This window comes from Polypterus senegalus, chromosome 18 (genome assembly GCF_016835505.1).
Source record: "Polypterus senegalus isolate Bchr_013 chromosome 18, ASM1683550v1, whole genome shotgun sequence".
Taxonomy (NCBI): domain Eukaryota; kingdom Metazoa; phylum Chordata; class Cladistia; order Polypteriformes; family Polypteridae; genus Polypterus; species Polypterus senegalus.
In genome coordinates this window covers 39,028,443-39,316,800 of record NC_053171.1, presented here as the reverse complement: position 1 = coordinate 39,316,800, position 288,358 = coordinate 39,028,443, and the positions used below count along the sequence as shown (strand labels likewise).

At 38.7% G+C, this 288,358-nt stretch overlaps 5 protein-coding genes across 12 annotated transcripts; 2 read left to right on the top strand and 3 right to left on the bottom strand.

Moving 5' to 3' along the window:
* Positions 1 to 22,634: 22,634 nt before the first annotated feature.
* Positions 22,635 to 57,264, top strand: dlst (dihydrolipoamide S-succinyltransferase). The gene is made up of 15 exons (XM_039742260.1): positions 22,635 to 22,808; positions 33,295 to 33,328; positions 33,565 to 33,613; positions 34,933 to 34,994; positions 35,132 to 35,206; positions 37,518 to 37,573; positions 38,956 to 39,064; positions 42,897 to 43,079; positions 43,385 to 43,464; positions 47,501 to 47,598; positions 52,979 to 53,109; positions 53,406 to 53,479; positions 53,649 to 53,732; positions 53,849 to 54,016; positions 56,521 to 57,264. The coding sequence occupies exons 1-15, from the start codon at positions 22,746 to 22,748 to the stop codon at positions 56,653 to 56,655; spliced, it is 1,401 nt and encodes a 466-aa protein (XP_039598194.1). The 5' UTR covers positions 22,635 to 22,745; the 3' UTR covers positions 56,656 to 57,264.
* Positions 57,265 to 76,943: 19,679 nt separating this feature from the next.
* On the bottom strand, positions 76,944 to 134,683 carry rps6kl1 (ribosomal protein S6 kinase-like 1). Of its 4 annotated transcripts, none has more exons than XM_039741119.1 (12): positions 134,579 to 134,683; positions 133,256 to 133,404; positions 124,130 to 124,435; positions 117,988 to 118,112; positions 115,198 to 115,296; positions 111,688 to 111,735; positions 108,032 to 108,164; positions 101,669 to 103,021; positions 98,490 to 98,579; positions 96,053 to 96,135; positions 84,185 to 84,280; positions 76,944 to 77,537 (listed from the first exon to the last, which is right to left on the bottom strand). In XM_039741119.1, exons 3-12 carry the CDS (start codon positions 124,263 to 124,265, stop codon positions 77,427 to 77,429), a joined length of 2,274 nt encoding a protein of 757 aa, XP_039597053.1. In that variant the 5' UTR covers positions 124,266 to 124,435; positions 133,256 to 133,404; positions 134,579 to 134,683; the 3' UTR covers positions 76,944 to 77,426. The 4 variants fall into 4 exon arrangements, with proteins under 4 accessions (XP_039597053.1, XP_039597055.1, XP_039597054.1 ...); XM_039741121.1 differs by having other exon boundaries at positions 101,852 to 103,021; XM_039741120.1 differs by lacking the exon at positions 115,198 to 115,296.
* Positions 134,684 to 146,929: 12,246 nt separating this feature from the next.
* LOC120518815 (leucine-rich repeat-containing protein 74A) lies at positions 146,930 to 170,568 on the bottom strand. Its single transcript, XM_039741799.1, has 14 exons — positions 170,448 to 170,568; positions 170,092 to 170,228; positions 167,288 to 167,463; positions 166,192 to 166,299; positions 161,280 to 161,373; positions 161,064 to 161,113; positions 158,235 to 158,316; positions 157,320 to 157,405; positions 156,951 to 157,145; positions 156,494 to 156,589; positions 154,548 to 154,691; positions 153,540 to 153,644; positions 152,619 to 152,704; positions 146,930 to 147,781 (listed from the first exon to the last, which is right to left on the bottom strand). Exons 1-14 carry the CDS (start codon positions 170,552 to 170,554, stop codon positions 147,208 to 147,210), a joined length of 2,040 nt encoding a protein of 679 aa, XP_039597733.1. The 5' UTR covers positions 170,555 to 170,568; the 3' UTR covers positions 146,930 to 147,207.
* Positions 170,569 to 181,609: 11,041 nt separating this feature from the next.
* angel1 (angel homolog 1 (Drosophila)) lies at positions 181,610 to 218,400 on the top strand. Of its 4 annotated transcripts, none has more exons than XM_039741598.1 (10): positions 181,610 to 181,729; positions 185,336 to 185,764; positions 186,181 to 186,410; positions 191,850 to 191,919; positions 192,377 to 192,828; positions 199,055 to 199,178; positions 204,347 to 204,457; positions 204,906 to 204,969; positions 205,416 to 205,579; positions 217,591 to 218,400. In XM_039741598.1, the coding sequence occupies exons 1-10, from the start codon at positions 181,615 to 181,617 to the stop codon at positions 217,749 to 217,751; spliced, it is 1,920 nt and encodes a 639-aa protein (XP_039597532.1). In that variant the 5' UTR covers positions 181,610 to 181,614; the 3' UTR covers positions 217,752 to 218,400. The 4 variants fall into 4 exon arrangements, with proteins under 4 accessions (XP_039597532.1, XP_039597531.1, XP_039597534.1 ...); XM_039741597.1 differs by having other exon boundaries at positions 185,333 to 185,764; XM_039741600.1 differs by lacking the exon at positions 181,610 to 181,729 and adding an exon at positions 182,060 to 182,127.
* Positions 218,401 to 231,020: 12,620 nt separating this feature from the next.
* vash1 (vasohibin 1) lies at positions 231,021 to 252,623 on the bottom strand. Of its 2 annotated transcripts, none has more exons than XM_039741688.1 (7): positions 251,420 to 252,623; positions 249,186 to 249,274; positions 240,971 to 241,027; positions 240,488 to 240,562; positions 238,907 to 239,122; positions 236,109 to 236,215; positions 231,021 to 231,803 (listed from the first exon to the last, which is right to left on the bottom strand). In XM_039741688.1, the coding sequence occupies exons 1-7, from the start codon at positions 251,702 to 251,704 to the stop codon at positions 231,640 to 231,642; spliced, it is 993 nt and encodes a 330-aa protein (XP_039597622.1). In that variant the 5' UTR covers positions 251,705 to 252,623; the 3' UTR covers positions 231,021 to 231,639. The 2 variants fall into 2 exon arrangements, with proteins under 2 accessions (XP_039597622.1, XP_039597621.1); XM_039741687.1 differs by having other exon boundaries at positions 231,647 to 231,803; positions 238,741 to 239,122; positions 251,420 to 252,614.
* Positions 252,624 to 288,358: the final 35,735 nt, after the last annotated feature.

Genomic DNA, 288,358 nt, shown 5'->3' with positions numbered 1-288,358 from the left:
CTCCTTTTTCACTATACACAGTTGCATTAGTTTGGTTTCACCTAAAATATAGAAGCTTTATGTACAACACCATCCTATATTTGTATAACGTATGATATTTAGCTTTAAGATCCTCGACTTTGTAAATTTTCAAAGACTTAGTAAACTGTTTTTTTTTTTACTGAATGCCGTGGATTTCATGTGGTTTTTGACGATTTTATGGCCTTTTTTAATACATTGCAAACTTGTAGCCCACTCTCCATCACAAAAGCATCGTTTTCTTCTTTTCCAATACACCATAAGAATTCATTAGGATTAAACGGAAACTTCAGTCCGCGAATATAACTCCTATTCGTTTAAAAAAAATAATCTCTTAACCACTGCAGAGATTTAATAAAACTTGAATGTGTTGTTTGTGTTGATAGAATGCGTGTGTCACGTTTGAATGGCTCATGTTGAGGAGTTGAACATGAACATATTCAGTTATTAAAAAATCCAAAGGTTTGACTGAATCATAGCTACACACCAACAAGGCAGTGGCAGAAGTGGGATTTGAACCCACAGCCTCCAAATCATCAGCCACCATGAGCTTGATAGATAAGTGGTTCAGAAAATAATCAACGAAACTTCGGTGGTGCTTCTCCTGTCGCTGTTTGAATAACAAATTTAACCGAAACATTTTTTCCTTCTCTCCTCTATGAAAATGTATACACTCTGACGCTCGTGCCTTTCCCATTTTCAAGTTCCATAATACACACCCAACATTTCTGAACCCACGTCATTTCAGGAAAAAAGAGCAGGTATGGAGTTTAAGATTCAATGGGACAAGAAGCCTTGAATGGCACAGCAAGACCCCCTGCCCTCCATAAAACGAGATCGTGATACAGAGTACTGACCCCTCAGTGTCAGGAGGGTTACATAAATTGATCGATCTGATCATTAAGGGAAGTCGATTGCTGGTTTCTAGTTGCTTTTCTTGGCGGAGTTGACTTGTTCAGCCTACCTGAAATACTGGGAATGTGTGAATGGATATACTGATAATATGTATTGAGTACTGCGAGACGTGCAAGACAAACAGTTGTGTTGCCTGATCAATGTCAAGCCATACAGACAAGTAGTGAAAGTGTTAATGCAGCGGCGGTACACGATGTGAAGAATTAAACACGTTTTGAAACCCATTTCACCCAATCTTGGGTCGCATAAATTTCTATACAACAACTAAACCTTACTGCGTCGCCAGCCAATGTGTAACTCGTTATCAGGGTCGCACAAAAACAAGAGAGAAAGAAACCGGAATAATTCATATTTGACTGCAAAATGTCAAACTGGTAATGTCGTCAGATGTTGACATTTTACCACAGATTGTGACCTGGACACTCTTAGACAATGCTCATTCATTCACTCACTCATTCATTCATTTGCCCGAATCGCGGAGGGTCAGGGTATGTCCGACGGCGCACACTCATCCATAGTCAGGGCACCGTTAAACTCGCGTCTCGTCAAGTGGCATCGACAAAAGTGCTCTAGCGCATGCCTAACGCTTGCTTCTTCTATATGATAAGATTTTCTTTATCTGTTGTATCCTGCTAGGCGACTTACTGTACATTAAAGATTTCTGTGTTTTTTATCTTATTAGAAACATTTTCAAAGCCTAAAGAACCAATTTCATCTGCAAAGCACCTTCCACATAATGAAATGGTTCTCTGTCAAGTAATCGTTCTACGAGAAACCACACGTAGTGCCAGTTTAGAACAAAGTTCAAGGCGAAACGTCTCTCCGGTTTCTCTTTTTTATGCAGACGCAGCATTTCCACTGGGCCGATTTACAGTCACTGAGCCCCTCGCGAGTACGTTAAAGGACCTGAGAAATCTATTGGGGTTTCCTCTGACGCACGCCGTGCATGGACTCGGGTGAAAGAAAGCATTTTTTGGGACCCGAATTTTGTTTTCCGTACCATCGTCACTCAGCGCAGATTGTGACAGTGGCAGGATCCTTCTTCATCGTCAATTTGCGAAATAGATTTGAACTTTCCTTACTAGAGCATCTCTTCATAGTGTATTATAAAACAATTCCTGCTCATACTAAATCTGTGCCTTGTATTATTATTTATTTGGCAGGGCATTTAAGACGGGCGAGTTCTAAGAGCTAGGACGAATTTAAATACACTGTTTATATATTTCGACAATTTGAGTGCTAGAAGATTAAATGACTTCCCCAGAATCCTCGTGATTTATGGCCAACATTCTATTGGAATGTCATCGCTGGGTATTCAATTAATACTTCCATGTCTTTTCAGTGCACCAATTTCTTAAATTCCTTTTTTAGTGTGCCATCCCAACAACATTTTGTTTCTTGCGTCCACTCTAGTTTTTCACAACGGTCCAGTTTAGTCGCCAATTAAACAACGTCAAAGTGTCACATGTGGTGAAACAGTCCATTTTAATATGCATGTTTATGGTAATGATTGAGTATATTGTTTTGCCTTTTCAATTTTATTTAATACATTCGTTATCGACTCCGGCTGACCCGGTTCATACGCCTATGGTAACATCATCGTACGCTGGGCACACTTGGGATGCGACATCACACACGATATACTGATAACTGCTATTCAGCAACGAAACTGGTACAGTTTAACGTATATAAAAGGTTAAGTTCATGCTTGTTTACTTTAGTGCGTAACCCCGCTAAAACGCGATCGCTCCCATGTTTTACGTAGCCCACTTCCTTAACCAATAGTGTGTTACATCTACCGGTGGATATGATTGGTGTGACTGATCTTTTCGTGTAAAGGTTTGATTATTTTTCACTTGTGTGACGCAGACGTGAGTAGATGAAGAAATCCGTTAAAAGCTTAAGGGCAAAAAAAAAAGGTGTACGCGCACGCACGAGACTGGGGCCTCTGACCGCGAATGCCGAGGACGCGCATGATGCGCATCTTTGTTGGTGCAGGGTTTTGGATTACACAAATTATGACAAAAGTGACAGAAATTCCGACTCCTTTATTTGAATGATGAAATGACGATCGGCCTGCAATCGGCAACAGTTTGAAATTTTGTGATCAAATTAAGAAAGACTAAAACATAACTGAGTACAGTAGTGCGTGTGTTCACATAAAGGAATCCATCCATCCATCCATTTTCCAACCCGCTGAATCCGAACACAGGGACACGGGGGTCTGCTGGAGCCAATCCCAGCCAATACAGGGCACAAGGCAGGAACCAATCCCGGGAAGGATGCCAACCCACTGCAGGACACACACAAACACACCAAGCACACATTAGGGCCAATTTAGAATCGCCAATCCACCTAACCTGAATGTCTTTGGACTGTGGGAGGAAACCCACGGAGAATAAACTTGCTAATTTTTCTTCGATCTATTTCGATTTTTAGAAATAGTAAACATGTTACTTTATAATATAATATATTTAGAATCTGATTATTCCAGTGTTGGGGAGCTTGCAAGAAACGAAGGTCGTGGTGGCATCGGCATCAAAGTAGAAGGCAGAGTTGAGTGAGATGCCAGTTTGTGGCAAGGCACACACACGGCGGGCCAATCGACCGAACCGGATTGACTACACGCAGACCTCCAAGAGGGGGCGAACAGGGCAGTGCGGTGTGAGCGCTGAACACTGCGCCATCGTGTCTTCCGCGCTTTTAAAGTGGCGTTTTTTTTGTTGCGTTTTTTTCTTTTGACATTTTATTGGGTTGTGGTCCCTCATTGAACCATTGCTTCATAAAGGACCGTTTCATTTTGGAGGGGTTCTTTGGGTTTGAAAAAAGTGCCTAACATGTTAGGCAGGTGAAGTTAAGGAGGCGGTGGGTTCCAGTTCCGCTAATGGCACCCTACCTGTGCCTCAACTGGGAGAGAAAAAAAGAAACGTAAATGATTAATGTCTCTCTAATGTTAAATCGTCTTGGATGAAGACGTCAGTCACATAGTAGTAAGTAATAATAATATTAAATCTTAGTGTTGAGATACTAACCGATCAACAACACCTGAACTTGTTATGTTCTCATTTTAAATTCAGAAGCATATTTTAATTTTACAAATCTATCCATCCATCCATTATCCAATCCGCTATATCTTAACTACAGGGTCACGGGGGTCTGCTGGAAAGGCAGGAAACTAACCCTGGGCAGGGCGCGCACACCCACCCACCCACACACCAGGGACAATTTAGGATCGCCAGTGCACCTGACCTGCATGTCTTTGGACTGTCGGAGGAAACCCACGCAGACAAGGGGAGAACATGCAAACTCCACGCAGGGAGGACCTTGGAAGCGAACCCGGGTCTTCTAACTGCAAGGCACCAGCGCCACCCACTGTGCCACCGTGCCGCCATACCGCCCTTTACAAATCTAATACTATATAATAATTATTTAATGTTATGGATCTAATGATACTTTTTGGGACCTTTATGTGTCGAAGGCTCACTTAGTTGCCAAAAAAGTTTCCATGTGGCAATGCACTGAAGAACCAATCTGGCCCCTTCATTTTTAAACGTGTGGGCCGAAAGCAGTAAGGTTTCCAGAGCAATTTTTCTTAACAGCCATTAAAGAAGCAAACAGACGTTTGTGATGTACAGTTTTTTTAAACTACGGAATACTGGGGGTAATTTAAAATTTTCTGGAAGTGTAGAGTTTTTCATAACTTTTGTATCATAAAAACGCACCATGAAACTGCTAGACCTACAAAAGAATCTGTTTTCAAATGAGATTAGATAGACTTTATTAACACCCAAGGGGAAATTTTAGATGCATACAGCAGCAGAAACATAGCAAACATGCGGACTTAAAGAACAAATAAGTGAATTAATCAACAGATAGATAAATAGTGAATGTATATTGCACAGAAACAGCAGAGAGAACTTGAAGAGTACAAGTGTTTCGTCTGGGGTGTCGGGAGGAAGCACTGAATTGTCTGATAGCAGCGGGCAGAAATAATGTCAATATTTTAGAATTTCTGTGTAAGTTTTCACCTGTCTATACTCGGTTTATTTATTTATTTGATTTCTGTCTCTTATACTGGAAGCAACTGAGAAGGCAGATTTCATGTTTTCTTGAGTAAACATGACTAAATCAAAACCCCGAGCATGAAGTAATCTGTTTAATAATTGAAACAGCAAGCTGCATGTGTTTGACCCAAAATCAAAATAAATATTTTTAAACATTTCTTGGCAAGAAAAATGATTCAAGATGTACTTTACAAATGTGATTGCTTCATAAGCGGTGAACCATTTGATATTACATAGCTTAAAATTAATATATGCAGTCAATACACGGTGTAATCTGTTCAGTTGTTTTCCTTTGGTTTGTTTTTTAAAATGAATTTGTTTGGCTATCTAGAATGAAAAGCTCCCATTTCACAAGCAGTAATTTAAGCTTGTGATTTGAAAATGAAATGTATAAGGTGTTTTCCAACTTAAGCTGCCATTCACCGTCAGTCTTTTTGTGTAAAACTGCTTGACTCCTTTTAGTTTCTTCAGAGTTTAGGTTTCTAGCTAGAAGTAAATGTCAGCCCCTATATTTGTAAACTTGTCCAGTCCACTTGATGGATACTCGGGGCTATTGGATGTAAGACATGAAGCAGTCCTTGTTTGGAGGGCTGGTCAGCGTGTAAACGTTATTGAGCGACATCAAGGAACACACCCCTTAATGTCCAGTGTATGCGGTGTCTTTGTTTTGCACCCCAATGCAGCGCATTTGTGTTTTGCAATGTTCTATGAAAAAATTCGGAATGACAACTCCACACCATTACTAAACAATTTCTAACCCACAATTGAATTCTGAGTTCCCCTTTTCCTGAATTGGTTATCTGGACCACCCTCCTTGGACTTAATTTTATGCCTACATTAATCATTTTGCTTGTCCTTATTTTTGCATTGTATAAATGGTGCAGACTGCCATGATGTCTCTTCCTGCTCCTTCCCTCCTGCTCATTGCTTTGATAAGCAGGCCTACAGTACAGTACAGTAATTCTGGGACAGGTTCTCTGCATATGAAGTTGGTTCTTTGTGCATTGAAAAACTTCCTAATATCTAAGAAACCTGAATTGTTTCATTTATGTTAGGCTACATAGCAGGATACTAACAGATTAAGAAAACCTGGACTTAGTCTGTGTGATTGTATACAGTGAGAGTCCTTTTAAAATCACTTATCGGTAATTCACAAATCCGTTACCATCTATTTATGTTGATTTACTGTGTGGAGTTTAAGGATCTAAACAAGTAAAGGTTTGTTTTGGAGCCTTTCTTTGGATGGGAACCAAAAAAATACTTCATCTGTGGCATCGTCCAGAAGAATCACCCTGGCACCTTCATTTTTAAGTGTATATTAGCACAAGGAGGAGAGAGTCTGTAGTGGTGAAGACACGTTCAAAAATGGGAGGCATGCAACTGGAGAGCAAGGACAGGTCTGTAATTTATGAATCCGTCGTCAGTGTGCTCCCCTCGACTTTCTCATATACTCAGATAGAGGAAAAGGTCATTGGAACCACTTCCAGTTGCGCAATATTTCTCAAATATCATATCTCTGTTTCTCATCATAACTAATTGATAATATCGATACACAATCATTTAGCTCTATAATCAAATTTTATATTAATTATATTTTCGCACTTAGGGAGGCTGAAAACAGTAGTGGAATTTTTTTCATGATTACATGTGCATTACTTGGTTTACATGCAAAGTAAAGAGAGTTATAGTCACCTAAAACACAGAAAAAGCGTTAGAACTGTATTATATAATATTTGTTGCAAGAAATTAGGTAAAACTTCATTTAGCTTAAATAATGAAATGAAAAAAAATCATAAAATTAAATGTATTAACAGTAACACAATGGGGACACAGCAGTTTATTGTTCCTATTACATCTTTATATGTATAAATAAAAATAAAATTAATAATAGTTATTGAAAGAATTTGCTTTAAATTATATACAGTGTTTCATATCGTGTACACATTTATATTTACATGATACAAAAATTGTGATGGTTGTTTACTCCGCTGGAAGTAGTATTTAATTTTTCTCAAATTTCATCTCTGTTTCCTTTTTCTCATTATAAATATCTATACAAAATTTGAATCATCTATCTGTAATGATAACCATAGTTAACTTTAAAATTTGCAAAAGTACTCCGTCAAAGTACCACATGTCGTTGGCAGAAGTGGCCCAAACGTTGATAGGATTCCAAATTTTGATATAAGGCAGATGTACAAAATTTCATTGGCGTAGGTCAGAGTGTTTTCGAGTTATCGTGTTTACACACACAGACATAATTTGAAAAATGGTATTTTCAGACTCAGGAAGGTCTAAAACGTTAAGGTTCATCAAAATCTCGAGATCACATTTTTTCACGATTCCTAGACTTTTTCTATATTATGTATACGAGAAAGTAAAAAGCACAGAAAGGCCAGAGAAATAAGAGGAGTTCAAAACACAGAAGATATAAAAATGTGATGAATAATCAACACAAGAAACTGGAAAAACAGCCACCTTCTGAAAAAGAATGAGTACAGTGACAAAAGGCCTCGTGCCAGTGCAGGTTCTTGTTTTATTTCCATTTTCTGAAAATTGTTATGTCAAGAATGAATCATTTAGATACCACTCCATAAAAGTGACACTTGTGTAGACTGGGGAGGGACAAGCAGACACAGCAAAAAGGGTAAAATGGGACTGGGAATGTGACATGGACCACTGTTGTTATAACAGTGAGTGCCACCATGTTGTTACTATCATGACATTGCTGCTATGATCAATGACATCATGACTTTTCCATTGATTTTTAGTCACATACTTCATTCTGTGGTGTGTCCAAGCACAGGTAGTAACGTAGCAGTAACAAGCCACGAATAGTTGGGATGCCAGCCGGGTCATCACTTTTAATTACAGACTCCTCTTCTTTTAAACCTAAACAAGTGTCTTCAGGCAACAATTGGCATAAGCCCATTGGAGAAAACACAAAAGAAAATGAGGCCTGTGGTTAACCTCTTCAACAAAATAGAAGGTCTTCCATGAATCTCTGAAGCCGTCGGGTATCGGTCACAAAAGACAGCTCAGTGGAGGCAGTCTGGCTTCTTATAACAGGAAGACCGGAAGGGACGGAGCTAATGTCCCTCACTGGGCAGCTTCTCAGAGTTGCAAGGAGAAAAGGAGATGACAGTTAGTGACAGCAGTCCCTCTTGCCCTGGTGGGTCACCACTTACCTCGAGTGAGCCAGCAAGGAGATCCTCCAATTCACATGTGTGACAATTCACACTACTCTGGAGTGGTTCAATTCCTATCTCACAGATAGGGCTGAGTATGTGGCCCTGGTGGATGCTAAATCTCGTACCCACACTGTGACCCGTGGAGTCCCACAAGGACCAGTCCTTGGGCTAACCCTTTTTAACATCTATATGCTACCCCTGGTTCTCATCATCAGCAAGTATGGAGTTTCATTCCATTGCTATACCGATAATATGCAGCTCTATGTGAGACTGGATACGACTTCTCTTACACCTCCATGAACCCTTTCCTCCTGCTTGGATGAGATTGAGGCCTGGGTGTCCAAGAACTTCCTTAAGTTGAACAGCACCAAAACTGAAACTCTTTTAATTGGTATCCACCCCCCCACCCCCATCAAGTTCGTTCCTCTGTAAATTGTATTTCTTTTTCTGGTCATACAATTACCCTCTCCCCCTCTGTTACAAATTTAGGTGTCAAATTAGAGTCCCATCTGTCATTTGATACACATGTCCATCACCTCTGTAAAATTGCATTCCTTCATCTCCGAAACATAGGCAAACTCTGTCCTTGCATCTCCCTTTGTGATGCTGAAAAGCTGGTTCATGTCTTTGTCTCCTCCAGGCAGGACTATTGTAATGCACTCCTCATTGGGATACCCAACAAGAGCCTTCAAAAGCTCCAACAAATTCAAAATAGTGCTGCAAGGATCCTGATGAGGATGTGGAAATACAGTGCATCTGGAAAGTTTTCACAGCGCATCACTTTTTCCACATTTTGTTATGTTACAGCCTTATTCCAAAATGGATTAAATTCATTTTTTTCCTCAGAATTCTACACACAACACCCCATAATGACAACGTGAAAAAAGTTTACTTGAGGTTTTTGCAAATTTATTAAAAATAAAAAAACTGAGAAATCCCATGTACATAAGTATTCACAGCCTTTGTCATGAAGTTCAAAATTGAGCTCAGGTGCATCCTGTTTCCCCTGATCATCCTTGAGATGTTTCTGCAGCTTAATTGGAGTCCACCTGTGGTAAATTCAGTTGATTGGACATGATTTGGAAAGGCACACACCTGTCTATATAAGGTCCCACAGTTGACAGTTCATGTCAGAGCACAAACCAAGCATGAAGTCAAAGGAATTGTCTGTAGACCTCCGAGACAGGATTGTCTCGAGGCACAAATCTGGGGAAGGTTACAGAAAAATGTCTGCTGCTTTGAAGGTCCCAATGAGCACAGTGGCCTCCATCATCCGTAAGTGGAAGAAGTTCGAAACCACCAGGACTCTTCCTAGAGCTGGTCGGCCATCTAAACTGAGAGATCGGGGGAGAAGGGCCTTAGTCAGGAAGGTGACCAAGAACCCAGAGGTCAATCTGTCAGAGCTCCAGAGGTCCTCTGTGGAGAGAGGAGAACCTTCCAGAAGGACAACCATCTCTGCAGCAATCCACCAATCAGGTCTGTATGGTAGAGTGGCCAGACGGAAGCCACTCCTTAGTAAAAGGCACATGGCAGCCCGCCTGGAGTTTGCCAAAAAGCACCTGAAGGACTCTCAGACCATGAGAAACAAAATTCTCTGGTCTGATGAGACAAAGATTGAACTCTTTGGTGTGAATGCCAGGCGTCACGTTTGGAGGAAACCAGGCACCGCTCATCACCAGGCCAATACCATCCCTACAGTGAAGCATAGTGGTGGCAGCATCACGCTGTGGGGATGTTTTTCAGCGGCAGGAACTGGGAGACTAGTCAGGATAAAAGGAAAGATGACTGCAGCAATGTACAGAGACATCCTGGATGAAAACCTGCTCCAGAGCGCTCTTGACCTCAGACTGGGGTGATGGTTCATCTTTCAGCAGGACAACGACCCTAAGCACACAGCCAAGATATCAAAGGAGTGGCTTCAGGACAACTCTGTGAATGTCCTTGAGTGGCCCAGCCAGAGCCCAGACTTGAATCCGATTGAACATCTCTGGAGAGATCTTAAAATGGTATGAACATATTTCACCAATCCTTCGGTCACTTCTTTGGCTCCCTATTCACCTCCATATTGAGTACAAACTCTGTTTGCTCACTCATCGGTGTATTCATGGAAATGTTCCACAATATCTTAAGGAACTCCTTATATTACAATCCACTACACGAAACCTCCGTTTTGCAAATACCTACCGCCTTCGCCCCCTATGACTAAACTTCGCACAATGGGTGACCGAGCCTTTGCAGCCGCTGCTCCACAGCTCTGGAATGCTCTACCAGAAAACCTGAGCACACAGCAGAGTGTGGGCTGTTTTAAAAAAACAGCTAAAGACTTTTTTATTTAGGAAAGCGTATTAACAGGAATGCCACTAATTATTGTTGTTTTATCTCTGTTTTTATCTTGTTTTATCTTTGTTCATTTTTGTTTTATGTAGCACTTTGAGATTTACTACAAATGTAAAGTGCCTTAAAAATAAAATGCATTATTTTTATAAACTTAGTGGGTCAGAGACAGTTGTGTAGTTTGACAAACCCTGCTACTCAGTCAGACCGAGCTACAACTTGTCCCTACAACATGAAACACGTTTGATTTTGTCTTGCGTCATTGGGGTAGGCTGTGCTTGTGAGGAAGCTGACCACCAATGAGTGTTTAGTTGGCAGTACAATTTACAGAATGTAGGCATAAGGGACTTGGCAAACAGAAGAAAGGCTCATTGGTCTGATGTCTCGTGTTTGGCATGACCAAACGGAAAAGAAGCTCCAAGACTGCAACTGAACGTACCGTACCTGAAGAGCTTCGTACAGCATGAGCACTGTAGGGCAGCACCTTAATGGCTGAAAGAAAATGGCAGAACTCGTAATACTTTGGAAATGTGAAATTGTACAGGCAAGCCATCAAAGGGTTGTTTCACTTGTCACCCACTGTGATATTTAGTCATTTAATCGGATATTTGTGATTGAGGAGATCAGCAACTGCAGTTGTCGAGTCCAATATCCCCTCCGACTAGAGATCTATCCTGGAAGAAGGAAAGTCATCGCAAAAGTTCAGCTCCTCATAGAGATTAGTTTAGGTTTTGACTTCAATTTTTGCTTAATAGCCAGGTTTTGATTAAGAATGTCTCCAGATTCCTGTACTTTGGTTTCTGGTGATCCTTTTGAATTTCTCTTCATTAACAGATGCTAATTTTCTTCTTCCCAATCCTTTTTCAAGTCTGTTTTTTCCATAATTAACGTAACCCTTGAATAACTGGGAGCATGTTCCCTGAAATCTTTGGCTAGATGTGGTTCATCAACCTTTTTACTGTTGGTCTGACTGCTGTTAATGCATTTTTAAATCTTTTAATGATATTACAAAGCCTGTTACACACTTTGCCTTTTACCTAGGAGTCCATGAGCTGTGTAAAGCTCTAAATACAACATCACAAAGCAGATAAAATGCAACAACAAGCATCAAAAAATGAGGCATTGAATGCAAATGCTTCTGCTCATAAGTCCCACTCCTTTAGTGGCCCCTCCCACAACATCATCTAAACTATGAATATAACTGAGAAACTAAAACTCATGCATTGTGTTCTGCACCCATTTTGCTAGTGCATTTTTCAAAGGTTCCTTCACGCGTCCAGAACAAATAGGGAGAGGAAACAAAAAAGAGTACCTAGGAGATGAAGGTCTGTCATACTTTGTATTATGAGGACTCAATCTTTAGATTTGCAAACCTGCACTCATTTCAGTAGATGTTTTTCTTCTGATCTTTATATTGTGGCAAGTGAGGGTATCGTCATGGTGCCTGTCTGTACCTGAAATGATGCCAAGAGGTTATGGTTATCAAAACTGTCTGTTCACAAAGTACCTGTCAGGGGCGCATATGGGAGAATAGCGAGGATCAGAAGAACAGACTGGAAACCAACCCCAGAAACCTTGACAACCTTTAAGAAGTATTTGGATGAGTTATTGGAACAGCTTAGTTATTAGTTAAATAGACAAGCCTGACGAACTTAATGGTCTCCTTTGTGAGATTTCACAACTTCTATGCTGATGCTGTCAAACACACATTTACCTGTTTATGTTCTCATCACCTTTTGCTCCTAAGTCTTCATCCCACACTCTTCTCCCAACTCTACACTCATTTTTCTGGTTTAAGACAGCTTTTAATCACTTACTAGGGTCACTTACAAAATGGGGGTGACATAACTGGGAAACAAGAACACCAGACTAGCACTCTGCCTAGTGCCACCTGTTGGCCCTGCACCCTGTCTTAAGCAGTCCTTAAACCTGAAGTTTCTCCAGCAGCATGTCACTTAACCTCTTCCCTTACATGAAGTGGATTCATTTGTGTTATATTCTGCGTGCGTGCAGCAGCACAAGAGAATGAACAAGAAAGATGACAAGCCTTGGGGGCATTCCACGCTTGTTCCTTTCATGTCAGTGTCTATTTGAGGCAACAGCAGGCCACAAATATGTGAGGACACTACAGTGAGAGAACTTAAAGACAGCAGCAGTCAGGTTGCCTGAACAGCTCGGAGCAAGAGTAAGTTAAATATGGCATGATGCGAAGAGGCGGATGGTAACAAAGTTGTACTTGAAGAGCTGCATCAGCCTGCATGTGCACATATTTATTATGAGGTGTGACATGGAAGGGATTAAAAGTCTGGAGGGATGACATTTAGGGGGTCTTTAGAATGGAGTTCCTTTTAGTTGTAGCTGTGGTGGAGTTCAGGTAGTTAGTGGTGCTCTTATGAAACAGAAAGAGGAGCAAAGTACAGACTGGTCTTATTTTTGGTAAGCTGTGAGAAGAAGGTGTTTTTTAAAATGAATTCACTGGATGATTGAAGGAATTGTGCAATAAGGGAATTGATGTATGGAAGATTTGTTTTCCTTTCATTTTCTGTTTATTGTAAGTTTTTCACACTATTTTAAACCCTATTATTCACTGGAGTACAAGTGCATGAAGCTGCTTTAATGAAGATAAAACTTTTTATCAACTGTTTGCATTACAAATTACATTTGGCACGTGAACTTCTTGTGTGTTCCCCTTATTACTGATCCAGTGATCCTTTTTGCTGTTATTTGATGTTTATTTCTGTCCTTGCAGATTTTAAGGGACACAGCAATCTTCAAAACGTTTTGTGCCTGACCTCTTTAAGAAATACCAGTACAACCAAACAAGTTTTATTTTTATCCTAATTTCTGTGAATACTAATTTACTTGTAGTTATCCGGGTAAAATGTTTGGACTTGCTGGGGTAGATAACTTACCATTTCTTCATTGGCATAGTATATCCAAGTGGTAGTCACAAGGGGCCCAGTCTGGAGAACAATGTGGCTGTGGCATCTCTTCAAATTCCACTGCCTTTGCTAAAATGTTGACCGGTTTTCTAGGACATCTGAGACATTTAATCAACTAGGGGGCTTCACTTCGCTCGCTCGCTCGCCAACCCCCGTTTTTGTTTTTCCGGATACACACTTGTGATTTTTTTTTCTTTGACTTGTTGCTATTTCATTAGTTTCACTTTTATTTCAGAACTTCTATAAAAACAAAATTTGGAATCTTTCATGTCCCAGTATGCTGAACCTTTTTAATGAGGTCTGTGTTTAATGACTTTGTACCCTAATTCAGGATAACTTTCTCTGTTTGGAATTTCAGCACAGACAAAACGATCTACGTCATCAGCAGTTAATAATTTTTTTTGCAAAGTAATCAATAAATGCATGTGAGGTAAACCACGTTTTAGAAATTCTCTGACTTAAACTTCAAAGCCTCACAATATTTACATACTTCTGACATATCACCTGTGTCCATATATTCGATCTCCATTCGCCTTTTCGTTATTTCTCCGAGTAATAATTTCTCTTTCTTTGCGCTAATACGATTGCTACTTTCTTTGTTTTGACACTGTTGTTGTCTGCTGCTTTCATATTCTGTGTCTTGCTCTGCATGTGTTTCACGCCTATGTTTTTTTTGAGTCTTTTGAATTCCACTGCTTTCATAATCTCTAACTTGCTCTGCATGTGTATAGCGCCAATGTCTGGATTGGACGTGCTTTTTTTTCAATTCCACTTGTTCTGGGCTGATAATTACTTTCCTTATTTTCTGAATTTGCACCTTGATTATTCTTTTTCTTTTTTGTCTCTCCAACACTTTTGAGTCTCTTTTCTCCGCGCTGCTTCAATTAGTTGTCTAAGTTTCATTTATAACGTATTGTCCTTATACACTTTATATGCGCTGAGAGCCCTGGATCTGTGTGTGCTCAAAGCCAAGACATGACAGCATCAGCGCTGGCTTGTGCTGTGAGTTTCCTTGCTGTTGTAGACTCACCATGATTTCATTGTTTTGACTGTCGTATGGACTCTGGGTAATAACTTATGTATCCAAGTTTCACCTCCAGTAATGCAATTCTTGCTAAATTTCTCCTTATCCAAATTCATTAGCTGACATTTCTCTTTATTAACATTAAATGCAGTAATGCGTCATTTAAAGGAGTCAATTTTTGAAGGCCTCCAACATGCACAGACTTCAATCATGGTTTTATTTTAAACATTTTATTAATTTTTTTTTTAAATCGAATAACATTCCACACAAGCAAGACAAATTTAAAAAAAAAATATGCTCAAATCAAATCATTCCCCACCCATAAGAAAGAGAACTTGACCAACAGAGTAAAACTTTAGTAGTAGGAAAAGTAAGTAAATAAATAAATCGAATTAAAAAAAGGGAAGATAATACTTATTCTAAAATGTTACTAATTAGATCCTGCCAGGTTTTAAAAAAAGTTTTGCACAGATTCTCTAAGTGAGAATTAGATTTTTTCCAATTTCAAATAATATATAACATCGGTTACCTACTGACTTAAAAGAGGTGAGTTAGGATTCTTCCAGTTGAGCGAGATAAGCCTACGTGCTAATAGTGAAGTAAAGTGTCTTCTCCACTTTAAGCCCATCTGGAAATACACCAAACACCGCTGTTAACGGACTAGGAGAGACTGTGACACCAAGGCTGTCTGATGGGCATTTAAAAAAAGTTTGTCCAGAATGATGTTCATTTGGTGCACCCCAATGAGGCTGGAACTTGATTGCACTGTTTGCAGGTTCGATCTTTCCCTGGAAACATTTTTCAGTTTTAAACAAGACAGATGTGCTCGATAGATTATTTTAAGTTGAATAATTGTACACTTTGCGCATATGGAGCTTGAGTGAATTCTGCATGACTGCCTTCCACTTCTTTTCTTAAATGTTGAGTGAGAGATCCTTTTCCCAATGTACTCTGGGATCTTTGAAAGGTAGAGACTTTAAAATGTTGTTTATATATATATATATATATATATATATATATATATATATACACACAGTACAGGCCAAACGTTTGGACACACCTCCTCATTCAATGTGTTTTCTTTATTTTCACGACCATTTACAGCACTCCATCACTCTCCTTCTTGGTCAAATAGCCCTTACACAGCCTGGAGGTGTGTTTGGGGTCATTGTCCTGTTGAAAAATAAATGATCGTCCAACTAACCTGACTTCTGCACAACACAACTGCTGGTCCCAACCCCATTGATAAAGCAAGAAATTCCACTAGATAACCCTGATAAGGCACACCAGTGAAGTGAAAACCATTTCAGGTGACTACCTGTTGAAGCTCATCGAGAGAATGCCAAGAGGGTGCAAAGCAGTAATCAGAGCAAAGGGTGGCCATTTTGAAGAAACTAGAATATAAAACATGTTTTCAGTTATTTCACCTTTTTTTGTTAAGTACATAACTCCTCATGTGTTCATTCATAGTTTTGATGCCTTGAGTGAGAATCTACCAATGTAAATGGTCATGAGAATAAAGAAAACACATTGAATGAGGAGGTGTGTCCAAACTTTTGGCCTGTACTGTGTATGTGTATATATATATATATATATATATATATATATATATATATATATATATATATATATATATATATATATATACTGCTCAAAAGAATTACAGGAACACTTTTTAATCAGAGTATAGCATAAAGTCAATGAAACTTATGGGATATTAATCTGGTCAGTTAAGTAGCAGAGGGGGTTGTTAATCAGTTTCAGCTGCTGTGGTGTTAATGAAATTAACAACAGATGCACTAGAGGGGCAAAAATGAGATGACCCCCCTTAACAGGTGGAGGCCACTGACATTTTTCCCTCCTCATCTTTTCTGACTGTTTCTTCACTAGTTTTGCATTTGGCTACAGTCAGTGTCACTACTGGTAGCATGAGGCGATACCTGGACCCTACAGAGGTTGCACAGGTAGTCCAACTTCTCCAGGATGGCACATCAATACGTGTCATTGCCAGAAGGTTTGCTGTGTCTCCCTGCACAGTCTCAAGGGCATGGAGGAGATTCTAGGAGACAAGCAGTTACTCTAGGAGAGCTGGAGAGGGCCATAGAAGGTCCATAACCCATCAGCAGGACTAGTATCTGCTCCTTTGGGCAAGGAGGAACAGGATGAGCACTGCCAGAGCCCTACAAAATGACCTCCAGCAGGCCACTGGTGTGAATGTCTCTGACCAAACAATCAGAAACAGACTTCATGAGGGTTGCCTGAGGGCCCAAATGTCTACTGCGCCCTGTGCTCACTGCACAGCATCGGGAGCTCAATTGGCATTTGCCATAGAATACCAGAATTGGCAGGTCCACCACTGGCATCCTGTGCTTTTCACAGATGAGAGCAGGTTCACCCTGAGTATATGTGAAAGACGTGAAAGGGTCAGGAGAAGCCGTGGAGAATATTATGCTGCCTGTAACATCGTTTAGCATGACTGGTTTGGTGGTGGGTCAGTGATGATCTTGGAGGCATATCCATGGAGCGACTCACAGACCTCTACAGGCTAGACAACGACATCTTGACTGCCATTAGGTATCAGGATGAAATCCTTGGACCCATTGTCAGACCCTACGCTGGTGCAGTAGGTCCTGGTTTCCTCTTAATGCACGACAATGCCCGGCCTCATGTGGCAAGAGTATGCAGGCAGTACCTGGAGGATGAAGGAATTGAAACAATTGAATGGCCTTCACGATCCCCTGACTTAAACCCAATAGAACATCTGTGGGACATTATGTTTCGGTCCATTAGGCGCTGCCAGGTTGCTCCTCAGACTGTACAACAGCTCAGGGATGCCCTCATACAGATCTGGGAGGAAATGCCACAAGACACCATCCGTCGTCTCATTAGGAGCATGCCCCGACGTTGTCAAGCATGCATACAAGCTCGTGGGGCCACACAAGATACTGAAAAGCATTGAGTAGCAGAAATCTAAGTTTTTGAAAAAATGGACTAGCCTGCCACATCTTCATTTCACTCTGATTTTAGGGTGTCTACACAATTGAGCCCTCTGTAGGCAGAAAACTTTTATTTCCATTAAAAGACTTGGCATCCTTTTGTTCCTAAGACATTGCCCTGTCGTTATTTGTATAGATATCCAACTTCATATTGAGATCTGATGTATCTAATGTGTTTCTTTAAAGTGTTCCTTTAATTTTTGTGAGCAGTGTATATATACACAGTAATGCTGTCTGAGTTCTCAAGACTGATCACTATTTTTTCCGGAATAGAAGTAGATGGGAGGTGAAGAAAATTGGGCAGGTTTTGTTTAGTAAAATTTCTTATTTGAAGGTAGTGAAAGAAATGTGTTGCTGGAAAGTTAAATTTGGAGTGTAATTGTTCGTGGATGCAAAGACGTTGTCTGTGTTGTGGAGGCTGGCCCGGACACAGACAGGCAGACACGTTCATGTCACCCACAACACGTTTATTCAGGTTCTCCATATTTACAATTCACTAAAGTGCACCACAAGTCCCCAAAGTCCTGGTCACAACACCAATGCCTTGCTTCAGACCGCCTGCCTCTCTCTTCTCCAGCTCTAGTCCACTCCTCACCCGACTCCAGCCATTATACGAAGGGAGGCGGCCCCTTTTATAGCCACCCGGATGTGCTCCAGGTGCTTCCCGGCAATCCTCCACTGGCACTCCCCAGTGTGGCGGAAGTGCCGGCTGCGTATCCGGAAGCACTCCAGGTGTCCGCAGTCTTCTTCCCCCCAGCACTTCTGGGTGTGGTGGAAGTGCTGAGGTCCAGGGCTCCAAAGGCATAGGGGCGCCCCCTGGCGGTGACCACGGGCCCCAAAAGGGTGGAGCTTCAAAGATCTGTACACATGGCCCCCAAAGGTACCAGGGTGGTCGCCCCCACATGGTCTGGGGAAGGCGCAAGCCCTCCTCCGGTCCTCCTAGGCGTCACGGCCAGGTCGCCACCCCAGCCATCTCTGACAATGTACAGATCTCTAAGTGATTTATTCCCAAATGTTTTCCAGACATTAAAAACTGCTTACGTTTGAGAGGGTGGAAAAATGTGGTTATCATGCAGAGGTGCCACAAATAAAAGCTTCTCTATCCTGAAGTACTTCCCACATTGGTTCCATATTCTGAGTGAAAAAAGCACTCACATGAATGAAGCACAGTTGTTAGTATATTGGCGATAACTTGTACTTATTGGGGTACAAAGCAAGGAGTGGAGGATTTTATTTTTATTGCAGACCAAGCCTGTGCATGTTTAATTTTTAACCATCTGAACTGCCTCATTGCTACTCTGTGTAGTGTCTGCTACCTCACAAGATGTTACTCTTTGATTCTTTGTTATAATTTGCTCCATGTTAATAACATTGTTTTCTGTGGTCAGTGTTGAAGGCCACCTAGATCATCTTTGAGAAAACACTGCGGCCCATTTCTTGACTGTGGCATATAAAGGGGACTGGTCTCGGTACAGTTTGACTAGGCGACAATACATCTCTGCAACAGTGCTTGAAGTGGAATCAAATTACTGGCAGTACATCAGCCAGTACTCTAAACAGAAACTGGAAGAGGTGATGGCCTACTACAAGCACAGTTATGAAAGTTTCTTGGTCTCTAGCATTAGAATACGCTTTTTAGGTTTAAACTGAAAGCTTCTTGATCTTCCCCAGTTTCCTCTTCCTCTTAGAAGATGCTCCAACTTATTTCCCTACCAGAGTACCATGTCTGCCAAAACTTAATGATCCTTAGTGGCCCCTGCCCTCTCAGTTCACTTTTCTGAAGGTCTGTCACATTACATTCCTTGCTATTTGCAACTTTAGATGGATAGAACTTTAGTGATGCCATTTTCTCTGGGCAAACTCCATATATATATATACTAGTCACAGTGCCAAGTATTTTTAATTTCTGAAATCAGCACAACCTACTTTTTGACTAAGGCATTTCTTCTTTCCATTGGAAGTTATAGCATGAAATATTACAAAATGATAAATTAGTATTTTTGTCATAATGGAGAGCCCAAGAATCCTAAAAAATACATTGCAGTTGTTTATTAATTGGGGAACACAGTGGCATGTTAATTGTCTTAGATAGATAGATAGATAGATAGATAGATAGATAGATAGACCAACCTTTATTAGTTCCCAGGGGGAAATTTGACTTTTTACACTTTAAATGCATAAATATTTACTGTTCACACAATTAAGGGAACACAAACATCACAGTCTAGCACCAAGGCAATGAAGCTTCAGAGCTGTCTGTCCAGTCAGGAAGCATAAATGATTGTGAATCAACTTCAGCTGCTTTGGTGCAAATGAAAGTGACAAGAGGTGGACTGGAGGAGGAACAGCAAGACAAACCCCATAAAGGGGATGGTTTTAAAGGTGGTGACCACAGACATTTGCTCTTTTCTTATCCTTCCTGTCTGATTCTTCTCTAGTTTTGTGTTTTGCTAGTGTCCTTGTCACTACTGGTAGCATGAAGTGGTACCTACAGCTGATTCAGGTTGCACAGGTAGCCTCCAGGAATCACTGCAAGGGGAACAAAGCTCTCAAGGAAAAGAATACCATACCCATTGTGAAACATGAAGGAGGCTCAGTGATGTTTTAACGTTACTTTTCCACCTCTTTGAATCAGTGTAGGGCACAATAAAATCAGAAGCCTATCTGAGTATTTTGAGGTGAAACATTCAATCCAGTGTCAATAAGCTGTGGCTCAGTCATAGGACATGCGTCCTCCAGCTGGATAACAACCTGAAACACACCTCAAAAAGCACCAAAGAACGCAGGAGAAGAAAACATTGAACTGTTCTGAACTGGCCTGCTATGAACCCTCATCTGAGTTCCATTGAACTGTGGAAAGAACTGAAAGTCACAGTTGGAAGAAGACACCCATCACACCTGAGAGAATGCAAGAAGCGGTGGCTGAACAACCAGTTGAGGTGTGTAGACATCTGATTCAGAGCTACAGAAAGAGCTTGATGGCAGTTATTGTCTCCAAAGACTGTGCTACAAAATACTAGGTTATGGGGATTAATATCTTTGTTCATGCCATTTTCATTTGTTTAATTATTTAAGATGTTTTTGCTTTATGACCAAACAAAGTTTCTGTTCTAATAAATGTAAATATAAAGAACTGTGGAAACCAAAGATTTATGTCAGTTTTAGGTGATTTCAGAGATTTGTTTTTTGTTTAGTGCAAGGGTCACAATATTTTCAGCCCCATCTGTATGATACTCCTATTGGGTGATTTAAAATGAATCCACTTCCAAGTACTATCTACCTGTGAAAGATTAGGGATATGGCTGTTTTTACATTAATAAACTATATCATACAAAAGAATAACATTGTAAACACTCCAGCAGATTGAGCATGCAAGGAATGTAACCATCAGCACTTTAAAACACAGTTTTATTCTGAGACTTCAATTCAGTAGCTTGTTAATAAATTCAGTGAAATAAAAATAAGAGTTATAGCCTGCGACTCAAAACTCTGACAGCTCAGCTCATTGAGTTCTTCTGGGACATTTGATGTATTTGAATGCTATGCAGTTGCTATCTGTGTCCTGCATTTGTTGGTACAAAGTGAGAGGAGGACAATGGTGTTTACTGTACGTTGTGAGGTGTGAAGGAGATAAATGACTGGTTTCCATTAATTTCTGCCCTCCAAAGAGTGATATAGGAATCCACATGGCTCCTGCATATTGTCACAGAGGATGTGAAGCTTCTTGTAGTTAAAGGAAGGGAACAAGTCAATATAATGTATTCTCCCAATACAGCCTGGATTTTCAAGGTGACTTCCCAGTGTTCTGTATTTACACTTCTTTATGCATTCTAACTATTAAGGATGGGCCCTCCCGGATGTGACGGAACCAAGAACAAAGCATTCAGAGCATTTACCCAAAAATAATGTTAACACCTCTGGCTCAGGGCGGAGATACAGAAGTCTTGTCTGCTTTATTATATAAGATTTTTGCTTTGCAATGTCTTCCTTATGATAATTGTGTCTGAATTTTTCTCATTAAATTCTTCTTCTAAAGCTTTTCCCACTTTCATGTGGAGTCCAGCCTTTCTTCTATTGTACATATCCTCCCCAGTCCCCCTTCACACAGTCCATACACTTTAACTTCGCCTTCCTCTTCTCCTCCATCCCACCACCTCCATGTCCATGTTTCTTCTCAACACATTGTTTAGTTCTCTTCTCACGACGTGCCCATACCACTTCAGCCTTCTTTCTTATAATTTCCTATAGCTTTCACTGAACCTCTGATTCTGTCATTGCTGATCTTATCAAACTTTGTTACTCCACATATCCACAACATCATTTCTGTAACATCCACTTTCCTTTCATGCTCCTTTTCAGCTGCCCAGGTTTCTGATCCATACCATACTGCCGATCTGACCACTGTTTTATACATTTGACCCTTCACTGTTGCACTGATTCTCCAATCACATAACACTTCGGATACCTTTTTCCGGTTTTTCCAACCTGACTGCATTGTTCGGTATAGTTTATTTCTAAATCTAGTGCCCCAAACACTTTTATTGATCACCTGAGATATTTGTACTTTTCCACCCTTTTAAATCTTTCTACCTCGTAGTTAACTTCTCCATCTTGGTCTTGTCCTTTAAATCTTAAAATGCTCTTTTTTTACTACTAATTTTAAAGCCCGTAATCCACTAAGGCAAATGGCCAATTTTGATCCATATAAGCCAAAGAGGGTCTGTATCAGTGTGTCTCTGCAAAATCAAAAAGCCTTCTTCAGTGTTTTCAACTCATTTTGTGTAGGAGTATTGACTCCACTTTTCACTATCCACGCTCTCTCCTGTCTGATTAGTTTCTTCTGTTGTTTTCACAGCGTACTGTTGTAATATTAAAAAAAAAACACGGTCTGGGAGAATTATAGAAAGTATGCACTTGATTAAACATTATATAAAGTATTCATGGACGCTGATTTAACACAAATAATTGCTTAAGCCTAACTTGTGGTGAGATGTTTTAGCATTGCATTCAATAACCCGTTTGAGTTTGGACTTTATTAATCAAGCAAGACCAGGTAGCATGACAAACACTAAAAGAAGTCGCCCCCGTCCCTCCCACTTGGTACGTTCCCATCTCTCGCCCCACTCCCCCTCTTCTTTTCCGTCAAGATCAGTTGGTTTCCTCCGCCGCGCTTCCGCCGTCTTTGCTGAGCGGCTCCTACTCGAGCTCTCTGTGCTCCTTACAGTTTTTTTTTTCTCCTGCGGCTGTCCCCATTCACCACCATGCTGTCTCAGTCTCGCTGTGTGTCCCGGACGCTTGGCCGCTCCCTGTCAGCAATCAGCCAGGTAAGGCTGTGCCGGACGTGATTTGGCCAGCGACTGCAGGAAGAAGGAGTCGAGCTAAGGGCGGCCGTAGGCCGCTGTCGGGCCTGGCACTCCAAGGGCAGGGTGACACTCAAGTTTCGGGGAACTCTTTCACAGTCGTTTTCCCTCGTGACATTAGTCGAGGAGGAGGTAACGTGGACATGTCCTGTTCAGGGGTCAAAAGAAAGCTTATATTAGAGAGCGAAGTCACCTCCTGTAAGCGTCACTTTCAGTTTGTCCTGACCGGGCTCCGCAGTCCTCCTTTCTCGTGCTCGTATTTAGTAAGGGGCCGCAAGCTGTCAGAGTGTTAGAAAGTAGAGAGATGTGTGCCTGTACACATTAGCTTTATGAAATGTGGTAACTTAAGCTTGACGTAAGCTATAAGATGTGACACGTTATGTGTGGCAGGGCATTTGTAAGTTAAAATAGTTCTGGTCAGTTTCTCGTAGTTCAGGTGTGAATCAGAAGCAGTAGCGGAATCGTAGTGACGGTGACATTGAGCCCATGGCGTGGCCGCCACAGACGGACACACACGTGTCCAGGTTCATGGGCAGTCAGGCAGTTTGACAGGCGGGTGTGAAGTGATCTGAATGGCCAGTTTGAGATACAGTACGATGTTACAAAACCATCTTCACAACAACAGAAAGTCAAACGCTTCACTGCAGAGCTGTCCTTAAGACAAACCAGAAACTCCGATTACATGAAGCTAGTCTTAAATGGGAGGAGTCGCTCTGACAAGCTGGTAAAGCAATAACCAGCGTTTTGGCACATTCTCTGTTTGTAGTTCTTGTTGAGGCTTTCACGGCCTCTACAGGCTTATTCTGCATTTTTCTAGCGAGCTAGGTTGCATAACTGAGCTCTGTACTTTGTTTTGTTATCAACGGTTACGCCAGATCCGACATTAGATTAATAGTTGGGAATGGTAAAGTAACTATGCTAAACTACTATTTGTTCACTTTCTGCTATGTCACTGCATCTTTAGTTGTAACTCCATTATGTAATGACATCAGGATTTCAGTATTGTTGGAGTTCTGCACTTATATTTAGCTATTATACCTACAAAGTGTGCATTGAAACTTTCATGTATGGTGCCACAGTTCAAAGTGACGTTGAAATCACAGCTGAATAGGTAGCACAGTTAGAACTGTGTGGTTAAGTTGCTTTCTTGGGCAGTGATGTGAATCAGTGGTTCAACACCTTAAATTCCCAGGCCACGGTGTCATATCTTTGCACAAAATAGCATAGTTATTTATTATCAGTACAAGTATTTATTTTTCCACTGGCTTCAGCTTTCCTTAGTTTCTTTCTATATAGACAACAGATGTTTAACAGTCTTAGGAAAGGTGCAACAATTGGGGAAAAAAATGGTATGGAATGGTTTAGTGAGGAATTCACTCTGTGGAAAATTTTACAATACAACTGATTGTACTGTACAGTACAGTGATATACAATCAAGTATTATGTACACAACTAAATGTAGAAGAAAACGATCAGGAAATTGAATTAAATGGACCGCTTAAGTAATGTTTAATTACTTTATTAATCCCAAGGGAAATTCGCTGAAGACATTGGGTCAAATGAAGTAAACAAGCTGCATAGACAGATTGGTACAGGGGTGACTTAATGCCTCTGTGCATGTCAACTTTTGCATATATATTGTAGATTGTGTGTTCATTTCTTTCTCTTTATCATTCAGTATGCACTGGAGTACAGCAAACAAGCTGTCCGTTATCTTCACGTATAAACTTTTTTGAGTATGTGTGTGTGTATGCACGTTTGCATATATTTAAATAAATGATGTATCTCAAAAACTACTCATGCAAAAATTTTACAAATCAGTAGTCCTTGTCCCATGACTATACAAAGCAGACTGCAAAAATCCAATTTAAACAATTATTGTAACGATTATTGTTGGAACTGTTTTTCTGGAGAAATGGAGTTGGGTATAGGCCTGGATCCTGCAACAAGGAAAGTACAGTGCAGCTTGTGTGAAAAAGAAAGGCCTACTACTTGTTTACTGCACCTCACGCCTACCGTGCATCTCAAGTCCTGTCTTCATGCCATAATCCTGACAGTTACAGCACCGCTAAATGCATTCCTTGATGCTGGCTCAGTTTCTGCTACTTGGAAAATTGCTTTTGTAGCCCCAGTATTTAAGAAGTCTATTCATGATCCTGACAGTCTCAACAATTTTCGGCCCATCTCTCACCTACCTTGTTGTCTAAAGTTCTTGACCATGTTGTGGCCTCCCCACTCACCAGTTACTTGTAATAAGCTGATGGAGGCTTTTCAGTCAGGTTTCAGAGCACAAAATAACTGTGAAAATACTGTGCTTCAAATAACTATTGATTTGCTTATGGTAGCTGACTCTGGGCAAACCAATATACTAATTGTGTTAGACCTTAGTGCAGCCTTTGGTACTGTTCAGAATAGACAACATTCTGGCCATCTCTGACACTGCCCTTCAGTCCTATCAGGCTGATAGACAAGCATTTGTTAGTCTTGGCCACAGCAGGTCCAGCTCCGCGCCGGTCACACGAGGAGTTCCACAAGGCTGTGTCCTCTGCCCTCTTCTGTATCTACAGTATATGCATCCCTTTGGCTGTATTGTTTGTATCTTTGGATGAAGTTGTCATATGTGGATGATAATCAGATTTATTGCACTATTAAAAGCGAAAGTTCATCAGGGCTTTCTCAGCTTATTTATGACTTCCCTCTGGGTAGAATATAGCTCTTTTATAATTAAAACTGTAACAAAACCACAGTCAAGCTAATTGCAACTAAAGCTCAGCTTAAGTACTGAGATTAGCCAACTAAATTCATTCTTGCAGAAAACAACTTAAAACTTGTTTGTTCAGGAAGGCATATAACTTGCCCTAACTTTCTGCCACTTTTTTCAGTTTAACTTGTCTGTCTAGATGTCCAGGAACATTTGTGTTTGTACCACAATATGTGTTATTTGTTCAAGGTTTTCTGGTCGTATTTATATTTTTGTATTTGTTTCTAGTTTGTTGTCACTTCTGCTTCAATGCTTTGTATATCCTGTATTTATCTTTGTTTAGTATTTATGCAAATATTATTTGTATCCAATGTTGTCTGTGCCCTGTTGTTCTTACTGAATTTCTGTGATGTGCTTTGAACATTGAAAAGGTGCTATATAAATGTATTTTTTTATCATTATTCTTAAGTGTGAGTGCCGCCACCAAATGTATTGAATCGCAACATCATGTTACTACAGCTGTGAAGGCCACATCATGTCTGAATTTCAATCATAAAGAGTCCAATTTCCGGCAACAACGCAGATTGCTAATCACTGGCAGAGTGTGTGCAGTGGGAGGAGGAAAAACCACATCTCTTGTTTCAATCTGCTAATGTCATCTGTAATGGGAGAAGCTTTATTATGCAGCATTATGCCAATGCAGTAATGCCATTTCTTAGTCTCATATCTTGGCATGACGAATTAACTTGTATGATAATAAACATAAATTGCATACAGTTAACAAAAACAGCTTCATTCTCACTAGGTGTGCTTAGTACAATATTTAGTACTCTATAAATGTAGGAAAACTGAACACTGTTGCAAACTGCATTTTTATATTAACCTGTACACCCCACACCATATGGACATTGAAAGTAGTGCCTCATCAGTTGGTGTACAGTTTCCAACACAGCAGGCGTGATGGAGGTGAAGCTTTGCTGACATACTAACCAGTGTTAAAACCTGAATGTGAACAGGTATGGCCCCACAGGTATGGTCTTTCTAATGCTGGGGCCAACTCAGCGCCTAGGTCTCGGAGAAGGTCTTACGGGAGCCTGACTTGACTCGTAAGCCGGTCATCTTCATGAAATCCTGCCTGTCTCCTAAAGCTTGTTCCCTTTGTATATGACAAACTGCATACTCTTCAAGTAGTGCCATGTTGTATTAGATTAGCGGGCCATAGATAGGCTGTAGAGCTTGAGATTTATTGCTTTCTGTACACAGGGAGTGAATCACACATGTGGGTACTTTATGCAATTATTAACCACAATTGATTGCATTGGTTTGTAATCCTGAGAAATGACAACAGGTAGCCAATATAAACTGACAGAAAACCCAAGTAAGTTCTTCAGTGCAAATACACATTATTGAACCACTTAAAAGGCAGCTACAATAGAATGTATACCTCCTATTCATCACTTTTGTTTGTCACAGCAACACATAATAATGGCTCAGTAATATGAGTAATTATATCCGTGAGTTGTTATTCAGCTGGTTTGGCTGCATTTCCCTACTTGGTCAAGGGTGTCATTGTTTCCCACGTTCTCTGAAATGTTGTGAACACGTGGATGAGAGTTGCCATAAATATACATATTTTTATAAAGCCCAACTTTTGAATGGAATGTTTTAATGCACATTTCAGTCTTCTTTTTGTGTGTATGCAAATTTTATAAACTGACCCCTTATGTCCATGACCTCCACTCATGTTTGTGACATTGCTTTCTCATTAGTATGGCTTAAAATGAAGGCAATGTATTCTGTAACTGTTGAGGATGTTTACATTTTATACAGTGTGTCTTGTAATTTGTTCAGCTTTGCTTTTCTTGCCAACAGTAAAGACACCTTTACTTTCTAAAAATGTTTAGATAACTGAGTTATGGAAGGAGAGAATTAAAACAAAACTGAGAGCCTTTATGAACAGTGCTGCACATCCTCTCTCTGATAGATGAGTCAAAACTGGAGCTTTTTGGCAAGTCACATCAGCTCTGTCCATAGAGGAAAAAAATGAAGCTTTAAAAGAAAAGAACACGATACTGTACCTACGAAATATAGATAGATAGAACTTTGTATTTTTACAGAAGCTCTTTAAATAAATAAATCTACAAATCGGTAGATAAGTAAGCAAATAAATATTCTCACACATTTTGGTCTGAACACACCATAATGACTATAAAATAAGAAAATTAAAAAGAAAGAAAAGTTCTGACTTGGCAGCCCCAGTCCCAGAGAGGCATTATGCAGGTGTATTGCTATGGGTATAAAGAAGCCCCAGTCACATTTCTTGACACAGTTCTGCTGAATAATTTGTTGCCTGAAAGTCCTCGGTCAGGCCTGGTAGGCCAAAACGTGTTGTGAGGGTCTGCTGGGAACGGCTGGCGGAGTCCCCTGTCAGAAGTAGCTTCAACTCCCACCTTCGTCAGAACTTCGACCACGTCCCGAGGGAGGTGGGGGACATTGAGTCCGAATGGGCCATGTTCCGTGCCTCTATTGTTGAGGCGGCTGACCGGAGCTGTGGCCGTAAGGTGGTCGGTGCCTGTCGTGGCGGCAATCCCCGAACCCGTTGGTGGACACCGGTGGTGAGGGATGCCGTCAAGCTGATGGAGTAGTCCTATAGGACTTTTTGTCCTGTGGGTCTCTGGAGGCAGCTGACATTTTAATTAGCTTGTTAATTCAGTAGGCCTCTGTTGATGCGATGTTACCAATCCAGCAAACCAGAGTGTAGACAACACTTGGAGACAACCTGACCCCCTTATCTTTGCAGATAAAAACTGCTATAGGTTATTTAATTATTTGGGTGCAAGGCATTAAATGGAAGATTGGAGCCACCTGCCGTCTCTAGTGTTGAGTGTTCAGGCTCTACTTGTTTGAATGTTGTACTTCTGAGCTGCACAGCTTACATATGGCTTTCCTTTTATTCAGTTGTTCTTTCCATAGGATGTCCACTCATTTAAGTGTTGAAGGCACTGATTACATAGTAAAGTGCTTTTTTTGTAGAAAGCCATAACGGGCGCATTAGCAACATCAACTTGTTTGGATGCCAAAAATGAAGATAAGCAAAATTTTTAGTGTAATAATTAAGTAGGGTAGAGATTCACAAGATCAATCATGAAAATTTGAGAATTGATATCGAATCATTTCAACAAAAAAGGTGATGATTAATCGGAAAATCTTTATTTTTACCCAGATCTAGTGGTGGCAGTCACAGGGCATCACAATCTGGTTTGTACCTCTTGTCATTGTAAGTGGCAGTTCTCCCAGGGGAACATTGCCATAGGTGCATCAGCTACACAAATGTGTTTAGCAACATGATCAGCTGTTGTCAGTAACTTTCATTTTAGATCACAATCTCCAGATGACTTGCGCTAACATTGGAGTCCGACCAGTAAGAGTCCAATTCAAAATAATAATATACTGTATATGCAAAACGCGTCACAAAATTGCAGGTGCTCTGAGCCAGATAGACTTAAAGTGTTAATAGGTATAAAATATTCTTTCTTGAATCTGCTCTGAATACTTTTCAAGATTACAAAATGAAAACAGTAATCCGTGTGTATTATTTAGAACAGTTGCCATGTTGAGGAATCTGAAATCCAAAATGACATGCAAAACTTCTACTGTTAACAAGCACAGCTTGTATTCTTTAAAGAGTAATAGATAATATAAGATTACAGATTTCAAAATAGTTCTAAAAATAGTACAAATTATTTTAACACTAAAAATAGTTTTGTATTGTCAAATGATATATTTTCTTTTACACACTGCCTTAATAATTTCAACCTAATAACAGAACAGGAAGTTGTCTTAGTTTCTAAAATGAAACTCGCCAAGTGCCCTGTAGGCCTAGTTCAGTTAAACTTAATTAAAGGATCAATCGCTCTTCTTGCAGCTTTCCTTAACTTTTATTAGTTGATCACTATTGAGTGGCATAGTTTCTGTTGCACTAAAAGTGTCATCTGGCAAACCATTATTGAAATAATTAGATCTAAACACAAATGTGCTTAATTATTAACCCATTTGAAATCTACCTCTACTTTCTAAAGTACTTGGAAAAAGTAATAGCCTCAGAGCTTATTGGGAAAGCTGTAACAGCATTAACTAATGTGTTGAATGACATTTTAATGGGAATGCTGCAGCTTTTGACACTGTTGACCATAAAGACTTGAAAATTATGTTGGCCTTTGAGAGTCTGTGTTTCAGTGGTTTATGGCATACTTAAGCCAATTTTCACCTTGAAAAGATATGTAATGAATTGTACTCTGCATCAAAACCTCTGATTTCCTTACCTGAGACATCTCAGAACATAAATCATTAGCAGATACAGGATATTTCTCTATTATATTAAAAAATCTTGGAACAAGAGTTTTTTCCAACAACGAGACGTGATCTTTGGAAGAGAGACAGAGAGACACTTTGGAAGAGAGGCATTTTCACATCCCATGAAACCGGCACGTCGTAGTTACAACCTTTGTAAGCAAGTCCCGTGATACACATGCAGAGCAGGTTAGAGATACGTAGGAAAATTAGAAAGTCTCAAAAAAATAAGTGAAAAGATTACATTAGCACAAACAAATGGAAAATATTACTTGGTGAAATAATGGAAAAGCGAAAAGAGATCGCATAGTGTTTGAGGACAAAAGAACAGGTGCTGTACAGGCTTTTAAACGTTTGAGGCGCCACCCGAAATGGCGATCATGCGGAATGAAAGCAGCAGCAGGCCAGTAGCTTATTGAGCAAAGAGGAGGTTAATAAAAACAACTGTTACTTGTTTCCTAATCTGTCACCGTTTAAGAGGGCTTTCAGAAGATTGACCGTGTCACCTTGGTGTGCATTCAGCCACACTCTTCACAACGGCGCGTGTTTGGGAATGGTTGAATTGGTATGCAAGCAAAGTTCAGATCAAGTGGCAAAACAACAGCAGCAGCAAGCCAACAGCTGCTCGAGCAAAGAGGTGTTAAAAAAAAAATGTATTTGTATTCCATTGTATCACCATTTAAGTATGGTTTCGAAGAGCAGACACATCTCCTTGGAGTGCGTTCAGACCCCCTCTTCACAATGGCGCAAAGTGCAGGGGTTGGCAATGTGAAGCCCCCTAGTTATTAAATTAAAAAGATTCAATATTTTCTGCCTTGTTGTAAAACTGATATTCATTCATTCATCTGTGCCAGACTCATTTCTGTATTTTTCTTTACCACAGTCTTTATTATTTATGAAGAACTAATGTTTTGTTGGTTTGAACTCAAAAATATACTTGCTACAATGCAAACTTTAATTAGTAGGAAACCGCAGCACTTGATTGTCGTATTCTTGCAGCACATTCCACAATGAAATGTCACAAGAGGACTAGGAAGAATAGTTTTATTAAATTTATTGCCTAGAATTATTGTTGAATTTTATTAGATAACTAACACCTTTAATTTATTTACAAAGAATCCATATATGGAATTGTTTTATTTGAATCAAGCTATAGTTATTACTGCTAACAACATTATTAAATACAGCTAATAGAATAAATTTAAAATTACTTTATTTTTGATACCTTATTCATTAAGTGTACAGTCAGTGTTCGTCCTATGTGTTTGTTTGGTATACTTGTGCATCTCAAATTGCCCTGGCCAGTCCTTCCTCTCTTCATCACATTCCCATAATGCCAGTTTCTCAGACTCTGTCAATTCCAGGCACTTATTAGTAGTTAACAGTTTTTAACCTTAGAAAACCCAACATTCATTTTACTGAATCAGCATGTAACTATATCCAAAGAGTTGCTTTTTCCTTTTGAAAAATGTTAGAGAATTAAGGCTGATTTATACTTCTGTATTGAGCTTACACCCTAGCCTAATGCAGAACTCCTCAGACTTGTGACTATTCTTCTCATCATTGTGAACCCTACAACTCTGATTGGCCAGTTTGATAACTACATATTTCCTAAAAAGCATTTCTGTTGTTGAAAAAGTTACAAAATATGCTCTTTTATTTGATACCTCATAACATAACTAGAAAGACGATCAGATGGCAGCCAATTCCGGGCATGAAATGTTGACTTGCATTGGTTTGGAAGTTGGTGGATGTATGAAAAAGTGGAAAAATATGAAAGACCGAGTATGTTCGACTATGAAAGAAAATGTGTAGCAAAACAAACAGTGATCCTGGAGGGCAAGAACTGCCTACGATTTAATGGATCATTTGATTTTCTTGTATGCTACATACACTGGCAAGTACAGTAGCATTCAGGGATGTACCTGCAGCACAACATAAACTACTTTCAGTGATGTAGGCTACACGCACAGCAACTGCATAGGCTCAACGCAGAAGTATAATTCAGCCTTTACGATATATTTGTTAATGGTTGTTAGTTTGGTTTAACGTAATCTGTGTTTATGTATATAGTTGTTCTATGGTTTGTCTATTTGTACATTATAAATGTGTTCTGAGCTTAATTTAAGGGCACTATACAAAATAAGTTGAGTGGTATACACTCAAACATTAGAGAAAATGGCTTTTAACTTTACATGTAACCTCCTTAGTGTTGTGTTTATCCCCAGAAAAGAACATCGACAGAAATACAATAGGAAAGATACAGCATGTCTACTGTGCTGATGCTGAAATAGTACACGTCCTTCATGTTATCACATGCTTTGAAACCGTTACCAACGCACAGCCCGATGTTGAACTCCGGACAGTAGAAGATTGTCTCTTTGCACACTTTTCTTATATGTTACTCATGAGAGGGTAGAATGTGGGTGCCTTATCTGCATGATTGTTTCCCGCTTTGTGTTATTATGCAAGTAGGCTACCACAGTACAAGGTTTAGTGACTTGCACATTTCCCCTACACGAACATTGAGGTTGCTACATTGTAAACAGTGCTTAAAGGGCTAACATCTTTATTGGAAATTCTACTTCATTGCAATGATTTTGCCTTTTTGTGACAGATACTGCACTCTGCTGCAGCATTATGGGACTGAAGTCAACAGGCATGTCATAGTGGTTCATATGTACAGTGCCATACACATCTGTCTCAGCCTCTGATGACCAATTCACATTGTCATCCCTATTGTTTGATTCAACTCATTTTTCAGTTTCAGTTTGTTATAAATCTGACTTTTTATCCGCTCATTTATACGGCATTGTGTTTTGGTTGAAGTCTCTGCCCTATTCATGAATCTTGATGAGTTACCTTAGAGTGGCAAAACAACACACAGAAATATTCAAGATGTTTTGTAGCTTGATGTTATTTTATCCACTAGATGGCAGCAGAATGCTGTCTGTCTTTATTTAGGCAGATCATTAAATGTCACCCCAAGTCTGACTCGTGGTTAACTATAGTTACATAGAGTTTTGAGCCCGAGTCTTACTTGGTGTTAATGGCAAGGATGCTGCAGTATAACTTTGTAACTTCTGATGCAACTGGAAGGACAAGTTTCTTGTCTGAGGTTCTGTCTGTAACCAGAAATTGTCAAATTCTTAGTCCTTTAACTCTTAAAATTAGTTTCTAGTTTCTTTGTGGAGCATTTTATTTCTTGAGGGCTTTGTTCATTTGTTCGTACGTACAGTATCGATATCTCCAGTTCAAGCCAAAATACTTTTGTATGTGTTTATAAATATATGCTTAAACCTGTGTGTAAAATGTGATTTTACTACACATTTCTATATTAAAGTAGTAAAAACAGATTTTATTGATGTTTGTAAACTTCTTTCTTTTCCTCCCCAATAGGCCAACAGTACTTTAGGAAAGCGCTGTGTTTCAGGTAAGTACAATTTTTCCAAGGATTGTATTGCTCACCAGATTATTATTGAATGATTAATGATGTTCAGTTTCCATTGGTAAAACAACCCTTAGGAATTGCTCTAGTGAATGAAAATGTTAACTACTTTCTGAACAGAAGAGTATGCCTTTTTATAAAGCATTCTGTTAACATGCTGCTGTACAAAATAAACACGGAAACTGCTCAAAATTCTCGTCTCTCCATTTTATTTTTTAAAGGCCTTTCTGCATGTCATCGACTAGCTTACAAGAACAGCCGGCAACCTCTGTAAGTCTTTCTAATGTTTCTAAATCGATTTTCATTAAAAAAAACTACTGATAAACTACTAACCTATAAAATGTGTGCGTGAAATATCTATGATGCTCTAATAAATCAGCCAAGGTTCATCACAAAAGACTTGATTTGTGATTCTCCCCAGCATCTGCTTTTCTGCACCGTAATTTAGTTGTTTGCAGTGTGCCATCTATTGGAGTGACAAATGCAATGCATATGTATGTTATATGCCATTTGGTAGGAGTTAATGTTTGTGATGTGTGTGGTATAAATTAAAATCTTAATTAAAGAAAGCAACTTATCCTCTAACAGGGCAAATCAGTAATCAGGTAGGAGAAAAAGCTGTTTGTTGTATCTTTTAATTACTTCTCGGCAAAATGCCTTAGAGAGAGGGAGCATTCTTCAAAAGCAGTCTGTTACAGCATGGTCAGAATGAAGGCAGAAGCTCATACATATTGATAAGTGAATTTACATAACAGTGCTGATTAATCTTCACATATCATACTCTGATTGGTTAAAAGATGTGAGCACAACCAGCCTAAATAAAAGTACTTCTCCATTATATCTTTGTTCCTCAATATCTCTTAGTTTTAGACATTACCCTTGAAACCTCTGTGTGTATGACAATTGTTCAGTTTTATTGTTTACAGGACGTAATGGTGTATACAACATTAAACAGAGACGGAGTCCTCATACACACGGCTATACTCTCAACCCTTGCTCTCCTCTACAAAGTTGTCCCAATTTACATCCAACTGTGGTCTTAAAATTTTGCTATCGGCTTTGTTGCATAAAGCAAACTTCTTGTATTAAGGTGGATGTATAATGTGTGTGTTTATGTATGTATATGCAGTATATAATATGCACAGACACTTTTATTTGATTTAGCTCTGCTGGACATTTTATTTTCCCATGCAACTGAACTGGGTTAAGTGGGTATGAGAATGCTATATTAATAATAAAGAAATATTTTGTGTTTAAAAAAAAATAAATAAAGAAAAGGAAAAGAAACTGTACACATTCAGTTCAAGCTATTAATATCAAATATATGCTGAAATGTGAACCGATTCTCTGTCCTTTCTGCTACTGTTCCTTTTCATTTCAATTAATATATTTTTCAAATCATACTTGTTACTGTGCCTCATTCTGCTTTATAGCATCACAGACAGCTGATAGTATACCATAACACCAACACAGAGTTAATGCTGAATTGTTTTATTATGCATATGTTAATTAATGTCTTACATGCAGATGTGTGCTTAAATCTTCCTTGGTTGTTTATTAATATATTTTATTTATTTCTCTCTATTTAGGAAATCTGAGAAAAGGTCAAGTGTGTTTCAGATAAGGTATTTCCGTACATCTGTTATCTATAGTAAGTATTGGTAACACTATCTTAAAGTTATCTTTACATTCACTGGTAACTAAAAAGTAGATGTTTTTATTACTCACATTTTTCTTTTATAGTTTCAATTGTGATGTTTAGCCTGAGCTGCTTGCTATTTCTTTCAGGAAATGATATGATCACAGTCAACACTCCTGCATTTGCAGAGTCGGTAACAGAGGGAGATGTCAGGTGGGAGAAAGGTACCATTTTATTTTAGCCCTTATGTAGTTATTTGAGTTTCTGTTTTTATTCTGTGGTAAATTAGTTTTTTTTTTTTTTTTTATTTCTTTTCCAAGGTTATACTTCACATTGAAGGTTTTAAAGTTTTTTAATAGCCAGATGTTGAAAATACATATGGAGCATATTTTGTTGTGAAGAAATGTTCATATACAAAGATTCTAATCAAGAGTAATGTAATATATATTGGAACAGTACTTAGATACATGGCTTTGTCTATCATTTTGAAAACAACGCATGCATTGAATAGTTTAAGCACTCAGATTCCAGTGTCCTCCATCCTACATTGCAGACCTTTGGGTGGGTGCTGGAGTCTCTGATACTCTGTAATTCAGAGTAATTTTCATTTATAGTCACTGTCAAACAGCATCAGTACAAGGTTGAAAATATCCATTTATAGATTTGTCAAGGAAATATGCTCTACCCTCTCTCTACGTGCACTGTCTGTAGGCTTGCAAAAAAGGATTCTGTGATTTCTTCTGTAGCAGATTTTGCACTTCTAAGTCACACCTAGAAAATGGGCCAAGACCAATGGTTTGTCAGATATAACAAGTTCTGTCAACTGTATTATTTAATCAATAAAATGTCTACCAATAAGGCACTCTAGATTGTATCCACAATGTGCTCGGTAGGTTGACCACATCTCTTTAGCACAAATGAATACAGTGGATGTGCAGCAATGATTTGTTCTACAAGCTGGTATGTAAAGTTTGCATGAGCTACAGTTTCACCAGCTTTTTGTTTATACAAGACGAATGCATTCTAATTACATTGTTCCACCAGATGGTGAAATATCTTTTTGGAGTACTTCTTTTGTTGCCTCTGCAATACAGGATAGAAAGTAAATTCTTGATCCACTTGATCTACACTGCCCATCGTGCTATTGTAGTTGACCACAGCTTAAGACTTCCTAAACTGCTTGTTGCCTTTTGCCTGTACAGTGACCATAGCTGCATTATGTACAGTGCAAAGAATACAAATATCTTTCTTGTCTTTCCATTTCAGCACAAGCACTTTACCTTTTTGCCAAGATACTAGCACACCGTGCTGTAATTTAGCTCTGCCAAAGTCCTCAGGCGTGCCACAACAGTTGGGACATACAGTTCCATATGCGTCAGTCTTTCTTTGCAGCAAGATTTTGAAAAAGCTCTGACAAAGTATAAAAATTGTCCATGGTTACACAGTAAACTTGATCCAGCAAAGCATTTGTCAAAGTCAGCACTGATGACATCGTAATGCTGTTCTGATTGTATTTCGGATCAAACATGGTTCCTTTCCCTGTTCACAGAACTGAATTCCAAACGTATCCTATTTTAGATTCACAAAGCTCATAAAACTTTTATGCCAAATCTGGCTCTCTTTGATACAGTGTACTATATCCATGACAGTCTGTCCTTGTAAGCCATGAGACTTCATCAATACTGACATCACATTCCAGAATGTAACCCCTCTGAAATATTGCTAAAATAGCCTTTTATGTCTCCCAAATTTTCTTCAGTTTGGGTGTTCTCATCAAAGTCTTCATTGTTGGCAAAGTGCAGATATTTCATAATTAGTGAAAACCTACACTCAGACAATTTCTTCAATGGACACCAGCACTGACAATACTTTTACAATCCAAATGATTCTTGGTGCTAACGCTTATGCAAGACACATCTGTACAGTTGCTTGAGTGAAATTCAAGATTAATGCCTTTAGCACGGTTTTTTTACAGCGAGTAATGCTAACGAGGTTAAGGTACTAAGCAGTTAAATTTTCCTAAAAGTTTTACTGTTTGATGTGCTGTTGCATTTTTGACTTTTCAGATATTCCATTTCAGTTTATTTTAACAAAATTAAGCCAGGAAACCACTGACTTTACAGAGCTCACACGTTTAAATTCAGTTATTTTGATAATACAGGGAGCTTATAAAGTTAGTGATCACTATTAGGCTTTTTTTATATACATATAAACATGTATAATCCCTGACACTACTTTTTACCAGAGTCCTCATTGCCTCATAAACATCCTGGACAATCTTTATGTACTACTTCTCAATGAGTGGTCTCAATGCAAATACTGCATCAGTTGTTACTTTTTGTCTTTTGTAAATCCAAACTGCTCCTCCGCTTTGAATGTCTTTCATGAGCCTTCTCTGTAAACCCCTATCCCAGATTTCCGTTGTGAGATCTGTATGATATGGTATCAATAATGTATCAGATTTGGTATCAGTAATGTTTTGCTAAAAATGGCATTGTATTGTTTATTATTTACAAAAATGTGTATTTTTTATAGCTGTGGGTGACACTGTTGCTGAAGATGAGGTAGTTTGTGAAATTGAAACAGACAAGGTAAATGTTTTATTAGTAATATTACCTTTGTGGGGTCACTGGCATGTGACAAGTGGTTTGCACAATGTAATTAAGACATTGACATTAAGTGTGAAAAGGTCTTCAAACATTTTGATGCTCATAAGGTCATTGAGTGATTTCTGTGACAAATAAATGTAGTCTTTTGGTTTGCATTTCTGCTTCAAAAATGTGTCCATTAATATGCCTGATTTGATGCTCTCTCACTCTGTACAACTTTTTAAATTTGTCAATCAGTCAGTCAGTCATTATCCAACCCGCTATATCCTATCACAGGGTCACAGAGGTCTGCTGGAGCCAATCCCAGCCAACACGGGTGCAAGGCAAGAACAAATCCTGGACAGGGTGCCAGCTCACCGCAGGGCACACACACACCCACACACCAAGCACACACTAGGGACATTTTAGGATCGCCAGAGCACCTAACCTGCATGTCTTTGGACTGTAGGAGGAAACCCACGCAGACACGGGAGAACATGCAAACTCCACGCAGGGAGGACCCGGGAAGCGATCCCTGGTCTCCTTCCTGTGAGGCAGCAGCACTACCACTGTGCCACCATGCCGCCTTTTTAAATTTGTATTTGTCAAATTGTAAATGCATTTTAATTTAATATTTTAAAATATTGAACGTTGCTGTCATTTAGTTTAGGAGATGAAGTAAGATCTAATCCTATTTCCTTACCACAAATGTAGTATAAAAATAATTTTTAATTGTGGAAATCCATGTTTGTGATTTTAATTTAATTAAAAGGTATTTTACTGCAATAATAGTTAAATTGCATATTTAAAAAATATTAAAAATTAATTTAAAAGCTACATTGTGCCATACATCTCCCAACAGTTTGATTTTTACCTGGCACATTTATGCCAATTTTTTATTTTTAAGGCAGCACAATTTTGTAATGTAACATCTTTTTAAATACTGACAGAGTTGGTTTTAAAAGAATGTTTCATATCTTAAAATTTTGCATTTTAGTAAAGTGTTGTGTTATTTACTAGAATTTTTTCATTTCAATTACATCTTGCCTGAAGAAGGGGCCTGAGTTGCCTCGAAAGCTTGCCTATTGTAATCTTTTTAGTTAGCCAATAAAAGGTGTCATTTTGCTTGGCTTTTCTTTACAATTATCTACAAAGTAATTCAACCTCTTTTTAGAGTGGAGTAGCTTTGTATTTTTTCCTGTGTAACATCTTGCCCATCTCTGAAGTGGGCATGTTAACGTGGTTTCTAGAAAACAAAACCTGTACAGTACACTCCCCACCTTCACTAGGTGAGAGGTTATATTTTGAAACCATTTTGGGTGATATTGTAACTGAGAAAGCCTTAAGTGTCCTCCAATAGAAATTAGCCAGTCTTTTACTTTCAGACGTCAGTTCAAGTGCCATCTCCTGCTGCTGGTGTCATTGAAGCCCTCCTGGTCCCTGATGGCGGTAAAGTTGAGGGAGGAACTCCACTTTTCACACTTAGGAAAGGAGGTGAGTTATTTAAATCTTTTGTGAGTTTATTGTAGTAGCTTATACTTTGACAAATGTTTGTCACTAATCATTTTGTTTTAGCTTTGGAGGTGAATAACAGTCATAATACACAGTGATTGGTCCAATATATCCTGACAGCAGCAAATGTGACCACTTTTTAAAAATGTATGGGAAGAGTTCTGTTATTTAGTGAGGTGAGGTAGCAAAGTGAAGTGGGAAAAAAGTATGGACTTTTCGTATTTACATTTTACAATAAAGTGGAGTTTTTAATTAATTTAATATTAGTGCTCAGTGTTTATCCTGTGCTTAAATCTTGCACTGATTTACTGCCTGTGTGGAGTTTACAAGCAGTGTCTTTGTGATTTTTAGTTTAGCATAATTTATTTTGAGATTCTGCATTGGTCTTTGTGTGCATGAGTAAGGCCCTATGATGGACTTGTGCCTTTCTGGTGCAGTTCCTTCTGTGCACTTGACCTTAAACTATGCTAAGCAGGTTTGAGAACATTGTGTCCTGTTTTTGTTTTACACTTAAACAAAATAATCATATTTCCTCCTTTTCTGTGTTTTTAAATTAAAGCGTTGAGCAGTAGAATGAATAGCCATCTGAGGCTCATGTGTATTTCTTCTAAGTAAGCATGGAAAAGCCATTTCTGAAAACTTTAGAGCAGTCAGACTGAGCACAGAGATGCTGTCAATTGGCCTTTGCGATCCATGGATCTTCTCATACTTCTCCATTAAAATTTATTTCTGGATGACTGCTAGTACTGAATAACAGGCATCTTTTCCAATTTGTTTTTTATACCATCCAACAATGCCTGTTTTTTGATTTCTCCATCAACAAAAAGTTCACATCACTTTGTAAAACGGATGGTTACATGATAAAATGCGAGACCTGCAGCCTTTGCTTTTAGTTGAAATCTCAGAATTAAGTTCACTGACCATTGATTTACTTCTATCTGGCACTTCTCTCCTACATTTTGTGAACAGAATTGCAGTAATGCTTGACACTGCTCGATGCCTTATATCACACATATGCATTAGCCGTTATAAGAGAGAATTCTTCTTTTCATTTTTGATGAGAATTTCATGTTTTTATTCCCTTTGAACTTGTTCTTATATCTGCACTCAATGTGATTGTCTGCAACAGTCATTTGCAGGTTTGAGAACATGCACTGCATTGGGTAGCTTCTGTGTGAACAAGCTGTTGGTAGTACAGGCTTTTAACTTGCTATCACCAGGAAGCATTCCCAGACAAAACAAAAGAAAGTGGTTAGGAAGATTAAATACTTTATAATGAAGCTTGTTTGGTTTAATAAGCAGTGAAAATATGTTAAAAGAATTAATACTTTTGACTAGTTGAAAAACATGACAATGTCTTTAGAAAGTGCAAAAAATCTGTTTGTTAGACCTGCCGTTGTAATTTACTGGTAGGTTATAGGGATATAACAGAATTCAAAACATTTATATTACATTTACATTAAATATGCAAAAACAGTCTGGTGTAGTATATTTGTTATAACTTTAGTTTGTTTTAACAGTCATGAGGCAAATTACGGTGATACGGACACCATAGTAGAGATATATATACAAATGCATTAATGTCCCTAGATCACTACAGTTTCAAGATACTGTATGTAAGCCCAAGACGTACAGCAAGAAGAGTGTAATCTAAAGATAAAGGTCCCGAAAAGTGTCTGAAATCAGTCTGTTAGGTTCATCCAGTTATCAATCAGAGTTACTGCCCATATTACAAGGAAAGTGAAGCACTTTGTTAAACCACTAGAAGAACAAAGTTTTTCAGTATTAGAAATGTGAGAAAGAAGCAGGGCTTTACCAAGTACAGACTGGGAGACCACAGCCTTGGTTTTGAAATGGGTTGCAGCAGGAAACAGTGTCTTCTAAGTGAACAGAGACACTGTGGTCTCTAAGTCAAGATAGTTAGATACAGAAAAGCATTTCCTGTTAGTAGCCTAGCAAACATCAGGATAATAAGTTTACTTTACCCAAAATCATAAAAAATTAAGATGACATTAGTTTCACCACTGTGGTTTACATTTGAGTTCTAGTTTGTAAATAAGGGCTTAAAGCTGTAATTAAAATAAATGTGATTTTGTGTATGTGTATCTATATATCTGTGTGTGTGTGTGTGTGTGTGTGTGTGTGTGTGTGTTTATGTATTTATTGTGACGGGCGGCTGCGGCCATTACCTGCCAGGGATGGCAACAGAATGGAAGGGCCGGTGGAGAGAGCATCAGTGAAGGCAGTGCCTCCCCTGGGACATTAGAGGGAAGCCCTCCTGTATAGCTGTGGAGCCACAGAGTCCTGCAGGGCACCCTGGGAGCTAGAGTTTAGTACAGCACTGCTGGGTTCTGTGGGTATTATATTGCAGTGTCCGTGTTGTATTTTTCATTACAACAGAAGGTAATTTCCAAACATAGGCACTGCTATTGAGAATCCTATAGCATTTACTGTATAGCTGCAGCTAAAGACAAACTGTAACTGTATAAAGGAAAATTTAAAAAATAAAAATAAAGGAAGCAAAGAATGATAGGAGTATTGATCTCAGTCCATTAAACATTCTGATGATCTTCATTAATGTAGCAGAATGTGAGTAGGAATACTAGTATAAATAAAATGAAAGATTCTATTAACAGCTATAAAGAGGGTACACTGGCCCCTCTTACCCAAGTTTGAGAATTTTTTGGTCAACAGCTATGTCCCTCTGTGTGACTGTCAGAGAACTGCAGTGAGAGAAATATTTCCTGTATCAACCATTTTATTTCCTTTCATCTTTGTCTATATTAGATATGCCAATCTCTGACTGTCCAGCATATTGTGCCATATTCATATATTCAGCATTGACAGTTGCAATGGGCATCTAGTTTAGCATGTCATGAAAGTAGTAAGATGGATTGCATTCTTCATTCCAACAGATGCCACACATCAATATAATTAAAATTCTTGAAGTATCATACCAAAAGCTATATACATAAGGTAACAAATAAACAAACACTATAACTTAGATATTTTTCTTTTTCAATTTTATAAATGATTATCTGACTGTCCTAGAGAGTGCAGGCAGGGTGGAATGGTTGGAGAAGAGTGTCAGGAGTGATTTGTGACAGACGGGTATCAGCAAGAGTGAAGGTGAATGTCTACAGGACGGTAGTGAGACCAGCTATGTTATATAGGTTGGAGATGGTGGCACTGACCAGAAAGCAGGTGGCAGAGTTAAAGATGCTAAGATTTTCACTTGGTGTGACGAGGATGGATAGGATTAGAAATGAGTACATTAGAGGGTCAGCTCAGGTAGGATGGTTGGGAGACAAAGTCAGAGAGGCGAGATTGTGTTGGTTTGGACATGTGCAGAGGAGAGATGCTGGGTATATTGGGAGAAGGATGCTAAGGATAGAGCTGCCAGGGAAGAGGAAAGGAGGAAGGCCTAAGAGGAGGTTTATGGATGTGGTGAGAGAGGACATGCAGATGATGGCTGTAACAGAACAAGATAACGAGGACAGAAATCTAGGGAAGAAGATGATCCGCTGTGGCAACCCCTAATGGGAGCAGCCGAAAGAAGAAGAAACTTGCATCCAGGTGAAAGTTTTCAAGCATGTTTAAGCAATTGGTGATATCAAATTTGAGTAAAGGATACGTGTAAAAGAATTGCAGAGAAAGAGTGTGTTGAACTCGACAAAACAAGTTGCCTGAACAGCAAAGAGCAAGATTAAGAAGTGAAGCTGCAGTTATGTGTTTTATGAAAAGAGACAGACAATCATAACATCACTCAGCTTTGTAAAAATATCTAATTTGTTTTCCTCTCTTCAATTTCTAGCTGCTGCTACTAAAGCTACAAAAGCTCAGGTGTCTGACAGTGTGCAGGCTACTGCTCCTAAGGTAGACGGTCCTACTCCCCCTCCTTCCACTTCACCACCTGCTGCAGCTGCTCCTGGTCCCATACCCACAACTATGCCTCCTGTTCCACCAGTATCTGGTCAAGCTATTACATCCAAACCAGGTAGACCATCCCAATACATTTACCCCTCTGGCATTTATGACATAAGTAGTATTTTATCTTTGTAGCTCTTAAAATAAATTGATTTTTATGTAGTAATAAAACTTGTTTTCAGTTTTCCTGGTAATTACAAAGTACACCTAGGATTATTATTGTAAATAATAATGTACAAAATAGAAAAAAATACAAATGAAATAATTATTTGTTTAAAATAAAAAATGTGTATTTAATATCTTTTGGTCTTATGTCTGGCTTATTCTCATTTAAAATTAAAATGTACCTAATTATCTTCATTATTTTCCATTTAGTTTCAGCGGTTAAACCCACAGAAGCTCCCCCCTCACCTTCATTTGACAGTGCGGTTAAAGGAGCAAGATCTGAGCACAGGGTAAGTAAAAGGGTAAATTATTTCAACATTATGGTTGTTGCAAGAGTATACAGAAGCTTTAAGTTAAAGCCTTATTTGCCAGTGCCAGTTTATAACCTTTATTGATTTTGTTCCATATTAATAGACAATATTTCTCTGACATTCTCAGATGTGTTATTTTGTTTGGAAAGTGTGATTTGATAGCAAGGTACATAGTATTGGCTTATGGAAAATTCATATTAAAAAGTAATGTTTTTATCACATTTTATCACTGAAGCATTTCATAATTTATCATTGGGATGCATACTTCTGTGTATTGAAATGATTTGAAGCAAGTGAAGCACACAGAGCAGACAATAATCAAGACCACACTGCCCTGTCTGAACGGGTATTATCTTACCTTTTTTCCAGGGGTGCATTTAAGTAGTATTTCCTCTTCAGTATGATTATGAGTAACCATTTTAAAGATGCTCGGCATCCCCTTACTCCTTATGTATTTATCATTTTGGTATTACTGTATATAGCTTAATTATTAATGAAATGTAAAACTCCATTGAACTTATGGTTACTTAATTCTAGTCATGGTTTTATTGCATACATATTTTTTTCCAGTCCTTTCAGTGCCTCTGTGGGATTTTGGTTATTTAAACAGTAGATACTTTAGCTCTAATAAGATAATTAATAACTTTTTATCTACTAATATGTAACATTTAATTTTATACTTTGTAATAAGCATGCAAATATTTATAGTTATCAGATACTTAATACTATTTACAGAATAGTAAGTTTTAAATTATGCTAATAATTACATGTACATTTTGAAAGATAATGGATATGTTGTATCAAACACCGAATAACACCAGGGAAGATGAATTAATGTAAAAAGGTTTGCATATTATATAAAAATTAGACCCACAATGAGGGATAAGCACAAGAAGCATTCAAAACACCAACGAGCAGTAAAGGAATAAACAGCCTTGTGGCCTTTTAGATGTTAGTTTGTGATTATCATGTCAGAGGCTTCTTGTACCTCGCCATCCCATTTCCATTTGTGTAACTCTTAGCTCCTACCAGTCATGGACTCGCCACTAGCAGTCCCCTTGACTCTACAATAGGGCCGCACAAATGTGTGTTATTTACGACTATGATTCCACTTAGTATTCCTGTTTTGTAAGTAATCGAGCAAATACTGTGATTATAAGCTTATACAGGTGCCGGTCATAAAATGAGAATATCATGACAAAGTTGATTTATTTCAGTAATTTCATTCAAAAAGTGAAACTTGTATATTAGATTCATTCATTACACACAGACTGATGTATTTCAATGTTTATTTCTTTTAATTTTGATGATTATAACTGACAACTAATGAAAGTCCCAAATTCAGTATCTCGGAAAATTAGGATATTGTGAAAAGGTTCAATTTTGAAGACACCTGGTGCCACACCTCAAAACACCTGCAAAAGCCTTTAAATGGTCTCTCAGTCTAGTTCTGTAGGCTACACAATCATGGGGAAGACTGCTGACTTGACAGTTGTCCAAAAGACGACCATTGACACCTTGCACAAGGAGGGCAAGACACGAAAGGTCATTGCTAAAGAGGCTGGCTGTTCACAGAGCTCTGTGTCCAAGCACATTAATAGAGAGGCGAAGGGAAGGACAAGATGTGGTAGAAAAAAGTGTACAAGTAATAGGGATAACCGCACCCTGGAGAGGATTGTGAAACAAAGAGAGGAGAGGCACAGAATCCACGTTGCTTGAAGTCCAGTGTAAAGTTTCCACTGTCAGTGATGGCTTGGGGTGCCATGTCATCTGCTGGGGTGTTGGTCCATTGTGTTTTCTGAGGTCCAAGGTCTACGCAGCCGACTACCAGGAAGTTTTAGAGCAGTTCATGCTTTTTGCTGCTGACAAACTTTATGGAGATGCAGATTTCATTTTCCAACAGGACTTGGCACCTGCACACAGTGCCAAAGCTACCAGTACCTGGTTTAAGGACCATGGTATCCCTGTTCTTGATTGGCCAGCAAACACGCCTGACCTCAATCCCATAGAAAATCTATGGGGTGTTGTGAAGAGGAAGATGCAATACGCCAGACCCAACAATTCAGAAGAGCTGAAGGCCACTATCAGAGCAACATGGGCTCTCATAACACCTGAGCAGTGCCACAGACTGATCGACTCCATGCCACGCCGCATTGCTGCAGTAATCCAGGCCAAAGGAGCCCCAACTAAATATTGAGTGCTGTACATGCTCATACTTTTTATGTTCATAACTTTCAGTTGGCCAACATTTCTAAAAAAAATCCTTTTTTTGCATTGGTCTTAATTGATATTCTAATTTTCCGAGATACTGAATTTGGGACTTTCATTAGTTGTCAGTTATTATCATCAAAATTAAAAGAAATAAACATTTGAAATGCATCAGTCTGTGTGTAATGAATGAATCTAATATACAAGTTTTGCTTTTTGAATGGAATTACTGAAATAAATCAGCTTTGTCATGATATTCTCATTTTATGACTGGCACCTGTAATGACCTTGAAAATTATTTAGACAGTTTTTTTTTTTTTATTTAATGTGTATTCTAGCACATTATATAAATGGCACACAATGGCAGCAGCATGGAACTATGTGTTGCTATCTAAATACCTCTCGTGCTTGTTATATATTGCTTCATGTACAGTAGTGCTATAACATATCCGTACAACAGAACTATGAGGTTGCAATTACATTAACTTGTTAAGCTTGTATTGCTAGCATGTAATATTTTACTCTGCACTTTGATTTTACGTAGTATGCAACATTTTTTTTTTTTTAATCCGGCAGAACCCCAATTTAACATTTTATGTTTAACATTTTCCTACGTTTTACATATTTGAATGGTGAGTGGTACTAAGTAGTGGTTTTGCAGAAGTAATATTTATTCAGAAATAAAAAGTAAGATTTTATTACAGTGGTAATCATGCACTCCTACTCTACACTCTTCCTCATCTCTGGTGGTTTCCTTATGTTCAAGAGACACTAGGCTAGAGTTGTGCCTAGCAGCTTCTGGTGTCCTTGCTTCTGTCTCCCTTGTGTGATTATATTCCATCTTGTAGCCCATAGTTGTTGCGAGCTTTAGTATAGTCTCTTTGGCATGTTTTGCTACTTTAAAAGGATCAGGAAGTCCCAATACTGTCAACTCTCACCAGTCTGGTGGTGTACCAGCTGTTACAGTGGTGCTGGTGTGGCAAGTTGTTTTGCCACTGTCATTGTATACCATACTGGGGTCTTGTTTCACTGTGATGTGCTATTTTATCATTCTTCAGTATAATCAAGCTCTGCTGCAACCTTGACAAATAAAAGTATGTAAAACTATGTATTTGAACTTGGTTTGAACTTTTATTTTTTGAGCATGTAGTGAAAGTGATGTAGCAGAAATTGCTGTAAACTATGTTATTTTGAACTGTCCTATTTCTAGTTACTGTGTAATCCCCTGTCTTGTGGCAGAGGTCAGGAATGTAGATTTAGGGTGACTGCTTTCTTGTTTTCAAATAGGAAAATATCTTGCATTGGGCAGAATAGTGCAGAAAATAGTTGTGTCAGAGTACCAAAATGTTTAATTATCAGATATATTTTGAGCACACACATGTATCATTTTCTCATGGCCAGTTCTTTTATTAAGTAGGTTAGGCCTGTAGGAGAGGTCTACAAGCAGAAATGGTTCAGCAGTGGCAGCTACCACACGCTAATATTAACATATGGTCTACCTCTGGCTGATTTTGCACCATCCACTTTCATACCCTTCCAGCTGCTGTTCTTTTTACCCAAGTGCAGAACTTAATTTCATTTTTGAAACTAACCACAAGACCTCAGGCTTAAAACTCTGTTTCTTGCTTTGAAAAAAATAAACCTCTTTTCTTCCAGGAAATAAAATGTCCTATTTTTAAATACAGTATATAGTCATTTAGTAGAAATGGGTATAATGCAAAATATTTTTTAAGATGGATAACCACATTGTCTACATACTATGCAGGGTGACAGTCTATTTGTCTAATAATAATTATTTGTGTTTCAGGTAAAAATGAACAGAATGAGGCTAAGGATTGCACAGAGGCTCAAAGAAGCTCAGAACACTTGTGCCATGTTGACAACTTTTAATGAAGTTGATATGAGGTGAGAAGTGGCCAATAGAGCTCATAAATAATGACACTAAAAAATGATTTTAATATTTGGATTTGTGCAAGGTCAGCCTAAATGCTGTCAAGGTGGTAGCAAAGTCTACACTAATTAAAAATCTCTTTAATTCTGTATAATTTTACAGTATGGGTGTGTAAATCTACTGTATCTATTGAAGCTTGGTCGATTCAGAGAGGAATACTAGTTATCAATCGTAGTAAGCTTTAAAAATACTACTTGTTTTGGAACATCATCCTAGTGGCCCAGCTCAGATCCCTATTTAAATTGTCACATTTACAAAACATCCACTAATGAAAATTATAAGCAAAAGTAAAACATTGTCAGTATAATAAACTATTATACTGATGCAAAGCTTTTTTTGTGATCATTTGAGATCCTGTACTATTTAAGTGTTAACTCTTAACCCTGAATTTGTTTAGCCTACATTACTGCTGTCCTAAAAAAATTAAATAGCAACACTTTTATGAATTGTTCAGAAGATAAAAACACATGCCATAGAAAACGAAAAAGGTAAGCATAGCTCGAAGCCTAAATAACTGAGTTATAAATTAGCCAATCAAAGAGCTAATTGAGAGGTCGCAGTTTAAGAGGCACTGAGCTGTATAAAAGTAAGAAACCTCATTAGCTGGCTTTTGTTCCATATGGCTTAGTCTAATACATATTACCACCTTGAGACCTTAGAATGTTATTGTAAAAATATCGGTCAACTATAAGAAAAGTATTCTTAAAATAGGAAAAAAAATGTCCATGTTGCTTATACTTTTAATGTCAGTGTCATTTAGAATTATTTCTCAGAACTAAAAAAATAAAAAAGCATTTGGTTGCCCAATGGAATTTTTCGGACAGCAAACAGCAATTTTGTACCATTGTTAGCTGTGTTCATAACTCAGTAATATTACATAAACTGAATAGTAAACAATGACATTAGTAGAATGTTAACCAGATGAACATCTTTACCTGGGAGATATAAAAAAAAATACATGCTTTATGTTTATATATTCTGTAAAAGGGTGAATCTATAATTAATATATTAACAGCTACAATTATAAATGCTGTTTGGCAAAATCTTTCTACCACTTGAACAGACTTATCTATATTGTGAAGCATTGTTTTGGACTATAGGGGTGAGCCTGTGTTTCTGCTCATAGAACTGGAAGCCTCACCATCTTTGAATATCATATGAATTGTATCATACCTAATATCCTACAGGAGAATGTTGTATTATCATTTAAACTGTAGATGTTTAGTAAAAAAAGAAAAAAGGGTAATTTAGCATTACTGTTAAACACTTGACTTAACAAATAATAACCTTCTCCTGTTTCATTATCTTCATTAAATATTGTAGTTGACATACTGATTTTTTTTTTAGATTATTTCCCTAACAGCTGGAAAAAGAAAATTTTAGAAATGTTAGCACAACTTTGTGGCTAGAAATCAAACTAGGTGAAAGACAATTTTTAGTTTTTACCACTTCCACTCCTTGATGTTGCAAGAAAATTTGAATTAGGTGTTTTTTATAACACTGCCTTTTCACACCTTTTAAGTATGCATTCTTGTATATGGAGCACAAACAGATTAAATAACTTGCCAAGAGCTATACATTCAGATATTAACTGTGATCTTAAGCATAGTAGACTAGCTGAGATACCTGGAGCAGCCTTGGGAGGGAATAAAGTGTGACCACTAATTAAATGCCCCAGGGAACAAAATTTTGCCCCAAGTGAAAGTGTCACTGTGTAAACCGACCATGGGGAGCAGCCTGACATACCTTTGCCAAAACCCCAAACTCCTTTTATGGGCTCTTCCCTAATAAAGTGCAGAATGGTGCAGTCACTTAATATATTTTGCCAAGGGAATCGTTTGTACTGAAACATAGCCTATGGTCTTTATCTCTACGTAAGGGGGTACCAGACTCACAAACACAATCAGGTGAATTGTGTGCATATTATGCGATTTAGAATACGTCTTTTTTCTGTTTTGATGCTTTGAGTGGCACACAGGTTTTCAGAAGAAATTCGCTGTCTTGTGATGTTACAAAATGAAAGACCAATGCATTTCTTTTTCATGACTTCTACACCCATTATTCATTGTATGATATTTACTTGTGGGCTTTACCACAAGTAAATAAAGAAATATTCTGCATAACATAGTTTGATTTAGGTGGAATATGGATATCTTAAAGATTGTTTATGCAAAAAATATTTTCCTAATTTATCCCTTAAATCATTCTCTTTACATTTTATTTGATTATATATGATTTTGATACATCTTAACTAAACTATAAAGAATTTCCTGCTGAAGGTGAAAAGCTGTTCATGACACAATTGGAATAAAAATATGTACATCACAACTGGATTAAGATACTTTTCCTAAATTACTGACCTTCCTGTTTATTTTTAAAAGAAAGTGAAATAATGATTTAAATGAAAAGATTTTAAACAATGTTTTGTAAATATATATGTATACGTCTAAAGCTAAATTTTAGCAGATCCACTGGGATTGTATTTATCCTTATGAAACTGTATATTTTCTTTGACAAAAATAAATATTTTCACATAATGCCTATGAAACAATGATAAGATTGGTAAAACAATCTTTATTAATTTATGTGTGCATTTTACATTTTCCAGCAAAAGAGGCAACACTTTGAGAATTTCTTTCAGGAGCTAATGAAGGTGTCATCTTACAGCTATTTAGATGTTCTCTTGGTCATATAATTCTGTTTTCATTGATTTGGTAAAGGAAGGTCTCCCAAAGATGGCTTTTTTTCTGGAGACTAAGGGAAGGAGTTGTATTAGATGGCTTGGGCTCTGTAGAAGCTCCTCTGAGAATAACCAGATGACTGTGAGACATGCTGAAATGGAACAGGCTTTTATGACAAGGCAATAAGGTTTGCATAGGCTTTATAAGTGAAGATTTTTATCACTTCTTCTCTGTTTTCTCTGAGTGCATTTGTCTTGGGAGACTCTAATGCCGTTAGCAAGGTAACCCTAGAAGTTAAATACACTTACAGGCAGGAAAACAAAAATTTGAATGGGAAAATAGGGGAAAATTTGTATTATCTGGAGAAAACTTGTCTTAATATATTTCATTACTATAACATCTACAATTAAGATTTATTTATAAAAGATGATTCTCCCTTCGCTACACAGTATGCATTGGCAAGAATATTAATTGGAATATGCAGTCACTCTTGCCATGATTATTTCCTATTTTGTTTCGTCTTTCATTATTTTTGGTGAAGTGTTATTTATAACAAATTACGTTTTTACAGACTCATGGTTACCAACTTCTGCCCTCACAAGCTATCTGTTTAAGTAGCTTTATGTATGAATTCTTTTTTGACAGTCCTCTAACATTACCAGAGGCCTTTGTATTTCAAACTGGCCTTACGTGACTTTGGACATGTGCATCGGTGGTACTGTGGTGTTATCTAAATTTTATGGTACTAAACGATCAAATTTTTCTTCAATAGAAGAAAATCGTTTTTTTACATATTTAAATATCACAAAGCTTATGGTTTCCTGTATTTAATATGTCTGAATTATTAATTTGATTATTATAAAATGTGCCCCCCCCCAAATGAATTCATATTGCAGATTCTAATGAAACATTTTATTGCTGATCTGTCTTACAGGTAAAGCCAGTCTTTACTTTTGTTGAAATAATTAATATAACAAAGCCTTTCCTTTACTGAGCAGGAGCTTGTGTACTCCATATAAGATGGAACGAATTGCATGATATTACATGATATTAGTCTATGCTGCTGAAAGTACCCCCATAGCTCAATATTGCCACTACTGTACTTTAAAGTGGAGATAATGTGGCCTGGCTGGTTGGCAGTAATCAATTTGTGGCTCATGTGCTGCTTAGCAGTCAGTACTTAATTTGCATCAAGACCACAGCATCCTCTACGTGACGTTGTGTAGATTATTTGCAGAGTTACAGACAGGGCCATTTTTTATCTCCCTGGAACTGTTGCTTTATTAATATGGTCTTTAATATCAGCTACATCCACCTTTAACTTGATCTGACACAAAAATTACTTTGCAGCAACAAACATCCTTGTTACCCAGAAGCAACACTGCATCTGAGAAAACTGCAATTTGCTGTTACAAGAAGAATGAGTGCTGTACTTTATATGATATGATACTCTGATATTCTCCCATTTTGTATAAACAGTAGAAAGTGTGTGCAGTTTTACATTTGCATGATACTGCTGGTACAGTATAATCTGCATCCTCCCGAATGTGCAGTTGTGACAGTGAATTTTAGCAAATAAATAAATTATTTAATTAAAAAGATGCATGCAACCATATTAACTAAAAATCAGCATGGTGCAAAAAGAATGATTGTAGAAACAGTAAACAATTCAAACCTAGCGTGTGCTTGTTGGGTGGGAGTGGTAAGAGCTTCAGGATATACTGGATAGATGGGTTTCGAATCGCACTTCGCACTTGGGTTTCATATCTTCAGGATGCCTAAACTAGAGATATATGTATCTAAAATATTTTTGAGTGTGGTCCATGCATTTTATGATGATAGCGTAAAATGTAATGGTAAGTATTTAAATGAAAACCAATAATATCTTTCAGTGTTTTTTATATTTTAATACATAATGTAATTTGTTTAAATGTTGTAAAATATGCAGACAGTATTTCTAATGTAGCTGTACTCACTAATTATGCTGTGGGATAATGGCAGCTTGCAAAATTAGCCCAAGTAATGCTTATTCTTAATGGTGTGTCCTATTAGTGGTGTTCTTCAGTTTTAGCTTTTCTTTCTGTATCAGCGCGTTCTCCTAACCCCTCATTCTGTTTCTAAAAGGTCTAAAACTGTCATAGACAGATGCTTTGTTAAAATGCTGTCAAAGCTCAGTTATCAAAGGGTAATAACATGCAGCTTATGTCAGGGTCAGACACCTGAGGGTAAATTCAGAGGTGTGGGAGAATTTCTTACACTTTTAAGAATTGTTCCTCATGTTTGCCTTGGGCATCACTGGGTGCAGGTGTGGATGTAAAACTGTAACCACACTCTCGCTGATCTTTCCTTTTAGCAGGTCCTCAGTAGCAGCACACTCCTGACTGAATGGTGTTTACCAACCTGTTCACCTGCAGCCCAGCTTAAACACACTTAATTACAGATGGTTGTAAGATATTGTGGTAGATTATCTGTCCCTACTACTCCACCATTCAGTTTGTTCTGTCAAGGTGTACTGTAGTTTATTCAAGCCTCTCATGACAATGTACTGTGCTGTTGGACTGAGAATATCTTTTTGTGGATAAAAATGGCTTTTCACTTTTCTGGTTTCATTGTCTGGAGGTTTTGATAGGTAAATGTCTTAATTCTTTTACAGTAACATTCACGAAATGAGAAACAAGCACAAAGACGTCTTCCTTAAGAAGCACAACATCAAGCTTGGATTTATGTCTGCCTTTGTAAAAGCTGCAGCATATGCTCTGCAGGACCAGCCTGCTGTCAATGCTGGTAAGACTTCTTTCCAACATTTTACTTTTTAACATTTTAGTAATCAATTTAAAGAAAAGGAAATCATTTTTTATGAACACTTGTGTAAGGGAGGGAAGGGGGATGTTTTTTGGGGCACTTATGTTTTAAGTTGTTGATCAAAAAGGTATAGCGAATATCTGTTTTACAAGAGGACAGAAAGATCCATTGTGTGGTTGTCTGAAGAGATGTAGGATCCTTGAACACTGTAAAAAACCTAAAAAAAAATCTGTAAATGCTTTGGATTGTACACTTTTTTTTCTTTTCCATTGTTTCAGTTATTGATGACACAACCAAAGAAATTGTATATAGGGACTATGTGGATATCAGTGTGGCAGTAGCTACTCCAAAGGTAAATGAAGTGTGTTCTGTAATTCAGCAGCATTCTTTTTTGATGTTTTGTTTAATATTTCAATATATCCTGGAATGAGCATTTCTTTAATTCCATCATCATTTATGACACTATTCATCAAATCCTTGTATGAAGCAGAAACTGGAGTATTATTTCCTGTTGGTGACAGGGTCTTGTGGTTCCAGTTATTCGTGGTGTTGAGACTATGAACTTCGTGGATATTGAAAGAACTATTAATGAACTTGGAGAAAAGGTATGACCATCTAAACTGTACACCTCTTAATTTTATGATGTGTCTTTGCAGTAAAAGTATAATATACAATGAACTTTGTTCATTAAGCACAATGTGTAATGGTGATATGTTTCTAGGCTCGCAAGAATGAACTAGCAGTTGAAGACATGGATGGTGGGACCTTTACTATAAGCAATGGAGGGGTATTTGGGTCTCTCTTTGGAACTCCCATTATTAATCCTCCCCAGTCTGCTATCTTGGGCATGCATGGCATCTTTGACAGACCAGTGGCTATTAGTGGTAAAGTAAGTAATTTTTAAAGAATTTCCTTACAGGTTATGTGATAAGTTTGCACATTTTACTGAGGTCTGTTTAGATCAAGAGTTCCCAAAGTGGTCGATTTGAACTTTTTAGGAGTCGATAGTTTCAATAAAAAAATTTGGGGGTCGACGACAGCAAACATTGACCCCCTTACTACTGCTATTTGTTTGTTACTTCAAAATATCTATGATTCCAACAGGTACCTAATTAAGAAGTAAAATAATAAAAAAAAAACACTTTTTTGATAAAAACACATTACATACCAAACTTGCGAACGAAAAGGTAAAATGTGTCATTAAAAGAGTCGCACGTAAGAATGCATGAAAATACATGTAGCACAAACATGTCTGTGCATTGTGGTATTGAACGACAATCAAAGCAGGTGTGGACATGAAAAACCATTGCATGAAATCTGTGTGGCCCGCATGACAGATCCTAGTTAGCACTGAACTTGTACAAAGTGATTACTATCATTTGTGATTGAATCATTCTGCATCTTCGCCGTTACTTATTGACTTTTCTTACATCTGCCTTCTGACAGAAGCGCGTTTTCCCATGGCATTACGGTACCGGAAACGTCATCTGCTAGTATAGGGGCGAGCCTTGACCAAAATTAATGAGCCGCAACGTCACAACTGAAGTGCTAGGCTGCAGCAGGGGCGGCCTTAGGCATGTGCAAATTGTGCACCTGCACAGGGCCGCCACGCCAATATATATTGAATATAAAACGGAAAGAGAAAATAACACAGCTGACGGCAATGTGGCCGAAAAACATTGTGTTTCTTGTTAATTAGTACGCTGTATTTACTAATGTCGCTAGAGTTGGAGCAGTAAGCTATATGTAGTATTATAACGTTCTGCCATAATGAGAATATCATGGGCCGCCACTTGGTTTTCAAGTTACGGACACGCGCATATAGAAGCGTGTCATGAGCACGAGGCGGCTATGCAGTGTCCGCAACGGACGTGGCCATCCGCCGTGCATAAGATACCATATTGACATTGGCAGGCGAAGGGGCCACCGATTCTTTCGCTGCCCACGGCCGCCCCTGCTAGGCTACACTACTGGCTGGGCTGCTGAGACTGGCCACTGGGCAGAACTGACCATCACGAGTTGTAATAGCTCATGTATTTTCATGTTTTTTTGCTCTAGTTTTATGTAATTTTGTGCTAGTATTGTAACAAACAGTGCAGGCTACAGCTGAAGATCTGAAGTGGACACGAGAAGTTGGTGAGTTGTTTGTTAACATATTTTTAGTTTTGAGTTTGTAAAATTAGTGTAGGTCAGGTGGCTTTTTGCATTTTGACTTATTCTTCTATAAACTTTGAAGTAAACTTAGTAAGTAAAATTAGATTTTTGGAGGATTTGTTCCCCAACTTGAATTACTGAACAATGAATTCAGTGGGCGTTTTTGTGATTTCAGTTCACATGAACAGGACTTTGCGCTGTTCTCTTACAACGTTGAGAATGCGCCTGAGATTATCCAAATGGAACTGATTGAATTGCAGTCAGATTCTATTCTGAAGGCAAAATACAATTAAGTTGGTGTGCCAGGCTTGTATGCTTACCTGCCACCCTCATATGTGCAGATCTGTAAGTTGGCATCGAGAGTACTGTCTATGTTCAGAAGCACTTACCTTTGTGAGCAATTGTTTTTGTTAATGAAAGCTACCAAACCCCCACATTGCTCAAGACTTACTGTCGAGCACCTTTCATCCCTGATAAAAGTTGCAGCTGCACAAGATTTCAAGCCTGATATTGACGAACTGGTTACTAACAAGAGATGCCAAGTGTCGCGACAAAAGAAATAGATCTCACACTGTAAGACTCCTATATAAGCAATGAATGTAATATAATAATATAAGGACCTAGCTAAGAGGCTAAGACTCTTAATTGTACGCTGGTGTATGGAAATAAATTGCTTTTCTTTAAACTTTAAGTGTTACATTTTTTTTAAAGTTTTCAGTATTGGAAAGAAAGCTACAGTAACTTTGTGTAATAGTATAATAGTATTTGTTACAGTGTGGCCCGATGACGCTCATATGGCATTCTAAGCGGCCCACCAATGGTAGTGTTTGACATGTCTGGTATAAACAATGTCATTTTCCATTAGTTTTTGATTGAAGCTTGCCAAGACAAGTGGTTTGGGGTGGTGAAGAACATGAGTGCAGATATAGGTACCCAAGAACCATCTTGGACTGCTCACTGTATAAGAATACCCAGTAAATACATTTCTAAATGCTTGTAGAGAATTATATACACATCGCAAAATGTTGTGAATTGAAGATCGGTCAATCCATGCATAAAACCTTCTATAAAGTTTCTATGTACTTTGGACCTGCAGGTCATTGGAAAATTGACAATCTCAAAACAGACTAACATGAACCACGTTAAATCTGTATATCCTTTTTATTTTTATTTTTTTTCTCATTTTAATTTTACTTTGACACCTTTTTTTGTGACTGATCTCGTTTGTTTAATTTTCAGGTTGAAATCCGGCCTATGATGTATGTTGCTTTGACATATGACCATCGCCTCATTGATGGCAGAGAGGCAGTGACCTTCCTACGCAAGATCAAAGCTGCAGTAGAGGATCCCCGTGTGCTGCTGCTGGGCCTGTAGTAGGGACATACAATACAAATTCAGTGCTGTCCGTAACAGTCTTCTGTGCTGCAGATTCGGCTGTGCCACTTGGGTTATTACCACACGTATGAGGATGTGTTCTGAGAGGTGAAGGTGGGGATAGTGAATTCCAGAGTTAAAATATCTATTGTGGGCATACAACAGTCCAGGAAGTCAGTAGATCAGATTCCTTACCAGTATGAATGAGGCTACACTTGCATTTTATTAAAGGAATTGTTCCATTTAATGTTACTTTTTATTTTTTTTTCCCCCACCTGAAGTAAGCTTGGATTATAAAGTGCAAGGCATGTTTTTATTGTATAGAAATGCCAGGATTTTTAAGTATATCTTGGAATACTATTAAAAGATGAAACATATTTACTAGGTCTCTACGGTAAGAAGGAGCTGTTATTTAAGGTAACAAAAAGAGAAAATCTATATAAATGAAATACATAAAAGCAATACAAACATTTGTCTTTCTCACACTAAAAATCTGGTTTGTTGCGTGCCCTGGAATGTTAAAAATTGTTTATCCTGTAAACTGAACTTGTAAAACTATTTAAGGAGTATGATTTTAAACATTAAACACACATGATATCTTAATTCCAAGTCTGTTAGCTGTGTCCTTTCCTCAACAAGATTTACATCATGTAAATGCAGAAAATGGTCTCATCTTACACTCCTCTTAAACTATTCATCTGTGACAGTCACCCCCTCCTTCATCTTCATTTCTGGCTAAATTAAGCAACATAAAACATTAAATCATAAAACAGCCAGGATTATGTATTCAATTGAACTTGTATTTTTCACATTTGTTTGCTAAATTAAAATAAAAGCATGGTTTTGGCTGTTTTCCCATGTTTCTAGTGGTCTTTGGGGGGATTCCTGAGTTTTAAACTATGTTCTTAAAATTGTGCGATTCTGTTTCTGCCTGCAGGTTTTCTTTCCAGCCCACTTTGTTCTTTTTGATTCCCCATTCCTGTTTCTACTGGGTGGCTCAGTTTTACTTTTTACCAGACTTGGTGAGGAATTTACAGATTGCCACTCAACAGTGTGTTACCAAAGGAGTTGAGTTCTTTTTCTTATTCAGTTATATTGCATCATTCTAAAAGTTATTAGGATTTAAATGCACCAAAATACTTACACCTTTTTAATTAATGAATAAATAAATATGTATTTTGCATCAAACAATTGAAGTATTATTTTGTTTAGTCATACAGCTTTATAACATTCAAAAGCAGTAAATTACCAGTGTATTCTTGTATCAAGAAATCCAGGACCGAGTTGTCAGTGTCAGATATGATTGCAGTATTTAGAAGTGGGTTGCACAGAATATGGATTAGTGTTTAGCAATTTTATGTAACACAAGTACAAATCCGATTGCTTAGTACTGTAAAAAATGTATCCCTCATTAATGTAGATTTTTTCCATATTGAACATTTCTGGATCTTGAATCAATCTGATGTTCAATAAAGGGGATGTGGATGATGCAAACCCCTGAATTTGCTGCTCTCTTGGTTATCGGACACATCAGCTGGTAGCTTCAATAACTTCAGCCTGCCATTTCCCTCATTTTCTGTCAGCCTGTCCCAGCATAGTGAAGGACTTCTGGACCACACCTTGCAGAACCGCTTTAATTTGGAGATGTTAGTGTTTTTCAAGCATTAACAGTTATGTAATTTTAGGTGTTGCCACAACATTTCCATGGGATTTATTTCTAGACTTGGATTAAGCAATAGCAGAACTCTGAATTTATTTTTGAGTATTCACGTATGGACCAGCTCTTTCTGTCATGATACATCACCCATCTGAGCTTCAGCTTACAGACAGGTTATTTTTATGACAAATCCTCTTGGCATAGAACAGAATTCATAGTTCTTTTTAATGGCTGAAAATTGTCTAGGTCCCTAGATTGCAAAATGTTCTTAGAGAAAAAGTTCTGATCACAGAATGCTTTGCCAGACTTGATATTGAGGTGATAAACACTGGAGTTAGCTGAGCAGACAGAGACCTATGGACCTAAGATTCTGTTTTTGTGACTTCATGTAAAATGTTTCTGTGTCTGGCCAGGTAGAGCACCATGGCATCATCCTTCACAGCTGATAGTTGTGAATTTCCAGAGGTTTTAGGCATTGGTGTGCTTACTGAAATCCTGTCTTCTCTGTGTCTCGGTGGGTTTCACTCCAGGTTCCTTGCATAGACTTGGGTGTTGAGTTACCTGGCTATTCAAAATGGGTTCTGCTGTGTCCATCTAGTTAGGCCCCCTCAAAATGTGTCTGCAGCTTGCAGCAGTAATATTCACCCAGCACCCCTACTCTTTATCTTACTGAGAAGACCTCATGTCCTTGGCCATCACTGATAGGACCAAGACTGCAAGTCTTTATAAGGTGGATTCAGTGCTTGATGTAAACTCGATTTGTTCTCTACCTGTTGAGGACACTTGTTCATGTTGCATGTCCTGTGATCAATTTAGCTTGGCTTTTCTTGCTGATGGGAAATGCAGCTTTACTTGTCTAAAATGCACAGTCAGTTTAAGAGTTGCTTATAAAGAGGCTTACTTTGCAGGACTGCGTTAGGAACTTGGTAGACAAAGAAGAAGCAGGACTGACTTGGTCTGTTTTGATAACTCAGCAATTTCACATTTTATTTCAGTTTGTGGAGGATATGAACTTCTGGTGTCGACTTTCAGCATTACATCAAGTGTTGTTTACATTAAAAAACATGGGTGCACTTCTTACATGCAGTCCCCTGCCTGTTTTAAGGACCAAAAAGTAATTAAACACATTACTATTAATCATAAGTAAACTTGCCATCAGTCCTGATCCTCCTAGATCTCTCCTCTGCCTTCGTAATGGTACACCTTGATCCTTCTTGCCAGTCTCTCTGATCTTGGCATCATTGGAACTACTATCAGATGATTTGAGCCCTACATCTCTGGCAGATCCTACAGTGTGTCATGGATCAGTGCTGGGTCCTCTACTTTCCTCTCTTTCCTCTTTGTACAGCACCTCGCTGGGCTCTTATCCATTCCCATCGGCCCTCCTATCAGTGCTATGCTGATGATTCACAGTTTTACCTGTCGTTCCTTCTGAAGTACAATACAGTATCGGCTAGAGTCCTCTGCATGTCTTACTGATATCTCATCCTGGATGAAGGACCACCATTTACAGCCGAACCTGGCAAGAACTGAGCTTCTTGTGATCCTAGCCAGCCAGTCTGCTCATCTCCCCATCTGTGTACAACTTGGCTTACTGTGGCTAACACCTACCAAGTGAGCACACTACCTTAGTGTGGTAACTGCTGAGAATTTCTTTCTCTGACCACATTTCTACCTTTTCTCGTTCATGCAGGTTCATACTGTACAACTTTCTCAAGATCAGACCTTATCTAACAGAATATGCAGCACAAGCTCTGGTCCAGACTTTGGTCTTGTTGCATCTGGACTACCGGAACTCATTTCTGGCCAGGAGTACCCACATATGCTATCAGTCTGCTGCAGATGAACCAGAATGCAGCGGCCCATCTGGCATTTAACCAGTCGAGATGGGCACATGTCACTCTTCTCTTCAGGCCACTCCATTGGCTCCCTGTAGCAGTACACATTAACTTCAAATCCCAGATGGTTGCCTACAGAGTAGTTGGTGGTCCGCACCTGAGTATATAGAGACAGTGGTGAGCTGCTTCTCACTCACTCAGGTCTCTGGAATTGTCACCTCTACATGGCATCAAGTCTCAATCCAGACTCTCTTCCTGTGTAGTTCCTAGTTTATGGAATGTGCTGCTCACCTCCATCCGTACTGCTGACACCAACTGAAGCCCCATATCTTTTGAACTGATTGTTGTTGATTAATTTGTTTAATTGTCTTATCAATTATAATCAATGATTGTAAATTACTATTACCTCTTTTCACTTGTGACAATCCACTTTTGTTATCTGTCCTACTACACTTGCTGAACAAACAGGCCTGTGCTTAATGTTACTCGATTGTTTACCTCTTTTGTAAAACTTGGTTGTAAATCCTTTACAATCAAGAACTGGCTTAACCCTGAAATCTGTAGACCTCACCAGGTGCTCAGTTTGTTTCTCTGATGAGGCTCTGCCAGGCCTGTACCCTCAACCATCTCAATTCTCATGTCTTTTGGGGGCTTGTTACTTTTAGTCTTGTCTTCAGCAAGTGAAATGCAAGCTCAGCTGGGCCTACAGATGGTTGAAGAACATTCCAATTTTTGCCCTTGAAGTGAACAGTTTTGTTGCTTTAGTATCCTTCAGATTTTTGTCCTGCTGCAGAGCAGTTAAAGTTTCTCCTAAATTTCTTTTTACATCACTTTACATATCTGGGGAATCTTCCTTCCTTCCATTTGTCCATAAGACGTTACAGGTTTTTTTGATGTGCGTCTTAGCAAACTGCAACCTGGTGCTTCTGTTTGTAAGGCTTGCCAATGGTTTGCACCTTGTGGTGAACCGTCTGCCTTGATGCTCGTCTTGGACTCGGCTACTGCTACATCCTGGAGAGTGTTTTTGATGTGGCTCAGCAGTTGAAAAGGGGTTTTTCTTGACAAGTAGCCTTCTTTGCTCTATCAGGCTGTTTTTTATTCCTCAGCTCACCAGTACATTTTTTCAGTTTTAATAATTTAACAAACTGTTAATTTGGGCAAACCTACATTTTTTTTACTATGTCTCAGATGATTTAGTTGTGATTTTGTCGGCCTCAAGGTGGCCTGCTTTATTTGCATTAACAGCTCTTTGGTCTTCATGTTGTGTGACAACAGCAACAGATTCCAAATGACAATGGCACAGCTGAAGATTAAATGTGCACGACTTGACAATGCAGAAAACAACACGCACCTGACAGAGGAACTGCTAAGCAGCCAATTGGTTCCTTAAAGCAGTGTCCTACACACAAGATGTTCTGCAATTCCTACACTATATATTTGCCCCATGTTTTCTGTAAACCCCCTTGATTTAATGCTGAAAGTCTAATGGACTGGGTGGTCTTGTGGCCTTGGAACCCCTGCAGATTTTTTTTTTTTTTCTCCAGCCCTCTAGACTTTTTTGTTTTTTCTGTCCTCCTTGGCCATCGGACCTTACTTTATTCTTTGTTACTTAGTATTGCGTAATATTATTTTTATATTTTTTTGTTTTCCTTTCTTCATCTTGTAAAGCACTTTGAGCTATATCACTTGTATGAACATGTGCTATAGAAATAAATGTTGTAATTTTTTTAAAACTAGTCTATCGCTTGCCCTCCCTGTACCTTGGGCGCCCGCCTTTCCTCTTGTGTTTGAATGTCTCTTCTCCGGTACTCCCCTCTCGTGTGCATTCTCTCCCGGCCTGCTTCTCAGACACCCACCTCCTGGCCAGTTTTCTATGTGCCATCTCTCTCAGGGTGTCTCTTACGCCTTTCCTCCTCATGCATCTCACACTCTCATCAGTTGCATCAGCAAAGCCTAACAGACCCCTCTGTGTTTTATGTGTGCAGAGAAGGCTGGAGGAGTCCACACCAGTAAAGCAAGAAAGACCCTCATCAAAAACTCCAGTGAAGGCCTCTGGCTACTTGGATTTCAACTTCAACGTACTGAAACGGTAACAATGTCATACTTTTCAGCACTAAAAAATAAAGCGGTGTGTCTTTTGAATAAAATCAACTACTGGAAGAGTCAAAAGGAGTGAATCTTAATACAAAAATAAAAATCAAAGTCTGACACATTTTAACTTGATAACAGAACAGAAAATTTTTACTTTCATTTCTAAAGTAGAACTGCACCATCGGCCCTTGAGACATACACAGCCAGCACATAATGCTATGTAGACCACTTGTGCTAAAATCACTTAAATTATTTTTTCCCACACATCACCCAACACTCAGTAAACTAGAATGACAAGGTGAAAATGGGATATTAGAAATTTTTGCAAATTTTGAAAAATAACCTGTAATATCACAATTATTCTGTTGTAATTATAACTTAATTACAGCTTTGTGCACGCTGTACTTTGCTGTCTGATGTTCAACACGCCAGCTGGTTACTGTGGGTGCTTTTGCGTGGCACAACATTCATCTTGTTATTCATGTTTGGCAAAACAAAGAAAGCACTTTTGATTTGTATCGCACTTCTTTATTCTGGTAACAGATTTGCTGCCGTGTGCTTTTGATTCTTGTTTTAAATTTCAGCTTGGTCACTTTCAGCCTCTCTGTCCTCACGGTAACTAATTTTGCTTTGTTTCGGCCCAATTTAATTTCCTGGTTTTGTCTTCTTACTAATGTGGCTCAGCCATAACATATTCCAACACTTTGCTGTAGCACTTGAAATGTGACTCTGGTGCAACCCATTCTGTTGATCATCACTTGAGTTATTTGGAGAGTCCCCCAGTGGTCAGTTCAGTTGGTTGGACTCACTCTTACTGCGGTGTCCATTTTTAACTCTATCTAAAGATCTCCACTGAGCGGCAAAGGTCCTAATGTTCTAAAAGTGTAGAAGCATTGCTTAAACATCTAGGTCAGTGGTCTCCAGCTCCATCCCTGGAGGGCCACAGTGGCTGCCAGTGTTCATTCTAACCCTTTTCTTAATTGGTGACCAGTTTTTGCTGCTGATTAACTCCTTTTCCTTTCATTTTAATTTACTTGTTTTTTAAGATTTGTTCCCTCAATGTCTTCATCCTTCCTCTGAATTGCTTAATTTCTTTCCTTAAATAGCACCCAAACAGAAATGACATGTGAAGTGAGTGAGCCAACAGAAGACCAACAGAGTCAGGTCCTCAAACTCCAACCAGTTGCTTAATTAGGTGCCGCCTCTTGTTGTTATTTAAACCCGTTCTTTAATTCCACGGCTTGTTGCTGCTGTCATTGTGCAATGGCAGACATTTCTGAAATTATTGTGTTTCTCTTTTTCTAAGAGCACATTAAAATGTTCTGGGGACTTGAGCAGATCATCATTCCCGAGGCCTTCATCTTTCTTTATTTTCAGATCTTGTATGATGGACACAGTTTGCTGGTCCTATTTTAGCTCATTTTGTATCTCATTATTGTTTGGCCCGAGTCTCCAAGAGCAATCCAATTAAAATGAATTAAAAAGAAGTTCATTAGCAGCAAAAACAGGTCACTAATTAAGAAATGGGTTAGAATGGAAACCTGTAGCCACTGCGGCCCTCCAGGACCAGAGCTGGAGACCCCTGCTGTAAGTGAAACATGGAAATGGCTAGCAGACGGAAGCTCATTCGAGTCGTTTTGATCAAAGACTTTACAAAGCCTGTGGTAGATCATCACTTCACATCCCTTGGTCATAGCCACACTGAGCTGTCCATTTGTGGTCTTCCACAGGGCTCCAAAGACACTTTTCATAGAAAAGCTCCTTCTCAGCCTGAAATCACACAATTCTCTGGGTCTTAAGGACCGACTTACTCTTTAATCACTCCCTTCATCTTCTCTAATGGGAGTGTTTTCTCACTTTTTCTCCTTTCGTCTGCCCTGGTATTGTTCTCTCCTGCTTTTTTCTTTTCATCTGCACACCTGCATTAACCCTTTCAAACGCCATACAGTTTAATCATTTCCTGTTTCTGTACTACGTATGCAGCCATACTGCATTAGGTGTAAGAGCTTTGAGTCTGTACAGAAATAAACTGAACTGAAGTTTCAGTTTCTAGCTTTTATAGTAATATATCAAGCCCAGTCATATCTTTTAGTATTTTTGTAATTTCTTTTGAGTTTTATAAAATACACTTAACAGTATTTCTAAGATAGCTGTTACTTGTCAAAGCACCAGAGAGTGTTGTCACACATGGATTACAATGTACACGTAAAAACGTAACTGTACTCTGCACACATGACAGTTAGTGTTGAGCCTTTAATTTCAAATCTGCACTGCTAAAGTGACACTTTTGACCACAAGTTGAGCTGTTGCTTAAATGCTTTTCTCTCATTTTTAGGGCTCATTTATTCTTCACGCTCAGAATGCGTATGCATCATGGCTGCCACGCGTTCCCACCGTTCATTTGGCAGGTTCTCAGAAATTAACGCGACGTGTGTGCGAGTTGCAGTACGAGCAAAAAGTCGAGGGGGTGCAGTAATGTGACAGTCGTCATGCAGATCCTACGGGATCAATGTATGCACTTCGATGTTTGATGAATGGTTCGATGTGTTCAAGCAAATTGCCAACATACAGATGCATTCGTGGTGCTTTTATATTCAAGCGTCGCATATTCCCCATCGTAATGACATGACACATTTTAAAAGTCTCACATACCATCTTTTGCAACTTCACAACAGAAGCATAATGTACAGCCACAGAGAAAAAAATCAAGGACATGGTGAAAAGGTGTACTTTATGATTAAACTGGAAATTTCGGCTTTAATCTCGAAATGTCCATTTTAACCTCATAGTTCACTTTATCATTAAAGCAGACCATCGTAAACGTCATCCCAGTTTTTAATCGCTATGAGCTTCTGGGGCTTCCTTCTGACCTGACAGCAGCGGCAAGCAGCAATAGATCACCACACAGAACACATTAAATGTATGATATTCTAACTCTCTGCACATTTAGAATCCTTATATTTATACTTGATACCACTTTCATGATGAAATGCATTCAAATATGTATGTTAAATTTTACAGATAAATTGTTAATTTCATGTAAGTAATGAATATCTATACTAATAAAAGGCAAAGCCCTCACTCACTCACTCATCACTAATTCTCCAACTTCCCGTGTAGGTAGAATGCTGAAATTTGGCAGGCTCATTCCTTACAGCTTACTTACAAAAGTTAAGCAGGTTTCATTTCGAAATTCTACATGTAACGGTCATTACAGTCGACAACATCCGCCATGTTGAACTTTCTTACTTATGGCCCCATCTTCACAAAATTTGATAGGTGGCTTCCCTGCCCTAACCGAAACCGATGTACATACTTATTTCGGTGGTATGATGCCACTGTCGGCTGCCATATTGAACTTTTCAACTGTCTTTGTTACTTATGGGCCCATCTTCAAGAAATTTGGTACGCGGGTTCCCAACGCTAACTGAATCCTACTTACGTACATATATACGTCCATAGCCTGCAGCTTAGTCACCGTGTGAGGCGGCGTTGGGTCCCCCATCCTAACGCCTCCCACATTGTTGGCTGCCTGCCTATATAAGGCCATCCGTCGCTCCAGTCTCTTCATTCCCTTCCTTGCTTCGCCACGGGATTCACGTCTCCCTGCTGATAACTGCAGCCTTTTTATTCAATCCACGGCTTCTCCGCTGTTTTATTGTTCGTTTATTATGATTATAGTTATTGTTTACGTATTTTAGACTTACTTTACATTGTTCAGGTACCCTCGATCAAAGAACAGTCACTTACCGAGTGGTTTCCATGCCCAGAGATGGCACCTGCCCTTTCCATTCTCTTTGTTACATATTGCACGGCCATATCAGGCTCACTCTTGATATCCGGAGGAACACTGTGTCTTATGTATTGAATGACTGGGACAGGTTCAAGGTGTGGACTGATGACGGTACAGGAGATAATTATACTACACAGGAGCACTAGAAGAGTGAAATGCTTTAGCCCTTCACCTATGGTTCTGCATGTGAGTTGATGTCTGCCGCTGAATTGTTCGGTTGTCGCTTTCAAGTGTGCCAAAATGGCCAAATATTTTACACCTTTGGACAACCGCCAATGCCTCTTAAACATCTTAGATTGACAGGTGATGATTTCAGTAGTAGACACTTTGATGTTTATGAATGTTTAAATTCTCAAAAGCTGGATGTGAAGTTATCGATGAAACCGGTTGTGTGCTTACAACGCTTGACAGATGCCGAATGTCTCTTCAACACAAGTCCTACAAATACTGTCGTAATTGAAACAAACCATGAAACTCAAACCGATTATGACAGCAGCAATCCAAGCTGTGAGATTTGAAACAAGATTACTGTTCACAAGGCCAACTGTACGTTGCATGCTCAAGAGTAAGCTCAGCGCACAGCTTGGTCATATTACAACCGGAGGGCCGAACTCACAATGTGGTATACAAAGAGATCCTTAACAAATAATTATTAGTATATTTTCCCTCAGTTTAAAAAGGTTTAATTTTCTTCTTAATAAAAATTTTAAGGCAGTACTTCGCCGCTGTGAAGCGCGGGTATTTTGCTAGTTGTTAATAATTACACACATGGGGGTAACACGGTGGCACAGCGGTACCACAGCATTCTCGCAGGGAGTCACGTCGCTGGTATTCCCTGCTCGGAGTGTACATGTTTTCCTGCTGGGTTTCCACACTGTGCTCCGGTTTCTTTCCAAAAATATGCAGATTTGGTGACACTAAAATGACGCTAGTGTATGTGAGTGCTTGTATGCACCTTGCGATGAGCTGATGCCCTGGCTACGGATTGTTTCTGCCTCGTGCCCAGTGCTAGCTGGAACGGGCGCAGACCTGGATTGATGGATTTCATCATTAAACATCCTTTTCAGAGATATTACGGCAAGGTGTCATCGGAATTTAATGGGTATTCCAGGCAATTCACAACACAGCGAAGCTGAACCCGTTCTCACCGTGATAATATCTTGCACTGCCACCTTGTGGATTATTCCAGATTTACGTAAAGTACACGCTCAAGTATAAACTGTAAAACACTTGCGTAGCAGGCTCGTCCGCTGCGGCATGCGTCGTGTCTCGTCGCATGAAGTGTAAACCCGGCCTTAGGCTGTGCAGAACATCAACTATGAATGAAGAACTCGACAGTCAAGTTGCAGCCTGTAGCTATAATGTGTCAGATGTGTTGAGGACGAGGTTGGGGAGCAACATAGTGTGGATGTTTAAAGCTAGCTTTTAAACTGCTTGTCAAAGTACACTTTTAGGGCATGAGTGCTTATATGCAGGAGTCAACAAGCTGGCCATACGCTGTTACAAAACACTGAGCACATCTGCAAGGCTTTTCTCTGCTCTGGGCTGCTGGTTCCTCCAAAGACGCCTCTGTCAGAGGACAGGCTCGGCCTCCAGCTCTCCATCGCCCTCTAGTGGAGAAAGTAGGGTTACAAAATGGATAGACGGATGTTTGCCAAATTTTTCTTTTCTCAAGTAAGGAACTTTGAACTTTCCTTGCATTCTCCAGCTCCAGTAATATAGTTTTATTTATGTGTTTCCTTTTTGTTTTGCCGTGGTTCACTTCCATCGGTGGGATGACCTAATTTCTTCTGGTTTGACTAGACAAGCTCCTTCATGTGCTATACATGTTGGCATTAGGAGAACTCACAGACAGGCTTTATAGATCTGTTTTCAGAGATCATAGAGTCTCCTTCTTTGACAACTGCATTCACTTGTGCTTGAATTGTACGCAGTCTACTTTGCTGTCGGCCACTGAAGCCAAGGCGTTGACTCGTTTCCTTGTTAGCAGCAGTGAGAGGAGTCCACAGCCCATGTGGAGGGGCTTCAAACATTCAGTGGTGCTGCACTTCCAGTATATTTCAGGTAACTTCCTGTCTATGCAGCTCTGGATTCACACGTCTTGGCTTACCACCATATCATCTACTGCTCTGCTGACTTATAAAACACTCCTTGCTTCTGGTGTACAATGAATGAGAACATTGAAATAAAATGCAGAAATATCTGCTGGAACACAAAGGAAATGATTTAATTCAGGGTTTTCATAAAAGGGGTAATGAAGAGCAATTGTATACTTTGCAGCAGTGGCGGCTTCACAATTGAAATCAAGTCTCATCCAGCTATTGTTTGGCCCCCTCCGTCATGCCGAGCCTTGCCTGATGCAACCATTCTTGTCAAAGAGGCAGCTAATGAAATCCCCACTAGCCGAGTCCTTCGGCTGCTCCTCTCTTTACCTTGTTACAGTGGGGTCAAGTGCGCACAGCTGTGCCGGGGGGGACCCTCGAATACTTCGTTTAGTTTTATAATCGCACCGCACAATAGTGCCTATTAGGCGCCTTTGTTTCAGTGCCAGGGCCCACACAAATATCGAAACAATACAGTCTGGAGGAAAAACACCGAATTCATTAATCTAGTACAAAAACATGAACGTTGGATTACCATAAGAATGGGAGGAACTGCAATACAGAAGAATAATACGAAACAATAGAATTCAGGTTTTTTATTGCCACTTAAGATTCCATTAGCAAGAAAGGGTCCATTTTAATGTGGCACTGCGCAAGGTGCATCGATATCTCGCTGTGTGGCACAGGGTTATGAAAGCAGCCTTCTTTCAAATCTTATTATGCTACATGTATCTGCATCAGCCTTTTCCAGGTAATCTCATTTGCTTTCATCTTTATATATATATATATATATATATATATATATATATATATATATATATATATATATATATATATATATATATATATGTACGCCAAAGGACAATAAAATTTCCAAGTTTTGAAAATTACTCATTTTCTCTTCTGATTTAGATTGTGTGTGTAGCCATTTGTGACTCCATGAAAGAATATGCAAAAAAAGTAAAAACTCCAGATAAGCAAACACTGAAATGTGTTTCTGTATATCAAATGACAAGTAAGGAGTGTGAATGAAATGAACACACCCTTAAATTTGTAAAGTGATGCAATGTTTTATATTCTTAGTATGAAGTGAATGAATTGGATAAACTTCTCATCACATTCTGTGACCCCCTCGGTTTAACATTGAGAGACTAGGGGGCTCCTTGAAAGTCACAATATTATGTGTGCTAATTATTTGGAGTCCAGCACTTAACGTACATAACAGATCAGCTTTTACAACATTTCCAAATTTTTTTGCCTAATAGTCCAAATTCAGACTGACTGCATGCAGTGGAGTTTTAATGTATATTTATATATTTTGTTGCATGAGCTAGAAATGTAACAATGTAAAAAAAAAAATGGCTTGTATAATCTGCCCACACTTCCAAGTGAGGACTTTGGGAATGAGTCTGTAAGATCAGAGATTTTGACAAATGTGGTTCTCTGTGACACACCTAGACAGACTTGCAATGCACAGATCTCCGAGTCTCACAGGTGGTTAGTATTCTGTAGATGATAAGATCAAACCACATAGCGAAGACAGTCAGAGCACAACGTTGGTAATGTTACTGAAGAGAATAACAAAATGGGCAAAAGGTGGAGCAACATTTCCAAGCAACTGAAAATTACCCAAAGCACAGTAAGGCCTATTATAAAGACATGGAAATGATTCGGCACAACTGAGAATGACTGTGTCCGCGCAGCAGAAATCAGTTTCCATCCAAGGAGGGCACTGGTCAGGATAGCCATTAAAAGACTAAAGCTCCTCTAAATGCACTTGTGCAGTAATCCATCATGGATGACATGAGAAATGCAGATGTAAATTGCTACTTGATGGCAGAGTGGCCCAATGGCGACCACTACTGAGCAGCACTGATGTCCCAGCTGACTGAGATGGGAGTAGACTCACACCTGGTGGCATGGATTGTGGACTATCTTACAGACAGACCTCAGTATGTGCGTCTTGGGAACTGCAGGTCTGACATTGTGTTCAGCAATACAGGGGCGCCGCAGGGGACTGTACTTTCTCCGGTCCTGTTCAATCTATATACATCAGACTTCCAATATGACTCGGAGTCCTGCCACGTGCAAAAGTTCGCTGATGACACTGCTATTGTGGGCTGCATCAGGTGTGGGCAGGAGGAGGAGTACAGAACGTTAATCAAAGACTTTGTTAAATGGTGCGACTCAAACCACTTACACCTTAACACCAGCAAGACCAAGGAGCTGGTGGTGGATTTTAGAAGGCCCAGGCCCCTCATGGACCCTGTGATCATCAGAGGTGACTGTGTGCAGAGGGTGCAGACCTATAAATACCTGGGAGTACAGCTGGATGATAAATTGGACTGGTCTGCCAATACTGATGCTCTGTGTAAGAAAGGTCAGAGCAGACTATACTTTCTGAGAAGGTTGGCATCCTTCAACATCTGCAGTAAGATGCTGCAGATGTTCGACCAGACGGTTGTGGCGAGTGCCCTCCTCTACGCAGTGGTGTGCTGGGGTGGCAGCATAAAGATGAAAGACACCTCACGCCTGGACAAACTTGTTAAGAAGGTAGGCTGTATTGTGGAGTAAAGTTGGACAGTTTAACATCTGTGGCAGAGAGACGGGCATTAAGCAAACTCCTGTCAATCATGAAGAATCCACTGCATCCACTGAACAGGATCATCTCCAGGCAGAGGAGTAGCTTCAGTGACAGACTTTTGTCACTGTCCTGCTCCACTGACAGACTGAGGAGATCGTTCCTCCCCCACACTATGCGACTCTTCAATTCCACCCAGGGGAGTAAATGCTAACATTAATTTTATTTTTATTTTTTTCATTTTTTCATTTGTATTACTATTTAATTTAATATTGTTTCTTTGTATCAGTATACTGCTGCTGGATTATGTGAATTTTCCCTTGGGATTAATAAAGTATCTATCTATCTGTCTATCACAAATCTTCACGAATCAGCACAATGGAGGTGGCTGCACCATTCTACAGTGGGGTGTTTTCTGAATCAGAGTTAGCAAATCAAAACCGAAACAAGTGTCACAGTCAGAAGGACAACTGGCCACAGTCTACAGGTGTCCTCTTTCCCAGGATATTCATTAGCCTAAAAATAGAAATGTCAATGTTCTGGTGCATAGAAAGTTACAAACCATCATGCAGAACTGCTGACAATCAATAACTGAACACAAACGACAGCCGTACACAAGTATCAAAAATTTAATAGAAAAAAAGCAGGTGTGTGCATTACAAATAAACTGATATACTGCGATTTAACAACAGCATCAAAACAGTTTCTTGTAATCATATACTGTTGAAAAAGCAGAAACAACAGAGAAACTAAATACTATTAGATAAATAAATATTGACTGCAAAACGAATGTGCCTACAAGAATAGACAAACCGCCAGGGCTTAGTGAGGTTAGCTTGACTAGTTAACATTTCTGTGGTACCTGCCTTGTCGGAAGTAGAAACTACAGTACAGTATATCTAATCAAAAACTTAATAAATACATATATCTACTCCAAATAATAAGAAGTAGGTGAACTATCTGTACAAACAGCAAATTGCAATACATTTATAAATGTGTGTAACAAAGAAAGGCTCACAGAGGACTAAACAAACGAGAGGCCTTAAAGAGGGAACCTTAAAGTACAAGTTAAGGTCCAGGCATGCAGAAAGTGATCACGAAAGACTCTGAACATTAAGATTTGCAAAGATGAGTGATCAAAAATGGCGGTGCCTACAATGAAGAGCTAGTAGATTCATCCTCAAAGACTCGTGGCTGGAATTGCCGGTGTTATTATTTAGGGGAGCAAGGAGTTAATATATTTATGAATTCAATCATCCCTTTATATTTATAAATGAAACGACTCAAAAGTATTTTGTTTCAACTTGGCTTTAAGGTTTCTTTATTTAGAAAATGTGAGAATTTAATTTGCCATTGTCAAATAGGCTCAGATAAAGCAGGATGTACTCTTAGAGTCCTGTAAAGTTCTACTAAAAAGAAATTTCATAAAACAGATGTCGCCTTATGTGTTGCATATTGCTGGTGAAGACATACTTTCATAGAAAACTGTGTGACAATCTTCCCTGGCTTGAGTATCTCGTAGATGCTGCTGTTAACGTGCATTATAGCCAGGGCTTGAATTTGCCAGAGTAACAGCAGTTTTCCATTTTTCGTTACGATGTACTGGCAGTAAGTGGTTGCATACCAGCATTTCCTATTCTAACCTTCACTGTCTGATCAAATGTACAAATATTATGCTGATTGAAACTCCAAGGGAGACTGGGACTACACGTCTCTTAACTGCAAACCCCCCAATCTCCGATGTAACGTACCCTTGGGCTTAAAACTACATTTGAGGAACTTTAAAAAGAAAGATCATGAGTTATGACTGAGGAACAGTTGTTGGTTTAAGGTTAGGTCTTCACAAAACTGGTTTCTTAATTTATAGAGACACGTAAAGGAGATTTTCTGTTTTATTGCACTGATAAGGCAGGCTGATGTGCTCCCTTTATCGCACTTTGAATCAGAAGGCTTGTGAAACACTGTCCTCAAGAGGCGAGCAATGTGAACAGCATCAAGCTAAGCTGACAAATCTTCAGCTAGCTACATAAATAACCATTCTACTTTCAGAGAAAAAAAATACTTTGTATTGCGCAATGATGGTAGCCCATATAACTGATGTAGAGGTTCATAGAACCTCCTTGAACTTGAATAAAAAAGAAAGGTTAAAGATAGTTTTTTTGTTATTTCTTGTGCAGCTTTTCTTGCTCTTAAATATTCAATTACAGTTTTGTGTAATTCACATACAATAGCTCCACCATGTGGAATGAATAGTTATAGCTGAAACAAGCTTTGTCTTACAAGCATCCCAGCATGCAGCAGTCAAATGTCACCTGATCTCAGATCTTCCAGTCTACCAAGCATGGTAAATAGCTTATCTTTGTCATCTTACGAGTATTGATCATTTTTACAAAGAAAGAGTAAAGAAGGAGAGACACAGTGTTGTTGATTGTGGTGCCTTCAGTTTAGCTTTCGATGTTAAAATCTGCATTTGTCTGCTCAGGATTACAGGGGAGCTACACCTATCCCAGCACAGGATGTGTATGGAAGGAACTTTGAAATCCTATTTATTACAAGACACACACGGCCTCACATTAAGAATTGCTAATTAAGCTGATGACATGACTTCTCACATGGACAAGCATCACATAAATATCACTTAAGCTGGGATTCAAACCCTGAGCTGTGTGTCATGAGGCGGCAGCACTATGCCCTGTGCTAGGCCATAACGTCCATTTTAATATTTTCTTATTCAAAACTGAAGTTAGGAACCCAAGTCTACGCTAACATCCTACTTTTAGGTATGCTCGGTGTGTAATACAATTAACCAGGAGAGGCTGAATGAACTTGTAATGGTCCAGTTGTATCCATTACTTCAATTGAAATTAGGTCAGCACCATCGACTCAAATTTTTAAATTAAGACTTAAAACACACTTGTTTTCGATTGCTTTTAACTGCATATGAGTAACTTTGGTATTAATTTTATTAATAATTTATACATTTTTTCATATCCATTGTTTTTGCTGTAATTTGTTTCAACTTGTTTTAATATTTATGTAATTTTTATCTTTTGTTTATTTACTGATTTATTATTGATTTTTTGGTTTATTTTATTGTACAGTTCATTAGTTTACACTTACGGTGTTTTAAAATTGTGCTTTATAAATAAGTTTTGATTTGATTAAACAGAACACAGCTGACTGGAGAGAAACCTGCTCATCTTTAAAACTAAATTCTTTTGTTATAGTAAGTTCTTCCTTTACAGCACAATTAAACATTTGGGATATTTAGATCACCAGGTTTTTTTTTTTTTTCCTAAATTTTTCATTTCCACCACACAGTCTTGGGGACCCATGAGAATATTCTCATAAAGTAGTAGTCACTTAGGCCAGTGTTAGGGTTAGCGTTAGGGTCACGCACATAGACACTTTCTCATACCAGGCAAATTAAACTAATATGAGAACCCAGAAAGACTCATGTGACTCTCACACAGTCACACCCGAGCCTCTAAATGAATGGATATTCAGCTCTGTACATAAAGATCATATATCCTTCTATCTTCTTGTCATTCTTAAGTTTTTGGAATACAAAAATATGTCCCACTTATTTTGTGACCACAGTTAATTTTACACCATCAGGAGCAACAATATATATTTTTTTCTATTGGTTGTTAAAATCAGTTTGACTGAATGTAATCTGTGATGAAAGTAGCACATATGATCTTACTTCCTAATAGCTTCATAACCAAGAAGCACTGGTTTCTCAAGGATGAGTCTCCAGCCACGGGATTAAAATGAACGTGCCAACAAAAAGTCGCTGTCTATTCCAGGTTACAGCAATTTATGTCTGCATATGGCTTTCAGTGCATTCGCTACTACCTGTGAAAGAATAGTGACGGGCAAAAATGTGCATGGCAGCTAATGAAATGTGAAAAGGTTTTATTAAATTCTGACTTGCGCTACATTCTATCAACAGCTGGAGTATTAACAAAGAGATACTGTTACACACCAATGACACCATTATCTGTGAACTGCATTGTTTAATAGATCAACCTAATACAGTAATTAAAAATTAATTTATTTCACAGTTTTTTCCCACCAAAATATAAACCACCATTTGGTAAAAAAGCATTTTGTTTGTGAATATAGAAACACTGTACAAACTGCTGCTGAAAAGAAATTCAAATATACTTATGTTCTGAAGGGCACCCTCTGCTGCACTATGGCAAGACAAACCTGACTGGAACCTCCACCAGATTTTTGAAAATCTAAACAAATATTGACCATTAGCAAGTGAAAAACATACCTGGACCACCTTGGAAATAAGACAGAGGGAAATCCATGACAACCCCTCAAACAAAACCCAACATATGTGAACTAATGATATCCAGCATGAAATCAAGATTTCCAGGGATGGAACGTCTTTAAAAACTCTTTCACTTTTTATGAGTTGATTTAATAAATGCCTCATATTCCTGCATGCTAAGGCAGTATCCAGCAGACTAAAGTTTAGTCTTTAGAATTGATTAGTACATTGTTTTAGGTACAGTATGCAGGGAAAAGACAAACATTACAGTCCACATTGCATTATAGAATAACTCCGACAATGAGGGAGTGCCGAGGTGAATCAATCAGTTGGAGTCTCTGGGTCTTCTTTTACTTTGGTTGAAAAGAATTCTGAGGTAAGGTATGCACAACGGCTGCGGCATTAGAAATTCTTTACTATACGCATTTATATACTCATCCATTTACTGAACTCACAGGTTTAGAGGTAGCAGGACAGGGAACAACCTCCTGTGCCACATACTATTTATGGATTTTTATTTAAATACAGTGGAACCTTGGATTTCGAGCATAATTCGTTCTGGAAATGGCTTGTAATCCAAAGCACTAGTATTATCAAAGCGAATTTCCCCATAAGAAATAATGGAAACTCAGATGATTCATTCCACAACCCAAAACTATTAATATAAAATGATTAATACAAAATATAAAGTAAAAATACATAAAACAAATTAACCTGCACTTTACCTTTGAAATGAATCGTGGCTGGTGTAAGGGAGACAAGAGAGAGGAGATGAGGAGGAGGAGGAGGATTACTATGTAGGACGACTTTCACACTAACAAACGGAATCACTGCTACTGTATCTGTTGACTCACTGGAATCTTCTTTTTTGTGACTTTAACAAGGAACCTATCCAATGACAGTTGCTTTTGCCTGAAGAATCACTACACTTGGACACAAAATTAAAAAATGCTTTACGCACTGTAACGTTTCTAAACTCTTTTGCGATTCCACCCAACGGGACGACACACAGAAAAGCGTCCCAAAGCAACCGAAGGGTCCCAAAAAGATTGTGGACATTGTATAAGTGCCTGCCGTTGATGTGTGATACAAGGAGCATTATAAATGCGCAGGGCACAGAATTACTTAGCCACTAACCTGGTCATGACGCTGCCTGACTGCTGTGCCTCTGTATAGGAGGGCGGTAGATCGCGCTACAATAAATAACCGTGCTGTTACTGTATCAAGCTGAATAAAGCTGGTGTCGATAAAATACTGAGACACAGCTTCGTGTTTTGGGGTGCAAGACAGGCACTCGCACGTTACAACACACAAGTGTGGTCACAATGCTATAGTAAACAATATACACTCGTACGGACATTGAGACCGACTGAGACCAAGAATGGCAGACGATTACCCACAATCCCGCAGCGAGAGAGAGGAACCATCAACTCATTTGTGATCACGTGACAATTAGCAGACAAAGCGTATACGTACTACTCGTATTACAAGACTTCTCTCGTTTATCGAGTTAAAATTTATTAAAAATTTGAGCTTGTCTTGCAGAACAAGTTACTCGCAATCCAAGGTTTTACTGTACTTCTTTTTCAACTTTCAACAGCTTTTCTTACAGTAGGAGCCACAAGGAAGCAGCCAGCCCTGAATTAGTTACTAGTCTGTCTCCAAATACACATGCATCCAACTCGCCCACTCACTCACATTGAGTTAGCATATATACAACAATTACCCAGACATTTGTACCTTTAGGATATCGGAAGGAATCAAGTACAATGAGAAGACCCATGAAAACCCCAGAAGAACATGAATGTTCTACACAAGACTGTGACCTGCCTAGTAATTCTTGGAGTTGGTAGCAGTAGTGACAACCACTCTGCTAAGTGCAGCCCTATAAAATTACAGTAAAAAGTCCATTAATTCTGTAAGTAAATACAAAAGCTTACAATAGTTTAACATTTTATTTTGGACATGAATATAACTTGCATTCCATACCAATTTGTTTCACTTGTAAATATTAATGTGGTGCAGTAGAAGTATTTTGTTATTATTAGTTACAGTCCATTTACAATTTACTGGACTCTGTGTCAGTTCTACTGACTCTAAAAGTAAGGCCGTGCAAAGGTGCTCACAGAAAAAACACAAAGACACCTCTTCTGTGAGATTGTGCCTTTTATATACAGTAAGTTATAAGGTGTCCATGATGTCCCACATATTAAGGACAATTAAATTAGTTACACCCATTCCAGAATGACCCCTTACATACAGAAAAACAGTAATACAGGACTGGCATTGGGACTCAACCACTGGTGGAACATGTTGTTTTAGTTTTCAGTCTGGACGCCCTTCAGTCACGTGGGAGTTGTACTTATTTGCAGCTTAGGATCTGTGACCAAAGAAGATACATGTCGGTCTCACTCACTGTTGAGCCTAACTGCTCAAGCTGTGCCAGGCGACGGTGCCGAAGAAAGGATGGCATTTGATGTCACACACACCTCCTCCTCCTGAGCCCAAGCGATGTCTGGAGTCAAACTGTAAAAGCTGTAGATGGGACAGGGATTACTGAACTCGCACATGCCATCTAAGAAATACATACAATATTGTGGTCCAGTTTGTGTTTCAGCTCATTAGATGTGTCTGTTTAAGGGCCAAGCCAATCTGTTCTTGTTTTCATAATAAAGAAGGTTTAAGATACTACAATGTAAAGGCAGAAAGCTGAAAAGAAATTGATATTATACAATACAATCTATTCTTCCTATCTGCTAGCTTTTTCTCAGTTGAGTGACAAGCAGCAAGAGAGATTGTTGTGGCGTCTTGGTATTTATCAAAACAGCAGTATTATTGCTCATGTAAGAACAGACTTTACTTCCTCCTGAATGGAAGGGTCACAAAATGGTATACTTTTTTCAACACCCTTAGAGACAGCTTGAAAGCTTTAACAGCGTAATGAGCTAAAGGAACATTTGTTTCCTTTCAGTGCAACTACAGAAGCTACTTGATTAGTGGAGCTACCTCAGGAGCTATGGTTTGAATGCCAGCTGTAACTCCTCTAAACTGAACACAGAAAAGAAAACGCTTCACATTTATGTCCTGGACACGGTCAGAAAAGAAAATTCAAATGATTCTGAATTACATTTTGAAGAGAGTAGCTAATGCAGGTAAAGAGTGAGCAGGAGTAGAACTATCTTCTGGTCAATGGGGTCACAATATTTAATATCAATGCAATACAACTTGAGGAAATGCTCCCCTCAACCACTCTGCTCAAATTCACTGTAAGCAAATATGATCATTCTCCACTAAACAACAACTTTCATTAAAAAAAAATATCAGTAAAGGTGAAAGTGGAAAACGTACATGATTGACTGTTCTAAATTATTTACAAGGACAAGAAGAAGAGTGACTGTTTCCTCAAAAGAAAAACACTTTTCACAAATCCTTCTGCTTCTCACCAGCTGCACATTGGGCGATTTACCCAAATCACTTCTGGGTCTTTTTATACTGAAAACAGGTATGGCATGAGTGCCGTGTTCACTGGTTCCCTTTTTAGAATGATGGCTATCCACAGATTGTTGTGAGATGGCTTTTAAGGCTGACTCTCAAATGTCATTGTTCAGTAGCAAAGAACAAAATAAATAAATAAAATACATAAAGTACTTGCATCCATTAGCTGTATGTGTACTTTCTCATAATGTGGTGCAGCGTCACACACGTGCGCATGGGAGGCAGCTAAAAGGCCCAAATGAAGGTAATTCCACACCAGGCTAGGGGGTGACATGGTGTGCTAACCCTTTTTGTTATCCCTGCAGACCAATCACGGGAAATTCTGCCTGATTCCAGCTACAATGATGTCACTTCCGGGGCTGGCCACGATGACGTCACTTCCAGGTCCGGCCACGATGACATCACTTCCAGGTCCGGCTATGAAGACGTCACTTCCGATTCTCAGTTCTATGTTGGACACAATCCTGTACACATCTGTGAAACCTATTTTGCCTTTTGTAGCCAGGGCTCAAGTACTGTATATGGGTGGCTGCCCCAGACCTTTTTTCTGTGTGTCAAGCCAATTTATTTCACAGCAGTATACGAAAATTAAAGTACTACTGACGAATTATGTGGTGCTGAGGTGTCACCTGTGGCATGGTTGCACTCGGCTCCTAATTTGGAATCCTGAGGTGGTTTGTCGTGTGGTGGGTGTGGCAATGCACTGTATCAGTATTAGTCAAAGAAAATATCACCACAATTGTAAGGAAGGAAAAATACTTAACATGGCCGTATCAAAGTTCAAATGCTCCAACCAAGTTCCCATTTATACTAAAATATGACAATGGAATAAAAAAAAATCTCTGATATACAGTAGCACTATTCTATTACTACATTTGGTGCTCACTTTTGTAAATTCTTTTAGGAAGAAAAACAATTTTGCATTTTACTTTTGAAAAATTCTGTGGTATCTGTTATTTGCTTAGTTATCATCTTTGCATTGGTGGTAAAGGCGGTATTAGGTAGCAAAGTCAAAATGTTAGTTTTGATCCATCACTACTACAGTACCTTGTGACAAAGAACTGAAGTAATAATATGTGCCTGTAAATGTATCAAAAGCCAGCCAGGCCTAGATAAATTAAAGAAAATAACAACAGTATTTACTATCAAAAATGAAAGTTTACTTTAAAGTGGGGAAAATAAACCTTAAAATCGTAGGAAAACTTTAATTCCATTTAGAACAAATGTCTAAAGAACATAAATTTAAGCTATTTTACAACCGCCAGGTTTACTTTTTCATGTGGTGGGTCGAGCCTTCTTGAATGGAAATTAGATTAGATAAACTTCATTAATCCCGTGGGGAAATCTGATGCATAGAGCAGCAGAAAAATGAAAAATCAAGGATACAGCCTTACAGGACAGATAATACAGCTGGTTAATCAATAAGTAAATAAATAAAACAGTAAATTTAACAAGGACATTGGGTGTGAGGCTTGCAGACATAATACTTTCATTGCATGCAGAGTTTTTAGTGTATGTGAATGAAAAATCTCTGCCAGTATCGACATTTTATACAAAACTCATTTAAACCCATCCTTGACTCACCTTCCTTGAGACATAAAGTAAAAAGGAAAAAGAAGAACCAGGCTTGTAAGAATCGTAGTTACTTACTGTAAGTCATAATCTAAGTAAGCAATGAAGTGGATGGGTGTGTTGGGGTAAAGAGGAGTGCAACATTATGTAAAAGGCTAAAGCAGGGCTGCTGAAGTTCAATGCTGGAGGTGCTGTTGTTACTACAAGTTTTTATTCCATCCAAACTGTTTAACCAATCCTTACTAAAACTGCCCTTGATTCATTTTATGATTTTTTTTTACTGATTTCATACTGCCTTGTCAGGTCATTCTTATATTGTAAACTAGGGGACTTACCCCCGCTCGCTTCGCTCGCCAGACACTTCACATCTCTGCCGCTCGTGTTGTGAAGAAGGGGGGCTGAACACACCCCAAGGAGACGTGGCCACTCCTCCGAAACCCCCTCTTAAACGGTGATACAATGGAAAACTAATACAGTTTTTATTTTTTTACCTCCTCTTTGCTCAATCAGCTGCACCTTGCACGACACTTCAAACGTTTAAAAGTCTGTACAGCAGCTGTCTTTGTCATCTACACTTTATCTTTTATTTCTAGCCCCAGGCATGGTTAAATCTGTTGGTACAAAGTCTCGTCTTGCGGGATGCGAGTTCTTGATATTTTAGTTTATAATACAAAAACAGAATCAGAATCTGAAAATCTAACAGCATCACATTAAAGATTGATAAATTCTGAAAAAAATGATACTAAGCATATACAGTGCATCCGGAAAATATTCACAGCGCATCACTTTTTCCACATTTTGTTATGTTACAGCCTTATTCCAAAATGGATTAAATTCATTTTTTTCCTCAGAATTCTACACACAAAACACCATAATGACAACGTGAAAAAAGTTTACTTAAGGTTTTTGCAAATTTATTAAAAATAAAAAAATTGAGAAAGCACATGTACATAAGTATTCACAGCCTTTGCTCAATACTTTGTCGATGCACCTTTGGCAGCAATTACAGCCTCAGGTCTTTTTGAATATGATGCCATAAGTTTGGCACACCTATCCTTGGCCAGTTTCGCCCATTCCTCTTTGCAGCACCTCTCAAGCTCCATCGCGTTGGATGGGAAGCATCGGTGCACAGCCATTTTAAGATCTCTTCAGAGATGTTCAATGGGATTCAAGTCTGGTCTCTCGCTGGGCCACTCAAGGACATTCACAGAGATGTCCTGATGCCACTTCTTTGATATCTTGGCTGTGTGCTTAGGGTCGTTGTCCTGCTGAAAGATGAACCATCACCCCAGTCTGAGGTCAAGAGCGCTCTGGAGCAGGTTTTCATCCAGGATGTCTCTGTACATTGTTGCAGTCATCTTTCCCTTTATTCTGAGTATTCTCCCAGTTCCTGCCGCTTAAAAACATCCCCACAGCATGATGCTGCCACCACCATGTTTCACTGTAGGGATGGTATTGGCCTGGTGATGAGCGGTGCCTGGCTTCCTCCAAACGTGACGCCTGGCATTCACACCAAAGAGTTCAATCTTTGTCTCATCAGACCAGAGAATTTTGTTTCTCATGGTCTGAGAGTCCTTCAGGTGCCTTTTGGCAAACTCCAGGTGGGCTGCCATGTGCCTTTTACTAAGGAGTGGCTTCCGTCTGGCCACTCTACCATACCGGCCTGATTGGTGGATTGCTGCAGAGATGGTTGTCCTTCTGGAAGGTTCTCCTCTCTCCACAGAGGACCTCTGACATTGTGACCATCGGGTTCTTGGTCATCTCCCTAACTAAGGCCCTTCTACTCCGATCACTCAGTTTAGATGGCCGGCCAGCTCTAGGAAGAGTCCTGGTGGTTTCGAACTTCTTCCACTTACGGATGATGGAGGCCACTGTGCTCATTGGGACCTTCAAAGCAGCAGACATTTTTCTGTAACCTTCCCAAGATTTGTGCCTCAAGACAATCCTGTCTCGGAGGTCTACAGACAATTCCTTTGACTTCATGCTTGGTTTGTGCTCTGACATAAACTGTCAACTGTGGGACCTGATATAGACAGGTGTGTGCCTTTCCAAATCATGTCCAATCAACTGAATTTAGCACAGGTGGACTCCAATTAAGCTACAGAATCATCTCAAGGATGATCAGGGGAAACAGGATGCACCTGAGCTCAATTTTGAGCTTCACGGCAAAGGCTGTGAATACTTATGTACATGTGCTTTCTCAATTTTTTTATTTTTAATAAATTTGCAAAATTCTCAAGTAAACTTTTTTCACGTTGTCATTATGGGGTGTTGTGTAGAATTCTGAGGAAAAAAATGAATTTAATCAATTTTGGAATAAGGCTTTAACATAACAAAATGTGGAAAAAGTGATGCGCTGTAAATACTTTCTGGATGCACTGTATATATAGCAGGGGTGCCCACAGTTTTTCGGCTTGCAAGCTACTTTTAAAATGACCAGGTCGAAATGATCTACCTACATTAAAAATTATATATATATTGAGTATACTTTATACATAAAATATATGTTGTCGTACCTTGCATATCTAAATAACCTTTATAGCACAATAACAATTCAATACATTTATGGTTACCACAGTATTTGGATTTAATAATCATCATGTGGGAAAAGGCTGACTCGCATAAATAAGTAGAGCTGAATAATGCAGTCAAGGAGCTTTTGAATTCAGCTGAGTGAAAAATGACAGCTGTCTGGTTAACTGCGATTTTAGTTCCCTCTCCTTTCCCTTTCTCAGATCGGTTTTTGGAAGGAAGTCAGATTCGTAATTTTTATGAACAGTTCGATAGTGCCTTTCCACATTTTCTTTCTTTGGAATAGCAATGACAGGTTGACAGATCAGACAAATGCACTTCGATTGTGACATTGTGAGAAAAAAAAATCCTCTTCCAATTCCACATCCAGCCCATAAACAACAATTTTATTTTTAAATCCCTTCTTTAGTCGATATAAATTGGAAGGCTAACTAGATCACTTAGATAGCCGGAGTTTTGCAGTAGCTCGCGCGTTTGATCATGAGTGTGGGATGACCAGTGTGTTAGAAGAAAAGAGATCTCAGACTGGCTGACCTGTATGTCAATCAAGTGGCAAATGCCATAGGGAGGATATATGATAGGCCAACATTAAAAAAAAATTTTTTTTGAATGCAACGCAATCTACCTACACTACCTTTGCGATCTACCGGTCGATCTCGATCAACGTATTGGGCACCCCTGATATATAGGTTTTAAAATAAGCCGGATTTAAAGTGTGACAACAAAGTGACATAAAAATGTCACATAAAATCATTGCACTTTTAGGCTTAGGATTTTTTATACCTATATATACACACATATTATATATATAGTAGTTTTATCAATTAAATGCTTTTTGGCCCAGGGCAGATTAGTAATTCTCAGTGTTTCACTTTTTGAACCTTCCATTTTTTGCCAAATATTTTAAATAAATGAATATTTAATACTGAACACACACAGATGCATAACCGACTAGGATATGTGGCAAGGCATTAGTTCCTCTGTACTTTCATTTCATTGTTAATTGACAGCTGGCTAAGACAAAAAAAAATAAAATAAAAAAACAGCAGATAAAAGAAGGAATTAGGAGTTCTAAAATCCTAAGCAAAATGGAGCACAAAAATGTTTGCTTGAGCAATATTTTGTTCATCAGTAACAACTGCCTGATAATTAAGCAAATGGGTTTTTAACCTCCAGGACTGTACTTAAGCACCTCAGACTGGAGAATGTGGTGTGCAGAATATCACTTATGTACATAATATTGAACAAGTTGTCCTGCCATGGGGACCTTTGCTCATTCCATCTATATAAAAGCAAATAAAATCACCATGCTCAGTGGAGTAAATAAGCAGTAGTTTTATGGATTTAGTCTCCCTGACATGATTAATATAAAACAAGCAATTGATCATCAAACCCTCCCTCATCCTAAGAAAGCCATTTTCATGAAAAGTGTTAAGGTGACCCACTTCTTTGACCAATCTACATAATAAAGTAACAGAAAGATATGTCCATTTTATTAAAAAAAATCTTTCAGACCACGAACAAAAAGATGACACACATAATTGTTTCATGTCAGCCTTCGCTGAAGTTTTGATAGGTCTCACCTCAGTTAGTAGGGATGCAGCAGAGGTACTCAAGTAGTCAGGCAGACAGAGCTGGGTATGCGGTAAGATTCCTGAGGGGTGGCACTGCTTCAGGCTCTGCATATTTAGGAGGGGTGGAATGTTAGACACAAAACTCAATCCACATACTGTAGAAATATACAACATGTATTTAAGCAGATTTGATAAATTACCAACATGGAGCCCCACCCTAGAGTTTGCAAAGTATAACTTAATACTAATAGGTCTTCTCTGGTCACAAGAGTGGCAAAATATACTTTTTTTAAGTTCAAGAAAATTTTTTTTTTAAACTATAAAGCATATCAAATCACTTCTCTTTACTATTGTAACATTTATAATAAGTGAGTCTACACATTCACCCATGTTAAGTACTTTAACCTTTTCTATAATTTAGGTACAAGCACCCAATGTCCACATGACCATCATCATCAAGTCCTTCCATAAGAACCCTAAATACAAAGAGGACTGTTTTCATTTATGTTAGGTAGAATGCCCAGAGGGGGCTGTGTGGTCTCATGGCCTGGAACCCCTGCAGATTTTATTTTTTTCTCTCCAGCCGTTTGGAGTTTTTTTTTTTTTGCTTTTTCTGTCCTCCCTGGCCATCAGACCTTACTCTTATTCTATGTTAATTAGTGTTGTCTTATTTTAATTCTTACTTTGTCTTTTATTTCTCTTTTCTTCATCATGTAAAGCACTTTGATCTACACTATTTGTATGAAAATATGCTGTATAAATAAATGTTGTTGTTGTTGTCTACTTAAATGCTGAATTCTTAATTATAAGTATTATAATTTACTGCTAAACCATTTTGGAAAAATGTCTAATTTCAATTCCGACTTGTCAAGCTTCAGTTCAATATTCACTGTATGATGGATTTAAAACATGATGGAGCATTACCACATGAAGTACCATCAAAATATTAACTGCTTTATATTTTAATGAAAGGAAGACATATTTATTACATTTTTAATTGGCACAGAACAATCAAACAAAGAACAATTATCACAAAAGCTGTGACTTGTGGTTCAACAACAACAACAACATTTATTTATATAGCACATTTTCATACAAACAGTAGCTCAAAGTGCTTTACATAATAAAGAATAGAAAAATAAAAGACACAATAAGAAAACAAAATAAATCAACATTAATTAACATCGAATTAGAGTAAGGTCCAATGGCCAGGGGGGACAGAAAAAACAATTTTCAGGAGCAGCACCCACGTATTACACAATCTATAATCAAAAGAACATTATTTACTGATATCCAGCGTTTACCACATAAATCGACAAACCACTGAATAATTATCAAAGAAGTGATCGCTAAATATGATAACAGAATGTTACACAAAATATCTAAATACTGCACATTAAAATAAAACATTTATTTGCAGATAGCCAGCACTTAACTCTTCTACCACAATAGGATACAATGAAATCTTAAAATGACTCTAAACAGCAGAAGCCTTACATAATACTTTCTTCCCTGACATCTCTTCTTTTTAACACTCAATGTGATCTTTACACATTTTTTGTCAAGGAACACCAGAATGTTAGCCTTTGCTGGTTTCAGACACGAACGTTGACACGTGACTACATCGACCCCTGCACTAAATAGTGTCCCTGATGGCGAAGTGAACATCATGTACTAAGAGAATTAAGGCTATGCAACAAGCAGTGCACACTATGGTCCACAGTCAAGTGAAATAAAAATACAAATTTACCAAAACTATTTCTCACACATTTCTCTAGTGATTTTGAAACGGGCCAACATTAAAATGAAATAGAGAACTGTGCTCTCCTCTCATTTTCCTCACTGCTGTATTGATTCTCCACCTCCCAGCCATTCAAAGTTGAAAATAGTGTAGCTTTAATATAAATTATATGAATCTGAAACGCAAATTCCACATTCCTTCAGCTCCACGGCAAAACCCACTCATCTTTTTCCATCCCAGTGCAAGACCTTGCCTTCCTGGGGTCCTAAACAAAATTCTGTTTGGGCTCAAACCACATTGTTTCTGACTCATCTTTTGTACTGGCCAGCATTGGCTGTGTTTCACACCCTCTTTATAGGACTGGGCTATGTGCTGATACTGGCTCTACTAACAAAACCTTATTATTATTCCTGTTAAAGGACCCCAAAGCACATTAGGGAAAAGATCTGTCACTTAACATTTGTGGAAAGGAGTGGAAGGCAGCCATGCACAGAATACACTCGAGCTCCATATGTGCAAAGCACTCAATCATTCAAATTAAAGTATTTCATCAAGCGCATTTATCTCATTTAAAATTGTCTAAAATGTTTCCAGGACAAAATTCGACCTGTGAACTTTGCAATCAAGCTCCAGCCTCGCTAGGCCACATGTTCATGGAGGCTTGTCCATGCCTTTGTCTCGTCCAGGCTGGATTACTGTAATGCGCTCCTCATTGGGATTCCTGGCAAGAGTATCCAGAGACTCCAGTACATTCAGAACAGTGCTGCCAGGATCCTGATGAGGGTGCGAAAGCATGACCACATCACTCCTATCTTGAAAACCCTTCACTGGCTCCCTGTACCACTTAGAATTGAGTACAAGGTTTCCCTCCTTACCCATCAGTGCATTTATGGATCTGCTCCCCTGTATTTACAGGAACTCCTTATCCCTCATACTTCCTCACGCACCCTCCGCTCTGTGCATATCAACACTCTTCAAGTTCCCAGAACTAAACTTAGCAGTATGGGTGATAGAGCCTTTTCTTTGGTGGCGCCGAGGCTGTGGAATTCCCTCCCCGACTACTTGAGAGCCCCACAGTCGATTGATGCCTTCAAACAAAACCTAAAAACTTATCTTTTTAGAAAGGCTTTTTGTTAAATTATTTCTATAGATTTTTTTTGTTTGTTATTTTATTCTTTTTTGTAGCACTTTGAGATTGTTAAATATAAAGCGCGATATAAATAAAATCTATTATTATTATTTTATTATTATGTTCTGGGCATGCACCAAATTAATATTTTGGACAAAAATCTTTGCATGTCTGTCAGGCAGTCTCGGTGTCAGAATCACTCCAAACACATTAACAGCTGTCTTTGGTGGACTCCCAGATGGACTTAAAGTGGAAAAAGGCAAACAAACTGTAATTGCCTTTACTACACTACTAGTACACAGATCTTGCTTAACCTGAAGAATCCCACCCCACCACTTTTAAGTCAATGGGTAACTGATGTTCTGTACTACTTGAACCTGGGAAAAATCTAATTCTCACTTAGATGATCTGTTCAAATTTTTTAAAAAACATGGCAGGATCTAATTTACATTTTAGAATAAGCTTCCACTTCAGGGAAAAGGGTACTCTTTCTTTCTTGTTTACTTTTATAGCATGGCTCTGGATGCTGGCTCTCCTCATTTTCTCTTGGGTGGGGGTTGAATTTTGTTTTGCTTGCTTTATGTTTGACTTAATTGTATGGAATGTTAGCTGCTTCTAATTAAAATTACAATCAGTCAAAAAATAGATAAATTAAATAATTAAAAAACGATACAAGCATACCATTACTGCAGTACTATACTTATCTTTAACAGTTTGACCCTATAGTCTATACTAACATAAAGGAAAATTAAGATGGGCGTACGCGATACTTAAAATTTGTGCACCCCACCAATACAGAGAAAGCAGCGCGCCGCTCCAGACGCGTGCGCTAGCTGAAGGATGGAGGCTGACGCGGACCATACGAAACTCCATGCCGGACGACCACCACTCGATGATGAACACCAAGGCAGGCATAAGATACAACACGATCCAATGCGTAAAAGCAGGCGTTATACTTTAATATAATAATGCCACGGTGCTTCTTAAAACTGGCTTTGAACCAGTAGTGTCCACATGCTCACATCGCGAACTCAGAAATTCTAATTAGGCCTATGAACAAAAACATGTGAAACAAAGACAATTCCAGATAAAATGCAAAACATAGGTCTTGTACACCGGTATAAGACAAAAATAAGCAAGACCTTGCCGTTCAGTCAATCGTATCACTTCATTACCAACTACACATGTCTGACAATATCGTGCGATATTGTATGAAATGCAACATTTCCCCACATCTTGCTCTATCTTCTCATTCTTAAGTCTCTAGTTTAGGCTCTCAATGGATGCTACCTTTTTGGACGCCGTGTCGGTTTGTCCTGTATGTTGTATGGAGTAAGATCGCTGTCAAAAATAACTCGTAATAATTTTAAATCAAATTTACATTTAATTTTTGACAGCGATCTTACTCCATAGTACTGAGGTCCTCATGGATGATGGGGAAAAATACTTCTGTCATCTTATGAACTGTTACGAACAGCTATTTCGATTCAGGTGGTGGTCCTCTCCTCTTTGGAAATGCATTAAACCGTACATTTGCTTAGCTAATAATAAATATCGATAAATGTCATCGCAAAATGGAAGCCTTCACAACTTGCGTAGTTTGTGTACAGTATCAGACACGCCCAGCAGTCAGCATATCTAGTTACATATCACGTTCACTCACATATTTAAACGTTGCAGTTTACTATACAGTATATGAACATTGTCTCGTTCCAAAATAACTTTCATTACATTTTACTGAACTGAATTTTAGAAATATCCGAACTTGTTCCATTGTTCAAAAAATGTGAGACATATTTGACTAACCATTTTCATATGACAGTTTCTTCAGTCCACGGTCTCCTTCAGCGTATCTCTTTCATTTATACCCACAACTCACCCGGCACGCTGCGGCTCCGCGCCTTTTTTAAGCTACGCGCGGTCGGGCGTGCGGTCGACCCATAGACGTATATAAATAGACGCCGCATTCACTGTGTTGCCCAGTCGACACGATACGTCAGCGCGTCCGCCCTATTGCGAGTGGTAAAAGTGCCATTTAAACTAATACAGAGAGACGTGGAAACCGGGTTTTCTGATGAAAACATAATAACGTTTAAAACAGTACCGTTTACATACAACAGATTTTGGCGAATCGTTTACATGCAATTATTTATATCCATTTATACACTAATTATGGCAATTATTAAATAATAATAATTATTATTATTAAATAATTCCTCCCATATAAGTAACATTTCTTGGACTGCCTTCTTCCATCTCCGAAACATTTCTAGACTTCGTCCTGTTCTTACACAACACAGTACTGAAGTATTGGTCAATGCCCGAGTCACCTCACGTATAGATTACTGTAATGCTATTCTATCTTTCATCCCACAAAAACTTATCCATTGCTTACAATGTATTCAAAATTCTGCTGCCAGGATAATAACCTGATGTTCTAAATCCACTGAACTTACTACACCTATTCTCTTTCAACTTCACTGGCTCCCTGTTAACTACAGAATACAATACTAAATACCGCTCTTAACATTTAAAGCTCTCCACAACCTCACTGATCTCCTAAAGACTGACACTCGTCTCGCTCACTCAGATTCTCATCTGCAGCTGTACTTTCTGTACCGCACATCAAACTCTGTGCTATGGGAGCTCGAGCGTCTCTCATAGTGCTCCTCGACTTGGGAATTCTCTTCTCTCATATACATCAGCTCGATTCAATAACACATTTTAAAACTACCCTCAAAACGTATCTTTTCAAACTGGCACACCAATTGTGAATTTTGCACTGTTACTGCCAGTTATCTTTGTTTGTTTGCTAATTATTGCTTTTTAATTTATCATTCTCTTGTTTTAGTTTTACTAATGTTGTTTAATTTTATTGTAAGGTGACCTTGAGTGCTAAGATTATAAAACAGGATTTTCTAATGGCCAAATATAACCAAAACAATTGTTCAGCCTTACCTATGAAATGGAATCCCCCGGGATCTAGTTTGGAGCGTACAGCGGTTTGTACAATCCCAAGCAGCACATGCGTGAGGCATCTTTATCCATTACTTCACTCCACAGCAGTGCCACTCGCAATATGGCGGCGACGTTGACGTACGATGCTGCTGATCATGCGGCGTCTAGTAATACTATGTCTATGGGTCGATCGACCTCTCTCTCTTTCTCTCTCTTTGTGTGAGCTGGGAAATGTAGTTTTTTCAAGGTCACCTGGAGTCAGTGCCAGTCAGACGTCAGTACACCGCCACCCTGGAAGCCGCCAAAACGGTGAAGAGACTTGCCTCCAGCATAATGCTTTTTCAAGCCTTTAATAACTTGCTGAACTAAAGCGACAACAGCCCTTTTGGCCAATGAATGAATTAAAATCATTTCTCTGCCATCACTACAAACCGCATGGGGTATGTAACACACAAAAAAAAATGGTAAAATATTCTTTACATCTAAGACCCAAACAATTCAAGTGTAGACTTAAAGGGGGCATACCCTAAGTGTCAGTTTCAGCAAGTTCAAGCAAGGAAATCAGTGTGGTGTAGATTTTTTTATATGTATGTGGAAAACATCAATGTGTTTTTTTTTGTTGAGGGGGTGTCATATGTAACAGTGCAGATAGACTGTTGATGTCTAGATATGAATAATTGTCAATTAATTATTTCAGCCTAAGAGGATGGTGCACCTTAAGTGTCAGTTTCAGTGAGTTCAGTATACAGTGAGCCTTGTTTGTGAACTGTGTGTGTCTCACTCTGCTCGCTGAGGCTGATTTATAATCATTTTTGTATATACTAAGCAAACCTCATCTTAGACATTTCACAATAATGCTGCATGTCAGCACATTGTTTAAAGCAGGGGTCTCCAACTCCAGTCCTGGAGAGCTACTGTGGCTGCTGGTTTTCATTCAAACCCTTTTCTTAATTAGTGACCAGCTTTTGCTGCTGATTAACTCTTTGCTACTCTTTGCCTTAATTTTAATTGATGCACAACTTAAGACTCAGGCCCCTTAAGTATTTCTTTTTTCCTTAAATAGCAAACAAACAATATTAAGACACAAAATGAGCCAACACATAAACAACAACCTGAGTCCATCACACAATAACTGAAAATAAAGAAAGGTGAAGGCCTCAGTAATGTTGATCTGCTCAGGTCCTTAAAACATTTTGACAGCGTTCTTAAAAAAGAAAATCAACAGTTTTGGAAATGTCTGCCTTGGCAGAATGAGTGCCATGGAATTAAATAATGGGGTTAATTAGTGACGAGAATTGGCTTCAAGTTATGAAACTGAATGAAGGTTGGAGTTTGAGGCCTCGACTTAGTTGGTCATCTGCTGGCTCACTTCACATCAAATTTATGTTTAGGTGCCCTTTAAGGAAAAAAAGAATCAATTCAGCAATCAGAGTCAATTAAAATAAAGGGAAATAGTTAATTAGCAGCAAAAACTGGTCACTAATTAAGAAAAGAGTTAGAATGAAAACTTGGAGGCACAGTAGCTCTCCGGGACTGGAGTTTGAGACCCTTGGTTTAAAAATTCACAGTCCAGACTTAAAAAGTATGTGAGCTTTTGTATTAAGTAACTGCTAGAACTGCCTTTAGCAGTAGTATCCTTCAGCAAGCAGTTCCTGTAGCTACTGATCATACTTGTATGATTTTAAGGTGGAATTTAAAACTATTCCTCATTATCAAACTGTTCAATTTCATTTCATATTTCTGAGATTGCTTAAATGGACAGCTCGCTTAAGGTCATACTACAGCTGTCCCGACATTGTCCAGTTAAAATGTCTTTATGCAGTTTTGAATTGATTGTTTCCCCCAGTGATATCAAGTGGTTTAGGCCCTAAGGCAGGAAAGCTGCCACAAACTTGAAAAGATACAAGCAAAGGTCAAAACTGGGAGAGAAAATGCCCGGAATCAAAACCAGAAACAAAAATCCTAAATCAAAGTCAAAAGTCAGAGTCTGTTACCAAAGGATGCAGAAATAAAGAAAATCGCATGAAGTCTTGAGGCGTTATTCACAGTTTCGGATGACTGGGAAATGCACGGTGCTGACCTGTTACTTTGTCACAGCACCGATGTCACAGTTTGTGCCATTCAGGGTCATTTCCTTAGCGACACTATGGTAATTGTAAACTGTGCACCTTTGAAAAACAAAACTATGCTGAAACAAGATGCCATTTTAACTGATTTTTAACAAATTTAAATCAAACCGCATGTATCACCATTGGTTATAGGATGTGTCAGAAGCCATAATAAGAATGAAAAGGACCAAACAAGCACAATCTTAATATAACAAAAAGGGTTACGACAAACTCATTCATAACAAACAGATCCTTCTTGGGAAGAGCAGACTCTCCTTGTAACCAAATCTGAATGTTTAATAAGGCAGGACATCTCTCACCCACATTTCTAGTCTGATTGGACTAACTGACTCCCCTTTGGTTTTTGAGAATTGTTTATTCTAGAGGTGCACATATCTTTTTCATCTTGGACTGTGAATATTTTAACATCATGTTCAGTATTGACAAGACAAAGTACAAATGTGTGTATGTTGTTAATTTAAGCAGATTGTGTTTATGTATAACTGTGGTTTTTATTTTTCTATTCTTTATTATGTAAAGCGCTTTGAGCTACTGTTTGTATGAAAATGTGCTATATAAATAAATGTTGTTGTTGTTGTTGTTGGTTCAGTTAAAGATCCTTCTATATAAAAGCGGTCGGGATTGTCCTTCCGTCCCGTGAGTGCTACGCAAGCGCAGAGTTTCACACACGCCCCGTCCATTTTGCAATGCACGATGGGATTTGTAGTTTCGTTTTTCCAGGTAAAAGATGATTTTCTACTCCAGACTGTGCAATATCTTCTTCTTCTTTCTTACTATATAAAATCGGTTGGGATTGTCCTTCCATCCCGTGAGTGCTACGCAGGCGCGGAGTTTCACACACGCCCTGTCCATTTTGGGATGCCCTGTCCACGATGGGATTTGTAGTTTCGTTTTTCCAGGTAAAAGATGATTTTCTGCTCCAGACTGTGCGATATCTTCTTCTTCTTTCTTACTATATAAAATCGGTTGGGATTGTCCTTCCGTCCCGTGAGTTGAAAGCGTAGCAGTATTCCGTTTATCACAGACTTACTACTTGCAGCTTGCGGTACGAAGCGACATGATGTGAGCAGAGTTCTGGTGCTCCCATCGTTCCCTTGCTTTTGTGCGCAATGCGCTGGAAAAATAGACAAAATTATGTCTCTGGAAATAATTAATGTTGATGGAGTACAAATGCCTCACCGTGTAGTAAATATCAGGGGGGTTGAAAAGGGCGGCCTCAATATAGAAAAAAAGTTTAAATCTCATCACAAAAATAACAGAAACTATGAGTATTAAAGTAATACCGCTCAAATGCAATATAACCAAATTAATGAGTTTGTATAAAATATCAAATTGATCTACATATTGAATTGCCTTAAGAAGTGGTCGCCTTAAAAGGCAGGTCAGCCTAGTCAGACCACGTCTTTTGAATAGTAAATGTAGAAATCCAGGCAATCTCAAAGATTCACGAATGTTTTCTTATAACTGACTGAGAGGCTTTTCCACTGAACTCTGCAGAGCTTTTAGTTTTATGTTTAGCTAATCAATGTTCAATTTTTTTATATATGGAGTTAGATAAAATTCAGATTACAGATAACTGTATTTATAGTTTGAATTGATAATATTAGAATAACAGATATGTTCCATTTCATTTTGACTAATTAAAATTGCATTTCAGATATCTACCTTTTTGATTACTTAACTCATGGACCCTGTGATCAACAGAGGTGACTGTGTGCAGAGGGTGCAGACCTTTAAATATCTGGGAGTGCAGCTGGATGACAAATTGGACTGGACTGCCAATACTGATGCTCTATGTAAGAAAGCTCAGAGCAGACTATACTTTCTGAGAAGGTTGGCATCCTTCAACATCTGCAGTAAGATGCTGCAGATGTTCTACCAGACAGTTGTGGTGAGCGCCCTCTTCTACGCAGTGGTGTGCTGGGGTGGCAGCATAAAGATGAAAGACGCCTCACGCCTGGACAAACTTGTTAGGAAGGCAGGCTGTATTGTAGGAGTAAAGTTGGACAGTTTAACATCTGTGGCAGAGCGACGGGAATTAAGCAAACTCCTGTCAATCATGAAGAATCCACTGCATCCACTTAGTGTCATTTCCAGGCAGAGGAGTAGCTTCAGTGACAGACTTTTGTCACTGTCCTGCTCCACTGACAGATTGAGGAGATCGTTACTCCCCCACACTATGCGACTCTTCAATTCCACCCGGGGGAGTAAATGCTAACATTAATTTTATTTTTATTTTTTTCATTTTTTTCATCTTTTCATTTTTATTACTATTTAATTTAATATTATTTCTTGTATCAGTATACTGCTGCTGGATTATGTGAATTTCCCCTTGGGATTAATAAAGTATCTATCTATCTATCTATCTATCTATCTATCTATCTATCTATCTATCTATCTATCTAATTCAAATTTTGACTAGCTAAAGTACAATTACATTCATGAGAATTCTGTACTCTCAAATGTGATCTTTTGCCTAAATACTTTAATGACTCGGAATGTTAAGTTATGAAATATATCTACAACACATAAAGCACTAAATTTGTATGCCGAGTATAAGTTGTGGACAAATGACATTAATCACCCTGCTACTTCAAGCAGCAATGCTCTTAATACAGGAGAATGAATGCAATATGTCCCAATATTGTCTCTGCCAAAGAGATAAAATGCCTGATTAGAAGTCTTAAAACTGACCTTATTGCATCTTGTTAGATTTAATTTCTCAGTGTAACTCCGTATGTTTGTGATAACAACATTTTGATAGCTCTTATGACTATCTGTACATTTTTATTTTTGGTTTTATATCCATTGTCCGGTTATTGTCCTTGTGGATTTTGTATATTCTTTCAGAGGGTATTTGTAGGTTTAACTCAAAGTACTTCCACATTTCCAGTGATGTTCATGTCAGGTCAGTTGTTGTTTCCAATTGGCTCTGTGGGTGTGTGTATGTGCTAACTCATGGCCAAGGCTGGTTCCTGTTATTCTGCTGGGAGAGATAGTGGCCACACGCAACCCTGAACTGGAATAAGTGGGTTTGAAAATGCATGTAACATTATGTAATATTCCTTGATCACAAGAGCTGAATTCCTCTTTTGACACCTGCCAAGTAAGATTAAATTCAAGATTGCTGGTAAAAATCTGCCAGCCCTTTCCTTTAGATCCATCCATCCATCCATTATTCAACCCGCTATATCCTAACACAGGGTCACGGGGGTCTGAAGGAGCTAATCCCAGCCAACACAAGGCGCAAGGCAGGAAACAAACCCCGGGCAGGGTGCCAGCCCACCGCAGGGCATGCACACACACACACCCACACATCAAGCACACACTAGGGACAATTTCAGGATCGTCAATACACCTAACCTGCATGTCTTTGGACCTACAGGGAAAGCATGCAAACTCCAAGTGAACTTGGGTCTCCTAACTGCGAGGCAGCAACGCTACCCACTGTGCCACCTTCTTTTAGATCCTCTAGCAGATATTCTACAGTATCAACCACTGGATTAAAGTCTGATCCAAAACCACCAAATGCACAACTCATTTCCACTCCTAGTCTATAATAACTAGTGCTCGTTCTGTTTGTGTGCTGTCCTGTTCCATAACCTAAGGTGTTTATTCTGCTACTGATTCAGATTTTACTGAGCCAACAGTAGCCCAATCTTTTCATCTACAAACTCTGCCATATATACATATTCTTGTTTCCCTATAAGAATTGCCATAAATGTAAAAATAATAATTTTAACAATAACTGAACAAGGCTATTATCATAATTTTGAAAGACAGACAGCTTTTGGATCCATACATGCATAACTAAAATGGTAGAAATAATTATCAAGAAATTTAAAAAAGACACACATCTTTCAAGTGAGTGTGATTTGTTAATGTGGATTATTTGATTGGCTTTACCAGGTGTTATTTACCATTCCTGTAAGAAGCTCATATAAGACAGCACCAAGACTCCACCAATCACAGGCTTCGGTAACTTCGGAGGCTCCCCCAATCTCTGGAATAAAGAATTGAGAGAGAGAATTGTAATAAATCAACATTTAGATGGCAGCATATTTCTCAGGCACAGATCATTTGCTCTGACTGTTTCATCTGACTCATTCCATATGTTTTTTACCACTAATTTATTTTTTTATCCTGTTGTGTTAACAGCAAAGAGAAACAATGGAACTGTAAATGGAGCATAATACTGGGGATGTATCTTTAGCTTAAAAGATGCACAATGTCTGAACAAACTTATCTGGAAAACCTAACCCTGGACATGCTGGCAGCTGAAGATATAGGTGAATAGACCTAGAGGGAGCTGGTGTGTTGAATAGGCAGCATCCTTCCGAGGACACCTTTGTGCAAGAAAAACAAGATGGATGTTAAAGCAACAAGAACAAATCTCAACATGATTTGGATCACTTGGACCACTAACACGCTTGCTAATCATTACTGCCTTCATTTGAATCAGGTGTGCTGTTGATTAACAAATACATTGCACGACTAGGGACTTGTGTTGTTCCAGTCCTCTCAGAAAATCAGTAAGGTTTTAGAGAACACAAGAAATTCTTGTTACCTTGTAATGTATGTGTGCATTTTTCTGTTTATTCTAATAGTATATAGAAATTCTTATATATAATTTGATACTATCTGTATGTATGGTGTTCGCGTCAATACCCCGTATGTATGGTGCTCGCGTCAATACCCCGTATGTATGGTGTTCGCGTCAATACCCCATCAATACCCCGTATGTATGGTGTTCGCGTCAATACCCCGTCAATACCCCGTATGTATGGTGTTCATGTCAATACCCCGTATGTATGGTGTTCACGTCAATACCCTGTCAATAACCCGTATGTATGGTGTTCGCATCAATACCCCGTATGTATGGTGCTAGCGTCAATACCCCGTATGTATGGTGTTCGCGTCAATACCCTGTCAATAACCCGTATGTATGGTGTTTGCATCAATACCCCGTATGTATGGTGCTAGCGTCAATACCCCGTATGTATGGTGTTCGCATCAATACCCCGTCAATACCATGTATGTATGGTGTTCGCGTCAATACCCCATATGTATGGTGTTCGCGTCAATACCCCGTCAACACCCCGCATGTATGGTGTTCGCGTCAATACCCCATAGGTATGGTGTTCGCGTCCATACCTCAACTCAATACAAGTTAGAACCATGCAATGGGACTCTGCCTCTGTAGTTAGAACATAACGTGGCAAACGCGGACGCAGTATTGCATGATTGACTAAGAATATTCGAATGCTTCAGTGATGCCGCTGAACGGCCGAGTATAGTAAGTCGGTGATGGTTCGAGCAGATAACAGTAAGTTTGGTTGGTTTTTGGAACATTGGTTTGGTAGGGCATACTTTCCAGGACTAACATCGTCGACTGGCTTAAACCCTTCGACAGCTCAGGAACCGTATGTAATTTAGAACGTATCGCCATTTGCTTGGTACGTCGAAATCTATCTTTGGGCATTTCGGTTTTGGCATCCGTCCTTCTGACATCTATTGGCAAACTGAATAATGATGGCTGGGTACTAACAGCGGTCATTGTTTAAATTTGAGCCAATCTCAGATCTAAAATAACCACTCCAACATAATTATTACTCCGATTCTGATTAGAGTCGTAAAATATGGTTTGTTTTGAAAATTTGTTTGCCGGAAAAAATCAAATGAGGTGCGCCGAAGAGCTGAGTTAACGTCTCGCAGCCCCATTTAAACAGGAAGCTCTTCATTATGTCGGCTGAAAAGGTCTATTTTAAGCACAAATCAGTGCCATGATAACAAAATCATTTCAAGGACTTAAAAAAACAAATAATTCTTTTCAGAGAAAGATGGATGGATTTCACAAACGTAGAATTTGTAGCCCGATTCGATCGGGCTCCTAGTCGCTAGTAAACACTAACATCGCAGATTCCTAACTTAAACATAATTGTCTTGAGTAGCCTAACTCTTTTACGCAGTGCAGTCTTTTCTGGTAAAGCCAAATTCACCATTGCATCACTCATTGTACATCACAGGTAAAGTCCACAGCAGGCCCGACTCCTGATTTATCCTTTAAGCATAGTGGTTCTTAATCCTCTGCTTGAACACCCATTATAGCTACAGGCTTTCATGTGGGAGAAAAATCAAAGACGACTGAGGAAAAACACATAGACATGTGTAAACTATATATAGGCAGTGCTTAAGGTGAATTGAGACTCAGGACTCTGGAGCTGTAAGAAGTAGTGCTAACCACTGTGCAACAGTGCAAGCCCACTTCCTATGACATATTTGTATATACGTACTGTAAAATGTAATTTGTTATCTGTTAAAGACTTCTTTTAATGATAAAGCAATAGCAGGTTTTACCTGGGGCACAGTACAGGTTTTCCATTGCTGTGGTACTGCAGTCAAGCTGAACTTCACTCCACTGACCAAAGTATGTCAAGCACACCTGACCTACAATAAGACAGTGACAGAATATAATGTTTAATTGTCAGTTTTAAATTATGTAACACTTGAAGACCCAGAACTCTCTTAAAGTAAGCCTCACCAAAATTCGAAAGCAAAACTATAGATGGATCAATGAAAAACTTTAACCATAGATAATTATATTTTGGGGCAGCACAGTGGCAAAGTGGTAGTGCTGCTGGGTTTGCTTTCCAGGTCCTCCCTGCGTGGAGTTTGCATGTTCTCCCTGAGTCTGCGTGGGTTTCCTCCGGGTGCTCCGGTTTCCTCCCACAGTCCAAAGACATGCAGGTTAGGTGCATTGGCGATCCTAAATTGCCCTTAGTGTGTGTGTGTGTGTGCCCTGCCTGGGATTTGTTCCTGCCTTGTACCCTGTGCTGACTGGGATTGGCTCCAGCGGACCCTGTGACCCTGTGTTAGGATATAGCGGGTTGGATAATGACTGACTAATTATATTTTGATGGATTCATAGCATGATTAATGAATAGTGATGCAGTGAAGATCCTGCACTCCATTTAAATCTTGCAATGCTGCCTATATGGATCAATGCTAAAGTTATTGATCCCCTCCCTGATTTTTCTTATCAAAATGAGGCTGGTTTTCATGATTGATCAGTTGACTGATTGCGGTTGAGGGTTGCCATGTAGCATTTTGCCTTCAACAGCATAATGGTTCTGTTGCTAAGTCTCTTGACACCGTGGTGTGTGTCAGCGGGGGGTTTGGTCAAGGCTGTCTTTCTCTATCTTGTTTCTCCTTTTCAGGTTTACCACTCTACACAACAATGTATTCTCCTTTATAAGCTAAATGTCCAGCTAAATGGAATAAAGCATGAATTATTAGTAATAACAGATATGTAACATATACGTAAATTGATAGACAGGAAATATTCAGTAGCACTATGGTTTTTAGTCTGTCACAGAGCTTATAATTACAATACAATACAATTTATTTTGTATAACCTAATATCACACAAGAAGTGCCGCAATGGGCTTTAACAGGCCCTGCCTCTTGACAGCCCCCCTACCTTGACTCTCTAAGAAGACAAGGAAAAACTCCCAAAAAAACCCTTGTAGGGAAAAAAAATGGAAGAAACCTTGGGAAAGGCAGTTCAAAGAGAGACCCCTTTCCAGGTAGGTTGGGTGTGCAGTTTGTCTCAAAAAAAGGGGGTAAATACAATACAATACACAGATAAGTAATATCGCTAATATCAGGTTTTAGTTACTTGAAGTAAAAGGGCTCATATTTAGCTCAGTGTTTGGTTTTCCCACTACACCAAAAGAGTGAGGCAATCAGTAGGGGTGGATCTACCATCATGGCTGGAGGCCCTTTCAGCAGTCCCCCAATCCCCCAACTCGGCACAATGAAATGATCTAGTCCAGGGATGTCAAACTCCAGGCCTGGTGGGCTGCAGTGGCTGCAGGTTTTCATTCTAACCCTTTTCCTAATCAGTGACCAGTTTTCACTGCTAATTAGCTTTTCCCCATCACTTTAATAGCCCTGTCAGAAGAGTTCAGCCCTCTGAATTGATTTCTTTCTTCATTAAATGACAGCCAAACAGAAATGAGATGTGAAACGAGCCAACAGATGTTCAGCTAAACTGGGATTTCAAACTCCAACCAATCTCTTAATGAGAAGCTGATTCTTGCTGTTAATTAAATCCATTATTTAATTTTATGGCTATTTAATTCCATTGCTCTCATTCTGCCACTGCAGACATTTCCAAAACTGTTGATTTTTCTGTTTTTTCTAAGAACACCATCCAAATATTTTGGTGACCTGAGAGATCAACCTCACTGAGACCTTCACCTTTTTTTATTTTTAGATAGTGTGATAGGCACAGGTGAGCTGGTCATTTGGTGGCTCGTTTTGAGTCTCATTATGGTTTGGCTGCTAATTAAGGAAAAAAGAGACAACTAAGGGGCCTGAGTCAAGTTAATTAAAACTATGGCAAAAGAAGTTAATTAGCAGCCAAAACTGGTCACTAATAAGGAAGATGGTTAGAATGAAATCCTGCAGCTACTGCAGCCCTCCAGGACTGGAGTTCGACACCCGCGATCTAGTCTAAGCACGCCGAGATGACCAAGGGGAAACCCAACCACTTGATGAGACAATCGAGTCTCCAGGTGTCTGTGGACTGCCTTGGACTCTCTGTTGAGTCACCAAGGGGCCTGTGGGGGTCTTAATCCGGGCCTGGCTACTTGCTAGGACTCAAGTTCACTTTCATAAGGAGGAGTGACTTAAACACAAGAGATGCCGGGTCTATCAGACTCTGCCTTAAAGCTATTGGCTGATGAATAGTGTAACGTCACTGATTCTTAAATGGTTACATAGTGTATGAATCAGTAGATTTCTAGATGATGGCAAAGAATTTCTGAATTTGAAAACACAGAGAGATCTTTCAGTTCATCAGTGTCATGTGTATGCCAGATGGGAAGCTTGCCTTAGTGTCTCTTCAAGTTATCTTCACTGTACCACTCACGGCAACTCTAACCTTTCTGAACACGGGAAGTCCAATGATGTCTAAACTTTGAGTTTATGTAACTACAAAGAATCTTCTATTTTGGTCAGTGTTAAATGTGAAAGGAGACAAATGATGTTCTCTTGAGCAATAGGTACTTTAATAACAGCACTTGTTTCAGCAATGATTATCATGATGTTAATTTTTTTTTAAGATTATCATTATGCTAATTTTTTACTAAGTTAAGGGATACTGCAGGACTGCAATTGTTTGCCATTTTGTGTTTATTTTACCAACAGCTATTCTGTGCCTTTTTTGATTTTCTTCAGCCTACCTGTCAATGTCTGGTTCCCAATATATACAGTATCTTTAACTGTACATAGTAAGGTCTGGATATATACTGTAGTTATAGTTAGATATCATTTTGATAATAGGGTAAGAAACCAGGGACTGTGGTGGCCAAGTTATAATAGTGTATCTAAGTGACCTCACCTGAAATCAATTCCCAACCATTCTTATTAATTTGACACATTAGACCTTAATGAGACAGTTTTTTCTCTCCCCTACTATTCTGTTCAAAAAACAGAGGGAGATAATCTCAACTGGTCCCTCACGTACTGACCAGCATTGTCTAGAAGGATGTTCTTTGGGTTCAGATCCCTACATATAATCCCCTGCTCATGAAGACTTTCAAGTGCCAGTAGGATCTGGGCCACCCACAGGCGGACCACATCTTCGGGGAGCCCTGATGTGCTCTGCTTGTTTCGCTCATTAGAAGTTCTTGGCTTTGATAGAAGACACCAACCATTAACTTCAATGTGCAAATCATTAGGTGACAACCTTTCGTTCTTCTGATCCTGTGCCTCAAATCTGAGCTGAGGGCCTTTGGTGTCACAGTCTGAGGTCTCCTTGTGTTTAGACTCAGGAGAGGACAATTCAACTTTCACCCATTCATCTTCATCATTCTTATGGCTTCTGGTTCTGTGAGAGGTTGCTTGTTGTTCTGACACAATCATGCTTTCTGGACATAGGTCTATGGAGATGGCGGACTTCTGCGCAGCACTTGAACTTTGGAAGGGCATACGTCTCCTCCCTGAGAGTATCTTTATTGCTGCTTCTAGTGCCTCTGTTTTGCCAGCCTTTTTTCTTTTCTCAATGGAGTTTTCATTTCCCTCTCTGACCTGAACGACCTCGTCCCTGTCTTTTGACAGCTGGATTCCAGACTCACTGCTTTTCTTTGGCTCAGGCTCATTTTCCCTTCTGCCACTTTTATCCAGGTTGCAGGCAGTTGTGTTTTTGCTGCCTCCAGAGTTACTCTGCTCTTTTTCCACTGTCTGACCACAGTCTTTTAGCCCTGGGCCTGAAACCTCGTTTTCAGAAATAACCTGGGATGTGCATTTGAATTCTGAACTGGAGCACATGTTCATGATACACAGTTGGGAGTCTAACAGTTTCTTCACAGTTTCAGTTTTTGCTGGAATCGACAAAGCATTGTGCTCACCAAGTGATTTGTTGTATACCAGATCATTCACAGTCCAGGATGGTCCGATTATGTCAGGGCAGCAGCTTTGAGAATGGTTCCCCTGAGGTTCTGTATCGTTCATGTCACACAGATTTTTTTCACTGGCTGACTCGATGTCTTTATGTGGTCCTTGTTGGCAACTTGATAAAACATTACATTCTGTAAGAGAATCCTGCATGGGCCTCGTCAGATCTGTGTCCGAGATGGCAAACGTGTGGAGTGTTTGGCAAGCAGTAGGTCCTGTAGATTCTTCTTTTTTTTCAAGACTGCAGCTGCTGCAGTGCTCTGGTGAATGATTTGAGGTTGGGGATTCTTCCTGTTCATATTCAAGCTTGAGGACTGGTGCTGTGTAGCTGGTCTTTAGCTGAATTCTGTTTTGAGAGGGGCTGCAACATTCAGGGTACTCTTTATTCCATTCTGCAGGCTTGCGTAAATGTGAAAACAGGCGGCCACCTGGAGGGAACAAAAAGTTTATACATAGACAGGCCGAAAAAAAGAAGTAGGTCAATATGCAGAAGACCAATCGCTTTATGATTAACTAAGCAATTTTCATTAAAAAAAAGCCTAAAACAAGACAAGCAATTGTATAAAATCATCTAGAAACTAATAACCTGTCCAGTTTATTTTCCACCATGAAAATGGTTAACAAATAACCAATTTGTGTGCAAATACTGTCCACCAGGCAACACTGTTCAACACCTGGGGCCTCATGCATAACGCCATGCGTAGAATTCGCACTATAACATGACATAAGCACAAAAGCCGAAATGTGTTTACGCACAGAAAAATCCAGATGCAGGAATCTGTGCGTTCACCAACTTCCGCGTTCTTCCGCTACATAAATCCCGGTGAGCGTGAAAAGTAACGCTCGTGCACACGCCTGCTGTCCCGTCACAATTCCTCTCAGAATTACACCTCTTTGAATATGCAAAGCAATATAAATAGCCCTTAAGCTCAGCCTTCTGTGAAAAGATAATGGGAAAAGCACGGGGGGAAAATATAAGAATTTCAGCGAATACCAAGTGGAGGCAAAGGAAAAACATACTATTTGTTCAAATAAACCGTGGTATAATCAACAAAAGGAAGTTGATCGAGTGACATAGCGTGTTGGAGAAACTTGAAAGCTCACATTCACAAAATTGCACAGTGCCGGAAATAAAAAAGAAGTTGTCACATATCAAAGTCGCCGTGAAAAGTCGAGTTGTAGCCCACTGTCTGAGTGTCATATGAAAGCTTATTAGGGTACAGAGAAAAAAAGGTACACAGTGGGGAAAAAGCACGAAATCTCAACTTCAATCTCGACATTTCCACTTTAATCACGTAGTTTATTTTGTCATTTAGTAGAACATTATAAACTTCATCTTAAAATCATTTAATTAACTAGTTTCTCAAATCCCATCATAACTAAAGTAGCACATTAAATGCTTTGTTTTGTATTTGATCTTCTATGTGCTCTGTGTGTGTGAATCACTATGTGCTTCTGGGCTTTCTCTTCCTCCGACAGGACACAGAATCCATTACAATTGTGATATTACAGCTCTCTGAATAATTAAAATACTAAGATGTATACGTGATATCATTTTCATGATGATTGGAATGAAAGCATGTTATTAGGAACACGGTGGCGCAGTGATTGTTCATGTATCACACAAGATGCTGCTGCGCCATGCGCGACCTTCGATGAAATAATTTATTGTAGCAGTCCTGTCTCTTTCAAACGTACCAACCTCCAATTCCTGTCCTTACTTTTCTTTCTCCAAATATCCAATTGCCACACAATCAGCTCTGTAATAGACGTTAAGCCATCTGTAAGCTTACAATGACGATTCTTCAAAATTTTTAAGGAACATTGAAATATCTTCATAGTACATATTATTCTATCCATCTATCCTTCCAGTGTCGCGCCAGTCTCAGTAAATATACAGCGCAAGGCAGGGACAATACATGAACTTGCTTGTGCTGCGGCACTGTGTCCTCACATGTTTAATTATTAACAATACAGATTATTTAAATGAAGTTAAAGTTTTATCTGTATAATATAATAAACATTTTGCTGCATTTCATCTTAAAAATTATATCGTCATCATATGTAAATACGTGTTTCATAAAGTGAGGCAGGTTGTGCAGTATTATAACTGTTGTGCAAGTTTACAGTGGGGTGATTGTACTTATAAGTAAAAAACCGTTCTACAAGGAGCAATTGATTAAGTGCGTTTATAGTTCTTGGGATGAAACTGTTTCTGAACCGCGAGGTCCGTACAGGAAAGGCTTTGAAACGTTTTGCCATGGCTGAGGCAGCGTGTGCTTGATGCTGTATACCGATAATTCTCTTTCCGATCAGCTGCTGCTGTGATTCCCCACTCATATACAGTCATATAAATACTCCGAGTGGTGCAGTGACAGTAATATGGAAAAAGATGATCCGCTGTGGCAACTCCTAACAGGAGCAGCTGAAAGAAGAAGAAGAAGGTGCAGTGAGAGTAACAACGCTAAAGCAGCTATGGTATTTAGAATAGTTTGGCCATTCCGTGGACCATTATATTATTACAGGTTAATTACAATCAGATGCATTAAACTAATAAGCAATATGCGGTTAATTTCAGTGTATTTATAAAGCCACGTCAGTAATATGGATCTGAAAAAGAAAGATAAACCACACAGTAACAGTAGCACTGCTTTGAAGCTGGGTGCCGCCAATCTGCAAAACCGAGCGGAGAACTTGCGTACGACAGGGTATGAGGTACCATGGAAATGTGTGTAGCTTTACACCAAGTTTAGGTTTTATACATCGTGATTTGAACATGGAAACGTTCTTACGCAACATTTCTGTGCGTACACACTGTTTATACATGAGGCCCCAGATGTGTACACAAAAATACCAGATGTGCTCCACGCCTTGGTTCATACAGAGCATGTGGTGGGAAAACATTAGCAGTCCAGTGAATGACAGCACAAACCAAGAAGTACTGGTGCTCTGTTACATAATTGAAAAATGCTACAGCCCAGTTCAGCTTTGTATGTAGCACCAGTTGAATCCCAACACTTGTATCTTTTTTACAGCGCTCACACAGATATTACTGGACAGGTTCATCCAAAGTCTGGCAGCTGGCATGGCTGTTAGACGTGGGGGTCAATGCAGTCGCTGCAGGCTGAGCTCTACTGCAACATTATATAGCAGAATTGCTGGGGGTGGGGGAGTGGATTTTAAAATCTGATCAAATTTGAAATAACCGCTAAAAGCTCAGTGGAGAATGCAGAGAGAGAATCAAATCTGAGTGGTAGCATGTTAGTTGTAGGACTGTGTGCAGGATCAACACTGAAAATTCTTTCCCATGGAAATCTCTGCTTGCATTTCTACATTCTACAATTTTGAACCCGTTTTTACATTACAAGGTCACTCGAATGTACTGGGGACTAAGCATGGATAGGATACCTGCAGAGTGTTCGTATTCATAGCAGGCCAATCAAAAGACAGTAATCATCCTAAAAGGCTTGTCTTTGTGACATGGAAGTAAACTAAAAAAGCCAGGAAAATGAAACTCAATGCAAATACAAATAGAATGTGAAAGCTCCACACAATGGCAACAGAAATGAAATCCAGTTACCAACAGAGTAAAGCAAAGTTAAACTGCTAGTGTGAAATGAATACTTAGTGTATATGTATCATTGTTTTTATTTAAAGTCTATAGACAGAAACATGGGTTTCATATACAGTGTACATTTTAAGTGTTAATATTATATTTTTAATTTTATTGTGTAGTGCTATGAGACCTGTTGTGCTAACTACTGGGCCATTACACTGCCTAGTTTTATTTTTAGTCCTTATAACCTTAATAGTAGGTTGATTGTAAGTAATGTTTTCTGTATCATAATAAGATACTCTTGTAATTTTGACAATTGTAATATTTTGAATCAACAGAATGACTAACTGAATGTTGATCCTGTGCTCCTTTTGTCTAAGGCGTGCTCTGTAAACTGGCATCTCTATGGTGGCTTTGGGTACAGATATAATTTCTAGAGCTGCTTCCTGCCCTATGCTCATTACATGCTGGAGCCATCCTTCGACCAAGATAAAGCAGCCCTAAGAAGAACAATCGTATCACAATAGTTTATACTATAGATTATCCCTAATGCAGTTAGGAAGATGCGCTGCATGGCTGAAAAATGCTGATATTTATACAAGTTAATTCTGAAATAGACTTGGCAACCCCCCCACACGGTCCAGTCCCACCATCCGGAGATGACCCTCTATCTGCCGCATCCATGTGTTACATGGGCAACCCCTTGGCCTGGTCCAGTCACTCGGGTCCCCAACAATGAGGATCTTACAAGCCGGATCACCCTTGGAGAAACGCGCCACATGACCGTAGTGCCATAACTGACGCTCCCTTACAATGCAGGTAACGTGCCTCATTTGGGACTCCATGAGCAACCACTCATTCGAAACAAAGTCAAACCAACAGTACCCAAGAATTCTCTGAAGAGACACAGTACCAAAGGAGTCCAGTCTTCGTCTCAGGTCACTGGATAGCGTCCATGTCTCACAACCGTATAGCAAAGCGGGAAGCACCAGGACTTTAAAGACTTGGACCTTCATTCTTTTGCATAGATATCGGGAGCGCCACACACCCCTACCCAGCACCTCATGACCCCCCACGCTCTCCCAATCCGTCTACTGACTTCATAGGAAGAGTCACCAGAGACATGAATGTCACTGCCAAGGTAAGTAAACCTCTCAAAAACTATCACTCTGTTTCACTGTTTCATTTATGTTAGGTAGAATGCCCAGAGGGGACTGGGCGGTCTCATGGTCTGGAATCCCTGCAGATTTTATTTTTTTTTCCAGGTGTCTGAAGTTTTTTTTTTGTTTTTTCTGTCCACCCTGGCCATCGGACCTTACCCTTATTCTATGTTCATTAATGTTGACTTATTTTATTTTCTTACTGTGTCTTTTATTTTTCTATTCTTCATTATGTAAAGCACTTTGAGGTACATTTTTTGTATGAAAATATGCTATATAAATAAATGTTGTTGTTGTCGTTGTTTTTAGTGTCTTCACTTTGAAAATTATCCCATGTATCTAAAAGATTCTTGTAAACCGACAGGTTTTTGATGGGTACATGCTTCTATAAAATGTATTAATTAGCATCCATCACTAACATTGATATACATGTGTCAGAAATAACCCGTGTTTTATCAAACCCATGATCTAACTGGGCCTTTTTCACCTTCATTCAATTTCCAACTTTTTAGGCCAACTCAAGACTACTTTTCTTTGGTCATCAATGTCTATTCCATGCCAAGCACCTCCACCACTACCACCTCAGGCTCTGAGGCCTCTTGAAAACTTTTTTTGTTCGCCCTTTAGCTGCAGCACAATGCTTGCATTTGTTTAGGTTTACAGGAAAATGGCATTATAGAGGGAAAGACTGGATTTTAAAGGTTCTGAAATTGTTCTCCTACCTTGTACATGTTCCAAGTGAAGAAGGATGGCGTCCTCACTGACATAGTATCTCAGCAGGCGTGCCATGTAGGGTACCCCTTGAGGAATAATGGTCTGGTGTTCCCGGCCTTCCAAGATAGACTTGAACAAACTCTAAGGAATAAAAGATGTTTGCTCTTTTTTAATTGCAATTCAGGTAAATGGAGATAGAGCACATACTACTTCACTCTTCGTATTTTAAATTATCACGTTGTTCCTTTATTAATCTCAATCTGCACAGATACACGGATTAGACGCCATCTCTGTTTGTCTGGCTTTCTGTCTATCTTGCTCTTCGTGACAACACAGCAGTTCCTGCCAAGGGCAGCACTAACATGTTACTTTTTTGGTGGCTGCTGGATTGAATTCTAACTACATTCATATTCAGAGATTAGTGTTCACCTCTAATTTAACACGTTACATAATAAGACTGGCTATATTTTTCCCCATTCTGCAGCTAATTTGATAAATCATAAACAAGTTGATTTTTCTGCCTAAAATGATGTCAATGCTGTTCAGTTTGAAATGCCAAGTCCTCAGTTATGTTTCTGAGATGTATTTTTTATTAATTTAAAAACAAGTATTTTTTATTGAAGAGACAAAGCTAAAAATGGTGGTGCATCAGCTCTCAGACAGGATACACGTGACCAATCCGATTTAAATTCTCTAGAAATTACTGCATGAATTTTAATAGTAGAAGAAAACATGTTAACATGCGGCACAAATGTACATGTATATGAAGTGGGTTGATGACAGCAATTCTTACCCATTATGCTACAATGCTTCTTCACTGCACATCTGAATTATTGATTTATTAGTGAAAAGACGTCTTTGCCGGGCTGGCTTCACTTTCCTGCATTTCACGATAGTTGCCATATTGGGATGTATTTGTAATGTAGGAGGTTTCCAAGCTGATAAGAACGTCCAGGAGCAGAAATGGCATAAAGGCAGCAGACGACAAGGGAAGGACCTTTTAAGACCCACAGAAAAAGTGAAGGACCCACATGAACTTAACATCTTGACTTTAATATTTCTTCACTCTTTAAGTGTGGTTTTGTTAAATTAGTAGTTTGTGGGCTACTGGTTAATGATGACTCGTATTGATGTTTTATCTCCATGGACTTCACCAAATCAAATCACATCCAGATGATATTGTTTTTACTTTCTTTGAAGTGATTTTAGATTTTTATTGATGTTAGTTTGAAACAGATAACATTCCATGCAGTCAAGTCAAATTTAACAAATCAAAGCAAAATTCAACCCCAGCTAAGAGAAAGAGAGAGGAGCCAGCAACCAAAGCTACTCTATAAAAGGAGCAAGAAAAGAAGGGTAACCTTTTTCCCAAAATGGGACCTTATTCTAAAATGTTATTGATTAGATCCTGCCATATTTCAAAAAGGTTTTGAACAGATCCTCTAAGTGACAATTAGATTTTTTCCAATTTCAAATAGTATAGAACATCGGTTACTCACTGACTTAAGAGTGGTGGGGTGGGATTCTTCCAGATGAGCAAGATAAGTCTACGTGCTAGGAGTGCAGTAAAGGGAATTACAGTTTGCTTGTTCTTCTCCACTTAAAGCCCATCTGGGAGTCCACCAAAGACAGCTGTTAATGGGTTAGGAGTGACTGTGGCACCAAGGCTGTCTGATAGGCATGCAAAGATTTTTGTCCAAAATGTTTTTAATTTGGTGCATGCCCACAACATGTGGCCCAGTGAGGCTAGCGCTCGATTGCAACATTCACAGGATGAATCTTTCTCTGGAAACATTTTGGACAATTTTAAACGAGATAAATGTGCTCGATCGAAGATTTTAAGTTAAATGATTGTATGCTTTGCACATACGGAGCTCGAGAATATTCTGTGCATGGCTGTCTTCCACTCCTTTTCTGAAATATTAAGTGACAAATACTTTCCCCAATGTACTCTGGGGTCTTTGAAAGGAAGAGATTTTAAAATATTTTTTTATAAATTGTAGAAATGCTATCTGAGTCTTTAAGACTGATCAATAATTCTTCTGGAATAGAACAAGGTATCATCTTTGAGTCATCACTAAGTTTTGAAAAACAAATCTCCATGGTAGTAAAGTCCAGTTTTTACCAACTGAGGCAAATTTCTAAACTAAAATCCTTTCTATCACAGAAGGACTTGGAAACAGTCATTCATGCCTTTATTACATCTCACCTTGGTTATTGTAATTCCTTATATGTGGGTTGCGCATTCAGCTGGTTCAGAACGTTGCAGCTAGATTTTTGATTGGGTCGAGAAAAAGGGATCACATCTCCCCCATTTTAGCCTCTCCGTCTCCACTGGCTACCGGTGAGGTGTCGCATTGATTTTAAAATGTTGTTGTTTATTTTTAAAGCCTTGCATGGTCTCGCTCCAAAATATATCTGTGACCTCCTTCACCCCTGCGTGCCACCAAGAGCACTGAGGTCATGTGGACAACTGCTCCTTTTAGTGCCAAGATCTTGGCTGAAGTCAAGGGGAGACTGAGCATTTTCAGTTGTTGCTCCTAGGCTTTGGAATGACTTGCCTCTGCACATCAGGTCTTCATCCTCTATCGAGGTTTTTAAAAGTCGTCTTAAGACCTATTTGTTTTCTTCTGTCTTTCATTGTGTATGATGGGATTATGGTGGATGTTATAACTGGTTGTTTTAATAATCTTATTTTGCATGATTGTATTTTGTTTATTTTAATGCTTTTTTATACAGCACTTTGGCGCCCACAACCTCTGTTGTTTTAAATGTGCTTTTATAAATAAATAATCTAATCTAAAGGTGGAAGGTAAGGAATACTAAGCAGGTTCTGTTTAGCAAAGTTTCTAGCTTGCAAGTAGTAGAGGAATTGTATTGATGCAAAGTTACACCTTTGAAATGTTACATCTGAGTAGACTAATATGAGCAAACATCATCTGCCAGAGCGCAGAAGCAGTTGTGGAGGCTGTGGGTACTCTGGTGTCCATGTAAAAATAAAGGAATGTCAGGAAATGGACATAACTACTCCATGCTGCTCAAAGGAAGCATATGATCAGAAACAAGTGAGACAGGTGACACTGCATTTACCTAAAATGGCTGGTAGCCTTGGAGCGACCTCATGAGGGCTCCAAGAATTTATACTTGTAAATGACCCAAGAAGCTGTTCTGTGGCATAGTTTGGATGAAGTCCCAGGAAGGTTTTAAAGGCAGTTCTTTATCAGAGGTCTATTGAGTCTGGAGCCAAGACCTGAAATGTATTGCAATTTCACCGGAGGAAATGAGGCCAGAAGGGAGAGAGAGAGATCATACATGATGAGATTGTAAGTGACAGAGAAGTGCCTCTTCATGGTTTCTCTGAGATGGGAAGGCCACTTCACCATACAGGAAAGACAATGCTCTGCCTAGGAAGGCCCGATGAAGGAACAGATTTCTTTCTTTTTGTATGTTTTTCATTTGTTACTTGGTATTCTCCCTTTGATCATCTAACATCTGTGTCTTTTAATGAATAAACTCATTATTTTAGATAGAGTCTTAGGTGTTTTCATTATTCTGGATGTTCTTTGCTGTCAAGACATAATTCTCTGTGCCAGACATTATAGAAACATGCAGTAAACTGTAATTGAATAGTAACAGATCAAACAGTCTAAAGCTGGATACTCACTTTAACTACAAAGGTCTCCTTTGACACAGGATTCTGAACAAGAAGCACCTAAAAGACAAATATAAATGATGCAGTACCTGGTCAATTAATCAATCTTTATGAAGTGGTGCCTTTCACAGTGAACACCATTACAGAGCTCATTCTACATAGTTGTGCATTGTTGAAACACGAAGATGCAATGTAAGTATAAACTGTGAGCAACTCTGGGAGCTGTGACATAATACTTGATGAATCTGTGAGCAGTGGATGAACAATAAGTGTTGTGTACAACAGTAGGTTGAGGAGACCCTGGAGATGTGGAGATGTGCTCTACAGAGGAAAGGAATGAAGGTCAGTAGGAACAAGACAGAATACATGTGTGTAAATGAGAGGGAGGTCAGAGGAATAGTGAGGATGCAAGGAGTAGAGTTGGTGAAGGTGGATGAGTTTAAATACTTGGGATCAACAGTACAGAGTAATGGGGATTGTAGAAGAGAGGTGAGAAAGAGGGTAGGCTGGGTGGAATGGGTGGAGAAGAGTGATAGGAGTGATTTGTTACAGACGGTTATCAGCAGGAGTGAAAGGGAAGCTCTACAGGACGGTAGGTAGTGAGACCAGCTATGTTATATGGGTTTGAGACGGTGGCACTGACCAGAAAGCAGGAGACAGAGCTGGAGGTGGCAGAGTTAAAGATGCTAAAATTTTCACTGGGTGTGACGAGGATGGATAGGATTAGAAATGAGTACAATAGAGGGTCAGCTCAGGTTGGACGGCTGGGAGACAAAGTCAGAGAGGCGAGATTGCGTTGGTTTGGACATGTGCAGAGGAGAGATGCTGGGTATATTGGGAGAAGGATGCTAAGGATAGAGCTACCAGGGAAGAGGAAAAGAGGAAGGCCTAAGAGAAGGTTTATGGATGTGGTGAGAGAGGACATGCAGGTGATGGGTGTAACAGAACAAGACGACGAGGACAGAAATATATGGAAAAACATGATATGCTGTGGCAACCCCTAACGGGAGCAGCCAAAAAAAGAAGAAGTAGAAGAAGAGGTATGTACATGGTGACACAAGTGTACATGTTAACCACACCCAAATCACTTTGGTCACACAGAAAGGAAAAGTTTAATTACCAAATTCTTCCTAAAGCATATTAACTGCTTTAAAAGATTTTACACTGAATTTGGTACTTTTCTCTCTGTGGCATTTTAGTGATCTTGCTGTACATTCTGTAACTGTCAAGCGATCCTGCTGGGTGCTGTGCACCCTGTTGAAAATTTTCCAGAAGATAAAGTCTGCCTTTATACTTTTTGTGTGTAACAGAAAAATAATGAAGCTTTTGTTTAGTAATTACTCTACCTTTAGCCATATCTGCCAATATACCATGGTCTTACTCTTTTTTATGTTCATATGTGTCATCAAAACAGAACATTACACAAACTTCCTTATATCTATCCATCAATCCAAAGACTGTATAAAAAGGGAGAACAGTCAAACTTCACACAGAAGTCACCTTAGCAAGATCCACATTTTTTAAATGATACCACCTTCACCACTTTTTTTTTTTTTTTTTTTTTTTTATTTATTAATTTTATTACAATCAATACATAGCAATCAAGTTTTTACAAAAAAAAAGAATTATGCTAAGAACAGATCGATCCCCACCCTTGAGAGAGAGAGCAAGCCAAACGGTGTAAAATTTAAGGCTTTTAAAAATACCTAAATCAACAAATTCTCTGTGCTTTATAAAATCATTTCAAAATATTACTGATTAGATCCTGCCATGTTTTGAAAAAAGTCTGCACAGATCCTCTAACTGAGTATTTGATTTTTTCCAATTTTAAATAATATAACACATCAGTTTCCCACTGACTTAAAAGAGGAGAGTTTGGGTTCTTCCAGTTTATCAGAATAAGTCTGCGTGCCAACAGTGTAGTGAATGCAATCACAGTTTGTTTGTCTTTCTCCACTTTAAGACCCTCTGGAAGAACCCCAAACACAGCTGTTAATGGGTTAGGAGGGATTGTGAGTCCAAGACTGTCTGAGAGGTAATTAAAAATTTTTGTCCAGAATAATGTTAATTTGGAGCAGGCGCAGAACATGTGACCTAGTGAGGCTGGGGCTTGGTTGCAACGTTCGCAGGTTGGATCATGCCCTTCACCACTTTTCATGGGGACAGGATCTCCGCCTTTCCTTATGGATGTATTTGGACTTCTAAAATTGTAATAGAGCACGAGTCTTTACTTACTTTATCCATCCATCCATCCATTATCCAGTCCGCTACATCCTAACTACAGAGTCACGGGGGTCTGCTGGAGCCAATCCCAGCCAACACAGGGTGCAAGGCAGGAAACAAACCCCAGGCAGGGTGCCAGCCCACTGCAGGACACACACACACACACACACCAAGCACACACTAGGGACAATTTTTAGAATCGCCAATGCACCTAAGCCGCATGTCTTTGGACTGTGGGAGGAAACCAGAGCACCCGGAGGAAACCCACGCAGACACAGGGAGAACATGCAAACTCCACGCAGGGAGGACTCGGGAAGCGCTACCCACTGTGCCACCCTGCCACCCTTACTTACTTTACATTCACATAATTAAATATGAAGAAAGACCAACCTAGGGGTCACTTATATTTCTTTAATAAGGACATATCTCAACACTTTCTAAGATTATATGCAATTTTCACATATGTTATTTGTTCTTTGTGTGGAACCACTAAGGGGACTGCCCACTGCAGCAGGTGTTTCCTGAACTGCTTTCATAACACCATTTAAAAATATGCTGGTTTAATTTTCAGCATTGTGACTGATCTCAATTTTAAAAACAGCCCCGGCAGCATTTGCACACAATGTGTAGGACATGGCTGTGTATTCTCAGTAGATTCATTTTTTTGTTTTGTGCTGTGCTACTTACACTTTATTCACAATTTTATTTTAACCACCATTGATAAGTGGAAGAACCCTGCACAATATCCTGGGAATGGACCAATAGATACTGGCCAGGAGAAAAACATATTTAGTTTGCTTTGCTAACTCCAAATTTCTGTTTTTTTAAGTCCATTACGGTTTCTTCCTTAATTTTTGTGCTGACTCAACAGACTTACAAATTGCTCAACGTTCAGCAGCAGCCAAACATTAAATCCTCACATACAATTTTAATGCTCTTAAGTAACAGTCTTTTAAGTCAGCATCTTGTGAAATTGCAAAAAGAAAATAAATTGTGTAAACTCTGTTAAAATACGACTCTGAAGGTATGCTATTGATCTTTTTTTGTTTGTTTTTTTGAACAGTATGTACAGTATGTACCTTTGTGGTGAGTGTGGGAAACATTTGTCTACAGGCTAAAGACAGAAGTTTTCATTTTCACTTCCACTGTGATTGTTAAGTCTTCTTCTTGATAACAAACTTCACTAAAAATGTTACATTTTCTAAAGAAATAGAATTAGTTTCGTTTTTACCATCCAGTATTCTTAAATAACAGTCCTGACCTTTACTTACAGTACATTATACCATGATCTTTGATTACCTTGTCAATGACACCAATGACCTTACACATCTTCAGATCTTCAACTGGTGAGCTGAGAATTCTGATTGGACGGAATCTTAGACTGCTAAAGCCATAACACTGCAAAGAGAGAGAGAGAGAGAGAGAAATGGAGAGAGAGAGAGAGAGAGAAGGCAATTCTCTTTTCTGCTCAAAGTGGGTACAGGCAGTCATTTGGGTCAAAGGTGAAAGGTGGTTCAGTAATGCTAAGGATACAGGTCATCTTTACTGAACGGAATGGAATTGAAACTGTTCCTGTAACTTGAAGGATTTCAAACCTGATTTTCTTTTCCATGGGCTCCCTACTAATATTCTTTTAACATTTACTGCATTAAGATGGCACCATGTTTAGCAGTAGTGTCTCCTAGAGTTCCAATTCTGGCCCTGTCATTTTCTATGTACACACTGCACATTCTCTCTGTATCAGTTGTGGGTTTTTTTTTTCCAGGTACTCTGGTTTTCCTTCCATATTCAAAAATATTTCTTTTAGATTCACAGGCAAATGTGAATTGCTCAGATATGAGTGAGTGTGTGTGTGTGTGTGTGTGTGTGTGTGTGCTCTGTGATATACTGACCACCTGTCAAAGGCCTTGTACCCCTTTCTTTAGGATTGATTCTGACTTCCTCTGTTTCTGAACTGGAATAATCAGGCTGGAAAATGGACGGTTGAATTCGATAGGTGTTGAGAGTGAGGACCTTAGAGCAGTGTTTAAATCTGTTGTTTCTCAGCTCCAGCTTCCTTGATTGAAATCATGGCCAAGCACTCCTGGGAAAATGACCACATGCTTTAGAGTGTCTGGCTCTACCATTGGTTCAGTGGCATTTTATAAATGGCTTTGCAATCTATTACTGTTAGACAAATAAATATCTTCATATTTTTTATTGATTTTTTTTGATCAAGGCATGATTTGCTTACCAAATTTTGGCAGGGATACTCACTGTGTGAAGGTTGCACATTCTCTGGGAGTCTATGTTGGCTTTCACTGGGTACTCCAGTTTCCTCCACGTCCCAAATGAGGATGCACAGATTAGTTTGATTTGTGACTCCAAATCAGCTTCACATGGGTACGTAACTGAATTTCCTGCAGTGGACTGGCAGCCTGTCCAGCATTGTGTATTTGCCTTTAACTATGCTCCTGGAATAGGTGTTGGCCACCAACTAGCCAAACGTTGGATTAAGCAGTTTCAGTAAGCATGTTTGGAAGCAAAATGATTGTGGTCATGAGTTGGAATTGAGTTTAGACTTTTATCTTCTGTAGATGAACAGAAAAAGAATCTGTTAATCAATACTTAAAACCCTGTCTCCACTGTCATGTATCGTTTCTCCAGGAAAACTGGGAAGAATTGTCAGCCAGGGCTGAGTTTTAAGGAACACTTTTAATAACTCCTTTATAGCAATTGTTCTGTTTTATTTTGATTTTGGTTATAAGTCAATTTTATCTATCGATTCCAATCTGTCATATTTATTGGTGCCGCTTCTTCTTTTTTAATCTCTCGATGCTCTAAGGTAACCTTGGCATGTTGCAAATTGAAGCTGATTATCTACCTTGTAGAACTTTACGCTGTCATATAGTGTACAAGATATGGTTATCCACTAAACATCTTTACTTCATGGACCTTTGAAATTTCATAGGTGCATATACTATTGTCTGTTAGTCATGTACTGTATAGACTGACTTTGCTTGGGTCCTTCTTATCTGTCCCTATCATCCTGGTCCATGGTTATAACATTCATTTTCCTGTAATTGCTTTGACTGATGGTCGTCTTATGTATACTTTTCACAAGTCAGTGAATTCTCTTTGCATCTGTGGTGAGGTTCAGTATCTTGTGCTCTAAAATGGGTCAGTCTTGTGGAGCAGTATTGGCTTTAGTTGACTTTAGACAGTCGTTAGCCTTGGGTCACCCAGCTATGACTGTTACTTTAATGACTTCCCATTGTGTCCTATGTATCTACCATCAATACACTGTAGGTTCAAGTGCTGCTTTTTGGCCTCAAAGCCACACTGTGCTAAGGCCGCTTCAGCTGATATAAAGTAACCACCTGGCTTACCCTGCGGGAAAGGATGGACTTTCAGTTCAGAATTGACATTTTGTGGTAATTAGAGTGAAACCAGCTTTTGATTTTTTACATGTCTGGTGCAGTATCTATCTATTTAAAAGCAGATTAGACAGACAGGCCCCTGCTTCTGTCTCCCCTCACAACCATAACAGTGGGCTGCCATCTGCCGTGATAGTTTTTCTTATTATGACAGTTGTTGTCTCGGGTACTTTCCACCTTCTCAGCTGGAGACTTTGATTCATCATAGATCAAGAAGTAATGGGTGAGCTGTATAGTTAACAGCATCCAGTCTTGTGATTTTCCGTTTGTGGTCAGGATGAGCTCCAGAGTTGTACTGTCCCAAGGGAAGTGTTATTATTACTACTTGTTGAAAGCCCCCCGAAGAGTGGCATGTTATCCATTTTCTGAAAAGGAGAGTGTTCATGTAGGCATACCCTTATATTTAAGATCTGTTCAGAAGTACATTTCTGACTAGTCCATTGTAACATGTCCATTGCAACATCAGCAGAGAAGGAGATCAACTAATGTACTTTTTTAGAATGCACAGTGTGAAAGGCGACATATAAAAGCAAGAATGATATGACTGAGGCCTTTGTTAAAAAAGTGAGTTGTCATGCAGTACTTCTCAGATGGCTCAAGGCTCTTATGTTTAGAAGTGTTTGGTTTTAAAATGGATATAAAAATGTAGGATAAGACAGATGTCTCTGCTTACCTGTGAGGTGGAGGCCATATTTACTAGGCTGCCTTGAAGGTGGCTGTTAAAGATTTCTTCTGCTCGCCTAAGATACTGAGTTGTCTTCCGCTTCACTGCTTCCCGACGCTCTTTGTTTGGATCAACTGCAAGAAAAAAATAAAATTCCTTTGTGTGGAAATATTGTCATTAACTTCTCTATGAATTAAAGCAGGGGGAGAAAATGTGAAAAGGCTTTAAATCTCATAGAGTCTAATCCCTGCCTCATCTGGACACAAGCAAGATGAGAAATGATAAGACCAGCTAAGTTCCATTGAGTGGAGACCTTGAGTATACACAGTATGGGCTTGCATTAAAAAAAGTACAACATTGAACGTTCATTCAACGTAAATTTTCTCTTTCAAGCAACTGAAGGTTAGTCATTTAGTGTTGTAGCTTGAAATATTTGGTTTCAGATCTCAATCAAAGTAAAAAAAAATGTTTGTACCAAAGTAAGTTATGGTGGTAAAATAAACTAAAAATCCTATTTTAGGTTGTCCATGTGCTGTGTTTGAGGGGCCGTTTGTATTTTCTTCCGGTCGAACTTCCCAGCGTGCTGGCTTTCCAACTGCCAAAAAAGAAGAACATATCCCGAGTGGAGTGGACGTGGCAATCCAGGTCTGGTCATTTTCAGCAGCAGACTATTATAACGGAGGATTTCTGGTAAATAACCCTGTTTCTCAACTGTTAATTTTAAGTGTAAGAACTCGTAATAAAATATACTTTCAAGAAAGATGTAGAAATGTTTAATCACTTTTTGTTGTAGATTTACACAGCAAAATGCTTGAGTATTTGCACTAGATTTTTAAATAAATGTAAAAAGTACAGCATTGGAATGTGTTATGTTCATTATATTTCTAATAGCATAAAAACAGGCTACGACCATGTCAGGGATGCCAGGGGCGACGACCCGGCCTGGACGCCTTGGAGGACCGGAAGAGGGCGTGAGCCCGCCTTGGACCACGTGGGGGCTGCCACCCTGGTTGCTTTGAGAGCCACAGGTAGAGGGCTTGGAAGCCCAACCCTGTAGGGGCCCGTGGTCACCGCCAGGGGGCGCCCCGATGCTTCCGGGGATACAGCCGGCACTTCCGCCACACTGGGGCGTGTCGATGAGAGATTGCCGGGAAGCACCTGGAGCACATCCGGGTGTGAATAAAAGGGGCCGCCTCCCTTCATTTGAGGCTGGAGTCGGGTGGAAGAAGGACAAAGCAGGAGAAGCAAGAGTGGAGGCAACCCGAAGAAAGGCAGTGTGTGAGAGAGGCCTGGACTTTGGGGGACTTGTGGGGTTTGTGATGCACTTTAATTAACTTTGTATATAGTGGAAATAAACGTGTGGTGGTGGAAAAACAACATGTCTGCCTGTCTGTGCCCGGGTTCTATTCACAACCAATAAACCATTTTAAATTGTAACAACTTAAAAAATAGATTTACTTCAGTATAAAACCACCCAATCACTCTAAATGATTTGCCTCAACTTAAAAAATTGTAGGTTCAATAAGATAAAAAGAATTATATTGGTTCAGGTTGAAAATATTAAGTGTGAATCATTCATTACCTTAATTATTTTAAGTTGAATGGAGGTTCTACTTTTTTCAGTACAGTATGTGGTTAAGGAGCTGGGCTAGAAAACATAAGGTTTAACCCCACCATTGACTTCCGGTGAGTCGATGAAAAAGGCTTCGGAAATTTGCATTTCTCTGAGAAATGGGATGTGAAGAACATGTTAATTGTTTGGCAACAGTAACAATAAAAACTTAGAAAGTACTGTATAAAGATTATTGCTATGCCCAGAGGGGTGGCTCTCCTTCCCTTCCATAGGTAGCAGTGAAGAGTGTCACTGTGGTAAGTGTATTTAATAAGCTTGGCATACACATAAAAATAGCCTGCTTATGAAATAGATACAAATATGTAAATATACTGTATATAGTTTGTATGTTACAGTACTTGCTTTTTTGTTATCCGTTGCCTTCTTTTGCCTTAATTCTTGTCTTGCATAAACCTGCAAGAACAAATTTCTTGGGCTTTGGCATAAGCAACATCAAGAAGGTTCCTTGTTCCCCAAAATTTTCTAAAAGTGGGCTGGTTACACTCAGAGTTTAACACTGATTGGTTTATTATTCCAAAACAATATTATCTTAAAGTGACAAAAAGTGTTACCACACCTTGGCATTTTGAGACCAGACTACCACTGGACCCCAGTCATGCTGGGCCACCCCATAAGCACCTCCACTGATTGCTGTGTTCATCCCTCTCTCTCTTAACTTTTACTTTGGGGTCCTCCTAACTGTGGAAGAGTATGCTGTGGCAGACGACCAGGGATCCTGCCCCGCCAGGATGCCTGGAAGAAGGATGGACCGGAAGAGGGGCACTATCTTTCCCTGGGAACAAGAGGGCAGCCCCCCTGGATTCCATCAGGGCCATGGAAATGGAACTGGGAAGCTCAACCCTGTGGGGACCTGTGGCCACCACCAGGGGGTACCTGGACGGTCCTAGAGCCCTGGAGGACAGCACTTCCGCCAAACCAGGAAGTGCTGCCGAACCAGGGGTGCTTCTGGGTGCAAGGGCAGCACTTCCGCCACACTAGGAAGTGCTGCCAGAAGACCATCACCGAGCACCTGGAGCACATCCGGGGCAGGATAAAAGGGGCTGCCTCACTCCATTCCAAGAGCCGAAGTCAGGCGGAAGAGAATGGAGCTTACGAGAGAGGAGTGGAGGCAGCATGAAGAAAGAGAAAGGACTGACTATAGTGAGGTATTTGGGCACTGTGTGTTGCTGTGTGTGTCACAAAATAAAGGGTGCGTGTTTTGTACATTTGGAGTCCACGTCTGTCTGTGCCGAGGCTGAACTTTCACAATGCATACTTATTATTTGTGTTGTGATTGATTTGTGGTGGTGTCGTTTTGGTTATTTTGTCGCTCTTTTACCTTTTCATTGTGTTATTCCCAGCACTGAACTTGGTCCATTCATGAAGCTAATGCTCCCTGCTGGAATACCCTCATTAGTCCAAGTGCCCTTTGTCCTAATAGCACAGTTGATTGGTTCTGAGTATAAGTGCGCACTTCGTTTTCATATTAAAAAAGCAATGTGTCCGATTAAAGCTAATTAGGCTACTTTTTGCTTGCCTTTATTTAAAATAAAGCACGGTCTACGATAATTATTGCAAGGTACAGAAAATGTAATGTCTGCACACGAGGTACACATGTTCACTTTGCTTAAAATGCTAGCTTTTCTAGTCAGCTTGTTATGGCTAGTAGCTGCTCATCACTTTTAAAAAGGGTTCAAGATTTACGAAATAACTTTTTCACAGTGTGCAGCATTTTCTGCTTATCAACTCAACTCCACTGCAATCTATCAAAGCATATTAACACTTTGAGGGCTGAAGATATTTTACAAAAAACATAGTTTTCTGAAAAGCAATGGCTTCACACAGAAATCAACATAAAAAGTTTGTTGCTGCATGCTGTGGCTGCCAGTTTGCCAAGAACGAAGCTGCCAGGCTGTTTTCGCGTGGCTGGGGCAGCAGCAGTGATGACGGTCACAGTGCGTTGCAATCTGGTTTCTACCTCTTAAACGGCAGTCCTCCCTGTAGAACAGAGCCGTAGGCGTGTCAGCTACATGAACCTGTTCAGCAGCACGATTAGCTGAGGACTAGTCAGCTGAAGCTGGAACCTCACATTCGTTTTTGATCGCTTGTATCAAAATCGGAGTCCAACAAGTCATAGTTCAATTCAGAGAGAACAGGCAAAATGTCGTCTACTTAGTATTCTGCTTTACATATTCACTTTGATCTCTTGCCAGATGTCAGTGCCATTTTTACCGCTGTTTGCGCCTTGCTACTCACGGGAGAGCAGGAAATCTCGGTCAAAACCAATGAATCTAACTTTCCTTCTAGGTAAAACATAACGGTTGGTTTTGTCACAGTTTACAGTCGATTACCATCGTCAACTCCTCCTTTTGACAAAAGTTGACATCAGCGCTGAAAGAGTCAGAAACCACTGGCGATTGTGAGAATGTGCCCCCACGTCTGCAGGTGTGTCTGCTTGTGTTACAGGGAAAAGAGACAGAGCAATTTTGGGTTTGGGTTTCAGATATGGCAGTACCAGTCAAATTCAGTTGGGTCAGATCTACTGACAGAACAGAGGATATTTCATTGTACCTGCACCTGCTGCTTCATTCTAATTGAATGCTTGCTGTAGTTTGTCGACTGGCGAAAATCTATGCCAGATCGCTTGTATCGACAGCAACTGCTGAACGAAGGTTAAGTCCATCTTGGTTAAGTCCAAACTCAGAGATCTATTTGGACAAGAACAGTTCTTTGATCTTCTTATTCTGTCAGTAAAGATATCACTTTTAACAAAGATGTATTTATTGTAATCTATCAAGACATGAGATCTAAAAGGAAGATTTTTCTATGAAACTCAAAACTGATATTACTTAGCAAGCAAAAGGGTATTATTATTTTTATTTTTATTTTGTTTTTGTTCATGAGAAATCGTAATACATGTAATATTGTATCATGTTTGTGTGCCTAGGAGACACTTCAAGGGCTCTGTTAAGATAAGCAATACTAGCCCTGGACAGGAGGGGGCGCTGATGCTAACAAGTTCTCCCTTTTGATTTGCAGCCCTGAGGTGCCTGCAGCAGAAGACACCTAACCCTCAAACAAAGCCCCAACCCGCCCGGGTGTAGAAGTATATACTCTGACCGATGGCCAGAAGAAGGTCATCATTTGGACCAAAGAATCTCTAGGAGACAGAACTCCCTAGAACTTTAGTCTCAGGAAAGAGCAACATGTTGTCAGCAAAGCCTCAGTGCAACACGCTGTTTCTTTTTTGCCAATCTTTTGTGCTTATTAAATGGAGATCAAACAGTTGGGGCCCCAACAATTCTTTTGGCTTCCCCCACGGTCCGTGCCTTCACAATACATAAAGTATTGTACTTCAGGGTTCTCTGTAATAATATTTTTTACTTTTCATTGAGAAAAATCTAATGCACAAAAAAATGATGATATATGTTACCAGATAATCATTTCCAGTAGCTTCCTAAATGGAGGGAAAAAAAACTTTTATTTAACGTACTATGATGTGAAGTCTTATTGTTAAGGTGGAAAGAAACCATATTAGGTATTTCATATAATTAGATTGCAGTTCTGCTCTTTGGTATTTCATTTTGGTAATGTGTTATTTTAGGAAAATAAACTATATATGGTATTCGGGATGTAGTGTCTTTTCTAAATTAATCAGCAATCTTGGGCAAACATCCATCCATCCATCCATTATCCAACCCACTATATCCTCACTCTAGGGTCACAGGGGTCTGCTGAAGCCAATCCCAGCCAAGACAGGGCACAAGGCAGGAAACAAACCCGGGGCAGGGCGCACACCCACACACCAAGCACACACTGGGGCTAATTCAGAATCGCCAATGCACCTAACCGGCATGTCTTTGGACTGTGGGCGGAAACCCACGCAGACACGGGGAGGACATGCAAACTCCATGCAGGGAGGACCCGGGAAGTGAACCCAGGTCGCCTTACTGTGAGGCAGCAGCGCTACCCACTGCATTGGGCAAACATGTTTTGCCAAAGTCTTAAATATTACAATGCCCCTAAAATCTTACATACAACCCTCCTGTGAAATGAAAAAGTAGCGAAATATAAATGGTCATTGTTTAGTGGGAGAGACTAAAATGTACAAAGTCTGTTCCATTCAGTTCCTCTCCACTAGAAGGTCAGTGCAGATTATTGCCTACAAAGTGGGCTTAGATATGATATCTAGACAAGATTTAGAAGAACTGTCATGTCTATGTGGTTCAGTTCCATTTTTGGGGCAAAGCTTCCTACACTTAGACCTCATTGTAGATTCAAACCTAGAATAACATGAAATGTACAATGTTATAGACCCAGTATAGGATCATGGTAGGTGTTGAATATTCAAATACTTGTTGATGTCTAACTATTCAATATTTTAGGTCAGATAGCAGGTGATCATTGCAGATAATCCTGTTTGCATTTGAAACGTTGATAATGAGAGTAGTCCTAAGATTTTACATAGCTGTTTTGTCAGGGAGCCATAACAAGTATGTGCAAAATCACTCCACGTAGATGCAGTAGAATTCAGCCTACCTTGCACTCCCTTGAGAAGCAGGTCAATCCCATTCTTGTAGTGATTGAATGCAGCCTCATAGTCTTCATTGACCTCTCTATCTAGAGCCTGGCGTATCTGTTTGGCAGCATCAACAAGGTAATCCCGTTTAGCCATGATAAACTTGGCTTCCTTCTGGAGGGCACTGTAGCCAGACACGCGGCTCTACCTCAGGAGTCGGTGTGCAGTCAGTAAGCCAAACATGGGAGCAAAAAGTGAGCAGACTCATGGTGTTCTCTACATCTTCAGGCCTACTTCTGATGGAAAAGGGTCAACAGAATCCAGAGCTAAAAAAGAACAATTATAGTTGTTAATTGTTGTTTAACATAAAGAGAGTGTTTGTTTTACTAAGTCTCAGATAGGTCTTATGTGAGAGCCACCTCAGAAATACGAAGTGAATGCTAGACTCTGACTTTCAGGTAAAAATGTTTAAAGGGATGAGTGGTTTTTTCAACAAAGGAATTCATGGCACTTGAAAATTACTTTTGTACATATTTAATGTGTCTTCTCTAATTTGAACTACATTTTGATCCTCGCATAGGAAATATTTTTGTATAATTGTCCTATCAAGACTTAAGCGTGGCAAAGAAACAGGCATGTAGGTCTGTTAGTAAAAATGCCTGCTTTGTTGATGACAGTGTGAGGATGACTGGCCTGAATGTATAAAAGCAGAATTACCAAGTTCAGAAAGAATCTTTTGCCTTAACAATTAATCGTTTTACTTTCCAATATCTGGATACAGTCGTGTGCAAATGCTGTTTTTAGTATCGTGTCATTTCATGCTAAATCCATCGTACATTGGACATTTGGTCTTGGTTTGGCCATCTGCAGTTACTCATTACGCAGGTTAACATGATGGAATGTCAAGCCTTACAGTTGCTGACAGTGTTGTTTAATAATGTATTTGTGAGACAGGATGTTTGGACGTAGATGGAATGAAATAATAATCAGTTTCAAGAAAGAAACAAAGAGATGGTCAAACATTTGAAAGTCCAAAAGTGAATAAAACAACACCTAGAGTCAACAATGTTAGTACCAACATGTAATAGCCCAGAACCTGGAAAAATAAGAAAACAAATAGGCTGAAATTGCCTTGGCTGACAGTATTGCCAAGTGTATTAACACCGGCTAATGTAATGTAATGTATGTCTGTCCGCTTTTCACGATAGAACTACTTAACGGATTTAGATCGGGCTTTTTTCAATAATTTGCTTGGACATCCCGGTTGATTTTGCAACTTCTCTTATCCTGCTAAGTAGCATAGTTTGCTTGCAGCAGTGATTTGTTCACGCTAATCCGAGACAGTGGCTGCTGGGCGAGGTGAGGGGAGGAGGAAGCAGACGGTAGGAGTGGGGGGCCGGGCAGGGCCCTCCCTTCTCACTCACATGCAAGCCTCTGTTTAAATTGTTCTCCCTCTGGCCATGTTTCCGAGTGGACCTTGCCTCCGCCTAACTAGTGATACCTGTATGTTTATTGATTTTTAAAGTCTGTCCTGTTTCACTACTACGCGAGTGGAGCCACGGGGGACGTGGCGGACGGATATAGTGTCGGACGGCTGAGGCCCATGCCTGGCTGGGACGCCCCTTCTGTATATGGTCCGGGGGAACAGACATGGGCTGCACAATACCTCCCACGGGTCACTGGATGGCAGCCCCCCTGGGTTGCGGCGGTGCCTCGGACTCCCGCAGGGCTTCACAGGAGTTGGAGTTGGTTACAGCCCTGTTGGGATTTAAGGGTGCCGCCAGGGAGTGCTGTAACAACTGCTGAGCCCTCTTCGGTGGGTTTTCTGCCACACCCGGAAGTGCTGCTGGAAGTAGGTCAATCAGCACCTGGAGCTCTTCCGGGGGTGTTATTAAAGGCGCCAACAGTCACCACTCCGGGAGCCAGAGTCTGGAGGAGGGAGCAAAGCTACCAGAGAGGAGTGGAGGCAAGAAGAAGAATTTATATTGTATTGTGCCGTTTGAGCTTGTGGGACTGTGTTGTGCCTGCAGGACACGGGGAAGATGTGGTCCCCCCAGGCAAAGAAAAGAAAAATGTATTTAATTTTATAAGTGTGCCTCTGGTGTCAATCTGTGTCAGGTCTGGCGCTGATATAGCGCCTTTGTCACTACATATTTATATATATACTAGCAAAATACCCGCGCTTCGCAGCGGAGAAGTAGTGTGTTAAAGAAGTTATGAAAATGAAAAGCAAACATTTTAAAAATAACGTAAGATGATTGTTAATGTAATTGTTTTATCATTGATATTGAGTGTTGTTGTCATATCTATCTATTTATATATATCTGTATATATATATATCTGTATATATCTGTATATATATATATATATATATATATATATATAGCAAAATACCTGCGATTGGCAGCGGAGAAGTAAAAGAAAAGGAAACATTTTAATAATAACGTAACATGATTGACAATGTAATTGTTTTGTCATTGTCATGAGTGTTGCTGGCATATATATATAAATATATATATATATATATACATCTATACACATATATATACACAGTTATATATATATACATATACACACATACATATATATACATACTGTATATACACATATACATATCTACATATATACTGTATATACACATTTATATATACAAATCTACATATATATATCCACATATATATATATATTAGGTGGGACTCGATTAAAAAAATTAATCCAATTAATTAGAGGCTGTGTAAGAATTAATCTTGATTAATCGTATGTAATCGCACACGTAAATTTGCCCCAAATCGCAAATGTTTTTTTTAATTTAAAAGTGTTTTAGTGGGCGACAGAATCAAATAATAGACATGTACATGAATATTGTAAACTGAAGCTGTTTTAATTTCTGAAAAAAAAGCCTTTAAACTGCATTTGAATTCAAAACAGAAACAAAAATATCATCCCTGGTTAAAATTGGGCAGACTTAAAAATAAAGTGGTAGTTTAAGTACTTTAAGTAGATTTTCAGAATAGTATTGTCTTTAAATAATAACCAAAATTTCAACATAAAGTGCAGTTTTTCTTCTGAAAAAAATAAGTCAGAAACATAAAAGGTAATTTGACCAACTTAATCTTTAAACTCTGAGTAACCTTAGCCAAAATTATTTTGTACATTAGGCTAAAACAGTGAGATCATTGAACATTTTGTAATTAGATGTAATTAGAATTACTAACGGTCACGGAAGTCCAATGATCCCCAGTAAGAGCCACAAAGTCCGCTTTCTGTAATGCATCTAATTTTGCTTGCTTTTCATTGTGCACAAAACCATGCTTTTATCAAGGCTTCTCGGAAGTCGAAATGATCAGTCGTAGGAACGCGCTTTATTCCGACTCTAACATTTTTGTAGCTGTGATGTGTGCATCAGTGTAATGGATGTACCAGGAAATGATGCATTGACAAAAGTTCCGCTTGCTTGGAATTGAAAGTGTGATTAAATGCGTTATTTTTAACGCGTTATGGAGTACATGCATCAAGCTTCTCAGCTGTGCTTGTGCTAATAAAGGGAAACATTTTAAAAATAACGTAACATGATTCTGCGTTAACCGAATATTTTTCATACGTCCCAAACCAAGGAGATGCGAAGGTAAAATGAATCAGTAGCGCGCGTACATACTCAGTGCATCCCTCTCGGGAATCGAACCTCGTTATTAGAGGCGAAGACTCTACAATTGAGCCACAGCATGTGGCTTGTCTATGCGAGAGTATGTACTGTAGATAGGGGTATATATATACATTTAAATATATACCAGCGTATCGCAGTGGAGAAGTAGAAGTTATGAAAAGAAAAGGGAACATTTTAAAAATAACGTAACATGATTGTCAATATACAGTAATTGTTTTGTGAGTGTTATTGAATGTTGCTGTCATCAAGGATTTGATTATCATTATTTCTTTCAATCAGGGTCGTATTTGTACGATGTGTTGTGTTCAAGTTACATTCCGTGTTTGTCAATCGTTGTAAAGATGACAGGTTTCATTCATCGATTCGTTTCTTACTGCATCAATAAACAGCTCGTCTTCTTCTTTATCTGAGACCTGACACACTGCATGCACGGGTTTTTTACACTGTCTTCCTTTAGCGGGACATTGACTTTTTCCACCGTGTGCTTTGTTTCCACAGTAGCTGCATTTATGAATATGCTTATCAGACGCTTCATATTTTTGCTGCCTTTTCAATTGTGTAATTCGGTTTTGTTCAGCGCTCTTTGGAACTGTTGCTTTTTATCTGTGCACTGCGTCAGTTCACGTGAGCCACTCGGTGTACTTGCATCGAAGGTTCCCAGCTGTGCTGGTGCCATCTCGTGCTATGTCCATAGCTTTATTTAATGTTACCTTAGTCCTGGCACTTAAAACTTTCTCTCGCAGTTTCGCTGAGTTTGTGTCAAACACCACCCTGACCATCTCATCTTCCTCTCCATAAGCACAGTCCTTCACCCGTGAATATTTACCCGTGGCAGTTTGCTATTGGATTGCCGCTGACGGACGGCCTTCTATGGGCAGGCACTAAATTACAAACGCCAGCGGCAGCCTGTCTATGAACTTAATTTAAAGTGTAGGTTTACATCGTGCTTTGTTTCCGAAGTAGCAGAACTCGCTTCTTATTGTTTCGCTGTCTTCTCAATTATATAATGCATGTTTTCTTGAGCGCATTTTTGAGGTCTTCCTGGTTTTCTATGTACTGCGTGATTACGTGGGAGGCGTGATGATGTCACACGAAACTCCGCCCCCACGGCGTTGAAGCTCATCTCCATTACAGTAAATGGAGAAAAACTGCTTCCAGTTATGACCATTACGCGTAGAATTTCGATATAAAACCTGCCCAACTTTTGTAAGGAAGCTGTAAGGAATCAACCTGCCAAATTTCAGCCTTCCACCCACACGGGAAGTTGGAGAATTAGTGATGAGTCAGTGAGTGAGTGAGTGAGTGAGTCAGTGAGTGAGTGAGTGAGTGAGTCAGTGAGTGAGTGAGTGAGTGAGTGAGGGCTTTGCCTTTTATTAGTATAGATATATATATATATATAGTGTGTCACACACGTGCGCATGGGGGAAAGCTAAAGGGCTTGAGTGAAGGCAGTTCGGAGGCATGTCAGGATGTGGCAGAGTGCACTGACTCTTTTTCTCCCTTGCCTGTAGACCATTCCCGGAGGATTCCACCTGGCTCTCCTGACATCACTTCCGGGACCGAGCCAATGGAGGTCGACCACACCAGCTCCAGCCACTCTGATGTCACGTCCGGCTGTGATCCAATGGTTGAAGACCACGTGCTTGATCCTTATGACCTCACTTCCTGTCTTCCCCTTTAAAAACCTGTCCCTTTTCCCTTTTTCCTCAGTCTCGTTTTGGACTCCGTTGTATGCACTTCAGTGCTGGTTATTTTGATAAAAACGACTTTTGCAGCCAGGATACCATATTACACGGGTGGCTGCCCCAAACCTTTGTCTGTCTATGTCTCATTTTTGTGACAAGTGATAATAATATGCCAACGACATCATAAAGGTTTGGGGCAGCCACCCATATATTGTTTTTCCCAGCTGCAAAAGGGTTTGTTGTATCATAAATATCAAGTGCATTTCACAGAGTCCAAACTAGAACTGGCTATAGTAGCCCAAGATGGAGGCTTTAAAGGCCTGGAGAGGAACTGATGTCATCAAAATGGCCGGAACCAGAAGTGACATCAGCAAAGGGGCTGGCTTCGGAAGTGATGTCAGCAAAGGGGCCGGTTTCGGAAGTGACGTCTTCTGAGGCGCCGGAACCTTGCAGGATTTCCCGGGAAAGGTCTGTAGGGAACTGAGAAAGACAGTCAGCGCACTCCGCCGCCCCCTGGTCGGATGTTTTATTACAGTTACTCAGGACCTTTAGTTGCCTCCTACTCGCACGTGTGTGTCAATATATATATACTGTATACATATGTGTGTGTGTGTATATATATGTGTGTGTGTATATACTGTATATATATATATATAGAAGTTGTCTAATTTTAAGTATATCACACTGCCATTTGTAGCTTCAGCATTTTGCTAGGATGCTAGTATGCGCGGCCCTGCTTCTAAGAGCTGCCGTCCAGTAAGTACAGTTACTATGTGTGGCATTGCAAAGTCTGTGCTATAAACACAGCGCAGTGCTCAAGATCTTTGTCCAAGATTGCAGACTGAAACCTTGAACAACCTTCATTTTGTCCTCTTAGTGTCTTGCTTTCTGGTTAAAGATTCACACAACTCCACATTTCAAATTCTCAGTTTTAGTGTCTTGGCTTTGGTGGTTATCTTGTCCTTTTCTTAGTAACTCCTGGTAATTCTTTTTTTTTCTTTTGCTTTTTGATAACGGTGCTTCTGAACTTTTAGATATTGACTCTCATTGCATTTTTTTAAATGTCACAATTACTGCACAAAACTATACCCATGGGAAATAACTTAAAGGAAATTATCCAGAATGAAACCTAAGTTGCAAAATAATTCAGTAAATGCATGAAATTATATTTAAATTTGCCAGCACTCCTCCACTCAAAGCATGCTGCCACACTGTCATGGTGGAGCCATACTTAAAATGCACTCTTGTATATAGACCCAGGATGTACAAATACTCATACGGACTCTGTTAATGTCCTTTGTTCAGTATGCTGATATATTTAAATTTGAACTATTTTTCATATACTAAATCTTAAAAAATAAAATTTCAACTTGTTGATTAACAGAAAGTGTTGGTGATGATCAGAAAAAAAATATTTTTTCCATTAGCTCCAGGAAAGAGAGTAAGCCTTCCCAATGTTAATGGATTTCCTACAGAAATTGGTGTTTTCCTTTTTATACACATATATTTGCTCTGAACCTGTACATTTAGACCTTATTTTATTTCCTTGACATTTTCTGTCAATAATACAGTATTCACCTTTTTTATTTCTCACAAGTGCTGGTTCCTGTTTCATCTGTTTAACCTTTTCTTGGTCAGAGAACATGTCAGTGAGGCCACAGTTATTAAGGATTGTTTTCAGCCAGGACTGTGATTCAGTCTTTGAGGTACTGGCACCCAGCACATTCTTTGTGTGCACTCTAGTTGTTTGGATTGGTGTGGATTGGACCCACACAGGTGGCTCAGTGTGTAGCGCCACTGCCTTACAGTAAGGAGAACGTGGCTTTGTGTTCTGGGCCTTCTTCATGTGGAGTCTGCAAAGGGCTTTGAGTAGTATGAAAAGTGCTATATAAATGTAAAGAATTATTATCATTGTGCAATGATCACAGTGTAACTTAATTTGGTAAGTGTCATTTGGAAACTGTAATTTGTAACAAATAGTATTGTCATTCTGTTCAGTCTATCATCATTGTAGGCGAATGTAAAGGAAGAATTAGAAACTACTACATAGGTGAGTATGCAAATAGCTGTTGCTTAAATTTCAGGCAGTCAACAGTTAAATATCTATTCCAGCTTGTAAAGAAAAATATAGCTGAAACTAGGCTGTCAGCTTCTTTCTGGTTCTTAATGATTCCAAATGATAATACAAGAACCACATAATTATATTGTTGGCTTTATATACTGCTCTGGCTTAGAAAATAAGGTAATATCCATCCATCCATCCATTATCCAACCCGCTGTATCCTAACTACAGGGTCACGGGGGTCTGCTGGAGCCAACACAGGGCACAAGGCAGGAAACAAACTCCAGGCAGGGCGCCAGCCCACCGCAGATAATGTAATATAACAATACAAAATAGCAATACAAAAAACAATAGAGATTGACCCATCTAGGCCAAACCAAAGCCTGGGGGTAATACAACCAGCTCACCTCATATTTTCATATTCTGCATAGAGGTTTACCTAATCTCATCTGAAATTAAGAATCATGATGCCACTTCTCTTTGCCCCTTTCCATTATGATTACACGCATATCTGTATAAAACAAATGTTACTTCAAGTGCTCTTTACTCTTTAGAGTACACTCAGCCTAACAATTGTTGTTTGTTCAATAGTAATAGACTTTGATTGAAATACTTGAGTTCAAGTTCATTGTCATGCATTTAACATATAATGAGATTCTTGATGCATGTATAACAATACATCTAATACAACATGAGATATATATATATATCTATACTGTATATATATATATATATCTATATATATATATATATAACAAACTACAGCAACATCTTTAACAACTTCAACATGTATAAATAAGGACTCAAAAGAAAAGCAGGCCAAAGTTGTTTTTTTTTTTAGTTTAAAGCATTCATCCATCCATTCATTAATTTGCAGGCCCACTTATGGGGATCTAGGAGTCTGGAACTTTGTATCTCAACCATACTAGGTGCAAAGCAGAAACTAAACCCAAACTGAACATCACTCTAGTCTATTACAGAACACGTTCATCTACACATGGCTAATTTAGAATAACATTCATGACTTTGTGATTTTGAAGGAAAACTGGACTATCTGAAGAAAAACCAGTGCAGACACGGGGGAAATGTGCAAAATCCACATAGACGGTAATCAGGATAGGATGAGAATTTTATCACCTGAAGCTATGAAGTATCAATGCTAATCACTTGGCCTTCAGGCTGGATCTCCTCCGTAAGTGTAGTGTGATTTGCTCTTCCACTGTACACTAATTAAGATCCCACAATGCATTTTGTGTTTTTGCAGTGAGTCAGGGTATAATGACATCCAGCACACTGAGTTATGACAATTTATTTCTTTATTGTGTAACTAGTATATATTAATAAATACTTATTGACATTATCTATCTATCTATCTATCTATCTATCTATCTATCTATCTATCTATCTCTCAAAAATGTCAGGGAGTCTACCTTTCAGAAACAGAAATTCCTTCTCAGCATTTTTAGTCTGTATTCTTGGATTTTCTCATCTACACTCAATATATTATCAAGTAAGAACAGCTAAGCACCTCAAGTTTTTTTTTTATTTCTCATTCACACAAAGTGCTTGATAGTAATTCACACCTCGAAAGGTGACATATCAAGCAGAGACGGAGAAAAATGTAAGAATTAACTGCAAAGCGATACTCTGCATATCAGACAATAAAGAAAAGAATCTGTGACCAAAGAAAAGAAAATGTAGTTAGCTGCTCTTTTGAGCTGATTGAAGTGCTTACCTCTGTGTCCTGAAAGTTCTGATTCTCTGGGAGCATTGCTTCGACTACAATCCAGCCACTTTGTTGACTTGTCTTTCTGTTTTTTGTTTGATTTTGAAAGCTACATAGTGCAGCTGCTGAGACAACAGTCCTCCTGTAAGCTCCAACTTCTGCACACAAGAGGAAGTGGCGTGATTAGCAGTGAATATTATTGCTTACTTGAAACATGTGGCTGTCCCCTAGTTCCTGTAGTTTACTCCGATTGGGCAGCAGTGGAACTACATGTGCGCAGAGCAAAAGTCAATTCAGAATAGTTCACTCTTGGAGTGCTTTTAAAGCTGTATATATCTGCAGAGCATTGTAGGGTGGGTTCTTGGCATGGTGCCATTTTGGCTCACATAAAACATAATCTTTGCAAATGCTCCTCCTCAGCTGAGAAAAATCTAGTTTTTATGTGTTTTATTTCAGAGTTCATGCAGGATGAGACAATGTGGTAGCAATTAGCCTCTCACTTTCCCAAAGGAGTATGCTTTGCTAACGGGGGCACCATGTTGCTACCTCTGTGTAGACAGCTGTCCCCCCTCTGGGAATTTCATCTGACTCTTTGCACTTTGAGCTGAATAATAAAAATCATTAGCATGTCTGCTTTCATTATTGTTATATCTCCTTCTTTTATGTCATTGCTTTGCTTTGATTCAATTACATGTCTTGTACACATACAGACCTATATATATATATATATATATATATATATATATAAATATATATTTACGCATACTGTACAAACAATATCTAAATATGCACATGTATAACCACTGAAATATAAATTCTCTCACAATATTTAAAATGCCTATATCCATCTATACTACATGTGGTTTAGCATATCACAGTGAAAATGGGGAACTCCACGCTTTTGACAAATGAAAGTGTCACAATATCAAAAAATGTTTAGGAGAAGCCTTAATGGCTGTTCTCTGTCAGCTATCTGCAAAAAAGAGTTTCAAATGGATCAGGTTAAACCTGCCACTATCCAGACACTTCTCCCCACACTTCTCTTTGGCTTATAGGCCATTGATTTTAATACCGGAACCCCAAGGCTCATGCAATTAAGAAACAGCTGCATCTGAATGTCATCTCACTTTCACTTGTGTGATCCGCACCTCCACATGCATCAGCCTGCGTAAATCCAGCAAAGGGAAGCCCAGCTTGTAGTCCTTGGAATAAGCTGCCCCCCCACATGCAACCTAATTCAGTTTAAAGCAAACAAGACTACAGCTGCAGTCAGAGCTGGTGCCTTTAGCTGAAAAGCAACCTGCCATTGAAAAACCACGGCGATTACCATACCTTGACTTGCAGTTACATCCTGGGGAGCTGTCAGTCATAAATCAAGTGTGCATCTCAAGATGCAGCACTAGCGCAATCTTATTAATGGCATGAAGAACTGAAGCATGAGCGTATTGGCTGAGGATGATGTCATCTTTCAGTATTAGCCTAAAACAGAAGCAATGCCCTCCCATGGGTTACACCCAATATATTTTAAAGAGGCAGGGCTCAATTAACTGCTTGAACTATTTTAAAATAAAAGGGCCTCTGCACAACCCACACATTAATGAATTAGTCATAAATGATTGTAGCTTCAACTGTAGAAAGATAGATAGATAGATAGATAGATAGATAGATAGATAGATAGATAGATAGATAGATAGATAGATAGAATGCACTATGTAATAGATAGATAGATAGATAGATAGAATGCACTATGTAATAGATAGATAGATAGATAGATAGATAGATAGATAGATAGATAGATAGATAGATAGATAGATAGGTGAAAATCCACGAAGTAGAAACCATATGTTTGTATGGTTATTTTAATATATTTTAAGCCCTTATAAACTCTCCCACACTGTTTATAAATATTCCCCGCAGAGTTATACAGCATAATCCCTTTGTATTCTCTTAGATATTAGGTAAGATTCATTGAAATTATGTATATAAACACACTGTTTATATACAGTAAAACCTAAATATTATTTTAAAGATATCGAGTGTCTCCAATACCACATATGTTACAGCCATTACGATAGACAGGCCACCAGCAATAAATACGTACAATGCAAGAAAAATAGTACAGTATGTGGTAGATAGATAGATAGATAGATAGATAGATAGATAGATAGATAGATAGATAGATAGATAGATAGAATGGCACTATGTAATAGATAGATAAATAGATAGATAGATAGAATGGCACTATGTAATAGATAGATAGATAGTGTCGCAGTAGGGGGCGCTATCGCTCCCTTGAACCCTCAGGTACCATGCCAGACACCAGGTAAAAGTACAACAATTATTATTTATTATAATAATTAAGTGCACAAAGCACCACCACTCCACTATTCTCAAATAAACAATACTAAATAATCAATAAACCAATCCTCCGACTCCCAGACGCGTTGCCCTCCTACCACCCAGCTCAGCTCGCCGTCTGGGAGACCCCTCAGTCCTTTTATATTCCCTGACCCGGAAGTGTTCCCAATCCCCAGTCCATGTGATCTTTTATCACTTCTGGTCAGGTAAAAAGTACTTTTCTTCACCCCAGAAGCCCGTCGCTCTTCCTGTGACGAACTTCCAGGTCATAGTGCACAAATGAGTCCACTGGCCTCCCGACAGCAACTCCCAGTGGTCTCCAAGGTATTCAGCAGGGCTGCGCATAAAAACTACATAGCCCATGAGGCTCTGCTGGAATTCGGGGCCTGTCCATGCTCTCGGGAGAGCTCCTCCTGGCGGCCTGGGGGTGAAGGCCGGAATATGAAACCGGCCATCCACAACAATAGATAGATAGATAGATAGATAGATAGATAGATAGATAGATAGATAGATAGATACTCCTAATCAAGTGCTGAATTGACCATGCAAACATATATATATATATATATATAGACAATATTCATTTGTTACTTTAAACATTTGAATATTTTTTTCTTCATCATCATATAATCAGAATTGGAAATGCATGTAATTAATTAAAAACTGAATAAAACTAAAGTATATTTTGGCAGGAATTTTAATTTTTAAATCCCTTCATCCATTACGTGATTATTGGAATACTAGAGCCTATAATAAATGTGGACACTTAGCATGTTCATAGCAGTGGATCCATTTACTTAGGGATCCATACACCAGGACTCCAGTAACCACTGGTAAGCTTAATTTACTGAAAACATGATAAGGGAATGAATCAATAAAGCTGTCTCCCATTATATCTCAATAAACTGATCATTGACGCTCATTCAGAGTGACATTAGAAATCATGATTTAAAAAACAAAAAGAAAAAAAAGCAAGAAGAAAGACAGCTAAACCACTGTGAGTCACCGGCTTAGAGAAGAGTACTATAAATAAGCAATCTGGGTGACAATGTCTGTAATGATGCACAAAGTGTCCTTGAAGTGACGCCACCGGCGTTCATTCCCATTTGTTCAGGCCCAGTTCATGTAGGCTGCCTTTCCTATCATGACAGATGCTTATGGTCCTCACTCCCTCCCCCCAGGCCCCTAACAAGTCCTTGTGGTGCAGCTTGGACTTTTATCAATACAAAGCAACTTTCAGACTCCATTAATTGTCACAGGGGAGCAGGTTTTCATGAGCAATTTCAAATGAATGTACAAATGACTAGTGTGGGGGAGAGGAGGGTAATGGGGCTGAGGCTGTTTGTTACTGAAAGCAGTAATGCAGATGCATTTAAATATATATTTAACCAGTTTATCTGGTAATGGAGATCACCGCTCTGAAATGAGCTTTTTTGTGTGCAAATAATAATCCAGGTAATGGCCACATAAACCATGTAGCACCTTGCTATTGCAGTCCACTTAACATATATATTGTCAAAATAACTTGCTCACTTCAACAAATGGATGGCTCATTGTCAAGAATAACTGGTGCCTTGTAGCATCTAGTCCATCTTTGAAGGCAACTTCTTAGAAAGCAGCTACTCTATTATGTGAATTTCCCTTTGGGATTAATAAAGTATCTATCTATCTATCTATCTATCTATCTATCTATCTATCTATCTATCTATCTATCTATCTATCTATCTATCTATCTATCTATCTATCTATCTATCTCTAAGTAACACCAAAGGTTATGTTGTGATATAACTGTAACTGTTCTGTTAGCCAATAGGTGTACCGTCTGTGTGTCTCTTTTAACGGTTAGCATTGGGATGTGGTGGAAAAGGCGCTCTGTGTTCCGTACAGAGGTGTCCTCTTTACCATCTTTCAGTTGCAAGACTCAGTTTGGCTCAACATGGTTTAAATTCATATTTATCAATTGAAGCATATATTGGGCAAGTCTGTGATTCATATTTTAATGCAACCAATTGCCCCCAACAAATTTAACTTGTGGTTTGAAAGAGGGACCATGAGCCAGTAGTTTTTGGGGATTACATCTTAAATTGCCCCAAAGTGCAGAAGCAACCCAACTGTTACAATGGCTTGCAATTTTCAACCTGTCTCTCAGCAGCCTGTGGTTTACTTTCAACAAAAGTTAATGTAATATCACTTTTTGCCAAGCTTTCCTCTGGGCACATATGTTGTGCGCATCTCCTGGTATGTTCACCCTTGGTTCTGCTACAATTTTACATGTGAGAGGTGCTTAGCTGATTTAGAGATGGTGGGAAAGATATATGATCATTGGAGGAACTGAACATCTTACTAAATTGATAACCGTAGTGCAGACTAAAAATTGTGCAAGTCATGTGGCCGTTGCTGATTTGATTTGACTTTGGTTTTGTTATTGTCAGTAATCAGTGACTAAATATAGTCACAAATTTGACCACATAAATGAGTGGGTTGCAATCAGAAAGAAGCCCTAAGTCTCCAGAAATGAACCTTGTTCTCTCCAGGGCACCAATTCAAACCCAAAATAGGTAGGCAAACACTATCCAGCTCTTATGTTGATGCCTAAAATTAAGAGTTCATAATTGGCAGTTACATAGTTTGGCACAGTAAAATTCCTAACTAGGGCTTTGGAAATAAATTGACTGAACTTTAGTTAGCTTACCACTTATAGCATCACTCAATGTCCAACTTTGCAATTATAAATTGCGTAAATTGTTTATTATCCCATGTTGGGTTACGTTGTAAATTATTTCCATTGTCACTCTGTAGGACTATCACAGAAATTACTTTCTACTGTGCTGAATGTGTTGTTGTCCAGTATAGAAATCCTCATCATTGAACTTATCTCTGCAATTGTACAGACTCCCCATTTATACAGGTGCAAAGACTATGTTTCATTCCAGAATTTAGCTGGTGTACCCACCAGTAGTGGTTTGCAATGCAGGGCGTTGGGGGGCTTCTCCCCCCCCCAAATATTTTAAAAATTCTACTTAAATTAATTAGGTAATGGCAAATAATCATGAAATACATTTGTTTATTTGCACAACATGCCTGGAGTGAGCACATGCCAACGTCCATTAGAAATTGGTTTCAACTTGTATTTGTTTGATTTCTATGTGAATAAATAAAGAAAAAAAATTCTGCGTTAATGCCTGTATTTCTGGAGTGAAGCACAAGAGAGTGTATGTAAAGACCTGAGGCAGCCCTTTAATTGGTTGCATCCATATTTTTCTGGGGATGTAGCTCTCTGTGCCCCAGACACTCCCACATTTATTATTACAAATTAGTATTGGTTTAGGTTTTTTTAATCGTATGTGATTGGACAATCATTGATGCACTATGTGATGCTGACATCAATGGTTCACAGTATACACCCGCCTTTAACGTTACGTAACTACAGATGAGCAAGTGCAACTTTATGGAGATGGCAACTTCAAGCAGATCTTCAGAAATCAAAGGAAAGTCTGCTATTTCTTTAATGAAACACCCCTTTATAATTGGTTCAGTTGAAAAAAAAGAAGATAAAGGAGCCTGAACTGGCCTGACTTTACTTAAGAATTCAGCAGCAGACAAGTGATCAAGGACAAGCTTGCACACTGATTTTTTTACAGCTCTTGTTATGACAAACGGAGTTGGCTAACAGGGTGTGGTGTCAATTCTTGCAGAATTAAGTAATGTGACAATAGCAGAGACACCTGTGGTGCTTCTTGGAGGAAATTTTGTTTTAAAACAAATGTACAAACAAAGTAGCAATTACACACTGCAGTGAAGAGTTGGTAATGTTAACATCTGCAGAACTCAATAAACTAACCTAGCTGGAGAAACTACAGGAACTGTGCAAGTGAGTTATGAGCTTCCAAACATTTGCTTATGGGTTATAGCATTGCTGTTTTTGTAATTATTGAAGTGATGATAAAGTGTCACATTATTAAACTAACTATGAATACAGAAAAGGCAGATCTTTTGTGTCTGTATTATTTGCAAGGAGATCAGTTTCTGAGATTTTTAAATTCCTGAATTTTCAATGCTGCTTTGACTCGATAGCAGAGGGCCTTCTTTTACAAGGCATTCAACAGCTCCTGTAACTCTAAGTATTCAAAATACCCACGATGAGTCGTCACAGAAGTGATTCAATGCTTAGCTAAGTAACGTTATTCATTTCATAAAGCAGAAACAAAATATTAATACATACAAACAAGCAAACTTATTTGCATACCACCAGACAACAGACTTAGAATATTGTGATTCAGGTGTTTTGTTATTCTTGCAAGCATTTCAAAATCAGTCTTTGTTGCTCTTGTTCTATGTTGTATTGTACTGCTGCCTTTTTTCTTTTTCATTTTGTGCATATGAAAATGTGAACAAACTTGTGTATAATAATAAATAATAATGATGACAGTGGTCTTGAGCAATGTTATGGACATGTCCAAATTCCGGTCTTTTGTTTGTCATAATTTTGACAATAAAAAGAATTTCTGAAATCTTCTGAGAATTATTTCCAGTATATCATGACGCTGACATTATTATATTTATAGCTGATCTGAAGTAGTAGTAGTAACTGTACATTTTTATATAATTCATAGTGTACTGTTGTAGCATTGACACATAAATCTGCATATGATTTGTTTTTTTCTCGCTATGTAAAATCCTGTTACGGCACTGTTTTGTCTAGGTACAGCAATATTTTACTCTACTTTCCCATTTTGTATTATTAATATGTAGCCTCTGTCAGAACACCTCCAATCTGACAGACTTACCACTGTTTATAAAGTATTATAGTATATAACTTCTCCCCACCTTCCCTCCTACATCTATAACCTCAGGCAATTAGGTGTAGTAAAAGATAAGCAGGAGTTAAGTTAGACATAAAATAGTGTATATTGATAATATTCATAAATAATAACAATATGCAAAGTACATTTGAATATTGGCAACCATATGATGGTGATGATGTGTAGTTTCAGGTGGCACAGAGACTTGTCTCTAGTTAAGGCATCATTTAAGGTCAGTTTTCTTCAGAACAGGTTGCATGCCTGTTTCAATATGGCTGTCGAGCTGTGCTGTTCATTGTGTTGTCCTTTCAGTTCATGGTTCAGTTTGGTAAGAGAGAGAGCTGCTCCTTCATCAGATGTTAGTGAGAGAGTGTGAGGGAGTGAGCAAATTTATAGATGTTCTGTCCAACCCCTAGAGCCAATAGGACGTCGGTACTTAAAGGCTTCTGATACAAGCCAATTCCAAACAGCCATACTTCAGATCAATGGGGGAATAGAACATCTTAACACCTGCCACCCCCCAAGACCATATGTTAAGGTAAAGCTTGGCAGTTAGGCAGCCTGGCTTTCATATGGGGGTTGAAAGACTTTAGCAGAGAAACACTTGCCAAACTGGTTTAAGGCACATGCCCCAAATCCTGTCGTAAAATTCAAAGAGACTCAGTCCTGGTGTTTCTTAAACCATCGCTGTTATTATCAGTAATGTAACATTAATATTACATTGCTTTGCCTAAGTTACAAATAAAGACATACAAAATATTTATCAAGTTATATGCAAAATCTCACATCACAACAGGCATAGTAGCATAAGATGTGTGGGTTGGATAGAGAGGACCTTTTGGGAGGTACGGGGCTGTCATTGTGATTTCCCGGAGTGCCATGGAAACGGATGCACTATTTAAATAGGGGCGCGAAAAGGCAGGAGGAGAAGGAAGGAAAGACAGCCCGAGTTTTTATGGAGGAGGAAAAAGACATGCTACATCTGAGTCAAGGAGAAAGATTGTTTTTGGGAAGCACCACAAGTCCAACGCAGTCTGGGGTGGCCACCTAGAAGATTATGGATACGCTGAGGGATGTGAACTTACTGGTGAAAGGGATTGGAAGCAGTGTGAGCCGTACATCTTTTATTCTGGGATTGGCATGTCTAAGAAACTGAACAATGGGGAAATAGGAGAATCGGAAAAAGACTAAATCAAATGGACGGTGAGGAATATTCTAGAATATATAATTTTATACCTTGAGTGTATTGTATATATTGGAAAGTGGGGGAGTTGTGGGGGATTGTAGAAAATGTATTAATTACATTTTTTTTGTTGCATCTTTTCTCTGTGTGGTTTGGTAAATATCTCTTTTATTATGATAAGTCATCTTTCTGCGCTGTAGGAAGGGGCTGAAGGCAGTTTGGGGTTGACCTGCAATCATCAGTACAATTTTCACTGTCAACTTAGTGAAGTGTAGCGGATACAATCGTTACACTGTAGTACTAAATACTGTCCTGTATAATTACAAAACATGTAAAGACTCTGTCTTTTCTTTTATTCATTGTGTATTTCATTCCCTTAGTGGGCTTTAGTCATAGGCCCACTGTTTGTTAAGGTTAATGCAGGATAAGAAGGTTGAACTGAGCAAGAGCTCGAGAGAGAGAAAAACATTCACTTAACAGTGTTGTTCACCGTAGGCTATTACTGGTGTCTATAGTTTGGGTACTATCATGCCACTTACATTTTTTTTATTTTGTTTTATGTTTTTTGTACCATCGTAAGGCCATATTTTTAGTTTTCTTCTTATAATAGCCAAGAAGGATAGATTTTTATTATTAATGGCTGGGTCTTTGAGTTTGTGTGTGTGCATCCACCAGTGTTATGTGCAATACTGAGGAGGGTTTTATTAAAGGATCCCACTTGTTTGGCTGCTGCTGGTCAAGTTCTATAAGCCATCTTATCTGGGTAAGATCTCATTCACCCATTTAGTTACATATATGCCCACCAACAAATTTCTGGCTATGCTACTAGTACTACTATTAATAATAATAATTCTTTACATTTATATAACACTTTTCTGACTACTCATAGTGCTCTTTGTGTAGGTAAGACTACTCATAGCGCTCATTTGTTCGTATATGTGTTTTCTTTTCTCCTGAGCTATGAAGTGCTGCTTCAGTTTGTACCCCCCCCTCCCCCAAATTGTTCAGCCACCACTGGTCCCCACCACAGGCAGCACTGGGTGCCCCTACTTGTGTATGTCCAATATAAAATTCCCCGCCATTTAATCCATCTATAACAAATTTTGCACAGAAGGGAATATCATCAGTTGTTCGAATTCAGCAGGTAGGAAAATGGATGGATGGATGGATGGTTTTGTTCCGACAAGTTAGTTGGTGTCTTCTCGCTCAGGCAGCACTTGGTAACCGTCCAGGTACAGACTATAATTCACCCTCAGATTACTTCCAGCAGAGGTAACTGTCTAAATAATGTCTTACATATTAGAGCCTTAGGAGAAAAAAATCTTTCCTTCATGTCAAAGAATTGTAAAAGGTTATGTATTTAATATGTGTTGTGGTGAACGGCTGGGGGTTGTACCCACCCGGGATGCCCGGAAGGACTGGAGGAGGGATTAAGCCTCCTCCAGACCATGAGGGGGCGACTGCCCTGGTGGCTTTGAGGAACATGGGAAAGGAGCTTGGAAGCTCAACCCTAAAGGGGCCTGTGGTCAATGCCAGGAGGTGCCCCGATACTTGAAGAGCCCTGGCCCTCAGCACTTCAGCCATACCCGGAAGTGCTGGGGGGAAGAAGACCAGGGACACCCGGAGTGCTTCTGGGTGCACAGCCGGCACTTCCACCACACCAAGAAGAGCCGGCAGGCGCTCATTGGGAGGCACTTGGAGCACGTCCACGTGGTTTAAAAGGGGCCATCTCCCTCCATTCGATGGCTGGAGTCGGGAGGAAGAAGGACAGAGCTTGGGAGGAGAAGAGTAGAGACAGATCTGAACAGAGAAAGGGCATTATTGAGTGGCCTGGACTTTGGGGGTGAAAGTGGGTTATGTGCTGTGTTTCACTGTAAATACTGTAAATAAACATGTGTTGGTGTTCTAACCATCAGTGTCCGGGCTGGCTTCCACAGTGTTTATCAGGAAATAAACCAGTTTCAGTTAATAACATTAAATTATAGAACTATTTTGATCACCAAATCTGTTATTATTTGTTTCCTTACTGAATCTTGATGTACATTTACAGATACCACTTCTAATTTGAGGTTTCTGCTGATGGTTTCACCCATCTCTGTCTGTGATGCATTATGCTGTGTTATGTTTCAGCCAGGGTTCTTCTTGTTTGGTTCAAATTTCTCATTTATGTCTACTTTTTTCATTTTTTATCTTAACATTATTGATTATTAAGTTTCTATATGTCAATATATTTTTATGCGCCATGTGTTTTGTGGGTGGTCCTTAAAGAGGCAGACCACCTGCCCATCACCATCAAGGGACTACCCTCTGCCCTATAAAAGCTGTGGAAAACCCACAAACCCTTGTGGTTCATTGAATACACTAGGTGGTTGGTGAGTTCTCCTGTATTTTTTGCTCTTTTTGTATATTTTCGATTTTCTAGATTTTTGTGACTTTTTGCTTTGTTTTTCGACCATTCATTTGGATTTTGTATTGGGACTTTGTTTGCTTTTAGGATTGTCTATTTTTGAAGGCATCGGTTTCTGTGTATTTTTGCTCCACAGAGCTTATTTTGTGCCAAACAATAATTTTAAAAATGTGTTGTTACTTATAAAGATTCTACGTTTGCACTTTGCAGAAGAACAGACAGACTGATAAGTGGTGAAAAAAGTTAGTATTCTACTTGCCAGTGCAACCTGACAAAATACTAGCACTGCTGATAGGTTTTTTTATTTTAGAAGCTGGGAAAGATAAGACCTCACTAGTATATAACGTTTGGGGTACGAAATCCAATAACATTCATAAGTGTATGTTATTGAGAAGCAAAATGAAAGACCTGATCCGTGGGTCACTTATAGCTTGAGTTACTGAGATTTTGTAAATATGAATTTTACATTAGTTTATTAAAAATTTATTTGTTTATTAAGATTATTTAATAGGCAAACATGTGGGTTTCCTCTTTTCACGGGGTTCTTTCCTCCACAATCCAAAAGCTATCTGTCAGGTGATGACTGGCAGTTCTAAATGTGTCTGCTGTGAACATATTGCAGATGTGATTGTGGCATCTCTTGTACCTGCTCCTAATACAACAGGTCCTAAGCCTGTACTGGAAAAAAGGAAGGGCTTGTAGACAAGGAAAGAATTTTTGTTATTTCTAACCTATTAGTTTCTCAAAAGTGGCATAATGATTAGCACTGCTACCCTGAAGCTCTGAGACACTGGGTTAAACTACTGACTCAGTCTGCTTACTGGCCCTATGGAGTAGATTTTTCCTGAAAACTGTGTTTTTCTTCTAACACCCCAGAGAAGTCCATTATTAGTTTAATTAATGACACTAAATTGTGCCAGCATGGCTAAGTGTAGATGTGCGAATGACTGTGACTTTTAAGGGACTTGTACTTCATCCTGGTTTAGATCCTACATTACATTTTATGCTACAGGGCTAAGCTCTAGCTTCCCAACACACTCTACTGGAATAATAGTGTTCAGTAAATAAAACATTTTATACAGTAGATGGAGAAGAACTTTTCAATATGGGTTCAAAAGTTTACATTCACAATTTACCATATTGTTATCAGTCATGTGGAAAGCACTGGTCTCAATGAACTAAAACTGGACAAGTAGTGATTCAAATCCTGTAAAGCATTCTGGTCACAATGAATTTTAGGCAGTTAGTCTGATCACTGTAATATTTATCCAGTCGTTGTTAGCAGCTCAAAAGCAATAAAAGCTTTTCAGCCATAGCCTACAGTTTTTCTTATCTTGCAAACCTTTTCTCTGTTCTTGCCAGTGATTTCTTACGGTGGCTTTTCGGTGTCTTCTTTATTTTGAAGTTTCTGCACTGCGTCACTGAAGCCTTGTTCCTGCTTATTGCCTTTTTTTAACACCATCATTTTTTTAATTAAAGAACTTTGGATATCAACACAAAAACAAAAAAAGATGCTTTTATCCTTCACACGTGGGCTGTCAGCTATGGAGAGTTGCATCTGATACCAGATATGCATTTTTGATCCAGTCTGCTGCATTCCGTACACGGGGGGCACTTGGGCAATAACAGACAGGGAAATGCATGCATACATGAGTTGAACACGCAGACTTCACACAGATGATGAAAGTTCTTTAGTATCAGAGTCAGGACACTGAATATATGAGGCAACAGTGCTAACTACTTTGTAACTGTGCCAAACAGCAGAATATTCATTAAGCAAATGAAATTCTCCTGTGGTGGAGATCTCTGAGGTGTGGCTTTATACACTGTGTAGTGAAAAGGAATTGTATGTCAGTTGAAGCTACAAAGATGCGAGGGGATTATATCAAAGGCCTTTTTGGACATGATGTACCACGAGAAGGAACCAACCCGCGCATTAAATTGGTCCACCAGAAAAGAGTGCAAAGGTCCAAGCCAGGAGTCTGTCATGTGCTTTAAGGCTGGCAAATGGCAGCAATTGATTTTTTTTTTTTCCTGAACAAGAGCATACGATACAAACCAACTAATCCTAATGCCTGAGCTCTTCACCAACAGAACAAATTCTTTGTATTAGACTAAAAGTCTCTGAAATGAAATATGTCTTAAAATCACAAATGGTAATGTCCTAAATCAGATAGAAGGGCAGTTCTAAGGAAGAGTAGACATTAGGCATAACTGGAGAAAAAGATTAAATCAAATCAGAACCAAAAAGGAAACAGAAATTCAAAATCAGTAATAGGGTAGCTAAGTTAATATTAGAAAAATGTAGTTCAAAGTGACACCTAAATAGGATGGTGAGTTTGATCAAGAAGTGTTGTTAGAAGGTAGAAATAGTACTAAAACTGCAAGAGAAATAAGGAAAAGCAGAAATTAAGTTTGAAAATATCACCATGGCATTACAATGATAGACCCTAAACATGCATGTGGCCATCAGGCTTTGCATTTAGAACTAGGCCTTCCAGGTCTATCCAATCATCCATCCACAAAACGTGCTTAGTCTGTTTTTAGAGATGTCAGGAGTTGCAGCCTTTCTAGACAGTATTGTGCACAATCTACCTTGGAAGGAGTGCAAGTCCATCTCAGAGTAGGTTCTGGAACAAACATGTTTAATTTGATTTGTGAAATCAGCAATATTGTATTTTTGGTGATGTTTTGTTTATTATTGTATACATTTTATCCAAAGATTTTAAGTGATTAAAATTTTAAGCTACAGGTCTTATTTTTGCTTGCATTTTATATTTATACAGTGGTCTCATACTTCAAAAGGGTGGTAACTGCAACTGTAGGGAAGCAACAGAAAAGAGGAACTTGTAAAAAAAAATCATGAATTCCATTAATAAAAAGAAGGAATTTAATGCTATCAGTTACAAACAAAACAATGAACATCTATTGAAATCAAGAATCAGCACTGTTCTTATTGATCTTACTCTGAAAAATGGTCACTGAACATGTCCTTTGTTTAAACTGAGTTTTTACCCTTAATACAGTAGCATCATTCATTATCACATCAACTGAAGGGATACCAATAGATGATGTGTGCTTATGCTGCAGGCAGACCAGTTTAAACCATTCATATACTTTGACATCATTTTCTAACCTTTCTTTCTGGTTTAATTTTCTACTAGAACTATACACTTAGAAGAAGTCATTAGTTCGCAATGGGGCATGTAGTCTATTTGCTAGGCCTTTTTGTAGTGTTCTTTTTTCTTTGTGGGCTAAGTTCTAGTAAGGCTGGTCTGGACTGAGTCAGCACAACAGGAGTTGTTGGTCTGGCAGTGGGGGTCAGGCTTGACCAACGGTGTGACCTGGACTGAACCATGGAAGCAGAGGCACTTTTAGGTTCACAGACATTCTGAGAATGAGAATGCAAGTTAGGCTGGGAATAGCTGCGGACATCCAGGGAGCTTTCCGGAGAGCTGTTCATTGTGCTTGCAATAAGCGGGAAGCGGACATGTTCAGAGCTCATATTAGGTTCTGAGCATGGACTGCAATGCCTGGTGACTGCATTGTGCCATGAACTCAGAGGTGTGGTTGAGAAATAATGAAGGCTGTTGGAATCATCTGGGTACCTTTGACCCCCAACTGACATAACCATTGAGCTGCGAGGAGTGACTGCTTCTACAGCATTGTGGAAAGTTTTCAGCACTCGGTCACTTTTCTGTTTCTCCTTTTTCTGCCGTGATTCCTCCTTCCTCAGCATGCGCCGGTGATCTCGCATCATCTGCTTGCGGGTGTCTGCAAGGCCCCTGAGGAAAGTGACGATTAAAACAGATGGAAATGACTATGCTGTTCATGTATAGCACATAAACATTAAAATATAATATGATTCTCGCAAAGTGCACTATTTATGTACGATTTATTTAGACACTGTCAGTTTGAATAAACCGCAGCATGCAGCAAATCCTGTTGGTTATGTGTCCTCATTGCATTAGTCTGTTCTGGGCATGACTAGCAATGCTCTCGGAAATGGGAGATGCCAAGGCTGCAGGCACTTCAGGGCATCACACAGTTATCATAGCTCTCAGTATACACGTTTTTAGAATTGAGTCTATGAAAACCAAAAATTATCTACAGTCCCTGTATTAATAAACCCTGAGTAACCACTTTATTAAAATGATGTGAAATCAATACAACAACTACATTTATTTGTACAGCATGTTTTCATACAAATGATGTACAGTATCTCAAAGTGCTTTACAAGATGAAGAAAGAAAAAATATATAAAAATTAGGCAATACTAATTAACAAAAAATAAAGTGAGGTCCAATGGCCAAGGACGACAGAAAAAACAAACAAAAAAAAACTCCAGAGGGCTGGAGAAAAAAACAAAATTTGCAGGGGTTACGTGGCCACGAGACCACCCAGGCCCTACTAGGCAGAAAGTTAAAAAGTGATCTTTACTAAAGTGAAACCAGTAGAGAGGAGATGCAAAATTTGCAGAACAAGATTAACAGACACAAAGTTAAGGCAACATAAAAAAATTCAAGTGGGGGTTATGAAAAATCATTGGCTAAACTATAACTCTACGAGAAACTGTAAGATCTCAAAAAATTGTTTTGTAGGTCGGATACTAATAGTATTATTTTGGAAGAGACAAAGGCTATCTACAAGGGACTGAACATTTCTAGATATACAGATATTAAAATCATTTTTCATAGAGTTAGGTAACAATTTAAAACCAGCTAAAGCTCATGGCCATGATGGTATCAGTGTAAACCCTTAAAAGCATTTGCTGACAAGGTAGAACATAGTTTTGGCAAATTGTTTCAGTTACCAAGAAATATCAGAATAATCTTTAACCTTTATGAAAAATTATCCTTTGCCCCAGTGCACAAAAACAATACACTGAAGGAAACAAATAGATTTTCTTTGTCTAGTTCCTCTGGTTTCAGTACCAACAAAGTGTTATGAGCAGATTACTTTAAAACACTTCCCTCGCAGATGTCACACCCTCTTTTAGATCCAAAAAATAAGTCTATTACGCATCAAGGGGCAGTGTTGAGTCATAGCAAACAAAATTTGGGCCAAGATCTGTATTTAGTCAAGGTATGGTCAAGAATATTTACAAATCTCTGCCTCACATTCAGTACTTATCAGCAATTTATTCTGACAAAAGGTGATAGAACATAAGGTTAATTTTAAACTAATTCTGTAACGTTACATTTTTCTTTAGAACTGCAACCAACTGCAGGGTTTCCTTATACTGTTACTCTTAAAAACTATTGCCAAGGCTGTATTCTTTCCACAGTATTGCACATTTTGTAAACAAATGAATATAGGAACTTCATATAGGACACACATATTTTCACATAAAGTCTGATATACCACACTGGTTGGTTTTTAAAATCTGACTCTTAATCTCAGCAAAATTTAAAAAAAAATAAGATATCAAATTTTCTAGAATGGTGCTCTGATAATTTTCACTAAGTCATTATGAAGGAGACATGATAAGGATCCTGCACATATTCTGCTCTATAAATTCTGTTCTAGCAGTCTGGCAAACAGAATCCTGTAAAGCAGAATTGAAGCAGAATGATATAACAGAGGTTGCACAGTGGCGAAGTGGGTAGCGCTGCTGCCTCGCAGTTAGGACACCTGGGTTCGCTTTCCGGGTCCTCCCTGCGTGGAGTTTGCATGTTCTCCCCGTGTCTGCGTGGGTTTCCTCCGGGCGCTCCGGTTTCCTCCCACAATCCAAAGACATGCAGGTTAGGTGGATTGGCGATTCTAAATTGTGCTTGGTGTGTGGGTGTGTTTGTGTGTGTCCTGCGGTGGGTTGGCACCCTGCCCTGGATTGGTTCCTGCCTTGTGCCCTGTGTTGGCTGGGATTGGCTCCAGCAGACCCCCGTGACCCTGTATTCGGATTCAGCGGGTTAGAAAATGGATGGATGGATGATATAACAGATCATTCATACCTTCAGGAACTCTGTTGTTTAATGAGAAGGAGTAGCACAAGAAGACTACTGTATCAGTGAACATTTTCTTTTCTATCTCACAGCATACTTTCTTATTCTGTTCTCTGATACTTTATTACTCAGTTGTAATGCGCATGTCCAACTGAATTTCCCATTCAGGGTTGATAAAGTTTACCTAGTGCTTAATCTAGTTCTTGATTTGAGATGCTGTGCACATGGTAGCTTGTAGGAATACATCCCATAACAATCCAAGGTGATATTGTTCTTGATTATTGACAAAATCAATAAGCAAATGCTCCACTCCGAAACACATAATTTGTCAATCTTTGACAATGGGTCCAACATAGAGGTTAGGAGCAAGCACTGGTACAGCACATTGCCGCACCCACCACATGACAAACCAACTGAGGATCCCAAATTAGGACTTGAGTGCAGCCATGCAACAGGTGACACCTCAGCACCACGCTAGTTCAGATGGAATGGAACAGTGGGAGGTTGTTTATGGTGGCTGGAGTTCCAATTCTGCCACAAACCCTCAGGTTTTCGCTGCAGGTTGGCGGGCCTACATGCTGGGCTGGATGCGGATTAATGTCATACCCAGGAGGGAGCAATTGCTGGTCAAGGGCTTTTGCTCAAGGGCCAAAGTAGTCACTTGTGGGGTTTACGGAATTTGAACCATCAACCTTCCAATTACCAGTGCAGATCCCTACCTCAGAGCCACCACTCCACCCCATGGTCCAACATAATGCAAGAGAGTTGTTTTTTTTGTGTATTTTAGGATTTTGTTTCCTAGATGGAATTTAGAAAAATTGTCATAATGTGTATAACACTACCAGCATCAATGAGGTCCTTCAATCATTGTAATGATCATTGCATTAATAATATCCACACTTTCAAAAATCAATAAAATAGCAAGAGAGAAGCACACAGAAATAAATCTGTGTGCCTGTGAACAAAACCAGTACATCCTAACTACATTTCTTAGACTTGTAAAATAAGATGACTGAATGTGTCTGGATTGATGCATTATCCTGAGAAATATAAAAACAATATTCTCAGTTAAGTTTGAATCCAGTTACATGAAGGAATCAGCATCTGAATGAAGTGCACACAAAGAAGCACTTAAGCCAAGCCATGCTGGCCATGGAGGGTACCAGTAATTATTTGTGCTAACAGTCAAATCATACACAGAATGACAACGATTACAGATAAGCTATGACTCCAACCTCCAAACTCTTCTTCAGCAAGCCTAGTCAGGACCAACATGTGTTTCAAAGAACATTCTTCATTCCCCTTGGGGTTTGTTTGTTTGTTTTTTATTTCAGCCATCCACCCATTTTCTGAATGCACCTTTTTGCATTACGTGATGTTAAAACAGTTCAACTGTTTATTAACATTCTCAGCATGTTGTGTGTAAAAAAATCAGAATTTTTATAAAAATAATACCTGTAAAAACAAAGTTTTTTGTTTTGAAAAACCTAGCAAAGCAACCATTAGCAGTATAGTGTGGGCCAATACTAACCTGGCTATAATAAAAGCCCAAAGTTTAGCCCATTATTTAGAAAGGTGAAATCCTCATATAAAACCTTCAACACCCACTTAATACACAATATAAAAGTATGTGAAATCATGTATTTTAATCAAATAATCTTCTGGCATGTAGTGTGGGTTAGTGGTTAGACAAAAAGGTTGCCAATTAAATTCCTGCTGCTTTCTCTCTTTGTGACATTAGACAAATCGTTTAGTCTGTCTGTGCTTCAAATATAAAATAACGTTAGCAAATAATTCTTCTACGCCTGAATTGGATAAAGCAAATTTGAGAATAGTCTTTTATTGTACTATATATCTGTATATGTAAAGTTCCCTGGAATTTGTATTGACTGGTGTTACATAAAATAAGAATTTAAAAAACTCACAGTATATTTCAAATTTTAAAATATGTTGGAATTACACTGTTCATTCTTCTGCACCGACACAGCTTCTGTAGAAGATATGACTGATATATTTTGCTGTTGGAGCTGTTTTGGAAAAACTACGATTCCTTGTTTTCCCACCTTTGACAGCTGGCATGGAGTTAACCTTTTTGTAACTGCACATGATATGATGACACAGATTTTTCGAGGAGGATGGCATCACTTATGAGGAATTATCATTAGCATGAAAGTGTTCTCTGCTTACAAACCCTCATATGTAAAACCAATTTAATGTAATAAAATGATTGTTGAAATTCTACTTACAGACGATCATCAATATTAGAACGAATGGCATAGCATAGGTTTACATTACTGAGAAAATTGGCATTGAATCTGCCATTTGTAGACGTTGCCGTTCTGTTTTCTGTGTGTTTAAGATGGACCATTAACCTCCATTGTAACGAGGTGTGTGTTAGCCTACAGGAAATCATTAAATAGCCTAACCCAAAATCTGTTGTTGCTCCTTATCCACTGATATTAGAAAAAGTTAAGGCCTTGCAGAAGCCTAAAATATTTGTCAATCAAACTAGATTTCATAAAATATACATTGATGGAGAAATCTAATCAGTTGTACGAAGCATCAGAAAACAATACCTATAGCTTACAGTTAAAAATGAGATTTTAGGCATTCAGAATTAGATACACCAGGACATATTTCATTCTTATAAAATTGTGTTCTCCGTTCCAGTCATTCTCACCTGTAATCGACTATCCCAGTCCGATCCTTGTCTAGCCTCTGTACCAGCTCCTCGATTTGAACCCGGTCAAGAGGGATGGCAGATTGCTGAAAGCCAAGAATTACAGATTTACATCTTGATAAAAAGAAAGGAAGTAGTAATGAGTTAATTAACTTAACGGATATACATTAAGTTCCCTATTTTTGTAACATATTCATACACAGTGCAATAATGATTGTCTTGGAAGATATGCGAGTATGTTAGTACTATCATTGCTGGGTATGAGCAGAATCATTTTGTGGTAAGTAGCAATTGTTTGTTTGAGGCTTCTGGCTGGTATTTTTGACTTGTTAATAATATATATACATATTCCATTAACTATATACCCCTTAGTTGTGTAATTAAAAAGAGAAGAGAATATAAGTAAACTCTACAGTCTTCAGTTGATAAGGATTTTAAGTGACAATTCCAGATTGTCATCAAGTGAAGATGCACCTTTTAAAGAAGCCATTACTGGGTGTGAGAGTTTAAACAGATGTACAGCTGAGAAAGGGGACTGCAATGATCTTCTGCACATAACTTACTATCTGGTTTCAAAATCTACTACTGTACTTCCAAAACAGTCTTTATCATGTTCACAACATAAACAGTTTTCTTTTGGGTGTGAGAAAGAAAGTCTTGTACACAAGATTGAAATACTTTCTTTGTTCTGACATTCTGCCTATTGCTCTGTAGTTATACTTTCATACAGTAGTTACACTTTTCATTTTATTTTTTAAAATACCGAACTACTGAGAGGATTTTATGTGCAGTGCACCTAAGGTTCCGATATTATAAACACCAGGCTAATTGATATTCTCCCCAGAAGTTCTACATTGATAAAGTGAACATAAGTAGGACATAATCAGAACCAGTCTTATTTTAAACCAATACATACTTTACCTGAATGGCTTTCCGGAAATCAGAGACAGGCACTCTCATGGAACCATCTTTATCAATTTTCTTGAAGAAATCCCAGAGACGCAGCTTGCGCTCATCCAGATAGTCCTGGCACAAACAATAAGAAACAGAAAGCCCTTTGAAGCAGGCATTTTCAGAAAGAAATTAAAAGAAGGTGAGAAAAAGAATGGTTAATGAATTGGCTAAACGTTCAGAACACGGGTATAAAAGAAATCTCTGTAACAAAAGAAGAAATGAGATTCAATAGGAAAAACAGTCAGAAGTCAAGCAAAATGACACCCTTTATTGGCTAACTAAAAAGATTATAATATGCAAGCTTTTGAGGCAACTCAGGCCCCTTCTTCAGGCAAGATGTAATGATTAATGATTACGATGGTGTAATGATTACATCTTGCCTGAAGAAGGGGCCTGAGTTGCCTCGAAAGCTTGCATATTGTAATCTTTTTAGTTAGCCAATAAAGGGTGTCATTTTGCTTGACTTCTCACTACATCCATAATAGCTAACACGGTACAACACCTTAGTATTAGGAAAAACAGCAAAGGTATCTGATACATTTGAGTAAACTGTTCAAATACAATATACAGGATAAACAGTGAGATGTGATTGTAGATATACAGTAATGTCAGCTCAGGCAAACAGCAGCTCCTCTAAGATAAGACATTTTGTCCTTTACCAGGCTGTGACACACAGGAGGAGGAGACTGGTCATTATCCTTGTAAAGTTAATATGTTTGAGCATGATGTACACAATAAAGGAAACTGGTGTTTGGCAATAATTTCATACTTTAAGGAGTTTTCACACTGTGAGTTCCATTGACAGAAAAATATCTATTTTAAGTCACAGCAGGAATCCATGTAATTAGTGAAGGAATAACTCATATAGGTAAAAATCATATTCTTTTTAACTGTCAGCACCTGCATTATAGCAGTCAGATGCTAATACCAAAAAGGCAGAAAAAAAAAGGTCTGTCTTTGCATATCTTTAATTACCTGGATCACTTTCATTGGGTCGGGTCGATGCTTTGGCTTCTTAGCAACAAAGCCCCCAATCCCTCCAAAGATGACCTCCAGGCTTAGGTGCACCTGGCATGTCTTTTCCAGGAGAAGGAGGAACGTTTCGTTAACGAGGACATTCTAGACACAGTAGAAAGTAGGATAAAGATAAGTGAAAAGCTTTACCAACCAACCAATCAACCAACACACAATATTATACACTTCAGCTAATGCCCCTGGCAGTGAAATGGATTTACTATATTAAAGATGTCAGTTAAATATAGTGGCACTCACAAACTTATGTAAATATACAGGCAACTTGTTTCATTGTGCTAAAACCAAATATGTTAATGCTGTGATCACTAGGGTGTGTATCAAAGTCCCAAACCACAGGTACAACTTAAAAGACACACTTCCTGGGTTAAAATGAACACTTTTATTTAGGAAAAATGCCTTTAAACAGGCTTCTTTATAGGGCTCACAACCACAATATAATTCTTTCTCTTCTCTCTATTTATTCTTCTTCACTTTTCACAGGCGAGCTATGTCCTTCCTCAACACTAGACTGGGTGAGGTGGAGCAGCTTCCTTTATGCCAGACCCAGGAGTACATCCAGTGCCACCAAACTGCACCTAGTAGGCACTTCTGTGTCAGGCAGAAGCTCCTTAAAATAAGGAATTCTTCTCTCTGCAGCACCAGCAGCTCTCGGCCAGGAATAACAATTCCTCACCCAGCCAGGATGACAGCAAACCTGTGTCCTCTATGACAATGTCTTTTGGAAAAAGCAGTAAAGCTTATCACTGACTTATGAGCCTTGAACTATGAGATAATGATACCCCTCAAGATGCCTTTGTGACATTATCCAGCCACCTGTCCATTGCTTTAACCCATCAAATTAAATGGAGGGTCGTGTATTCAGCACAAACCGATGCTCCTGCATCATGGGCAGAATTAAAGTCACCAGTTAACTCAATCTACATTAACCTACACAAGTTTGTGATGTGAGAGGAAGGCAGAGCTGCCACAAAATGACAGTGGATAGAAAAAGAACGTGCAAACTGAGTGGTGACTCATACTTGAGTCTACTCAGCTCTGAGGGAGCATCCATTAACTCCACAGTTTCATTAAGCTATTTAACATATGTTATCTCATTCTGTGCCATTTCATTTTCAATTCAATTAATTTTCCGTCAGGTTATCACTGCAGCCTCACAGCTCCAGGAGAATGGGTTTGAACTGTGGCTCTGTCACTGTCTTTGAGGAGTTTACACATTCTAATTGTGCCCACATTGGCTTTCTAGGTTTCAGAAAATATGTGAATATTAAATTATTGAGCTCCATTAATACTTTTCTTTATTTCATGATTACTTTCTCTCAACATCAGTCCAGCCCCATCTTCTTGAAAGAGTATTTATAATTTGGTAATATGAACTGCAAAACTCCAGGTGATGCGCCCTAGCAAGCTGCCCAGACTATAGTTAAGGACCTTAAGCAATACATAGTCTTTGACAAGCCTTAATGGGTAGGACTCAACACCCAAGATAGAAATATGTAAGATGAAATCCTTCTGTATTAGATCTGTGGCCTTTCATACAATATTTCAGTATTTTATGGAAAAAAAATGGCACTAAAGGATGGATTTGCATGGTGGTGCAATTATATTGTTGCTAATTCACAACTACATAGACCCAAGTTGGGTTCAGAAAATGCAATAGTTAGATTAATTTTAGTATTCATCAGTTCTGATTTCTGTTTGATTGAATGCCAGCAGATACCTCTGTGTAATGCCAAAAACAGGCCTTTCTGGTGAATTTCATAAAGGCAGGTTCATCTGTTGTTCATCTTTCATTCTATTTTGCAATACTATATCAGATACAGAGTGAAAATGGAAGATAGGTGACTCACCAGACTGAGTGCTGGGAAATGATTAAAAAGCCAGCCTACCGAGATATTTAGTTCCTCCAGCGCAGATCTGTGGGTGTTTTTCACAGATGTCAGGAGTAGTATGGCTCCTTCCACAGTCAAAGGATTGTTTGATAGCTGATGGAATAAAAAATGACCTTATGGCAAAATATTATTTTATGATGTTTAGATATGAAATACGGTATTTCAATCAGATTAATAATGAATATATTAGGAGTATCCAGCACAGAAATGTACATTAAATGGATATTTTTTGTATACATTAAGAGCCAAACATGTTTGCTTCAGCTCTCCAGCTCCAAACCCTATTTTGGGTTCATTAATTTGATGGCACAACCCACTGTTTATGGTTGTTTAGTGCTGGGGTTTTGGCTTTTTAGTAACCATGACTAGTAAAAGTGAGGCTGTGTAATCATACCAACTTCTACAATAGATCTGTATCCTCAATAAAAGCATGAACTATAACAATTTTGCTGACCTTCAGCACTTTAAGCGTATCATTGGCTTCCAGTCCTTTGCAGATCATGCCAGCTCCCTCATTTGTGATTCGGTTGCTGCTGAGATCCAGTTGCAGCAATGTGTTGTTGAACTTTAAGGCTTCCCCCAGGGCCAGAGCTCCTTCATTCCCAAAGCCATTCCACGAAAGGTCAAGAATCTTTAGGGTGATGTTGACCTAGAGATGAACAGTACCAGCACATTTGTTGTGAGAGACAAGTTCTGCTGAAAAGCTGAAAAGGAATGGTGAAAAAATGAGAAAAAAGCACAGCTCAAATCACTGTAATATAGATCAATTAACGGCATGTTACTCCTTTTCCTTATAGTTCAGAATTAATTGGCATCTTCTTACCCGGAGCCCAGCACAAAGAGCTACTGCACCCTTCATCCTCAAATGGTTCCAACTCAGGTTAATGACTTCCAGTCCATCATTATTGGCTGCAGGAAAAATTAAAATGAACTTGTGAGAAGATAATACTGGCTAGGGCCTTGCTATGGAGAAATTGTCTTAGAAATCACATATGACTAGGTTGAATCCACATTGTGTGTCAGTGAAATGTTCTCTTTACGTGCTAGTGCAACAGTTCTAGAAATATGCAAAGTATTCATCTATGCTGTTGTGTCAGTTGAATAAATAAACACATACTATATAATCTTGTACTAGTTCTTAAAGATGAACTATGAAAATATCTTGGTAAGTCCTATGCATACATCAAATATGTACACTCAGTGGCCTCTATAGGCGTTCAGTCAAACAGTTTTGAGCTTATATAGTACCCTTTGTGACATTCGCTGCCTTGAAGTGGTCTACATGAGGTTCAGAATGAATCATGGACATCTTTTGAATTAAGGCAGGTGATACTCAAAATCATACAAGGTGCCATTTGTCAAATTCTGTAAAGGTACCCTTAATTTTTTTAATTTCACCTCCACCACAAATCCCTACAATGCCTTTCAGAATTTACCTACTGTATATAAAGAGCATCTATGAAATGGTTTTTGAAAAAAAGACTTAACTCACAGCAGAACATTTACTTCAAAAACTAAAACCTACTGTATGTCTTTATACCCCATTGCTGTGAATCTGGAAAATCTTCAATATTATGAAGTGGACACCAAGCTGACTCAAAAATAACCAACTTGCAGGAAAACAGTTAACTAAACAAGAGCAAGGGACCCTGTTCTAATTTGTAAACTTGGTTATGTTCTGTTACAAGTGTGTTTTTGGTTAACCCTGTTCCCTTTGTCAGTAATCAGTTTTCCTTACCTAACATCTGTCCCAGACACTCGCCTCCTTTTTCTCTAAACTGATTGTGGCTGAGGTCAAGTTCTTTTACTCTGAAATTGGACTGGAGAAAACAGAAAAACATTGGAGGAAATCGGCAATCATCTAGATCCAGAAATCGACAGCTACCCCTCTGTTAAATAGTTAGTGCTGGGCATTACAAGCAAATTATAAAAAAGTACTCCAAAGCACACTGAGTATTTGCCAAGCCCAGTCTGTGTAAATCTATAGAATATTTTCAGCTAAACACACTGTGGGTATGACTAATTTGCAGAGGCGGAGACCTACACAGAGAAATACAGACTTTCATTTTGATTTTAAATTAATGGGGATGTTCACTATTTTTAACATATGGGCTCATTATGGCAATTTATAGCATCTATGTTGATACCTCAGACTATTTTTATATTTATCTGCTGGACTTTTTAAATTTGCATTTTGACCTACCCTCTCAGTGTCAAAAGGGATGTAGATGAACAGGTACATTTAAAATTTTATCTGTGGAATGGGCCCTGCAGGCACTCTGGTTTCCTCCCACAATCCAAAGACATGCAGGTTAGGTGGATTGGCGATTCTAAATTGGTCCTAGTGTGCGCTTGGTGTGTTTTTGTGTTTGTCCTGTGGTGGGTTGGCACCCTGCCCAGGATTGGTTCCTGCCTTGTGCCCTGTGTTGGCTGGGATTGGCTCCAGCAGACCCCCGTGACCCTGTATTCGGATTCAGCGGGTTAGAAAATGGATGGATGGATGGATGAATGGATTGGCCCTGCATTAGTCAGCAGAACAGATGCTTTTATGTGTTCCCAAGGCATGATGCAAGCTCTGAGGTGATCGAGCTTTTTCAGTTGCAGCCTCAAAACTCTGGAATGATTTGCCATTGCACGTTAGGCAGGCTCCTTCACTAGCTGTCTTTAAATCTTATTTAAAAACTCACTTTTACTCTCTGGCTTTTAACCTAGTATGATATGTTGGCTATCTGTATAATTTTTATTATGAATCTCGTCAGCTCTTATGTGTTTATGTGTTTCTGTTTCATTTACCCTTGGTTATTGTGTGTCTGATATGTTAGGTTTTTATTGTACAGCACTTCGGTCAGCATTGATGTTGTTTTTAAAGTGTGTTATAAATAAATAAATAAAATAAATAAATAAATAATAAAAATCAGTGATCAAAGGAATGGCATTGCATGGCACACTTATTCACACTATTTTACAGTTTAGAATTAGCAATTGACCAACCCAATAAGGCACGTCAAAGACTATATATAGTTTGCAGGATTTTCCTGGGATCACCACTAGTATGCAGAAGGGTTTTAGTTTAATTTGATTAAATTAAATTAAAAGAAAATGCTACATCAGATAGAATTTGTTTGGTAATTAGGCAAAGTCTTCACTGAAGATAGGAAGTAAAATAATGAAGCTCTTTAATTTAATATTTATTCTTATTCTGAAACTGAATGATTTAGAGGAAAATACATGGAGACACATGAGAGCATGCTTACTTCACATACTGCAAGTGACCTTTCTAGAATTTGGACTCCATTATAGTCTTCAGTATCATTTCTGATTCATTACTCCCTGACCTTAAGTATATTAAATGTGTTCATTAATCCATCAATGTGCTGTAGGCACTTATTAAATTCAGAGTCAGGGGTTAGAGCAAATAGCATTCCCAGAATTATTGGGCACAATGTAGAGAGCCATGGGTAAAGTGGGAACTTTTAAGTGTATGACATAGGTTATTATATTTTAGTTTTGTGTTTTATAATTTCTAATTTGTACATTGTTATCTTAATTTAGCATCAAGGACTAGCCAACCAGGAAGAGCGATATAAAAAGACAAATTAAATTGAACCCTTTAGACATTTCACGTTAAATCAAAATGTTTTGAGCCTGGCCTATTATGAGAAACATTATTAACCAAACAAGATCTACTTTTCAAAATAATCCCTGTGAACATTAGTGTAATTGTTGCAATGTTTAAAAAGCTTTCCTATACTGCTGAAATACAATTTTTGCTTTGTTTGATATGTACATCATTAGCCTAACACCCCTTACAGAGTTAGCTCTTCAGTTTTAGGAACAGCTGATAGCTAAATGGTGGAATGTTTGTAGAATAGGATGGTTGTGGCATTTCAGCAAATCCATAGTTTTGCGGAATATCCTTTGAAACCCATACAAGTGAAATGAGAGACCGCTTTCCTCGATTATTTTTACCATTATGATTCTCTCCGTTTTGGCAACTTTCTCTTTTGTCTTTTATATTAACGGCCAGCCAGTCTTTTGGATACCTTTGAGGGATGTCCTCCCATGATGAATTCTGCAGCACATTTATTGACAAGAATATGAAGGGGCATAATCCTGGTATGTATTGACTACACAAGAATGAATCTCCAAAGGCATAGTGTCCTCTAGTGCTACACATTTAGTGAAAGAATGATACTTAATTTTGCATGTTTTGGAGTATATGTTAGATATTTGTAAATTATAAATTTCAGTGTGCAGGAGCAAATGTTTGACCATAAACAATATAAGAACCATTGAATACCTTTTTTCAGGTTGAGGCTCAAACCTTTTTGATCATCCATCATATTTCATAGTCAACAACTCATGTACTATACTCAGTACGTTTAATACTGTAATTAAAATAAAGCATCTCCATCCCCTCAACCAACACACTGAAAGTCAGTTCAAGTGAAGCATATCTTCATCACTGACAATGCCTTGATCATATCTGTATATGAAACTCTTACAACTTTCTAAGTCAACATAAGTTAACATTCTCACAAGCACGGAAAAATAAGTATGTACTTACTGACAAGACATCTGCAAAGCCTTTGGCATCTTCATCTTTGAACTGATTACCTTAAGAGCGGAAGAAGAAGAACAATTTTAGATATCACAGCAGAATAATAGGCTGGAGGAATCTCCATTAAGATGACAAGAGGAAAGGATTTTCTTTGCTAGATTGGTTGCTTCAAAATTCTGTTAGACTGTTTGTATTATAAAACAAATAAACAGACTGACTTACCAGACAGCTTGATTGTTCTTAGAGATGTATTGCTGAGAAGCACTTTTGCAAAGAGGGCAGCACCAGTAGAGTACAAGTGGTTGTTGCTCATGTTCTGCAGTATAAAGCAAAATAGCTGTTTTTAGACTTAGTCATCTATGCTTCTTCTAAATCTGTGGAGTGTCTTTATGACTTAATATGTCAGCATAACTCAAGTGCTCTCAAACATGCAATCATCAAATTGTAACGATGCCATCAGCAGCAATTATTTCCAAACAATGCCAAGTTAAGTGTAATAGCTTATATACTAGGTAATTGGTTTCTTCCATGTTGCACATTCAGTACTAAATGACTGAAGCTTGTTAAAATGCTTTGGATGTCCATGTGTACCTATTTAACACAGCTATCCAGGGTAACTGGTGCTTGTAATTCCTGCCTTGCACTCTTATTTTTGTGCACTGATGTATTAAATTTGTACAATCAAAAAGATATATGCTATACTTTTAGTGCATATTTAAAAATGTTCTCTTGTCAAAGTAACTGTGTGTAACTGAATGCTGGACCTGAAGAAGAAATGAATGGTAGTTTAGGTGGTAACAGGTAAATGAACACAAGATTTGTTTAAAACTTAAATTAAGAGCATTATAGCATTAATGCTTAAAATTCTGCGGTGGGTTGACACCCTGCTCAGGATTGGTTCCTGCCTTGTGCCCTGTGTTGGCTGGGATTGGCTCCAGCAGACCCCCGTGACCCTGTGTTCGGATTCAGCGGGTTGGAAAATGGATGGATGGATGGATGCTTAAAATTAGAGAAGCACTAAATAGGCTTATTGTTGGATCTAATTTAGGAAGTCTGCATATACTTCCTTAAACTCTTAACAAGGCCAATGGCTTCCCTTGTTCACAGCTGCAAACCAAATTATGCCCTTAAAATTACCATCCATTTGCCTTTCGTCATTTTAAATACAATATTTCCATCTGCCAGAAGGTGGGGGAAGAGGGATAATTTTGAGTCTAAATTAAGCGATAGTAGTGAATAAAGATTTATCAATGAAGCAGGTTATTATTTGCTTTGTTCAGTTATGTAGGACATTTTAGTAAAATTTGTGACTACTGTAAGAAAGTATTGCCCAAACATGCTGTACAAAAAAAGCAGAACAACATTAGGCTTCATTATATCAGAGATACATAACAAAAATAATTTAAGTTTCAATACAAAGCAAGACCTTGGTACTTGAAGCCATAGATAACAGGCTTTCCACTCACATCGCAACAGTACAACATTACCTTTTTGATTTGAATGTTTTATAGAATTACCATGGCAGCTGCAAATGCATTAAAAGTTTATAATTACTTATTAATTCAAACACTTACAATTTATATGTGTATTGTTTTGTTTATATTAGTATCTGAAATTATTAGAATTATGCTCACATATTTACTTGACAACCTACAAGTTTAGAACAAATTACAATTACTGGAGGAGGGTTAAATGATTTGCTCTGAGTTCTAAAGTGATCCCAGTGCTTTATCCACTACACCAAACTGAGGTGGATTATATACAGATTGGGACTTGTACTACCTTGTGAACAGGATGCACACTACATCAGAAACACTGCTTCTCATTACACCTGCAGTACTGCAACAGCTCATCTGATTCAGAATCCTGCACAGCTCATCAGAGCTGCAGTGCTCAACAGCTCAGCAGATTCAGACTATTACACTACAAAGGCTTAAGCCTTGCCTGCTGTATTTTTCTGCATCCTGTTCCTGCATCAGAGGATGATCACTGTTTTTGGGTGTACTCCTACTTTAATAAGATGATTATTCAAAAATACATAATAGTGTGAACGTTTCTATGAAATTTATCAGCATTGTGTATTTTTTACAAAAATATGTAGATTATCTTTCTTTAATTACATCTTGCCTGAAGAAGGGGCCTGGGTTGCCTCGAAAGCTTGCATATTGTATGTAACCTTTTTACTTAGTCAATGAAAGGTGTCAATTTGCTTGACTTCTCACTACATCCATAATGGCTAACATGGCACAATGCCCTAGTATTGCAGTCTTTTAAGGCTCATAAATCTCATTATTAAAGTATTTTTTAAACAGTCACTTGATACTGACACCAATGCTAATGACATAAAATAAGCTGCTCCTCCATTGAGGATTGCATTGTGATTTATACTTCAGTATGTTACTTTTTACCTGGTGCTATGAAGATTTCTTTTTAATAATCAGGTGAATAAAAAAATGAAAGAAGATACTGAGTTGATTTTAAATTGACTTTAATTGAATTTATAGAATTATAAAATATCTGAATATAATTTCTAGGTAAGCACTGCAAACTCTCCTGAGTATTGTATAGTCTTGGGATGGGAAGAGAGTTAAACTGTTATGTTGTTTTTATTAACCTGATGTCGTCATTAGCTTGTTACACAGTAACGATCAAACATGAGAAAAGAAGTCTTTAACTGGCTGTTAACTAGCTACTTGGAGTTCTAATTTATCTTGACACAGATAAAAGGTATGGAGTTCAGTGTTGTTGCTCTAGGATCAAGCAGTGTGATTTTCTTACACTGGAGCACACCCTTTGTCCTAGCCATGTGGTCTTTTGTTTACGGTATCCTCTGTAACTTCACAGAAAAAGTTGTGACACTTTCTGGCCCAAGAGATGAATTTCCCTTCTTGAAGTGATGCTGCTTTTTTGTCTTTTGAGACTGGGCTCAGTTACTGCAATAAAGCTTAAGTTTGGAAGAGTGGATCCCAGGGCTAGTTCAGGGTGTTCTGCTCCAATTCCCTATACAAAGTAATTTTCAGGTCCAAAGAAAGTGCTTTATTGCACCCAAGATAATGGGTCAGTTTCTAGCTCCAAAGAGAATAAAGAGATGCTTTCAGGACGGTGTAGCTCACAGTTACAAGTTTAAAATGAATGACATTTGGTCTTTTTTTAAAGGATTCCCTGTAGACAAGCCATCCCATGCTTGAATCACATCTTTTTTGTCAGATGAAATACAGAGATGACAAAAATGTTGGTAAGAGCTGTAATTTAGCCATTCAAGAATGCAAGTGGGGCAATGTGGCCAAATTTCTGTATCCCAGTCAAGCCTACTCTTTAAATAGGCCTTGTGTGCAAGTCAAAACGTAAGAAAACGGGATAATGGTCGCTTTGTCCTACATTGTAATGAGAATAAATTCAGATTCCACATTGTCAGCCTATTAGTCAGAATAGATAGACAGATTATACAGGGTGACACAGAAAAATGCAAACTTTTGAAATGCGTAGTGGGAGCCATGTACAGTTGGCATCACTGTGGAACAGGGACCTTGAGCTGTAAACAATCTTGCCATTTAGTAATCATGGATCAGTGGAACGGTCAACAGCGTGCTTTCGCCATAAAAATGTTTTACAAAAACAATCATAGTTTGGAAGGTGCGCAGAGGGAGTTCCGACGTTTTTTCAACTTAGGACGTCACGGTCAGGTTCCCTCGAAACACGCGATAAAAACTTGGATTAAAAACTTTGAAGAGACTGGATCTGCTCTAAAAAAGAAACAGACAGGACAAAATTTGTGGTATCCCAGCTGAGATGTTGCAGCGATCAATGGGGAACCTCAACAGCAGATTGGAAGAATGCATACGTACAGGAGGACGCCATCTACAGGACGTAATTTTCAGACATTGATAATTTGGATTACTGTCTCTTAAAAGGCAAATTGTAGTGGTTCAATTGCTGTCAATAATTTTTTTTTGTTGGATTTCTTCTATTTTTATTGGGTTTTTCAAAAGTTCCCGTTTTTCTGTGTCACCCTGTACTTTCAGCAAATATATTATTGCTTAAGGAAACTGGAAACGTGTTTATAGCATTTTTCAGTTTCCCTATAAGATACAGAGGTTATCTTAAGTCACAAGTTTAAAAATGCATTTAGAATATTCATTAGTAAATTAAATAACATCTTTGAATAAGGGATTTCTGATTAGTAAGGGGATAATCTTTCACTCCTGGTTATTTTTTAGTATTGTGTACTAATTATAGCGCCAAAGAGAGTGCTGATGAGTTGCATGTCGATAAACATATGCAAGTTAAGAATTTGCTGTACTCTGTAAACGTGATGATAATGACCCTTAACATCTTCTGTCAAATTTAATGGTGTCCCACCTTGCTTGACATCCTTTTAATGTATATTAGGGGGACCACTCTCAAAAGGCAATCAAGTCTTGTGCTTCTGAAAAACGCAGCATGCAAAAAGTAGTATGGCATTTTGAATTGGAACCAGTGCTGAGAATGATTAAAATGCTGATCTTACACACAACTAATGAAAACACAACAACTTTACTAATCCTCTCACAATCCTCTTTTCATCAGAAACAGTCATGTCACAGATGGACCAACCATCAAAATACATCTACATGACTTTGTACTTGACCAACTAAAGGAGGAAAACAGGGGCGGAACAGACATGTTTTCATGGTGACTGGGTGTTCCTTTTTTGAGGTTTGTTTCTTGGTTTCGTAACAGTTTGTCATAAAACTGCACATTGGTCCAGCTTTCACCATATAAACATCCACAATATCTCAATTGCTAACAGAAAAAGACAAACACCATGCCCTGGCTGCAAACAACATAAAGCCAAACACATATTTTCTTGAAACTTTCAAAAGAGGCATCCTAAAAACCTAGAAAAAAACTGTGGATTTTTTACTGATGCAAAGCCTTAATGGCCGAGCATCTTACCATTCTACAAGTTCTCTCATGTTGGGCAAAATAAGATCTCTCAATGCTGAATGAAGTTGCAAGAAACAAAATCTTAAACAAACTTGTGCAGCTCCACCACATTCCAGCTTCAGAGCACTCTTTTCCTGTTTCGATATGAAACACTCTGCTGCTCACCAGATCCATGAAATACTCAACTGTGCATACGCATATAGCTCACCAAGTCTTGAATGGTGCTGTTTACTCTCAACATTTCTGTCAGGGACGCAGCTCCCTCAGCCTGGATATGGTTATCTTCCAGTTCCAAAGAGGTGATGGAAGTGTTGCTCTGGAATAAAAGAATAACTTTAGCTCACACTTAACACATAAAACAAATGGTAAAAGAAATAATCATTTCTCACTTCACTGTAAATGTATGGGAAGGGACAATGAAAGAGAAAGAAGCAGTCCCTTTACTGTATTATGTCTTCCTGCTTTCTGCTTAACTGAAGGCCAAATAATAAAATCTTTTATTTATCATATTAATCTTTATCTGAAGAGTTCCATCCATTCATTTTGTGAACTTTTGTCCTTTGCGCTTTGTCCATTAAAATAGTAGCCTATCCAAGGAGAAGAAATGGCCTAAAAATATGAGCCATGCCTGGAGGGATATATTAATAACATAAAGTAAGTATTCACACTCACTCATACCAAAGCAAGTTAGAAACACATAGTTACCTAAAACATATCTTTCAAGGAAGATGGAGGGAATATGGACTCAGAGAGAATGTACATATTTTATAAGTAGGGGACTGAATTCAGTTTCTTGGAACTGTGAGGCTGTTACATGATACATGATACATACTGTATGAGAAGATATCAATAAGTATACAAGTTCTTTCTGGAATGATTAAGCTGATGCTTTTTTACACTTAAGATTTGTTTTTGAAAGTAATTAAGCCACATATGTGGTTTATTATGGGTTATTTTTATTATTTATTATATTATTATTTATATATTATTTATTATTTTCCAATCCTGCAAGTAGGACCTCCAACTTATAGGAAAAACTTGGGGGTTGGTGGCAGGATTGGCACTCCAGCTGCTGTAAAAATCCTCACAATGCTCCAGTGTGGTGCTGAGGTATCACCTGCTGCACTCAGATCCCAAGCCACGTGGTTTGTCGGGTGGTGGGTACGGCAACACACTATCAGCGTATGCACCCAACCTCCCTCTGTTATTTTATTGTTGATTATTTTTACTAATTTTTCAGGATTAGGTTTATGAATCCAATGAAAGGATATGTAAGTATTTTTATGTTAAATAGAATCTCTTACCACCAACATGATGGCAAGAGCCTTTGCTCCCCTTGGTCCTAGTCCACGGTGGTTCAAATTGAGGGAAGGGCTGTTAAAGTTGCGCAGGATGCGTGACACTGGGACTACACCCACTAACTGGCAGGCCTTCAGGTAAATTTCACAGTCTGAGTTTTCTATTGTGCTGTCCTGGACACCTGAAAACAGAAGAAAACAGCCAAGTGCAAATTGAGCATGGATTCTACTTTAGTTTACCTGTGTTATCCAATTAAACATAGAGGAAGATTCTGCATTATCCTTACCATCATAACATTCTCAAATCTGCCTAATCTACTTATAATTAAGATTTGCTGATCACAGAATCCAATCCTGGTAGTAACCTTGTTCAAGGCAGGAACCAGTCATGGACTGGGCACCAGTTCATTGTGGGACCCACTCAGGCACCCACCTGTATAGGGCTATTTTAGAATTAAGCTAACATGCATGTTTTTGGAAATAAAAACTGAAGTACTCTGAGGAAAAACCAACACAAAAATAGGGAGAATGTTTAACCATCACACAAACAAAAGCCAAAAATAGAATTTAAACCCACAAAGTTAGTTCTGTGAGGAGTGACCCTGCTTGTCATGAATGATATAATTTCAGAAAACATACATTTAGACACCTCATATATGTGATACAGTACATATAACTGCCTATGATATTTTGCAGTTTGCTTATTTTTACTTTCCTCTCATTTAAATATGTAAAACAGAATGCCTGTCTATATGTTCCCTGTACCGTCCTACACTGGTTGACTGATCTGGACCATATGTTGCATAGTTGCTTTCTACGTCCATATGGGCAACACAGATTACTTTGGAACCCAAAATTTTGACCCTGGAGTTCCAATTTGGATTTTTCTTCCTGTGTGCTACAGTTTACACGCCAGTGCCACCTGCTGGCTCAGAGTAAGTGAAACATCCAAACTGACAAGCCAGACTAGCAGGCAAAATGACCAGAACTTAACATTACCTACCTAGGGAATACCACATGCTGCTTCTATCTGCTGTAATGTACAAAGGAGTATTGTGTCCTTTTGTAAGGAGTTGTTAGATAAGGTTTGATCGTGAGTGGAAGTACAGTGCAACACAAAGGAGAATCAAATGGTTGTTGTTTAACTCTTCTTTGTCAGCTTTTCTTCATAATTTATTTTACAAATTGTCCACCTTGAAGTAACAAAATGAGTCAGACATGATAAAGTTCATCGTTACAACCCAACAAGGAGTTACTGCAATTCTGGGATCCAGTCAGACCCAAAAAGAACAAATTCTTGATTCACAAGGGCAGAGACATTGATAGTGAAGTAACAACAGCGTCACCATTTAAAACATACATGAACTTTTGCTTTCTATAATTAGCCTGTTATACAAATATATCCGGGCAATGTTGGGTATTTTAGCTAATTTCCTCTTATCCCCTTAAATGTTTTTTTTAATTCATCAGTTTTTTCTTGTATGCATTTTGATTATGCACTTTTTTTTCTAAGTAATAATTACAAATATGGCCACAGATTTCCTGGTATCAAGAAAGTTAGGTTCCTAAAGATTTCCTAGTCTAAATCTCAAAACCAATAAAAAAATTGCAGTGATTCCTAGAATTTACTGTTGTTCACTAGTAAGAACAATTGTCTCAGCCCTAAATTCCCCTCCATATCAGATTGTTGAGCATGAAGAGGATGATACAAAAGATGCATTAATGTATTTCATAGCTTTAAATCCCCATGTTTCCACTACAATGATCTTTTGTGTTAATTTACTCCCTGGCCTTTAACCCAGTATGATTCCTTGACTATCTGTGTAATTTTTAATATGAATCTCTTCAGCTCTTATGTGTTTCATGTGTTTCTGTTTCTTTTACCCTTTGGTTATTGTTTGTCTGACATGTTGGGTTTTAATTGTACAGCACTTTGGTCAGCCTTGATGTTGTTGTTAAGGTGCTTTATAAATATATAAATAAATAATTTAGGAGAAGACTGTTACAAGAATACAGTACATGAGACTACAGATGCTTTATCTCTGACAATTAAAGAAACAGAATCCCACACAAATCACACCCAGCCTGCAATGTCTACACACATATCCAAAAGAAAGTTGGTAGAATCATGAGTGACAGCTGACAACACTATGATTAGTTGCCTGGCAGCTTGTGACACACTATCCTATGAACTATATAGAACATCTGAAACTAAAAGTGTAGGTGAAACTTTTAGTCTCAGATGTTGCTATCATGCTCAAGGTTTAAATTCTCAAGCCATAAGATCAATACATTGTGAACTGCTTTTATTGTCAGCACTGTCATCAATCTGGATTATCGCAAACTGAGTATAGATGGGGGTGAACCCCAGTCAACTCTAAATAGCTTTTGCCTAGACCCATACTCATATAACACAGCTACACATAATTTAGAATGGCCAGATTATCTAATATGCTTGACTGTGCGATGGACAAATGAGCCTAAAACCCATGTAGACATGTGGAGAATATGCAACCGCGACACTAGCAGTGTGTTGGCCAGGGTTCAAATCCAGGACTCTAGAGCTGTTAGGCAACAGGGTTATTTACTGTCCCATACTGTAATACAGGCAAAAATGAAAAAGGAAAATGGCAAAAAATGTTATACAAATGCTTGCTTACAAGTACAGCATTTACCTGTTGTATTTTCCTCATAATGTACAGTATATTATCCATAACCAATTATTTCAAGTTAGTAAGTGAATAATATGGTAGACCCAGTGAGAGCACAGTTCCTCAGACTTTTCTTTAGAATAACTGTTCATTACTCACCCTTCTGCAGCAAGTCAGAATCCAGCTCTTCTTCGTCATCTTCCTCCTCCTCTTGTTCACTGTGATCACTCTGACCTGTTGAAGACTGGCACATCTGTGACATTTCAACTTGTGTGACACCTTGCATTGGGGGGTGGCTGAAAATACAAGTACCTGTCATTACACTAAACTTGCATCTCATTCAAAAAACTACAGAGCTTTACACTTCATCCCTAAGTTTGAATGTTGGTTTAGAAGTCTGATACTTTCAGGACAATAGAATATTTAAACCTAGCTACACTTTTATACTTTCTAATCAATTACTAATATTTTACAATAAAGAACATGTATAAGTTTCTATAACTGATCCTTCTCACCTTCTGTTTTCTGTTGCCTTGAGGAGGGTGAAATGAGATGAATTTTGTGGCAACTCTGCTTGATGAGGGTGCAGTGCAACATGGCATGTAAACAGAACCCACTTCATGAAATTTTCATGACAGCAGAGAAGAGATGCACAAGCCTTAGAAGGTGTTGTTTTCAATTACCAGGAAGCAAGACATACTGTATTACCTAAGCATCATTTCTAACTTGTGCAAATTAAAGAGAGACATTGAAAACCTCAAAGTAATTACATCATTACCCACTTCATTATTCCATAGCATATCTAGATTGCTTGTCTGTGGTAACAAAATATCGTAGAGTACTGCTTGTGAGGTTAATTCACACTCAGAGAAATAAACAGGGTGAAATGCTTTACATTTGCCATATTCAAAACATAACTATAAACTCTGACATCTGTGATCCTGAAAATACGGAGTTGAATGTCCTTATACAGTATGTTTAGTTTGTTGCTAAGTTTTATCAGTTTACCAACTCTAGGACTAAGGCCTCTGAACAATACTTTCACATACTATTACTATATATGGTATATATAATATATACTGATATACACCTGTCGTGGGCTGGCGCCCTGCCCAGGATTTGTTCCTGCTTTGCGCCCTGTGCTGGCTGGGATTGGCTCCAGCAGACCCCCGTGTCCTTGTGTTAGGATATAGTGGGTTGGACAAAGACTGACTGACTGACTGATATATGCAGTCACTGGCCACTTTATTAGGTACCCCTGTTCAACTGTTTGTTAACACAAATATCTAATCAGCTAATCACATGGCAGCAACTCAATGCATTTAAGCATATAGACATTGTCAAGACGATTTGCTGAAGTTCAAGCCAAGCATCAGAATAGGTAAGAAAGGTGATCTAAATGAGTTGAACGTCACATCGTTTTTGGTGCCATACAGGCTGGTCTGAGTATTTCAGAAACTGTTGATCTACTGGGGTGTTCATGCACAATGCTCTCTAGGGTTTAGAGAGAATGGTCCGAAAAAGTTAAATATCCAGTGAGTGGCAGTTCCCTCGGCAAAAATTCCTCGTCGATGCCAGAGGAGAATGGTCAGACTGGTTAGAGCTGATAGAAAGGCAACAGTAACTCAAATAACCACTTGATACAAGAATATGTAGAAAAGCATCTCTCAACACACAACACATCAAACCTTGAAGCAGATGGGCTACAGCAGCAGGAGACAATGTCAAGTCCAATCCTGCCAGCTAAGAACAGGCAACTGAAGGTACAATTTGCACAGGCTCACCAAAGCTGGACAATAGAAGACTGGAAAAAGTCTGCCTAGTCTGATGAGTTTCAATTTCTGCTGTGCCATTTGGATGGTAGTCAAAATTTGTCATCAGCAACATTAAAGCATGGATCAAACCTAGTGGTGATGGTGGTTTAATGGTGTGGGGGGTATTTTTTTGACATGCTTTGGACTCCTCAGTACCAACTGAGCATTGTTAAATGCCACAGCCCACCTGAGTATTGTTGGTTACCAAGTCCATCCCTACATCACCGCTGTGTACCCATTTTCTGATGGCTACTTCCAGCAGGATAACACACTATATCACAAAGCTCAACTCATCTCAAACTGGTTTCTCCACAGTCACCAGATCTCAATCCAATAGAGCACCTTTGGGATGTGATGGAATGGGAGATTTGCATCATGGATTTGCTGCTGACATATCTGCAGCAACTGTGTGATGATACAGTATCATGTCAAAATGGACCAAAATCCCTGAGGAATGTTTTAGCATCTTGTTGAATCTATACCAAGAAGAATTATGGCAATTCTGAAGGCAAAAGGGAGTCCAACCCAGTACTAGCAAGATGTACCTAATAAAATGGCCGATGAGTGTACAAACCGGATTCCAAAAAAGTTGGGACACTAAACAAATTGTGAATAAAAACTGAATGCAATGATGTGGAGATGGCAAATGTCAATATTTTATTTGTAATAGAACGTAGATGACAGATCAAACGTTTAATCCGAGTAAATGTATCATTTTAAAGGAAAAATATGTTGATTCAAAATTTCACGGTGTCAACAAATCCCAAAAAAGTTGGGACAAGTAGCAATAAGAGGCTGGAAAAAGTAAATTTGAGCATAACGAAGAGCTGGAAGACCAATTAACACTAATTAGGTCAATTGGCAACATGATTGGGTATAAAAAAAGCTTCTCAGAGTGGCAGTGTCTCTCAGAAGCCAAGATGGGTAGAGGATCACCAATTCCCACAATGTTGCGCAGAAAGATAGTGGAGCAATATCAGAAAGGTGTTACCCAGCGAAAAATTGCAAAGACTTTGCATCTATCATCATCAACTGTGCATAACATCATCCGAAGATTCAGAGAATCTGGAACAATCTCTGTGCGTAAGGGTCAAGGCCGTAAAACCATACTGGATGCCCGTGATCTCCGGGCCCTTAAACGACACTGCACCACAAACAGGAATGCTACTGTAAAGGAAATCACAGAATGGGCTCAGGAATACTTCCAGAAACCATTGTCAGTGAACACAATCCACTGTGCCATCCGCCATTGCCAGCTGAAACTCTACAGTGCAAAGAAGAAGCCATTTCTAAGCAAGATCCACAAGCTCAGGCATTTTCACTGGGCCAGGGATCATTTAAAATGGAGTGTGGCAAAATGGAAGACTGTTCTGTGGTCAGACGAGTCACGATTCGAAGTTCTTTTGGAAATCTGGGACGCCATGTCATCAGGACCAAAGAGGACAAGGACAACCCAAGTTGTTATCAACGCTCAGTTCAGAAGCCTGCATCTCTGATGGTATGGGGTTGCATGAGTGCGTGTGGCATGGGCAGCTTGCATGTCTGGAAAGGCACCATCAATGCAGAAAAATATATTCAGGTTCTAGAACAACATATGCTCCCATCCAGACGTCATCTCTTTCAGGGAAGACCCTGCATTTTTCAACAAGATAATGCCAGACCACATTCTGCATCAATCACAACATCATGGCTGCGTAGGAGAAGGATCCGGGTACTGAAATGGCCAGTCTGCAGTCCAGATCTTTCACCTATAGAGAACATTTGGCACATCATAAAGAGGAAGGTGCGACAAAGAAGGCCCAAGATGATTGAACAGTTAGAGGCCTGTATTAGACAAGAATGGGAGAGCATTCCTATTTCTAAACTTGAGAAACTGGTCTCCTCGGTCCCCAGATGACTGTTGAGTGTTGTAAGAAGAAGGGGAGATGCCACACAGTGGTGAAAATGGCCTTGTCCCAACTTTTTTGGGATTTGTTGACACCATGAAATTCTGAATCAACATATTTTTCCCTTAAAATGATACATTTTCTCAGTTTAAACTTTTGTTCCATGATTTATGTTCTATTTTGAATAAAATATTAGAAGTTGGCACCTCCACATCATTGCATTCAGTTTTTATTCATGATTTGTACAGTGTCCCAAGTTTTTTGGAATCCGGTTTGTATAATATACTATTATTATACTTATGACTGTTTTAAAAGAAGAAATAGCCAACACAGTAGGGAAACTGTGGGTGTCTTAGTACCTATAATAAATGTACCAAAACTTTCTCAAGGTACCATTTGCCATCCCTTAGAGCAGTTTTCAAGTCCTGTCCTGGGGGCTCACTGCGGCTACAGGTTTTTGTTCCAACCATTTTCGCAATCATTCAGTCATTCTACCTTTAATTGATCTAATTGATTAATTAGCTGGCCTTTCTTTCTTTTCATACTCTGTACTCTCAAAAGCACAATAGTGTGAGAGTGGCATGGTGGCGCAGTGGTAGTGCTGCTGCCTTCATGTCCCTGGTCCTCCTTGCATGGAGTCTGCATGTTCTCCCGATGTCTGCATGTTTCCTCTGGGTGCTCAGGCTTGTTCCCAAGTTCAAAGACATGCAAGTTAGGTGAATTGGCAATGCTAAACTGGCCTTAGTGTGCATCTGGTGTGTAGATGTGTGTAAGTATGTGTTCACCCTGAAATGGACTGGTGCCCTGTCCAGAGTTTGTCCCTGCCATGCACCCTATGGTCTGGCACCCCCTAAAGTTTGATCCTCCCCACACTGTATCCTAATAACAAATGACAAGTAAATTAGCAAAAGGGCAGATGACACTGGATGTTGAAAGGCTGCACTTAAGGCACTTCAGTATCATACATAGTAAATAACAGCATAATTGACCAGATGACCAGGACAAGAAAAATGAAAATCATGAGGATAGTGATGAAAAATCTTAAAGAAAATGATAAAAAAACACTCCTTATTCTCCATGTAATAGACATAAATCAAATTCAAAATGAGTGAAGATTTGCAAAACAACAATAAAGTTTATCAGTTTGAACATTCAAAATCTTGTCTTTGTAGTGTATTCAATTGAATATAGGTTGAAAAGGATTTGCAAATCATTGTATTCTGTTTTTATTTACGTTTTACACAACGTCCCAACTTCACTGGAACTGGGGTTGTAGAAAGCATATATGTCTATTACATGGAGAATAAGGAGTGTTTTTTATCATTAAGCCCAGTTCTGTCAAAAACAGAAACTGGAATACAGTACTACAATTTGCTTAATTAACCCTAGGTAGCATAGAACATTTATGATACAATTAGTTACATTTCTTTTGGTCTTACTGTTGGAGCACAGGCAGGTCAAGTGTCTTGCTCAGGGGTCACCAACTCCGGTCATGGAGGACCACCATGGTTGCTGGTTTTCATTCTAACCCTTTTCTTAATGAGGGACCTGTTTTTGCTGCTGATTAACTTCTTTTGAACTAATTTTAATTGACATGCTCCAGAAGACTCAGGCCCTTTAATTGTTTCTTTCCTTAATTAGCAGCCAAACAATAATGAGATACAAAATGCGGCAAAACAACTGGTGTCCATCACTCAATATCTGAAAATAAAGAAAGGTGAAGATCTCAGGAGTGTCGATCTGCTCAGGTCCACAAACATTTTAACAGTGCTCTTAGAAAAGAGAAAATCAATAGTTTTGGAAATGTCTGCCATTGCACAATGAGAGCAGCAACAAGCCACAGAATTAAAGAAACGGTTTTATTTAACAACAAGAATCAACACCTCATTAAGCAGCTAACTGGAGTGAAATTGGTTGGAGTTTGAGTCCCTGACTTAGTTGGTCTTCTCTTGGCTCACTCATTTCACGTTTCATTTCTGTTTAAGAAAAGAAATGAAGCAATTCAGAGGAATAAATCTTAAAAGATAAGTCAATTAAAATTAATTCACAAGAAGTTAATTAGCAGCACAAACAGGACATTCATTAAAAAAAGGGTTAGAATAAAAACCTGCAGCCACGGTGGTCCTCCAGGACCAGAGTTGGCCACCCCTGGTTCTTGCTCATGGCCACACTGTTTCAGTGGTGGGATTTGAACTCACAACGTCAGGGACAGAAGTCCAGGGGCCTCATGTATAAAAGGTGCGTACGCAGAAAAATGTTGAGTAAGCCCGTTTCCACGCTCAAATCGCAATGTATAAAACCTAAACTTGGTGTAAAGCCACACACATTTCCATGGTAGCTCCAACCCTGGCGTACGCAAGTTCTGTGCTCGGTTTTGCAGACTGGCGGCACCCAGAGTCAAAGCAGTGCTACCATTCCAATGTGGTTTCCCTTTCTTTTTTAGATCCACATCCTTAACACGGCTTTATAAATATACTGAAATTAACCGCATATTGTTTATTAGTTTAATGCATCTGATTGTAATTAACCTGTAACAATACAATGGTCCACAGAATGGTCAAACTATTCTAAATACCATAGCTGCTTTAGCGTTGTTACTCTCACTGCACCTTTTTTTTCTTCTTTCATCTGCTCCCATTAGGGGCTGCCACAGCGGATCATCTTTTTCCATATTACTCTCACTGCACCACTCGGAGTATTTATATCACTATATATGAGTATGGAATCACAGATCTACAGCAGCTGATCGGAAAGAAAATTATCGGTAAACAGCATCAAGCACACTCTGTCTCAGCCATTCTGCCTATTTGAACTGCTCTCACTCAGCAAACGCTTCAAAGCCTTTCCTGTACGGATCTCGCGGTTCAGAAACAGTTTCATCCCAAGAACTATAAAAGCAATCAATCAGTCCATCAGGTGCTCCTTATAGAACTGTTTGTACTTATAAGTACAATTACCTCAGTGTAAACTTGCACTACAGTTATAATATTGCACAACCTGAGCCACTTTATAAAGTGCGTATTCACATATGATGACGAGCAACATTCCGTTATAAACACATTAAACTCTTTCACTAGGATAGATTTACCTGATTTACATAAAATAATTTCTCACCTGAAACACTCCACCTGCGTCCTAGACCCAATACCAACAAATTTTTTCAAAGAAGTATCGGGCGTGCTAATTGATAATGTTCTTGCCATAGTAAATTCGTCATTAGATACGGGGGTCTTCCCAGACTCTTAAGACTGCTGTAGTTAAAGCCCTACTTAAGAAACATAATCTTGACCCCTCGGCTCTTGAAAATTTTAGGCCCATCTCTAACCTGCCTTTCTTAAGTAAAATTCTGGAGAAGGCAGTCATTATGCAGTTAAATGACTACCTAAATAAACATGCTATTCTTGATAAATTTCAGTCGGGTTTTAGAACAAATCACAGCACAGAAACTGCACTTGTTAAAGTAGTAAATGATTTGCGGGTAAATGCAGACAGAGGCCATTTATCTGTTCTCATCCTCTTAGACCTGAGTGCCGCATTTGACACCATTGATCATAAAATTCTTAGAAATCGCCTTAGTCAATGGATGGGCCTCTCTGGCAGTGTCTTAAATTGGTTTGAATCCTAACTGGCAGGGAGAAAATTCTTAGTTAGTTGTGGTAATTACAACTCAAAGACACGATATCCGATATGTTGTTCCACAAGGCTCTATCCTGGGTCCGCTGCTATTCTCAATCTACATGCTTCCGTTAGGTCAGATTATCTCAGGGCACAACATGAGCTACCACAGCTATATTTATCAATAGCACCTGATGACCCCGATTTCTTGATTCACTAACACAATGTCTGACTTGTATCTCAGAATGGATGAATAGTAACTTACTCAAGTTAAATAAAGAGAAAATTGAAATCTTAGTGATTGGCAATAATGGATACAATGAGGCTATTAGAAATAAACTGGATACATTAGGATTAAAAGTCAAGACGGAAGTAAAAAGCTTAGGGGTAACTGTTGACTGTAATCTAAATTTTAAATCGCATATTAATCAGTTCACTAGGACAGCATCTTTTCACTTAAGAAACATAGCAAAAGTTAGACCTCTTATATCATTGAAAGATGCTGACAAATTAGTTCACGCTTTTGTTTTCAGTCGACTAGATTACTGTAACGCACTCCTCTCAGGACTACCCAAAAAAGACATAAATCGTTTGCAACTAGTGCAGAATGCAGCTGCTAGAATCCTAACTAGGAAAAAAAAATCTGAACACATTTCTCCAGTTTTGATGTCACTACACTGGTTACCTGTGTCATTCAGAATTGACTTTAAAATTCTGCTTATGGTTTATAAAGCCTTAAATAATCTCGCCCCATCTTATATATCGGAATGTCTGACACCTTATATTCCAAATCGTAACCTTAGATCTTCAAATGAGTGTCTCCTTACAATTCCAAAAGCTAAACTTAAAAGACGTGGTGAGGCGGCCTTCTGCTGTTATGCAGCTATAATCTGGAATAGCCTGCCAATAGGAATTCGCCAGGATAATACAGTGGAGCACTTTAAAACACTGCTGAAAACACATTACTTTAACATGGCCTTCTCATAACATCACTTTAACTTAATCCTGATACTCTGTATGTTCAATTCATCATAATAACTATTCATGGTGGCTCTAAAATCCGTACTAACCCCTACTCTCTTCTGTTTCTTTTTCCGGTTTCTTTGTGGTGGCAGCCTGCGCCACCAGCACCTACTCAAAGCATCATGATGCTCCAACATTGATGGACTAAAAGCCAGAAGTCTACATGACCATCATCATCAAGTCCTTCCGTGAGAACCCTAAATACAAAGAGAACTATTTCATTTATGTTAGGTAGAATGCCCAGAGGGGACTGGGCGGTCTCATGGTCTGGAATCCCTACATATTTTATTTTTTTCTCCAGCCATCTGGAGTTTTTTTTTTTTTTTTCTGTCCACCGTGGCCGTTGGACCTTACTCTTATTCTATGTTAATTAATATTGACTTATTTTATTTTCTTACTGTGTCTTTTATTCTTCTATTCTTCATTATGTAAAGAACTTTGAGCTACATTTTTTGTATGAAAATGTGCTATATAAATAAATGTTGTTGTTGTTGTAGCAAATCCCAGCCAACACTGGGCGCAAGGCAGAAAACAAACCCCGGGCAGGGTGCCAGCCCACCACAAGGCATGCACACAAACACACACACACTAGGGACAATTTAGAATCGTCAATGCACCTAACCTGCATGTCTTTGGACTGTGGGAGGAAACCGGAGCACCCGGAGGATACCCATGCAGACAAGGGGAGAACATGCAAACTCCACGCAGGGAGGACCTGGGAAGTGAACCCGGGTCTCCTAACTGCGATGCAGCAGCGCTACCACTGCACCACCGTGCCACCCTGTAGCAAAATTTGTTTATTATATTATACAGATAAAACTTTAACTACATTTAAATAATCTATATTGTTAATAATTAAACATGTGAGGATACGGTGTCGCTGCACTAGCAAGGATCTGGCGCTCTGTTTACTGACTATTCCTGCCTCACGCTGTATTCTTCCTGGGGCTGGTATGACACTGGATGGATAGGTGGATAGAATAATTAAACATGTACTACGAAGATATTTCAATGTTCCTTAAAAGTTTTGAAGAATTGCCGTTCTAAGCTTACAGATGGCTTAACGTCTATTACAGAGCTGATTGTGTGGCGATTGAGTGTTTGGAGAAAGAAAAGTAAGGACAGGAATTGGGGGATAGTACGTTTGAGGGAGACAGTACTGCTAATTTAATCGAAGGTCGCGCACGGCACAGTACGCATCTTGCAGGAGGTAGGAACAATCTCTGGACGAGGTGCCAGCTCGTCACTATCACTGCACCACCGTGTTCCCATGTTTAATACATGCTTTAATTCTTATCATCATGAAAATGATATATCGTATACATCTCAGTATTTTAATTATTAAGAGAATTGTAATATCACGAATGTAATAAATTCTGTGTCCTGTCGGAGGAAGAGAAAGCCCGGAAGTATGTAGTGATTCACACACATAGAGAACATAGATCAAATACAAAACAAAGCATTTAATGTGCTACTTTAGTTATGGGATTTGAGAAACTAGTGAATTAAATGATTTTAAGATAAAGTTTATAATGTTCTACTTTAATGACAAAATAAACTATGTGATAAAAGTGGAAATCTAGAGATTAAAGTTGACATTTTGTGCTTTTTCCCCCACTGTGTGACTATTTTTTTTCTCTATACTGTAATAAGCTTTCATATGACACTCAGATGGTGGGCCACGACTCGCCTTTTCATGGCGACTTTGATATATGACAACTTCTTTTTAATTTCGGGCACTGTGCGACTTTGTGAACTTGAGTTTCGAGTTTCTCCGACACTCTATGTCACTCGATCAACTTCCTTTTGTTGTTTATACCACTGTTTAAACCTAACAAATAGTATGTTTTTCCTTGCCTTCAACTGGTATTCCCTGAAATTCTTTTATTTTCCCCTGTGCTTTTGCCATTGTCTTTTCACAGAAGGCTGAGCTTAAGGGCTATTTATATTGATTTACATATTCAAAGAGGAGTAATTCTAAAAGGAGTTGGGACAGGACAGCAGGCACACGCACGTGCGTTACTTTTCACGCTGACTGGGATTTATGTAGCGGAAGAACGCGGAAGTTGCCATTCGCACAGATTTATGCACCTGGATTTTTTTGTGCGTACAAACATTTCCGCTATTGTCCGTACGCCATGTTATAGTGTGAATTCTACGCACGGTGTTATGCATGAGGCCCCAGATCCTTAACCACTACACCACACTACCTGCAGCAGTTGTTATTTGCAAAACCAGTGGCACTGGATACAGAACTCATAAAGACTATTGTACTAATCATACATTCATTCATTTTTCCTTCAGTACAACCTCATTAGCTGCTTGATGCTAAAGAACCCTTTGGTACATTATTTTCTGTTTTTATTTCTTTACGGTGGTATAGCAGAGGACAGGAATATATATGGAAAAAGATGATCTGCTGTGGCAACCCCTACCGGGAGCACCCTAAAGAAGAAGATGATAGTGGTATTGTCGACAGGAAATACTTTGGATATGACAGGTCAGATAACCAACTAAGAATCGATGCAACAGCTTGGCAGACAAGTACAACAAATTACCGATACCATTCTCTACCTATGACTCACTGGGCTTGACACTTAACGTCGTCATGCTCCAAATTAAAAAAAGAAGAGGAACAATTGTATATTTTTCATCTATCCATTTTCCTAACCCACTTATTCAGAACAGGCAGCTACAGCCTATCCAGCAATTATCGGGGTCAACACATAAATACTAGTTGTTTGAACTGTGCTGTAAAGAATTTACTGTCTTAATAACAGCCAACTTGTGACTTGTTTGGCTACAGCATCGTGCTTCAGACCAGTACATTACTTTTAAGGTTGCCACCCGTCCTTTAAAATACGGAATCGTCCCGTATTTGAAAATGAAATTGCGCTTGGCCCCCAAGGGATGTGGCCCCTGCTGCAGTATGCGTCCCTTATTTTTTTTTATTAAAAGTGGTAACCCTAATTACTTTACTCTAATACGTTCAACATGTACAAATAATTTTCCTATCGAATAAAAAATGCAGTGTCTTACTACGTGAAAAATAATAATAAAATATCATAATTGTTTTTCTGAAACATCCAAAGACACAGTCTCACACTATGCCATATTTTGCTGCGTAAGCGATTTGTTTATAAATAGCCTACTACACAATATAATCTCAGGGCTCGCACGATACCAGTCCTTCAGTCACACTAAACATGTTACTTTGAATAAAAAATATAATTTGCGCGACATATATTTCCCAAATGCATAATAAATGTTTGACCGAAAACTCGACGAGTAGCCCGTCCTTGCCGCGTTGTCTCTTCTTGACGTTATGTGTGCGCATCTCCGCTATGCTCGCGGGAGCGTGCGCGTGTACGACCGGAAGCACGTGTAGCCTAGGGATGATCGCGAGCTTGCTGGCCTTTGTGCTGTTTCCTTTGTCGCAGTTTCTCCACAGTTTAGCAGGTAAATGCGACTTAATAAGTGTCGAGCATGAGAGAGTCACTTCCGTAATGTAGTTTCGGCGGCAGGGTTTAAGAGAGAGAGCGAGCTTTCTGATTCGCACTGGCCTATTGCAAACGCGTGCTGTTTCTCGTCAAGTTTGCAACATCGACTTTGAGAAAGAAACTGCAGTTTTAATGTGGCAAAACGCCAATGCACAGGCTTTCCCTGTTTCCAATAACGCATCAGTGGCCACACAACATGGGCCTCGTGGAGTGGGAGAATTATTGCAAGTGTAGCGAGCTCGTCCGCGTCTCACTTTACATGTCAGCAGGTGTTCTGCGAGGTGGGGGTTGGCATTCTGTTGGGGGTATTCTGTGTTTACATCGTGTTCCTTATGGTTTTTCAGTAAAAGCAGCTGGGTGAGTTGTTTATAGTTATTAGCTGCAAACCTTACATCTTTATTTAAGTATAAGGTATGCGGTACGCGTGTGTTAACGTGTAGAAGCGAGACCGTTCTGTTAAAAACAGAAGCAAAGTTTTGCAGACGTTGAAAACAGTTTTTATCTTAGAAACATTCGATTGATGTTCTATTCCATTTTTGTTCGACTACTTCGGATGTTTACCTAACGGCATTGCTTTCATACAGGAAAATGGGACACTGGCGGGGGTAATTAGAGCTTTACGGCAATAACATCATAATCTACAAAGCTGAAAACAAGCGTAACGGTTGATCACAAGCCCATTAAATTTAAAGACTTATGTGTCATAGGAATCGGGAACAAGCCACAGCGTCATGATGGTGAAGCAGAAATCTTGACATATGATAAAAGTACTGTATCCGGAATGCTCCAAATGAGCTTGAGTTGCAATGGTGAAATCTCACATGTTCTTGTGTGTTGTGTGTAGGAGGACCTAGGTTTCTCCCTTCGGCAGCAGAGTTAATACTGTGCAAGATACAATAATAACCTTGAATTTCCCATCTGAATGTTACATGACTACTGTTGGGCAGCCGAAACCCCTTCCCCAAACATTTAAAGGTTTAAATCAACCATATGTGCAGTTTTTGGAAAAACTGGATCAAATCTGGACCTGTGACATTTTGTGATGGATGCCAATCTGTCACGTTTATTGTATTACTGTCAACTCAGCAGCCTCTATATTTTGTAGCTGTTGTCCTTTTTTAAGGAATTTGTTAAAGGCCACAGGGATCATCTTCAATAATGCTGTGCACAGCTTAAAGGTTACAAATTTACAAGTTAATGCTACATTTTGTTTCCAAAGGCTGATTAAGATGGCTTGTATTTTTGTAGTATAATGGAAACTTTTTTTTTAAATGAGAGGGAAGCTGGATTAGAAGACAAACTGATAGAAGGGACAGTGCTGGACGTATACCCTTGTGTAGCCTCTTTGTACAATATACAAGCTAAATTCATATTGAGTTGGTCCCTTTCAGAAGTCCCAGGGTTTATTCCCATCTTCACCTAGGCAAAATGTCAAAAGTGCAACACAAAGATGCCAGCCAATGCATACTTCAAATTTTCCCACAACACAGAGATGCCTGTCAGTGCCTACTTCACATTTTGGCACAGTTATTGCAGATTTGCTGGTGTTGGATCACAACTCATAATAGTGGATTCAATTTTATTATATAAATACTTGTCTAAATTGAGATCTAGTGTCTGGGGTGTCCACTGCCTTAATGTGAAACCAATTCAATGTGTTTGGGTCCGTTTTCAGGGTTCTAATAGCTCTTTGAAATGAACAGAAAAAGGACATTGAAAGCTGAGTGTATAGTTATTAAAAAGGGTGCACCTTGTTGTGATGTTTTGGTATCCCATGATATTGAAATGTCTCATTACTCATATCGGGTGTCAGTGTGAGTGTCAAATGTATTTCCGACTTGATTAATTCCAAGTCTGCATTATTGATACCTGCTGGGCTGGAGCTTTCACCATATCCCACTGTGCTCGTGAACCAAATTTCTTCAGACCGTGCAGTGTATTGTAAAGTCTAAAATTGTTAGTGATTCTTAGCCTACTAGTGCAGGCTGTATATTTTGCTTAACTGAGATATTGACTTAAATGCCCTGCTTAGGCTAAGGTACAAGAAGTTGTTTGTTTTGATATACCTCCTCTGACAATGCAACTTTTACCTAATTGACTTCATTTGTTACTCTGCCCAAGGCATGTCGGCTTTCATCACCTGCTTTTATAAACTGTTTCCAACCACAGGACCACTATTGGCTGGATGTTTTGGTACTGTGGCTCAGCTGTGTACACCTAAGGTGCTATTGCATTAACTCTTAAGAAGAGCTGTTGTTTCTACATTCTTACCCTTCATGTGGCTCTCACTACTTTGCTGCAATTAAAATATTTAAGGATGTAAGTTTCGTGCTTCTATTTGAATTGCACACATGTACAATCTAGTAATACTGAGCTATGTCCCATTATGATGCTTTTCTTGATTGAGCAGTGGACACTTAATATGCGTATGTACATTATGTATGCACTGCCTTCCTGAGAGTGTCATTATGTGGCTGGCACATTTTTGTTTCTGTCCTAAGATGTGCAATAAAACATGGGAATAAGTATTGTTCTTTAGTTAATATACTTTCCAGTGTTTCAAATTGCCCTCATTGCTGTAATCATGCAGCTTATTATGTTCTACTACAGCTCATTTTTATAGAAATATCAAATGACTGTCCTTTAAAGCTAGAAAATATGCGTGTCTGCAGTTTACTTGTTTCCATGTTTCAAAACTGGGCTGGTCATAAAAGTCTCAAACATTCAGTATCCTATGATCCACTTTATCGGAGTTCTTGCAGTGGTCAAGTGGGACATACTGTAAAATCAAAGGAACAAGAAATTTGAATACAAGTTAATTTAACTTCAGAACTCTGTTCATAATTATTTTATACAGATGTGTTTTATGGAACTTTAAACACACAGGGAAAGCAAGTAATGTTTCAGTAAAGCAAAAATAAAACATTTAATTGTATTTTCATGGGAAATTATGCAGTACCACTGGTTAGAAATGCATCCACCCTGCTGCATTTTGTTTCCTTATGATTTTTAAACAGTCACTGACTACAGTGATTTGCTGAAATGTTTATACATTCATTAACTGGGAATTTAAGTGTGTTAAATTATTTAACATAAAGTTGTAACTTCATTTAACTGAGGCCCTTGTGGTTGTACATTTCAGGAAATAATAAGAAACAGTAAAGCTTTTTTGTCAAAAATAAAGTCTGAGTTTTTAGATAGATACTTTATTAATCCCACGGGGATATTCACAAATACACATTTAATTTGTAATTAACCACATTTTATGGTTGTTTGTGAATGTTCCCCTACTTGTAGTACTCTGACCCTCTCTGACTTTAAAACAGTAACCATTTTTACATATACAGACTGTTTCTGAAACATTTTGGTAAACTGATGAATTAAGATAATTTGTAAATAAAAAATGGAGTTCATGGAATAATGAATGAATATATAAAATAGCTGGTTTAAGCATGCATAATGTTATGACATCCATAGAAATACCGTTGCAGGTGGGAATAAACAAAAAATAGTGTTTTAATGAAAGAATACTGCCTATGCTAAATGAACTTTTTCCAATCAGCAGATAATACGTGTGAGAATGACCACTTACAGGAGAGAAAGTCCATTGCTGTAGGAGAAAGCAGTGAGATGAGTGATGCCAATGAAGCCCACTCAAACAAAAATAATGAAAACGCTGGTAAAAAAGGGGTGTCACATGAGCCAGTGTATTTACAGTACACAATGAGTGGAGATGGATTTCATCTGATGAGTTCTGATGTGCCCCAAGCCCTTGAGGGAAAAGATAAGGAAAAGAAGTCCAATACTATTGAACAGCAGAATGAGAGAGATCTGAGGCTGAAGAGTCTGCAGCTATTTGAGAATTCTGACGAGAACCTTCAAGATGATTTGCAACTTGATTGGTCATTTGGCACCCAAAGCAGAGAAGAGCTAGTTGATAGCTTGTCCTGGCAGATCCCCAGCATGACATCTTTCCATCTCCTAGAGCAAGAGGGTAACTACATGTTTTACTATCTATGCTTAAAGACACGTTAAGGAATCATTAAAGTTGTGTAATGTTTCTACTGCAATTTTAATAGAATTATTCAGTATAGGGGAAATGTTTCAAAATGCTTTATTTGTAAACACAGAATGCAAAGCTCTTTATATACTGCTATAAATTAATTAATAGAGCATAAAGTGTTTTTAGCTACCTTGTGCAATCCATGGGTGTAGAGAGCTTCAGTTTAACCATTGTGTAATCCTTCTGCTACATTTCCTTTTTTGTGGAAACATTTGTTCACACGGTGATTGTTGGGATAGTTTCTGACTATGCAAAATATGCTTGTTACACTTTAGATATTTACTATTCGTCATATCACTTTACTGTATATTTAAAACAGTTTTTTTTCTTTTCTTTTTTCATTGCAGTAAAGGAAAGGCAGTGGGAAGATTTAACAAAAACCTGGTCTGATTTTTACACCCAGAAACCAAGTAACAATGGATGCCAGATTGAATTCACGGTCATGAGTTACAATATTTTGTCTCAGAATCTCCTAGAAGCAAACCCAACTCTTTATGCGCACTGCCCCATAGAAGTCCTCTCTTGGAACATTCGTCTTCACAACCTTCTTCAGGAGTTCCGCATGTGGGACCCAGATGTGAGTCTGGACAACCTCTTTACTAGCAGTTACAAATTTCCCTTTCCTTTACCTTTAATCAGGCCAAGCAGCATAATTTGACTTTTTTCAAATGCATGTATGGGTTGTTTCATAAGCCCTGGTAACAGGCAGATGCCACTTCAGATTTCAATTAAAAGTAACTTGAGTTCTTTGTTCTTTAAAATTGATTTATCGGTAAAAAGATTAAATCAGCATTTGCAATTAAAACTATATTAAAATTCTGGGTTTTACTTGATATAGTTCGCCATTTATACATGACTGGCTGTCCACTGCTTCTCCACCCGCGTACTAGTGAAACAGGACAAACTAAATTTAAAACTCAATAAACAAACAGGTATCACTAGCTAAGCGGAGGCATGTTACTCTGCAAAACGTGTGAGCGAGGAGGGCCCAGCCTAGCTCCCTACTCCTGACGTCACGATTCCCCCTCCCCTCAGCCCGCAGCCTCTCGGAATGGTGCGAATATTTCGCTCCTACAAGCGAACTATGATGCATAGTGTGATGAGAGAAATTGCAAAATCAACCGGAATGTCCAAGCAAATTATAGAAGAAAAATCAGATCTTAATCTGTTAAGTAGTTCTCTCGTTCGCTAGCTAAGCGTAGGTAAGGTGCCACAAGTGAACTATGATACTTAGCGCGATGAGAGAAGTCGCAAATAAACTGGAGTGTTCAAGCAAATTATAGAAAAAATCCTGATATAATTCCGTTAAGTAGTTCTCTTGTGAAAAGCGGACTGACAGACTTTAGATTTTATATATACATAGAGACGGATATATAAAAATCTGGAAAGGGCGAAAATGTAAACCATAGTATAATGAATTTATGAATTTCCCCTTGGCATTAATAAAGTATCTATCTATCTGTCTGTCTGTCTGTCTGTCTGTCTGTCTGTCTGTCTGTCTGTCTGTCTGTCTATCTATCTATCTATCTATCTATCTATCTATCTATCTATCTATCTATCTATCTGTCTGTCTGTCTGTCTGTCTGTCTGTCTGTCTGTCTGTCTGTCTGTCTGTCTGTCTGTCTGTCTGTCTATCTATCTATCTATCTATCTATCTATCTATCTATCTATCTATCTATCTATCTATCTATCTATCTATCTATCTATCTATCTGCACTTACAGATGTATATCTCTCTATTATAAAAAATATCCTGGGAGGGAGATGAGGCATAATCTTCACGGAAGACAATTTGACGTCCCGCATCATGTGACATCGTGTGCTACCAGCTCTTAAAACAACGACAAGCAGAACATGCAGCTTACCAACAGCAGGAAGCCGACCACTTCTCCTTAGCGTGTGTTTAGCATTCCCCCCCCTTTCACAACGCGAGCGGCAGAGACGCAAAATGGCAAAAGGACAGCTGCTGTACAGGCTTTGAAATGATCAATGCAAAGCGCGACAAGCAGAAAACGCAGCTTGCCAGTAGCAACAAACCAGCAGATGATCCGACTGCAACTCCTTGGCGTGCGTTGAGCTCCCTCCTTCACAACGTGAGTGGCAGAGACACGAAGTGACAAAAGTACAGCTGCTGTACAGGCTTTTAAATGATCAATTTGCAGCATGACAAAAAGAACACGCAGATTGCCAGCAGCAGAAAGGCAGGCATCTCCTTAGCGTGCATTCCGCTGCCCCCCCTAAACAAAACACGAGCAGTGTTATATGTCCTGCAAGAGATATTTAACCACGCCTGGGGCCGGAAATAAAGGACAAGTATTGTTTTTACGAAAGTTTTAAAGTAAAAGTGAAAATAATGCATATGTAACAATTCCCATGAAAATAACAATCTCTTTAAATTGTATATTCGGTAAACCAAACACGGGGGTGGGCAAGCGAAGCGAGCAGGGGGCAGAGCCCCCTAGTATATTAATGCAATTAAAACTTGATATGCTTTACAACAGTAAAACCAAGCACCAGATTAAAAAGCAAGAGTGGAGCGTAATAGTTTTGAAGTAATTGTTATTTTCCCTCTTTATGTTTTGACATTTGTTTTTATTTTCCCTCTTTATATTTTGACATATAACCAAACAAAACACCTGCAAGCTTATTATCGTAAAAATGAGAAAAAACAACAAATGTAAAAATAACACATTACCATGACCTAAAAGTAATTAAAAAATGTATATCTTTAATTAAGATATGAAGTTCTTAATCACAGGGGCTGGTGATATTGTGAGGAGCTGACTGTTTCAGAGCCTAGGACTCACAATAGCAAAGGTATAGTCCCCCTAACCTCAAGTGTATGTGCGGAACAAACAGAAATATTTGGTCAGAGGACCTAAGAAACTTGGAAGATGATTAAAGGCATAGAGGATTAATAAGATAAGATGGACATGTCATGTGGAAAGCTTTAAAAACAATAAAATACTAAAATCCATCTTGCAATTCACATGGAGCCAATAGAGAGAAGGCAACACAAGTGAAATGTGATCTCTTTTTTTGATGCCAGTCAAAACTCTGGCAGCAGCATTTTGGATTAACAGTAGGCAAGGCAAAGATGAATTGCAAACACTAATGTAGAAAAATAGACAGAAATGACTTCATCGTAGTGATGATCCTGATCTAAAAAAAAATATTTCTAGCCACAACATTTATTTCTTTATCAAATTTGAAATCAGAGTCAACATGTATACCAAGGTTGCTGATGTGCAGTTTTAAGGAAATCTATGCTTTCTTGGAAATAGTGTGAATATTAGAAAGATAAGAGAAGTGGTCCCAAAACAAACCCTTGCAGTACCCTGCCGGTAAGAGGGGCTATAGAAGATGACAAGCAACCAGTATTGACAGTAAAGGTCTTGCAATTAAAATATTTTGTAAACTTTAATTTAATTGCAAATCCATTGCTCAAGCTGATCAGTAACAACGCCATGATCAAGTAATTCAGAGGCAGCACTCACTCACCTCCAACAGGATCAACATAGTACACCTCTCAGAACCAGCTGCTAGCAGCAGATCATGTGTCACTCCCAGGGGGGCTCATTCAGTTCTGTGATTTTTTCTGAATCCAGACTGAAACTTAACAAGAGAGCTATTTTGATCTAAGGATTGTTGCAGCTTGGACGAAACAAAATTCTTGAGAATTGTGGGAAAAATGGATTTTTGGAGATAAGATGAAGACTATGATATGTGAGGGGTCAAGATTGCATCTTTAAAATAAAATGGAACAGAAGTTGTCATTAAAAACTAATTTTATTAAACAATTTACTAGTCCCAGTTTCTTCAGACATCACCTTAAGGAATTGAGCAGGCAAAAATCAAGAGAGCAAGAAGCTGACTTTGTGTGAGAGACAAGCATGTGAGAGGTGCGGTCTGAAACTGAGTAAAGACAGCAGTGTGCATGACAAAGACGTTAGTCATTAATTTATCAGCTTTAGTAATGGAAAAAAATGTTTTACTGATCAGAACAGACATAACACTGTTGAGGCTCAATGATTGATTAAATATAGCATTAACAATACTGATAGAACGCGAGGTCCTTGACAGTTAATTGGAGATAATGTCAGAAAAATATTTTGTTCTTGTCTTGACAGCCTCCTGATATTTGGCCAGACATTCTCTTGGAATGTTTAAGATAATCTGATGCCTGTCTTTCTTACACTTCCTCCCAGCCTTACTACAAGCCCGCATGAGAGAATGAGTGTCATTGTTAAGCGATTGCTGTGTCCCAAAAATATACACAAAGTGACAACATATATTACATGCAGATCTTAGACCTCTATGAAGTTTCATTGGTGAGAAAGAAGGCTTGAGTTGAAGGATGGAGAGTATTTGTGCTCAAATGCATATAAGGACAAGCAGAGGTTTTGTCCCACTCATTAATTAGAGTTCTCTTAAATAGTAATAATAAATGGTTGAACAGTAGATCGTGCTGCTCCCTTATAGGACCAACGTTCTATGTTCAAATTCCAAGTCCAGTCGTCGTTTGTATGAAGTTTGTGTATTCTCACTATGTCTATGTAGGCTTTCCTTAGGAGTGCTCTGGTGTTATATCCCCTTAAACACTGGCAATTCTTAATTGTTACTTTGTGAATACATGTGTGTGAATGTGAGTATGCTGGGCAGTTCAGTGTTGCCCTGTCTATAACTGTTACTTGTCTTACATCAATTGACCCACTACTGGCAGGGTAGGCGCTGGCTGTATGATTCTGAGTTGAATTGGTTGGTTAAATTCCCTTTGGGTTAGTTAGTTGTTACTTTTTTTCTTGATGGTTCTCTCACCCCTCACTCATGATTTGAACAACAAATAAATTTTGGCCCTTGGCAGTCTTTGTATGATGCTCTGGATCATGGCGCAGTGGATCCATTATTACTACTAACCCAGGACTTGTGATATGCCCGGTAAAACAAGACCTAAACTTAATTCTTATAGATGTCACTGACAACTAGTAAAGCAGTAATTTCTTGGGTAATTATTGTAAATCTTTTTTCCCCCCTATCATCACAGGACAATTAATAGTAGTCACATTTTTTACCCAAATCTAAAAAAACTGCAGAAGTATAAAATGTGTAAAGGATCAGCAGTGGGAGTATCATTTGAAAAGTTCAGTAATTACAGTAAGTTTTGCAATGCACAAACATGAAAATTTCAAAATGGCACTTTTCCTTCAAAACACATGCTTACTGTGTTTAAAAAGTACAAGAGAATCAGTTTTTCGAAAGATTTATTTAATAAACTAATTTCATCAAAGGAAAAATGTGAACCTAATGGCCCGGCTGAGTAAAAATATAACACAGTATTAAACTTTTGAAGATGCAGCTGTATTAGTTAAAAAAAATGCCTGAATAAGAATCAAATACAGGGGGTCCTCGGGTTACAACGTCTCGAAATACGTTTCGAGTTTACAACGCTCACTCCCATAAAAACTTAAAAAAAATTGAGACATGAGAAGAATAAAGGTAAGTATTTATTTTCACTCATTTTTTCTGGTACCACAGTACAGTACAGTACAGTATCTTTATGTCCTTTTCCTTTTTCTGTGGCTTAGTTGTGTTTTTATGTTCTAGATTATGATTTTATAAATGTGTTAGGATAGGTAAGTGACTTAGGCTGGGGTGTGTTTCGACTTACACCAAAATTCGGGTTTACATCACTGTTTTAGGAACGGAACTGTGTTGTAACCCGAGGACCCCCTGTACTCTACACAGCCAAAAGCAAGAACTCATGCATTGGGATTATTCACTACCACGATAAAATGTCATCATTATGTTTGTGAGGTACTGAAAACTTGAAATATGAATATTTTAACCAAGTATTTAATATTAATGTAAGGGTGGTTGGTGGCTTTCAGACTGGATCTAACATTCATAATTGTATGTTATTCTTTTTTGTTTTTATTAATTCAAGTAATTGTGATAACAGGCAGGTATATATAATTATTATTTTATGCTTATAACATATTTACTTTCTGTTATGACAGATTCTTTGTCTTCAAGAAGCTCAAGAAGACCATTACCAGGAAGAGATAGAGCCTACCCTAGTGCAGATGGGTATGAACAATCATCTTCTTGAACTGTCAGTTACAGTTGTAAAATATATTAAATACAGTATAATGTAAAAGGCTGTAGTAATGAAAGGATACAAATATATCTCTCTGTTAATTAATCTTTGAGATGTGTTACTTTTCTTTTGAACACTGTTTCATAGTAATAAGTAATAGCGCAATGCCAGATGAGTCAAGCCTGCATTTGAAACTGCTAATTGCATTAATTTAATGCTACTTAGAGTGAGGTGGAACAACTCCCAATGGATAATGGGCTCAGGGATTAGATCACAGATGGTAATAGGGCATTTACATATTTAGGTCTTTGGACAGAGAAGTTTATCACACGACAGATTGATGCATTAGATATACTGAATGTGTTTAGTAGAAAATAAGAAAACGATTGCCTACTATAAGAAAACTCCCTTGTTCTAAAAGTATGCACTCTTTTCTCTTTTCTAAAGGCTACAAGTGCATCTATAAACGACGGACGGGTAACAAGAAGGATGGCTGTGCTTTGTGTTATAAGACTTCAAAGTTTGATCTCATTTCATCTGAGCTGGTGGAATTTCTTCAACCCAGTGTGGAGGTGTTGGACAGAGACAATGTAGGAATAGTAGCTCTTTTTCAGGGTGTTGTACCTTCTGATCTAAAACCAGAGGGAAGGCCCTCAAAAGCATCACCAATCTGTGTTGCAAACACTCACCTCCTCTTCAGTCCAAGAAGGGGAGATATCAAACTTGCTCAAGTGGCACTGCTGATGGCTGAAATTGACTTGATGATAAGGCCTTGGCGAGAGAAGGGAGCATCCTGTCCAGTGATAGTTTGTGGAGACTTCAACTGCATTCCCCGCATGCCTCTATACCAGTTCATTGTGACAGGGCAGCTGTATTACCATGGATTGCCAGCATGGATGGTAAAGTTCTGTTACTCTTTTAATGTGCTAGTATGTCTTTCCAGTGAAAAATAAATATTTTGGAAAAAGCGTTTTTAGGTATCATTGGCAAAGAATCCATATGTCTTTGTTTAAATACACACTGTTTTCCTCCTATTGTTTAAGTATATGGGAGACATTACCCGTTTCAAATGGGTGTTTTGTTCTGTTTATGCAATATTTTCAAATGTACTTGATTTAAAATAGGTGTAAAATAAGAAAAGCTTCCAGAAAATGAGTTATTGAATATGAGAACTAGAACTTGAGCAACTATGAAAACCAACAATCTTTGGAATATTTTTTATAAAAACAATCTTAAAAAAGATTGATATGTGTCGTACTGTAACAAATTGGCAAGTCAATTTCAGGTGGCACATATATGTTTCGAAACAAAGTAGATTTCATAGAGTGGAATGTCAGTGTACACAGTCTCATCCCAATGCAATAGATATCTCAGTTAACTAAACAACACAGTCTTTCTTAGTACTGACTGGGAAGTGACTATAGTGACTTTTATGTAAATAGTGTCAAAGTAAATTGTAATCTGTGGATTGAGTGCTAGTACAGTATTTGTTTTTTTTTTCATGCATATAGATAGTATTATACTGGTACAGAGTATTATGTAATACTTGTAACGGCGCACTATAGGATAACATGCAGTGAATACACTTGACTTGAACATTCATAGTTTTCATATTCTCTCTCTGTAAATTTAACATTTGTTTGCTCAGAGATTGATGCAGTTGCTGCTTCCTGAGCAGCTGTACTTTTCTCCACTCTAGCAGCCTGCTTCTTCTTTTTTTTGGTCAGCATCTTTTTGCTTTAAAACTGATTAAGTCAGTGTTTGTGTTGCAATTACTTAGTATGTGTTCTTTAATTTTTCACTTAAGCTGGCACTTAAGTCTTCAATCTGCTTCAAGAATGATTTAAGATATGAAGAGGTAGGGGAAGTGACAGCGAAGGTGGTAGGGATGAGAAAGGCATATGTATGCATGTGCCGCACAGCTGTCCTGCTGGCTGCTGCCGAGAGTTGATTTTGCAATAAAATAAAATAAAAATAGGAATAACCTTGGAGGTCAATCATCACCCCGGAAGTGTACAGTAGAGGTCACTTAGTATATGTGTACCAAATTTCAGTTCAATAGGCCAAATGGTTTGCGAGGTACAGGTGATTTAAAATCCTAGACAGACAAACAGCCAGCCATGGTAGCGTATTATATATAAAGGTATATAAATGGCTTACATAATGTTTAAAAACAGCTAATGTTTGTCAAGTTTTACTAAGTTTTACTGAAATTGTGCTTCCTGTTCTTGTGGTGAGCTGTGTTCTTATAAACAAAAATACAATTGTTTCCAAGAAAAATTGGGACAATGTGTAAAATGAAAAAACAGAATATGATAATTTGAAAATCACGTAAACCCTATTTTTAATTGAAAATAGTACAAAGACAACATATAAAATGTTCAAACTGAGAAATATTATTGTTTTCTATATTGTTGAAAAATATAAGTGCACTAGCCAACCCGCGGCGTACCATACGCCGCATAATCAGGCTGTTTTTTTTAATGATTTTTAAGCACAGGGAAAAAATTAACATTTGAAAAATCGGTAATGTAAGAAATCAGCAAGAAAAGCAACATTGTAACAATGCACGGAACAAACCAACACACAATCGTTCGCGACTGAAAACTGGCGTACCGCCATCGTGCCCTCTCGTTCAGTAAGCACTGCCTGCTCATGTGCCCACCTCCAACTCGTCACTTGAGTCGTTGTCGTCTTTGCACAGTCCAGAGGCACCTGTGACTCACGTAGACTTTTCATTGCTCTGTGTGGTTTTGGCTGCTTCTCTATATATAATCCACCAAGACACCCGACCACGGTAGTAGCGCGGTAGGAGGGGGGTGTGTACAAAGGGTAGGGACGTAATGGCTCACCCACGCCTCTCTGCGGCGGGTAGACACATGCTCAATCTCATGCATAATTATTTATTGAATGCTAAACACTTCTGGAAAGACACGACGCATGTTTGTCGCGGATGCGAATCCCTGTATGTAGTGTGTAAAACAGTTTGCTATGGTGCACGCGGTCGTGCGTCGTAACTGAAAACTCGGTTTTTAAAGACTGCTTACTTCATTGTGTTTTAACCTCAGTTGTAAAGGATTGTTTTAAAGATCCCATGGTGATTCACCTCCGCGAGAAACATGCCTCTGTGAACAGTCAACGTGGCTCGGAGATGCATGTAGCCTCTACGACAGACGAATATAAATGACGCCGGTTTTTCTGTGTCGTTGTGTCCGAGTTGGTGGCCGTGGCTCTGCGAGTTGTCGTCGTATCCAATGGTCTCGGAGTTGGTGGGCCTGGCTCCTTCCTGCGTGCGCCATAGGTGTCTTACTTGTCGGCGGCTCAGTGAATCCGCGCCCCTTCCGGCATGCTTTCCATGGGTGTCTTGCCTTAGTGAATTATATATATATAGATTTTGGATATGCCAGAAATGTTTCAGAGAAGTTGGGACAGGGCATGTTTACCACTGCATTGCATCACCTCTTGTTTTAACAACACTGCAAACATTCGGGAACTAAGGAGATCTGTTGGTGTAGTTCCAAAAGTGAAATGTTGTCCCATTCTTGCCTGATACAGGATTTCAGGTGCTGAACAGTTCAGGGCCTCCTTTGTAATATCTTTCCTTTCATCATTTCCCAAATGTTTTCATTTAGCAGGCCACGTTAGCACCTGGACTCTCTTACTACAGATTCATGCTGTTGTAATGCATACCGAATGTGGTTTGGCATTGTATTGCTGAAATATACAAGGTGTTTTCCCAAAAAAGACATCATCTGGATGGCAGCATATGCTGCTCCAAAACCTGTATATATTGTTCAGCATTAAAGGTGCCTTCCCAGATGTACACGCTAAGCTACCAATACTGTGACATACCCTATCTTTTAAACTGTCTGCTGATAGCAAGTCAGCCGGACCCTCTACTTTTTAGTCAGGGGGGATGCAGAATACATGATTTCTAAAAAGAATTAAAAATTTTGATTCATCACACCACAGAATAGTTTTACACTTCACCACAGTCCATCTTAAATGAGTTGGGCCCAGAGAAGACAGTTTTGTTTTCTGGATCATGTTTTTATACAGTATATGGTATAGTTTAAACTTGTATTTCTGAATGCAGCAACAAACTGTATTCACAGTGTTTTTTTGAAAGTGTTCCTTAGCCCATACAGTGATTTCTCACGATCCTGTGAATCTTTTAAATGGTATTATGTACTTTAGATGATGAAATGCTTTGCCATTTTATGTTGAGAAATATTATTCTTAAATTTTCACACTATTTGCCTGTGCGTTCTATCACAGCCCCTCCTCTTTCGAGAGACTCTACCTCTTTCACATGCTCTTTTTATATCCAATCATGTTACTTGTTGTTAAATATTCTGGCAGGTGTTTTTTTTTTTTAAGTGCACAGCTTTTTCCAGTGTTTGATTACTCTTATCCCAACTTTATTGAAAGTTGTTGGTGACTAATTCAAAATTAGCATATTTTTCATTAAACAGTAACATTTGCCAGTTTCAACATTTAGTAAATTGTCTTTGTTATATTTTTTAGTTAAATATGGGTTTAAATGATATGCAGATCATTGCAGTCTTCCTGGATACAGGCTTACATGGGAGACAGCAGTACCATGTCTTGAATGCAGGTAACATTATCAAAATCACTGAAATATTAGGGCATTATTTTATCATTATTTATCATTTAATCGTTGTGTATTTTATTTAAGACACATGTTAAATAATACATGTGTAGTAAAACAAGGGTGCTTTCAATATGCTTCTGCAAAAGTGAAAGTTAATTTCAAAAACACAACAGTTAAATTGTTTGCATTCTTCCCTGATTTTAACTACCCTTTATCCCTGCTTAGAATTAGGTAATTTTGTTTTGTATTTTGCAAATACAATATTTATAATTTTATGCTGGTTTAAATCTTGGTTTAAAATGAAAAATCTGATGCATCATGTCTAGGTTATGCTGACCGCCGCCTATCTCCAAACATTATGTAATTTTTTTTTTTTTATTATTGTTGTATATTGTGATTTCCATAAGAAAAGAAACATGTCCTGCTTTTTGTAAAGAATTGAATTTTAACATCTAAAATGCATCTGTAGTAAATGGGAGTAGTAGCACAGCGGTTAGTGCTGTCTCTTTATGAGTTCACACTTTTTGCCTATCTGTATGGACTTCGCACAGTCTCCATGTGTCTGTTTAGAGTTGTCTGCAGGTCATTGTTTCTGCCAAATCCAAAACATATGCTTGTCAGGTTACTTTCTGATTCTAAATAGGTATTGTGTAAATATAAATGTGTCGGTCTAGCCATGGGCTGGCACCTTATCCAGGATGGGATTTTGCTTTGTGGCCAAGGCTGTCATGATAGACTCCAACACTACATCACCCAAAATTGCATTATTTGAGTCGAGAATGTAAGATAGGAAATTAAGTTTCACTTTGTTTTTCCAATTTAATATTGGAGTTAGTTGAGAAGTTTGACTACTGTTCATCCTTTCAATTTAAATGAATTAATGCAAGTCTTAGATACCTAGTTTAAAAACAAAGGGTTTATTTGTGTTTAGTTTGTTGGTGATGCAAAATGTTTATTTTTATTTCTGTTATTTCTTTTAAGGATTAAGATTTTTAAAAATGAAAATGTAGTAAACTGAATTAATGACATAATGTTTCATCCAGTGATATTGTTGGATATTTTGTCTCAGTTCATTTTTTTCAATTTTCCCTTCTCTTTTCAGTATGAATTTGCATTTAGTTTGTAGGTTTTCCACCCCAGGGATTTTGGTGATCACATTAGTTTATTTGTTTGCTTTATGGCTTAGGTTTGTTTTGAAATGTATTGGAGTGTTTCATTTTGTGAGCCCCCTCTGAAGTTGTGTATTATCAACCATGACAAATAGGATATAAGTTCACCATAAGGTTATATCTGAATTCGAGTTCATAGATTAAAAAAAAAAAAAGTTACTATTTCCTTTGTTTAATGATCTGCTGCCTAATATCTTTGATTTTGATATTTTCGTCTCTGATTTTTGTCTCATGTTTTGGTTGCAGTAATTCTTGATCTCCTGGTAATCGTACTGTTTCTGTGTTTTGACTGCGTCTTTTCTCCGGATTACCTTATAAAATCCTTCACTCTTTCCTGCAAAGCATATTTGATATCCAGTTACTTCCGAGAGTAAAAAGAGTTTAGTATTTTTTTTTATAAATAAATGGATGTGAGAATAGAGCATTTTGTGTACCAAGAACAATATCGTTTCATTGCATTCCTTTCAAAGCAAATACATTTATTGAAGGATGGAGCATGACACCATAGCCGATTTGTAAAGCAGTCGAGGGCATTCAGCAAGCATGGAGCTCAGATGGACAAAAGAACAAAGTTTCCTGTGTAAACTGGCTGTGATTATGCACTGATTTCTGCCTGTGAGTGAATACATTCAAAATCTTGGCTAAGTGTAAGACCATTAAAATGGGTTACTTGTAAGATAGTAATGAAAAGTCTGATTTCGTTCAGAATTAGCTTTGATAAAGTCAGCTGTCTGCCACATTTGCTTAAAATGTCAAATGGTTAACTTAATGCATTGGAGATATTAGGCTTATATAAAGTATTAAATAGCTTTAATCTTCCAAAATTAGACATAATGTTCAATGTGCATTATTAAGTATTGTTTATATTTGATGGTTGTGAGAGTTTAAGTCATTTTTATCTACCATCATTTGCAATGAGTTTGTTGGTAGATGGTTTCCTAACTCACTCAGGGGTTTCTATTATGTAGGTGAAAAAGAGTTAATAGTGAAAAGGTGCTTGCAAATCTTGAAAGTATCTGCTGATAGTGAGGTTGCTCACAACAGAAACCCACTGTAAATGCAGCCCTACATGCACATTGTTGTAGCTTTTCATTACCATTAAATTATATCTGCCTTGATGCTGCAAACTTAGTGTCATTATCCTCTTGAAATAAAATGAAAACATGGAAAATGTAGAGTTTATGTGCATGTATTTTGTACATATGCCTGAAAATTGCATCTATTACGTCTTTAAGATAAATTGTAATCCAATACACAAGTCTTTAGAAAAGTAGATATTTAATTCATACTTTTTATGCCTTCTGTGTGTTCATTTATGTTTTGCACCTTACTTTGCTTCAGATTTCGGGGCAGGAGGATTTGTCACACAAATTTTACCAGAGGAAACTGTATACCCCCTTGTGGCCACAGAATCTTGGAATAACTGATAGATGTCAGTATGTAACTTCCACTGAGAACAAATCAGGTATTGCAGAAAAGATGTTGAATTACATGGTGTTATTTTCATTTTTAGTCAATTGTCTGAATGGATTTGATGCAAGACAACTAAGCACATAAGGGAAAGACTTAGAAGGTGTTAGTTTCTGTATAGCTGTGCATTTAAGTCTGTGGTTCAAAGCCCTTGGTGGTTATTAAAACAAAACACGTAGTAGGAAGCAGTCTAACAACCAATATGTTAATATGAATAGGTTTTACCTCATGCGTATGTTTATAATGGAGGTAATATATAACTTATAGATGAAATTAGGTAATAAGTTGGGACCTTAGTAAAAGCTACATTAGTTACTACAAACTAAGGCTGTCAAATTATCCAAAAAAGTAGGGTTTAAATGCTCATATTAAAAATAAGTAAAGATTCGAATATATTCAAATGTAAATTAAAAGTACTAAGCGGTAATATATTTACATTTGTACTTAATGTACCTTTGCATTCTTCATTGATATTAATGTTTTTGCTCATGGTGCCTCTGCAAGGCATACAGTGCTTATAACTCGTGCACTGACACAGCCTTCACTTGAAAAACCCAGCCGTTCACAAAAATGGGGTTTTCTCTGCATTAAGAGATATGGTCAAAGAGAAGAATGGAAATGGGATACCTCACATGGCTGTAATACATATATGAAACCCTTATAAAATTGCTCACTATTACTTAAATATGTTAAACATGTGCATTACTTTGGTCCCACACTCTGTCTCTACTCCAGCACTCTGCTCCACTGTCTGTCTTTCTGGTTCTTGGGTGCAGAATAATTTTATATAACTGGTGGCACAGTGAGTCTACTTTGCAAAAGAAGTTACTTTTTGTAATGTACAGTACATGAAGTGTAGGTTATAGTAATAAAAAATGGCAGGGTTACTTTCGGGTTTGTAGAGAAGTGTTGGGGGGTCTAGTTGTCAAAGAATAACATGTTGGGAGCATGCAGTGGTGCAGCACGTGCCGCACCCACCACACGACGAACCACCTCAGGATCCCAAATTAAGACCCAAGTGCAGCCGTGCAATGGGTGACACCTCAGCACCACACTAGTTTGAATGGATGAAGGTCCAAGTCTTTAGAGTTCTGGTGCTTCTTGTTTTGCTATATAGTTTTTAGACATGGACACTATCCAGTGACCTGAGACGAAGGTTGTACTTCGTTCGTACTGTGTCTCTTCGGAGAATCCTTGGGTACTGCTGGTTTGACTATGTGTCGTATGAGCGGTTGCTCATGGTGTCTCGAATGAGGCACATTACCTGCATCGTGAGGGAGCGTCAGTTACGGCACTACAGCCATGTAGCTCAATTCCCTGTGGGTGATCCATCTTGTAGGATCCTCATTGTTGAGGACACAAGTGACTGGACCAGGCCAAGGGGACACCCACGTAACACCTGGCTCTGGCAGATAGAGGGTCATTTCCAGAGTGTGGGACTGGACTGTATGCCTGCCTGGGGGGTTGCCAGCTAGGATCCCGAGCTGTTTCATTGTGTGGTGAGTGTAGCAACACGCTGTGCCAGTGCATGCTATGTATGTATATATGTATGTACATGTATATACTAGGGGGCTGTGCTTCCTGCTTGCTTCGCTCGCCAACCCTCGTGCGGACCCTTCATTCTAGTCATTTCCCGGATCTGCAGCTTGCAAAAAATTTTGTTGTGCTTTTGGATAAACCCGAATATTAACTCTGTCTTTTCATATATCCGTCTTTTGAAACTATTATCACTGCCAATTCGTCACAAGTTTGTTTATTATATATGCAAGCGTGATCTTTCGGAGTCATATAGAAATCCAAGAAAACTTCTTTGTCTGTGATTTTCAGATAAATTTCGTGTAAAGTGCGATACTTTTGGACGTATGGATTTATATCCATTATTGGCTGTAGAATTTCTAATACATCTGATCGTTTAACTCTTTAGATTCTATATTGCATTGCTTCTCCGTGATCATAAATATAAACCTGACTGAATTGTGGTTTCTTTGAAATTAAACTTGTAGTAGCTTTAACTGTTGCGGGACCACAGATACTCATAGCATATGGTCCTGAATCATGTAAATCTACGTTTTGAGCATTGAATGATGCAAACGTGAACAGATTATTGTAGATTCAAATGTTTTGCCTGTAGTGTTTGTGGATTTCAGTTTCACCACTTCATTGGGTAGAAACACTACTTTTCCCTGATGGCAACACAAATTAGATGATCTACAAGTCTCCGACTTAAACTTTAAAGACAAACAATATCTACACACTTCTCTCATATCACCTATGTCCATATATTCAATCTCTTTTTGCTGTTCCATTATTTCACCGAGTAATAATTCCGTTTGTTAGCGCTAATGCAATGTTTATTATCAGTTTATTGAGAATAATCTCTAACCTGCTGTGCATGTGTATTGCACCAACGTTTTTGCATCTCTTTACGACATTCTACTTTGTCTTTTATTTCTGCCCCTGCTTGGGCCTGTTAGGTTTTTAATTCCACTTGGTCCGGGCTGATTATAACTTTCCTTATTTTCCGAATTTGCACTTAGATTATTATTGTTTTTTTTTAATTCTTTTGTCTCCCAACGCTTTTGGACCTCTTTTTGACATGCTGCTTCTTCGCTTAGTCGTTGACATTTCATCTAGAACATATAAAATTATTGTCCAGAAAAGCACTACATGAAAGGAAACAAATAGATTGTATGTCTTGAATTAAAATGAGGAAAGTTAAAAATTTATAAGAGGTGAGAGCACAGGAACTGTGTCTGACAATAGCATTCACACAAATGAGAGATGAGTGGACCGTGGGCGTGGTTAATCTCTTGGCACAAAGTCTTGTCTCGGGGGATTTGAAATTATCTCTCTAAAAAAGTTTTGTCTCGTCCCAGGATTCTTTTTACATATATTTGAATAATGGTATTTAATCTGACAGTCCTACTATAAACAGAATGAAATGCTCAGTGAGTACAGAGAAATGTCATATGCAGAGAACATACTAAACAGCTCTATGCTAAGCTGTGCTGTATTTAGATATCAAGAGTTTTCTGAGTATAAAGAGTTTCTGAACATTGTTACAGTAACATAACATGTTTAAAATGGATCAAACTAAAAATATGTATTTATTACAATATATTCAAATACTGTATAAGCTACCGCTTTTGACACTAACAATAAGAGTTGAAACGTGCAAATTTCAGAATACATTTTTCATTACACCTTTACATAGATCAAACACTATTTGAATCTTAGTAACAATAAAAGTTGCATGTTAATTATAATTAAACAATAAAACAATCCTGTGTTATTCCACATCTAAGCAATGCTCTATCATCAACATTCTGTTAGTAACTTAATTTTTTTCTTTTGCTTCTGTGGCTTCATTGCATCTCAAGCTGCATTTCTTTCATTATTATGGTATATTTGGCTGACTTACAAAATCAAGATATGTTTTAACTGTTAACAGATATTTTTTACATTTGGAGCACAGAGAAGTTAAATAACTTTCTCAGGGTCACACAGTGAGGCAGGAATGAAACCTTAGCCACTATTCCATTCTTGTAGGGTTGAGCAGAGCTTCAGAAAAGTATAAATTGCTTATAGTTCACTTGAAAGATTCTTGTACATGGATATTCAAAAAGTATCTTGGGACTATTCAGGTTCCAACCCCTTCTCTGTTCTGCTGGATCTGCAGCTGTGCTGACCGTGTTTAGCTGCGTTAAGTTAGCTGTATATTTAATAGACTGCTGGCTTTCATCTATCTTTGGGACTAACTGTACTACCAAGATTTTTGTATGGAACTTTAAAATCCACCATTTGCTAACTTTTTACCATTTTGCTGATCACTCCAGAGATATAAATAAAGACATTTTCTAAATAAAAATAATAATGAACCTACCACTAATCATTACAGTCCGACACTTAGTCTATTAATGTGTTCAGTTTATGAAACGAGTTAAGATTAACAGTGTCCCAGTTTATGTACAACAGTGACTGGAAGTTTTCAGATCTTCCTGTGTTTATGAATAGTTAGATGCTGCAGTTTTTCTTTTCCAGTTCAGCGATGCATGAAAAAGTTGATATTCTTAGTTTGACCTATAATTCATCATTTAAGTCTTAGTTTATCCAGCTTCAACAAAACAGTTACTTAAACATTGTGAAAATGAAGTTTAAATAAATAAAATGGAGAGGCCTTTGATAGAAGAGTAGTTAAAAAATGGAAAAGACTATCATTTGAATATTTATAGAGTAATATTTCATTCTAAAAGCAAAAAGGGATAGCTTCCAGTATCCTCTTGAGAGATGCCAGGGACAAATTGTTTCCAATTCAATTTTTTCCAGTATACAAATGGCAAGTTCATGTAAGGTAATGCAAATGTTTTTATATATTCTGGTAAATAATGTTTATGCAAGGTAAATAATGAAAAGTGGTCTCTTCGCTAAATTGTCTAAACACAGTAAATTTCTTCAGGATGGTTCCATGTGCTAGCATGCACTGTTGGGCAAACTAGGCCACTTTATTCACATCAACATGTACTTCTGATGTGTTGGTGTATACGTAGGTCATCCTTAGCCTTGCTCAATGCCCAAAGCATCTTGACTTTTGGTCTTGAGTCGCAGAAAATCTTCCGTGCTGGTCTGCTGAGCGTATTATGTGGAATGTGTCTACCAAACCAGTGCAAGAACCTAATTTTGGCCGTTTATATTTGTTATCTCACTTTTTACAGTTCTCAATTTAATCTACTAGAATCTCTACTGTGACCCACTCCTAGAATGGAGAGTCTAGAGGTTTGGTCGCCTTCAGGGGCTTTATGGATGGTTGACCCACATATCCCTGGCAGACATAGCTGCATGGAACCACCATTTGAATTAGCTGATGGCAAGATGGAATGGTTTGGGTGTCATACTAGTTAAGTGACATGCATTGGTGGGGTAGATCCAGATGTATTAGGCTATGGCAATGGTAAATGATATTGAATATGAATACTTGATATAGCATGTAAACTTTAGACCTGTAACTCATAAACATCTTGAAATTATGTCCAACTGTGAATGAGTGAAAAGGGTATTTGAAAAAACATTCTGATGTTTGAGTGAATAGGGGATTTGAGAAAACAATTTGATGTGTTGTTTTTTATTAAAATGCCTCCTTTTGACCCTGCTTTTTGCCTTCAACAGATAACCGCATTTACAGTCACTGTTTTATGCGGGGTTTACGCTATAGTCCTCCTGCTTGTATTAGGCCAGAGGCCCTTGAATTCATACCAGGTGTCACAGATGCTAGGCCAGGTGAGTTGCAGCCCTCCCTTCATTCTTTTTTAACTATCTGAATAGACAATCAGTAGATTTTCTAAGTTCTCATGAAGTTCACAAACTCTTACAATCTCATTGGTGAGTCAAAAATAAATAAATGAGCATCTTTGATGACACTAAGTTATTTCCTTTGTTTGCCACAGTCTCTCTGTGTCAGTGGGCATTTATTATTAAAAAAAGGTATTTGCTAAGTCTGAAAAACAGTGAGTTTTCCTCCTAAAATGAAATCCATGAGTGAATATTTAAATTAGTTACTGTATTTTTATGGTATTTAAAGTTGGTTTATTTATATTTTATATAAACATTACTCAATGAATATAGTCAGTTATTTGTTGTCTAGAAAGCTATCTTTATTTATTCTTTGAATATGTGCCTCAAAATGTGGGGGTTTATTGTTTAAAGGCGTCTTTCTGTGTTTTTTTAGTGCCTCCTGAGAACTGGTTCCATGATAAAAGTGCTGATGTTGATTCAAAGGTTTTCTTTCCAAGGTAAAGAGAAACAAAATTAATTTTATGGGTTGGAGAAGGAAAATATCTTCCAATATATTTACCAATATAAAATGAAGGACAAGTAGCAGCACTTTGTCTCCAGGTTGTAATGCAAGATTAACCAACAAAGCAAAGTGAATTGGAGGAATCAATTTTTCCCCAAATATAATTATGTGATTAGAATTACTAATGGAGAAAAAATGTTTATCAAGGCATCCTTTTAAATAACCTTTTAGACTAATACAGTGTTGGGGTGAAGTATAATAAATCACCCTTAATAACAGCGAAAGAAAATTGCATAGTACAAGACTGTATGTTAGTGCATCTCATTGTTTTTTGACTGTTTTATCTGTATGATACTAATTTAAAAAGAAATGTTCAGTCAGTTCTCACATAGTAATAAATGTGTTCAATAATTTTAATTTGTATTATCATTTTATTTTCAGGATTGGTGGTACACTTTATCATAACCTAAATCTGAAGTCTGTGCATAGCCATTTTGATTTAGAAACAGGTAAACCTGAGGTCACTTCCCTTCACACTGGGTTAGGAGCAACTGTTGACTACATTTTCTACTCAGCTGAGCCAGTCAACGATCCAAAACACGGAGGTGAGATAACTGTGGCATATCCTACTATTATTTTGTCTCTGAAGTTTATTCATTTCTTTATAAGTGCTCCATTAAAGTTCTCACTGGATAAAATGGGATACTTTTATGAAGAAAGATTCTGAAACATGACTTTAAAAAATGAAAACAGATGTGCATTATGTTTACAATTTAGTGTAATGCAGTTTTACTTTGCTTCTTACCATATTTAATAGTAATAAGTTACATTTATTGAGAGCCTTTCACAAACCCAAGGTCGCTTTACATACAGAGTTAAAAAAAATTACACAGATGACAAAAGTTCGTAGAAGAGGAAAGTTTTCAGTTGAGATTTAAAACTGCAGGAGGAGGAGCAATCTTAGAGAGACTGAGGAGTTGAAGGGCTATAGCACTGAAGGAGTCTGGTGCGTGGGACAGTAAGGCGATTACTGCTCAAGGAACTGAGAGAGCGACAAGGAGTGTAAGGAGCTAGTAACTGAATGAGATAGAGGGGGGCAAAGTTATGTAGGGCTTTGAAGGTGAGAAACAGAATCTTGAATTTAATCCTTGATGGAACAGGTAACCAGTGAAGCTGGGAGAGAACAGGGGAGATGTGAGCAAAACGTTTCGTGTGGGTGAGGATTCTAGCTGTGGAGTTCTGAATATACTGTAGCTTCTGTATAGATTTTGCAGGGAGGCCAATGAAGAGGGAATTACAGTAATCAATATGAGACATTATGAAACAATGAACCAGAGTTTGAGCATCATTAAAGGACAGAAATGGATGGAGGTGGGCAGTGTTACAGAGATGATAGAATGAAATTTTGGAAAGAGACCTAATGTGTAGCTCAAAGTTAAGTGATGAATCAATCAAAACACCAAGATTTCTGACAACAGGAGCAGGTTTGACAAGTGTACCATCAATAAAAACAGAAATTGGATGTCTTAGAAAGTTGGGATTTTGGACCTACCAGTAACACTTAGCTTAAGATCAGTGATGCAGTCAGTGAGTGTGCTGGGAGGCGAATCTGTAGGGGAGTCTGTACTAAGGTATAACTGTATATTGTCTGCATAACAGTGGAAGTTAAGGCCATGTCTGTGAATAATCTGACCCAAAGGAAGGATATAAAGTAGAAAAAGTAATGGCCCAAGGACTTAACCATGAGGGACACTATGCGATACAGGTGAGGTGGAGGATTTATATTGGCCAAGTGTAACAAACTGTTGCCTATTAGAAAGATATGATGTGAGCCATTGAAGGGAAGCCAGAGATGCCTACAGCAGAGAGAGACGTGACAGGAGGATTTCATGATTAACAGTGTTAAATGCTGCACTCAAATCAAGAAGGAGAAGAATAGTTGCTTGATCTGGGGTACCTGCAACAAAGCTGTTGCTTACCCTGGACCTGGCTCCAGGGCTTGGCCACAGTTGAACCAATGTTTGGATTTATAGTTGCCTCACTGGTAGAGGCTAGTTGACTGCAAAGTTTGGCATTGTGGTGGACAATGGGGCTGCAGATAATTGTCTTTTTTTTCTGTCTGTAATTAACTCAACCTTTTAAAAATAAAGAGTTCAGTCTGTCATAAAAAATGTTGAAGCATCAGCTTGAGCAAGATACTGAGTACAGCATGCTTTGGATCACATCTTGCTTTCAGAGATGTAAGATGTTAAATAGGCAAAGTAAACAGTTTGTGATAATTGTGAAAAAAATAACCTGTCCTATGGAAGCATTTGTCCAGTGGTTTATAGGCTTTGTGTAATTAGGTAAAAACATATACTGTTAGGTTTTTATTTTGTCATTTTCATTAAAGCTGTTTTTAGCCCATATGCCTCCTTGCTAAGAGTCAGGCTTAACCTCAGTATCCAACACTTCCCTCTTTCCATAAAAAAACATAGATGTGCAATGATAATTTCTGAAGGAAGAATGCAAACTCATTGTTTCTTTTAAGTATGGAAATATTTGGATTTTAATGAGTCTGTGACTCTTATTTACAGTTCTCATACTGTATGAAATTTCAGTATATTTTTGCAGTGCAGGAAGGATAATATTAAGAATCAAAAAAGCTTAGACATCTTGTTATTTTTTTGTCATTGATAAATTTTATTATTTATATATTCTGAATATTAAACATTTTTTTCAAGCAGCATTATCATATGTATCAGTAACGGCGTACTGCACGATAACGTGCAGTGAATACACTTGACTTGAGCATTCCTAGTTTTCATACTCTGTCTCTGTTTAGCATTTGTTTGCTCAGAGGTTTATGCGCTTGCTGTTTTCTGAGCAGCTCTTCTTTTCTCCACCCTAGCGGCCCGCTGCTTCTCTTCTTTCATTGGCATCTTTTCGCATTAAAACTGATTAAGTTAGTTTTTGTGTTGCAATTACTTAGTACGTTTTCTTTAATTTTTCATCTTAAGCTGGCACTTAAGTCTTCAATCTGCTTCAAGAATGATTAGCGTTGGTGGTAGGGAATGAGAATGGCGCCCATACGCATGCGCCGCACGGCTGCGCACTGCCAAGAGTTGATTCTACCATAAAATAAAATAAAAATAGAAAGAGTAATAAAAATCATCACCCCGAAAGTGGATAGTAGACATTAAGTATGTGTACCAAATTTCAAGTCAATAGGTGAAACGGTTTGCGAGCAACAGGTGATTTAAAATCCTGGACAGACAAACAAACAGCCACGGTAGCGTATTATATAAGATGTTTTAGATAAATTCTTTAGTTTGAGAGGCATTGTTTGTATTTAATATTAAGTGTGTCACCCTGCTATTTTGTAACCTCAGTATTTTGTTAGTGAGATTATAGGATCTACATAACTGTTGCTAAGAAATGCCACCCAAGAAGGCACTACATGTCATGTCACAAAGGCTCGACTATAAAACTCAATACAATTCTTCAGCTCACTGTTTGAGATTACAGTTAAACATTGAATAGTGTTAGTTTTGAGTAGGCCAGGGAAAGGTAACGCATTCTTTTTTGCGATTAATGTGGCCTGTTTAATGCATTAAAAAATATTATCGCATCCAGGGCAGCAATTTCATGTCATTTTTATTTATTTATTTTTAACATTACGAAACAATAACACAAAAAGTTAAGTGTGTACCTAAAGAAGTACATACACATCCAGTACTGTATTTATATACTACCTTTAAAAATTTTATGAAATAAAAATGAAAAAAATGTTCATTTAAAGGTTTAAAATTTTGCATTACGCCGTTCACAACAGTACACCACATCTCAATACGAATGAATCTCAAGTGAATGAAATGAGGTGAATGGGAGGGGAGATGATGACGTGACTCCCCCACCCGCCTTAACTCTCAATCTCTCCACAAACACAGTCTCTCGGATCTCAACTCTCCTTTATATAAATCAGTAAAGGAGAGAGGACTAAACACTAAGGAAAAAGAACGGCAAGATCGCGTCAGGTGTGGAGCTCAACTCGGAGCGAAATTAAGTGAATGAAATGAGGTAAATGGGAGGGGAGATGATGACGTGACTCCCCCAGCCTCCTTAACTGCCAATCCCTCCACAAACACAGTCTCTCGGATTGTGATGTCCACGGCTTTATTTAATGTTAGCTCAGACCCGGCACTTAAAAGTTTCTCTCGCACTTTTGCCGAGTTTGAGCCAAACATTATTCTATCCCTGATGATCTCAACTCTCCTTTATATAAATCAGTAAAGGAGAGAGGACTAAACACTAAGTAAAAAGAATGGCAAGACCGCGTGAGGTGCGGAGCTCAGCTTGGAGTGAAATTAAGTGAATGAAATGAGGTGAATGGGAGTGGAGATGATGACATGACTCCCCCACCCGCCTTAACTGCCAGTCCCTCCACAAACAGAGTCTCTCGGAATTTGCATAAGCACAGCCCTTCACCAGCAATTTTGACTTAGTTACAAAGTGATCAAAACTCTCGTTTATACCCTGCATCCTCTGATTAAACTTGTATCTAGCGAATATCGTATTAGTCGTGGGCATGAAAAACGCTAGCGGCAGCCTGTCTATGAACTTAATTTAAACTTTAGGTTTACACCGTGCTTTGTTTCCGAAGTAGCTGCACTCATGAATATGTTTGTATGCGTCACTCAATTCATATTCTTTTCCTACCTTCTCAATTGTGTAATGCGTTTTTTGAACAGGTTTGATTCATCGAAGTGATCACTCGTACTTTGTTCAGTCAGTTCACGTGAGTCGCTCTTTTGTGTGATCTTGCGATGGCAAAGCCCTGACTGACTGACTGACTCACTCACTCACTCATCACTAATTCTCCAACTTCCCGTGTAGTTAGAAGGCTGAAATTTGGCAGGCTCATTCCTTACAGCTTACTTACAAAAGTTGGGCAGGTTTCATTTCGAAATTCTACGCATAATGGTCATAACTTGAACCTATTTTTTCGTCCATATACTGTAATAGACTGCAGCTCGATGGCTGTGGGAGGAGGAGTTGCGTCTCGCGCCATCACGCCTACCACGTAATTGAGTGCCTGCCCATATAAGGTAAATATTTGCGGGTGAAGGACTGTGCTTAGCATATTCATAAGTAAAAATATCTGAATCACAAACTGATGTTAATTAAATTTTGTCCATGAATACTTATTAAATAATTCCAAATAGTCTGTTTGCTTCCTTTCATAGCTTTTCCGATGGTTGTGCTGCTTCCAGCCATGTATTTTCGTATTAAAGCATTTAACCAATCACATTTCAGCCATAATTTGTTGCCAGGCAGAGAGGCCTTCACAATCCGTTATAATTGACACAGAATAAATGTTGATTAACCTGTTGCTTCAACCAATCAGATTTTGAGTTGGTGTCAATATATGGCCCTCTAGCAGGCATATGGCGACGTCACCATATTCAGACCCATTGATTGGATCGAAGCCGCAGGTTTGACTTTCAGCATTAGCTTCGATGACGATAGAAAGGGACTTTTTGATGGAACTGAGTCTCACGGATAATCCGTACAACAGAGTGATTGAACTGTTTTTGAGGAAAGAGAGGAGGATGGATTTTGTTTACAAATAATCCGAATTTTTGGTGAGAAAAATGTTGAGATTTTCCTAAATAATATTGCAAGTGTATGAGTTACTATTGATGTTTTTTATGTGTGTTGCGGCTGTGGCTGCGGTAGAAAGGAACTTGTTCACCCCTGGTTTGTCTATTCAATAAAGGCATTTATTGTGGCTACAGGAGTTATCTATCTGCGATGCAGCGGCTCTTTATAATGTATTTCTGCATATTAAGATGGTTTTTATAACCATAAATTAGTTTTTGAGGGGTGGGTTGATTGAGACGGAGCAGTACTGAAGGCCTAGGTGTGAGATGCACGGTCCGCCAATGGACCAGATGATATGTAAATTTAATGAACATTACAACCCGAAAATAAACAAAACTGTAGAGAGGCCCATGATTAAATGAACAGTAAAAAAGTAAGAGCGACGCGACAGTGACTTATTGAGGCAGGCAGGCCAGAGCACAATAGCACGGGGCTCGATGTAGTGCGCGATAAGTTGATCTAAAATGCGCGCTCAGATTCGAAAAATATGTCTTTTTCAAGTTCTATTTGGATATAAGTAGGTTCTATTTAGTTGACAGAAATATCTTTGGTAGGAATGTAAGTTGAATTTTAGTTTTTACATTTCTATGGTGAAGAAAAATGTATGCAATGATGACTAAATTTAACTTAAATTCCTACCAAAGATATTTCTGTTGACTAAATAAAAATTGCTTATATTTAAAATTTAAATAGAACTTGAACAGATACGATAGTTCATAATGCCCACGCAGCACTACATGCACGTAAGAGCAGAAGTCATCCATTTTAACAAGCAGCGTATTGCACTGATACGAAATAGCCTGCCCATTTAATTATTTAGGAATGGATAGATAAATTAAGATTTTGTACAAATAATGTTTTTCATTTTTCTTCCTCGATGGATTCTGGCACGCTCAGCAACAGCTGCTCGCACCCCAAAGGAGATAGATAGATAGATAGATTGATAGATAGATATATATGTGTGTGTGTGTGTGTGAATATATGTATATACAGTGGGATGCAAAAGTTTGGGCAACCTTGTTAATAGTCATTATTTTCCTGTATAAATCGTTGGTTGTTACGATAAAAAATGTCAGTTAAATATACCATATAGGAGACACACACAGTGATATTTGAGAAGTGAAATGAAGTTTATTGGATTTACAGAAAGTGTGCAATAATTGTTCAAACAAAATCAGGCAGGTGCATAAATTTGGGCACCACAAAAAAGAAATGAAATCAATATTTAGTAGATCCGCCTTTTGCAGAAATTACAGCCTCTAAACACTTCCTGTAGGTTCCAATGAGAGTCTGGATTGTGGTTGAAGGTATTTTGGACCATTCCTCTTTACAAAACATCTCTAGTTCATTCAGGTTTGATGGCTTCCAAGCATGGACAGCTCTCTTTAACTCACACCACAGATTTTCAATTATATTCAGGTCTCTGGGGACTGAGATGGCCATTCCAGAACGTTGTACTTGTTCCTCTGCATGAATGCCTTAGTGTATTTTGAGCAGTGTTTCAGGTCATTGTCTTGTTGAAAGATCCAGCCCCGGCGCAGCTTCAGCTTTGTCACTGATTCCTGGACATTGGTCTCCAGAATCTGCTGATACTTAGTGGAATCCATGCGTCCCTCAACTTTGACAAGATTCCCAGTCCCCTGCACTGGCCACACAGCCCCACAGCATGATGGAACCACCACCATATGTTACTGTAGGTAGCAGGTGTTTTTCTTGGAATGCTGTGTTCCTTGTTATGCCCAAATAACTTAATTTTAGTTTCTTCAGTCCACAGCACCTTATTCCAAAATGAAGCTGGCTTGTCCAAATGTAATGTGCTTGAGCATACCTCAAGCGGCTCTGTTTGTGCTGTGGGCGGAGAAAAGGCTTCCTCTGCATCACTCTCGCATACAGCAACTCCTTGTGTAAAGTGCGCCGAATGGTTGAACGATGCACGGTGACTCCATCTGCTGCAAGATGATGTTGTAGGTCTTTGGTGCTGGTCTGTGGGTTTACTCTGACTGCTCTCACCATTCGTCGCTTCTGTCTATCCGAAATCTTTCTTGGTCTGCCACTTCGAGCCTTAACTTGAACTGAGCCTGTGGTCTTCCATTTCCTCAATATGTTCCTAACTGTGGAAACAGACAGCTTAAATCTCTGGGACAGCTTTCTGTATCCTTCCCCTAAACCATGATGGTGAACAATCTTTGTCTTCAGGTGTTTTATTACGGGAAAATGGTTCAAGGGATTAGAACATAAGTAGGCAAAGAATCAGAGAGAAGAGGTCCAATACTTCTATTTTGTTTACTTAATCAATTATAACATTTAAATACATATGAATGGGTTATAGAAATAAAGAGACAAACTTATACTTACAATAACATACATACATACAGTAACATACATCAAAAGACCCAGAGCCATCATCCCAGACCAGTAGACTGAGGGGGCCCGCTTGTCAGTCTTGTCAAAGGATCAACCCTTTTAGCCTTTCATATTTACTGGGCGGTGCGCGCTGTCCCCACGGTTGAGCCTCCAAAGAAACTGAGGGCGGAACCTTCCTTATATACTAATTGAGCGCCCTTGCCCAAAGCGCTTACGTGTAAGCAGTGTATACAGAAGTGATTAGTTTCAGCACACACACCTTTCCACGGGACGCGGTGTTGTTTTGCACTTGGTCCTGATGATGACGACACCTGGTACCAGGAGGCACACAAAAATAAGAATTGCGTAGTGAAGCCCCTTGAAGTGAAAAACAAGTCAGCATGACCCTCTGGCCATATTCCCAGTACTTTTCCTTCTTGAAGCTGGTTTTGCGCTGAGCGACCAACGCCCATCTGCTCTCTTGATCCCCCCCTCTCTTTAGAAAAATCCTTCCATTACATTAGGTCATTTGAGAGTTGTTTTGTGACCCCCATGTTGCTACTCTTCACAGAAAATTAAAGGAGGAGGGAAACTTACAATTGACCCCCTTAAATAGTCTTTCTCATTATAGGATTCACCTGTGTATGTAGGTCAGGGGTCACTGAGCTTACCAAGCCAATTTGAGTTCCAATAATTAGTTTGAAAAGTTTTGGAATCAATAAAATGACAGCGGTGCCCAAATTTAGGCACCTGCCTGATTTTGTTTAAACAATTATTGCACACTTTCTGTAAATCCAATAAACTTAATTTCACTTCTCAAATATCACTGTGTGTGTCTCCTATATGATATATTTAACTGACATTTTTTATCGTAACAACCAACGATTTATACAGGAAAATAATGACTATTAACAAGGTTGCCCAAACTTTTGCATCCCACTGTATGTGTGTGTGTGTATATGTAGATATGTATGTATATGTATATATATATATGTTTATATGTGTGTGTATGTGTGTGTGTGTATATATATATATATATATATGTATATAGTTATATGTATATATATGTGGATGTATGTGTGTGTATATAACCCACCCAGAAGTGTTCCAAGTGCTTGACCACCTGGTCCTCATTGCACCTCCGAGTGGGGCTGAAGATTCGTCCAGCCAGGCTGCTGAGTCCATGCAGCTCCCCCTAGCGGCCATCCGAGCCCCCAACCAGGCAGTGGAGGACTCTGTCTCCCATGGAGCCCTGGGGGTGGTTGGGGAATCACCATCAGCCATGGAGGCTGCCACCAAGCGTTCCGGGGGAGGTACTGGACTGCCCATGTTGGCTCCCCCGGAACATAAGCAGCAGGGGCGTCCCTGCCGAGCATGGGACCCGGCTGTCCGTCACTATATATATATATATATATATATATATATATATATATATATATATATATATATATATGACAGCAACACTCATAACAGTGACAAAACAATTACATTTAGGGATTACGTACATCACGTTACGTTATTTTTAAAATGTTTCCCTGTTGTTTTTCATTACTTCTTTAACACACTACTTCTCCGCTGCAAAGCGCGGGTATTTTGCTAGTTTTTGTATGAAAGTGAAAATCAAAGGAAACAAATGGAGCAGTATTATGTCACTCTAAATACCAATGTGACAGTAGATGGTGATGATGCTGGAACATACATACACACACACACATTGACTATATATATATATATATATATATATATATATATACCGTAGATCCCAGAATACAGGCCGACCCGGTATATTAGCCGAACCCCTTCTCTACCTACTAAATTACATGTATTTGCCGATGACCGGTATTTAAGCCGACCCCCTTCTCCAAGCAAAATTTTTCTAAATTTCCTTAAAAGTGTCTCTTCGGGTATATTTATAATATTTATCGGCGAGAATTTGAGACTGCTGGCATTTTTGATATATAATATAATGTGCATAATTTACCAAAACACCAATAATTTTTCTAATGTACTAACCAAAAAGTTATAAAAAGTGCCTAGCCTACTTCGATTAAGCTAGGAGCATGGCGGCACGCATGGTCGCAGCAGCTCAGGGTTCTCCTTTTCAGTGCACTTTTTTGTTGTTTTTGTACTTTTTTTTTTGTCCTTGTTTGTGCATGATCGGTTTGGCGAACATCCGCTACACCATTCAGAACATTATAAACATCGGTGTCCAGAGCCAGACATCTGTTTCGAGTGTTTTTCATCACACGCACAACATCCCAGACAACATAGCGAGACCAGCGGGCTCTCCGTGGATTGTTGTCGGGTCTAGGAGACAACACAGACGGAGGAGGGAAAGAAAGCAGAAGCGGGGCCGCAGATCCGGCGTTATGCTAAAGCTAAAAACAACCATACAAGCCCTATACAGAACTTTTTTCTGCACTGAAGGAGCTGCTTTTAATCTCATTGTAGATGCGTATAGTGACAATAAAAGGCATTCTATTCTAGAAACAATTTCATACTGTACTCACCATTTAATTTGACATCTTTGGGCTGCAGTAAGGGAGGAGATATTTCCACACAATGTCCATCTTCGTTTCGATTGCGATCGCTTACTTTTACCTTCTCTTCCTTCCTTAGCAATTATGTGTCTTGCTTGCATGGTCTTAATGAATTATATATATAGGTAAATCACTGCAATGACGTAAATTACATCCACAAACACATGTATCTGGGCTCTAACTGACGCTACTAACGCTCTCGGTTGTTTGTTTACAATCGCGCAAGCGGATACACGTGACCGCATCCGTTTCGTAACGCAAGATGTTGATCGTAAATCAAAACAAAAAATTTCATTTTAAACTTCCCAATAATTTATTATAAATTTTATTAATAAAATCAACAACTAAAACACTTTTTTGAATAAATTCTTTATTTAATTTAAAGTACCTGTATGCAAAGTTACTTCTTCATCTGAAAGATGGCTCTGTGGTTTCGTCATTATTTACTTCCGTATTCATCGGCAAAACCGGCATTGCGCTGGAAATCTTGAATCTGAAACGATACTCATTGTATAAACCGACCCCCAAACTCCAAGCCAAAAATCTAGGACGAAATTCTCGGCTTATATAACGGATCTACGGTGTGTATATATATATATATATATATATATATATATATATATATGTATATATATATATATATATATATATATATATATATATATATATATATATATATATATGTATAAAACTCACTGTATTGGATGAAGTTGGGGGGTTTTAGTGTGGTGTATTATTTCAAATCTTAATTGTTCCTAGAATATATGGGATTGATTATATTTCTGATTGAACAGTCTTCGAAGTCTTTTAATGTTGTTTCATTGAAACTTGTGATTGATTGTTATAACACTTTGTCTATACACTTTGTTACAAATTAAAAAAAATGACGTAATGCACGTCAAACCAGCCCATCAATAAGAACATGAGGCTGCTGTCTGTTGTGGAGTTTCTGGCTCTTTGGTCCTCTCCAGGAGGCTTGGTTAGGAGATAAGGTCCAAACCGTGTATAGCTTCATGAATTCTTAAAAGACATCATATAGATAAAGTATTGAAATAAATGGATAAGCCTACATGTTAGCTGTTTTTTATCATCATATTTAAATATTGTTTACCAAAAAATAATAATTAATTGGTGCAGTAATCATCAATATCCCTTCAGTTTTTCTTTGTACCCAGAGCATCTCTAGATTCTTAGTTACATGAAAGATGGTCAGCTTGGCTTTCCGCTTTACCTTGGTTTATAGTTAGTTAGAAGTGGTTTGTCTTACAGGTCATTCTTCATAGTATCTAGGTTTTCACAGTACAAGGTAAACACTTTTATTTGTATATACAATATACATGCAGGCTAAATCTATGCGTGAATATGTAAATTCGGCAAGAACAGAGTGTATACTTGTGTTTAAAACCACTAAAAGCATAAATCAGTGACTTTTTTGTTATGGGTTATATTTACTGTGGTATACTTTGTAGATATATTCTCTATCAATTCAAATGTATATTTGCATATGGATATAAAGTATACCTGTTTGTGCTTAGGCTGCAGCATTTTGCATATTGTAAATACATTTTTTAATTGTTTATCTGTTATCTGCTTTATCCATTACAGAGTCATTGTTTGTTATTTAAGTAAATTAGCTACTCTAATTCTATTTTTCAAAATTAATTTTAAAATAATTAAATTAAAACTTGTTTTGTTATGAGATAGCTTATCATGGAAGATGATTTCATTAAATCTAATACACAATCTTTTTGTAGTGTATTATTCTATTCTCTTTTGATGCAGTATAAAGGCATAAACAGAAAGTAATATTTAAATGTGTTCTGGGTTTTTATAAAATATTTAAATATGACAAATTGTAGCACAACGTAATGCTTAATTTATGTCTTAAACAACATGAACGCTGTTACACACAGATTTGCATGCAGAAATCTCTTATTACACTTGCATACAATATAAAGACACGGCCAAAGGTGTAGGCAGGAATGGCAGAGTTTCAAGAACTGAGCTAAATGTCTACACACTTTATTTAGTGGGTAACTGTAACGCCAAGGAACACTGTGGTCATTTTGATGTATTTTTACTCAATGCAGGACGAAGACAGCTGCAAGATGGGCCTCTCAAGTTGCTTGGACGCCTCACCTTGTTCAGTGAAGAAGATCTATGGGCAATGAATGGATTACCGAACAAAATGTACTCTTCTGATCACCTGTGTCTTCTAGCCAAATTTTGTTGGGACACTATTTATTTTTAAAAAAGAAACACTCAGGAGAACATCTGTGTGCCACTGGAGTTGAGTGTTTGTTGGTGACCCTTTTTCAGACGCTCATGCACCTCACAAAATGAAGTGTAGTCTTTATTCACTGCAACTTGTAACGGGTACTTTCACGTAAAACCCAGTAAATTGCAAATTTTGAATACCTATTTCCTGTTACAAAAATTTTACCAGATATAAGTTTGCCATATTTGATTTGTTTGGTTAAAATTTAGTATTTAAATGTTAGTTTGCTTTCATTTATAGTGCCTTTTTAAAAAGTAAGTTGTCTGCCTGCTGATTGACACTGGGCCATCTACAGTATATGTGTATGAGAGCACAGAATTGGAATTTCTAAGATACTTCAATGCAGTGATTTTGTTAAGGACAATATACTTAATTTTATTAATTTTCATTTGGTTCCTTGGAGCTGAATTTTGAGGTTGGTAATGTTCAGACAATTTCTGACATGATTTTGCAGGTGTGATTCTTTTATTGACAGTTGCATGTTTTTCATTTTCATTGCTGAAAAGATTCACTGTGCTCTAATGCCACTGTGTGAGCTGAATGTGCCAAGTTGAAATGTTTATATTGTATATATTAATGTACAAATAAACAAAAAATTCACCAGTTTGGTTATTACTTTAACAAGGCTTTTTCATAACTTCATTTTAATTTAATCCTGATGCTCTGCATATTCAATTAATTATCATTACTATTCATGGTGGGTCCAAAATCCGTACTAACCCCTACTCTCTCCTCTGTTCTTTTTCCGGTTTTCTGTGGTGGCGACCTGCGCCACCACCACCTAATTAAAGCACCGTGATGTCCCTACATTGATGGATTAATGGCCAGAAGTCCACGTGACCGTCATCATCAAGTTCTTCCATTCAATCATTTTCCTTAATAAATAAATGACCAAGTATTATATTGTCTCATTTGTTTAACTGGTTTCTCTTTATCTACTTTTAGGACATGAGTGAAAATCTGATGATGTTTTAGTTCATATTTATGCAGAAATATAGAAAATTCTAAAGGGTTCACAAACTTTCAAGCACAACTGTAAGAATGACAAAGATGGAGAAATGCATGCATGTTGAGCACATCACAGAAGGCCATTAAGTGACAAAGAACGAGCAGACAAGAGGTTGACACAAATGTTCCAGAAATTCTGGTGCAGGTAGTGTGGTGTAGTGGTTAGGACTTCATACCCAGAAGTTGCTGGTTCAAATCCTGCTACTGATAATATGTGACCACAAGGAAATCACTTCACCTGCCTGTGCTCCAATCGGAAAAGCAAAAACAATGTAACTAACTGTATCTCAGAAGCTGTAAGTTCCCTTGGATAAAGGTGTCCGTTAAATAAATATATGTAAATTCAAAAACAATTCTGGTTGCCATTTTACTTGTGGCCAAAAACAGTCCCTGCAAGCCTGTCTTCTATTGAGAATCCTCCAGGACACAGTATATATATATTCAGAATTCATAGTCAAGTGTAGGTGTTCCATTTATTGATCATTGAATGTGACAAGGAACTCTGCTGAGAGTTGGCAAATCACAGAATCACATGATACAAAAAACAACGCACCAGCACTAGAGAAAGTCCAGAGTGACTAGACTGATTCAGTGAATTAAGAGGTATGAGGAGAGATGGAAGGAGTTGAACTTTTCATTTTGAACAAATGAAGATTAAGAGAGTGTTTAAAATTATGAAGGGAATCAGTTCAGTCAATCCAATTTGCTCTTTAGAATGAGTTCAACAAGAACACAGGGACATGGCTAGAAACTGGTTTAGGGCCGATTTTGCCTAAACGTTACAAAGTTTACAAAGAACTGTACACACATGGAATAAATGACCAAGTAATGTGGTGGAGAGAAGAACTTTAGAGACCTTCAAATCTCAACTTGATATTATTTTGGACAGTTTAAGTAAACGGGATGGACAAGCTGAATGCAGTGTTCTGGTCAGAACTGTTCTAATGTTTGAAAGCGTGAAATGGTTAAGTACAAGCAACATAAATGAGAAGACGGCTTGTGCCATAGCATTAGGGCGTTGGTTTTACAAGAAAACGTTGCATAAGGGCACCTTAATAATTTTCACAAAGATACTCTTGTCATTTTGCTCCCTTCTGTGAATATGTCTTTCAGATTGTAAAATATAGTTTCCCATTAATTGATAACATGAAGTGAACAGTACTAAGTCTCAAGAAGAAACCTTTGACAAATCAAGCTTATGTAGTATCTGCCTAAATCAGTTTGTAGTCACAGATAATTCTTGTGTTTATTACTTTTGACTTAGAATTGTTAAATCAGAGATTCTCATTCACCGACCCTTTTCTTTTTAATCTTCTTATTCCTTTTCAGATTGCAAGGACCTGGTGCCTCTCATAACAGCATCAGATGCAGAACAGGAGTGGACCTTGGCTGCAACGCTAGTCTGTCACTGGGCACACTCACGTGCACCACCACTTATTCTGCCCAAAGTTTGAGCCAAGAATTAATGTAAATGGTGCGCCTTTAAGATTTAGGAGAAACTGGATTGTCTGGGGAAACATCTGGAAGAGCATGCCAACTGAACAAAGATGGTGTCCAGGCTTAGAAATAATCTTTTTAATAATCTTTTAATCCAATGGATGGCACAGTCAACCAATCCTATTTGGAATTATCTGCTTTGTAGTATGGGTCAATGATTATGTATGCCAAAGCAGTGGAATACGAAAATGTATTTGTATCCTGGAGCTTGTAGTGTGAAAAAAGAAGCCATGAAAGGTAAGTCTGTTTCCAGATAATAAAATGGTTGTAATGAACACCAGTAGCCCCTCTTTATGAGCACTATCCTTTTTCACAATATGCATGGTTGCATTTTAGGCCTACCAAGTATGTGTTTTTATCTTTTTACAGTATTTAGAGGGAGGACATGGCAGTGCATGTTTTACACCTCTCTCCTTCATTCACTGGTCAAGAGTCCTGTCTTCAATTTAAAAAGTCTCTCCCCTGAGTCTTTGGGTTTCCTATTTATAATATGTACACATGGATAATTCTGGAAGTATTTATTTAACAATATTTTAGTAAAAAAACATGTGTTTTACAGGTTTTGAGCAAGAGACTTGGTAATAGAAATGTGGATTATCCAACATGAGTAACGTGAGATTCTGTTTGTCTTTTTTTTCCATATTTCACTTTGTATGCCGTTGTACTGCACTAACAAACATTGAGTTACTGTATGTTATATCATAAACTCCTTTCTCTCCATTCTTCTGAAAAACATGACTTCATTTTTTTTCTTGGTCCCCACTTCTAAGTACCTGTGGTAAGTAACTAAATAGAAATGTAAATTATGGGGGATTATACTTTTAAGCCAGTGGTTCTCAAGTTCTGGAGGACACCCAACACTGCAGGTTTTCATTCCAACCAGTTTCTTCTTTTAATTAGTCTCCGCCATTAAAGCAAGATATTACTTGTGTTTTTGTATCAATTTAGACATTGCAAACTGTTAATTTATATTACTGAAAGAAGCAATAATTTAGATGCAAGCAAATTTTTTTTTTTGCATTTTGGTGTTATTTTCCTTTCAAAATGCCTGGTTATTTATGACATTATTAAAATAATAAGCACACAAGTGAGTATAGTGTCACTTGCACTGGTCACTGATACGCTTGCCATTAATTTTCAGTATTCAGATATAACTAACAGAGAAAACTCCTCAGAAAAATTGTATGAAGAAATGATAGCGTAAAACTTTGAAAGATATTGCAAAAAGTTGAATACTGTACAGGTCAAATCCTGCTATACCGAATACTGAAGTGATGACATTTTTAGAATAACAAATACTTTTTGTTGGCCAGGACAAATGTTCTTACATCATGTTAAATGGATTTAATTTTAACGAAATGCAAATTTCTGTAAAATGAATGTTTATTCAATCAAAAATGGCCACCGAAGATTATAATGTGATGCAAAAAATACTTAATGCTTCACCTACACTTTCGCTGAGTCTTGGGAACCCTGCCACAGGCTGCCTCTTTCTTGTTTGACCAAAAGAAAGTGACAGTCTGTTGTGAAATTTTCAGTCTCGGGCAGCCACGGCGAGAGTGTAGGTGCGACATCATACACTTGGCCGAATTCTGAGTCAGCACTCCACCGAGGGTCCACGTTGGTAGTTGCGTCGTGTGTGGATACTGCACTGTTCAAGCTTCATATCGCTTCTTAAAATTTTCTTTGAGATAAACAAAAAAATTGAGAAACGGCATCAGTTTATGCTGAAAGAAAAATGAACAATCCTGCAAAAAGCTGATTCCGGAATAAAGAAAAACAACGTGGTGACATGTCTTCAACACTGTCAACAATTTTGAAGGATTAAAAAAAAAAAAAAATAGAAGACAAAGACGAATGTTGGGACCTGAACAAAAAAAAAAATTAGAAGTACATTTGTATTTCTATAAAAAAAAGTTACATCTGATGTCTCATTTTCAAATAAAATATTTTTTGTAGTTTAAGAGTCCATGTTTTTTATACAGGTATTATCAAGCTTGGGTCACAGAGGTAGTTGCACGAGAGACAGAAGGGTGAGTACTGATTGGGTGTTAATTGTTCTAAACATCATGCGACAAGCATGTTACACATTAAGCCTGATCCTGTAGAGGACAGCCGGTCACTTTGTCCTTGGTTTACTGTTTACCAAATGCAGCAGAGCAGCTACAGAGTTCTCCTTTTGCCGCTGCTGCTACAGATGGCGAATATCACCGGCAACCCCGGTCACAATACTATACATATTTTCCCCATATTCGTTAAAACATAATTTCTTATATATATTTCTCTTCTGGTTCGTCCTGCTTCCACTTCAAAACCGGTCCCGCCCATACACAGCCGACACAGCATTTCTTGATTCCAATTCATCCTCTTCCAAACCCTTCCCCATGCTGCCTGTGACCTCCCATACACCTTGCTATTTTCGTTATACTGCGACGGTTGTTTCCTAAGCCTTTGTTATACAGTAAAATGAACAACAGTATCTTCTCAGTTGACGGGTTTTTGTACAACGTCATCTCTATTCTGGGATCAACAGGGAGCCAGTGAAGTTGAGAAAGAGTAGGTGTAATATGTTCAGTGGATTTAGAACGGCAGGTTATTATCCTGGCAGCAGAATTTTTAATAAGTTGTAAGCGATGGATAAGTTTTTGTGGGATGCCAGTTAGAATAGCATTACAGTAATCTATACGTGAGGCGACTCGGGCATTAACCAATACGTCAGTACTGTGTTGCGTAAGAACAGGACGAAGTCTAGAAATGTTTTAGAGATGGAAGAAGGCAGTCTGAGAAATGTTACTTACAGTGTTGTGAAAAACTATTTGCCCCCTTCCTGATTTCTTATTCTTTTGCATGTTTGTCACACAAAATGTTTCTCATCATCAAACACATTTAACCATTTGTCAAATATAACACAAGTAAACACAAAATGCAGTTTTTAAATGATGGTTTTTATTATTTAGGGAGAAAAAAAATCCAAACCTATATGGCCCTGTGTGAAAAAGTAATTGCCCCCTTGTAAAAAAATAACCTAACTGGGGTGTATCACACCTGAGTTCAATTTCAGTAGCCACCCCCAGGCCTGATTACTGCCACACCTGTTTCAATCAAGAAATCACTTAAATAGGAGCTGCCTGACACAGAGAAGTAGACCAAAAGCTCCTCAAAAGCTAGACATCATGCCAAGATCCAAAGAAATTCAGGAACAAATGAGAACAGAAGTAATTGAGATCTATCAGTCTGGTAAAGGTTATAAAGCCATTTCTAAAGCTTTGGGACTCCAGCGAACCACAATGAGAGCCATTATCCACAAATGGCAAAAACATGGAACAGTGGTGAACCTTCCCAGGAGTGGCCGGCCGACCAAAATTACCCCAAGAGCGCAGAGACGACTCAATCGAGAGGTCACAAAAGACCCCAGTACAACGTCTCAAGAACTGCAGGCCTCACTTGCCTCAATTAAGGTCAGTGTTCACGACTCCACCATAAGAAAGAGACTGGGCAAAAACGGCCTGCATGGCAGATTTCCAAGACGCAAACCACTGTTAAGCAAAAGAACATTAGGGCTCGTCTCAATTTTGCTAAGAAACATCTCAATGATTGCCAAGACTTTTGGGAAAATACCTTGTGGACTGATGAGACAAAAGTTGAACTTTTGGAAGGCAAATGTCCGTTACATCTGGCGTAAAAGGAACACAGCATTTCAGAAAAAGAACATCATACCAACAGTAAAATAAGGTGGTGGTAGTGTGATGGTCTGGGGTTGTTTTGCTGCTTCAGGACCTGGAAGGCTTGCTGTGATAGATGGAACCATGATTTCTACTGTCTATCAAAAAATCCTGAAGGAGAATGTCCGGCCATCTGTTCGTCAACTCAAGCTGAAGCGATCTTGGGTGCTGCAACAGGACAATGACCCAAAACACACCAGCAAATCCACCTTTCAATGGCTGAAGAAAAACAAAACGAAGACTTTTGAGTGGCCTAGTCAAAGTCCTGACCTGAATCCAATTGAGATGCTATGTCATGACCTTAAAAAGGCAGTTCATGCTAGAAAACCCTCAAATAAAGCTGAATTACAACAATTCTGCAAAGATGAGTGGGCCACAATTCCTCCAGAGCGCTGTAAAAGACTCATTGCAAGTTATCGCAAACGCTTGATTGCAGTTATTGCTGCTAAGGGTGGCCCAACCAGTTATTAGGTTCAGGGGGCAATTACTTTTTCACACAGGGCCATGTAGGTTTGGATTTTTTCTCCCTAAATAATAAAACCATCATTTAAAAACTGTATTTTGTGTTTACTTGTGTTATATTTGACTAATGGTTAAATGTGTTTGATGATCAGAAACATTTTGTGTGACAAACATGCAAAAGAATAAGAAATCAGGAAGGGGGCAAATAGTTTTTCACACCACTGTATATGGGAGGAATTATTTAATAATAATAATAATTATTATTTAATAATTGCCATTATTAGTGTATAAATGGATATATATATAATTGCATGTCAACGATTCGCCAAAATCTGTTGTATGTAAACAATATTGTTTTAAATGTTATTGGTTTTTCATTAGAAAACCCGGTTTCCACGTCTACCTGTATTAGTTTAAATGGCACTTTTGGCACTCGCAATAGGGCGGACGCGCTGACGTATTGTGTCGGATGGGCAACACAGTGAATGCAGCGTCTATCTATATATGTCTATGCTCTCGACCATTGCATTGATTTCGCTCCTTGCTATTTTCATTATACTGCGACGGTTGTTTCCTAAACCTTTGTTATAAAATGAACGACACTATCTTCTCTATTGACGGGTTTTTGTACAACGTCATCTGTATTCCAGGATCCAGCAACTGCCTGTTCCTATCAGTGTGTTATTTTGTGACACAAATTGTCTCCAGCAAAACACCCATTCACAACTGCGTCTTTCAAAAAGTATTTGTTCTTGATTTCTGAATTCCTTTCTCACCGTTTTCCATTCCTATTCTTACATATGGCAGGCGTCGGCTACTAATGAAATATTTTTCTGGTCCAATGAATTTCATTACAATGGGATTCTACCTGTATTTCCTAATTTTACTGAAATGCGAATATAACAGTAATTCACTTTTCTGAATGCAAAATAAGAAAAATAAAATAATTCACCTAATTAAACAAAGAGATCAATTAAAAGTTAAAATTACTTGCTCAGTTTGAACCTGGATGGAACAGAGACCTGTATCCACTTTTGATCCACAGGATTGAACATGAGAGCCCCTGCTTTAAGCCGCTGCCACTTTACATGATTTGTAATCAAGGGAATGTCAGACTTGCCGGGCGCAAATTTAGTGACTGGGTGATGACTTTCCAGCACAGTTCTACTTTTTCTGACAGCCAATAGCATGATGAATTATGGTTGTTTGTGCTGTATGAAGAGTTAACAGGTACAACAAATTGAACTGCAATCTTGCCCTTTTTTGTTTTTCCATTTTGTTGTGACAGACAGATGAGCTTCTGTTGTTCATGAGGTCCAAAATACCCACATCTCTTATTCTTTGTCACTGCGTTCTTTGCATTGTACTTCAGGATGAGCATTCACTGGTGGACAGCACTCATGTGCACAGAGCCCATCAATATCACAAAAGATAAAATCAAACCTGTGTGATTTTGTCAGGACGAATTATCAGCTAGTGAGTAACTGGGCTTGTCAGACTAGGCGAGTGGCCTTTACGGGTGCAATCCACAATCTGACTGCCACTCGGTAAGGCTATGTAAGTGAAGGCTACAACTGAAGATCATTGGAGAAGTTCTCAAATGTGTTAATGCCTTTAAACGTCACCTTGGGGTGTCACTAATGTACAGATAGACATGGTGTTTATACAGTGTTGTGTTGGAGGGATTGGGGCAAGGCCATTTCACTAATCAGTAGCTAATACTGGGTCACTGGCAACTCAGAACATGAAAACAGTCCTGAATGATTAGAAGCGTAATTAAGCCTGCAGGCTGAGTCCTCCATAAAGCCTTACAGCGAGATGTGTCTGCTTTCATGAGTATCTGTGGGCAGACTGCTTGGATTTGTGCTTCATTTGTTCATTTTACCGATGCTAAATATAGAAGTATTATTAATTCATGCCTGGATGTTTCACTGTTATGAACAAAGTCGTGCTGACTGCACTGTTGTCAGAAAACATTAAAGTCACAAACCCTGTCAACGTTTGAGCCTCTCTGGAGGGTCACCGTGCTCCCTCTTTACACCAGAGCCATTCACCGTGTAATTGGATTTCCTGGACAAGTATTTTGGTTGTCTTTTATTGTTACCAATTTTTATTTAAGAAAACAAGTAGTTGCTGTCTGCTTCTATAGCATTACCCCGAAATAGCGTGTTTTCCATTGCCTGAATCAGAAGATGCACAGTCTTTTAGTTGAAAATGATCTCCATCCACACCAGCATTTTCACATCATTCCACCCATACTTAAAACAAGGATATGACAGAGATATTCACTTGCACTGGGTATCTACAGTGCATCCAGAATGTATTCACAGAGCATCACTTTTTCCACATTTTGTTATGTCACAGCCTTATTCCAAATGGATTAAATTCATTTTTTTCCTCAGAATTCTACACACAACACCCCCATAATGACAACATGAAAAAAGTTTACTTGAGGTTTTGCAAATTTATTAAAAATAAAAAAACTGAGAAATCACATGTACATAAGTATTCACAGCCTTTGCTCAATACTTTGTTGATGCACCTTTGGCAGCAATTACAGCCTCAAGTCTTTTCGAATATGATGCCACAAGCTTGGCACACCTATCCTTGACCAGTTTTGCCCATTCCTCTTTGAAGCACCTCTCAAGCTCCATCAGGTTGGATGGGAAGCGTCGGTGCACAGACATTTTAAGATCTCTTCAGAGATGTTCAATCGGATTCAAGTCTGGGCTCTGGCTGGGCCACTCAAGGACATTCACAGAGTTGTCTTGAAGCCACTCCTTTGATATCTTGGCTGTGTGCTTAGGGTCGTTGTCCTTCTGAAAGATAAACCGTCTCCCCCGTCTGAGATCAAGAGCACTCTGGAGCAGGTTTTCATCCAGGATGTCTCTGTAATTTGCTGCAGTCATCTTTTCCTTTATCCTGACTAGTCTCCCAGTTCCTGCCGCTGAAAAACATCCCCACAGCATGATGCTGCCACCACCATGCTTCACTGTAGGGATGGTATTGGCCTGGTGATGAGCGGTGCCTGGTTTCCTCCAAACGTGATGCCTGGCATTCACACTAAAGAGTTCAATCTTTGTCTCATCAGACCAGAGAATTTTGTTTCTCATGGTCTGAGAGTCCTTCAGGTGCCTTTTGGCAAACTCCAGGCGGGCTGCCATGTGCCTTTTACTAAGGAGTGGCTTCCATCTGGCCACTCTACCATACAGGCCTCATAGGAGGATTGCTGCAGAGATGGTTGTCCTTCTGGAAGGTTCTCTTCTCTCCACAGAGGACCTCTGGAGCTCTGACAGAGTGACCATCGGGTTCTTGGTCACCTCCCTGACTTAGCCCCTTCTCCCCTGATCACTCAGTTTAGATGACTGGCCAGCTTTAGGAAGAGTCCTGGTGGTTTCAAACTTCTTCCATTTATGAATATTGGAGGCCACTGTGCTCATTGGGACCTTCAAAGCAGCATAAATGTTTCTGTAACCTTCCCCAGATTTGTGCCTCGAGACAATCCTGTCACAGAGGTCTACAGACAATTCCTTTGACTTCATGCTTGGTTTGTGCTCTGACATGAACTGTCAACTGTGGGACCTTATATAGACAGGTGTGTGCCTTTCCAAATCATGTCCAATCACCTGAATTTACCACAGGTGGACTCCAATTAAGCTACAGAAACATCTCAAGGATGATCAGGGGAAACAGGATGCACCTGAGCCCAATTTTGAACTTCATGACAAAGCCTGTGAATATTTATGTACACGTGATTTCTCAATTTTTTTATTTTTAATAAATTTGCAAAAATCTCAAGTAAACTTTTTTCACATTGTCATTATGGGGTGTTGTGTGTAGAATTCTGAGGAAAAAAATGAATTTAATCCATTTTGGAATAAGGCTGTAACATAACAAAATGTGGAAAAAGTGATGCACTGTGAATACTTTCCGGATGCACTGTATCTACACTATAAGGCCAAGTTTGTCAACATCTGACCATCACCCCTATATGAGCTTGTTGGACATCCCATTCCAAAACCATGGCCATTGATAAGGAGTTCACCCCCTTTGCAACTATAGCAGTCTCCACTCTTCTGGGAAGGCTTTCCTTAGGATTTTGGAGTGTGTCTGGGCCCATTCAACCAAATTGTGAAGTGTGAAGGCAGGTGCTAAAGACCTGGTTTGCAATATGCGTTCATCCCAAAGGCATTCAGTAGGGTTGACGTCAGGGCTATGTGCATGCCTCTCAGGGTCCTCCATGTATTTTTGGATTTGAGTTGGTGCATAGTCTTGCAGGAACAGAAAAGTGTGTTCCCCAAATTGTTGCTGTTGTCTTACTTATAGCATCAGGTTTCACATTTGAGCATTTCCACTTATGATCAGCATTATAAAAATGCTCTTTTCAACTGAGTCTGTATTTATAAAGTCTTAGCACAAGGCTATGATTTTTTGACAGCCACCCCACCAAAAACTACTTTTGAACCTTATAACAGAATAGTACAAATCTTTTGGATTATTGATATTTGGAGACCTTTCAGATATACAAAGAACACCATGGACACCCTGGTGACAAGTGCACTGTTTATTTCATTTACACTACTGTTATCAGCTAGCAATAGAAAAACAGTTTCCCAGCCAATAAAGTGGTATTCAGTATTTTGGCAGCCCCAGAATCAACTTTGTACACATAGAACATCTTCCTGCTACATCTTTTAGTTTAGTTCTCTGTCACAGATTCGAATGCTTGCCGTTTTCTGGGCCTGTACCTACTAAGTATGGCTGCACATGACAAAATAATTTGGACTACTTAACTTCAAGCAAACGTCACTCCCACCAAGTCCTACTCAGAGTATTATTATAGCCTATTATGCGTCCACAGAAAATATTTTTTTTTGAAGACCTGATGATGAACCTGGACCCTGAATTGAATTAATGGAGATTAAGTACTGTATGAGTATGATAAACCCTCATCACTGGTAAGGGGGAGAAAACCTTACCTCCCCGTTAGTGGTCAGCTTACCAGCACTACGCCATTATGTACCTTTGGAGTACCCAACTAACACAAGTAGCTGATACTCATTAACCATACAAGGCTTTGGAAAACAAAGAATAATTTTTCTTGCTGACTCTTGTTCTTGACAATTATAGCTACACTTGATGGATTATTTAGCCACAAGTACTGCAGAAAGAAGCAGTAATAGTAGTCCTAGTATTGTCATGTGGGCCTGTGAAAGGCTCCCCAAAATGTTTCATGTCTGTGGTAACCGTTAAGGCTTTTGACTTTATAATCCAGTTAACCTGAAAATGGAGAATTCTTTTCATTGTGGTGGGCACAACATAAATAGTGTGTAAATACTGCAATGTGTATACAGTAAGGTACACTTGTTTGCCAGACAGTACTTTTGTATTTAAAATATATAAGAAGCACCGTCACTGCAACACTGTACTTTTCAAAGCACCAGCAGCCACAAAGCACACTCACAAACACTCCACTAGCTGTTGCTGAATTTTCTTTTCTTCAGTTTACCATTCCTAATATTGCTGGCTCAAAGCACCAAAAATACAGATGCATTATCCATCAGTTATATGGGGAACAAATGGTGCAAAATGACTTCCGTTGCTTGTTAAGAGTTGCAGGAAGGCAATGGATTCAAAGAAGCACCTTTAATGCCAGTCTGTTACTGGCCCGTTTAGGCTAATAAACACACTATACGTGTGGCACGACTACTGAAAAAGAGTATCATTGTTTCAAACGTCTAGGTCACTTTCTACAGCACAATGGCACTTAAACACTGAGACATGGCCTACTTATGCATACCTGCTGAACCTCCATGTGAGTCACCCACTCTAGCAGCATCTGTGATCATTTTGGTTTACTCTTTACAGCCTTAAAGAAAATCCTTACTTACGTTACTGTAGTGTGTTGAAAACAGGAGAGGCTTCCAGATTCACTTTGCTCCACTGATTCAGTAGCCTAACAACGCAGATGGAACAATCTACGTTTACAGTATTTGGTGCCATTTAAAATGAACATCACAAGTACTTTAAATAACTCATTAGAAAATACTAATACAGACTTTTAAAATTGATTTTCATCATTGCACACAATAATCTTAGTTAAATAAAATTGAACTACCTATATTTGACTTTATGATCCAACTACTTTTTTTACACTGTGTTTCTGTGAGGCTTAGCCAGTATTATTTCTGTAGTTTTACTTGCTGCAGACCACAGGCTAATCTCTGTCTTGGAAATTTTAATTTTCTGCTTGCTTTTGACAAGCTACTTGCTGTTTCAGATATGAAGATGGAAAAAACATTGAACAAAGTATTGTCGACAAGGTGTAGCTTCCACTTTAATGTAAGGATAGGTGTCTGAATGTCTGTCCAGTATGTCCATCTGGTTGCTACGTCTCTGTCATTCCAAAAGATGGCGCACCACAAATGTTCTTAGTAGTAAAATGCATTGCAATTGTCATTCCAACAGATGGCACATCACAAACATTATCACTATTTTTTTTTTATGAATCCCATACCAAATGGAATATAACAGAGACATATGCGTTGCCTGGTGGACTGCAAATGTTAACGCTGAGGTCTAGTTGGTTACTTAGATTTCAATCAGTCTTAGACAGGTAGCACAGCTGACTGGTGCAAAATATGGAGTTGTGAATAATAAAGTACTATACAATGTGAGCATGTGAAAGGTTGTTGTGATCATTTATGCAATATTTTAAAACAAGAAGGAAGAATTCAAACATATATAGAAAAATATCCTGCAAAAAGGGGAAAGGTGTCATAGCAACTACAGTCACAATGGCCACTAAGTTGTGACAGCCAATTGTTCTAGCCACTGAAAGGTTAAACAGATGCTCACTATTATCCTAACCTTTAAAAGTTGATACGCACATGACAAATAGTACAGGGCATAAAGTGACGTAGAATGGTTCCTACTATTAAAACACAGAAAAAATTCCAAGACAGTCATCCCTACAATATTGTACCATAGGTTGTGACAATTTAGAATGTTAAATGGCTTGTTAATGACTGAAAGGAAAACTTGCACTTCTTTGCCACTTTTATCTTTGCCTTAAAAATGTTCAGATGCAGCTTTGATGCCCGTGTAAACAACAAGTTGATCAATGACCATGTGATTATATGTATCTGGGTAGGAAGAGCTTTGCTACTCCTTCATTCATTCTGGATTCTTGGGCTTGTGATGCTCAGCTCAAAGTCATAAAGTGCCTCCTTGGCCTCTTTTGTCAGGTCTGTTGCTGGTTTGTCACACTCTGATTTGATAGCTGTTGACGTCAGAAGTTGACTTCTGGTCAGTGAGCTTCTTTTCACCAGATAATCTGTAAAAGGATAGCCAGTGCATTTATTAAGTAGGTAACATTTTCAAAATGCGCTTTGTACATGCCTACAGAAAATGTCAGTAGTTATTTAAGGTGCTTTTTGGATTGCAAAATCAACACTTAACACATTACATTTATAAAGTGAATAAAACACATGTCATAGTCACTGTCAGAATAAACTTAAGCATTCATCAGGTATTTCTTGTTTTTCTGTGGAAATTCACCAGTGAAAGATAATGTGACAAACATGACAAAATACTAATAAAAACACTGCACTGGATTTCTAACATGATTGATAGATGGTAGTCATCATCATAGTATACCAGGAGAAGGTGGGAGCGGAGGATGCCATCATCAATATGCTACACTGATCCCTCTCCCACTTGGACAGAGGCAGTGGTGCTGTAAGAATTATGTTTCTGGACTTCTCTAGCGCCTTCAACACCATCCAACCTCTGCTCCTTAGAGACAAGCTGACAGAGATGGGAGTAGATTCATACCTGGTGGCATGGATCGTGGACTATCTTACAGACAGACCTCAGTATGTGCGTCTTGAAAACTGCAGGTCTGACATTGTGGTCAGCAACACAGGAGTGCCGCAGGGGACTGTACTTTCTCTGGTCCTGTTCAGCCTATATATATCAGACTTCTAATACAACTCGGAGTCCTACCATGTGCAAAAGTTTGCTGATGACACTGCTATTGTGGGCTGCATCAGGAGTGGGCAGAAGGAGGAGTATAGGAACCTAATCAAGGACTTTGTTAAATGGTGTGACTCAAACCAATTACACTTGAACACCAGCAAAACCAAGGAACTGGTGGTGGATTTTAGGAGGCCCAGGCACCTCATGGACCCCGTGATCATCAGAGGAGACTGTGTGCAGAGGGTACAGACCTATAAATACCTTGGAGTGCAGCTGGATGATAAATTGGACTGGACTGCCAATGCTGATGCTCTGTGCAAGAGAGGACAGAGCCGACTATACTTCATTAGAAGGCTTGCGTCCTTCAACATCTGCAATAAGATGCTGCAGATGTTCCATCAGATGGTTGTGGTGAGCGCCCTATTCTACGCAGTGGTGTGCTGGAGAGGCAGCATAAAGAAGTGGAATGCCTCACGCCTGGACAAACTGGTAAGGAAGGTAGGCTCTATTGTAGACACGGAGCTGGACAGTTTGACATTCGTGGCAGAGCAACAGGCGCTGAGCAGGCTCCTGTAAATCATGAAGAATCCACTGAACAGCATCATCTCCAGACAGAGGAACAGCTTCAGCAACAGATTGCTGTCACTGTCCTGCTCCACTGACAGACTGAGGAGTCCCCACATTATGCGACTCATCAATTCCACCCGGGGTTAACATTATACAAAGTTACAGTCTATTATACCTGCATTCTTATCACTCTTTAATTTAATATTGTTTTTTATCAGTATGCTGCTGCTGGAGTATGTGAATTTTCCCTTGGGGATTAATAAAGTCTCTATCTATCTATCTATCTATCTATCTATCTATCTATCTATCTATCTATCTATCTATCTATCTATCTATCTATCTATCTATCATTATATACTTCCCCTATCTATCTATCTATCTATCTATCTATCTATCTATCTATCTATCTATCTATCTACAGTTAGGTCCATAAATATTTGGACAGAGACAACTTTTTTCTAATTTTGGTTCTGTGATTTACCACAATGAATTTTAAATGAAACAACTCAGATCCAGTTGAAGTGCAGACTTTCAGCTTTAATTCAGTGGGGTGAAGAAAACGATTGCATAAAAATGTGAGGCAACTAAAGCATTTTCTTAACACAATCCCTTCATTTCAGGGGCTCAAAAGTAATTGAACAATTGACTCAAAGGCTATTTCATCGGCAGGTGTGGTCAAGTCCGTCATTTTGTCATTATCAATTAAGCAGATAAAAGGCCTGGAGTTGACTTGAGGTGTGGTGCTTGCATGTGGAAGATTTTGCTGTAAACAGACAACATGCGGTCAAAGGAAATCAAATATTTATGGACCTAACTTTATCTACTGTATCTATCTGGTCTGTGCAGCCCTCTGAGCCATGTAATAACATGATTCGCGCACTGTCAAATCAGGAAAAGTTTGCACCCTTAAAATAAAGAGAAAATGACGGCTACACACAAAATATCTACAAGTTTGCTCCAATACCTGCTACGTCTTCCTTTCTTACCAGTATCCATACCTACCCCCTCTTTCCTCCCTTTTGTCTCTCCTCTCTAGAAGGTCTCCCAGTACTATTTCCACCATACCCTTTACTAGCATGGCTCATTAAATCGTGTTTCTTCACAACTCTTCCATGTGATCTTTTCTTCTGTTCATACACTGACTGGCTATTTATGGTAAAAATGACAGGAAGAACATCCCCTCAGTTCAGTGTGTAAATATGGGTCAACTTGAGAGAATTAATTATGTTATAAATCACTTTGATAAATTAATGCAGCTTGCAGATTAAGCACATGGGAGCAAAATTATTATAGTAATTGACATTATCAGTATGCTGTTCTTTGCCTTTTCTACTGCTGTTCATTTATGTACTCTTCTCCTTTGCTGACTTCAAAGTATATTGTGAACACAACTGGAGCGTTCACCAACATTTCACTCTTGAAAGTAGCAGTTCAAGTAAACCGAATTTCAAAGTTTTCTAGTTTTTTTCTTAACTTGATAAATGTATGTGCAAAGGGTGAACATTTTCATTCTAGTTGTTTACCTTCTTATTTGTCACACTTTGCAGTCTAGTAGTTTAATGTTTTATTAATTTGTACAATACATAAATATCAAGTTTTGCGGTGGGTTGGCTCCCTGCCCGGGATTGGTTCCTGCCTTGTGCCCTATATTGGCTGGGATTGGCTCCAGCAGACCCCCGTGACCCTGTGTTCGGATTCAGCGGGTTGGAAAATGGATGGATGGATGGATGAATATCAAGTTGATTATCATGAAAGCCAATGACCTGCAGTTGTGAGAAGAATAGTAGAAATCTCCTGCCATCTTCAAAGCATATCATTGAGTAATGTAAACCAATTTTTAATGCATCTTGTTGCAACTTTCTTTTTTGGGGAGGAGTATATGAGTTTAACCCCCTAAACTTAACCTGAAAATTGCTCCAGGAGCACTGTGTAATGGCTGAACCTGTGCTATGACCCACGAAGATCAGGCGAAAAGACACTTTCCCCTCAGGGTTTAACAAAATATATACAGTATATAAAAAAAATTATGTTATTTTAGAGGTCAATATGTATTCTGCTATGTCTCACCAAGCTTGCATTGAGGAAAAAAATAATTCGTTTTTGAGGAGGCTTGTGGTCTCTTGTGTTTGTTCTATAAAATATACATGAAGCTCTAACACCTTGGCAGTAAGTCTCGTCTATCTTTACTACATATACTCTCACCTTAGTTATCCAGAGGCAGGAAGTTTAGTTGATTATTTGCAGAAAAGTTGGATTTTTGCTTTAATGTGTATTACAAGTATTTATACGATAAATGGGTGTGCACTGTCTTCAGTATATTGAGTTTACTATTGAGGTGACTTGAACTGAATGAAAATGTGATGCTTTGCTTGAGCAGAAATGTTTGTCCTATGTGATTTTGTCCTTATTATTGTATTCCATGTTTAACAGAGTGGGGTTTGGATCTCCTATTTCAAAGTTTATTGTAAAAATGAAGATAGTCTTTTGTATATTTCTCTATGCACACACACACACACACACACAGTGGAACATATGGGGACTAGGGAGTGTCCAGGTCAGGTTAACAGTCACAGATACATGCACGAGATGGCCAGCTAAAGTCCTTTTAAGACAACACAATCCTTCCATTGTTGCTGTGCTGATGATTTCATGTTATTGTTTTAAAATCTTGGTGCAATCTAAGCGGATGACTGTTTTATGAAAATTCTAACAGGACTTTTAAATCAATAGATACAACACTATGTGTAAGCTTATTGTCTATTTTCTGTTACATATCTTACAATTGTTACATATGTAGTTTGAGTTGGGTATCTTCATACAGTTTTGGATGAAAACTGAAAATATAACAGATCAGAAAAATATAGGTACAAATTTTATGTATGGGGCGCTATTGTAAGGTTTAGTTGCACGTAACTTTATCATTTGAGCTCGACTGTCCTCCATTTTCTTCTGTTTCTAATCTGCTTGACTCCCAAAAAAGTAGTCCTGAAATGGATTTGTTTAACCTTCTGAAGATCTGGTAGATGTCTCTTGCAATTACTAATTTACAATGACTGCCTTGAATACAGAGAATCTATAAAGTGCGCAGACTTACTGTCTTTCACTACGACTGTTTCTGCGGTGAGGGCTGGACTGGCTTCGAAGGGGAGATCCAAAATTCTTCCGGTCTTTGGTGGGTGAAGGCGGTGCAGGCTTTCCAATCTGTAATCCAATAATGCAAACAAACAATATTTCATTAATTACCACAATCCGATACCTCATTAATATTGAACTGCCTTACAGACTTAGAATTTCTAATATTTCCTTAAAACAAATGCAGGTACTGTATACCACATCAGACTTAGCACAGCTTGTGCAGAATGGCATCAAAGTTCTTCATTCACTAATAATCTTGCATAGGTATACCTTCATATATTAGAGGGCAATATCAAACTGGAGGTAGACCCAAAAAAGGCCAAATGACTATAGAATATTTGTAAAATTGAATAATGCTAAGATGTAATAAACAACAGCCATAATGAAGATTATTTTTAGTACATCTAGTGATTCACTAATTGGGTCTCACTATAATTGTATGTGTATGTGCATGCTGTAATAGTTATCAATTAATATCTCTATACACTACTTACTAGTTTCAGTAAAGGACAGCCATCACTGTACTTTACCTTCTCTATGGTTACAAATAAAAATGCTATATGCTAAGTCAAGTAATGAATGTTGTAAAGCATTTTCCAAAATCTTGCATACGTCACAAATGCAAGAAACACTGTGTTTTTTCCAAAATATATGAGATGGGTTGTTGGATCATGAGGCACGAAATGGCCCTACAACTGTCTGTGCTAATATGATGAGAAAAATCTTTGAACAAAGTATAGCTGCCATGAAAATAAAAAAAAAATAAAAACAATCAAATATAGAACTGAATTTTTAAAATGCAAATTAATGTAAAATGTAATATTTTGGAAAATCTGTTTACATTAAGAACACCTTTATATTAATTTCCTACTGAACACTATGACAAAGTATTCATTAATTTTCTAAATATTCATATTCTAATACAGGTTAGCAGGAGCCCAAAGCCTATAATGGCATGATTGGGTGCAAAAGGCAACCCTGGATGAAGACCACAGTCCACTGCTGAACATGCTGACTTAGATTAGACAAACAGTAAATAAAAATGAAAGACCTGTGTGTATGTGTGTGTATGTGTGTGTATGAAGCAGTCCACTTTGCTCACGCTCAACCACAGCCACTAGACGACGCATGCATGCATTTTAAATTTTTTGGCCGCTTGCATGCACCTAACTTCTAACGCACAATGTTGAAAGCAAGCAAACGATGCAGTTCAAAAGGGCGAAAGTGAAACACCTCAGCAATGGAGGGCAAGGCTTGAAGTTTTCACTAAAAACATTGTCTACCTGGAGGTATTTCCTTGAGATAAAGATTAACAGGACTCATATGCCAGCAATACGGCTAAGATATGGTATCGTCTTCAATAGCCAATGGGACAGCAAGCACAGGTGGGTCCACATCCTCTGTACTGGGTAATTCTTAAGTGTCAGCTGACACCTCTCCAAGTTCACGAATATAGTAAAACTGCTAGGAAGTTTTCAGGATGTTTTTTTTTGTCCTGAATAACTTACATACCTGTTACGTTATAATTACTAATTAGCCTACCCTTTTTTTTTTTAAAAAAAAAAGACATATGAATATGGGAAGAATGCACTTTTTATACAGATAATGGGGGAGAATCTAATCTTGGAAGACAGTAGCTAAAATTATGACGTATTTCAGCAGGACACAATAGAATCTTACAGTTGGAGCACATATGTGTGATATATTAAATTGTCAAGGCAATGCAAGAGTGAGATTTAAACTTGAAACCTCATGTTTTGAATTTCAACTCTGTACGCCAAGTATGGCAAGAATGTTCACTGTAATCTAATTAATACACTGCTGGCATTTTGAAGGGTTACGTCCATTGTTGGCACTATCAACTTACCTTTGTAAAGTACACACACACAATTCATACCACTGCATGAACAAGTTCAACAGGATGTAGTGAAAGTGGCTTTGAACAGAGGACTGCTTTGCTTTAAGCCATAATTACAATATACAATTCTTAGGAGTATTTACACTTTGTATGGCATGCCACTTTAGCCAATTATGAGAAAATCATACAACTAAACGTGTTCCAGCACCTTATAATTACATAAAGTATAGATCTTCATGTACCACATATTTCCTTCAAGCGTGTTCAATCAAACATGAACTGTTTTCTTCTATCATACTAACTGCACTTGAATGTAGTGCTGAATTGTGAAAAGCTCCTAAAGCTGGAATTGTGCATTACAACAAGTATGAAATTTCTATTAAAAAAAAGAAAAAAATGTACATGCAGGAGAGTTGTGTCACTGCAGAAAAAAGATCTAATAAACAGTAACATTCAAGGAACTGAGGAATTGTTATTAGTGCAGCCCTGGCACATTAAGCACCAGGGATGACTTCAGCTGCACTGCCGCAGACAGATGACATGAGTTACAGCAAAAATCAATGTTAGTGCACCAGATTTCCATACAAAGCCATTAGTAAATTAAATTAGAAACTATTACAGAAAGCTTTTAGTTAAGTTACAGGAACACAGCAATCTGTTTATAGCTGTGATCAGAAAAGAGGAAACTTGGGGCACATAGTTGGTAACCTTCATTCTTTACGACTCTACGCACCTTCAGCCTCATGTCTCGCATATGCCTCTCAAGCTCCTTGCGTAACTCCTCTTGTGTCAGCTTGTCCACATCTAGAATGGAGTGCTTCCATTCAATCTGTTCAACACTGTGGGGGTCATGGGACACATACTGACCAATCTTCACTTTCTTCAGTGTATGCCAGTACCTGTGATAGGCGACATCAAACTCCTGCACCAGTTCACTCAGTGTCCGAAAGGTCAGAGGCTTGTACATCAGGTCCTCACGTCGACTTATGCCCAAGGCTCCAAAACGTCCCCCGCTGTGCACCCCAAGTACAATGTGACGGAAGTAATTCCCTGAGAATTGGGTTTTAAAGCTGAGAGGAAAACGTTCTAGGCCTGGTATGCTGTTGGTAAGGTAGCTTTGCCAAGAGTTAAAGGAAATGGATTTAACACAAAATGAGGTCTGAAGAAGCATTTTGGTGGTACATGCAGACCTGTAGAAAAGTCAGACTTGCGGTACATCCCTACATTTTTATGTAAGTCTGTCAGATGTGTAAGACTCTTATTTACTGGTCTGTGTGAAAACATTTACTTCTGTGACTGACTGCAGGGTGGTCATTAAAACACATTACAGTGATGTATATCATGAAACTGTAGCCATAATACAATTTGCAAATGCTTACAATTGAGGAGATGTGCATTCAATTTCACACATCAAAAAATTAGGAAAGTAAAACTGCAGTACAAATAAATAATAATCTTGGTAGGGGTTATGCACAAAACACTGAAAAAGTAATGTATAATGGACAAACTGAAAACAATGGCAATGCTGCCTATCTCTTTTAACATAAAATGATAATGAAAAGGAGAACCACAAAAGCACATTTTAATATATTGAATGAACAATACAAATAAAAGAGTTCGGGAAATTATAAGTGTACATCAGTGTAAGATTAAACCTAAAAAGCAGGAAAGTAAAATCTTCTGCATGTCAATATCCAAGGGTACATTTCATATTTAAACATACAATGTGGTGTAGTTCTGCGGCATAAACTAATAAAATATGTCAGAAAAAAGGGGCAAGATAAAATATTGCCAAGCAGCAGTTACACAACATGTCAATACTCTAGAGCAAAAGAAATGGATGAACTACTGTGAATTCGTCCGCCTGTGACATTCAAGATGACTGGAACATATAACCAAAAGGGAATTTTTCCTATTATAACCTCAGAACATCCTTTAATTTTACTAAGGACACTGGTACTCCGGGCTAGTGCTTCTCAGTGGGAAACAGCTGACAAAGACTTTTTGGCTTATGTACACATTTTCGTTCTGACCTGGTTTAAGTCCTATCAGCTGGTGAGAAAAGCTGAAGTGTACTCCAGAGGATGATGATCATAATGAGAACCTGCTGGGATGAGTGACCTGGAACTGTTTACATGACGATCAAGTTAATTATTTTGATTAATTTTGAAACTATACAGGTCTGACCTAACCCAGTAGACTCTTTACTAGAAAAATAATGCAAAAGGCAAAGTATTTGTTAACATCTTCCTTTAAATGGCAGAAATAAAGAACAGCAGACTTTAAGAATGGCACTGAAGTGTTACATTAAAAGAAATGTAAATGACTATGGAAAATGCATTGCAGTAGTTCTACCTCTGTCTAGTTAGATGTTTTCTAGTGGCTATTTAGCTTCTAAGAGATACAACCTTTTGTTTCCAGAAAGTTTCTTTTCCTGCCTCTAAAACAGACTGTCAGACTGTATTGACAGATAAGGATACATCCCTAGGATCACTGCTTCCAAGCACTTGATTGGCAGAGCCTCTCTGATCATCTCCTTAGCAATGTCTAACAGCCTGAAAAATAAAACGCAGAGATTAGCTGGTGTTCACTTTACTTCAGTTTCATTTTTTGACATAACTTGAGCAGTGTCTAAAAAAACTATCACATGTTCACTGGCATCTTAAAAATCTGGATAGTTATCACTTTTTACTAATCTGTAAGGCAGCTGTCTTTATTCACTGTTTTTTTATGTAAATATAGAGATATGTTCCACCTTTTACACTGTTATTGCATTAAACAAAATAATTTTTAACAAATTACTATTTTCAACATTCTACAAATATTGGCTTCTGTTTTCTTCCCATCCAAATTTCATTACACATGTACTTTGGTTATTGGTGCTTATACTAAGCCAAATGATTCATTCAATCTGATCTGAATCTATTAACTTTAAAAATGCAGATAAAAAATGAAAACCTTACGCGGTGAGAGGTCTGTTCTTCTTAATCTCAAAGAACTGTGTTCCAGTGTGATTGTACCTAAAAAAATAGTTAAGTCCAAAAGTGCCCATGCTTGTATACAGTTGCTTAAATGCATTATTAGATGTGAATCCATCAACCAACCAACCATTTTCCAACCCGCTGAATCCAAACACAGGGTCACGGGGGTCTGCTGGAGCAAATCCCAGCCAACACAGGGCACAAGGCAGGAACCAACCCACCGCAGGACACACACAAACACACCAAGCACACGCTAGGGCCAATTTAGAATCGCCAATCCACCTAACCGGAATGTCTTTGTACTGTGGGAGGAAACCGGAGCGCCTGGAGGAAACCCACGCAGACACGGGGAGAACATGCAAACTCCACGCAGGCAGGACCCAGGAAGCAAACCCGGGTCACCTAACTGCGAGGCAGCAGTGCTACCACTGCGCCACCGTGCCGCCCTAGATGTGAATCTTTCTTTATAAATTAAGGTGATACCTGCCACAGGTTGAGCTACTTGACATTAAATCAAACTTGCCAACAAGCAGAACTGAGATTCATAAATAATGACCAACAAGCTTTACACCACAGCCAACTCTCAAAGAGGTGATCCAGCAAACAATGTCTGGATCTGCTCTTCAAGTGGCCAACATTACATTTCACAAATGTACAGTATTACTTCTTTGCAGCCAGTAGCACTGCCCATGTATGTGCTTTTTTCTACTAGGAACAAGTAGAAAGAGATTCAGCAAGGATGTTGTAGCCTGTACAGAAACAGAAATCTATATAAAAAAGTATCCATTCAGTTTTATACATTATATTTTAAACCCCTTTGTCACATGTTTATAATTGTGTGGGTTGATTGGTATGAGTGAGTCAGTGTGACTGTGGCTAGTAATATACTGGTGCCATTCAAGTTTTGATTCCTGTTTTTGGCCTGATGTTGCAAACACAAACACTGCATGTTTTCTAGCAGCTTTGCACATGTGTGTACTTCTGACTAATGAGAATATGAACACAGACAGGATTCAACATGACTGCAGCTGCAAGACACACATTATGCTGATCCAGAACACGGACAAAAACCTAAATCACATCAGAATGTGAATTAGTAAAACAATCAAAATGTACTCAATTCTTAATGTATTTTACCAGAAATATAATTAGGCATCATTAGCATTAATTATAAACCAAACCATGCACACAAATTGTGTTAATGTATAACGAGAATCCATTCATCTTAGGTACCCACTTTGTCCAATTCAAGAGCAAGAGGGAGTAGACATGTAATGAAAAAAATCAGAGACCCTGAAATGCACATAAAATGCAAAGGTACACCAACAGTACCAGGTGCAAAGACAGAAACAACCTACACTAGATAGGTCACCAGCTGTCACAGAGCAGACAGACATACACATTCATACTTTATGCTTTCATACTTTAATGCCTAAACAGGGACATGTCGTATAATTCCTTCAATTTTTTTAACCTGCTTATCCGGGGCAGGGTCATAGAGCAGCTGGAACCTAACCCAGCATTCATCAGGCACAAATCAGAAACTATCTCTGGACCGATCACAGGGTGAATACATGTGCACATCGGGACCAGTTTAGGAACAGCAATTTACCAAACCTGCATGTCTTTGCTGAAAAGGAAGAATATGTAAACTCAATGCAGGGAGCGCTCAGGACATGAACCCCAGTGTCCTTATTGGGAGGCAGCAGCACTGCCACTGTTCTACCGTGCCACCTGTATGTAAATCCATTTGCGATAAATCTCTGACCTTCAGTGATTAGTTTTAAAAAATTATCAATTGGTTGTAGTTTTAAACCACCTTTGAGTGATTTTGAATCATCCTAATAACGTTACCAATAACAGGCTTCATCCCTTTTTCCATTTATTAATTGAATGATGTGACACATTACTATGAAGTATATCATGCAAAATATTATTGTGTAAATGTTTTACACTGTATGTTTGGGCAACAATTTATTCTGTTTAATTAAATACATTTAGAGATGTTACAATAACAGTTTTTAAATGAAGCAATAAAACTTCTTGGCAAAAATACATTTTCAAGGTTGGGAAAATGGCTCGACAGATGGAAGATTCGCTATGACAACATTGTCATCATCAGCAAATAACAAAAACAATTAAATATATAAAACATGTCAGAAAGATATTTATGCAATGCATTACTTTGTACCTGTAGCTACAAGGATGTATTTGGGAGTTCTAGGTGTGTTGCATTCACAGTGTCAGTGATAACAGTTCACAGCTGTTAACATTCTGTGTTCCTTCTATTACTGAGAAATCAATAATTAAAATTATATCAATTAGCATTGGGCAATTAACAGGTGAAAAGCATCTTTATACAGTATGTGGACGATAATTACAATATACACATGATGCTAAACATTTATGATTAGTAACTATAAAACAAGGCAATGAATAAAAAATGAGAAGATTTCTAGAGAAACAAAGTGTTTTTACTAAGCCAGACTTTCATGGCGGTGCCTGCACATTTCAAAAGCACCTGGCAATATTCAGCTTCTTATTATATGCTCCAGTACGATAACACCCATATTCACAGAGCTACCAGTATTGAAACTATAATAAAACTACGCAAGTTTAATAACTTGTTTTGGAGTTCATTATTTTTGAAAGTTTTTACAGATTTACTTCTTATTGTTTACTAGCTGAAATACCCAGCATTGCCCAGGAGGAAAATAAAGTGTTTTTTTTTAATTGTTTGAGAAAAATAAAATAAAAAAAAAACACAACTTTAAAAATAAAAATAAATTAACTAACAATGAAGGCTCACTAGTGTGCTTGTCTTGCGGTCTTGTATGTATGTTATCATCCAGTTGACGCTCGAAACTGGCCAACTCTATTTAATGTCAAAAGCAACAGGGGCGCAGTGGTGCTCAAACATAAAGAATGCTGGCAGTCACTTCCAGTTTGCTCTCTGGTGGTCGTTCCGAGTGTCAACTGGATGATAACATGCATACAAGACTGCAAGATCACCCCCACCCTAACCAGAAAGGGGTGGGTTTGGGTTGATTTCACCCTACAGTATTTTTAGTCGACCAATGAGAAGCATGTGTACCAAGTTTCATGAAAATCGCTCCAGCCGTTCGGAAGTATACATACATAACACCCACATACATTGACTTTTATATACTCAGCAAAAAAAGAAACGTTCCTTTTTCCAGGACAATAATGTTTTAAAATCCAAATAACTTTACAGATCTTCATTGTAAAGGGTTTAAACAATGTTTTCCATGCATGTTCAATTAACCATAATCAATTAATTAACATGCACCTGTGGAATGGTCGTTAAGACCTTAACAGCTTACAGAAAGTAGGCATTTAAGGTCACAGTTCTAAAAACGCAGGACACTAAAAAGACTTGTCTACCGACTGTGAAAAACACCCAAAGAAAGATGCCCAGGGTCCCTGCTCATCTGCGTGAACGTGCATTAGGCATGCTGCAGGGAGGCATGAGGACTGCTGATGTGGCTAGGGCAATAAATTGCCATGTCTGCACTGTGAGACGCCTAAGACAGCGCTGCAGGGAGACAGGAAGGACAGCTGATCATCCTCGCAGTGGAAGAGCCCGGATCTCAATCCCATTGAGCACGTCTGGGACCTGTTGGATCGCAGGGTGAGGGCTAGGGCCATTCCCCCCAGAAATGTCCAGGAACTTGCAGGTGCCTTGGTGGAAGAGTGGGGTAACATCTCACAGCAAGAACTGACAAATCTGGTCCAGTCCATGAGGAGGAGATGCACTGCAGTACTTCAAGCAGCTGGTGGCCACACCAGATACTGACTGGTACTTTTGATTTTGAGCCTCCCTTCATTCAGGGACACATTGTGAAACATTTTTAGTTTATGTCTTATGGTGTTGACTCTTTTAGTGTTCATACAAATATTTACACATTAAGTTTACTGAGAGTAAAAACAGTTGAAAGTCAGAGGACGTTTCTTTTTTTGCTGAGTATATATATAAATTTATCATGTTGTTATCCTAGCAGTGCCAATTTGTTTTCTGTTCAATGGACTACTGGTGCCAAGCTTTGCACGTCTATGGCCATAATGTTTACATAGCTATGCCCATTGCTGGTCACATGACACAGAGTTCATGTGATGGAGTGATACACAGCCACTGATACTTAGCATTGGATCCCTCCTAAAACCAAACGTTTCGATAGTGACAGTCAGTGGAAAAAAACTCAAAATACTGTTTGAAACTTTGGATTAAAACCTCCTTTGTTTTTGACTTTGTACTTGCTCTTTGCATTCAGGTTCTGGTGTACTGATTTACTTTGGTCTCTTTTGGTTTTGAACTTCTCACCTGTCCTCTAATTACACATTTGCCTATTTCTTAACAGTGGTTTTCTCTGTGCTCAAAATACCATTCTAGGTGTTCACAACATTACATGAATTCTGAGTCAATTTGGTATCACCACTTAACGTATCATACATTACTTTGGAGGAATAGTAGGAAAACCCAGAAAGACACGGGGAGAATTGGCAAACTCCACATGTACAATGATTAGGGCTGTGATTCAAACAGTGGATCCATGAGGCAGCAGTGCCAACCACTGTGCTTTTCAGTTTACATAAGATTCCTTTTTCCAAGTGTCTATCGTTTCCTTGTTTGACTAATTTGCATTACTGTTTTTACCAAGCAATTTCATCATGCTTTAGTATATCTTAAATTTTATACTTCAGGATTAGATCCAGATTAGAGACCAGAAAACAGAAACAAAAAATCAGAAAACAACTATCGTCATTTATTTACATTCATTTTAGCACCTGAAGCATAGTAACTGGAAAATACAGGGGAGATATGGGCATCATGTGCAGACCACACAAAGACAGTATACTGAATCCATGTAATAGTAATGCATAATTTAAAATTCAGCATGTAGGTAGCACATGTCAATGTAAGGAAGTCTGTTGATTTCTGGCTGAAATAAGCACTGAGATGAATTAACTACAGTCAGACAAGACATTTAGTAAATGGTTTATTAAAATGAGCAAGAGGAGGAGTGCCTGTGTTTACACCATAGTAAATGTTGTATAGAACTCTTCTTAAAAGTGCATCCCAGCTAAGTTTTTTTTCTCCTAAAAAACTTTATCACCCATAATTTAACACTTTAAATCCTGGGGGCTTAGCTGGCTAAAAACTGTCCACTGATCAAGTTCTGTGTCAGTACTGAAGTCGGTTTCTTACCTGTGTGTCTACTGCACAAATTGTGAACTAGCTGATTGTTGGAGGAAGGATGAAAACTTTTTTTGTAATGTTGTAACTTTTACACTTTACTCCTTTTCTATGCCAAATAAAGCTTGTTGTGTTACTTGGCTACAGAAAAGTGTAACTTGTCTGTTAATGTTTTTCTGTTTGCTTAAGAATTACCTGACTTTGTTGATAATTGTTATATTTCAGCCAGGATTCCTACCCAGGCTGGGATACAAATGTGACTTTTGTGTCAATTATTTTCAATGTTTATGGTTAACATTGTTGATTATTTACTTTCTTCATGAGTATGCATGCTATTACACGCCATGTGTTTTTATGGGCCACCTGCCTGTAACTGTCAAGGGACTGCCCTGAGCCCCGTAAAGGCCGTGAATATCCACAATCCCTTACAGTTCATTCTTAATGTGCTTGTGGTGTGGTGAGTCTCTCTAGTGATTATCTGTTATTGTTCTTTTTGTGAATTTCTGAATTTTTTGACACATGTGGTCTGCATTTTGACTACTCTTTGAATTTTTGACTGGGACATTGTTTGCCTTGGATTACCTTTGCCTTTTTAGGCAACTCTTTTTATGTTGTGCTTCGTGAAGCTATATAGTATTACAGAACAATTTTGTAAAATCAATCTTTTATTTATAAAGATTCTGTGTTACCCTTAGTGTTACTAGCACGGGTTTTGATGGTATTTCACCCTCTACTTGGCATTTTAAATATTTTTGTGACTTTTGTGCTCTGTAGGTCATAACAATAATTAGTTTAAGTAGAGAGTGTAAAAAGCTCTGTAGTATTGCAAAGCTACGTTATCTGCCTGCTGCAACAATATCAATTCAGCATATTGTACATAAAAACAAAAGTGTTGTGGATATATGTATGTACTATAAAGCTTTTGTTGTATATATGCTGCTATTTGTACATGATTACTTTAACCTCCAGGCTTGAAACTGTAAACTGGTTGCTAAAGGCAGTGAATGCCCACCTCCTCACTAGTGTCTGCTTTTTGAGGATGTGCTAGCATGACACAAAGGTTCTGTTGATTTAGCTTAACCAGATAAACTGCCTACTGTGCTTTTTCTAAGCAACACTTTGTTTTAATCTCACCCCAAGATTTAGATGCCCATGTAAAAGAGCCAAAGTCATTTGTGTGTGTTTTATTATCCACATCCATGCTTTCATAACAATGTTGTGAAAATAAATTCTAACGAATGCTCTTGTCTCTTAGTCAGTGAATTTAATTGTGGCCACCCAATTAAGTAACTCTGTGTACCCTTTAATAGACTGTTATTCCACCTTTGAATTTAAACTGGTACCACTTGCTTTCAGGATCTCTGAAATGGATAAAGCTTGTTAAATAGCTGAATAAATATACAGCATATTAAAGTCAGTCATTCTCCAACCCGCTATATTCTAACACGGGGTCACGGGGGTCTGCTGGAGCCAATCCCAGCCAACACAGGGCGCAAGGCAGGAACAAACCCCAGGCAGGGCGCCAGCCCACCACAGGGCACACACACCACGCACACATTAGGGAGAATTTAGGATTGCCAATGCACCTAACCTGCATGTCTTTGGAGTGTGGGAGGAAACCAACGCAGACATGGGGAGAACATGCAAACTCCACGCAGGGAGGACCCTGGGAGCGAATCCAGGTCTCATTACTGCGAGGGAGCAGCGCTACCACCGCGCCACCTTGCCGCCCGCATATTAAAGTACCATCACAAATTTAAACTCGCTTGCATCACATCACACTGTATGTTGAAGGTTTTTTGAAAAGTGATAAATGTATTCTCTTGATAGGCATGTTTTCCTTATTCTTCTGATTCTTCACCACCTGACTAAATATACTATTAGGGACTTTTTGTTGTATAGTGAAATGTATATATTAAGATAGATTATATTAATTATTTAAGGTGTCCTCCACACCCGCTAGTGATTGAACAATGTGTACCTGTAGAAGAGCAGACATATTACTCTGCCATCTTGCAACACTTTGGTTCTAAGTTTGAATCTGGGTGGGCTGTGGAGTTTGCATGTTAATGATGTTGTTTCTCAAAGAACTCTAACTTACTCCTACAAGACATGACACCTGGTTGATTGGTTCTGTCAAATTAAACAGTCATTGTAATCCTGCTTCTATATGTCATGTGATAACTGGAAGCGCTTCTGGCATTTCTGTGTCTCTGGCGTCTTTTGCTCATTGCTTTGCATGACTCAGAATGAGGTCAACGAAATTTGAAAGATGACTGAATTATTTTTGAGTTAGCCTGCACATACTCTGTATCTTTAAACCTTAGCCCACATATAGACAGTTTATATACTATGGACCTGTCAGTAAGGTTCGAGTTAAGCATCAGTTAAGCTTAAGCATCAGAAGCATAGTTTCAGTATTTTGACAGGCAAGTCCTTCAGCCTGTTTTTATTTAATAATTGTAGCAATTTATAGCTTACTACACTTAATGGTCACATGGCAATAAACAAAACAATGCATATTAAAAGTGCAAAAACATACTGCATTGCATTAAGAAAATCACAGACAGGTGGTATAGCAAGTCAAATTAAAATGAAGCGAGTTCAGATTAGCAATGTAATACAAAGAATGAAAAATGGTTATAGGTTCAACAATTATGGATGTAATATGTAAATGCTTATAAAATAAGCATTTTATTAGAGTTTAATTTTTATTCAATTATTTTCATTTTTAACATAAAAACCTACCTGCAGGAGTCTCTGTTCATAAATTTTAATGTAGAGACAAAAATCATACATATACTGACAAAACACTAACAGACCAGATACATTTAACACAGGCAGCCAATAACATTCATAGGTGTAATGCACATGAAAGTCAGCTCCTAATATCTCAGAGCAGGTGCTTACATTACATTTTAATAAATATGTAAGTTTCTTAGAATAGAGTAAACAGACGGAGACTCCAATCAGAAAGGATACTGCAAATCCCTGATAAATCGCTGTATTGCTTCTAGACGATCAGAGGTGGAGGCTGATGGCTGGAATGTAGGCACACTTGGTATGGGAATCTGTAAGTAGGTGCAAGCAGAGCTTTAACAAAAAGCATATTCAGCACTGTTTGAAAAACTCCCCTTGTGTTCTGTTAAGCCCAACCCCCAGTTTCTTCCAAGAGTAAAAATTTAATTGGCCTTTTCAATTATGCAATAAGCTTACAGAAAGTGAGCACATTTATATCTTGTTCCAAACTAACTATTTTGCACACATTCTGCACTCATTATTTACAACACGTAAAACACTCCCAAGTTTAAAAACTACTCAAAGGCCTTTTCAAAAGTATGAAACATTTGACCATTTTAGACATGTACCCTTTAAATGTTTTCATTTGTTGACCTAAAACAAACCCAACGCTACATCTTCCACTTTGTAAATCTCTCAGTAGCTGTATCCATGCCCACATACTATACATCAGAGTGAGAACGTAAGAATTTGATTTTCTGTGAATTTTAATCATCTCACTGCTTTCCATTCACTGAAGTGATGTCATAAATTTATTGTGTTCTCTTAACTAAAACCAGGTTTCTTATGAAGTATAACATACACTGAATGAAGTTATTGTGGTACATGGTAAGTACAGCAATCTCAACAGACCTGCAACAGATATTGTTTTCCAACTGCCTTCCTCCTCTCTTGTTAGTAGAGCATTCAGCCAAATAAAACATGACTAAGGTTCAGGATGATTGTTGTATATACTAATTTTTAGCATTGCTGTCAAAACTAACAGGCAGCAAAATATGTAAAGAGTGCTATGTGATATGAGAAAACTAAAAACAGATCAAAAGTGATGAGTATTGATTTGAGACTGCACAAATGGTGAATCCACCATAACTAGAGTTTGAGCTGAGCAGAAACGATCCTCAACCACATTACAGTACTAAGTGCAATTGTTTGGTTAAAAAATGGCAATGGAAACCTGGGAGTCGTTCATTTAGTTCATGTACTTCTTGGCAGGTCTAGAAGATGGTCTTAAAGGAATACTAAACTTAGCTTTTTGAATTGAAGACCTGCCTTTTCCCCTTATTTGTTGGTCAAGTCCAGTCTTCAATTGAAGTAGACATCCCCAAGAAGCTTTAGTTCCCTGTTTATGACATGTGGATTATTCTGGTAGTAACTATTTCACTTTCTTTTAGCACAAAAGCAAGGGGTTTTGCACATTTTGTGCATATGACTGGATAACTGACACATAAATTATGCAACATGAGTATTGTGGGATTGTTTGTTTCTTTTTTCCATGGATGTTTTTCATGCCATTTGACATAGCACTGCATTGTTTAATATTAAGTTCTATTATCATAAACTGTTTTCTTTCCATTCTGCATACAATCATTAGATTACGTTTTTTTCTCAATCACCACTACATGAGGCAAGTAACATATAAGAAAATGTTTTTGGTGGAGTATTCCTTTAACTCTGCAGGATATCATTCCTATAATGGCTACAGTTTTAGCATCTGCATTGAAAACTGATAACTCTGCTGTGCAGTACATGCCAGGATGACCCTGTGTGTCTGCACCACAGGGCAGCCATTACAGGCTTAATGCCACTTCAGGACATCACACAATTAATCACAAAATTGGCTGTTATCCTCTTACACTGCATGTCACACACTAACAAAAACACTTGTGTATACACTAGCCAGAGCACAACTGTACCCCAGATTTGCAGTATTTTATCATTAAAAACTTTTTTTTTTTTTTTTTACAAAGCAGTTCATAAGCATAAAAAGGCAATGAAATAAAACATTTCATTATCACTGTCTTCATATTAATGAAGGTCTCAGTTCCCAAGTTAAATAGTATTAATTTATTTTACTTATTCATTGAATACCCATAAAGGAATGACAGAACCTCCAGTTTCACATTGCCATTTACATCCATGATTTGGATAAGGTGCAAACTTTTGTGCAGGCATAGTTTTTCCATCAGGTGTGCTGTAAAGTGACATTTAAATTTCAAACAGGAAAAACACAGTTTTTAGTATCCATTTAAACAAAATGTCAATTGGTTTATTAATTGGGGGAATGGATCATTTGTAAACAGGCATACAATTAGAACACAAGTACAAACAGACAACTTAAGAACTTTTCCTGCAGGAAAAGACAGTCTGAAAAGGGTGGCCATGCAGATAGACCTTTGCAGTTGGGGTGGGAGGATTACCTTAGGCAGGTCGTTGGCTCCTCTAATCCTCCTCACCAGGTCCTCGCCCTCTGGGTGGATGCGCGCCACGTGCCTCCACATCCTCTCCCATGTGGCCTCGTCCACGGGCAGACCCCCGCGGTTCACGAACAGCACAGCGCTGCCCTCTCGCAGATCCTCTTCCCCTTCATCGTCCTGCTCTTCTTCACCCCGCTGGGCCACACCCTCACACCCTGTTGCTGATCCCTCGTTGACCTCTGTCCTGGGAATGGTACCGACAACGCTTGACATCCTTCCCCCCGGCATCTCGCCCACCCAAGTTCAGACGCGCTGCTGACAAAATCCTCCGCATCTAACCTAATCGGAGTGAGTGGGCCGCGAAGGACAGGACGCGGCGGTATCTCGGAAGAGCCGGCAGTAAGGGCGCAGCAGGAAAGGCTTAGTGGATCTCGAAAGGCGTCAAGAATTGAAGGCGACAGCGGCAGCGACTCGAGGTCACGTCTCACCGGCGCGTTGACACTACACATGTGTAGTCGAGCAGCTGTCGCGGCAAGGCGGCACACGTGAATTTGTTAACAAAGAGCGGCGCCTTCAGTGCCGTTAGCCGGACTTTAGGTCGCTTAGAAGAGAAAGCACCAGAGATGCGCTTCAACTTGCGATAACGGCTTTTGAATTATCCATCACGCCACAGAGGCCAAGTGACGGTTAAGAAATGAGACAGAATGCATCACGGCTGCCTCACAGAAAATCAGAGCGATAAGAAACGACGCCTACCTGGCGCCCCGTTTCGAATCCGCGGAACCGGCGCGCGAGGCTAGACAGGGTTGGGCTCATTCTACTGCTACTTGCGCGACCGCGTCTGCTAGGCGGCCTCAGCGCGTGCCAGGCACGCCCCGCTTGACGCGAACGAGCGAGTGCGAGAAGGCGCGCTCTTGTATTCGATGCCGGGCAACGTTTTAATGTAAAAGGCGCTTTCGCAAATAAATACCGATGCTTGACAGACAGCTCGTTACCGCGTACTCCGCCATAATCTTATACATGATCCACTGAACGAAAATACGCCTCAATCTGTATGGAGGTTCTAAATGAAAGCTGTTGCCATGGAAATTTTAAATCAAATCTGGTCGAACATCCAACACACACGAGAATGCGCCTGGCCGCCCGCAACAGGAAGAAGTGTAAATCCCAAGAAGGGCTACAAATATTTTATCCCGAACTCAAATGACTTATACGAACATCTTACCAGCCATGCTAATGCAAAATTGGTACTAATCTATCAAATGCCTGGCATTGCGGAAAAATAAAAACTGAAACAGAAATGACTCGAATGGATTAGACTTTAACAAATAACGTGCGTATGTTTTGAACACGCCTGGCCCTTTTTGTCTTTTCAAGACCTAGAGTAGGAATAACGGGCATTAAGATGGAGACACTCAGGTGAGTATAAACTGTAAAAACAAAACACAAAGAGATACAAAGGGGTTGGGGTTTCAGGTCAGATTATTGCTAAGATGTGCAAATACACTTTGGAAGAAACAGATGGACATATTGTATGACTCTCCCAGCTTCACCTGTAACCAAGTCCTCTGTTTCCTTGGCTTTAGTGCCCTCAGTCATGGCTGAATGGTCACACTCCTGACAAAAAGTCAGAAAGCTATCCTTGGTTGAGAAGTGTGGTGTAACTTGTATAGTGGGAAAAGTTGTTAAAACTCACCAAAGACTAATTTAACATACTGTATCCACTTGAATCACTACTAAGTGGTTGACATTCTTAGTGAGGGCAACCAGCTAACAGCTTAACTGTTAAGGGTACATGCAGTATAGTGGCTATAGTAGACATGTATGTCTGAGGATCACTCTCCTGATGGGACCAGAGGGGAAAAATGAATATATACCATGATAATGAGATATAACTTGCTTGAAAAATACTGGCTTGTAAATTAGTTGTAGAACATGTTTCGATTATGTTCTGCTGTGCCTTTCTCATTTTATGTTTGCTGTTGTCATTGATGGTGGCTACTGGTTTGTCTCAGAGGCAACGTATTACCAAAAATAATGCAACCTGCCCTCAGAAATTGTTATCATTTACCCGTGAAGTGATCTGTTCACAATGTGGCTCTCATATGAAGGCAGGATTCTGAACTAAAAAAAAAGTATGTACAAGTACTGTGCAAATAGTCTAAGGCAGGGGTTCTCAACGTCGGTCCTGGGGACCCCCTGTCGCTGCAGGTTTTTGTTCCAACTAGCTTCTGTTTTTAATTGAACTCCTGGGCTAACTAAGTGAACTGATATTTTCCAAGTTCTGTGTTTAAGGAACAATATATTAATTAGAAAACTAAGTTTGCTAAAAAAATAAATAAATATTAAAATATACCAAGAAGTTATATAGGAATAATGTATTTTTTTTCTTTTTAACAGTATTTTCATCTTGATTTTCATTCTAATTTTCTAGGTGTTGTAATTGTTTAATTAATCCATTATTTACTAATTAGTGGGTCTGACTCTAAAGTAGCTGCAGCCTTTGATTATGCAGTGTTGTTTGCCTGGGTGTCTGCTCTGTTCGTTTTAAGTTGTCATTATTAAGATACAATGAAGGGGGGAAAACTGCACAGAGAAAGGGCAAAGTATAATGAAATCAACAAAAGAGAGTTAAGCATTTAAATCTAGAGCAAAAGCAGAAATATTTATAAATGTCTTATAAATGTAAAAATCATGCTGCTGTACTTTTCTGAATGTCGAAAAGAAAAAAAAAAATACCAGCTAATTAAATGAGATCAGTGCTATAAGGTGTTGTCACTGATTAGAAATCTGGTTGGAACAAAAACCTACAGCCACAGGGGCCGACGTTGAGAACCCCTGGTCTAAGGTATCTCTCCATTACCTGTTTTCTGCAGGTAATCCTAGACTGACTTAATGACATTGACATCCGGGCTTTGTGGAAGTCATTCCATCTGTTCCAGCACTCCTTGTCCTTTTTTGTTGCAGCAGATAAGTCTTTACAACTCTGGTTTTATATTTAGGGATGTTGTCCTACTGCAGAATGAAGTTGAGCCCAGTCAGATACCTCCCTGATGGTACTACATGATGGATGAGAATCTGCTTGCACTTGTCAGTGTTGAGGACTGGATTAATTCTGACCAGGGGCCTCATGCATAAACGGTGCATACACACAGAAATGTTGCATAAGAATGTTTCCACGTTCAAATCGTGATGTATAAAACCTACCCTTGGCATAAAGCCACACACTTTTTCACGGTACCTCATACCTTGTTGTATGCAAGTTCTCCGCTCGGTTTTGCAGACTGGCGGCACCCAGTGTAAAAGCAGTGCTAATGTTCCTGTGTGGTTACTCTTTATTTTCCTGACGCGGCTTTATAAATGCACTGAAATTAACCGCATATTGTTTATTAGTGTAACGCATCTGATTGTAATTAACTTGTAACAATATAATGATCCAGGGAATAGCCATAGTATTCCAAATACCATAACTGCTTTAGCGTTGTTACTCTCACTGCACCATCTTCTTCTTCTTTTTCTTCTTTCAGCTGCTCCCGTTAGGAGTTGCCACAGCGGATCATCTTTTTCCATATTACTCTCACTGCACCACTCAGATTATTTATATCACTGTATCTGAGTGTGAATCACAGCAGCAGCTGATCAGAAAGAGAATTATCGGTGTATACAGCATCAAGCACACACTGCCTCAGCCATGGCAAAACGTTTCAAAGCCTTTCCTGTACGGACTTCGCAGTTCAGAAACAGTTTCATCCCAAGAACTTTAAACGCACTCAATCAATTGCTCCTTGTAGAACTATCTGTACTTATAAGTAGAATTACCTCACTGTAAACTTGCACTACAGTTATAATATTGCACAACCTGCGCCACTTTATAAAGCGCATATTTACATATGATGACGATATTTTTAAGATGAAGTGCAGCAAAATATGTTTATTATATTATACAGATAAAACTTTAACTTCATTTAAATAATCTATATTCCTTACTGGGACTGGCGTGAAGGATAGAATAATTAAACATGTACTACGAAGATATTTCAATGTTCCTTAAACGTTTTGAAGAATCGACGCTCTAACCTTACAGATGGCTTAACGTCTATTACAGAGCTGATTGTGTGGCGATCGGTTACTTGGAGAAAGAAGAACAAGGACTGTAGTGGCGGCCACGCCAATATATATTGAATATAAAACAGAAAGAAAAAATAACGACACAGCTAAAAATGCAGCTGCAAATTTCGACAAAAGTTAAATGCTTGTGTCATGAGCATGAGGCGGCTATGCAGTGTCCGCAACGGACATGGCCATCCACTGTGCATAAGATACCATATTGACATTGGCGGGCGAAGGGGCCACCGATTCTTTCTCTGCCCAAGGCCGCCACAAGCCTAGAGCCTCCCCGAGTACTGCTGCAAAAAATTATTTCATCGAAGGTCGCGCACAATCACTGCACCGTGAAACCCATATTTAATAACATGCTTTAACTCCCATCATCATGAAAATGATATCACGTATACATCTCAGTATTTTAGCTATTCAGAGCTGTAATATCACGAATGTAATGGATTCTGTGTCCAGTCGGAGGAAGAGAGCCGGTTTAAGAAGCAAGTAGTGATTCACACACATAGATCACATAGAAGATAACATACAAAACAAATCATTTAACGTGCTACTTTAATTACGATGTGATTTGAGAAACTGGTTAATTAAACGATTTTAAGATGAAGTTTATGATGTTCTACTTTAATGACAAAATAAACTACATGATTAAAGTGGAAATTTCGAGATTGAAGTTGACATTTCGTGCTTTTTTCCCCACTGTGTGCCTTTTTTTCTCTGTACCCTAATAAGCTTTCATATGACACTCAGACAGTGGGCTACAACTTGCCTTTTCACGGTGACTTTGATATGTGACTTCTTTTTTATTTCAGGTACTATGCAACTTTGTGAACTTGAGCTTTCGAGTTTCTCCAACACGCTATGTCACTCGATCAACTTCCTTTTGTTGATTATACCACGGTTTATTTGAACAAATAGTATGTTTTTCTTTTGCCTCCACTTGGTATTCGCTGAAATTCTTATATTTTCCCCCGTGCTTTTCCCATTGTCTTTTCACAGAAGGCTGAGCTTAAGGGCAATTTATATTGATTTGCATATTCAAAGAGGCGTAATTCTGGGAGGAGTTGGGGTGGGACAGAAGGCGCGCACGAGCGTTACTTTTGCGCTGACCGGGATTTATGGAGCGGAAGAACGTGGAAGTTGGAGTACGCACAGATTCCTGCATCTGGATTTTTCTGTGCGTAAGCACATTTCGGCTTTTGTGCTTACGTCATGTTATAGTGCGAATTCTACACACAGCGTTATACATGAGGCCCCAGATCATCAACTCCATTTTGACAAAAGAAACTGCAGGGAGGCTCCACAATACAATTCAGTGTTGACAGCAGACACTTATTCTTGTAGCAGTCTCCAGCTCCTTTGTGAACAAACTACCTCATGTTTGAGCCAAAAAGTTTACATTTAGACCTGTCAGTACAGAGAAATTGCTGCCATTGTTCATCACCCCAGTTTTTGTTTTTTTTTGTGTGCAGGGGAGCTTATTGACTTTGTTTCTGCTTATTAAGAATGGCTTTTTCACAGCAACGTTTCTATGAAGACCACTTTTGACAAGATTTCTCCAGATGGTAAAGGGGTGTACTTGGATTACAGAGGTTTTTGTGAGTTCAGAGCCTGTAGCAGTGCTAGACATCTTCAGTTCTGAAGGATGTACCTCTTCTCTTCTACACTCAGTTTCTATGACATTTCTTGCCCATTTCCCTGTAGTTCTTTAGAAGAGCTTGGACACCACATCTGGAAACTCCTATCTGCAGTGAAAGGTCTGCTTGGGAGAGTTGCTGATGCAGGGTTACCACATCATGTCTTGTTGCTATATTCACTCTTGCCATGAATTTAGAACAGGTGGTTTCAAGGCTAAGCTGTCACTTCTGCCACACCCTTGGCTTTTTTGGTTGTCCTTCACCCAGTTTGACCATTTTCACCTGTTTCTGTTTAAGTTAATCAGTTAGCTTCATTTTAATAGCCCTGTTTTTAAGGATTCAGACCAGCTAAATTGGAACATCAAACTCCTGCCAATTTCACTCCAACCAGTTTCTTAATGAGAAGCCAGTTCTTGGTGTTAATTAAAGCCGTTATTGAATATCATGACTTGTTGCTGCTCTCATTCTGCCAGAACAGACTGTAGATTTTCTGTTTTTTCTAAGACCACTGTCAAGATATTTTGGTGACCTGAGCAGACCAACATGACTGAGACCTTCACCTTTCTTTATTTTCAGGGTAGCTGGTCATGTGGCAGCTTGTTTTGTGTCTCATTTGGCTGCTCATTAAAGAAAAAGAAACAACAAAAAGGTCTTAGTCACATCAATTAAAACTATGGCAATACAAGTTAATCAGCAGCAAAAACGGCTCACTAATTAAGAAGATGGTTAGAATTAAAACCTGCAGGTCTGGAGTTGGACACCCCTGATCTAAAGAAAAATTTATATAAAAACTATTGGGTCTGTTAGACCTTTGCACAGTATCTTTTTTTTTTTGTAGACTTGACCTTTTTTCAGTTTGTTTTGTGTTTATTTTGTATGTTTTTTACCAGTATTTTTTTACATTTATAATTGTTGTACAGCATGCTTGACCTTTACATGGAGGTGTACTTAACATTTTCCTTTTACATCTCAAGGGTATGTCTGCTAAGCTAATTGGTGACTCTTAACTGAGCAGGTATAAGTAAAATAACCAAGTGAGTAGAAGGCCTCACCAGAGCTCACATTTTCTCTGGCTACCTATGGAACTATAACAGACTAAGCAAGTTAAAATGGATGAAATAGAAAGAATATAACAAAACAAAATCCCCTCCAACCCCTCTAGGAGGTGCCCTATTGGAGCACTTTTAGTCACAGGTTCATTCCACCATGCTGCAGTAAGAATCACATCTGAGGGTCTTTTCTACCCATTGCTATCAGGCAATTCAGTGGCTCCTCCCAATGTACTCATTAAGTTAATTTTGAAATATCTGCACAAGCTACATTTATTTATTTACTTATCGATCGATCGATTGATTAATTGATTGGCTGTGTTATTGGTCCTGTGAGTCTGTATCCTTGTTTTTTATGTTTCTTCTGCTTTTTGCATCTGAATTTCCCCATGAGATTAATAAAGTTTATCTAATCTAATAACATGAAACCTGTTTAATCAAGTTCAGAGTCACAGGGGACTGGAGACTGTCCTGGCAATACTGAGCACAAGGGAGGATTCAGCCCTGCACTGTGTGTCAGCCCATTACAGAACCCACTCGCCCCGACACTCACACAATTGGGAATTACCATTTATTCTAATAGATATGTCTTTAGTGGTGGGAGAGGAAAATCCACCCATACAAAGGGAGAACATGCAGACTCCACATGGACAATGTCTTGGTGCAGGAGATGAGGCAGCAGTACTGTGCATTTCACTACTGTGTTGCCTCTGGAAGCAATAGGCCAAAAAGATGGTGTAATAATATTATAATGAACTAGTATAGTTAAAATTTTAGGAAAGACCTATTAAAAAGAAAGGTCTGGCCAGCTGTCCCGAAGGAATACAGGTGGCCGAGATGAAAGGACATGAACAGGCCAGCAGCTGGACTGAGGGGTTTAATGCTTTACATCAATGTGCTTGTAACTGGTTTCAAATGGGTGCTATGCTGTTACCCTGTGCAGACACATCAGAAGCACTGATTTAAGTTTGTTTGAGCTCCAACATGAGATAAAGAGTAACTTTGGGCCTTAAAAGAAAGACTGGAGTAGAAGGGATTTTTTTTCTTGCCTTCTTGAGAGTTAAAGCACATTAAGGCATTCCTTGTGTGATTATACAAGAAATAAATTGTTGTTGATGATGGGATGAGTTTATGAGTCTTTGGAAAGGAGTAGCTTTTTTGAAATATGAGCATTCTTTTACCCTTCAGGAAAAAAAACATGGGCTGGAATGGGAAGTGAGTCATGTTAAAGCAGGATTGGAATGAACCAGGGGAGCTGGCCATGCACTGTGACTTCCCATTAGTTTGGGAGGAACATCAAGGAAGCTGGACTAACATAAATTTAGTCTAACAAAGAAACACTCTCTCTCAGCTTCTCCATTCAAGCAGATCGCTATCATGTCTGTTTCTATCATTCTATCCAAGGGCCATGCTAGACCACGTCGGACCAGAGACTAATCAACATACTAAGGCAGAGATCCTCCTGGTAGCCTATTGTCCAGGTTGTAATAATATTATTTTGCCAACACGTATCTTTGTAGTCTGTTTATACTTTGTTCATATTATTTATAATACACTAATAAATGTGTAGCTTTCTCTCCTGCATGTTACAGAGGTGAAATGAAGGGGGGCATATTGAACTAAAATAGCAGTCAACATGTACAGTGTGGTAAGAGTATGGGATTTTTTGGCATTCTGTTGTGTTTTATGTAATAAAGCATCAAAAAGGAAAAATAGAGTTACCACAATAAATACAATCTCTCTATTATTAAAAAAAAAATCTTGGAGGGCTTGGAAGGAAATGAGACGTGATTTTCTCTGAGACACTTTAACGTCCCGCGAGACAAGGCAGTGAGACAAAAGGACAGCTGCTGTACAGGCTTTTAAAAGTTCGAAGCGCTGTGCGACATGCAGATCATGCAGCACGACGGCAGCAGCAGCAAATCAGCAGCCGATTGAGCAAGAGGGGGTTATCGGAGGAGCGACTGAATCTTTCTTAGCGTGCATTCAGCCCCCCTCTTCACAACGCAAGCGGCAGAGACGCGAAGTGGCTGGTGCATTGCGCACCCCAGGAGGGTTGGGGGGGCTTAGCGAGCAAAGCGAGCAGGGTGCAAAGCCCCGTAGTATATTAAAAAAAAACTTTCTTTAAAGATTTTTTAAAGAGCACTTCGCTTACATTTAGCTTTTGATTATGGGATGGCATCTTTGAGATAAATTGCTGCTTATATCTTTGGACAATATTGTGAAAATCGTCAAATATTAACATTTGAGTGAAATTGTGTCATTATTTCATATACACGTTCACATCTGAATTTAGGTTGGAGCTGAAGAGATGAAATGTAAACCACCAGAGGTCTGATAAATGTAATGTGGACCTGCTTTGCGGTAACATTTTACTTTCTGGAGGTCATAACTCTGCTTGAACTCTGCTTCATCCAGCCAGGTTATAAGCAGGTATGAAACTGATGATTTATTATATCAACAGAAAGTTATTTAAAGAAGTGACAATATCTTAAAATAAAGGGGGTCCTGCACAATGGAGCAGCAAATCCAGACAGTCTGCTAAAATGTTGGCATGTGTAATTGAGTCATATAGAGAGACAACGTTGAAGCCAAGAGAGATGGAAAATATAAGAAGCAATATGGAGAGGGGAAATATAGACCTATATTAGGAGGAAAAAAAGAAACTGAAAAAATAGTAAATGATTCGAGCTGCTGAAGAATTTGAAAGTGGATAGGCAAATGCATAGCTGAGAGATTTGCCAGAGGGTTTTGAATTTCAGACGGAGACGGGTATAATTCATCTGGAAAATGCATAATACTCAGTACATGTGAGTGCAAGTGCATTTTTCTACAGTTACTTTATTTGAAAACTGCAGAAATATTTAAGTGGCAGAAACTTCACAGGTCAAGGTTAAAAGGCATTGAAGTGAAGTCTCTTGATCAGGCAGTGCTGACAGGCCCGTTATTGTAGTTTACTTGACTTCCTGAAATAAATGTGACAGCAGCAGGACTTTTTAACATATTGCAGTAAACTGCACTTCGTTACTTTGCACATCTTCATCATGTTGTTCAAGGATGTTGTTTCTCTTAAAAGATCATTTTAGGACCATTCTTTCATCTATAGTTTTACAGTGCTGTTTTAAGTGTAGAAATAAGATTTTGTGTCGCCTCAGAGTGCAGCCCACAAGGTAAGACACACTCTCCACGACACCTGTAACCATATCACTCCAGATTTATTGCATTTCTCCTGTTTCTACTTTTTTTTTATTTTGCTTGGAGCCATCATGCATCATTCCTGTTCTAAAGCAGCCCAGTCAGGTTAGGCTGTCCGGATGCATTGGCATTTACATTTATTTCCAGCATGTGGTTGCCCCATGCCAGGCCTCAGCCTCATTTGAGGCAGACACCATGAAACCATCTGCGTCCATAACACCCGGCTTATCCAAGTTAAAAACCTTTCATGATGTATTGTTAGCCTGACTTTGCTTAATTAGTATTTTGCTAGTTGGAGTAATAATTAAACACAGAAGTGAGAAAATATATTTCACAATATATTCAAATTTTCAGGGGAAGCAACAGAAACTTTTCATCAGAGAGATGCGTTCCATGTTATTTATCTTGATTTTCAAAACGTGTTTGTATCTTATTAGAAGCTGGTGATCAAAATAAAGGAAGTGGGAGATCAAGGCGTAGTGTGCAGATGGACGGAAAGTTTGCTTAATAACAGGAAGCAATGAGTTATGGTGTGAGGAGCTTTTTCCAAATTAGTGATGTTAAAAGTTGAGTTCCACAGGGAGCAGTACTAGGGGCTGCTGCTTTTTTTAGTGTATGTGAACAACTTTAGTATTCATGTAAATAACAAGCAGGTGCAGGAAGAGAGAAGAAAGCTGTGAAATGTTGGAGTTTAAAACAGGAGACCGTTATTAATTGCTGTAGTGTTTTAGGCAAAAATTAAGAAAATAAAAAACAAAACAAAATGGTTGCTCCCGGGTAGGACATATTTGACGAGTATTTCAAGTGTCATTCCCCTTGTCTTGAAGGGACACCAGTTGTCTTCATTGGCTGACATTTTTGAGAAGGGAAGCAGCAATGGCATTAATAGCTGCACAACATCATGTCCTTCTCTCAGGTGCACAGCTAACTTGGTCCCAGTAGCAGACTCGCCATGATTGAGTGGTGGACACCAGTAAAAGTTGAACATGCCACCCTGGGGGGGGGGATGTCAGATACCCTGCACCAGGGTGGGCAAAGTCAGTCTTGGAGAGCCGCAGTGGCTGCAGGTTTTTGTTCCAACCCAGTTGCTTAATAAGAAGCACTCATTGCTCAAGTAACACTTCTGCTTCATTTCAGTGGTCTCGCTTGTTAAGATTTTGAAGCCTTGATTGCTTATTTCAGTCTTATATCTTTAGAAAGGAAACAAAAATCTAGGATATGAGAATGACATGGCTAACAAACCATGAAATGAAATTATGGAAAAGGATTGTTTTCTAATTAAGCAGCTGGGTTGAAACAAAAACCACTGCGGCCCTCCAGGACTGACTTAACCCACCCCTGCCCTACACTTTAAGAAACTGCCAGCATTTCACAGGAGTTAACCGTAACTTTTTACAATAAAACACTGTAATGAAAAATGTTTCTTGTAGTCACAGTGGTAAACCCATCTTCCATCATACAGTAAAATTGTGTTTGGACTGGTCCATGTTGCATTGTGGGACATTTTCAGCTCATGCGTTTCACTTACATGTGTGGTAAGATGAGAGTTATAAGTGAAATCCTGGCTACAGGGTCACTGATGGAAACTTGTTTGATGTCGTACAAACATTAGAAAGAGAAGCGGAGAGACAAGCAACAAGTAGTGAGGTGAGCGACAAAAGGAGGACTCTAAGGACCTTCAAAACTCAACTTGAGGTAATATTTGTGGGAAATAGATTGAATACACTGTAAAGAAATCCTGTAATATCATTGCATTAACTGGGTATTTTCACAGTCAAAAAACTGTAATACAATAAATGGTTAAACAAGGATTTTATATAGGTAACTAACTTTCATTTAAGCAGAGTTTTACTTGAAAATATCAGTTGTTTCAAAGTTCAAGACCATTGTTATTAATTATGTTGTATTGCTGTAAACTTACAATGGCACAGAAAATATAATTTGCATAGCGTTAGTATATTTGCATAAGGAACGCCCCCTTTGCAGCGGCCCCACTGAGACTCCCACACCTCTGCACTGTGAAGATGGCCAGCAAGCTCCATTTTCTGTGGGTGCTGAAGGTGTTTCGTTATTATGGAAGCTGATCCATGATGTTTTTTAGGGTGAACCAGTAACACTCCCTACATTACAAAAGGAATCTTTTCTTTTCCACTTGACAACATGAAATAATTCAACTAAACATTAAAATGGCATCAGTGGATAAAAATGTTGTTATACGTGTCTGACTGTAAAATGATTAGAAGCATAGTAGCTAGTCATTTATCTGTTAGGTTGCAGAGAAATCTGTTTAAGTAGAATTGTTTTAGTAAATATTCTGTGAAGTACCAGTTACCATACTAATACAGTTAAAATGTAAATATTAAGGAAATTCCAGTAATTTAACAGCAGCATACTGCTACATCACATTCATTTTGTGCCTCAGTTTACTGTGAGGTCACTGTATGGTTTAGTATTTTGGTGGTAATGTACAGTAATATACTACAGTAAAATACAGTGGGAGTAATGCAATTAGTAGCCAGTAATTTATTGTAAATTTACAGTCACATTTTTGCAGTGCACAGACAGCTGAATCATTACTGGAGGACCTGGACAGAATTTGGACTTGGGTAGATAGTCGACTGGTAAAGCTAAACATAAATAAATGTAAGATGTTGTTGTACAGGAGCGGCACGGTGGCGCAGTGGGTAGCGCTGCTGCCTTGCAGTTAGGAGACCCAGGTTCGCTTCTTGGTTCCTCCCTGCGTGGAGTTTGCATGTTCTCCCCGTGTCAGCATGGGTTTCCTCAGGGTACTCCGGTTTCCTCCCATGGTCCAAAGACATGCAGGTTAGGTGCATTGGCAATCAAATTGTCCCAAGTGTGTGCTTGGTGTGTGTGCGCGTGCCCTGCCGTGGGTTGGTGCCCTGCCTGGGGTTTGTTTCCTGCCTTGCACCCTGTGTTGGCTGGGATTGGCTCCAGCAGACCCTCATGACCCTGTAGTTAGGATATAACGGGTTGGATAATGGATAGATGTTGTTGTACACAGCAATTAAACATTTTAGATATAATTACACAATATGTGGTATGCAGCATGAAATCACACCTTCTGACAAGGACCTAGGAGCAATAGTGTCATGAAATGGCTGACTTCAAAAAGCACAGCTGCAAAATCACTTCAAATGTTGCCTACTAGAGTGGGAAAACACCGTCAAAATACCCCAACTAGAATCCCAAAGGGCTGAGACAAATCTTGATAAAAATAAAAGGTTTATTTTCACAAAGGCCTGTGCAGGCACCAAGCTCCAAAGGAGTTGCCAGAAAGGCAAGAGTAACAAAGAAAACAGAGTCCTACTACAGTATCCAAAAAATCGAAGTCAAGACAGAGCGCAGGTTCAAAAAATCCCAATACACAAATCCAAAGACGAAATCGAGAAACACAGCGCAGGTTTGATATGTAGGAAATCAAAAGGTAATAGTAAATTTACAGATACTCACAATGGCATGAAAATACACGAAACAAACACAAAACACAACTTTGAACACTAGCCAGGTGGAATATGCTGGCTGAACCATGGCAAATAATGGACTCTTCACTGTCCATGTCCAGACAATGTACAGAAGCGATTAAGAGAGCTAATTGGACGTTATGTTCTACAGCGCCAAGTGTAGAGTACAAGTCAAGGGGGCTTATACTTGAGCTATGTAACACACTGTGCGAGGCCTCACCTGGAGTAGCAGGTTCAGCTTTATTATGTGTAACACAAAAAGATGTATTAAGTGGTATAGGACGTCCACAAAAGCACAGCCAGACTGATTCAGGAACTGTGCGGCATGGCCAGTGAGGAACATTTTTTCATTTGCAGGATTTGAAGATTAAGAGGTGGCATGAAAGAAGTGCCTAAGATTATGATGAGAAGATCCAACCTGTGAACGTCACCATCTCAGTCATATGTGTTGGGAATGCACCAAAGTAGCATCATTTTGGACAAAAATCTTTACTTATCAGACAGCCTTGCCATCACAATCTCTCCTAACCCCCTAACAGCTGTGTTTGATGGACTCCTGGGTGGGCTTAATCTGGAGAAGGACAAATTAACTGTAATAGCCGATATCACACTAATCACACTTCTCTGTATGAAAAATAACTTTCTAATGTTAGTGTGAAAATTACCTTCATCAAGTTTCCAATCATTGCTGAAGAACTCATCACAAAGTAACTGCTGGGATCCACCACACTGATTCCCTTTGTAATTTTAAACACTTTGATCTTGTCACCTTTTAATCTCCCTTTGCTTAAACAGAAAAGGTTCATCTCCTTCAATGTCTCCTCAAAGCTCTTACCTCTCGGTCCTAAAGTCAGCCAATTTGCTTTTCTCTGGACTTTGTGTAGTGCTGCTCTGTCTATGTTTGTAATATGGAGACCAAAACTGAAGACTACTCCAGGTTGGGCCTCACTAGTGCGTACGACTTAAACACAACCTCCTGTGATTGCACAAATCAGTCACTTGACACATTCTTTAAAGTATTCATTAAGGGATTCTAAGATTTTTTGTGTTAACCAAGCCCTGTATCTTTACAAAGTTTGTATACTTAGGTGTTGTACTGTGTTAGCCATTATGGATGTAATGAGAAGTCAATGACACCTTTTATTGGCTAACTAAAAAGTTTACAATATGCAAGCTTTCAAGGCAACTCAGGGTCCTTCTTCAGGTAAGGTGTAACCATTACATCATTGTAATCTGTGAAATTAAGGACTGGACACACAGCGAAGGTTTGGGGCAGCCACCTGTATAATTTCCCTGGCTACAAAAGGCTTTCAGTTGAGTACAATGTGTACAGATTCGAGTCCAAAGTAGAACTGATTAAGTATGAAGGATGAGGGGTTTTTATAGTCGGTTTCCAGGAAGTGACGGCTTCAGGGCCGGGACAGGCAGGATTTCTTGTATGTGGTCTGTGGAGAGCAAAGAGAGAGGTTTAGCGCAACCCGCCGGCCTGGTGTGGAATTGGCTTTTTCTGGTCCCTTTGGCTGACTCCCAAGCGCACATCATTAATCATTACACCTTGCCTGAGTTGCCTCAAAAGCTTGCATATTGTTATCTTTGTAGTTAGCTGTCATTTATCATTTCGTTTCACTTCTTGTTACAAAGTTAGGATACTGAGTTTGAAATAGTCCTAGCTGTAGCACAGCAAAAGTCTGCCCCATCTATTGGATATTTAATACACATGGGGGAAATAGCTAACGGGGCACCAAAATCTGTGCAGACATTTTTAGTTAGTCACCACCGGTGAACCATTGGTCTTTAGAGAGGAAAATACACAGCAGAAACAAAACGGTAGTCCATTATAGAAATGTAAAAGTCAGTCACTAATGTTACCTATAGTCCTAGGGGTAGTTATGAAAATGAGATGAGAACATTGAAACCAAGTAATGTGAAACTGTAGATCAGAACATGAATCGAGGGTGACCTCACACATCAGGTTTTAGTAAGTCCTAAAGCAGTTGCTACTATATGCGTGCAAAGTGAATCAATGTTTCCTATTAAATTCTACAATATTATATTACCGAGCAAGCTCATGACATAAATAAAAAGTCACAAGATCAAAGACTGAACTTGATACTTACAGGCAAGTTTGACCATTGCCTTGTACTTTCACATCACATAAAGCAGCAGCCAACATTAATAAGTATAATAGAGTGTGTTACAGATACGTGGAAGTTACACTTACCTGAAGAAAACTCCCACATATGTTTCGTTCTTCTTGTGCTATGAAATAAATAACATCACAGCATCTCCTTCCACATCTCTGACCTGAGCTCCCAATGATTTGCCAACTGACCACTGTGTCAGCTACCCACGCTGCTTCAACATATCAATAGTAAATAGATGAATAAAAACTAAACTGACACTCTATTCAAGTGTTTTGTTTCTGGATTACATGCAACACACTCTTTCTTTCCTGCTTGACCTTGGGAATGAGCCCTGCAAAACACTGACATACTCGTATGTGTGCTTCTTGCCTTACAGTGTTGTTGGGAAAATAATAATGCTGTAAAATAAGTATAACATTAGGTTCCTCATTATTTTAAAAAGTAACTGGACTAGATAACGCACGTGTTACTAACGTGTTAACCGCAACACTGCTCCCGAGATTGTGCTGCTGAGCTTAGCGATGTAAGTTTAGCTCATTAACCTAAATTTATTGAGACAGATTATGTGAACCAGTAGAAGGAATAATATGATCGTGCCTTTCTGTGGACTATTCCACTTTTGGCTGTTGAATAAGGAGGAGCACCAGAGAGAATGTTGACATTCCCTAGATTTAATTAATGCACGGGCAAGTTTTGATTAAAATCTTCCTAGGAGAAGGAATAGCTAACACATGCAAAGGTGAACAGAGTATAATGGACATGTACAGATTATAAACTCCTTAACTGTAACCCGGTTAAGGGTTTACATGGCCAAATAACCGGGTTACCCTCTGAGAAATCTACCTCTGTTATCATGGTTTCTCTGTGACCAATAACCCAGATTCTCTAGCTGGAATAAGGGTGTGCATGGTGTAAAGAATACGTGAGTAGGAGACATCATCATGGCTTTGGACAGGTAAGCAGTACCACTCCAGGGTGAGAGGAGACTCTCTTGCTGACATGACATTCTTTTCCATCTGTAGCTCAGTGGGACGTTGACCAAGGGAAAAGTGACAGCAATTCTGCGTTTCCACAGCCAAGATCTGCCCCTTCCAGGAACCAGCCCTTTAAATCCTCCCAGCTCTGGAAAGAGGCAGTCATTGTTCAGACTCCCAGTGACTGAGACTGACGGCTCAGAAGCACTTCCTTCTTTTGCATTTTAAAGCGCCCTGACGTATTATTTATTTCCCTATCTTGGCTTCCCAACCTTTTTTTTTTTGTCTCATTTGGCTCATAATTTCATCACAATGGCATTTTAGAAACCAGATTTCTTTGAGTAACTGGAGTATTAAAGCACATGTAAGCACACTCATTGACCCCAAGACACATCACTAATGATGCATATCAGAAGATGTGTAGTTCAACAAGTTGTATTTATGGAGATATTAGTTGCTGAAATATGCATTTTCTTTATTTGTTATGGGTTCTTTTTGTTTGGTAAATTATTATCTGTTACCTGATTATTGAAATACATTTTCTTTCTTTGTTTAAACTCTTAATACAATGTACTTATTTAAGCAATTAGATTTAGAAAAGTGATTTGTGGTTTTGGCTTTTCCATTTTGGGATGACCGCAACACCAGTGTTTTTGCACTCTATGTATACTTGAAGTGGTGTTAACAGGCACCCTTAGCATGGGAAAGGCACTATATAAGTAAAATATATTATTATTGATATTATTAAGCTCAATGCAATGTTTCCCTCTTGTTTTTCACTGATAAAAGCTGAAACTCTGCTATGTCCTCCACCACGCGTACTCCATCCCCTGCCAGTCATACGTTTTGAAGATGTTCTGCATTCTGATTGGCACCAGTACGACTCGAAACTGTCAGCTGACTGACTGAAGCCTGTCTGTAACTCTACATAAGCTGGCATGTATCTGACTAACACTGATTATGTTTATTGACCGATGGATTCATTGTCAATAAAACCTCGATATACGTAGTTGTGCTTTAAACTCCCAGCAGGGCTGTACTTGCAGGTACTGTAAATGACAATGTCCCATCTAATGTCCCCTACCAGTTGTTCTTTGATGCCACTTAAATCTTTTGTCTTGCTCATTTTCTGTCTGTAAATTGCACACAAGCACACAATCCATTCCCAAACTTAGTCCCAGTGACCCACTATGGCTGCAGGTTTCTGTTCCAACTAATTTCTGTTTTTAAATTGAACTCCTAACCTAACTAAGTTAGCTGTTATTTTTGTGTTTTGACATCAATGTAGAAAGTACAAATCTAAGCAGTTATACAGGGATAATGTACTTTTTTTCTTTTTATCAATATTTTCATCCAATTTTTCTTCCACATTTCCAGGTGATCAGGTTATTTAGTCCATTACTTACTAATTAGGGGGTCTAACGCTGAAGAAACTACAGCCTTTCAACATTCAGTGCTGTTTGTCCAGGTACCTGCTCTGCTTGTTCATGATTGTCATTATTAGGATACAGTGAAGGGAGGAAACTACACAGAAAAAGGAAAAATTTAAATAACATTTATAACAAAAATAGAAATGTTTTTAATGTATTATAAATGTAAGAATCATACTGCACTGCTTTTCTGGATGTAGAATAAGACAAGGGGAAAAATGAGCAGCTAATTAAATGAGATGAGGTATTAGCACTGATTGTGAATGTGGCTGGAACTAAAACCTGCAGCCACGGAGGACTGCACTTGTGAACCATAACATTGATAGCCACCTCCCTGCTTTAAAGAGTATTATCTGTTGGTGACACAATAATTTATTATGGACACAGGACAGGAGGCCTTGTAATTTTGGCTCTATATGTAGAAATGAACACTCTGATTAGCACAACAATGACCCTCTAAATGTGTACTTCTGCCTGAAGTGCCTGAGCTGTGCTGACAAGTCATATGGTGCCATCTTGTGGACAGGAAGGGCATTTCTGTTAATGTAAAGACTTCGGTCAGAATTTCTGTACTGCACATTGCTTTAAGCCTACATTGCTATTTAACCTTGTTAATATTAATGTCATGCAGGGCTGAAATTTATAATAACATATTACTAAAATGAAAAAAAATGTTTAAAATGAAAAAAATAACACACTATATATAGGTAAAGGTGTACATAATACACATTTGCACATACTATGCATTATTTATATAGCTGCTAAACGGATGTGAATTTAGTTTTAAAAAAAGCAAAATTAGATGAATGACATTATTTGAACCTGAATTCATATTAATAAATGTTTGAAGACTATGCAAAAATCATTCAATGACCCACCCATTTGGCTTCTGCCTCTTTCATTTAAGGGTCCCAAGCGTCCAAACTGTGTGTCTTTTGAAAGGTTCACTCTGGCCTTTGTCCTATTTATTATCATACTGGCAGACTCTGATGCTGTTTTCCTGTCGCCTTTTGTTGTCAGTTGACTCCTTGGTACGTTCAGCTCGTTGATTCATATTCAGAGTTGATGACAGGTAATTTGTGGGCTTTTTGTATGATTTCTGTAATTTATGTGGTGTCGACTTTCTTTGTGAATTCTGTTTATTATTACAGCTATCAATGTTGTGGGGCAAATGATGAAGCAGGGTGGATTTCAAATGATTGGGGTGCCAACCGGTCAAAACCCCATTTAATTCCAACAATAGAAATCAAAACGTTCATACAAAACTCGTGCTGGATGGCGCTATATAGTTGGGAGAGTTGCCTTTTAAAACCAATAAATCCTGCACACTCTGTTTCTCACTCTAGTGACGTCCGGTTCAAAACGAGACGTCACCTTCTGGGAGTGCCACTCTTTTATACTGAGTGGACCAGAAGGGGCGGGGCGGGGTTTTCTTGGCTTTGTTGCACTTAAGGGGTGGGAGGATAAAAGGAGACAAGACTGGTAGCGACAGAGCCCCCCTCACCCAGGTATACCATATGCCTTAGGTGAGCAAGGATGCTGACCCTGTGGCACGCATGCATGATACAGACTTACTGTCTTGGATTCCTTTGAATTCTTCTTCATTTTCTAAACGTTCTTGTGATGATCATCTTTGTGAAAGCATAACATGACATAACATAACGTTACTCAAACCAGCGTCACCCAAATTAGCCGCCATTCCAACAGCAATGGCCCAAGGCAAGAACCAGTTCTGAATGGGGCACCTGGTCATCACAGAGTCCACTCACACTTACCAGAGGCTATTTTAGGATTCCTAATAACCCTAATGTGAATTTCTTCTGGATGTGAGAGAAAACTGGAGTGTCCAGAGAAAAGCCTGCCGACATACCAGGGGGAGCATGCAATCTCCATCGAGGCGACAAAGCTGGTCTCAGTCTATATTTGAACTAACAGCTTTTCATTCACTTATAACAAGACCCCAACTCATTACTTTAATTGAGTTTATATTTACATTTCTAAAACTTCAAACCAAATTCCTAAATGACTCCATGTCATCTTTTTAATGCTCACTTAAAGATGAGCTGCTGTATATTTGGGTTGAAAATGAACATTTCCTTCTGAACACAATGATTCAAAGATTGGGTGACATCTTTTTCTTTAGAGGTGACACAGTAGGTAGCGCTAAGGCCTCATATGTCCTTGGCAAATGATTCTGTGAAGTTGATACAGTCTCAACATGTCTGTTCTTCCACTCTTAAAGACGTTGTGTTCGTCTGCACCTCTGCCTGACCCTGAGTAAGGGTGTGTACAACAGGCCAGACATGAGCCTCGTCCAGGTTTGGCTCCCGCCTTGTGTGCAGTACTGAAGGGATAGGCTTTAGCTCTCACAATCATCCACAGAAATAGCAGGTACTGGAAATAAATAAAAACTGACAAGGTATGACAAGGTAGGTGCTAGTGCAGAAACTGGAAAGAACAAGCAAAAGAAAATGCAGTATCCATCTGCCCAGTCTTTTTGTTAAATGCATTTCTTCTAGATAGTGTTACAAATACCCAGAATTCTTCACTGACAGTAATGGCCTTGCACAGGCCACACAACGTTCACCGGGAAAAATCACTTACACTGGGCCAATGCATAGTCACTGATGAACAGAGCATCTTGTCATTGAACCTTGTGATGAGTTTGGAATCGCTGGAGGAAATCTCCATTTGCACAATGCAACCGCAAACAGAAGACACCATGGTGGGTCACACGCATTGTAAGGCAGCGATACCACACAATACAAGCAGCAATAGCATTTAAGAACATGTCCAGCTAAAATAGTGACTGACAGACAGTTTGGTCAACAAAACAAATGCAAAGTGAAAAATGACCTCCATTGAACAGAACAAGAAAACAAGCTCAGCTGCTTAAAAACATAGAAATGGCCAAACATGTTTGTGGATTCTTTCCACACCCAGAAAAATGCCAAGGAGCCTCATGTATAGCAAAACTGGTGCATCTATCTGATCTGTAAAATAGAAACTCATAGGACACAAAGTAAAAAGGAACCATGAAAGAGTAAAATGGACCTCTAGCTTCCTCACAGTACCAATGTTTACAGAGTGTTGAACCCGGGTCTCTCAGGTGGGCTGCCTCGCTCTTTACTTATCTCCTAAGGGTCACACAAATCCCTTTTGAGTGCCACTTCTTGCCTGTGTCTGTCAGCCCTGACCTCTATTCCTTTGGCTAGTGAACCTTCCCCTCATGTGTCATTCTCCCAGCTCTACGACAACATTTATTTCTATAGCACATTTTCATACAAATAATGTAGCTCAAAGTGCTTTATGTGATGAAGAAAGAGAAAAAAGACAAAATAAATAAGAATTAAAATAAGAGAACACTAATTAACATAGAATAAAAGTAAGGTCCGATTTCCAGGGAGGACAGAAAAAACAAAAAAAACTCCAGACGGCTGGAGAAAAAACAAAATCTGCAGGGGTTCCAGACCATGAGACCGCCCAGCTCCCTCTAGGCATTCTACCTAACATGAATTACCTCAATTAGTCCTCATGGTTTTCAGTCTTCACGTGGAAGAATTAGATTATGAAGGTCATGTGGACTTCTGGCCTTTAATCCATCAATGTAGGGAAATCACGGTGCTTTGATTAGGAGGTGGTGGAGCAGATCGCCGCACCAGAAAACCGGAAAAAGATCAGAAAAGAGAGTAGGGGTTAGTACGGATTTCGGAGTCACCATGAATAATAATGATAATTAATTGAATATACAGAGCATCAGGATTTTACTAAGATGAAGCTATAAGAAAGCCATGTTAAAGTAACGTGTTTTCAGCAGTTTTTTAAAGTGCTCCACTGTATTTGCCTGGCGAATTCCTATTGGCATGCTATTCCAGATTTTAGGTGCGTAACAGCAGAAGGCCACCTCACCACTTCTTTTAAGTTTAGCTCTTGGAATTCTAAGCAGACACTCATTTGAATATCTAAAGTTACAATTTGGAATATAAGATGTCAGATATTCCAATACATAAGATGGAGTAAGATTATTTAAGGCTTTGTAAACCATAAGCAGTATTTTAAAGTCAATTCTGAACGACACAGGTAACTAATTTAGCGACATCAAAACTGGAGAGATGTGCTCGGATTTTCGTTTCCAAGTTAAGATTCTAGCAGCTGCATTCTGCACTAGTTACAATCGATTGATGCCTTTTTTGAGTAGTCCTGAGAGGAGTGCGTTACAGTAATCTAGTCGACTGAATACAAAAGCGTGAATTAATTTCTCAGTATCTTATGTTATAAGACGTCTAACTTTTGCTATATTTCTTAAGAGGAAAAATGTTGTCTTAGTAATTTGATTAATATGTGATTTAAAATTCAGGTCAGAGTCAATAGTTACCCCTAAATTCTTTACCTCCATCTTGACTTTTAATCCAAATGCATCACGTTTACTTCTAATAACCTCATTATATCCATATTTGCCAATCACTAAAATTTCTGTTTTCTCTTTATTTAGTTTGAGAAAATTACTACTCATCCATTTAGAAACACAACATTATGTCAGTGAATCAAGAGAGTCAGGGTCATCAGGTGCTATTGATAAGTACAGCTGTGTGTCATCAGCATAGCTGTGGTAACTCACGTTATGCCCCGAGATAATCTGACCTAACGGAAGCATGTCAATCAAAAAGAGCAGCAGACCCAGGATAGAGCCTTGTGGAACACCATATAGAATATCATGTGTCTTAGAGACGTGATTACCACAACTAACAAAGAATTTTCTACCTGACAGGTAGGATTCAAACCAATTTGAGACACTACCAGAGAGGCCCACCCATTGAGTAAGGCGATTTCTAAGAATATTGTGATCAATGGTATCGAATTCGGCACTCAGATCAAAGAGGATGAGAACAGATAAATGGCCTCTGTCTGCATTTTCCCGCAAGTCATTTACTACTTTAATGAGTGCAGTCTCTGTACCGTGATTTGTTCTGAAACCCAATTGAAACTTATCAAGAATAGCATGTTTATTGAGGTGGTCATTAAGCTGCATAATGACTGCCTTCTCTAAAATTTTGTTCTTAAGAAAGGCAGGTTAGAAATAGGTCTAAAATTTTCAAGATTATTTTTCTTGAGTAGTGGCTTAACTACAGCAGTCTTAAGACAGTCTGGAAAGACGTGCGTATCTAATGACGAGTTTACTATGTCAAGAATACTATCAATTAGCACGTCCAATGCTTCTTTAAAAAAACTTTTTGCTATTGGGTCGAGGACGCAGGTGGAGGGTTTCAGTTGAGAAATTATTTTATATAAATCAGGTTAATCTATCCTGGTGAAAGAATTTAATTTGTTTAAAATGGAGTACCGGGGTTTAAGTGGTTCAGTATAGGGGAGGTATACTACATTATTTCTAATATCATTAATTTTTTGATTAAAAAATACAGCAAAATGACCTGGGTTTAGCAGACAATCAATTGTAGAGAATAAGACTGTGGGATTACTAGCATTTAAATTCTAGAGAAATAACAGCACCTCTCAAGACGGACTATGTTGTGGTATTCTGTTATTTTAACCTTCAATATCTCATAATGGACAGTTAATTTAGTTTTTCTCCATTTACCCTCATCTCTCCGGCATGTTCTCTTAAGATCAGACACTCTTTGGGTCTTTCACGGTATAACAATGCTAGAAGATTTTTTAACTATCTTTTCAGATGTGACTATGTCAGCAGCAGCTCTCACCTTAATATTAAAATTTTCCACCTTACTATTTACATTATTCTCACTATTGTAGTAAGCACTACAAATGGATTGGTTGCTTGAATGTTTGTAAATTTTGAAGCTGCTGATGAATCAAAGATGCGTTTTTTAACAGTATGCTTCTCGTAAATATTTTCTATCACTATTTCAATATTAAATAGTAACAGAAAATGGTCCAATAGACCAATATCAATGATCTGCTTCACATCAACTTTTAGTCCTTTAGTAATTACTAAGTCTAACGTATGACCTGCTTTATGTGTAGGCTGACTAATGTGCTGGCTCAAATCAAAAGAGTCCATGAGGTTCATGAATTCTTTTACTTTTGGGTCAAACTGATTATCGATATGAAAGTTAAAGTCACTGACTATTAGGAGCATGTTCATAATTACAATTGACACCAAGTCTGAGAATTCCTCAAAGAAAGACGCATTGTATTTAGGAGGTCTATACATGGATAATACTAGAAACTGAGAAACTCCACGAATAACAACAGTAAGATACTCAAAGGACTTGAATTTACCAAAACTGACATCTTTACACTTTATATTTATGGAGTCTTTGGCACCCGCTGCCAGGGTTACGCTCAGCCAAACCCCAGAATCAGATTCGGGGTCAGAATAGGCTGCTTTGGGTTCAAGGATATTAGACCTGAACCCCTCTTAGCAGTCCCCTGTGCCCCTGCACCCTTGAGCCCTAAGTAACATTAATTAACGTCACTGCCAACTTCTAGGTTGTCAGACTTAAAAGAACAACACAGTCCCTCTCACAGTTGGAGACTGTATGTTGCCACCTAATGGGCTGAAGGGTAATGACAGGTTCCCTGCCAAAATATCTAGTTCTTGTGGTCTTGGCTCTTCAGACGTGACTGGTAAGTGTTGTAACCTTTTAGCAGACTTCTTTAGCCTCCAACTATATCTCTCTTTGCGTCTCATAACCATGGCTCCCTTCACATCAGGGTTTCTTATCCTGTGGGTCACAACCCAAATATGGATCACTAGGTACTCTAGGTTGGTGGTCAGCTAAAGATAAAAGAAAAATTAAATCAGTCATCGCTGTAATGTTTTAGGATTACTCATTGCAGATTTAAGTTCTACACCCAGTCAAAGAGACATTTTGCTTCTGCATACTGGGCAGTCCAGAAAAGGAGAGATAAAAGCCAGTTATATACCTTAGGCCCCAGTTAAGAAAGCCAACGAACACGAACCACTTCCCAAAATGCTCCACATCATCACTTATTCCAGCCTCTTCCAATTCTGTGCCAAAGTGAGAAGATTCATTTAAAAAAGCTGAACCAAACAGGAAAGTTAAAAGGACATTCAACTTCAATTTTCTGAGGTATGGATTTAGTTTTACAGTGAAATATGGAGAACAATGGCCATCGTTCTTTACCAGCAGGTAGGTTCTATCAAATAAAGGCCTTCCAAACTATTAGGACATTTGGAAACAAGTCATGACACTTAATGTTTTAAATGAAAAATGGAAATCTTGAGGCTTTATAAAAAAAAACATTTGTGCATTCTTGTACAGCAAGCCAGGAGGACACCCTGTGCATTATATCTACAGTAGCTGCACATCAAGTTATGAAAAATAGAAAGCTCATCAATTGTTGTTGAACACCTCGTTGAGCCTTATGCAATTGATTTGTGCACGGAGTCCGCTGCCAACAAACTAAAAAGTATTCAGTCCTGCCCTCTCTTCACATACCCCTGATTTAACAGAGGCTCTTAATGGGGTCACGTAAGCGTCAGCACATCACTCCCATATTGGCTTCACTCCACTGGTTTCCCATCAGTCTTAGAATTGGTTTCAGAACTTTATTGCATAGTTCTAAATACTTAAATGGTCTAGCCGCCTTGTCTCTTATCCCCCTTCTGAGATCATCTGACCAGTTGCTACTGGCCTTACCACGATCAAGGCAAAAGAAATGAGGGGATCGGCTCTGGAATGGCCTACTGCTCCAGATAAGAGTAGCTCCAGCCCTGTCCATTTTTAAATCCTTGCTGAAATCACATTTTTTCTCTCTGGCTTTTAGTCATTCATGATGTGTTTTTATGTGTTGCAAATTGCTATTTGTCAGCTGTTTAGTGTTTCTCATTTAATTTTTGAAGTTTATTTCTTTTTTTAAACTTTTATTTAATAATCTTTGATTTTAATGTCCTACATTCACGTACTGCACTTTGGAAACCACTTTAATGGCCTTAAATGTGCTCTATAAATAAGTTTTGAGTCGACTGATTTCAGCAAACTGATGTAAACCAGAGAAGCCGAGTTTTCCTATTAAAAGGACTAATAGACACTAAATTTAATTTAGTATTAAACACTCCTGTGCCAGGTTATTTCCATGAATTTGTTATCTATTATATATACTTGACTTATATGTTGGATATGTATTCACTGCTCTTTCTTAATGTGTGCCTTTCTGGTGAAAATGTTGGTTAATTTACATTAAAATTACTTCTAAGGAAGAATCAACATTGAACAAAAATTTACATAAATGAGCCTCAAGACACAAAAAGGTTGAGAACCGCTGCTGTGCATCATCATGGTGTACTGCCCATTATCAGTGCTATCTTTCTCACTCTGTGCCACTCTTACTTTATCATGTGTACCTTTGGCACCACTGATATCTGGTATCACTCAGCTCCTTGCCAGAGGATTATCCACTCATAAGAGAAATAAGAAAAAAATATTCTGCAGGGTACATTAACCTGCATCCAGCCCTTCTAGTGGATCCTCCAACTTGCAGGGAAAATTTGGGGGATTGATGGCAGGATTGGCACTCCAACCACTGTAAAAAAAAACAAAACCTCACACTATTCCAGTGTGGCACTGTGGTGTCACCTGTTGCACAGCTACACTTGGGTGCCAATCCTGGTGGTTCATTGCGTGGTGGGTGCGCCAAAACACTGTGATCAGTGCATGCTCCCAACTGTAGCTTACCTGGTAATTAACAGCAAGCACAAGGTCACTCCATTTATGAATCTAGTTTTGGACTACAATGCCATGGAGAGGGAAGACAGGAATGACAGCTTCTCGTTGCCAGTCCTTAATCAACCATTTACTGACCAAGAAATTGCAGGGTAAAACAAACGGCTGCTGGGCCAATGTCTGCCTCTGACTCAATGTATGACCCTAACTGAAGTGCTAAGCATGACCTACTTCTTGCCACCTCTGGAGTTGTGCTTACAGTTTTCATCATACATAACGTATGATACTTTCCTAAAAAAGCATAAACTCAATGAATGTAGCCCATAAAACGCTGAGCCCACCAGTCTGTGCCCTATTGGTCCCAAATGAGTGCTGGCTGGGATGACATTCTTTGTGAAAGGTGCTATAAAACGCTCTCACATGGTGTTGCTTATCATTCAGCCGGCTGTGTTCTTCCACATGCAGTTTTCTACTCTACTGCTTCCCATCATTATGACCGGCTTGACAGAGCACTCTGTCGCTAGCTTTACGATTCGCCTCAGATTTGTAATTACAAAACAATTATCTTTATGGAAATTGGGCTTCAAATAAACTGTATAAAAATGTTGCGTGTGTACGTCAGTGGTGGTGGTTCTCACAAGTGATTGGAGGGAAGCTGGCCTCACAGCAGTAGCCTCCGTGCATCCTGACTGTCACTCGAGACGATGGAGTGTTGTGTCATTGACATACGTACTAAAAAGAGCCAAATGGGCCAGATGGTAACCTGGGGTGTGTGCTGAGGGTGAGTGGGATTAGCCTGGTTTGAATGGAAGTCGTTCCACTCAATCAGTACCACTTTGTAAATCATCCCTGAGCTGCATGCTTCTCTAACCCCATGTGTGCCATGTTAGCGTTAGCAGAGACTCCTGACCAATTAAAAGCCGTAAGTCACACCATTTGAAAATCCAGTTAAGGATGTGATTAAGAACTTGAGTTGAAACATAAAGCAGGAGACCAGAGCGGTTTATTGAGAGCAGGACTTGGAGTGCCATCTCGGGCTGCAGTGGGCTTTAACTGTGATGTTCTCTTTGTCTCCTACTTACAATTTAAACAGTAGCAGTACTGGCTCTTGATTCAGTTAAAAATATCAAATACATATGTTTAGAATCCATTTTTGATGTAAAGTGCAGATTTAGGATTAAGCCCTAAGTGTGGCTTCTTGTGCTTAAGGACACAATACAGGACTTAGGCAGGAAAGCTCTCTTTAGACAGGAGTTAAATCCTTCATTTGGGACTTCTGCTTGGCTTTGGTGGAAATCAGCAGTCAGATACTGTGCCTTAAGGTACCCCCAATGGGGGGCACTGCTGCTCTTGAGTAACCAGGCATAGTGGAATGAATAAAGTATAAAGTCCTAGGGAAGCTGTCAGTGTGGTTGGGTGGACTCAAAGTCTCATTTCGGCTAACAGAAAGCCAATGATGGGCAAAAAAAACCCAAGAGGTCAGTAAGTTCTGTTGGACACAGTGGAAAGAGTGCCTCGGTTATTCTGTATGACTCAAAAGGCAAAGGTGCTTCGAGTGATACTTGAGACTTTGATAAGATTGACTTTAAGCTGTCCTTCAGACGGGGCTCCTCGTTGTAGTACTCAGTGATCACCGGTAAATCTTTATTAATTTTAATTGGAGCCCCCATTTAAAAGAACCATTAAAGCGGATTAATCGAGCCCATCCCGCATAATGTCTTCTGTTAATTAGTTTGTCAGCACTGTTTTAATATCGCCTAATGACTTCATATTTCAGGGATGACATTAAAGAGATGCTAAAAGAAAAGAAATGGCCTTATCAGACTGCCGTTCCTTAACGGGAGACGTCCTTCCAATGCCAGGCAAGGTCACCTGGGCTCAGGCTTTGAGGGCCAAACCTGGCAATGTGTCCAGGTTTGAGAAGAGCTTCCACAGGGCATAGCATCTGGAAAATTCAACCCATGCTTTTCAGTGCACTATAAACTGTGAGCTGTGAGTGGGGGAAAAATCACAGGGTTAATCAGGAGCTTTGACATGTATGCTAACTGCACGGGGTGAACCGAACCATCATGTCAGACATGTTTTTACCACATGTGTTCCATGGTACGGGTGTGTCATCCAGATTTGTATCTTGTCTAGGCTTTTGGATGGAGAAGCCAAGTCTCTGGGCTAGATGAGTTGTTTTATACTTACTCATCAGTGTGTGAGTGCTGTCATCCTGCTCCTGTCCTTACCTAGCTGTGTATGTGTGTGTGTGTGTGTATATTTGCTACCCTGCTCTTTCTATCTACCTTGTGTGTGTTAACCTGTCCTTGTTCTCACTGGTGTATGAATCTGACCCAGCTCTTTACATCCTCATCTCTGTGTGCTGTCCGGTCATGTTGTCCTTCCACCATTCCCTGTCTTATCCAGGTCTCTGTATGTGAATATTGTCCACCTGACGCCTTCTCACCTGTTTGTTTTACCAAGGTCTTTTTGTCCTTAAGTGTGTGAGAGTGTGTGTTATCTAATGGCATATATCCTTACCTGTGTGCGTGTTAACCAGCCTTTCATCTCCTTACCCAAGTTTGTGTTGTTGTTTCCTGACATCCAGCGTTACCAGCCATTGTTCTCCTCACTTGTGAGTGTGGTAGCCGGCTGCTCACATCCTCACCTGTCTGTTTTGCCTAACTGTTCCAGTCCTTATGTGTGTCAGTGTGTTATCTAATGACCTCACCTATGTGTGTGTTTACCAGCTTCACATCTCCTTGCTCAGGTCTGTGTCATTGTTTCTGCTCCTCACTTGTGAGTATGGTAGCCAGCTGCTTACAGGTGTCACGTGGCTGTTTTGTCTCTCCTCTGCACGTGTCACCAGTTGCTCATTTCCTTCCCGGTTTGTGTGTGTGAGTGTGACACACCTGTTCTTATCTTCATATCATCACATGCCTCTAGCTTTGGTATCACAAACATTCTTAAAATAAAGGCAGTCAAACAAACTGCACATTAGGCTGGTAAGCCTTATAAAGGCACGTAAATGTCATTAGTTTTGATTTTGTGTTCTTCACAAATTGAAAATTCAATGATTTGTTGTATGTTAGTGTTTCTGAATATAATAGATTAACCTTTCAACAATTTTTTGAATTAAATTTTCGTCAATATCATATTGAATTTTGATTCTATGTTTGGACTTTTCATCGTGACAACATATAACTGCCCGTGATTGAATTTCGTTTCTTTCTCTCTATTAAATAAAACGACTTTTTCTAATGTTTGGCTCTGAGATTTGTTAATTGTCTTTGCAAAAGCTATTCTAACGGGAAACTGTTAACATTTTAATATGAATGACCTTTCAAGATCTCTCTTTGTTGTGTAATGTATTCCGTGGAAGATATACTACATTATCTTTCTTGGATACATCCTTCTTTCAACAGTAATTCATGTGGTGGAAGACCGGACGGTGTTAATGGTTTTAGTTATTCTTGTGGATATTGTAAGTCGATGTTTTCATCTTCCGCACGATCAGCACCAACTGTTTCAGCATAGTCTATTGATATGCATTTAACCAATTTGCCGTGTAACTAACCGATCCTCATTTTTGCCTTTAATTCATTTGACTTTATCGTTTCTCGGTGATAAGATTGCCCGTGTACTCATTTTTTCTGTTGATAACCCTTCGTGATGAAATTCTTCAATAAGATTTGGACAAAATATGTCTTCTTTATTTGGGAACTTAAAGTGAGGAAAACGTTAACATTTATAAGAGCTGAGAGAGCAGAAAATGTGTCTGTCAAAAGCATTCACACAAATGAGAGGTGAGATTACCGTGTGTGTGGTTGAAAACGGTTGAGAGGTGGGCGGGAATTGAAAATATCTCATGGCCAAAGGTTCATTTCGCGGCACTTGAAAATTTCTTCCGAAACGTCTCATCTCATCTCTCTATAAAAAAAAAAAAAATTTTTGGGATGGAGACTAGGGAGATGAGATATGATCTTCTCGGAAGACAATTTGAAGTCCCGCGAGAGATACTTTAACTTGCTCCCAGCTCTCAAAACAACTACAAGCGACAAGCAAAACACGCATCTCGCCAGCAGCAGAAAGCCAGCAGATGACCCGACCGCTTCTCCTTGTGTGTGATCAGCCCTATTCCCCCCCCACCCTTCACAATGCGAGCAGCAAACACACGATGTGGCAAAAGGACAGCTGCTGTACAGGTTTTAAAATGATTGACAGGCAGCACAAAAGCAGCAGCAGAAAGACAGCAGATGATCCGACGGCATCTCTTTACCATGCGTTCAGCCGCCCCCTTTCACAACGCGAGCAGCGTTATACATCCTGCGAGAAAGAGATTTAACCATACCCGGGTCTGGAAATAAAGGACAAGTATTGTTTTTACAAAAGTTTTAAAGTAAAAGTGAAAATAATGCATATGTAACAATTCCTATGAAAATAACAATCTCTTTAAATTGTATATCCGGTAAACCAAACCCGGGGGTGGACAAGCAAAGCGAACAGGGGGCAGAGCCCCCTAGTCTTCTAAAAAGTCTTGTCTCGTCGCAGGATTTTTTTTTATTATAATAGAAAGATTTTTTTTTATCATTTTGTTTCTATTTTTGTGTTCACCATCATTTTGTTTTTTGCTTCAATACCTTCATCCACTTTGTATTTAGCAACTGTTGGTAACCATGAAGTTCAACCAATATTAAGTGTGTCACCACAGTCTCTGAAAATCCATAAGCAGGGCCGGCGCCACCTTTAAAGTGAATTAGGCATTTGCCTAGGGCACAAATCATAAGGAGGGAAGTGAACCCGAGCTACACGTGTTAGCTACCAAACAGTCAGCTGGCGCAGTAATAAGCTTGGCCTAGAATGCAAAATAACCTAACAGCGGCTATATACTCATACCTGCTTTTGCAATAAAATTTATTTGTATTTGTATATGATATATGCTATATCTCTAGTTATTGTTCTTTCACTGTCTTGTATTTTGTTTTCAGTAACATGCTGTATCAATCTGTGAGAAAAATATTTCCTGGGTTGCTAATCACTAATAAAAAATTTTGCCCCATGAGATTATCTAGCATGGACTGAAGCTTCTTGTTAAGCAGTGATTTTTTTTTTTTTTGTTACAAAACAGTATTATCTTAAAGTTATTAAAAAAAAGTGTGACCTGTTACCACACCCTAGCAATGAGACCCCAGAACCACTTGACCCCAGACAGCTGCTGGGACTTTTGAATTGCAGCCCTTTATAACCTTCTACTCTCCCAATTCTTGCACACTCCAACAGCACGTGGATAAGATTTGGTTGTTTCGATATTCTTTTGATCATCTGATTTTTAGACCTTGGCGTGTTATTCAGACTTTGACTTTTGTCTCCCCCATCTTTTGATCCTTCATAAAGCTTTTTCTCTTTTGTTCAGCCTCAAGGCAGAACATACTGTAAATATTGTTTGACACATGTTGTTGTTATATTAAAATATAAAACCCACTTTGAGATCAAACATCACGTGGACTGCCCAGAAAGGGGACAGCTGGCCACGGTCTCCAGGACTGTGACAAAGTCCAACTTTGACTTTCTTGGTTATAATTAACCGTGGGACCCCCCCAGTGGTGCTGCTGTGTGCAGTTTTTGTTTTCCTTTCCTCCATTGTCAGCTGTTCAACAGTTAATTAATGGACAGATAGTTCTGGGCTCCATTTATGTTCATCAATTTCACGTTGCTTGCTTTACTTTATATATAACCTTAGTTGTATTTTATGTGTGCTAATTACTGTATGTATTTGTGACATTTTGATATTTTACCTTTAAACTTGTTACAGCAGTCTCAGCCTGTACTCAATGAAGAACACTGTACAAGAATTCATTGACTGTGTTCCATGAACCCCATTGCCCTCCAGATGGCCATACTGGGCAGCATTGTATACTAAATGTGGCATTTGTGTGCCACTCATCATCGACTCATCTTTGCTTCTTCCTGATTCGGACTGCCTCACTGGCATCTTTGTCCGTTTACTATATTTTAACCTCAGGGTCAGAGGTCAGGAAGGCTGTTTGTGAAGTGTCCCACCATGACTGGTGATAAGGGCTTGAAAGCCCACTGCAGATGCAAAATTGGCTGCCTGTTAAGCCGAGGAACGCGCCAGCGCATCTGATTAAGAGGAGGTAATGTTTTTGAAATCCTTCTTCCATGGCTGAATTGTTTTTGACCATATTTAAAGGAATCGATCAGCAGGAGATTAACTTGTTTGCACTGAATCACCCCCTCCACAGCTAATTTACATTTCCTTTCAAAATTATTACAAATGTATTGACCCCTACATTGAAACAAAGTGGCTTTTGGGAGAAAATTGTCTTTGAGGTGGTGAAACATTCATTTTTGTTTGGCTTTTTGACAGTATTTATAATGTGAGGAAGTGTAAGCCTCCCCTACTATAAACATGTCATCGTGTTAATAATGGAGGCCATTTAAATCAAGGCAGCAACAGCTGAAAGCTGGCCTTTGACCCAAGCAGTCCATTATTTTATAAAGTACAGTAGGTTTGTAATTTGATGTTATTTGCCTTGTTTTTTTTTTTTTTTGCATTGATTGAAGATTGCATTTTAGCAATATTGAAGGCTGGTAAGTGGCCAATAAATGACACCTCTATTTGTAGCATGTAATTTGGTTTGTCATTGTTACTATATTGACTTCTTAACTGCTGCTATATTTTCATGACATTGGCAAAAAGATCTCTATTTAAAATGATTACATTTTCTTTATTTTATTAAACATTTTTAATCGAGAGTTTTAGCACCATTAAGCACCAATACAGTCAAAATAATTTTATCCGTTAAACATCTCTTGGTAAAAACAATGGAGGCAATGTGAAAAAATTGAGAAGTTAATATTGAACATGCAGAAAGAATATAATTTATTAGGTGGCACACTGCTTAGACTCTGCTTCTGAATGAGTGCCTTCTATGTGTCATTGTGCATCTCACCCGTGCTCTTATGGACACTCCACATGTGATTCTAAATTACCCCTTTATGCTTCATTAGTAGTAGCATTGGTGGTGCCAGCGTGGTCAGGTGTACAGAGTACAGTGTTGACACTTACACGTACGAACAACATGCAACACGTGGGGGTGTGTGTGAGGGTTCTCTCAGATGAATTTATCTCTAAGCTGCATTGTGTCCTGCCAACACCATCACTCATCTGCTGGGTCAAGCACACCGTCCAATAGCAAAGCATTTTACAAATACAGCAATGACCCTCCCAGGATGCAAGGCATTTCTGGTTTAAGCCATTTAAACTGCTTTGACATCGGTGCTTGTCTGATGTTAGGTTCTCACACTCATTCTTCATTCTACCTTGTCCTCTGAAAAACTCCCTTCCAAACTTTCTCCATTGACCACTTGTTTTAAATCACTCCTGATGCCTACCTTTTTTCGATTTCATTTTGGCTGTTTTATATCTGACCTCACCCTCTCTGCTGGGCTGATGTGGACTCTACTCTTTCTGGCGGTTCTTGCCATCACTAAGACTTTTGCTATCATTTATGCTTAATATTTAAATTATCCCATGATATATTGATTTTATTTTAAGGCCTGTCTAATGGAAGAGAGGGTACAAAAATGATGGATGGAAACCTCAAAAGATAGACGTTGAAGTGAAATTAATTATTTAACAAAGAAAGGTACTGTAGATAGATAGATAGATAGATAGATAGATAGATAGATAGATAGATAGATAGATAGTGGATTTATTTTCTCATTGCCAATATAACCTCTGTTTGTTCATTTACTTATTTTTCAGTTGGACACAAAGCATATATTCATTAATTGTAGTAATTTGCCAATGTGAACTAAGAAACCAGTCCCTTTTCATAGCTACAAAGTTGTAATCTGAAAAAAGTACTAATTATTGAAAATATAACCCAAATAATGAGAGACATTCAACATTTACATTCACTTCTGAGCCGTGAGCTTAGGAAATTGTGGTTTATGCATAAAGAACAGGAGTTAACTGCAAAGGATTACTGCACACAGTTAGCATTACAGATGAGCCCGGCGACTGCACAATGAGTGAGTAACAAGTGTAGAGCAAAGTCCTGCATTACAAACGGACGCTTCATTTGGCAAGCAATTCTGATGTGAAAAGGAAAAGAGGGAGAGACGGAGAGAGAGAGGAAACATTATCCACAATAATGAAGAAGTCAACAGATCAGGGATGAAACACTTAGGAATGTTACGCGTGGATTATTCGGCAAAATTAATTTAAATCGCTAGTATATATACAGTGTATACATATGAACATATACAGTACATATAAATATACATATAAAACAAAGTGAAAGAACAAATATTTTTACAATTAATATAAAACTGAAAAATTATATTAGAACAAAAAAAATGAAATAGTATGCAACTTCTACTCGAAATGTTTTAATAGTAGCTTATTCATTTTAAGAGGTATGAAATAAGTGTAAATGTAAATTACTGTAAGCATTTTAATGTTGTAATTCCACACATCGACTTAATATGTGTTGTGCTGTCTGTTACTAATTCTTAAAGATAGATAGATAGATAGATAGATAGATAGATAGATAGATAGATAGATAGATAGATAGATAGATAGACGTTATTTTGACTGATCGTGAGTCAATTGTAAATGAATGTAATACAAAAATGAAAGTGATAAAAGGTGGACATTCAGGAGGGTTTGAATATTACAAAAAACTGATGGCAGATATGCTTTTTTGTTAAACATTGTTGGGTATAAAATTATATTAAAGACAGAGCAATGTCAAACAGGATATGTACTAATTATATCATCAATAAACACTTAAATTGTGACTAAATAATGACTTTTCATAATGACTTTACTATCTTTCACTTTAGTTGTTATGTTTTCCATTCTAAGAACTTTCGGCACATATGTCAGCCCAGAAACCATGCCAGTCTGTCTTTGGGCACTCTCATGCACCTACCCACACCTATTTGTGCAGAGCCATTTAGAGATCTCCTTCGGCCTAACCTGCACATCTCTAGAGCACCTGAAGGAAACACTCACACTGAGACATGGAGAATGTGTGAAGACCACACAGAAAGTGCAGCCCCCTATCCACTCCTCCACACTGGTACTCTGTGCTACATTTTTGTGATAGATTTTTTATGGTAGTTTCATGTTAGCTTTAAATCGTAGTTTATTTTTATGGAGAACATTTCCCATCTTTTAAAAATACACCATTTTTGTAGCCTCTCTTTAGACTCTTTAGTCACTTTTGTGCTAGTCTACTACTAGCTTTCAACAATGCATTATTAATGTATTAGTTGCCTCTTAATAGAGTTTAACTATACATGAATAGATTATTTTTGTGGTTGTCTTTAATTCGTCTTTAATTCTATCTTATTTTGTGGTTATCTTAATTTTATTGGTAGATCATTGTTTATTTTTTTCTTCCACTAGATTAAACTATATATAGATACATATGTGAAGAACTACATTAGATGAATAGATCGATTGATGATAGATACGTAAGGTGCTATATGATAGATAGATAGATAGATAGATAGATAGATAGATAGATAGATAGATAGATAGATAGATAGATATTCTGCCCTCGACATATATTGCATCCCATCGACAGGCTGCTTCATAAATCTCACTCCCATTATCCTGCTAATTAGCTTGGATTACAGAAGCATGTAATGCCCCTGCTTCTCAATAGATGGATTGGAAGACGGTCTCTTTGTTTTGAAATCACTTCCTGATTGATGTACAGGGAGCTCGTTTGCAATTGTAATTGTCCAGATGTTAACAATCAAATCCTTTTCCGCATGAGATGTTAACAGTCTGTTGGAAAGAAAAAGGGCTGCTGGAGCAGAAAACTGCACATCAGCGGAAAGGATAAAGTCTTTCACAATTGTGTCACTTTCTGAGAAAAGTTAGCCCTCACCAGATCTTAGTTCAGCTTGCTTTGGTTGGACAGCAGCAAAATCTCATTGCGGCAGTGAAGACAAGTTAATGAAAACACTGAGGTTCTGTTACACTTTATGAGCATAAAATTCAGTTTAGTAGAATAATCACAACATGCCATTATATACAAAGATGAAGCACATGCAGGACTTCCAGTAACGTGGCCATTTGCTTCCTCCTGCAGCACACCACAGGCTTTAGTTTGGTCCACAATCGTTATAAACATAGCACTTTCACACCTCTAAAAACCAAAAACTGAAAATCTTGTCGGTCCTTGCAATGTGGCTATCATCCTAAAAGTGTTGTCAGCTC

Coding starts and splice junctions, on each gene's coding strand:
- dlst (XM_039742260.1), top strand. CDS start 22,746: ATGCTGTCTCAGTCTCGCTGTGTGTCCCGGACGCTTGGCCGCTCCCTG. Junction 37,574..38,955: donor GTGAAATTGAAACAGACAAG/GTAAATGTTTTA, acceptor TTTTACTTTCAG/ACGTCAGTTCAAGTGCCATC. Junction 53,480..53,648: donor TGGCAGTAGCTACTCCAAAG/GTAAATGAAGTG, acceptor TGTTGGTGACAG/GGTCTTGTGGTTCCAGTTAT.
- rps6kl1 (XM_039741119.1), bottom strand. CDS start 124,265: ATGGCTAAACGGGATTACCTTGTTGATGCTGCCAAACAGATACGCCAG. Junction 96,136..98,489: donor AAACCTGTACTGTGCCCCAG/GTAAAACCTGCT, acceptor TCTTTATTCCAG/AGATTGGGGGAGCCTCCGAA. Junction 84,281..96,052: donor ATGAGCTTCTTACAGGAATG/GTAAATAACACC, acceptor CTAAATATGCAG/AGCCTGAAGCAGTGCCACCC.
- LOC120518815 (XM_039741799.1), bottom strand. CDS start 170,554: ATGAAGTGGGTTCTGTTTACATGCCATGTTGCACTGCACCCTCATCAA. Junction 166,300..167,287: donor CTCTTGCCATCATGTTGGTG/GTAAGAGATTCT, acceptor CTTTTATTCCAG/AGCAACACTTCCATCACCTC. Junction 153,645..154,547: donor ACCCAATGAAAGTGATCCAG/GTAATTAAAGAT, acceptor TGTTTGTGCCAG/GACTATCTGGATGAGCGCAA.
- angel1 (XM_039741597.1), top strand. CDS start 181,615: ATGCTCGCGGGAGCGTGCGCGTGTACGACCGGAAGCACGTGTAGCCTA. Junction 192,829..199,054: donor ATGGATTGCCAGCATGGATG/GTAAAGTTCTGT, acceptor ACTTTGCTTCAG/ATTTCGGGGCAGGAGGATTT. Junction 199,179..204,346: donor TTCCACTGAGAACAAATCAG/GTATTGCAGAAA, acceptor TGCCTTCAACAG/ATAACCGCATTTACAGTCAC.
- vash1 (XM_039741687.1), bottom strand. CDS start 251,704: ATGCCGGGGGGAAGGATGTCAAGCGTTGTCGGTACCATTCCCAGGACA. Junction 239,123..240,487: donor GAAGCAGTGATCCTAGGGAT/GTATCCTTATCT, acceptor CTCTTGGCAAAG/CTACCTTACCAACAGCATAC. Junction 236,216..238,740: donor TGCGAGACATGAGGCTGAAG/GTGCGTAGAGTC, acceptor ATTGGATTACAG/ATTGGAAAGCCTGCACCGCC.